The sequence below is a fragment of the Odocoileus virginianus genome, chromosome 1 (assembly GCF_023699985.2).
Source record: "Odocoileus virginianus isolate 20LAN1187 ecotype Illinois chromosome 1, Ovbor_1.2, whole genome shotgun sequence".
NCBI lineage: Eukaryota > Metazoa > Chordata > Mammalia > Artiodactyla > Cervidae > Odocoileus > Odocoileus virginianus.
Window position 1 is genome coordinate 105,315,568 of NC_069674.1, and position 243,793 is coordinate 105,559,360.

Genomic DNA, 243,793 nt, shown 5'->3' on the forward strand with positions numbered 1-243,793 from the left:
CATCTCATCCTCTGTCATCCCCTTCTCCTCCCACCTTCAATCTTTCTCAGCATCAGGGTCTTTCAAATGAGTAAGTTCTTCATATCAGGTAGCTCAAAGTGTTGGAGTTTCAGCTTCAATAATCAGTCCTACCAATGAATATTCAAGACTGATTTCCTAAAGAATTTACTGGTTGGGTCTCCTTGCAGTCCAAGGGACTCTCAAGAGCAACTCAGGCAAGTCTGGGTCAGTCTCTTGTGGAGACACTGCTCCTTCCTCCTGGGTCCTGGTGCACACAAGGTTTTGTTTGTGCTCTCCAAGAGTCTGTTTCCCCAGTCCTGTGTAAGTTATGGAGGCTCTATGGTGGGGTTAATGGTGACCTTCTCCAAGAGAGCTTGTGCTATACCCTTCATAAGCCTTGTATCCTTATTCATCAGAGGGCAGACAGAATGCAAATCACAATCATGGAGAACTAATCAAACTGATCACATGGACCACAGCTTTGTTTAACTCAATGAAACTATGAGTCATGCCATGTAGGGCCACCCAAGACGGACAGGTCATGATGGAGAGTTCTGACAAAATGTGGTCCACTGGAGAAGGGAGAGGCAAACCACTTCAGTATTCTTGCCTTGAGAAACCCATGAACAGTATGAAAAGGCAAAAAGATAGAACACTGAAAGCAAACTCCCCAGGTTGGTAGGTAGGTGCACAATATGCTAGAATCTTAGAAGAACCTTAGCTAGAACCTTAGAAGAAATGGAGTAGCCATCATAGTCAACAAAAGTGTCTGAAATGTAGAACTTGGATACAATCTCAAAAACAACAGAATGATCTCGGTTCATTTCCAAGGCAAACCATTCAATATCATGGTAATCCAAGTCTATGCCCAACCAGTAATGCTGATGTAGCTGAAGTTGAACAGTTCTATGAAGACCTACAAGGCCTTCTAGAACTAACACCCAAAAAGGATGTCCTTTTCATTAAAGGGGACTGGAATGCAAAAGTAGGATGTCAAGAGATACCTGGAGTCACAGGCAAATTTTGCCTTAGAGTACAGAATGAAGCAGGGCAAAAGCTAATAGAGTTTTGCCAAGAGAATGCACTGGTCATAGCAAACACCCTCTTCCCACAACACAAGAGAAGACTCTACACATAGACTTCACCAGATGGTCAATACAATACCAAAATCAGATTGATTATATTCTTTGTAGCCAAAGAAGGAGAAGCTCTGTACAGTCAGCAAAAACAAGACTGAGAGCTGACTGTGGCTCAGCTCATGAACTCCTTATTGCCAAATTCAGACTTAAATTGAAGAAAGTAGGGAAAACCACCAGACCATTCAGGTATGACCTTAATCAAATCCCTTATGATTATACAGTGAAAGTGACAAATAGACTCTAGGGATTATATCTGATAGAGTGCCTGAAGAACTATGGACAGGGGTTCGTGACATTGTACAGGAGGCAGAGAAAGAAATGCAAAGAGGCACAATGGTTGTCTGAGGAGGCCTTACAAGTAGCTGTGAAAAGAAGAGAAGCCAAAGACAAAGGAGAAAAGGAAAGATATCCCCCTTTAAATGCAGAGTTCCAAAGAATAGCAAGGAGAGATAAGAAAGCCTTCTTCAGGGATCAATGCAAAGAAAAGGAGGCAAACAATAGAATGGGAAAGACTAGAGATCTCATCAAGAAAATCAGAGATACCAAGGGAATATTTCATGCAAAGAAGGGAACATTAAAGGACAGAAATAGTATGGACTTAACAGCAGAAGATATTAAGAAGAGGTGGCAAGAATACACAGAAGAACTATACAAAAACATCTTCATGACCCAGACAACCACAATGGTGTGATCACTCACCTAGAGGAAGACATCCTAGAATGTGGAGTCAAGGGGGCCTTAGGAAGCATCACTATGAACAAAGCTAGTGAAGGTGATGGAATTCCAGTTGAGCTATTTCAAGTCCTAAAATATGATGCTCTGAATGTGCCACACTCAATATACCAGCAAATTTGGGAAGTCATAAGCCAGGAGACTTTTGAAATTACTTCTCTCCATGTGTTAGTTTTTCTTTGAGTTGTCAGCATGGGCTTGGAAGTCTCCAGATGAAAAATAAGGGGAGCATTATGTTGAAATGCTCTCAAATGACTGGGGTCTCCTATCCCTGGTGGGAAGACTTACGAAGAAGTTGGGTGGACACATATCACCAAGGCTTAGCAGACCCATGCCTGGGAGGGACAGTCAGAAATAAGCTAAGGTGAGGACCAGAAGGCTGACGAGAGGAAGGCCCTTTTCTTGTCTATTACTCTCTGAAGCTGCAGTTGCTGTGGTTGTGAACTGTACAGAGGATCACCCAGAGGGACTGAATTCCAGCCCACCTCCCATTATGAAGCTCTGTACTCTGGCGCCAGCCTACTCACTGGGTGGGAAGGTGTGCCTTTACTAAGTCACTGTATATGTGCAAAGTCACTCAAGCAATCAATCAAAAATTAACAAATAATTATTTATCAGAAAAAGAATCGATTTCCAAAAAAAAATTTTTAAATGGGTTCTTTGGGTTCATTGAACCCTTTGACATTGAACCCAATGACTCATTGAAAGAAAGCATTTGAGAGGAAGAGACCAACAGACCTTGATTTTGTATTATAAATTCTTATATACTCTTTATTTTATATGATTTTTCTAGTAGTCATTACAGATGTGACAGTTGGACCAGAGAGAAGGCTGAGTGCCAAATAATTGATGCTTTCAAACTGCGGTGCTGGAGAAGACTCTTGAGAATCCTTTGGACTACAAGGAGATCAAACCGGTCCATCCTAAAGGAAATCAACCCTGAATATACAATGGAAGGACTGATGCTGAAGCTGAAGTATTGGGCTGAAGCTCCAATACTTGGGCCACCTGATTCGAAGAGCCAACTCATTGGAAAAGACCCTGATGTTGGGAGAGATTGAGAGCAGAAGGAGATGGGGTCTGATAGAAGATGAGATGGTTGGATGACATCATCAAATCAATGGATATGAGTTTGAGCAAGCTCCAGGAGATAGTGAAGGACAGGGATGCCTGGCATGCTGCAGTCCACAGGGGTGGAAAGAGTCAGACATGACTTAGTAACTGAGCAACAACAGCTTGAAAAGTACCTATTCCTCTCACCAGTCCCCAAAAGTCAGCCTAAAGTGATGCATGGATGGTCCTCAGGACAAGGAGAACAAGGGCCATTTTATCATGATATTACTTTTGCTCAGTTAGAATAAATGTTATTTAATCAAATCATAATGTGAAGTTGAGAGGGAGGATTAATTACAAGGATTCATGGGCCATGGGAGTGGAATCCTGTCCCAAACAAGCTGTGTTTGCATGAATTTTTTTTTTAATTCAGCTTAGCTAGCTATCCTAAAGACTTTCCTTCCTGTTTTTGAAAACTGGAATGAACCCTTAGGATGCACAGTGGAACTGAGTTTTCATTTTTCGGTAAAAGGAACAAAGCCATGGCCTGGAGATACACACTGTAAGCATCTCCTTGGCAAGATTCAGCACATGTCATTGGAAGATATTTAGAGGAGGAGGTGGATGGGGTGTTTGAAGTAGCAAATTACTAAGTTACTTCTGAATTTAAAGAAAACAAAATGGGAGTTAAAGAATAAAGAGGCTTTCAACTGGCTGCTACCACTAAAAAAGTAAACATTTTTTAAAACAAAGGAACAAAAAAGTCAATCAAACAATAAACAAATAAATACTTGTCAGATATAAAGACAATCATCTCCAAGAATATGAAGCAAATTTGCTTCAAAGTGATGGCTGTGAGGTAGATAGAAAGTACATGAGGAGTAAGAGATAAACTCTTCCTACTTGGGAATGCTAAAGTGATTTCTATGATATAAAGTGATAACATATGTTAATTTGCTATATTTTTTAATTATACTTTTGTAAAATTTAAGCTATCAACCTTATGATTATGTTTCTACTTTATTTGCTTAGATTGCATCGGTCTTTGAATCCCAAGCCTTGAAACCACTTTATAGATTTATAAACTGCTACCTTCATCAACTCGACACCAAATACGGTTGGGAAAAAATGGAATATGAATTAGATAATGCTCAACTCTTCAAATAGCTCTAAAGAAGAAAACCTAGGACAGTTAAGAGAACTTCTTAACTGTCCTGGAACTAAATCTGGTAGTTACATTCTCACCAGTAAAATTCTTACAAGCATTCAGCTGATGTATTCATTCCTTCTTTCAATTAGAGAAGACAAAAATCGTTACAGAAATAAAACAGAAACCAGGTCATACAACTAACCCAGAGGAAAGACTGCAGGTGGAAGTAAAGGATTTCTCTCTTATTGTTATGAAATTACATTCTTGATATTTTAAGCATTACACGGCATATGCCTCTACCATGAGGAGCACACATTATGAACTTACCAGAAAAAGATATCCTTTACTTTCTTTGAAATATCTCTGGAGAAATAAATATTTTACCACGGAGACAAATAGATTCTAATTATCAGCTTTCCCAAGAAACAGAGTTTCCATTACTTCCAGTGAATCCCTGTTCCCAAAGCTGCTCTGACCAGTAAACCCTATTTATCCTCCAACACATCCATGAGTGCCTGGTCCTAGGGGAGTGCCGCAAAGGGGAATAGGAATACAGTAAGCCCTCTATGTGTGTGGCATGCATGCTCTGTCACTTTGGTTGTGTCTGACCCCTGCGACCCTATGGACTTTACCCCAAGAAGCTCCTCTGTCCATGGGATTCTCCAGGTAAGCATACTAGAGTAAGTTGCCATGCCCTCCTCCAGGGGATCTTCCCAACCCAGGGATCAAACCTGCGTTTCCTGCATCTCCTGCAGGCAAATTGAAGGCAAATTCTTTACCCACAGAGCCACCTGGGAAGTCTCAAGTCCCCTACAGAAAATCTTCAAGTTGCAGACTTTCAAAGATGTGAATGTGCATGCCAGGCAATGTATGCCAGTTGTACTTTTCAAGACACTGTACTGTGAGATTAAAAAGATTTTATTTTTTGTGTTTGTTTTTTATGTATTATTTGTGTAAAAAGTATTGTAAACCTATTACAGTATATTAGTCTATGGTTGATTGTGTTATTTGGGTACTTAGACTAACCTTGTTGGACTTACAAACAAATTGAACTTAATGTACTCTCAGAATGAAACTTATTTGTATGTAGGGGACCACAAGAAAGAACTCCCTCCAGCCTGTGTTAAGGCCAGAGTATCAAAGAACCTTACAGTCAACCATTTGTATGAATCCATACTAATTTAATCCTGAACAAAGTTAAAAATTCACATCTGCTGTGAATACAAAATTGATAAAATATTTTCTGGAAATTAATTCCAAAATATGCTTTAAGGCCTTAAAACTAAGACATCCTGTGGCCCAGTAGTTCCATTTGCTTCTAGGAAAAAAAAATGTTTAGTTTGTTATCAGAAATACATGCAGATATTTGTATAGTGAATACCCTTTTGTAAATAAGAACAAACAAGGAGAATCTCCAATATAAAATAATGGTTAAATACAGTATAGTTTACCCATAAATTGCAGTCACAAAATGAAATTAACTTTACTTTTAAAAGCAAGTAAATGATGTAGATAATTCATGTGATAGAATGTTAAGTGAAAAACAAGGATGGAGAATTAATATGCTAAATGATTTCAATTTTATAAAAGTATATCATAACTTTATCTCTTAAAGAGGTGGGATTTGATTTGCATTTTTTTTCTTTGTAACATCCATAGTTTTAAAATTGCATACAAGGATCATTCATCCATCGCTATAGGAATTCTCTCTTTTTGAGTTTTTGCTTATCCAATCCACACACTTGCACACCCAATTTTGTTTGAAGAGAAAATTTTATTTTGCCTCTTCAAGGTCAAAGCCTGGTCGCAGGTATAAAAGTCACGTGACACCCAATTTTCCCAAGATATTTGTCCAAAGTATTAGTTTGATGTGAATCTCCACACTGTGTGCCCTCCAAGACAATACACTTGTTTTAAAATCCATGTTAGGATAAAATTGCTTCCTTTTTTTTTTTTCTTTTGCAAAGTGGCCTCCAAGCATAGTACAAGTGCCAATAATTTGCACAGTCTTCACAGAACTGCCAAATTGGTAAGTCCTGAATTTGCAGCTGTTACAGTTCCTATTTGCTTTAGTAATATGTACATTTTACTATGGAAAAGACCAGCAGGCATAGAGTTAACTCTGGTTTCCATTTACAGATGTGTGCTATTGGAATTGTCTGCTTGATGCTTACATATGCTTGTTATCAATAGAGTATTGGTTATATTACAATGTACTCAGGAGAGTACAAATTTTAAAGTAGTTATACTCAGGTAGCGAAGGATGAGGTTATTGTCTTTCTAATTAGGAAAGAAAATGGTGTCACTGTCACTGTTAGGTCAAATTATATAGTTGCAATTATGTTGGCACTAGAGTCCGATTGATGCCCTTGGTTCTATTCCATAAGCCAATCAAATGAGGAAATTGATCTCCAAAGAAACAATGTGATTTTCCCCAAGATTATATGTTGCTAGTGTAGCACAGGGAGGTCTAGAACTTAAATCGTCCTGACAGATCCAGAGTTTTCATTAAGCTTCGTCTCTTTCGAGATTCAGGCAGAGGGAAAAAAATCAAACCCGTGATGGTATATTGATAATAAGCAATAATATTAGCACAGGCAGTTGACTGAGGGCATTAGTATTAGAAATGGTAAAATGTATTCACATAAAAAAAGAAAAATTAAAAAATCCTGTGATCCTGAATATAATGTCTTCATGTAAATAAAATTATAAAGTACCTACTTCTTTCTGTGTGGCTTCTTTCCCTCAATTACACTTGGAAAACAAGTCATTCTTTATTTATCACTTTATGATTTTCCATTCCATGGACATATCGCAGTTCCTTTATCCATTCTATTGTTGAATCATCATGCTTTTTAATTATACATGCTTTTTTGCATTTGTTAAAAATGTCAATCCCTTCTCCGAGATAACTTTAAAGGTTTGCTTATTGATCTATTTATGGATAAATAAATGTCTTTTTCTAGTTTACTTTTCATAATATATTATCATTTGTTTTCTCTGTTTTCATCAGGAGTTCCATTCTTTCTTACATGAAGCAACATTAAGCTATTCTCTATTTCATTGTATTTTCTAAACTTGCTTTGATCCACAATGTTTCTTAATTTTATCTTAATTATCACTGATTAACTTTCCTGCAAGCTTAGTTCTACCCTTTAATTGCCTCCAAATCCAATTTCTTTAGTTAATTAAAGCCGTCCTTTCAATATAATCTTTGTTTCTGCCTATTTTTTATATATAAATATTCTTCCGATAAAATTGAGAGCAGATAAAAAGCACTCTATAACTTTATTCTATTTTTTTTTTCATTTATTTTTATTAGTTGGAGGCTAATTACTTTACAATATTGTAGTGGTTTTTGCCATACATTGACATGAATCAGCCATGGATTTACAAGTGTTCCCCATCCTGATCCCACCTCCCACCTCCCTCCCCATCCCATCCCTCTGGGTCATCCCAGTGCACCAGCCCAGAGCACTTGTCTCACGCATCCAACCAGGGCTAGTGATCTGTTTCACCCTAGATAATACACATGTTTCGATGCTGTTCTCTTGAAACATCCCACCCTCGCCTTCTCCCACAGAGTCCAAAAGTCTTTTCTGTACATCTGTGTCTCTTTTTCTGTTTTGCATATAGGGTTATCACTACAATCTTTTTAAATTCCATATATATGCATTAGTATACTGTATTGGTCTTTATCTTTCTGGCTTACTTCACTCTGTATAATGGGCTCCAGTTTCATCCATCTCATTAGAACTGATTCAAATGAATTCTTTTTAATGGCTGAGTAATATTCCATTGTGTATATGTACCATAGCTTCCTTATCCATGCATCTGCTGATGGGCATCTAGGTTGCTTCCATGTCCTGGCTATTATAAACAGTGCTGTGATGAACATTGGGGTGCACGTGTCTCTTTCAGATCTGGTTTCCTCGGTGTGTATGCCCAGGAGTGGGATTGCTGGGTCATATGGCAGTTCTATTTCCAGTTTTTTTAAGCTATCTCCACACTATTCTCCATAGTGGCTGTACTAGGTTGCATTCCCACCAACAGTGTGAGAGGGTTCCCTTTTCTCCACTCCCTCTCCAGCATTTATTGCTTGTAGACTTTCGGATAGCAGCCATTCTGACTGACGTGAAATGGTACCTCATTGTGGTTTTGATTTGCACTTCTCTGATAATGAGTGATGTTGAGCATCTTTTCATGTGTTTGTTAGCCATCTGTATGTCTTCTTTGGAGAGATGTCTGTTTAGTTCTTTGGCCCATTTTTTGACTGGGTCATTTATTTTTCTGGAATTGATCTGCAGGAGTTGCTTGTATATTTTTGAGATTAATCCTTTGTCTGTTGCTTCGTTTGCTTTTATTTTATCCCATTAGGAAGGCTGTCTTTTCACTTTGTGTATAGTTTCCTTTGTTGTGCAAAAGCTTTTAAGTTTCATTAGGTCCCATTTGTTTATTTTTGCTTTTATTTCCAATATTCTGGGAGGTGGGTCATAGAGGATCCTGCTGTGATTTATGTCGGAGAGTGTTTTGCCGAAGTTCTCCTCTAGGAGTTTTATAGTTTCTGGTCTTACATTTAGATCTTTAATCCATTTTGAGTTTATTTTTGTGTATGGTGTTAGAAAGTGTTCTAGTTTCATTCTTTTACAAGTGGTTGACCAGTTTTCCCAGCACCACTTGTTAAAGAGGTTGTCTTTTTTCCATTGTATATCCTTGCCTCCTTTGTTGAAAATAAGATGTCCATGGGTACGTGGATTTATCTCTGGGCTTTCTATTTTGTTCCATTGATCTATATTTCTGTCTTTGTGCCAGTACCATACTGTCTTGATGACTGTGGCTTTGTAGTAGAGCCTGATCACACATCATGACCAAGTGGGCTTTATCCCAGGAATGCAAGGATTCTTTAATATCTGCAAATCAATCAATGTAATACACCACATTAACAAATTGAAAGATAAAAACCATATGATTATCTCAATAGATGCAGAAAAAGCCTTTGATAAAATACAACATCCATTTATGATTAAAACTCTCCAGAAAGCAGGAATTGAAGGAACATACCTCAACATAATAAAAGCTATATATGACAAACCCACAGCAAGCATTACCCTCAATGGTGAAAAATTGAAAGCATTTTCCCTAAAATCAGGAACAAGACAAGGGTGCCCACTCTCACCACTACTATTCAACATAGTTTTGGAAGTTTTGGCCACAGCAATCAGAGCAAAAAAAGAAGTAAAAGGAATCCAGACTGGAAAAGCAGAAGTAAAACTCTCACTGTTTGCAGATGACATGATCCTCTACATAGAAAACCCTAAAGACTCCACCAGAAAATTACTAGAGCTAATCAATGAATATAGTAATGTTGCAGGATATAAAATTAACACACAGAAATCCCTTGCATTCCTATACACTAACAATGAGAAAACAGAAAGAGAATTTAAGGAAACAATACCATTCACCATTGCAACAAAAAGAATAAAATACTTAGGAGTATATTTACCTAAAGAAACAAAAGACCTATATATAGAAAACTATAAAACGCTGATGAAAGAAATCAAAGAGGACACAAATAGATGGAGAAATATACCGTGTTCATGGATTGGAAGAATCAATATTGTGAAAATGACTATACTACCCAAAACAATCTATAGATTCAATGCAATCCCTATCAAGTTACCAATGGTATTTTTCACAGAACTAGAACAAATAATTTCACAATTTGTATGGAAATACAAGAAACCTCGAATAGCCAAAGAAATCTTGAGAAAGAAGAATGGAACTGGAGGAATCAACCTGCCTGACTTCAGGCTCTACTATAACCTTATTTTTGAAACATTTTCAAATGAACAATTTTCCTAACAACCCTAAACATCAGATGTCTGACTATATGTTAATTACTAAATGGATATAAAATACCACCTCCACATGATATTTTTCATTGAACTACTCAACTCAGCCACTGAATGGCTCACAGAAATTATTTCATATATGACATACTAAGTGAAGTCACTCAGTCGTGTCCGACTCTTCGCAACCCCATGGACTGTAGCCCACCAGGCTCCTCCATCCATGGGATTCTCCAGGCAAGAATATTGGAGTGGATTGCCATTTCCTTCTCCAGGGGAACTTCCCAACCCAGGGATAAACTTTGAAAGTGCAATCCATTTTGTTAGCAACACTGGCTAATTAAGATTAGTATTACAACAATGGTAACACTAGATAAATCTGCTGTTTAACACCACAGTGTCATTTTTGCTTAGTTAAGCTAGCATCAGTGTCTCTGTTCGCATGACAACACTGCCATGTCGTCACCAATTTATCCACACTCAACCCCAAGGAGTGCTCAGAAATCAAGCTGAGCTCTGTATTCAGGGGAAAGGAAATGGCGACGAAACCCTGGCAGTCCCTGCCCTAGTCCTCTCTTCTTGTGCCCAAACATTCATTTCCTTCTTCCTCTCAAACAAAGGGACACTCGCTCCTACCCCAAGGAATGTACTTCACTTCTTACCTAAATTCCAAAATCAGTTGAAATTCCAAAGCTTCTGGGTGATACAGGATATTCACCTTCAAGGGCAGATGGGCTGTTTGTGGGTTGCTGACCTGTCAACCAAGGCGGCCATGTGATCATAGCACACCTATTCTCTGAGTACTGGGAGGTGGGGGACTGGGCAACTTCTGCCCACTCTCCCTCAGAGCCTTGGACAAACTGCTCTCGTAGGTCCAAAGTTTCCCAGGTCTTGATGGGTGAAGAGTTCCCTGATTATCTCCACGTTTGTTTGGGGGAAGGATCTCCACAGTTGTCTCTTCTTCACATCCTATGGCTCCACCAATTTAGAAGCTTCCACTTGTTTTCACCCTGTGAAAACACATCAGACAGGCCACATCAGACTGTTCATTCTAGATTTTGCTTTCTTTCCTGGCTGCCCAGTTTCTAGAATTGACTCATAGTTAGTGGGAATGTAAATGTCTCATACTTTTACATTTCTAACAGTTGAAGGCAGATTTGCACAAGCCAGTGAACTTATATTTTCCAAGTGACTGACACTTATTGTTACAAAACTTATGCATGATAGTCAATACATTAAAAAATAGATATATCCAGAGAACAAGTTAGATAAATGCAGCAGTGTATGTAAAGTTCTTGGCAACTAACCTTTAAGAAAAAGACAGCATGTCTCAGGAATTCCTTGGTGGACTAGTGGTTAGGATTCTGAGCTTTCAATGCCATTGCCCAGGTTCAATCCCTGGTCAGGGAACTGAGACCCAGCAAGAAATGTGAATGGCTCCCCAAGCTCCAGCTAAAAAAAAAAGAAAAGAAGAAAGAAAGAAATTACTCCATGCCCAATTTTGGTAGAAAATCAAAGAAGAAGTCTATAATTATAACTACAATTAATGTCTACAATGAGAATACTTTTAAAATGCTAGTCCATTTTCAAGCTACATGCAGGTCTGTTTGAGGTCATATTTCCTTTGTATTTACTTCAACCAAAACAATATATTGCAACAAATTGAATTTAGAGACAGGCGGGTGAATACAGCATTGTCCTGTTAATCTAGACATAAAAGAGATTTGCAAACAAACAATACCATTTTTCTATTTTCTGGATTTATATCTATATTATTATTTCCTTTTTTATTGAAGGATAGTTGATTTATAATGTTCTGTTAATTTCTCCTGTACAGCAAAGTGATTAATATATATATATATATATATATATATATATATATATAAGAATATATATACATTTTTCCATAATGGTTTATCATAGGATATTGAATATAGTTCCTTGTGCTGTATGGTAGGGCCTTGTTGTTTATCCATCCTGTATATAATAGTTTGCACCTGCTAATCCTAAACTCCCATCCATCACTCCCTGCCTCCTTCCCCCTTGGCAATTACAAGTGTGTTCTCTATGTCTGTGAGTCTGTTTCTGCTTTGTAGATACATACAAAGTGCCATTTTTCTATTTCTGTTGTAGAAAATATAGTTATATTTCATGATAAATATTATTTATATAACATGGGCTGGATTTATTATTTTTTACATAAATTAAGATGTTCAAAGTTCTTAGTTTAATTTCCTATATAGAAAATATAAATACACAGAATACACACCAATAAAAGCATTTTTAGAGTCATCAACAAGTTTTAAAAGGGACTCAGAGAACAAAACTTAGAGGCCTAGAAGTCAGTCCAGGAAGAAACAGAAGTGGGATTTGTGATACATCACGTCTCTGCTACAAACACTGCAGAATTCATCTTACCATGTAGAGTCCTCTGTCATGAAAATCCCTAACACCTGAAGAGGGACAACCGCAATCATCTGTGATAAGAGAATACGTCAATCAAAAGTAGCCGATCTGGGCTATTTCATGCAGAAAAGACTCATGGGTAAGAATAAAGCAAAAGAACATGTGAAGCTATGGTGTTTTCATCATATTACCCAACAGGGAAATGAACAGCCTGTGAAGACATCCATCCAACAAAGATGGAAACTAGCTTACATCCATGTTCTCAGATGCTCCTAAATTTAGATGATGTGATTTTCATTTTGTGCCATATTTCCAGACTCTGTATTTTCAGTTTGGTCTTTAAATGATTTACAGTGTGATAAGATTCAGTTGTATATAGCTGCTTATTTTAGAAATATCTTTGAAATGCTAGGTTCTTTGTTGTCATTATTTCTTGACACATATACTTAGCAGTAATAAATTACAAATTTCACTCAATGTCTACAAAGTAAGCCTCAGTGAATTTGAAAGGACCGAAATCATACAAAGTATGTTCTCTAACAGGAAATTTGGGGCCTTCTAAATTGTGTATACTAAATAACACATCTTAAATAACCAACTGATCAAAAAATAAACAGAGGGAAATTAGAAAATATTTCCTAGGCTAAAGTGGATGGCATCACCGACTCAAGGGACATGGGTTTGGGTGGACTCCGGGAGTTGGTGATGGCCAGGGAGGCCTGGCATGCTGCAGTTCATGGGGTCACAGAGTTGGACACGACTGAGTGACTGAACTGAACTGAACTGAAAGTGGTAATTCCACACAGGTTGATGAAATGGTGACTGATTCGCTGCATCTGTGTCTTCCCTGGACCAGCAGTTGGCCAGCTAAGTGACTGTGTATTTGTCCATTTCCTATCTCATTACTCCAGAGGCTGCTACAAAACCTCAGTTCAGCCATAAAAAGGCTCTCTATTAGGTTAGGGATCACTCCAAATAATGCCAACCCAGCAATGGATTCAAATTTGTCCCTCAAATTTCATACATCTATAGTCAACCCACGACTGTGTTCACCACACATTCTATTCCACTTATAAATAGTACAAGTAATAGGCAGTTGCAACACATTTCTTGTCATATGACTAAAAAGAGCAATTCCCATTGCATTAGAACTATTAAGCCCATTGATGTCAAACCCTCAAACATCATTAGTAAATTAGAAGTTAATGTGCAAAGGGGAAAATGTACATCCCAGGAATAACTGACACTGCAGGCAAAAATTGTCAAAATGTGCGTGGGGAAAAGTAATAGTTTACTTTACATAAACATTTAGAATGAATCAACTGGAAACGTCTGTACCAAAAAAGCCAAAAAATCTAGAATATATTACAAAGGTGTCAATGAATCTCACTCAAGTTCATTCAGCATTATTACGCTCATACACATATATGAAAGTATTATAACTCTTATATTCACAGTAGTTACTACATTGTTGAAAAGATAATACATTCATATGATTCAAAATAAGAAGTAAAAGAAGAAAGAGACTAATTCTCATCTGGCATATGGTGTAACCTTTCTAGATATAACAAAATAAAAGAACAACCCTAGCACTTGTGCTCTCCCTCTGCCGAATTAACATCCATCTCACCTCCAACCAGGTAACTACTATTATTATTTTCTTGTATATCCTTCTAGACATACTCTCAGGATCACATAAGCAAAAACTATAATGACTATAATGCTGTCTCCTCTTCCAACTTCTTAATACAGGTGGTAGCATATGACCCAAAGTGGGCTGAATCTTGGTTTATTTAATATCTGATAGACACCAGAGATATTTTTATTATACAACAGAATGGGTTCTTTTATTTTTTTAATTGTTTCATAGTGGCAGTTTATAGACAAAAAAAAGGACCTGTATTCATCTTACCATCCTGTATTAATGAAAATTTAGAACATTTTGCTATCAAAAATAATGTTACAACAAATTATATAGTATATATGCCATTTTTACCCTGTGAATATATTCATGGGACATATCCTTGAAAGTAGAATTGATAGACCAAAGGGTATGCATTGATCATTTTGATCAATACTGGTAAATTTCTCTCCTATAGAACAATTACATTTCCACATTTCCAATATATGTGATTACTTGATTCCACAGCCTTACTAGTAGAGGATATTGACAAATTTTTGCCAAAATTTGATAGAGAGTTGAGGAAACTCTATCACATAGCCTACTGCATCTTTTTATTTAGCAAGAAAATCTAATCATTAAAATTGTGACTATGCTCAGTTTATGTTTGTTTGTTTTTGATCAAGTATATGTTTTGTGGTTTGATTACTGTCTCTGAAGTAGTGAACTCATCAGACTGATTTTTTTTTATGGCTTTTGGATTGTAAGTTATAGTTAGAAAGTACTTCACCATGGTTAGGTTATAAATAAATTCCAATTTTCATTAATTACATTTAAATCTTTGACCCACATAGAGTTGTTCCAGCTGTTCACTGGGAGGTAGAGATCCAAATTAACTTCTTTCCAGATGGCTAGCCTCATTTTCTCAATAATATTTATTGCATAGTCCATATTTTCCCTCACTGGTTTGAGACACCAACTTTAGTTTACACTAAATATCTGTAAGTATAGGGTTTTTTCAAATGTAGTTCTATTAGTCTACATGATGTTAGTAGAAGAAAGGTAAAAGGTAGGTGGGTTTAGTCGCCCAGTCATGTCCAAATCTTGAGACCCCATGGGCTACAGAAGCCCACCAGGCTCCTCTGTCTGTGGAATTTTCCATGCAGGAATACTAGAGTTGGGTGCCAATTCCTTCTCCAGGGGATCTTCCTGACCCAGGAATCGAACCCAGGTCTACTGCACTGCAGGCAGACTCTTTACTGATTGAGCCACCAGGGAATTATTTCATTTATACTGAATATCTGTAAGTATAGAGGTTTTTAAAAATATATTTCCACTAGTCTATATGATATTAGAAGAAAAGTACCAAGCTATTTTATTTTATTTTTTTTTCTTTTTTTTTTTATTAGTTGGAGGCTAATTACTTTACATCATTACAGTAGTTTTTGTTATACATTGAAATGAATTAGCCATGGATTTACATGTATTCCCCATCCCAGTCCCCCCTCCCACCTCCCTCTCCACCCGATCCCTCTGGGTCTTCCCAGTGCACCAGGCCCGAGCACTTGTCTCATGTACCCAACCTGAGCTGGTTATCTGTTTCACCCTAGATAATATACATGTTTCAATGCTGTTCTTTTGAAACATCCCACCCTCGCCTTCTCCCAGAGTCCACAAGTCTGTTCTATACATCTGAGTCTCTTTTTCTGTTTTGCATATAGGGTTATCGTTATCATCTTTCTAAAGTCCATATATATTAGTACAGCCACTATGGAAAACAGTGTGGAGATTTCTTAAAAAGCTGGAAATAGAACTGCCATATGACCCAGCAATCCCACTTCTGGGCATACACACCAAGGAAACCAGATCTGAAAGAGACACGTGCACCCCAATGTTCATCGCAGCACTGTTTATAATAGCCAGGACATGGAAGCAACCCAGATGCCCATCAGCAGACGAATGGATGAGGAAGCTGTGGTACATATACACCATGGAATATTACTCAGCCATTAAAAAGAATTCATTTGAATCAGTTCTAATGAGATGGATGAAACTGGAACCCATTATACAGAGCGAAGTAAGCCAGAAAGATAAAGACCATTACAGTATACTAACACATATATATGGACTTTAGAAAGATGATAACGATAACCCTATATCCAAGCTATTTTAATTATAAAGGTCCTACAAAAGTGTTCCATATCTGTTAGAACTAATCTACCTGCATTTATCTGTTCCTGTATAGTGTTTTTGTTATTGTTTCTTTTTTGATATCACCTTAAACGTTTTGTGTAAGATCAAATAACGTAAAACTCCTAGAGGAAAACAGACAGAAAACTCTTTGATATAAATCATAGAAATATTTTTGGGGATCTGTCTCTTAATGCAAAGGAAATAAAAGGAAAAATAAACAAATGGGACCTAATTAAACTTAAAAGCTTTTGCACGACAAAGGAAGCCATCAACACAATGAAAAGACAGCCTAAGGCATGGACAAAAATGTTTACAAATGATGTGACCTGTCTGATAAGGGGTTAATAGTCAACCTATACAAACAGCGCATACAACTCAACATCAGAAAACAGATAACCCAGTTTAAAAATGGGCAGAAGAAATGAGTAGACATTTTTTTGATGGCCAACAGGCACATGAAAAGATGATCAACAACACTAATCACCAGGGAAATACAAATCAAAACCACAGTGAGATGTCATCTCGCACCTGTCAGAATGACAATCAAAAAAGAATCTACAAATAATAAATACTGGAGAGGGTGTGGAGAAAAACCTATAGTGTTGGTGCAAATGTGAAGTGTTGTGCAGTCACTGTGGAAAACAGTATGGAAGTTTCTCAAAAAACTAAAAATAGAGTTAGTATATGACTCAGCAATTCCATCCCTGGGTATATATCAAAAGGAAAAAAAAAGACATTAATTAGAAATATTCAGAGCAGCACTATTTACAACTGCCAGGATATGGAAGCAATCTAAACCTAAGTGTTCATCAGCAGATGAATGGGTGAAGGATACACATGCTCGCATGCACATACACACACACACACACAGAATTCAATACATCTAGCCATTCAAAAGAACAATATTTTGCCATTTGCAGGAACATAGGTGGACTTGGAGGACATTATGCTAAATGAAATAAGTATAAGTCACACAAAAAAAGACAAACACTGTATGGTATTACTTGTATGTGGAATCTAAAAAATATAGCAAACTAGCTAATTAAGCAAAAAAAAAAGCAGACTCATAGATGTTGAGAATAAACTATTGTTATCACTATGGAGAAGGAAGGGGAGAAGGGAAGTAAGGGAGTAAGTAAGTGGTATAAATTATTAGTTATAAAATAAGCTACAAAGATATATAACACAACAGAGAATATAGCCAATATTTTATAATATCTATAAATGGAATATAACCTTTAAAAATTGTGAGTTACTATGCTGTATACTTATAACTTATATAAAATTGTACAACAACTATACTTCAGTTAAAAATACTAAATAAATAAAATTTACAACAGTAAGTAGGTATATAAAAATATAAATAAACATTCAAATTACTTTGTAAGCTTATAGTATTTATAGTTCTGAAGTTAATAAATCTTAAAAATGCTCAAAGGAAAAAAACTTTTTGCTAAAAAATGCTAAGCATTATCTGAGCCATCAGTGAGTTGTAGTAGTAACATCAGAGACTATAGATCACCATAACAAACGTAATAGTAATGAAAAAGCTTGAAATAATGCAAGAATTACCAAAACGTAACACAGAGACATGAAGTCAGCAAATGCTGTTGGAAAATGGTGCTCAGAGATTTACTGGAATCAGGATGCAACAAACTGGCAACTTGTGACCAAAAAAAAAAAAAAAAAAAAAGCAATATCCTTAAGGTACAATAAAGTAAAACACAGTAAAATAAGTTGTGCCTGGCACTTGTGTGTGAGCTCCAATAGCTTTATCATTTTGTGCCTCACAGTTAACCATTTTAGGAAAAGTCTTGCTAGGCATAGAGTATAATCTTTCTAGATATAAACTGGAATCTTAATTTTATTTCTTCCAGTATATCTTTAAATATTTTTCCATCTTACTGCTTTGTTCTACCAATTTTGCATGTGTTGGATTACCTTTCCTTGTGTTTCATGGTTTGAATTCTCTTTTTTACTTTTAACAAATTTCTATTTTTTGTTTATTTTGCTTACTTTTTTCATTTTATCCCCTCTCTGTCCTCTCCTATGCTTCCCACAGTATCCCTTCTGCCTTTTATTTGCATTTATCTCTATAACAATTATATTATATTTCTCTCAGCTCATTCCTCATTTCCTCCTTTGTCCTTGATTATTTTGAATTATTCTTGTTTTGTGGTCTTTCCTCACAGGCAACTATTCACTATATATTGGTGTATTGTTTTAAACTTAAGCCAGTGTTTTAATTACAATTTTTATCTTCTCCAGGGCAATATTTCTCCAATGAATGTTCATTGTTGTTAGTCAGTCGCAAAGTCATGTCCAACATTTTGCGACCCTATCAGTTCAGTTCGGTTCAGTTCAGTGGCTCAGTCCCATCTAACTCTTCGTGACCCCATGGACTGCAGCACTTCAGGCCTCCCTGTCCATCAGCAACTCCCGGAGCTTCCTCAAACCCATGTCCACTGAGTCAGGGATGCCGTCCAACCATCTCATCCTCTGTCGTTACCTTCCCCTACCGCCTTCATTCTTTCCCAGGATTCGGGTCTTTTCTAGCCAGTCAGTTCTTCGCATCAGGTGGCCAAAGCATTGGAGTTTCAGCTTCAGCATCAGCTCTTCCAATGAATATTCAGGACTGATTTCCTTTAGGATGGACTGGTTGGATCTCCTTGCAGTCCAAGGGACTCTCAAGAGTCTTCTCCAACACCACTGTCCAAAAGCATCAAATCTTCAGCACTCAGCTTCTATATAGTCCAACTTTCATACACATACAAGACTACAGGAAAAACCATAGCTTTGACTAGGTGGATCTTTGTTGAAAAACTAATGTCTCTGCTTTTTAATATGCTCTCTAGGTTGATTTTAGCTTTCCTTTCAAGGAGGAAGGAAATCTAATTTCCTTCTTTTAATTTCATGGCTACAGTCACCAACTGCAGTGATTTTGGAGCCCCCAAAAAATAAAGCCTGTCACTCTTTCTACTGTTTCCCCATCTATTTGCCATGAAGTGATTGGACCGTATGCAATGATCTTAGTTTTCTAAATCTTGAGTTTTAAGCCAACATTTTCACTCTCCTCCTTCAATTTCACCAAGAGGCTGTTTAGTTACTCTTTGCTTTCTGCCATCAGGGTGGTGTCGTCTGCATATCTGAGGTTATTGATATTTCTCTCAGCCATCTTGGTTCTATCCTGTGTTTCCTCCAACCCAGCATTTCTCATGATGTCCTCTGCATATAAGTTAAATAAGCAGGGTGACAATATACAGCCTTGACATACTCCTTTCCCTACTTGAAACCTGTCTGTTGTTCCATGTCCAGTTCTAACTGTTGCTTCGTGACCTGCATACAGGTTTCTCAAGAGGCAGGTCAGGTAGTCTGGTATTCCCATCTCTTTCAGAATTTTCCACAGTTCGTTGTGATCCACACAGTCAAGGCTTTGGCATAGTCAATAAAGCATATATAGATGTTTTTCTGGAACTCTCTTTCTTTTTGTATAATCCAACATATGTTGGCAATTTGATCTCTGGTTCCTCTACCTTTTCTAAATTCAGTTTGAACATCTGGAAGTTCACAGTTCATATACTGTTGAAGTCTGGCTGGCAGAGTTTTGAGCATTTCTTTGCTAGCATGTGAGATAAGTGCAATTGTGCAGTAGTTTGAACATTCTTTGGCATTGCCTTTCTTTGAGATTGGAATGAAAACTGAATTTTTCCAGTCCTGTGGCCACTGCTGAGTTTTCCAAATTTGCTGCAATATTGAGTGAAGCACTTTCACAGCATCATCTTTTATGATTTGAAACAGCAATTTGAAACTGCAATTCCACCACCTTCACTAGCTTTGTTCATAGTGCTGCTTCCTAAGGCCCACTTGACCTCACATTCCAGGATGTATGGCTCTAGGTGAGTTATCACACCATCGTGGTTATCTGGGTCTTGATGATCGTTTTTGCATAGTTCTGTGTATTCTTATCACCTCTTCTTAATTCACAGCCTTGTCTGACTCAAAGAAATTATGAGCCATGCCGTGTGTAGAGCCACCCAAGGCAAATATGTCATGGTAGAGGTCTGACAAAATGTGGTCCGCTGGAGAAGGGAATGGCAAACCACTTCAGTATTCTTGCCTTGAGAACCCCATGAACAGTATGAAAGGCAAAAAGATAGACTACTGAAAGATGAAGTCCCCAGGTCGGTAGGCACCTAATATGCTACCAGATAACAGTGGAGAAATTACTCCAGAAAGAACGAAGAGATGGAGCCAAAGCAAAAACAACACCCAGTTTTGGATGTGACTGGTGATGGAGGTAAAGTCCAATGCTGTAGATAACAATATTGCATAGGAATCTGGAATGTTAGGTCCATGAATCAAGGTAAATTGGAAGTGGTCAAACAGGAGATGGCAAGAGTGAATACTGACATTTTAGGAATCAGTGAACTAAAGTGGACTGGAATGGGTGAATTTAACTCAAATAACCATTATATCTATTACTGTGGGCAAGAATCCCTTAGAAGAAATGGAGTAGCCATCATGGTCAACAAGAGAGTCCAAAATGCAGTACTTGCATGCAATCTCAAAAACGACAGAATGATCTCTGTTCGTTTCCAAGGCAAACTATTCAATATCACAGTAATCCAAGTCTATGCCCTGACCAGTAATGCTGACGAAGCTGAAATTGAACGGTTCTATGAAGACCTACCAGAGGAGGCAGTGGCACCCCACTCCAGTACTCTTGCCTGGAAAATCCCATGGATGGAGGAGCCTGGTGGGCTGCAGTCCATGGGGTCGCCAAAAGTCGGACACGACTAAGCAACTTCACTTTCACTTTTCACTTTCATGCATCGAAGAAGGAAATGGCAACCCACTCCAGTGTTCTTGCCTGGAGAATCCAGGGGCGCAGGAGCCTGGTGGGCCGCCGTCTATGGGGTCGCACAGAGTCAGACACGACTGAAGCGACTTAGCAGCAGCAGCAGCATAAAGACCTACAAGACCTTCTAGAACTAACACCCAAAAAAGATGGTCTTTTCATTATAGAGGACTGGAATGCAAAAGCAGGAAGTCAAGAGATACCTAGAATCACAGGCAAATTTGGCCTTGGAGTACAGAATGAAGCGGGGCAAAGGCTAACAGAGTTTTGCCAAAAGAGTGCACTGGTCATAGCAAACACCCTCTTCCAACAACACAAGAGAAGATGCTACAAATGGACATCACCAGATGGTCAATACCAAAATCAGTTGATTATATTCTTTGCAGCCAAAGAAGGAGAGGCTCTATACAGTCAGCAAAAAAACAAGATTGGGAGCTGACTGTGGCTCAGCTCATGAACTCCTTATTGCCAAATTCAGACTTAAATTGAAGAAAGTTGGGAAAACCACCAGAGCATTCAGGTATGACCTAAATCAAATCCCTTACAATTATAACAGTGAAAGTGACAAATAGATTCAATGGATTAGATCTGATGGACAGAGTGCCTGAAGAACTGTAGACGGAGGTTTGTGACATTGTACAGGAGGCAGTGGTCAAGACCATTCCCAAGAGAAAGAGATGCAAAAAGGCAAAATGGTTGTCTGAGGAGGCCTTACAGAGAGCTGAGAAAAGAAGAGAAGCTAGAAGCAAAGGAGAAAAGGAAAGATATTCCCATTTGCGACCCCATGGGCTACAGCAAGCCAGGTTTCCCTATCTCCCAGTCATGTCCAATCCTTTGCGACCCTGTGGACTGCAGCCCTCCAGGCTCTTCTATCCATGTGGATTCTCCAAGCAGGAATACTGGAGTGTGTCGCCGTGTCCTCCCCCAGGGGACTCAAACTCATCTTCATTGAGTCACTGGTGCCATCCAACTATCATCCTCTGTCGTCCCCTTGTCCTCCTGCCCTGCCTTCAATCTTTCCCAGCATCAGAGTCTTTTCCAATGAGTTGGCTCTCTGCATCAGGTGGACAAAGTATTGGAGCTTCAGCTTCAGGATCAGTCCTTCCAATGAATATTCAGGGTTGATTTCCTTTAGGATTGACTGGCTGGATCTCCTTGCCATCCAAGGGACTCTCAAGAGTCTTCTCCACACCACAGTTCTAAAGCCTCCATTCTTTGACTCTCAGTCTTCTTTATGGCCTGACTCTCACAACTGTACATGATTATTGGAAAAACCATAGCTTTAACTATACACACTTTGTCAGCAATGTGATGTTGTTTATCTGCTAGTAATCTTTGCTGCTCTTTTCTTCATTTTTTTCTTACACTTTCCTTATACAAATACTATATTTCTTTCGTCCCTCATCATGTAATAACTCAATTTTCCTGGAATTTGGTTCATAGTGGCTGAGGACAGAGAGGCTCTTCCTGCCACCTGCTCTGCTCCTTTGACTGAAGCTCATCCACAGTGTTTCAACTGGTAGATTTTTGCACTCCGGTCTATGATTTTCTCTTTCTACACTACTGTTTCTTAGTATGTATTTCTTCTACCTGACACTACTGGTCTCTTCCTTTATTCATTCCAGCCTAGTATTTTTTTTTTTTCTCCACTCCTGGTTAGTCTCTTCAATGTTTTTGGAACCTATTAATTATATCTATTTTCTATTTTACTAAAACCTGAGCTTTAAAAAAAAATGCTTCTTTTTATTTTACTTTTAAATAATTTCCAGAAGAAGAAAAATGCAGACTTTTGTTGCCATGTTCAAGATAAAACTCCTCTTGAGTAAGTTATTGAAACTTATTGGCTTTCTTTTCTAAAACCAAAATAAAAGGTACATGAATTCTTCACAATTAAAATATTTATCAGAAAATAAATTTTAGTTATGAACCTGACACTAAGCCATGTACTTCAAAATATAACATTTCACTTTGAAGCAAAGCATATACATGAGGACAAAAATCTTTTATGGTTATATGAGTCTTAGAAGAGAGAACTTAGATATTTGTGTAAATCCAGGTTTGCATACCAGATAGAGAACAGTTAGAATGTTTTTTACATTTATAGTTTTAACTTAAGAATTTGCATCATATAAATCACTTGCGGGACTTCCTTGGTGGTTCAGTAGTGAAGAATCTTCCTTCCAATGCGGGGGATGTGGGCTAGACTGCTGATCAAGGAACTAAGATTCCATTTGCCACAACCAGAGAGAAACCCACACTTCACAACCAGAGAAGCCAGCAAGCTGCAACTAGGACTGGATACAGCTATTTATGGGCTTCCCTGGTGGTTCAGTGGCTAAAGAACTTGCCTACCAATACAGGAGTTGCAAGTGACACAAGTTCGATCCCTGGTTCAGGAAGATGCTCTGGAGAAGGAAATGGCAACCCACACCAGTATTCTTGCCTGGAAAATTCCATGGACAGAGGAGCTATGAGGTCACAAAGAGTCAGACACGACAGAGTGCACACACGTGACTGAGTGTGGACATGACAGAGTATGCACACAGCCAAATAGTGAATAGGTATCACTTGGAATAGTGTGCCTCACAGATACATTTCACTAATGCTAGTTATATATTCCCAAAATGTAACCGTAGGTCCAAGATTCATAAAAGAACTTGTCAAACAGCATTTCCCATTTCTTACATTCATCTGTTCTGTTTCAGTCTCTTGAGATAGTTGGTGATGAAGAAAATTCTCTCCTTTTCTCAGGTTCTTTCAACCCCCTGAAATTCTGCATTTATGTGGGTGGGAGGGGTCTGTTTTTAACTCTCTGATTCTCCAGATAAATAGATGATTGATAGATAGGTAGATAGCCACAGTGTTTCTATATAATATTTTGGGGATAAAAAAAATCTTCTTGGTGAAGTATCTCTCAAGTTACAAAGATGTTAGTCTTATTTTTCCATTGTTACATCTTGTTTCTTATTTTTCCTCAGTAATTTTTACTTTCCTATTCAAAAGTTTATACTTTAAGTCTTCTTTTACCATCTTTCCTTTTTATTACAAACAAACGCTGTTTGAAACTTGACTCTGAAAGTAGAGTTTGCCTTCAGCGTCTCTTTCACAGGCACAACCTGTCACCATGGTTCTGCTCATGTCTCCAGTTAGAAACCAGCCCATGTTTACAAATGGGCACACTCCCCTAAAGGTGCCGATGACCACACAGCGATGGACCTTGAGTGCAAGCTGACAAAGTCCATTTCTTTCTCCAGCCATTTGGAATCAGGATATTAAAACTAAAGTTTGTCCAATAACTATTTAAACTGAGCCTCCTTAAATCTAAGGCTGAGGAAGCCAAGTTTATGAAGACAAGCAAAAATTGAGAGAAAGAATACAGTGTGATAGAAAGGGGAGAGGGGATGAGGGACTGGTATGAAAGAAGAAGGGCAGGTGGGAAAGTGTGGGCTCCAAGGGGAGTGGAGTGACAGTTACGTGGTCTGAGCTGTCAGACCCCCTGAGCCCAAGCCCACCTTTTTGATGTTGGGATCTGCTAGTTTGCCAATGATCTTTTCAGATTTCCTTTTTTGCTTACCCTGGTTTCACTGAACCAATTCTTTGTGAAACAATTATTCCATAAGGACTTCCCCGGTGGCTCAGACGTAAAGAATCCACCTGCAAAGCAGGAGACCAAGGTTCAATCCCTGGGTTGGGAAGATCCCATGGAGAAGGAAATGGCAACCCACTTCAGTATTCTTGCCTGGGAAATCCCATGGACAGAGGAGCTTGGTGGGCTACAGTCCATGGGGTCTCAAAAGAGTTAGACATGACTTAGTGACTAAACAACAACAATTTTTTAACATAAGACAACATGAAGACATTTATTGAAACAGGCACACCTAGTAGAGAATGGACTTGTGGACACAGCAGGGGCTGGTGAGGGTAGGAAGAACTGAGAAAGCAGCACTGACATGTGTGCATATCATGTGAAACGGTGGGAAGCTGCTCTACAACGCAGGAAGCCCAGCCTGCTCTGATGATCTAGAGTGGTGGTGTGGGGGGACGGAAGGGGGGCTCCAGAGGAAGAGGATTTTCCTCTTGACTGATTTTCACTGTCGTGCAGCAGAAACCAACACGTTGTAAAGCAATTTTCCATCATTAAAAAATAAAAGAAAAACGCCACAAAATATTTGAATTGCTAGAATAACAGCAGAGATTCAAATTAAAGGTTAGGAGGAGGAGCCATGCTGGACCATTTGCAGCCCTGACCTATGGGAAATGACTTGTTTGTGCCGGCTCATTAGCCTTCAAAGAATCCTCAGTGGAACATATTATGTAGAATAAAATTAAAATAAAATATCACAACCTCCAAAATTTTCAGTCCTGTTATGAAAATCAGAAAGCTATGCTTCCAAACCTGCTTACACACCAAAAATGTTAATCATATCCTTGAGACCACTTCAGATGAATTAATCCGGATTCACAGACATGGGATGAGAATGATTCTTCTTTAGGCAACTGGATAACCTCTCTAGGGGATAAAACAGTTATTGTTTAGGCATAAACAGTATTAAAAAAAAAAACAGACTAGCACAAACAGTGGGCATAGCAGGAGGGTGAAGGCAGTGGCCCCACCTGGAATAGCATATCTGCTGGAGCTCGGATCCCAGACACAAGGCAGGTCTCCCAACCTCAGGCTTTGGTGAGAGAGCGAATGAGATATTAAGTTAGATGAGCTACTAAATCCCAGTCATGGAAGAGATGCATTGGATGTCCGATGCCTGTCCACCTAGGGCTCATGATCCGACTTTCACAAGAAATGTCTCCCGTTGTCAAACCAGGGAATCCAGGTGTGTACACACGCACGTGTGAGCCAGCCACAAGCAGGGGCGTGCTTCTGCAGACGTGCTTTCTGTCTCCCCTACCCACGGTCTCATTCCCATGCTCCATGCTATTAAACCCATCAGTATTTGCCTAGGAGTTTCCAGTCGTGTTTTCTCTGCCTAAGTGCAGACTACCTATGAATTTAGAAAAGTTGATGTAAAACAAGAAGAAATTGGATCACTTTACTCTTTATTCAAACAGAGCTGCAATCATCTGTCTCTGATTGAGTGTATAAACACATTCATTTAACTCACATGTCTTCCTGTGGGAGTGGAGAGCTGAGTGTATGCATTCCGTTTTTATCCATACACAGGAACGAAGAGGCTTATGAAATGTGTTAATGTTTCTTTCTTTTATTTTTGTTGCCCAAATGTTTAGAGTACTAAACAACATTTGAATGAAGATCCAATATGTAGAATCTACAAAAATGGTATAGATGATCTTATTTGCAAAATAGAAATAGATTCATAGAGGCAGAGAACAAACATGGACAACAAAAGGGGGGATGGGGGGCAGGGTTTGAGATGGGTTGGAAGATTGGGACTGACTATATAGACATATAGATATAGTTATCTATAAAATAGATAACTAATGAGAACCTGATGTACAGCAGAGAGAAATCTCCTCAATGTTCTGTGGTGGCTGAAATAGGAAGGAGATCCAAAAGGTATGGGACACATGTATACGTTCAATTTATTCACCTTGCTGTACAGTAGGAAAAAAAAACATTGAAAAGCAAATGTGCTCCAATAAAGATTAATTTAAAAAATAAATTCTTTTTAATGGCTGAGTAATATTCCATGGTGTATATGTACCACAGCTTCCTTATCCATTCATCTGCTGATGGGCATCTAGGTTGCTTCCATGTCCTGGCTATTATAAACAGTGCTGCGATGAACATTGGGGTGCACGTGTCTCTTTCAGATTTGGTTTCCTCAGTGTGTATGCCCAGAAGTGGGATTTCTGGGTCATATGGCAGTTCTATTTCCAGCTTTTTAAGAAATCTCCACACTGTTTTCCATAGTGGCTGTACTAGGTTGCATTCCCACCAACAGTGTAAGAGGGTTCCCTTTTCTCCACACCCTCTCCAGCATTTATTGCTTGTAGACTTTTGGATAGCAGCCATCCTGACTGGCGTGTAATCAGTTCTAATGAGATGGATGAAACTGGAGCCCATTATACAGAGCAAAGTAAGCCAGAAAGATAAAGACCATTACAGCATACTAACACATATATATGGAATTTAGAAAGATGGTAACGATAACCCTATATGCAAAACAGAAAGAGACACAGATGTACAGAACAGACTTTTGGACTCTGGGGGAGAAGGTGAAGGTGGGATGTTACGAGAGAATAGCATGTATATTATGTATAGTGAAACAGATCACCAGCCCAGGTGGGATGCATGAGACAAGTGCTCGGGCCTGGTGCACTGGGAAGACCCAGAGGGATCGGGTGGAGAGGGAGGGGGGGAGGGGGGATCGGGATGGGGAATACATGTAACTCCATGGCTGATTCATGTCAATGTATGACAAAGCCCACTGCAATGTTGTGAAGTAATTAGCCTCCAACTAATAAAAATAAATGAAAAAAAAGAAAGAAAAAAAATAATAAAAAATAAACAACAAGATCTTAGTGTATAGCACAGGGAACTATATTCAGAATCTTGTAATAACCTTGTGTAATGGAAAAGAATCTGAAAAAATACACATATGTATAACAGAATCACTTTTCTGCACACCAAAAACTAATACAACATTGTAAATCAGCAATACTTTAATATGGGGAAGGAAATGGGAACCGATTTCAATATGCTTGCCTGGAAAATCCCATGGACAGAGGAGCCTGGCAGGCTACAGTCCACGAGTCACAAGAGTCAGGCATGACTTACTGACTAAACAACTACTTTAATAAAAGACAATTAGCTTAAAAAAAACACACTGATGTGTAGCTGGAAGTATACTTGTCCCAAAAGAACTGTCTAGAGTCTCTCTCTATAACTTGCTTTGCCTTTGGAGCCCTGCAATCAGGGTGGGCTCCAGCCAGCCTGCTTCTCCACCTAGAGCAATAGCCCTGGGAGTGAAAGTTCCTGGTAATTTAATAGACGGTGACAAGTAAAGAATTTGTTTAGAATGTTTGGGTTCACTCTTTGGAATGATAACAATGTACATTTAGCATTAAGATGGACGCTTCTTGGCTGCTTTCCTAAAGCACTAAACATTTTTTTCCCTTAAAAAAAACCAAAAAATCTGATTCAAAACCCCGGAATGTTGAAGAGGGCAAAATGCAAAACAGAGCTGCTGCATGTAGCTCAGTCGTGTCTGACTCTATGACCCCATGGATTGTCTCCTCTGTTCATGGGATTCTCCTGGCAAAAATACCGGAGTGGGTAGCCGTTCCCTTCTCCAGGAAATCTTCCCAAGCCAGGGATCGAACAGATCTCCTCCATTGCAGGCAGACTTTACTGTCTGAGCCGCCAGGGAAGCTATCTCACTACTTCCCAGTAAACTCAAGAGCTTCCTAGAACACTGGCACATGTGCTCATCCCGTCCGTCATCCTCGACTCTTTGCAACCCTGCGGACTGTAGCCCGCCAGGCTCCTCTGTCCATGGGATTCTCCAGGAAAGAATAGTGCCCTTCTCCAGGGGATCTTTCCGACCCAGGGATCAGACCCATGTCTCCTGCAGCTCCCGCATTGGCAGGTGAGTTTTTTACCACTAGCACCACCTGGGAAGCCCAGAACACTGGCACATACTGAGAAAAATTGAATAAAATAGCCTATCCCCCCTGGAAGGATGCAAAGTTTAAACTCGCATTCTCTTTGATTAGAAGAATGGACATTAAAATGTCCATACTACTCAAAGCAATCTACAGATGTAATACAATTTCTATCTGAAATTATTGGTACCATGTAGTTTATGAAGCTTTTTAAACAGCTTCAGTTATTGCCAGGCCTGTATTCTTTTTGAATTTTCTTTTTTTAACCCCATCATTTTCTGAGTCCACATGATATAACTGTGAGTTCATCCTTATTTGAACCACACTTAGATGACACTGCTAGTCTTCAGCTCTGTTTATTGACACGTTCAAACTCTATCTGATTCTTTCCCGATCAAAAGCTCTGTGAGGGAGGCTTCCCTCTGCTGATAAGCAAGTGAAATATCTGCTACCAAATACATCCAACCCTGGGAAGTAGTTCCCTTCCCTTTTCTTCAGCACTTGAGTCACATTTATAACATGTGTTTAATACTGTTTAGTAAATGTCACAGTCAGCAATTATCCTTCTATGACTGCTCCCCTCATAGATGTGTTTTACTCTCATTGACAACCATTTTCTGATTCAAACTCACACTGCGGATGGCCTTTTCCATGGGACAGAATGACATTCCTGGTGACCTGTTCAATGTTGAACTTGACCATCACCATCAGCCTCAGAGCAGGTAATTTCCTTTCTGTGCATCTATCCAGGGCCTTGTGCCTTTGGTCCAGATGGTTTGGTCTAATTAAGTAGAATTTGAATACATCAAATAGAATTGGAATCGTTTTGAGGGTCCTGTTGGATTTTTCAACCTTGGCTTTTTACTAAAATTACCTGGGGGAGAATTTTGAAAATGCTGAAATGTCATCCACGTCCAGGTAAATTCATCCCGACTGCCTGGAGGCAGGGCCAAGGCACCATTTGTGTCCAGCGCTGTTCAGCTGGTTCCAGCAGCAGCTAAGTGCCGAGAGCTGCCAGGCGCGATATGGGAGTTCTGGCAACATCTAGGAGACAAGGGTTCTGAATGTGTCCTGCGGGCTTTTCTAGTCCATTCTCCTTGAGTGGCACTACAGTGCCACTACAGTTTTTCTAAGAAACACTGTGCTAAATTCGCATGTGCGTGCCCTCCATCTGCCACTCTAATCGTGTTCCCCTGTGATGGGGCACCTGGCTCTGCCTCGGAAGCCCCCTCCAGGCACGAGCTGCCCAGCCCCACACTCCCTTGTCTCTGCCGTGAACAAGCAGTGAGCGGACGGGTCCAGTGGAGGCTGGCAGGAGCCCAGCAGGGCTACGGCTGGCATTGCAAGGAACTCGGGAAACTTTCGCATGTACCTCCAAACCTTGCCATATCTTCAACAACACAGCAGGACTAGTCACTCTGATGTTTTAATTCTCACCTGCCTCTGAGACCATTTATCAATTTGTTTAGGATCTATAAGGGAGAAAGAATGAATTATATGATATGTAATTAGCACATATTAATATATATAATTATATATGATTAGTATATATAATTATAGAAAATATACAATTATATATTAAATTAAAATATGAATTATAAATCTGCACAGCTTGCACCATGGCTGAGCTTTATGGAACTAAGGACCCCTCACAGAGAGGCAGAGTGGCTGCCTCTGATGGGAAGCAGTGTGCATGCTCCAGGCGTCCGCAGGCACCTCGCCCAGCACCAACATCAAGTGGAGGAAGAAGGAGGCTCCCACTTCTGCCTGGAGCCAAGCACAGCTCCTCAGTAGTGATGGGAGAGAGCAGCATCCCGCAGGCATCCATGGCTCTGGAGTCATCAGGAGACCATCTCACCTCCCACGGAGAGCATGCCTGGTGAGGGGAAGCAGCCTGGGTTTCTCCCCTCCCTCCTCTTTGTAAGCTGCTGATAAGATGTAGGGCTCAAGAATAAGTGTGATTACATTCAGGTTAATAGTAAAATCATTTTATTTCTAAAGGTTCTGGCTAACAGTGATTCTTATTTTATTGTTTTCCTTAGCTCAATTTTCTAATCTGAAGTCTGAAGACTTATTGCTTATTGAAACAGAACAAGAATTAAAATATATTACTAAAATAAAATAGTAGTTTTGTAATTGGTTTTTGACATTTGTGCAAGTTTATTTAGTAGAAACTATCTCCAACTTTTGCTTTAGATTGATGTCTTGCTTAAATTAAGCCACATCGCAGCTCAGATATTAAAATGCTCAGTATTTCTGAAAACATACAATGGGACAGGAATGTAGTAGGTTCTTGATGTTAAATCTGTTTAAAAGATAAATTGTTCCTACTTTACAAATGAAAAATTAAAACACTCAAACATTTGTACTCACATGCCCAAATTCCCACCTTCATTCTGAATGTTTTATAATGGATTGGTAAGTACGTTTTGTACTCAATAGTATGGTCTTTTTTTAAATTTAGTCTAGTCTAAATCAGGAATCAATTTTCAAAGGATTATCTGTTTAATAGCATAATTATTTTAATGTGAACATAAACTCTGCTTTCCCAAACTCTACCGCATTAATCCATCACTCTCTTCTATTGCATTTTTTTTAATTTATATTTGTTAATAGACGAGTACAAGCTTTGAAATCTCATGAACTAGACTTATGTCCTGGGTCTTCCTGATGTAGGAGACATGAGCAGTGGCTTTGGATTCAGAGGTCGGGGTTTCAACTGCATGCAGCCGCTCGTTAGCTATATGCTTGCTCCTTCTAGAAGCTCATTTTCTGCATCTGGAAAATGGTGGTTAAATGACTTTCTTTGTGAGATTATTGTGGGGACACAATGAAGTAATGCCTATAAATACTATTGCACTGTGACTGGCACATCATAAAAGCTGAATTGCTCATGCTTCCCTTTCTCGTCTGTTAATCATCTACACAAATATTTCAAGCTTATGTAGCTAAACCCTTGTGCTTTTCAGAGACTCCATCCATATGTCTTTGTGGCCCCCTGACTCTTGTGGAACTGATTGCTTAAGGAGGGGTTGAAGTTTACAGCAGCAAAAACATTTCAATTCTCCCCAACGAATCAATCCAACTTAATGATTGTATGTCAAGAACAATAATAGAACAGAGAAGTGTCATCAGGGCTTTTTCCTCCAAAAAACCACATCTGAGTTTCAGCCCCTAGAGTGAAGGCTGAGACAGGTAGAAGTCGGCAGAGCAAGGGAAGTTTTCCTCCTAAGAATTCCCTTGCTTCCTGGATCACTGAGCACTTTATAAAACACCTGCTACCAAAATTCTGGGGAAGCAGATGACAAGTGATCATCTATTTCCAGAATTAAACCCGAATTCAAAATCTTCTACCGCACTGATGTCAGTGCGACAGAGTTCATCCTAGAGTTTCCAGTGTGTTCATGAAAGAAGAACATAAAATCATGAGTATTCTCCACATAAAATATTTGCCAGCTTTGCACTGCATTAGACGTAACACTGTCCACTGTGTTCACCCCTGGGTGGCTGTTTATATTATCACAACTCAAATGACAAGCTGGGTCTGTGCAAATGGACGTGACAGCTCCTCTGGGTACAAAGCCCTGCGTGTCTGGCTGAATCAGCCCTCTGAACGGGTCAAGTTCAACGTACACTTGTTTCTGGTTACAAACCTTCCAGTGCCATCAGTGGAAGAGGCAGTCTTGAAAGAATTTTTCTTTGTAAGCCCACCTATTGCCGAGGTATCTTCTACATCGTCCCTTATAGTCTAGCTTGTGTTCTTCCTGTGAAAGGTGATGAGCTGAAAATAGAGTAGAAAAAGCAAAAAAGCAGGGAATCAGCCAGATCAGGGCTCAATTCCTGGGTGCATTACTTAATCAATGCTCTACCTGACTTGAAAATTTTAAGCTTCTGTTTCTTACGAGGGATGGTTTAATAAGCTTCAGTTTCACAGGATGCTCTTCCTCCTCCCACCTCCCTGCCACACACAGGTCCTGTCTGCCTTAATGTGACTCTGCTCCTGGCCCTTTTCTGTCTTGGTGGCTGCCCGTCCTTACCAGGATTTATCTTCAAATAACCTCTCCATCTCCTCATCCCAGGCTAAACCAGCACCCTGTTTCATTACCATCTTGTTGGGGGAAGGAACAAAAAACCCCCTCACATGTTCTAAGTCAGGAAGGAGTTTTAGCAGCTCCGCGATTAGAAAGTTTGGAGGTTCACAGGTTTCATACCTAGTCTTTTTGATACTATTGGTGCAACAGCTATTTCTCTGTGAGGACGTGAGGTTTAGATTCTTAAATGTGTTGCCTTTGCCCCTAAAACACGGCTGTTAGTATTACCAGAGTGCCATCCTGCCCATCTGGGGAAGCACTACGTCTCTTCCATACCGATTATAAAATGTCTTCAGCTTCACTATATGGGGAGCATCTCGAGCCACAAGCCCACTTCCCAACCAATCACTCTATTACCCTGCTTGACCCTCCTGAGTCAGAGGTAGAGTCTACCCAGCTAAGGACACATGACCGCCACATACAAGAAGGGTAGCATAGACTCAAAGAAGGCAAATAAAACTCCTACATTCCCTCACCACCACCAAGACTCCATATTATCTGAAGTTCCCCAGCCCTGACACCTTTGCTTCTATGTTATGTTGTTCTAAATCCAACCCGATCCTAGCAGCCGACTCTAGAAGGTTCAGTGGGAGAGGCTATGGCCAGAGAGCCATGTAATGATGCATCTGCGGGAGAAGGACATCTAGTTGATTGCCTGGTAATATGGAAAGAATTTGCTAAAATTATAAAGACTCTTTATAAACTACACATGAGTGTGAAAGTCTCCTGGCTGGTTCCAAGTAAAACTCATCTGCAAAAATAAACGTGGATACTGGTGAGGAGACACTGATTTATGAGAGAGAAAATTAGGGGGGAAAGTCCAACAGCAGAGGAATTATTAATTAAAAGATGGTTTATTACTCACTCAGTTACTGAATAGTCATGAAAAGTACTAAGTCATATCAAATTGATGTTTTGAAGTAAAAGTCTGTTTGTGATATGATTATATTTACATGAAATAAACTTTACAAAGCAATGATGGTGAAAATTTTAAAAAATCATGAAAATATTAGGAGTGTCCACGTGTGGCATTATGGATGTATTTTTTAACGATGGAAAGGAGAATACATATTAGTTTTTAAATTACAGACTCCAAAGAAAGCTTGCCATATTATAATGAATATGTACAGCCTTTCAAGTGACTGCTTTAAATGAGTAATACATGTTATATTTAGTGAAAGAGAAATTAAAAACAATCCAATAGTTAATATATTCAAGATGGCACCCATAATATTGGTTTTGTTGTTAATATAGACTTATTTATCACCTCTCAAATTTTTAGACTGTGCTACTCAGTTCTATTAAGTATCCACCCCGTCAATATTCAGTCCTGCAGAAAACTTAACAAACAAACTCCACATAAATACATCATAATACACTTCTCAGATAAATACAAATATGTCTCTTTCTTCAAAAAATGGCATTATCATCAGCCAATAGAACCCTACCTTACAGAACACCTGTTACAGGACACCCTAAAAATGTATTTTTTTCTCTTGAAAACCTGGAACCACAAGCATCTCCCTGGCTGAATTCCCAGATGCCTGGTGCTTTAGTTTTATTACAAAGCTTTCCCATTTTAATCTGATTTTTTTCTTCATGATACATGAGCCTCTCCTTGCAGGGTAAGTTCATTTGAGTATGGTCCTTTCATTTTAAATTAATCGGCTGCTTTCAGCATCATCCAGATTGAAGTGTTGATTGTGTACTATTTATCTTCTTAATGACAAAAAATTAATCTGCAAAGCAAAGATCTAAGAGGATGGTCTGTTCTCCACGGTGAGAGATGAAATGCTCTGATACTCTCACCGAGGGTAACATTTGCCTTCTTAGAGTTATTCCTGGGTAGCCATTATTTTGTTTCAATGTGATTGCTTTCTGGACTTTATATTTTATCATTATTCCCAGAACACCCATCAGGTTCACTCCAGGTCTCATCAAGATGGAGCAGCTGCTGCCAGGAATGCTGAAAAGCACCTTCTAACTTTCTCTTTCAGGCCAACACCCTTACATCCCTTCTTGGGACCATGGATGTAACATCCACAGCAAAAGTAAATATTACAAAGGGATGCTAAGGTCTACAAAACATGCCTCTGTCCTGTCTGGTCAATGCAATTCCTTCCTAACATCTCTGCATTTATTGCTTCGCAGAACTATCTTCCCCACCCCATTCGCCTTCCCATTCCACAGGGTGATGCAGGAAATGCCAGGGGGGACCAGGAACACATCCTCAGAAGCCTAAAATGTAGGTCCCATTCCAATTCTGCTCAGAATTCTACTTACCAAGAAGTCCAGCCTGTACTTTGAGGAAGAACAGCAGTGGGTTGTGCACAATAAGTCACTTCAGTCATGTCCAACTCTGTGCGACGCTATGGACTGTAGCTCACCAGGGTCCTCTGTCCATGGGATTCTCCAGGCAAGAATACTGGGGTGGGTCTCCATGCCCTCCTCCAGGGGATCTTTCCGACCCAAGGATTGAATCCATGTCTTTTATGTTTGATGCATTGGCAGGCAGGTTATTTACCACCTGGGAAGCCCAGTTAGGATTACTCCCAGGTTAAGGAAAGATGCAGAAAAAGACAAGTCCTTCTATGAACTATGCTCAAAAGAATAAACAAAGGAGATGACAAGGTCATGATAGAAGTAATGACAGAGCCCTGAGATGAAGTCAGGTCTCTGTAACATTCTTTCCACCAAACCTCGGGCCCACCATTCAGCATACGGCAAATGCCAACCACACGCCCTGCTCTGGAAAGACAGCTGAGAACCAGGAGGTCACAGCCCCGCCCGCAGGGGACCTGGAGGACATGATAACATGTGCCTTGCATTGCTCTCCATGTTTCCCATATATTCATCCTTTTAATCCACAAAAAATACTGTATAGAAATTACTATCATTGTCTTGATTTTTACAGATGAAGTAACATAAAACAAAGTGTCTAAATAACTGGTCCCAAAACAGAGGGCCAACAAGTTGCAGAGAAGGACCCATGAACAGGCAGGAATGGCCCAAATCTGTGTCCTGACCACCCTGGCGGCTCTCATGGTCCTTGCCACGCTCACCAGTCGCCGTCTCAAAACAAGACAAGATTACAGCCTCTTTATGGCTGCAAGTCAAGGTGGAGATCATCTCATCTAGCTGTTTGCGATGAGGAGACCAGAGCACAAGCAAGGTTACTAAGAGATGAGGTGGAAGGATGCATCTGCATCCACCAGGCTGTCTCCCCCACTTAAAAGTAGTTAGATGCTTGGGGGTGCATCATACCCAACACAATATTGTAAAGCAATTATCCTCCAATTAAAAATAAATTAAAAAAATAACAATACCACTTAACACAATATTGTAAAGCAATTATCCTCCAATTAAAAATAAAAAAAACAATACCACTTATTTGTGGAATCTGGAAATATGATGCAGATGAACTTATTTGCAAAGCAGAAATAGAGACACAGATGTGGAAAAAAAATATGGACCCCAAGGGGGAAAATAGGGGATGGGATGAATTAGAAGATTGGAATTGACAGATACACTACTGATACTATGTATAAAACAGAAAACTAATGAGAATCTGCGGTATAGCACCGGGAACTCTACTCAGCGCTCTGTGGGGACCCAAACGGGAAAGAAACTCAAGGAAGAGGAATATATGTGTGTGCAGGCGGGCTCATTTTGCTCTACAGCAGAAACTAATACAGCATTGTAACACAGCTCTATTCCAACAAAAATCAAATTTTTTAAATGGATAGGGGCTCCAGAACAGTGAATATCTTGTACAACTGCGTGAAAACACTCTGACTGTTGATGCGTGATTTTTATTCATGCTGGAAGCTTAGGTGTTTTCACTTTACAAAGGTGTATCTTTTTTTCAGCTTTTTTAAATAACAATTTTTATTGAAGTATTTATTTAATTCGCAATGCTGTGTTAGCTTCAGGTGCACATCAAGATGATTCCATATATATACATATACATATCATGTACCTATATGCATAAATATATTCTATTTCAGATTCTTTTCCAAAAATGTATCACTTTTGATCTGTACTATTTTCTGTTGATTCACTAAAAATGCATGTGATTCAAAACCACATGAACCTGAGTCTAAATCGCCAGATGCTGTTCACTTCTACCTTTGATTCTGGGCAAGTTTCTCAATCTATCACAAATAATCACACTTCCCAGAGTTTCCCTGGGAAAATGAAAGTACCCCACACATACAAAGGCATCTGGAACTCAACAGCATTCTCATAAAGAATGTATGGCAAAAACCACTACAATATTGTAAAGTATTTAGCCTCCAAATAATAAAAATAATTGAAAATAAAATAAAATAAATAAATAAATGAAAAAAAAGAAAGAAAGAAAGAAAAAGAGACTTTTTTTAAACCTTTTCTCCCAAATACCCACCATGGAATAGCTTAACCAATATTTTGTTTTCAAGTATCTATTAAATGATTAACTGACTTTTCTCAAAGGGACAAAGCCTTTCATTTACAAAAGTCAATTCTGACTATCCTAAATGTGAGGACTCAGAGGTTCTTTACACGACCCAGTAGCAGAGGAGATGCTGTGGATCTCACCAAGACAGCAGTGTCCTGCTGAGCTGGTTAAACAGTCCTTGAGGACCTGGCTCTCCCTGAGCTGTGCCCAGCCACCAGACGTGGCGGAGGCGATGCTTCTGTAGGATGTAATGGCCTGATTTGCATAGCTGATCATCCTCCTTCCCCGCCCTTCAGCCTGGCCTGTGCCAGCAGTCTGATGAGGGGCTGAGAGCCAGCCAGCCTGGTGCAGACTCTCTCTCTGCCCTGCATTTGCTGAACAGTTCAGACAAATCACTTAGAGCCTCTGCATCTCAATTCCTGCTCTTGAGAACAGCACCCACAGTTTATACTTGTTTACCCATTTGCTGACTTAGTTAATAAATTTAAATTGCTTTGTAGATAGGTGAAACTGAGTGTGCAGAAGTGTTAATTATCGTGATTTGTGGACACTTCTCAAGTCCTGCATCTTGTATGCAAATGAGGCAGTAACTACCTCATTTGGTAAAAAGAGAAACAAACACTAAGTAGAAATCATGTCGGTGAGTACAAATGTTTACAAGAAAGCAGAAAGGAAGAATGACAGGACTCTTTGGTGGGAGATTGTCCTTGAGTTGCCAAACTCATCTGTTGCTTGTGGAGTCTAAAATCTAAAAAAGAGCAGATGGGAGCATGGGACAGCCTCAAACCTTCAGAGAGGGTGGGTGGAAATCTCAACAACTGGCCCTGGGAGGAGGCGAGGTGCCCAGCAGTTAGGAATGCTTCCCTCGGGAGTAATTAATTATTAGATACAACATCCCTGAACTGAATGTGGATTAGGACTTGCAAACTCTGTTGAGTGAACTGGTGTGACTGTGAGAGACAAGAATTAAAAATGAGTAACTCTGAACCTTCGAAACACCCATGATCAAGAAGGGCACACAGGCAGGTGAATGAAGAGCTACAGTCAACATGCTGGTAAGAGCAGTCGGGAGGGGCTTCAGGAGGAGGTGACATTTGAACAGGGTTCTGGTCATTAAGTGGGAATTAACCAGGAAGAAATGAGGAAGGTTTCAGTGGGATACGCACGCCACTCCAGGCACTATATAGAATGTGGACACAAGGCCTGGGGAAAGCCAGTGTGGGTAAAAGATGATCAGGAAACAAAAAAAAAAAGAGAGATGATCAGGATAGCAGATGACAGAGAGGAAACAATGTCACCTAGGGAGCATCTAAGGCTAGGTCTTTAGTATACCATCACTTAGAACACCAGATTCTGTGCCAAGGATAGATTTCAGGTCTACAAAAGGATCTCTTCCCTCAGTCACTAAAATTTGCCTTTACCACGAGTTCCAAGAGTGTAACCCATGACAATTAGAAGGTATAAAAATGTTAGGTTTATGCTACTAAATTTACAAGCCTACAGACATCAATGGCCTTGACATTATGGATACTCACTTCTGCCATGATACTATACAGGATCATAATCCTTTCCTCATGTCTTCACCTGCCCACCTGTCACATAACAGACCCGGCTAAACCTAAGAGTCTGTGCTGGCTGTTAGTCCATGTGGGCATGCTGGACTAATATCCAGTACACTCAGTTTCACCTATCTACAAAGCAATTTCCATTTAATAGCTAAGTCAGCTAATGGGTAAACAAGTATAAACCGTGGCTTCTTCCTGTTTAGGGGGACTCTCGGTGTTTGCTCCTGGGGAAGGCAGGCTCCTCACTCTGGGGAGGCCACGCCTGGAGCAGGGAGGGTGAGTGGGGCAGGGCCGCCCTCTGAGCTCCAACAGTATGGCCCTGCCCAGGTTGTGCTGGGACGGGGCTTAGCCAGAAAGCACGTGCGTGACGATCGTCATGGCGGTACTGGCACCCCAACCAGAGCCTCCCCGACGTTTCCGGTTCCAGCCTCTGCCCCTTCCCAGCCGGGACCACCATGCTTTTCCCAATAACCTTTGTGTGGGTTTTTGTTTGATTTCTGTTCGAACTTACAAACAAGCATGCTGACTGCACTGAATAAGCCCCACCCCTCATGGAGGAGCATGGAGGCACCTCTCTGTCCCGCACTACCTGAGGCTCTGTTGGGTGCCCGCTCGGTGGGCACCCAAGATTGAGCAGTCAGAGGGGCTGGAAGCTGCCTAGCAGCAAATCTGTTTCCTCTCTATCCACACCCCTCAATCCACATAACAGGGGACAGGCAACCGTGTATTTATACCCACTCCGTGTTGGTCTTGTGCTTTAACACAGACCATCTCATCTAATCTTATTGTTTATGGGGAACAGTGTTATTGTCCCTGTTGACAGAAACAGAAGCTGAGACTCAGAAAAGAGAGGTGATTTGCAAACAACACAGAAAAAATAAAGGTTTGCTGGACTTCTGAGCCACTTTCTTGCTGTCTTACCAAACCACCGTCCGCCTGAGACAGGTAGGTGTGGGGATCTGTGCTGGTGGGGGACAGCAGGGCAGAAAATAGGTGCTTATTTGTAGATTTTCCTGTAATAGTCGAGGACACCTATTATTCTGCAGAAATAGAAGCTGCCTTGTTTTTATCCCTCCAGTATCATTCATGCATACAAAGAAAAAACTCTTTACAAATAATATATCCAATAACATGTACCCAGAATATATAAATAACTCTTTAAAGTGGGCAAAGATTTGAATAGAAACTTCTCCAGTCAAGATATACACATGGCCAAAAAGCACATGAAAAGATGCTCAACATCATTAGTCATTAGGGGAAATTCAACTCAAAAGTACAATGAGATCACCTTACACCCACTGGAATGGCTGAAATAAAAAAACACAAAGGAATAGTAAACGTTGGCAAAGATACAGAGAAATTAAAACTTTGCTACTTGCTGATGGAGAAGCAAGATACCTGTAATAGCATGAATAAGCCTCAAAAATATTATGCCAAGTGAAAGAAGCTGGTCTCAAACAAGGTACATATTTATGATTTCATCATAGGAAACATCTGTGATGGATGAAATTTAGAGATAAAGGCTGATTAGTGCTGCCTAAAGCTTTGGGTCAGTGAGACGGGGGCACTCATGAGTAGAAATGAGGAGTGATTGATGGTCAAAGGCATTTTTATTGCATCTTTTATTTCATTTAAATAAGTTGTAACATGAGGTTCCTAGTTTCAATTGCCATTCAGTTCAGTTCAGTTCAGTCGCTCAGTCGTGTCCGACTCTTTGCAACCCCATGAATCGCAGCACACCAGGCCTCCTTGTCCATCACAAACTCCCGAAGTTTACCCAAACCCATGCCCATAGAGTCGGTGATGCCATCCAGCCATCTCATCCTCTGTTGTCCCCTTTTCCTCCTGCCCCCAATCCATCCCAGCATAAGGGTCTTTTCCAACAAGTCAACTCTTCGCATGAGGTGGCCAAAGTATTGGAGTTTCAGCTTCAGCATCAGTCCTTCCAATGAACACCCAGGACTGATCTCCTTTAGAGATGGACTGGTTGGATCTCCTTGCAGTCTAAGGGACTCTCAAGAGTCTTTTCCAACACCACAGTTCAAAAGCATCAATTTTTCTGTGCTCAGCTTTCTTCACAGTCCAACTCTCACATCCATACATGACCACTGGAAAAACCATAGCCTTGACCAGACAGACCTTTGTGGCAAAGTAATGTCTCTGCTTTTTAATATGCTATCTAGGTTGGTCATAACTTTCCTTCCAAGGAGTAAGCGTCTTTTAATTTCATGGCTGCAGTCACCATCTGACGTGATTTTGGAGCCCCCAAAAAATAAAGTCCAACATTGTTTCCACTGTCTCCCCATCTATTTCCCATGAAGTGATAGGACCAGATGCCATGATCTTAGTTTTCTGAATGTTGAACTTTAAGCCAACTTTTTCACTCTCATCTTTCACTTTCATCAAGAGGCTTTTTAGTTCCTCTTCACTTTCTGCCATAAGGGTGGTGTCATCTACATATCTGAGGTTATTGATACTTCTCCCATTAGAGTACCTTTCAAAACAACCTAGACCTGCACTAACCAAAGCTGCTCCATATTTTTAAGTTTTGGATTTTTAATCAGAACAATATAAAAACTAATATTATATTTCAATAGATGTGTGCCAGAAATGGAATATTCTCACTAAAAAGCAGGTTCATTTTCTATCCTATTCACATTTGTAAGCTAATTTTAAATTTATTACTGTAATGTGACTCTGGAAAGCCTTATACTTTTCAAAAACTTATTTTTATACAATTTTAAAGGTTACTTTTCATTTACAGTTACTACAAAATATTGGCTAGATTTCTCCTATTGTACAATACATCCTTGAGCCATTTGACATCAAAGAGTTTGTACCTCGCCTTCCCCCACCTCTATATTGCTCCTCCCTCCCTCCCCACAAGTAGATCAAAGTTTCTTTGAGGGTTAATGACAATTTTCTAAAATTAGATTGTGGCTGATTTCTGAATAAGTGTGCTAAAAAGTGTGGAAAGCACACTCTAAGTAGTGAGGTTTGTGGGGTGTAAATTATATCTCACTGACTCTTTCCACAAAAAAAGAAAAGAGAAACAAATGCCATTTTCAATTGATAACCATACCCTCTGACGTGTTCTCCTATTCAAATAACCTCAGAAAATTGGTTTAAAGGTTGCTGCCTCTGTGGTGAAGGAGTGTGAGGCTGCCGCGTCGGGGGCAGGTGACCTTCTCAGGGTGACGTAGCTGATGAAGGCTGGATCCGAAATTCACAGTCATTTCCTCTTACAGTGATGGAGCGGTGAGCTCCACCGTGTTCTTAACCAAATATCATCTTCAAATGAAAGGACCCAATATATTTTGGAGACTATACATTTAACCCCACAATAGGTTAGTCCTGTCTTTAATATTATTTCCATTTTAGGGTTGAAGAAACTAAGATGCAGAGAGGATATTTTTCAATTTTGCACAATTTATTAATAAGTTGTCCAAATTCACATTTCTTTGGCTCCAAAACAGTAACTCTTTTCTCCTATACACATAATGCTTTGTTCTTTAGTCATTCAAATCCTAAACATTTTGCTTCAAAGCTATTGAACCTTATGGAAAGCAAAGTTGCAAGCTTCTCATAATTTATACCAAAAAAAATGCACCACAGGACATTGTGAAAATTGTCCAGAAGAAACACACTGTGTGGGAATGATGATTCACCATCTACTGACTCTAATATTTCTGAAAATGTTTGTATAGTGCAGTACTACCTAGAATTCATATTGAATTTTGTTTTGGTTAATTGTTGCAAAATAATCTATTTTTTTCTTCTTTATGAAAGCGACATAATTAATACACAAATGACTACAAAAAAAACACCTTTCCATTCTAGAACAGGTGTTAAATTAGCCACAAGAGGACTCTCATGTTATTTCCCAAATGTAACACAATAAAATTACAAGGAAAGCATCACTAAAAAGGGAAATGATTTTTAAACTCCTCTTCTCTGGTCTAAATTAATAGCTTCTAGGTTTATTGGTTCCCAGAAGAAAACAAGCTGAATTTGTTTACTCCTACATACGAATAATCATGTCCATAGTGTTCCAAGGGAAGAAAACAAGCTAGAATGATCAATGTTCCTGGTTCTAAGAAGTAAACAGAACGCTCAGTCAGAACGAGGAGGGAGGGTCTGAAATGGAACAGAGATAATGGAGTTCGCCCCAGGAAGTTTGTGTGTATAGATGGAGAGAGTAAGAAGCAATAATTCAGGCAGACAGGAAAGATGTGACCCTACCATGTACCAACCAGCACGGATGAGAACTGTCTCCCCCCGCCCCACCCTGCAGAAAGCTTATGGTTTCCTCAATTCTGATTCAGTGGAGTGAGTTTCATTTATGGGGAACGGGGAGACAGAACACAGAGAGATGGGCATAAACAATTCCCCAAATAAAATGACCTATATATAGATTTTTTTAAATTGTAATAAAATTACCCTATATTTAAACAGCTATTTAGAATTTACTCAGTTTGCAGTTTTAAAATGTTTTAAAATATTTTCAAATATTGGATAGGAATTACAAGGTTATAAATTTGCAGGAAATAATAATTTTTAAGAAATTCCACAAAGCAAGCCGTATAAAAGAAGCAACCTTTGTATGTGTCTTTCCTCATTCCTCATGGCTAGAACAGAACAACAAATGCTATTATTCTGTAATAGCTGGCAGTGCAATCGTAAGTGAAAATTTGCCTGTTTACTGTCAACTTGAGCTGGGTGAAAAGAAACATCTAAAAGAAAACTGAGTCATCGAGCGGGAATTGAGTGTAGAATGCATTCAATTTAAAGGTTTAACCAAAAAAGTGTAAACATGAGTAGGCAAAGATGTTTCTAGAATCCTTAACCATCTCTCAACCTCTTTCCAACCACTGAGGACATACTATGACAGAAACTTGATGATCTGCATCATGCCCCTCAAAATGTATTTTCTCTGTTGTACTTCTACACTATCTGCCTGGAGACGCTGAGAAAGATGGGGAATGAGCTTTCTTGTGGATCCAGGGAACACCCTACAGCCTTTTATTCAAAGTTCATGCGTGCATGTTTGCATGTGTGCATGCATGCTCTGACGCTGTCTGAGTCCGTGGACTGTAGCCTGCCAGGTTCCTCTGTCCATGGAGCTTTCCAAGCAAGAATACTGGAGGGGTTGCCATTTCCTTCCCCATTTTTACCTAAAGTGAGGACTCTCAAAATGAAAGTTAGACAAATAACCACACAGGAAAGTAAGCACAAAATAAAAGCAAATGAGTTAAGTACATTAGCTAACCATAAATACCATGAGCAAATCTCGCTGAGCAGGTTAAATTTGCATGACAAATGATTTATTCCTTTGTACTATTTGTAAAGGCCTTATGAGATGTTGCGGTCCACGTTTTCCAGATGGGAAAACTGAGGTTAGAGCAGGTACATGCATTCAGGCTTAAGTGGCCTGGTCCATCTCTATCATGCAGGGCCATTTGACTCCCCAGACCATTCTGCTAATGCTTGTGGTTATCATCTTCTCTTGGAAGAGTGGGCAGACAAAAGTCTGAAGAAAATCATTCCAGGCATGCAGGCCAGTAGGGAAATTATGTAAACCAATACTACATGCTTATGGAGATGCCAGCCTATGAAGCCCCTGGGGAAAGATTTCCAGGGAAAAGCAGGGAGATGAAGCAAAAGAGTTAGGAGGGAGCAGGTCTGAGGAAGTACTGTAAGGTTTACAATGGTCAGCTCTCACTGGGTAAAGCTCAGCATCTCACAGACATATGCATGTAAGCCTTTATTTCTTACTTACGTGTCAGTGCATCAACTGGGGTAACTCTGGTCCATGTGTCTTTCATCCTCCACTCAGAGCCAGACTGTATTCTCTCCCAGCTCCTGGAGGATTCTCGGAGATCCCTCCCAGCTGTGGAGCTGACAGCCGGAGCCCCTGCTGAGGTCAGCTGTGACCTAATGGTCGGAACCAGCCACAAGGCACAGCCCACAGCGGAAGGGGAGGGCAGTGGGCTTTGTCTCTGCGGGAAGAATATCAGAGTGAAAAACCATGGGATGTAAAGACAGTGAGGTCTGAGAAACACACGCATCACATCCCAGCATTTAAAGAAATTTGACTTCATGAGAAGCTTCTGGGGAAGCACTCCAGCTTTTACTCATCAGTTTGAAACAGATTTGTTTTAGGGAGAAAAAAGAACTTTAGAAGAAGAAATCAGTTTGGGGGATGCTTGGTTAAGGGACTAACTTTTTCCCTTTCCTAAAAAATGTGTGGTACTAGAAAGAGAGATTCTGCTCCGGCTGAGGATGATGGATGGAATACACGTGCTTGATGCATCAGATGGCTTCTGTGATCCGACAATGCACATTTGTCCCATCTGATTCTTGTAAATATGTGACTGGAAGCATTTTTCCTGGAGTTTTTATAGCCACTTGTTCGAAGACAAAGAAGTCAAAAAGGAACTGGGATGAGATTTCAAACCTGTTTGAAATTAAGCAACATACTTAATATCTTTAAGTGTAGTTTTATACTTTTATTCAATAGACAGTTAAGTTACCAACTAATTTTTATTCAGTATGTACATTTCCATTCAATAAATGTGTGTGGTTCTGTCTTTAAATTGACACGATTATTTTTACAACCCACTCCCAGCTTTACCCACCACTTGAACATGACTCTTTCACCCAAATGTGTGAGCAAGCATGCTTGAAACAAACATCATCTTCACGTTTTTGGACTTTGAAGTCACATACCTGAACACTTAACTTTTCTGAGCCTCAGTTTCCTCATTTTCAAAAGAAAAATACTAAAACCTATATTTTAAGGAAATTATGGGTGTTACAAAAGATGCATAGCCAGCATCAAGCCTGGCACAGGGGCTCCAGCAAAGGGGACAATGATGATGCCAACAGTGGTACCACTCAGTTAAAAGTGGACACACAGTTACAACACTTCAAAGACTTCTCTAGATGAGGATGAGCCACTGCCAATACTTTTAGAGTAACAACAATCAGGAGGAAAATTGTTTTGTTGCTTAAGTATCCATCAGGCAAGCAATAGGTTTGCAAAAACAAGCTATGGTATTTTCTTTTTCTTAGTTTGAATCTAGATCTTCACTTTGAAGACTAAAAGTTATTACCTCCTGTTGGCCTGCAATAAAGAATGTGGGACTCTCCATCTAGGACTGTGGAGACATACGTCTGGTCCAGTAAAATGAATGTCTGTAACTTCAGGGCATGCTCAGAGATCCTGAGATGGATGAAGGATCTACTGAGCATATTGTGTGGAGCACAGCCTCTCTGGTGGGAGGAGCAGAGAGAAACTCACACATGGACTTCTCTCTTTCACTCTCTTTTGATAAGCGTTTCTTATGTAGCATCAGCAGTTCAGTAAAATCTGGACATTGCGTTCTTACAGTGAGAAAAGCAAGTCCATAGTAATGATGTGGCCCACATTTGACAAAGTCTCTATCACACGCATTTGAAGGTCAGGTCCATCCCTTTCAAACACAAACAACAACAACAACAAAAGCATAAAACACTTAATCACTGTGAACCATAAAGGAAAGGAGACAATGTATTTGGATTTAATCCCTTAAACACAAGAGTGTTAAGTTCTTCTCAAGATCTCCCAACAATGTCCGAGCAACTCTTCTGGTTATGTCTGCTTTATCCAATAGGAAGGAAATATCTGGGTTTTTAAACATTACATTGGAGAAAAAGACTCTATGCTTTGTCCAGATTTGTTCTACAAATGTATCATAGACATAGTTGAATATTTGGAGAGTGCACTCATTGTTTCTTTGGAGTGGACAAAAGCCAGGGTAATTAGCAAATTTATTGAATGTCAGCATCTCAAATGATTCTAATAGCAGTGGCAAAGCCAACGTGATGAAAATTAAAGAGGATGAAATTCCCTGCACTAGTTTGGGTAAAAGAGAAGGAACTGTTTGTTTGTTTGTTTGTTTTTCTCCTTGAAAATCTGCCCCTCTGTCGAAAAAATGCTCAACTACAAGTCAGGAAGCACACCTGAAGTAGTCAGATAAAGCCAGGGCAGCTCCAAGAGCATCAGTGAGCTGGGATGCCAAAGCTGCTGCTGGTGGGGGTTTAGGCGCTCAGTCATGTCTGACTCTTTTGCGACCCCATGGACTGTAGCCTGCTAGGCTTCTCTGTCCATGGGATTTCCCAGGCAAGAATACTGGAGTGGGTTGTCATTTCCTTCTCCAACCAAAGCAGGAGAACACGGACAAAAATAATACAGGAAGAGGAATCTTCAACCCAGAGCTCAGGGCAGGTGGCAGGGAGGCACATTTGGTTCAGGGGCAGTTTTGTGAACACAGTGTCCCATGTTTGAGAGATGCTCAAACATGTTCCTCCAACACTGAGCGGAGATGGTAAGGATCACTCTGTGCTGTGGAATGAGTATGAGCAGGCCCCTCATGTGAGTCCCCTAGAATCTTCTTGAAAGACACACATTATGGTCTTGGCAAATGTAATCATGGGAGTGACGTCACCTCTGCCACCTCCTGTTGGAGACAGACCCTGCCCACACAAAAGTGGAGAAGGACATGAAAGGATGTGAGAGCCAGGAGGTGGGCTCCTTGGGCGCTTATCCCAGAGTCTGCAGTCACCTGGCCTCTTACCTGGGGGTGGGAAAGGAAATGCTACAACAGACAGTTAAGCAAAATCCAAAATTGCATGAAACCCCTGCCCAATTCCACTACGTCTCTTCAACTCATTCTCACAGAGATGTCTCTACAATTAGAACTTAGAAGAGACTCCATGGAGGGTCAGAGGGTCGTGAGTTACCACCAGAGCTTCCAAGCAGAAGCAGTACAGCTGATCAATCCAGATACCTGCAACCTGCTTACTACACAGATGTTTGATATCCAACTTCTAACAAAGAAAACTAGAAAAGACATGGACTTCCCATGGAGTGCATGGTTAAGACTCTGCCTTCCAATGCAGGGGATGCAAGTTTGATCCTTGTTCAGGAAACTATGGTCATACATGTTATGGGGGATGGCCAAAATTTTTTTTAAACAGAAAATCTGAAAGGACATTCACATGAGTTGCACAGCTACTATTTGCCAGACACTATTATGGAAGCTTTATAGAGACTTGTTTTTAAATTAAATAATGACACACCTCCAGAGCAACTCTATTTTTATAGAAAAAAGATATATGATCCAGAGAGAAAAAGGATCTTATGCAAGATTTTGTATCTAGAGAATTTCAGAGCTGGGATTTAACCAGAGCCAGTCAAGCTTTTACTTTATTTCATGGCAGGATCAATTTGCTTTGCTTCACCTCCCAAAACTACCTGATAAGCCTCACACATGAGTAATGACCATGTGCAATCAGAAGGTGAATTTGATGGAGCTTGACCTTTTTCATTAGTGACTAAGGACATTACCCTGTGAGTCAGAAAGAAAAGCAAATAAGGTAGCAGTTTCTGTGGCATAATCTCCTCCCAGTAACTTGACTGGAGGGAAATGAGAAAAGCAAAAGTTGTTTAAAAAAAAAAAAAAAAAACTTTGGGGAAAGAAATAAAATGTTATACTCCTTAAATAAAAGAAGTGCCTTTTCTTGGCTCCCAACTATCCTGAAGTCAAAAAAATATGTTAACTTGGCAGGCGTTGGGAGGAAAAATGCACAAAACCTAAAGCTCTCCTTTATAGTAGGACAGGAACACAGAAGAATTACCAAACTTTTGGGTTCACCCAGAATCAACAAAGAATCTGTACTCAACTTTCCAAATCCCAGGGCTTCCTTGAAGACAGAAATTAAAATATCTTGAGTAGAATGGGATGGCTCTGCTGGCCGGAGAGTCTTTGTGAAAGTGAAGTGTTAGTTGCTCAGTTGTGTCTGATTCTTTGTGACCCTATGAACTGTGTCCCACAAGGCTCCTCTGTCCATGAGCTTTTCTAGCAAGAATACTGGAGATTCCCTTCTCCAGGGGATCTTCCCAACTCAGGGATCAAACCCTGGTCTCCTGCATCGCAGGAAGACTTTTTACCTTCTGAGCCACCATATTCCTTAAAACCTCCCTGTGGAATCCTCAATTTCTGGAAAAGTTGTAAAGAACAGAAAAACAAAGAAGGATCTCCCTTTAGCCTTGTTCATAAAAGCAAAAATAGCCAGCCATTTGGAAAGGGGAGACTTTTAAGGGAAGTTTGTTCATCATGACTGAAGACGCAGAGAGAACATGGAAGATGAGGTGGGCATAGGTCAACCTTCGAAAGGGCAGTGTTACATTGTGACCCCCTCAAATCTCCCAAACTCCAGTCTGGAATTATCCACAGCCCTTCACCCACCCTTTCATTTGATATGGGTGGGGCTTCCCTCATAGATCAGTTGGTAAAGAATCTGCCTGCAATGCAGGAGACCAGGCTTGATTCCTAGGTCGAGAAAATCCCCTGGAGAAGGGAATGGCAACTCACTCCAGTATCCTTGCCTGGAGAATCCCATGGACAGAGGAGTCTGGCGGGCTACAGTCCATGGGATTGCAAGAGTCAGACATGAGTTCGCAACTAAAGAGAGAGAGAGGAGATCTTACATGTTGAATACTGTTCTAAATGCTGATTTCAGACACATAGCATCATTTCTTTGGAGGGACCCAGGACTGGTAGGGAGGGTGGGGTCAGCCAGCCAGTGATCAAACCTAGCATTCTAAGTACTGTGCTAGTGGTGTGCTTTCTAGATCAACATGACGCAGAGAGGAGGAGGGGGGTCTGAGTTCCCCTTGAGTTGGGTCAGGGCTCAAACAAAGGAGCTGATTTCAACCAAGCAATTAACGTGATAGTATCAGCCTTCTTAGGCTAGTTCAGTATAAATAAGTACATCAGAGGAGTCAGAATTATGTTTATGTTTCTCATTGAATACAGAAGTTAGGGAACTTCTCTGAAGTCAGATCGCCGAGCTCTAACATTTACTATCTATATAACCTTCAAAAATTATTCACTCTCTAAGCCCCAGTTTTTTAAAAAAAAATATTTTATATAACTAATTTACAACATTGTGTTAATTTCTGCTGTAGGGCAAAGTGATTCAGTCGTATATATATATATATACACACACACACGTATATATGTTCTTTTTTAACATTCTTTCCCATTATGGTTTATCACAGGATACTGACTATCGTCCCCTGTGCTATACAATAAGAACTTGTTGTTTACCCAGCCTATATATAACAGTTTGCATCTGCTAGCCCGACTCCCAAACCTTCCTTCCCCACCTCTCCTCTCCAGGGCAACCACAGGTCTGTTCTCTATGTTCTAAGCTCCAGTTTTTCAACAGTGTAATGAGTGTACTGATAGGTCCCACCTTGTGGTATTTTTATAAGAATAAGCAGAGGTATCTATGGTTAGCATAGTACTTAAAACATTTGCTGCTATTCAGTTGCTAAGTCATGTATGACTTTTTTGTGACCCCATGGACTGCAGCACACCAGCACACAGTTTTTCACTATTTGTTCAAACTCATGTCCATTGAATCAGTGATTCCATCCAACCATCTCATCCTCTGTCGTCCCCTTCTCCTGCCCTCAATCTTTCCCAGCATCAGGATCTTTTCCAATGAGTCGACCCTTTGCAGCAGGTGGCCTAAGTGTTGGAGCTTCAGCTTCAGCATCAGTCCTTCACAATCAGTATTCAGGACTGATTTCCTTTAGGATTGACTGGTTTGTTCTCCTTGCCATCCAAGGGACTCTCAAGAGTCTTCTCGTGTCGGGAGCCGGTGAGAGAAACCTTGCCCGTGACAAGGTCTGGGTTCAAGGTGCTGTCACGCAAAGGTGTCCAGACCTCCGGGACCACTCCACACACAAAGGCGTCTGGACCTCCGAGGGTTTCTCGGGACTGCCCCACCATCCATTCCCAGGCCTTCGTCCTTTCATCTTCTGATGCTTGGCGTTCTTCTACATTCCCAAAAAACTAATCTGACTCTTAGCTAAAATCCCTCCTTGAAACCTTTGCATGGCAGCAACACAGTCCCTGGGGGCACATGGGTCCTAATAAACAGGTCTATATACACCATAAGCAAAAGTCAATAGAGTCCATTACGAGATTGGGAAGATTTCTTAGGGTGTGATCAGCAGGGGATTCATGAGAATTTTGACCCTTAGGATTACATACCAGAGCTAAGTCAGTCCGGGGCTGAGCCTTCCAAGATAAGATTTATAGATGGCTTTTCACAGTTGACTAGCTGATGCCATTGAATTGTTTAAAAGTTATGTGTAGGTATTGACTGTTCTGAAAAGTTGTTTATGATGTAACCCATGATTATGCACCTGGTACAATCTTATCATTCCCCCTTCCTTAAACTTCTTTAAAGGATTATTGGTTTTAGGGTATATAAGCACTGATGTAAAAGAATAAAATAGTCTTGATCCTGCACTCAACCAAGACTCGCTTACTTTTCTTCACCGACGCCACTCATCCGAAGGGAACCCCTGGACTCTGCCGGGGCTGGACCCTGGCATTCTCCAACACTATAGTTCAAAAGTATCACTTCTTCAGTGCTCAGCCTTCTTTATGTTCCAATTATCACATCCATACATGACTACTGGAAAAGCCAGAGCTTTGACTAGACAGACCTTTGTCAACAAAGTGATGTCTCTGCTTTATAATATGCTCTCTAGGTTTGTAATAGGTTTTCTCCCAAAGAGCAAGCATCTTTTAATTTCATGCTGCAGTCACCATCTGCAGTGATTTTGGAGCCCAGGCATGCCTCATATAAATGTTGGCAATTATTTTCATTGTAAATTAGAAACAAAGATGAATTTATATTTTGTTCCCCATTGAGAGTTTATAAGCCTTATTATCGTCTGGATATAAACCTTTTTCAAAGAGCCAGTGGATCAAGATGACATGAACCATCTCTCGAGGGGTAGCAGTGCTGACTTTTACCTGCTATCCATGGGTCAGTTGCAAAAGATTAATTTTTTTTAAATTAAATATTGTTGACATTCTTTCAGGGTATCCAGGATGACTGGGCTACAAAATGAAAAAAAAGTTTTCAGTTACTGAGATGAGCCAGTAACATTACTACATAGAAAAGGAAACCAGGTCTTCTACACTATCCAGTAAGGAAAAATAGTCCAACACAGAATGTGAGTACATGGATGTGCCATTTAAGGCTTTCAGGCACCGCCAACATCAGGGCTCCAATATCCTACACTCATCATGGTCTAGGAGCAAACCACTGACTTCTCAACAAGGAATGCCACTTTTTCCAGCTTCTGACTTTGTTCTGGGCCATCTCATTTATAATCATACCTCACACCTCCTTGATGATGCTGTCCAGTACCTCCCATTACAAGGACAGCTCCTTCCCTTGGAGATGCTCCAGACTGCCCTCCATCTATATGTTTGAGAGAAAGTCCCACTCCACATCCAGAGCCCTTGGCAGGCAATCCTCAAGGGCAAAGCCTTCTTTGTATTTCACAGCAAGCGATTCTGTGTGTTTCCATGTGCATCTGGCCACAAAATCTATGGGGCCCGGTGCGAACAAATGGCAGGTTCTCTTACTCAATAAGGTGAGAGTGGCATTCTAAACCAAGCATGCATGGGCCCCTCCCTGAGGGCATATGCATAGTGCACTATTTAGGGTCCAGTACCCAATTCCACTGCTTGGCAGGGTGCAAGGGGTATTCCCCCAAACCACCAAGCAATGCTCCAGACTCCAGCTTTGGGGGTGGTCCCACAATTCAACTCAGTTCTGACACTGTCTGCCCCGAGACAACATGAGACGCCCTAGATATGGGGCATGTGTGCTCAGTCGTGTCTGACTCTTTGTGACCCATGGACTGTAGCCCACCAGCTCCTCTGTCCATGGAATTTTCCAAGCAAAAATACTGGTTTCCATTTCTTTCTCCAGGGATCTTCCCAAACCATAGATGGAACCCAAATCTTTTGTGTCTTCTGCATTGGCACCTGGGTTCTTTACCAGCTGAACCACCAGGGAAGCCAGTCCCGTAAAACCTCCCTCCACTTCAGACAGACGGCCATCACAAGACCAGGCAGTTTTCTGTGCTTCTGCCTGGCTATACAACAGCTTCCCACAACTCCTCCTGAGGTTTGCTTAATTTTCCAGAGAAGCTTGTAGAACTCAGGAAACGGATGTACTTACCAGATGACCCATTTACTACACAGGGCAGTGAAGGATAGAGAAGAGAGAGGTGAAGAGATACAGAGGATGAATCCCACAGAACCTCTGTCTTCATGGAGTTTGAAGTCCCACATTGTGCCAAGTGAACGTGTTCTGGTTCCTCAACCCAGAAGCTCTCTGAACATCCCAGTCATTGTTGGGTTTTTATAGAGGCTTCAGAGTCGGACACAACTGATCGACTTCACTTTCACTTTTCACTTTCATGCATTGGAGAAGGAAATGGCAACCCACTCTAGTGTTCTTGCCTGGAGAATCCCAGGGACGGCAGAGCCTGGTGGGCTGCCATCTATGGGGTCGCACAGAGTCGGACATGAGTGAAGCAACGCAGCAGCAGCAGCATTACATATGTGCATGCTGAGTCACTTCAATCATGTCTGACTTTTTGCAACCCTATAGACTGTAGCCCACTAGGCTTCTCTGTCTGCGGGATTCTCCAGCAAGAATACTGGAGTGGGTTGCCATTTCCTCCTCCAGGGGATCTTCCTGACCCAGGGATCGAACCCGTATCACTTATGTCTCCTGAACTGGCAGCCAGGTTCCTTACCACTAGCGCCACTTGGGAAGCCCATCATTACATACATACACAATAGATTAAATCATTGGCTATTGGTGGTCGATTCAACCTCAGACAATAAAGCAGCTCAGTCAGCTCTAAGATTCAGAAAGGACTCCCCATGACACAGTCCCTGCAGACTGCCCACTCTCTCCATGGTGAAGGAACTGGCAGGGCATCCCAAGGGAAAGTCAATCCCCTGGGAACTGGAGATGAGGAATTCCCTGGCAGCTCAGTCAGTAAAGAATCTGCCTGCATTGCAGGAGACGTAGGTTCAATCCCAGGTCAGGAAGACGCCCTGGAGAAGGAAATGGCAACCCACTCCAGTATTCTTGCCTTGAAAATCCCATGGACAGAGGAGCCTGGAGGGCTACAGTCCATGTGGTCACAGGAGTCAGACATGACTTAGCAACTAAACCACCACCAAGAACCTGAATATCTGCTATGTACAGTCCTTTTCCTCAGGTGTTTAGGTAACACTAGTCAGCATCCTTCAAGCTCAGTCGGTTCTACAATTCTGACAATATTGAGAGATCAGTGGGCAGAACTCCAAGTCCAACCCCTGAACTCAGTATGACATCATATCTTGTATACAATACACCATTTCAGCCAGCCTTCCTCGCGGGGGGCCAGCCGCACCACCTTCCTTAAAAAGTCAATAGTCTCACTGACAATATTTCTCTTATGAAAAGCTTAAAATGGTAAAGTAAGAGGTATTGAAGTTCACTGGAGACCTCCTCATCCTGGGGAAGGGGCCTTACCTCGTGGAATTCCCAGGTCTTTGCAGGGGGTTATGAACCAGCATCTTTGCCTTCTGAGGCTGAGGGAACCACTCAAGCATCTCTTAGCTTTAATCTCTAAAGGATCCTTGGTTAGTACTCACTGCAGTAGAAGTGAGTGCACAGCTGAGTTCTTTCTTAAAGAGCACAATGCCTGTCAGGGTGTGGTTAGAAAAAGGCCTAAATAGTAGTGACTGATGTGACAAAAACACAACTTAAACTCAAGACTAGAGAAGGGCATCTATTCCAGTTTTATCCACTGCAGGAGCAGCAAACATCTGGGAATCCTATTCCCCAACTCCAGGTAAATGATGCCTATACGCTACATGTTAGTTGTCTTTGACATCACGTCCACGTTCAGATTGATGAAGGTTATGAGGATGACTTCAAATGATGGATGCAGCCACCACATCTCTTCTTGCAAAAATAAAATCACATAAAGGTGATTAATGGACTAGGAGTGTCAGTGAGTGAATTGTAGGAAATAAAATACATATTCAGCAGTATTTGTATTCTCCTTCCCAAGGGAGATCTGTGATCAGGCTGGGTGTGGTTTGGATACTTGAAAAGTCTCCTGTTCTTGTAAAGGAAGCATGTCTGATCCCTAACAGCCCGTGTGAAAGAACCAGCCACCACAAAGTGCCTTGAGGCTCAGCATTACAACTGCACAGAGAACTTCTTTGGGCATGGTCATTTTTTAGGATGTCTACTAGGGTGACATGGGGCATCTCTGAATGTTTTTTACTTTCGTCTGAGCTTCCTTCTGATAATATTGACAAAGTTCAAAGTGTTTGTTCAGCTTCATTTTATCTGTTCAGAAATAAGTATAACTGGAAAAGACTCTGATGGTGGGAAAGATCAAAGGCAGGAGGAAAAGGGGATAACAGAGGATGAGATGATTGGATGGGCATCACTGACAACCAACTTGAGTTTGAGCAAACCCCCAGAGACGGTGAAGGGCAGGGAAGCCTAGCGTACTGCAGCCCATAGGATTGCAAAGAGTTGGACATGACTGAGAGCCTGAACAGCAATGTCATATAGAACTTTGAAGACATGAACAAAATTCTAATTGAATTGTGTGCTGGTGGGAGGAGCTTTTAAAACATTAACCCTTGAGAACTGATGCCCATGAAGGAAAGTGAAGACCAAAGCAATCACCTCTTCCCAGGCTTATGGGACTAAGGGGCAAACATGGTCTTCCAAAATCAAGTGTAAAAATGAATGGCAACCTCACCAGACACTAACTAGTGGGTTTATATCCAAAATATTCAACTGGAAGGAGATTATTTAAATGTGATGTAGGAAAGACTGAATAATGGGGACTCATGGCCACAACAGACCTGAATTCTACTCAAAGGATAAGAGAATTACTCAAACAATATACAAGTTTGCATAACTCAAAGGAGAAAAGTCAAGGTTCCCAGATGTACAGGACTGAGCCAGGGTTACACAGAAAACCTGGAGATCTTTGCTCCAGAGATGCGAGTTGGGCAGTCTGTTGGTCAGGAAGTTATACGAGAGGGGCTCCTTAGAGGGCAGCTATGACTCAGGGCCCATGTGTGTAAGACGTGAATCTTCACATCAGCAGACCTGCTAGGCTTGACTTCATGACATCAACATTCAAAAATTTGACTTACTACTAGCAACTCGGAAAATTCCAGAAAAAAATCATAATCCCAGAAAATCACAATACACAGTAGGTCCCCTACAAATATGAACGAGTTCCATTCTGAGAGCATGTTCGTTAAGTCCAATTTGTTCGTTAAGTCCAACAAAATTAGCCAAGGTGCCCAACTCACACAATTGGCTATATAGTACTGTACTCTAATAGGTTTATAATGCTTTCACACAAATAATACATAAAAAACAAGCAAAAAGTAAAACATGTTTAATCTTACAGTACAGTACCTTGAATAGTACAGTAGTACATACAACAGCTGACATACATGGACTGACATCAAGTGGATGGGCAAGGAGAGCTATTGACTGGAGGAGAAAGGAGGTGGGAGATGGTGGAGCTGAAGGATGGTCAGCATTAGGAGATGAAGGGCAAGCTGCGACCTCACTCACAACTGCCGCTGCTGGCACAGGTTTTACTTCCTTGCTGAATTCAATCCCATCTACCCTCTTGAAAACACGATCCAGTGATGTCTGGGTCATAATTCTTCCTTGCTTATCATAGATGACACAACTGTACTGAATTGCATTCTGAACTGCCGCTGCAACTTTCAGGTACTGTTTGTTCTACATTCGGGTCCTATACCTCACCTCAGCCACCAGGGAAGCCCCCAAAACTAACAGTGCCCCCTTAAAGAAAATCCGCTTGCCATTTCCTGCATCATGAACCTCTTCAGTTCTTCAGTTCCTTCTTCCCCCTCTTGTCTCTCTCTGTCCTTTCTCTAGGCCTCCAATTCCATCAGGGTTTCATTAGTAAGCTCCTCATGTTGCACGGCAACAATACTGTGCAGTGAAGTACATAAAGGCAAAGGATGCATGCACAGGCCTATATACACTGGACATGAACTAACCTATATGTCCGGACATGTACATCTGTTTGTTTATTTGCTTGTTTCACTTGAAGGACAGTCAATGTCTATTGCATTCCTCGTGAATGGGAAAATCAATTTTCTTTCCTGTTGCCAGTGAGCTGGGAGAGCCAAGTGTCTGACCGGGCCTGTCTTCTGCTGGCCTGCTGCCTGGACAGGGTTTAGCCTGTAGCACTGAGACCTCATTAGGGACCGAGACAGGCAGCCAAGGGCTCTTACGTGGGGTTGTCTCAGATCCACTGGGCTCCAGAGAGTGTGAGGAAGGATTTGGAGAGAACTGAAGAGGCTCACAGAGCCAGTCAGGACACAGGGCAGTCAGCGCAGGGGCTGCCTCTCTGGAGATGGACACCGAGGGGAGGTCCTGGGTCAGCCTCAGCCTCCAAAAGAGCAGAGCAGTGATGGGGCTTCTGGGCACAACATCCACCAGGACGTGGCTAAAGGGGCATGTCAGGGGGTGCTGGCTCCAAGCAGGGCCCTGCTGGTGCCCATGCCCCCAGAACCTCCCAGAGGGAGCTGACGGTGCACCATGAGATTTGAGCTCCAAAAAATGGACAGTGAGGAGTTCCAGGGAGAAGTTCTGCTGTGGGTAAGGAAGGGATCGGGGGAGCAGAGCCAGCTGAGCACTGCTCAGACGCAGGATCAGAACTGTGGTAGCGTCACACTTGGAACCCTGCTCAGTCATCAAAAATGACGCCGTGTGCAGCAACGTGGATGGGCCGAGAGAAAGTGAGTTAGACAGAGAAGTAGACTCACCGACTAGGAACACAGACTCCCGGTTACCAGGGAGCAAAGCTGAGGAGGGGTATATTAGGAATTGGGGATAAACATACACACTATAAAATTGATCATCAACAAGGACCTACTGTATAGCACAGGGAACTACACTCAACATTTCATAAAAACCTACAAGGGGAAAAAAATCTGAGAAAGAATATATAAGTTATATATATATATACACACACACACACACACACACACACACACATATATATATAACTGAATCACCTTGCTGTACATCTGAAACAAACACAACATTGTCAATCAACTATATCTCTATTTTAAAAATAAAAGAACAAGCCAAAAAGTATACTTCAATAAGAGCTTCCCCAGTGGCTCAGCAGTAAAGAATCTGCCTGCAAAGCAGGATACATGGGTTCGATCCCCGGGTCAGGAAGATCCCCTAGAGGAGGGCACGGCAAACCACTCCAGCATTCTTGCCTGGACAATCCCATGGACAGAGGAGCCTGGAGGGCTACAGACCATAGAGTCACAAAGACTCGGAAACGACTGAAGCAACTGAGTGTACATGCACGCACATATATCAATAAAAAGGAAATAATTTTTCCAAAAAAAGAATTGCCAGGAAGAGACTAATAGCAGGATAAGAGCCTACAATGGCCATCAGCAAACTTTTCCCAGTAAAGGTCCCCATAATAAATACTTCAGGCTTTGCAGGCCATATGGGCTCTGTTCAACTATTCACCTCTGCAGTTGTTGAACACAGAGGATCAGACAACACATAAGCAACTGGGCGAAGCTGTGTTTCAATCAATTTCACTGATAAATTCAGGTTGCTGGCTGGGTTTGGTTGTAGTTGGCCAATGAGTGTCTTAGTGAAAAGGCTTTACATTTTTAAGTAATATTTTATTTCTTTGTCCTGACAACAACAACAACAAATGTGCTTATTGTTCAAAATTTAGGCAAAATAGGGAATTCCCTGGCAGTCCGGTGGTTAGGACTCTGAGCTTTCACTGCCACGGCCCAGAGTTCAGTACCTGGTTGGGGAATGAAGATCCCACAACTTGCACAATATTATAGGCAAAATAGAAAAGTCATTGAATGTATTCCATCCAGTATTTCTGTCACCTTTTACACAAAATTTAAATCCTAATGTATGACTGACCCTGACTACTGCTTTTTCACGGAAAATTACATCATGCATATATACACATAACTTCATAAATTCCTCATAAATATTCTGGAGTAGGTTGCCATGCCCTCCTCCAGGGGATCTTCCCGACAAAGGGATCAAAACTGTATCTCTTACATCTCCTGAATTGACAGGTGGGTTCTTTACCACTAGTGCCACCTGGGAAACTCCATATAATATTATACCATATGGATAAACCAACTTTTATTTAATCCATATAAACTGGATGAAAAGTTGCTTTTAATGTTTTACTGTTATAAAGTCTTGTCACACAGAAATTTATGTTAAGCCACAAATCTGTTTACTCACAAACCTTTGATATACAAACATTTCTCCATGTGTCTTACTGTTTTCCCATAATCTTCTATTCAAGTAGAAGCTGAGGGGAGAACCCAGTTTGTACCTTGGAGCACAAAAACAAATCAGAGGAGGGGCTAATTTTCAATATTACCCATAGCCTGGCTTTTAGGAGAGAGCAGAGAATAATGACAGAGTTTTTCTGCAATTAAAAACAATTATTATTGCTATCTGTGACCATTCTATTAGCATGAGATTTGAACCAAAGGCAATTTTACAACTATGTATGTGTGGTGATAGATGTTCACTAGACATACTGTGATCATTTTACAATATATACAAATATTCAATCATTGCACTGTACACTGGAAACTAATATATGTTATTTATACTTAAATTAAAAAACTATCATTGCTATCCATCAGCATTTTACTACCATGAAAACCTGAACCAAAAAATTGTGGGTGTGTCCGTTGCTCAGAAACTATAACAAGGTTAAAGCACTCAATTTCAGTAGTTGAGTTTTAAATTTCAATATTAAGGAAAAACATCTGCAAATAGAGGCTCAGGAGCCAAATAAAACATTATAGATCATAGTTATAATAATAACTCGCATTTGTATCATGACTTACTGGTTTTAAAATCATTTTCACATGCATTATATTATTTGCCTGTAGAACTAGCACTTTCTCTAGATGGGTATTTTAAGACAATAGATGCAGGATCTCAGTTAAGCAAATAAGCTCTTGGACTAGATCCTCAGAGTCGAAGCAAATCCATATGCTGTTTGCAAAATCCCAAACTGAACTCTGAAATCTCTTTCTAGGAGAGGAATTTGTGGCATGGGCACCAACCTCTACTTTCTGTTTCCTGCACCTGCTGTGCTCACAGAGGGTCTGATTACTTTATTTTCTCTTTGATGGCAGGCATTTGGTGATTCTAAAGCAATTAAAAGCAGGCTTGGCAAAAAGGCCAAATTAGTATCTCAGTTAAATAAAATCAAACCTTTATGTAACCCTTTACTATTTGCAGATCTAAACAGTAAAACATGAACTATTTAACAACGAATTACTTTTTCATTCTTAAAAGTAGTTGTTTTCTTTAATTATTATTTAGCATAAAAATTGTCCATTTTATATGCTCATGTTCAAAAAATGACTTTGAAGTATGATTATGCTGAATTGTGTAAAGAGTTTAAGTTCACAGTAAACCCAAAGATAACTTATATGATTAAACTTTGTTTCAATCAATCCAACAATCATTGCTTGCTTTTCCTGTGTGCGGGCTATCACCATAAACTGCAATAGCCATTAGATGGGAAAATAAGGGCCTAAAGAACAATTGTCTCCAAAGTAGTGCAGGTGACTTCAGCAGAGGAGAAGAGAGCAGAAACTGTAGCAGCTGTAAAATTTGCAGTAAATTTTTGATTAGGAAACAAATTCAAATAAAAAAGAGAAAATTAAGATCTATATTAAGAAATGATTTGCTTCTGGTCAGAAATCTGATGGTGTCCCCATATCTTGGGGGAAAAAAAGGGTTTTGTGGTATATAACCCACTGCTGCTGCTGCTGCTGCTAAGTCGCTTCAGTCGTGTCCGACTCTGTGTGACCCGATAGACGGCAGCCCACCAGGCTCCCCTGTCCCTGGGATTCTCCAGGCAAGAACACTGGAGTGGGTTGCCATTTCCTTCTCCAATGCATGGAAGTGAAAGTGAAGTCGCTCAGTCGTGTCCAACTCTTAGCGACCCCATGGACTGCAGCCTACCAGGCTCCTCTGTCCATGGGATTTTCCAGGCAAAAGTACTGGAGTGGGGTGCCATTGCCTTCTCTGATATAACCCCCAGCCTATAGCAAATGAAACATCACAATATATGCAACAATTTCTCTGAGATCTTACACTGGTAAGATAATCTCTGGTTCTAAACTACTGTTTCCGCTGAAATGATTAACCATTTAATTGCCTAGAAATTCTACAAGTGTCCTCTCCATCTATCCTATACTAATAAAAAGAGTCATAGGCACAAAACAAATTAACATAGGTAGAGAATCAACTTTACTGAAAACTTCTTAGGAAGGGTAGAAAAGTTTATATTTTAGTAACACAAAGAAATTCATACTTATTCTTAAAAGTACTTCTGTAAGGAACAGGTATTGAAAGCTTCAGTAGACCTAGCATTGGGAGTCTGAATGGTGATCTGTGTTTAAGGGTGAGATATAAACATCATACCTTCAAGTGTGGATAAAAAACAACAATCCTGAAAGCAGAAGGGTACAACAGGAAACATAGTTATTTACAGCTAAAGCATAGGCTTAATTAGAGACACCAAAGCAACATTTCATGCAAAGATGGGTACAATAAAGGACAGAAATGGTAAGGACCTAACAGAAGCAGAAGATACTTCTGAATAGGTGGCAAGAATACACAGAAGAACTGTACAGAAAAGATTTTCACGACCCAGATAATTACAATGATGTGATCATCAACGCAGAGCCAGACATCCTGGAATGAAAAGTCAGTGGGCTTTAGAAAACATCACTATGAACAAAGCTAGTGGAGGTGATGGAATTCCAGTTGAGCTATTTCAAATCCTGAAAGATAATGCAGTGAAAGTGCTGCACTCAATATGCCAGCAAATGTGGAAAACTAAGCAGTGGCCACAGGACTGGAAAAGGTCAGATTTCATTCCAATCTCAAAGAAAGGCAATGACAAAGAATGCTCAAACTACTGCATAATTGCATTCATCTCACACGCTAGTAAAGTAATGCTCAAAATTCTCCAAGCCAGGCTTCAACAGTACGTGAACCTTGAACTTCCAGATGTTCAAGCTGGATTTAGAAAAGGCAGAGGAACCAGAGTTCAAATTGCCAACATCTGTTGGATCATGGAAAAAGCAAGAGAGTTCCAGAAAAACATCTATTTCTGCTTTATTGACTATGCCAAAGCCTTCGACTGTGTGGATCCCAACAAACTCTGGAAAAGTCTTAAAGAGATGGGAATATCAGACCACCTGACCTGCCTCCTGAGAAATCTGTGTGGAGGTCAGGAAACAACAGTTAGAACTGGACATGAAACAACAGACTGGTTCCAAATACAGAAAGGAGTATATCAAGGTTGTATATTGTCACCCTGCTTATTTAACTTCTATTCAGAGTACATCATGAGAAACGCTGGGCTGGATGAAGCACAAGATGGAATCAAGATTGCCAGGAGAAATATCAATAACCTCAGATATGCAGATGACACCACCCTGATGGCAGAAAGTGAAGAAATAAAGAGCCTCTTGATGAAAGTGAAAGAGGAGAGTGAAAAAGTTGGCCTGAAACTCAACATTCAAAAAGCTAAGATCATGGTATCTGGTCTCATCACTTCATGGCAAATAGATGGGGGAACAGTGGAAACAGTGAAAGACTCTATATTCTTGGGCTCCAAAATCACTGCAGATGGTGACTGCAGCCATGAAATTAAGAGACACTTGATTCTTGGAAGAAAAGTTATGACCAACCTAGACAGCATATTAAAAAGCAGAGACATTACTTTGCCACCAATGGTCCGCCTAGTCAAAGTTATAATTTTTCCAGTGGTTATGTATGGATGTGAGAGTTGGACTATAAAGAAAGCTGAGCATGGAAGAATTGATGCTTTTGAACTTTGGTGTTGGAGAAGACTCTTGAGAGTCCCTTGGACTGCAAGGAGATCCAACCAGTCCATCCTAAAGGAAATCAAATCAGTCCTGCATATTCATTGGAAGGACTGACGTTGAAGCTGAAACTCCAATACTTTGGCCACCTGATGTGAAGAACTGACTCATTTGAAAAGGCTCTGATGCTGGGAAAGATTGAAGGCAGGAGGAGAAGGGGACAACAGAGGATGAGATGATTGGATGGCATCACTGACTCAATGGACATGAGTTTGAGCAAGTTCCAGGAGTTGGCAATGGACAAGGAGACCTGGCGTGCTGCAGTCCATGAGGTCACAAACAGTCAGACTCAACTGAACAACTGAACTGAACTGAAAGCAAAAGTGAGAAGTTTTTTTTTTTTTAATCTCCCTCACCAAACCTAACCAGACCTTATAGACACAATCTGTGATACCAGAGTTGTCTGAAAAACCTCAGATGAAGCATTTAACACAATATAGTCTTGGGTTGATGGTATTAGAGGTGACTGACAGAAACAAATCTCTGAGGGAATATCATTTCAACTCACAGATAAATTTCCACAAGTGTGTTTCCAAATATAAGGCATTAAGAGAAAAAAAAATCATAGAACAATCAAGGAAGTGAGGGATTTTGAAAAAAAAAAATCATAGAATAATCAAGGAAGTGAGGGATTTTGAATAGAAGCAACCAAACAAGAAAAGATAGACAATGTGGTTATCAGAATGGAGACAGAATATAAACTTTTTGACACATATCTCCAAAATAAAAGTGGCACTTTGAAATATAAGCCATGAGCCAGGGATCAAGTAAATTTGGGAAAAATATGTGAATTTCTCAAAAGTTAGGAAAAAAATATCAATATTGTAGATTCATTGGATAAATTAAAGAGAATACTAGATACAGATAAAAATAAAATTAGCAAACATGAGTTCAGTTCAGTCACTCAGTCATGTCCAACTCTTCGTGACCCCATGGACTGCAGCACGCCAGGCTTCCCTGACTATCACCAACTCCCGCAGCTTACTCAAACTCATGTCCATTGAGTTGGTGATGCTTCCAGCCATCTCATCCTCTGTCGTCCCCTTCTCCTCCCACCTTAAATCTTTCCCAGCATCAGGGGCTTTTCCAATGAATCAATTCTTTGCATTAGGTGGCCAAAGTACTGGAGTTTCAATTTCAGCCTCAGTCATTCCAGTGAATATTCTGGACTCATTTCCTTTTGCATGGACTGGTTTGATCTCCTTGTAGTCCAAGGGACTCTCAAGAGTCTTCTCCAACACCACAGTTCAAAAGCATCAATTTTTTGGTGCTCAGCTTTCAAATAAAAGAGAAAAAATTAATATATATATTAAGAAAGGATTTGCTTCTGGTCAGAAATCTAACAGTGCCCCCGTGCCCCCATATCTGAAAAAGACAGTTTTATTGTATATAATCCACAGCCTATGGAAGTTAAAACTTCACAATATATGCAACAATTTCTCTGAGATCTTACACTGATAAGGTAATCTCTAGTTCTGAACTGCTGTTTCCACTGAAATGATTAACCAGTCAACTGCCTAGAAGTACTACAAGTTGCCTAGAAATTGCCTAGAAATCCTACATTAAAAGGTCTGTCTAGTCAAAGCTATGATTTTTCCAGTAGTCATGTATGGATGTGAGAGTTGGACTATAAAGAAACATGAGAATGGATTATGAAAAATTATTCAGAGTACAACACAGAGAAAAGAAAACCGTAAAATATTTTTAAAAAATAAAGAAGAGGTTAACACACATAGAAGATTATTAATAAAAATTCAGGAAAGAGATTTTAGAAGGATTAAACAAGAAGGCAATATTAGTTCAGATAATGACTGAGAACTCTTCAGATTCTGCACCAGAATCAGTGAAACATAAAATCAATTACAGAAATAATGATATTTTACTGAAAAAGAAATGAGAGTCTTTTTCCACTAATAAATAATTTAGTAACTTCTACAGACTATATTTTCAATAGAGATTAATAATCCAAGCTGAAAAGTCAAAGAAGCAAGCAAATGGGATAAGTAACAAATTTAATACTTAGTAACATAGTTTACTATTTAGACCTAAAATTAATATTACTGTTCAATTTACAGATTAAACAAAATAGGATAAAACCAATATACTGAACAAAAATATTATAAAAGTTGAAAAATAATCTAAGTTAAAGCACTCAGAGGTTCTATCTTGTTCATGAAGATTATAAAAAGACTGGTTATTATTATATAATCAATCCAAAAAACACAGAGATCCAGTATAAAAGACAAATATCACAATAAAAAGATGAAAAACAAATTCAAAACTATAAAAATTAAAATAAACATAAAAGAATCAGAGATTCTTAATAAATGACAGATTCTCATGCAAAGAGAGATCAAATTCAGAGAGATCAAAATTTAGGTGTGGAGAATGATTGCCAGATATAATAACCAAAAGTAAAATGGTGCTGTTATATTAGTAATAGGAAAATAGTCTTTTGGTAAAGAACACTTCTAGAGACAAAGTTTCAGCATTCTAATTAAAAGGTACAATTCATCAAGAATAATAAAATACACAGATGTGAATTTGTATATACATATGTCCCCAAACTAGAAACAACCCAGGTGTCCATCCATAGAAAAATAAATAAAACAACAGTGGTACAAATATAGGAAAAATAGAATCTGTTTTTCCAGATATAGAAAAAGGAAGAAACAAAACAACATGGATAAATCTCGAAATCACAATACTATGTGAAAAAACAAAGCCTTATAAAAGATGCTGTATTATTACATATATAAATGTCAAAAAGAGGTAAAACTAATCTGGGGTATAAAAAAAATCAGAGGAATATTTGCCTGGGTTAAGCAAGGATTTATCAGGAGGAGACATCAGGGCAAAGATCATGTCCTACATATTGATAAAGGTTTTATTTGCACAGGTGTACACAGTCATGAGAACTTCCCAAAAATACACTTAAGCAAGTAAATTTTATCTCAATTCTTTCAAAATAAGTAAATATGGAACTCTTCTCAATGTTATATAGGATACATGCTGAAATATTGGGCTTCCCAGATAGCGCTAGTGGTGAAGAACCCGCCTGCCAATGCAGGACACAGAAGACGCGGGTTCGATCCCTGGGTCGGGAAGATCCCCTGCAGGAGAGCATGGCAGCCCATTCCAGCATTCTTGCCTGGAGAAGCCCCTGGGCAGAGGAGCCTGGCGGGCCACAGTCCATAGGGTCGCACAGTCAGACGACTGAAGCGATTTAGCAGCAGAAGCAAAAGTGTACTGAAGTTTACTTTGAAATGTGTCAAAAGAATAAGCGGGATTGAAAAGTGGAGAAAGAAAGGAACATACGTGTGAAAAGACCAAGCATAGTGCAATGTTAACTGTAATATTTAGGTGGCAGTTTTATAGGACTGCACTGTAAAATGCTTTCAATCTTGTATATTTGAAAATATACTAAAATTATAGGTTAAGAAGTAGGCTGACCTTCAAATAAGACACACACAAAAAATAAGGACAATCTTCATAGAACATTTTAGCAAACCTACCCTATTTGTGGTTGATAGGTTGAGTGCACATAGGAAATATGTAAGACTATAGAAGATTTGAGTTACAATAACCACCTTGACCTAATGAACAAATCAAACCATAGATTTGTTTCATTCCTTTTCAGCCACCTCAACACATTTCAAGGCTTTGACTCAGAGACAATTTTTTTTCTCATGAAAATACAATTATGTAGAAATCAATAACAGACACAAGGTAGAAGCCCATACGTTCAAAAATTTTAAAAACTGTTTTAAACACTCAGAGTCAGAGAAGAAACGCAATTTGAAAGTATTTATTTTGAACAATAGTTAACACTAATACATACCCAATGAGTTTTAAAAGAAAATCCAGCCATAAATACTTGCATTATAAGTGAAGAAAAAATGCAAGGACACTAATCATTAACTTTATACTGCACACTAGTATTGTTACTCAATGCAGTAAGACAAGAAAATAAACTAAAAACTATCAAGATTGGAGACAATAAAAATAAAATAGCATACAGATAATACGTTTGCTTATGAAAAAATTCATGAGTATAGCAAGAATGCTAGATATACAATTAACCTACAAATGCTATCATAGCCACATAGCATCAACATGGTAGAAACTATTTTTTAAAAGATAAAAATCTTCTATAATTAAATATACATATATTATGTGATACAGAAATTCCGAGCTTAGGTATGTATCCAAGCAGAAATACAAACATATATACCCCAAACAGTGATTCCAAAAATGATCATCCCACTATTAGTAATATTATTATTTGTTCATGCTTCATGAGCTATGTGACTTGTGCTTTTGTTGTGTTGTCTCTGAAATATCTAAAAAACAACTCAGCATCATTAGAAACAGAATAGGGCCCATTTGGGCCTTTGTGGTTACATTGTCAAGGTTAGGGTTAGTGGCAGAAAAGTGGGTATTGTGTGACACCAACAGGGGAGCAGGAGGAATATCCATGTGGTTATGGATCAGTTCTGTATCTTGACCACGGCGTTAAACCGACTCATGCGACAGAATGGCAGACAAGCGCACACACACATTGCACCAGTGTTAGTTCCTGCTTCTGATATTTCACTACAGTAATGTAAAATGCAACCATCAGAAGGACTGTGAAAGGTCCATGGAACCTACTCATACTATACTAACAACTTCTTATGAATCTACAATGATTTTAAAGAGCTAGAAGAAAGATTTGTCCCTACATTAACCACATTAAAATTAAGAGCTTCTGCTAAACAAATAAACATAAACATTTCTCCAAAGAAGACATACAGATGGCTAACAAACACATGAAAAGATGCTCAACATCACTCACTATCTGAGAAATGCAAATCAAAACCACAATGAGGTACCATTTCACGCCGGTCAGAATGGCTGCTTTGAAAATGTCTACAAACAATAAATGCTGGAGAGGGTGCAGAGAAAAGGGAACCCTCTTACACTGTTGGTGGGAATGCAGACTAGTACAGCCACTATAGAGAACAGTGTAGAGAGTCCTTAAAAAAACTGGAAATATAACTGCCATACGACACAGCAATCCCACTGCTGGGCATATACACCAAGGAAACCAGAATTGAAAGAGATGTGTGTCCCCAGTGTTCATTGCAGCACTGTTAAAATAGCCAGGACATGGAAGCAACCTAGATGTCCATCAGAAGATGAATGGATAAGAAAGCTATGGTACAAATACACCATGGAATATCACCCAGCCATTAAAAAGAATGCATTTGAATCAGTTCTAATGAGGTGGATGAAACTGGAGCCTATTATACAGAGTGAAGTAAGTCAGAAAGAAAAACACCAATACAGTATATTAACACATATGTATGGAATTTAGAAAGATGGTAATGATGACCCTATATGTGAGACAGCAAAAGAGACACAGATGTAAAGAACAGTTTTTTGGGGCTCTGTGGGAGAAGGCGAGGGTGGGATGATCTGACAGAATAGCATTGAAACATGTATATTATCATATGTGAAACAGATCACCAGTCCAGGTTCAATGCATGAGACAGGGTGCTCGGGGCTGGTGCACTGGGACGACCCTGACGGATGGGATGGGGAGGGAGGTGGGAGGGGTGTTCAGGATGTACACCCATGGCTAATTCATGTCAATGTTTGGCAAAACCACTACAATATTGTAAAGTAATTAGCCTCCAATTAAAACAAATAAATTAATTTATAAGAAAAAGAAGAATGAAAAGTGAAACCAAGAATTTGGTAAGGATATTGCCATATATATAGTCAACAAAGGACAATATAAAAAACATGTCAAGAACGTTTACAATTCAGTAGCAATCTGAAAATCAATCTAAGAGAAAACAAACAAACTACTTAAACAGCTATTTCTGGGAAGAGAAAACATGAGTGACAAGTAAATACACAAATACATACTCATCTTCACTTGAAACAAGTATCAATCAAACCATTATTGACTGTTTTACAGCCTGCAATGTTGGGGAGAGGCACAGTGCAACCAGCGCTGACACCCACTGTTGGTTGCTGTGTAACTGCTACCATCAATTCCAAAAACAATTTGATGAACTTGAGTAAAGTCACAGACGTGTACATCACACAATCCAGCACATTCCTTCCAAATCACACACCTCAGAGAATCTCCGGCAGGTGTGCACCAGAAAGACAACACTGTTAGGAAACAAACAAACGGAAAAAAACGTCTAAGAACAGGAGAATCAGGATGAGGAATGTCAAATTTCTTTCCTTTTTTTAAATTTAATTAAAAAATTTTTTTACAATGTTGTGTTGGTTTTTGACATACAGCAACACAAATTAGCCATAATTATACCGACATCTCCTCCCTCCCCAGCCTACCCTCCTCCCCCATCCCACCCCTCCTGGTCATCAGGGAGTGTAGGACTAAAATTCAAGAACCATGGTTACGTTTTGTCACAATGCAAAATACATTTCTCATGAGAAAGATATTGGATAAAAAAATACTGAATAGTACATGTATGTAAAGTTTCAAACAGGCTACAGTAAGTGAAATTTAGATGACTGAGATAAAACCATAAATAAAATAATGAGCTACCCAGCATCCAGGATGCTGGTTTTCTCACTGGAGTTGGAGGGAAGGTAGAAGATGGAAGTAAGAGGTCCGAGGGAATCGCTTCTGGTCCTGCCCTTAAGGCAGGTGATGAAGACCTAGGTGTTTGTACTGTTGTGTACGTTACAGCATTTAGGTTTCCTCTGAACCTACTGGATAATAATTTTTAAAAAAAAGAATTTAAGTGAAATAAAGTTAACTTAAATGGTCATTTAGCCATCTGCCCACTCAAGGGGATGGACATTTCATCCCATATGTATCCCAAGCTCAGACCGTGTCACTGGCTTCCCACCTCTTTTCCCTTCTGTCTCCCCTCCTTAGCTTCCTTTTACATTATTAGACAAAGTAGTGAGCACCTTTCTGCAATTTCCAATGGCAAACTCACCTCAAAGCTCATCTGTAGATATTCAAATTCCCTGCAGTATAACCCTGGGCTCCCCAGGTTTTGCTAGTGGTAAAGAATCCACCTGCCAATGCAGGAGACATAAGAGACACGGGTTTGATCCCTGGGTCCAGAAGATGCCCTGGGGAAAGGTGTGACAACCCACCCCAGTGTCCTTGCCTGGAGAATCCCATGGACAGAGGAGCCTGATGCTGTACAGTCCATAGGATCACACACAGTCAGACATGACTGAGTGACTTAGCATGCATGCAGCATAAACCCAGCAATGTTCAAAACATTTAACACTGCTGTAGAACAGATACCGATCAATTATAATGGACTTGGAGATCAGTCAGAATGTAAATGATGATTACAAAGCAACTATGATCACCTCTCAGACTGAACTAGCTGCAGCTTGGCCTAGTTCAAAGCAAATCTAGTCAACAATGTAGACCATAGACATCCACGTACACTCTTTGTGGCGTCCTGTAAACACTTGTAGTTTGGCTAAGTTATGATCCCGAATGGTTCGCCCAGTTGAGGCAAATGGAAGCAAATCACTCTGCTTGCAAAGGGGTGACGCCTGCCAGCAGACCTGCAGGGTCCTTGTGTTTTCACCTGCTGCAGTGGAGTAAACCCCAATCTCACCCTAACCCGCTTCCACCCCAACACCATCCTCTGAGACCATACCCCTGACACCACACAAATCACACTATTCAGTATTCACGGCACTAGAGACCCCTTTTGTCATTTCAACCCACCTCCATATATAAACCATCCCAGGAGAGTCTTTCTTCTCTTTATTCCTACTACCAATTGTAATTACTAGAATAAATGTGAATTACTAATAAACATTGCAGTCTCACTGTTCAAGATGAGTATAAAACTTTTACTCTCCGTAAGCACTTAAGGTATTTAAGGATGATCTGTGTTTGAAGTCTTCCTTTTTTCTTTTTCTTGACAGGAAAACAATTAAGAGAGAAGGGACATTTTATAGAGCTGCTAAAGTGGCAGTTGTGTAGACATTTCTCATCTTCACTTTGGAAGGAAAACAATTTACAGTTCATGTCAGTCTGTCTATAAAAGGGTGCTTGTCAGATAATATTTAGTGGAAAAACCAGGACATTCATACAGAAAGTGTATGAGTTAATAAGAAACTTAAGGTTTCAAACTGGGAAACCCTAGCTTACATTCATTTTGTGATTTAGAAGTTCAGGCAATTAAAGTCTTTAAGTTGTTTGCAAACTGTTGTGGCAATTTGTATTAATATATAATTCATGCCATGTAGAATATTTGAGCTTATAGAAAAGTAGAACAAATAATAAATAATGTTATGATGAGAATACCTGGGACTACAGAAAATGTAAAATGTTTATAATCAGTTACACATTTTTCTTGACTTTATCTATTGATTTTTCTCTGAAAGAAAAGTCTCATCACAAACATCAGTTAATTGCTCATTTACTTGTTCTAATATATAATTATTTTATATTAAAAGTATAACAATTGCCATGTTCACTGATGGGAAGACTGTCAACTTCCCAATAACCATCATCAAGGTGCTGGTTCTTCCCAATTTGATCTATAGATTCAAGGCAGTCTCAATAAAAATCCTAGCAAGTTATTTTGTAGATCTTGAAAAAATAAATCTAATGTTTCTATGAAGAGTCAAAAGACACAGAGATTGAACACAATATTGAAGGAAAAAATCAAAATTGGAGAACTGACCCTACCTGATTTTAAGACTTAATATAAAGCTACAGTCATCAGGACAGTATGATTTTGGCAAAATAGAAGATGAATAGGCATAAATAGATCAGTGGAACAGAATAAAGAATCCAGAAACAGACCTACAGAAATACAGTCAACTGGTTTCTGAGGAATGAACATAGGCCACACAATGGAGCAGACTGTTTCTTCAACAAATGGTGTTGAAACAAGCTACATCCATATGCAAAAGAAACAAATTTAGACACAGACCTTATATCCTTCACAAAAAGAAACTCAAAATTGATCATAGACAGAAATATAAAACAAACAAAACAAAAACTAGAAAATAACACAGGAGAAAACTTACATGACCTAAGGGTACAATAATGACTTAGATATGAAGCTAATAATAATTGACAAGCTGGACTTCATTAAACTTTCACACTTTTGCTCTATGAAAGACAATATCAAGAGAATGAGAAGATAAAACACAGACTGGGAGAAAATACTTGCAATAGACACATCTGATAAAAGACTATTATCCAAATATACAAAGAATGCATGAAACTCGGTGGCTCAGACAGTAAAGCATCTGCTTGCAATGCAGGAGACCCGGGTTCGATCCCTGGGTTGGGAAGATCCCCTGGAGAAGGAAATGGCAACCCACTCCAGAACTCTTGCCTGGAAAATTCCATGGACTGAGGAGCCGGGTAGGCTACAGTCCATGGGGTCGCAAAGAGTCCGCCACGACCGAGCAACTTCACTTTCACTTTCAACAATAAGAGAGCAATTCAATCAAAAAATGGGCCAAGACTTCACAGGCATTCCACCAAAGATATGTAGATGGAAAGCATGCATATGAAAAGATGATCCCTATCATGTCACCAGGGAAATGCACATGAAAACTGCAGCGAGGTACCACTGTACATATATTAGAATAACCATAGTCTGGGACACTGAAAGCATCAAATGCTGACAAGAACATGAACCAACAGGACCTCTCATTCATTGCTGCTGGGAGAGCAAAATGGTTCAGCCACTCTGTGTGACAGTTTGTTGGCTTCTCACAGCACTAAACATTATCTTACTGTGATACCACAGTCATACTACTTGGTATTTGTCCAAAGGAGTAAAAAACTTAGGTCCACATAAAAACCTGCACATGGGTTTTTATAATAGCATCATTCATAATTGCCAAAACTTGGAAGCAACCAGCACATCCTTCAGTAGGGTAGTAGATAGATACACTGTGGTCCATTTAGACAATGGGATATTACTCCGTGATAAAGGAGTAATCAAGCCACAGAAAGCCAGGAAGGAATCCTAAATGCACATTACTAAGTGCCAGTAGTTAATTTGAAAAGGCTACACTAAATGATTCCAACTATATGACATTCTGGAAAAGGTAAAACCATGGAAACTGTAAAATGATCAGCGAGTGCCTAGGGCTGGAGGAAGGAAGGATGGACAGGTGGAGCACAGAGGAGCCTGGGGCAGGGAACAGACTACACAATACCATAATGATGTGTTCATGCGATTTTTCATTTGTTCAAACCCATAGAATATACAGCATCAACAGTTAGCAGCAATGCAAGCTAGAGATTCTGGGTGATAATGATGTGTCTGTGCACGTTTATCCATTTCAACAAATGTACCCTCCCTTGGTAGTGGATCATGACCATGGGGCAGGCTGTGTTTGTTGTTCGGGGAGAGTGTATACTAGAAGCCTTTCTGTCCCCCTCAATTTTGCTATGAACCTAAAACTGTTCTAAAAACATATATTAATAATATTATTTTTTAAACAAACATAACTGTTTCACTTATTAACATCTTATTTCCAATTTTTTCTTCTCTCCTTTGTTGATTTGCAATTATTCTTTGTTAACACATTAAGGCCTTATTTATACTAAACGTCTTCGCTGTGGCTCAGTGGTAAAGAATCTGCCTGCAATGCAGCAGCCACAGGAGACATGGGTTCGATCTCTAGGTCAGGAAGATGCCTTGGAGGATGAAATGGGAACCTATTCCAGTATTCTTTCCTGGAGAATCCCATGGACAGAGGATTCTGGTGGGCTACAGTCCATGTGGTCTCAAGGAGTCAGATATGATCAAAATGACTGAGAATGCATACTAAAATTCATTCTAAAGAGCTTCTATTTCATTGATCTTCTGGGATTTCCTAATTGCTATTCATGTATATGTTTTGTTGGGCTTGTGTGTGTGTGTGTGTTTAGTTTTAAAAATGAGATCTTAAGCAACCTAGATGTGCATCAACAGATGAACAGATAAAGAAGTTGTGGCACATATATACAATGGAATATTACTCAGCCATATAAAGGAGTGAATTTGAGTCAGTTTTAGTGAGGTGGATGAACCTAGAACCTGTTACACAGAGTGAATAAGTCAGAAAGAGGAAAGCAAATATCACATACTAACACACACATATAGAATATAGAAAAATGGTACTGATGAACCTGTCTGCAGGGCGGGAATAGAGATGCAGACACAGAGAACAGCCTTGTGGACACAGCAGGGGAAGGAGAGGGTGGGACAAAGGAGAGAGAGGCATTGAAATGTGCGCATCACACATGTAAAACAGCTAGTGGGAAGTCGCTGTATAACACAGGGAGCTCAACCCACTGCTCTATGCAACCTGGAGGACTGGGATGGGGCCGGGGGGGCGCTGGGAGGTTCAAAAGGTTAGGGATGTATGTATACTTAGGGCTGACTCACATTGTTGTATGGCAGAAACCAATGTAACATTGTAAAGCAATTATCCTCCAATTATAAAAAATAAAATAACTTTCAATGACAAAAAAAAATGATATCCTTATTTCTTTTAGGGGCCTTTCCTATCATTAGATCTATCATTAGATGCAACAGGCAAGCCACACAATACATGCTTTAATAAAGGATGAGACAGGTCACCTCCTATTGTCTTCATTTTTAAAATACACTTTGCTAACCATGGAGATGGTGCAGCAGTGGGGGTGGGGGGGTGGGGGTGGAATTCAGGCAGAGTGCACTCAGTTTCTGGATTTAAATGAAAGATTAAACACAGGTAATGAAGCATGCTCCTTCCAGACACACTTTATAAAAATAAAGGTTCATTTGAAAGAACACACAAAGCAACAGAAAAAGTGATACCAGGTAAGGAGATAAGAACAGAAATTCCTGAAGGCTTCAAATTAGATGGATGGGGTGGGGGCTGACCTCAGAGACCCGGGCAAAGAGAATCCAGAGCAGGAGGCAACTGGAAGCTGAATGGTTGACGGAGCAACATCCTGTGTGTATAGTGACTGATGACTCCAGTCTCTGTGATCAGAGTTGCTGCTGGGATGAGGCTGGATAGAGAGGAGGGAGGCAGGCCCTCTCTCCATCTTTCACATGGACCCTCCTCCCAACAGTTACAGTCAGTCACTCCTGGCAGACCTCCAATCCTACCAGAGAACCCCTCAGTGTCAAACCAGAGTGGGGCCCCCTCTGGCCCAAAAGACACACAGATTTCAGAGCTCCCTCATCCCAAGGCCAGGTAGGGGCATGGCCCCGCAGCATCAGGAACCCTCACTGCAAAGAACTCTTCACGGCATGGAGCAGCGATACGAGGGGCTCGCCTAAGCCGGGCAGCCTGACAGGCTTCCTTGAGGACTTCTTATGCTGGGGAGCAAAGTCAGCTTTGTCCAGCCCTTCTTCAGCTGTGTCCGCACTTTACTCATCACTCCTGCAGATGACAGGAGGATCTGGGACTGCCCAGGGTGCCTGCGCATGCCCAGTCCCTTCAGTCGTGTCCAGCTCTCTGTGACCCCGTGGACTGCAGCCCACCAGGCTCCTCTGTCCATGGGATTCTCCAGGCAAGGATACCGGAGTGGGTTGCCAGCCCTCCTCCAGGGGATCTTCTGACCCGGGGACCAAGCCTGGGTGTCCTGCACTGCGGATGGATTCTTCACTGCTGACTTACTGGGAAAGTCCCTAGATGTCTTTTTTAAAGGAATTTTTCTGAGACCAGATATACTCTTACTTCAAAGTATATTTGAAGTATTTCTCAGGAAATTTCAGTATTTCTCAGGAAAAACTAGGATGAATACATTTCTTGGAGTGCTTTTAGCAATTTCCAATCACGTCCACTTCATTAGCTTATTTATAAAAATGAAGCAAAAATGAAGTTAACCTGCATTTTTGAAATATTTCTCAAAAGTGTATTAGATAATGTAATGTGTATAAAACTAATGAGCTTATGTATTTTATGAAATTCTGGTCGAGACTGGTGCTAACATACAATTAAGGTGAGTTATAGGATTTATAACCATTACTAATAATGAACACGGGGCTTCCTTGGTGGCTCAGAGAGTAAAGAATCTGCCTGCAATGCAGGAGACCTGAGTTAGACCCCTGATTAGGGAAGGTCGCCTGAAGAAGGGAATGGTTATGCACTCCAGTATTCTTGCCTGGAATACTTGCCTCCCATGAACAGAAGAGTCTGGCAGGTTATAGTTCATGGGGTCACAAATAGTCAGACACGAATGAATGACTGACATTTTTAACACTAAACACAGACAAATATTTTATTTCAGATTTCAAAATATTTCAGCATTTATAGAAACAAAGTGAACCACTGGTTACTGGTTAGTATTCTATAACAGACAAAGTTTTTCTTTTCACATTTTAGGCCTTTTCCCTCCTTCACTTCATATAGAACTTCAGTATTTTTCATCAATTTAAAACAACGTCCCATTTATGGACGTAAAGATGGATGGACTAAATAAAGCCCCAAAATATGCACATAATGTACAAATGAGTTAACAAATAGGAGAATATATAAGGAAAGTAATCTAGACAAACTCCTGAACCTAATGACTTCTGTCCAAAACCCCTTCCTCTGAGAACCCTCTTACATGGTTAGTGGAGAGGTGAATTGGTACAGCCACTGTGGAAACAGTATGAATATTCCTCAAAAACTAAAAATAGAACTACCATATGATCTAGTAACCTCACTCCTGGTCATATACCCTGAGAAAATCATAATTCAAAAGGATGCAAGCACCCCAGTGTTCATAGCAGCACCATTTACAGTAGCCAGGACATGCAAGCAACCTAAATGTCCATTTATAGATGAATGGATAATGAAAATACGGTACATATACACAATCGAATACTACTCAGCCATAACAGAGAGTGAAATAATGTCATTTGCAGAAACATGGATGGACTTAGAGATCTTATACCAAGTGAAGTAAGTCAGACAGAGAAAGACAAATGTCATGTGCATATATGTGGAATCTAAAATTTAGCACAAATGTACTTCAAAACAGAAACAAACTCGCAGACATAGAGAAGAGATTTGTGGTTGTCAAGTGGGGGGGTAGTGGCAGAGAGCTGGAACGGAGACGGGAAGGGCAGATGCAAACTAGGATTTGTAGGAGGGACAAACAACGTCCCACCACATTCAATATCCTATGATAAAACACAATGGAAAAGAACAGTAAAAACAATGTACGGAGGGCTTTCCCAGCAGCTCAAGCAGTAAAGAAGCTGCCTGCAATACCATGTGTCTGTGTACAACTCAGTCACTTCGCTGTACAGTGTAAATTAATACAGCATTGTAAATCAACTGCACTTGAACAACACACATCTTTCTATAACTCCGTTTCTGTGAGTCTCTGACCTTGCACGCAGCTTCGCTGTGCTCGAGTGTGTGTTCGCTTCACTCGAGAGTGGAAGCAGAAGCCCTCTGTGTGTCCAGAGGCCGTGCGTCTCCCTCACGTGCTCACTGGGACACCCAGAGCTCCCGTCCCTTTTTTAATGGACCCAGGGACGGAGCTACGTCTCTGAGCGTGTCCTTCAAATTTATAAAAGATGTTTTATTTAGGATAAAAGGCAACCTTTGGAAATGTTTTTTTTTGTTTTTTTTTTTTTTTTTTTACAGAACATTTCTATCATTTTATTTATTTTTTTTTTTTTTAATTTTTATTAGTTGGAGGCTAATTACTTTACTTCTGGGCATACACACCAAGGAAACCAGATCTGAAAGAGCCACATGCACCCCAATGTTCATCGCAGCACTGTTTATAATAGCCAGGACATGGAAGCAACCCAGATGCCCATCAGCAGACGAATGGATGAGGAAGCTGTGGTACATATACACCATGGAATATTACTCAGCCATTAAAAAGAATTCATTTGAATCACTTCTAATGAGATGGATGAAACTGGAGCCCATTATACAGAGCGAAGTAAGCCAGAAAGATAAAGACCATTACAGTATACTAACACATATATATGGACTTTAGAAAGATGGTAACGATAACCCTATATGCAAAACAGAAAAAGAGACTCAGATGTATGGAAATGTTTTTTGAAAGAGGATTGAGTGACAGCAAGAAGAGAAGTCACTCCGCCCTGAGATGCCCTCCGCCCTACGGTCATGAAGCAGCCAGAAGCCTGAAAATGCCTCTGGGGACTCGAAGCTCTCCTGAGAATACAGGCAGCTACTCACCACCGAAGGAGAGTTCAGTGACTGAGAGGGTCCTGCTGGGAACAGAGTCCCCTCCCAATCCCCACAGCAGGCTCCCCGGGGATGACGGAGGAGGCCTTACCCCATGATGGAGAGGCCCTTCTCCGGCGAATTCAGAGAACCCAGCAGGAAGGACCTAGAGATGAAGTGTCAGTGGTTACCCCACAACAGCTCCACTACACCTGAGGTCAAAACTAACAAGTCTCACCCACAACAGGGCCTCTGATCAGCTTTTCAGCCCTTTCAACCCTCAGACAACAGCCATGTATTATCACATATCTGAAGAAAGCTCCTATCACAGAAAAGAAAGATTTCCTGAAATAATAGCTATAAATAAACAAACAAACAAAAAATAAAAACAACTTGGAGGCAGTAGGGACCATGCTGGGAGAAGAAAAACTAAAACATAACAAAAATTAACATCCTCAGAGGAAGAAAAGAACTAGCCTATAAATGAAGTCAGTAATTATATATAATTAAGAGATATATATGGTACATATATGACATCTATCTTGTATATATAATATATATAATTAATTACATAATTATAGATAATTTTTTATAAATAATAGCTCTATGCACAGAATATATACATATATATTTGACATATACATGGCATGTGTGCTGGGTCACCCCGTGGACCACAGTCCACCAGGCTCCTCTGTCCCTGGGATTCTCCAGGCAAGAATACTGGAGTAGGTTGCCATGCCCTCCAGGGGATTTTCCCAACCCAGGGATCGAAACTGCATCTCTCAGATCTACCTGTATTGATAAGCTGGTTACCACTAGCACCACCTGGGAAGCGTCTGTACATGGCATACATTTCTGTTACACATAATACATTCAGCAGAGTAAAGAGACCCTAATAATGGACATGATAGGGTGACTATGAAACAGAAGAGAAGAATTTCTGGGTAAGGTCTATTCTTGCAGAGTAGCAAGACCCTGAGTTCAGGGACACGTCCACACTACAACTACACAGACAACAGCCTCTGAGAATGCCCTGAAGCCCAGCAGAACACGTTGTCTACAACTAGGGATATAAAGAAAAGGCCAGATGGGGATGGGGAGGAGGGGCAGAGACACGGTCCAGTCAGAACCAGCACCACAAGAGCAGACTTACAAGTCAGGGGAATATCACCACCACGGAGGCCCCCACCCCCAGGGAACCAGGAGTCAGAGCCCCACGGGGGATCCTCCGCTGGGGCAACTCTGCAGAGGAATGAACCACCCCTGCCCATGCCTCTGAGTTTAGAAACCGGAAAGGCTCCATCCTGGAGTGCCTGAGGGCTGAGCAAGGCTGAGACATGAAGGCTCCCACACAGACTCCCTCCTTCTGAGTTCCAGAGCAGAGGCAGCAGCTTGAAAGGCACCTGGACCTCAGGAGCAGGAGATACTTTGACTAATTTTAAAGAGGGTGCCAGGGAGAGCAGGACCTCCTGAAAACTCCTTGAGGATGGAAGCATTGGATGGCCCCTTTTTTTTCTCACTCTCCTTGCACCTGCTGACCCATCTCTGGTGGGTCCTATTTCTGTCACTCTCTGTCATACTAGCTCACCATGTGTGCCCTGTTGGTTGTTCTCTGATGAGCTGTCCTGCACAACCCACACACCCCAGGGTGACCCTCCAAAGTGCTCCCACCAGGGGGATCAGCCTCCACCACCAGGATGCCTGCAGCAGTCACAGCAAACCACAACAGGAGCCCACCTCTGGGGTGACCCCGGGGAAACCAGTTCTGGTGACAAGTGGGCACTGCAGTGGATCCAACAGGACATCTTCCATACCAGGCCACTCCTTCAAGACTAGGACATGTAGCTGATAAATCTGATACAAAGCAACAAGCACAGAGAGACTGGCAAAATTAGGACAAATAACACTGATTTAAAAAGTGGGCAGGGCGCCTGAATAGCCATTTTTTCAAAGAAGACATACAGATGGTCAACAGGCACATGAAAAGATGTTCAACATCACTGATCATCAGGGAAATGCAAATCAAAACTACAAGGAGATATCACTCGACACCTGTCAGAATTGCTATTATCGAAAACAACAAATTTTGGCCAGGATTTGGAGAAAAGGGAACCCGAATTCACTACTGGTGGGAATGCAAATTGATGCAGCCACTATGGAAAACAGTTTGGAGGTGCCTCAAAAAGTTAAAAATAGAACCCCAATATGACCCAGCAATTCTCATTCTGGGTAATTTTCTGAAAAAAAAAAAAAAAAAAAAAGATACTAAATGTAAAAGATACACACACCTCTACATTCATTACAGCATTATTTACAAAAGTCACGATACAAAAGCAAATAGGTGCCCATGAATAGAAGAATGGATAAAGAAATACATATGTGATGAAATATTAGATTTTCATTTTTTAAAATTCCTGCTATTTGTAACAACATGGATAGGCCTAGAGGGTATTATGCTTAAAATATGATAATCTGAATTGTCCTATATCTATGAAAGAAATTAAATAGACAGTTAATCATCTTCTAGCACCAAAACTGCAGAAGGTGGCTTCACTGTTCAATTTTTAAGAAACACTTAAGAAAGAAATGATACCCAAACTATACAGATTCATCCAGAATACAAAAAGAGAGAATGTGTTTTGTGATGCAAGCCTTACTCTGACACCCAAATTAGGCAAAGATGGAACAAACAAAGAAACTCACAGAACAATATCACAGGAACATGAGTGCACACATACTTAGTCAATCCTCACAAATAAAATCCTGCACCATGTAAAGACTGTCATATATCCCAACCAAGTGTGTTTTATCTCTAGAATACATGCTGGTTCAGCGTTTCAAAGTCAATCAGTGTCATTCATCATGTGTCTCCTGTTAAGTATTTTTACTATAGTACAATGAAACAAAATATTTAAAAAAAATAGTGTGACAGTTCAAGAGTAATAGGTCATTGGGAAATTTAAGGGGAGACCTACTGCTAGGGTTGTGGCAGGTGAAAACCCAGGTGGGGTGGAAAGCCTCTGTGAGCAGCTCCCTGATGTGAGCAGAGTGATGGGGGTTCTTGTGAGCAGGACCCGCCACACTGCAGCTCCTCCTCCTGTGTGAGCCAGGCATAGAACAAAGGGCATTAGAATGTCCCCATCATCAGACTGGAGAAGAAGAGTGACAGGAATGCAAAGGATGAGAAGAGAGACTCACCAAGCTCTGCATGACAGCTCCGTACACTTTGAGAAACAGATAAATGCCCCCAAATTATGGCTTTCCTGTTTTGTTTTATTTTAACTTTAAGCTGTGGATTTCATTGTTTTCTTTCCTTTTTTTTTTTTTTCAATAAACTCAAGTAGTATAGTCATTGTTAGAGATGAGGAAGTGCAGGTATGAAAACATGGGGAAAAAGTAACATAGAATTTGTCTAGAAAGAACCACCACTGATGTGTCAGTTTGGGTGAATATGTGTGTGCGTGCATGATAATTCTCTGTCTTTACTAATCCCCTTTCTCTCTTCAAAAACAAAGCTTTCCTTGTAATAAATAAAATAGCTTTATCATTTTAAATAACTACTGCTTTGAGGATCCATAATTTCTTTTAAAATGGTTAGCTCGAGGCAAGAGAAGCTTTATCAGTAAAGATGGACTATTAAGGATATAAAATGGCAAAAGATCTTGGGAGACCATGTGGGCAAGTACTTCATATTTTAATAAATGAGTCAATTTACTAAAAACTGTTTGCAGTGAGTTTTCTGCATACATGGTGATCCTGTGTGAAATAAAGACATAAAGATGAAACAGAAGGGAATTCTGATCTCACAGTGTTTACTATGCAAGAGCTATAGAGACAAGTTCTTCAAAGAAACATTTATTCAACAAGCTACATAACAGGTGAAATGTGAAAGTGTAAATCACTGAGTCCTGTCTGATTCTTGGGACCCCATAGACTGTAGCCCACCAGGCTCCTCTGTCCATGGAATTCTCCAGGCAAGAACACTGGAGTGGGTTGCAGTTCCCTTCTCCAGGGCATCTTCCCCACCGAGGGATCGAACCCAGGTCTCTTTCATTGCAGGCAGATTCTTTACCATCTGAGCCAGAGGAGACCTTTATGGTGGCTGAGATGGGTGTAGAGAAGTGGCATGATTGTACAGACACTTCAGCTATGTCCCACCAGGAGACTGGAGGGAGGTGTTCTGGAAAAGATGGCATTTTATGGGTGCTTCACAGTGAAGATTCTCAGGCCCAAATTGACTAGGAAAGTTCCCAATGAGAGAACAGCCTGTGCAGAAGGCAGGGCAGGAGACAGAGGCCAAAGCCTGGGGCTCCGAGGGCAGCACCAGCTTCAGGCTGAGTGGGAAGGAAGGGCTAGGTGGTCACCAGATCAGAGCTGGCAATGAATTCATCAGAAGCTCCACAAACAAAACTCGCAATTGCCTAAGAGATTTACTGGAGGGAATAGAAAAGGAGGAGTAGCTTAGGGTCCTTGCAAATGACTTCCTTTTGTGGGAAAAGTCTTCCCAGGTGGCGTTAGTGGTAAAGGGCCCAGCTGCCAATGCATGAGACATCGGAGACCTGAGTTCCATCCCTGGGTCAGAAAGATCCCCTAGAGGAAGGCATGGCAACCCACTGCAGTATTCTTGCCTGGAGAATCCCATGAACAGAGGAGCTTGATGGGCTCCAGTCCATAGGGTCGCAAAGAGTCGGACATGACTGAAGTGACTTAGCACACATGCACACATCATATAACCTCATACCCCGCTGTGTGAGTTTTGTAAATACTGAAGATCATCAAATTTGTCCTCCAATCTCCAGATAAGAAGTTATAGAAGCCCATGGAAAGTAATGTTCATTAGCTTCCAAAGACTATTTCAATCCCATCACTGCTATCTACCCTGAAAGTGATTTAAGTGCAGGCAGTCACCTGAAATGAGCTTTTCAATGAAAGGAAGGTCCAAGTTGATGGAGGAGTCCCAGAGGATATCTGAAGATAATGATGAGAAGGGGAAGAAAAAGAAGCAGCAGGAAGACCCAGTCCAGCTGACAGGCTTGGGCCACTAACTGATGCTTCTTCTCAACGCCACTGTCTGGAAAAGAGACCCTCTTACAAGCCACAAAATACTAGCAGAACCTCTTTCCCATTATGTCAGCCACACTTCAAGCAGCAGTCTGAGAGAGGCCCAGAGTCTCCAGGGTACACGGAATCCAGGGAAGCAGGGTCTGTACTGTGCTGCACTTAGTCACTCAGTCGTGTCTGACTCTGCAATCCCATGGACTGGAGACTGCTAGACTTCTCGGTCCATGGGGATTCTCCAGGCAAGAATACTAGAGTGGGTTGCCATGCCCTCTTCCAGGGGATCTTCCCAACCGAGGATAGAACTCAGGTCTCCCACATTGCAGGTGGATTCTTTACCATCTGACCCACCAGGGAAGCCCAAGAATACTAGAGTGGGTAGCCTATCCCTTCTCCAGCGGAACTTCCCAACCCAGGAATCAACCGAGGTTTCTTGTATTACAGGTGGATTATTTACCAGCTAAGCTACCCAGGAAGCCCCACCCAGGGAAGAAGGGGGACCCTGCTCAAATCCATGACTTACATCAGTCCAGACCGATCCAGGAAAGCTGGACTTGAGAAAGTCTGCAGCTGAACCCCAAGCACCTGAGCAGGGAGCATGCAGACTTGTACTGACCATTCCAGGGCCTGCTCTTCTCACCATCCATGGGGACTTTTTGTTTTAGGAAAGAAAAGGCACAGCTGAAATCTGTGTGTCACCCACAGCCCCAAGAGCTCTGCTGAGAGCCTCTGAAAGAGCTAGGCATTCGGGGACAAGACTTTTTTGAAGGCCGGGGGAGATTTGCAGCAGGAGAGGAAGATGGCCAAGCTCCAGACACTTGGCAGGTGGAGAAATATTTATTCAGTGAGTTTGGGAGCAAGTATGGAAATGACTTTGCTCAGTTCCCCAAAGCAGGTGGATTTGTGAGACTTGGAAGCCTTCTTGAGAATTTATATTTGAAGAAAAAATTGGGGGAATATCAAACAGGCCTCCCTAGTAATCAAGACTCCTGACATTTAAGCTCTATTTCCAGCCCACAGAAGCACCTATTTTTGAAAGCAAGGGCCTCCTTTAGTTTCTGTGCTATGGTTCCCCAACGTCCATGATCTGTGGAGAGATTAGCTTTTTCAGGATGGGTTTTTCCAAAGCAAAGACATATCCATGGCCACCTATCAAATAAAGATATTAATCTGAAGCATCATGTTATAATAGAAATGCTCTGTGCACATACTAACCATACAGAGGACCATATGGCCCCTGCAGTTACTATTTGTCACTGTAGCAACATATTTGTAGACAACATTCATCTCTAATAAAGGGAATCAAAAGCTAGACTGTTGAGATGACCTAACCTTGCCTCTAAGATTTCCAACATCTTCCTCCTTTGGGTCAGTTTTAAGGCTTCTTCAGTGATGGGGTGGCTGCCATTCAAGATGACTCCAGCCCGCTTTGGCATTGGATGGACACAGCCAAGAACGAGTTCAAGGGGATGGGAAAGCGAACTAACGGCCGGACTCAAAGCTGCAAACAAGCAAGCAAGTAGCTGCTACAATGGGAACAGGTGGGTTGCTGCAAGGGGGGATCAGGGAGATTCTAACTGGGAGGTTCGAGGCTGCCTGTATTATTTGGAGAAGCAAGGGATCTAGGGTAACAGAAAAGGCAATTATCACATCACATAGCTTATATGAGGAATCTAAAAAAATGATACATATGAATTTATTTACAAAACAGAAATACGTGGCTTTGTTGGTGGCACAGTGGTAAAGAATCTGCCTGCAATGCAGGACACCTGGGTTCAGTCCCTGGGCTGGGAGGATCCCCTGAAGAAGGGAATGGCCATCCACTCCAGTAGTCTTACCTGGAGAATCCCATGGTCAGAGAAGGCTAGTGGCTACAGTTCCTGGGGTCACAAAGAGTCAGACACAACTGAGGGACTAACACTTTCACTTTCACAAAACAGAAACAAGGATTTCTCTTGCACTGCAGTGGTTAAGACTCCACACTTCCATAGCAGGGGCAAGAGTTTGATCCCTGGTCAGGGATCATGCTTCAGGGTTCTGAAAAAAAAAAATAATAAAAATAAATATTTAATACATTTTAAAATGTCAAAAATATTTAATAAAAAGCCAGCACTTAGAAAAATAGAAACAAACTTACAGACATAGAAAACAAATGTCTGGTTACCAAAGAGGAAAGGGGGCCGGGGTAAGTTAGGAGGTCGGTATCAACAGACACTCACTAGTGTGTATCAGATGGATGACCAACAAGGACCTATGTATAGCACAAGGAACTATATTCAATATGTTGCAATAATCTATATGGAAAAACAATTTGAAAAGGAATATATATAAATATATATGTATAAAACTGAATCACTTTGCCATACACCTGAAACTAACACATTATGTCAACCATACTTCAATAAAAAATAAATATAAAAAATATGCAGAAACTAGCCACCTCCAAATTTTGAAAAATGAAAGAAAAAACAACAATTACTAAGACACAAAAGGCAGAGTAATCTTAAGCCTTAAGAATTGCATCCGTGTGTAAATAGGTATGCAGTCAGCATTTAAAAGTTTCCTCGTAGGCTATGACAGGAAACTGTTTCTGTATATAGGCATGTAACTTTGCTCACAGGCTGACTGCTGGAGTCTGAGACATAGTGATTCTAAAATTATGATACACACACCCTTCTTCTGTCTATATAAAGAGTGAAAGGAATGGGTCAAGATGTGAAGCAGCTTTTCTCGAGTGGTCTAATCAGTGTTATTGCTTTCCTAGGCATTGTTTTAATTCTCCAAATGTTCTTAAATGAGCAAGTTTAATTTTTTATTAAATGCTTTTCAAATAGCAGTAAGAAGACTGTGTCCTTGTCTTCAAGGAGGTTACAGTATAACAAAAGAAACTTCAGTTCCACAAACATTTGCTTGGATCCTTTCCCCAAAAGTCAGGACCATAAAGTGATTTCACTAAATGTCAAAAATCTCTACCAGCAAAGCTTTGATCACAGAGAGGAGCAGAATGTTAAAATAGGCATTTATTTTTACCTTTTGACTTGGAAAACAGGGAAAGCTGTCATTATCATGTCTTCTTATAGAAACTCTTAACACAAAAAGTCAGCATTATGCAATCAATGGAAATGGGGTTGTCAGGTTTAGCAAACAAAAATGCAGGATTTTCAGCTAAATTTGAATTTCTGATAAACAGTATACAATATTTTTGATACAGTATATCTCATAAGGTATTTTACATGTTTGTCTGGCAATCCCAAGAGGAAAGAATCCAGGAATACGAAGCCTGACTCTTTAGCTCAGACTCTTGCCCTGGCTCTGAGGATGATCTGGCTCTCAGTTTTATGGGTTAAATAAGAGGGTTCTCCACTGACTCTTCTAATATTCTATGCAAAGGCTTCCAAGGCGAGGAAAAGTTCCTTATTAACCTCCCTTCCCAGGGAGATGTGCTTGATTAAAATAATATTTTTTCCAATGTGACATCTGAGGATCCTGAAAGCTTTACAGATAGACGTTGAGGTTATTGTGTGTGTTTCATTGGTTTTCAGTTAATTTTCATTCATCAAATAATTTTTAAAATCAGATGAGTAGGTTCCACTTCAGTTAGTATTTAGAAGGATGTTAAAAAAAATCAGACCTATTATATCAATCAAAAGTCATAAGAAAGTGTTTTAACGAATCACTGAGATGCCGTAGATGCAAAGAAATCTAAAAGGCCAAGACTACAGATTGTCCTAGAGATCAACGGCTCAGGCATCATTTCAAAGGAGGAGAAAAGAAGAGGAGAGGAAGAGGAAAGAAAATTGGTTTTCTGATCTTGACCAATTTTTTTTTTTTAAAAACATGATCAAAAACAGCAACTCAGAGATATAGAAAGCTCTGGAATCTTTAAACAGAAGTATAAATGAAATGACACCTAGCAACAACTGAGTTAAATGACTTAAAAGCACATATAGAAAAATTTTAAAGAAGCCAAAGAAAAAGCCATATTAGATACAGGTAAACAATGTTTGAGAAATAATAGACTTTGCATTCAAAACAATGGAAGATCAAATATAGTGAAACAACATCTTTAAAATTTCCAGGGAAAATAAAAATCTATCAGTTTAGCATTTAATATCTAGTGATAAGAATTTTCTAAAATAAAGACGAAATGTTCAGATAAATGAAAGCTGAAGGATTTTTATTGCCAGCAGACCTGTACTATAAGACAAGCTAAAGGAAGTTTTTCAAGTTAGAAAGAAACTAAAAAAGGATACCAGATGGAAAATTCTATGTTTAGAAGAAAAGAGGAGCAATAGAAAGAATGAGAATGTGAGCAAATAGAAATATTGTTTTCTTTTCTCATTAAAAAAGTCTGTGACTGTTCAAAGCAATACATATATATATACACACACACATATTTTATATATATTAATTAATTATATTGGGGTTTGTATCATATGGAGAAGCAAAATGTCTAACAACGGTAGCATGAAAAATAGGATAGGGTGCAAATAGAATTATATTGTTGTAAATTCTTACCTTACACATAAAGTACTGCAATATTAATCAAGCTGGAATTTCAAGTTAAGGATAATCATTATAATCCCTATAGCAACCATGACAAAAGTAACACAAAAACATGTACCTAATAGTCAATAAAAGGGACACAATGAAATGATGCAAAACACCTAATGAACACACAAGAAAACAACAAAGGGGGAACAAAGGAGCAATGAAAATAAAGGACACACAGATAGCAAACATAAAGCTGGTCACGTAAATAACTACAATAAACTTAAGGGAAAGGCTACCCACTCTAATATTCTGGCCTAGAGAATTCCATGGACTGTATAGTCCATGGGGTTGCAAAGAGTCGGACATGACTGAGTGACTTTCACTTTCTTCAAATAAAAGGCAGAATTTTTCATTTAAAAGGCCATAAAGAAGGGACACAGTTGTTCATGCCTCAGAATGGCAAGGTTGGTCTGTCCCATTTTTATGCTGGTCCCAAGAGATGAATGTTAAATAGTAAAGTGTATAGAAAGACTGCAGAAACAGAAGATACACCATACAAATGGTTGCTGTTGTTCAGTGGTTCAGTTGTGTCTGACTCTTTGCAGCCCCATGGCCTGCAGCACACCATGCTTCCCTGTCCTTCACTATCTCCCGCAGTTTGATCAAACTCAGGTCCATTGAGTCAGCGATGGCATCCAACCATCTCGTCCTCTGTCTACCCCTTCTCCTCCTGCCTTCAATCTTTCCCAGCATCAGGGTCTTGTCCAATGAGTCAGTTCTTTCCATGAGGCCAAATTATGGGAGCTTCAGCTTCAGCACCATTCCTTCCAAAGTATATTCAGGGTTGATTTGCTTTAGGATTGACTGATTGATCTCCTTGCTGTCCAAAGAACTCTCAAGTGTCTTCTTCAGCGTCGCAGTTTAAAAGTATCAGTTCTTCAGCACTCACATTCTACATGACTCCTGGAAAACCCATAGCTTCGACTATACGAACCTTTGTCGAAAAGCGTTGTTTCTGTCATAGTTTTTCTACCAAGGAGCAAGCATCTTTTATTTTCAGGACTGTGGTCACCATCTGAAGTGATAGTCAAGCCCAAGAAAATAAAGTCTGACACTATTTCCATTCATGCCTTATCTATTTGCTGTGAAGTGATGGGACCGGATGTCATGATCTTAGTTTTTTGAATGCTGAGTTTAAAGCCAGCTTTTTCACTCTCCTCTTTCACTTTCATCATAAGGCTCTTCAGTTCCTCTTCACTTTCTGCCATAAGGGTGGCATCATGTGCATACCTGAGGTTGTTGATATTTCTCCCGGCAATCTTGATTCCAGCTTCTGTTTCATCCAGCCTGGCATTTCACATGATGTACTCTGCATATAATTTAAATAGGCAGGGTAACAATACATAGCCTTGACCTACTCCTTTCCAGTTTTGAACCAGTCCATTGTTCCATGTCTGGTTCTAGCTGTTGCTTCTTGACCTACATACATATTTCTCAGGAGGCAGGTAAGGTGATCTTGTATTCCCATCTCTTTAGGAATTTTCCACAGTGTGTTGTGATCCACACAGCCAAAGACTTCAGCATAGTCAATGAAGAAGAAGTAGATGTTTCTCTGGAATTCCCTTGCTATTTTTATGATCCAATGGATGTTGGCAATTTGATTTCTGGATCCTTTGCCTTTTCTATATTCAGCTTGTACATCTGGAAGTTCTCAGTTCATGTACTGCTGAAGTCTAGCTTAAAGGGTTTTGAGCATTACCTTGCTAAAATGTGAAATGAGCACAACTGTATGATAGTTTGAACGTTCTTTGGCATTGTCATTCTTTGGAATTGGAATGAAAACTGATCTTTTCCAGTCCTGAGGCTATTGCTGAGTTTTCCAAATTTGCTGGCATATTGAGTGCAGCACTTTAACAGCATCATCTTTTAGGACTTGAAATAACTCAGCTGGAATTCCATCACCTCCACTAGCTTTGTTCGTAGTAATGTTTCCTAAGGCCCACTTGACTTCACATTCCAGGATGTCTGGCTCTAGGTGAGTGACCACAGCACTGTGGTTATACAGTTCACTGAGACCTTTTCTGTACAGTTCTTTTGTGTATTTTGCCACCTCTTATTAATATCTTCTTCTTCTGTTAGGCCCATACTGTTTCTGCCCTTTATTGTTCCCGTCACTGCATGAAATGTTCCCTTGGTATCTGTACTTTTCTTGAAGAGATGTCTAGTTTTTCCCATTCTACTGTTTTCCTCTATTTCTTTGCATTGTTCAGTTAAGAAGACTTTCTTGTCTCTCTTTGCTGATCTTTGGAACTCTGCATTCACATGGGTGTATCTTTCCTTTCCTCCTTTGCCTTTCACTTCTCGTCTTTTCTCAGCTCTTTATAAGGCCTCCACAGATGACCATTCTCCCTTGTTGCATTTTATCCCTAGGGAATGGTATTGATTACCACCTCCTGGACAGTGTAACAGAACTCTATCCGTAGTTCTTCAGGCACTCTATTAGATCTAATCCCTTGAATTTATTTGTCACTTCCACTGTATAATCATAAGGGATTGAACTAAGGCCATACCTGAATGGCCTAGTGGTTTTCCCTACTTTCTTCAATTTAAGTCTGAATTTTGCAATAAGGAGCTCATGATTTGAGCTACAGTCAGCTCCAGGTCTTGTTTTTGCTGACTGTATAGAGCTTCTCCATCTTCGGTTGCAAAGAATATAATCAATCTGGTTTCAGTATTGACAATCTGGTGATGTCCATGTCCATCTGGTGTTTACTATGACCAGTGTGTTATCTTAGCAAAACTCTGTTAGCCTTTGCCCTGCTTCATTATGTACTCCAAGGCCAAACTTGCCTGTTACTCCAGGTATCTCTTGACTTCCTACTTTTGCATTTCAGTCTCCTATGATGAAAAGGACACTTTTTTTGGTGTTAGTTCTAGATCTTTTAGGTCTTCATAGAACCGTTCAACTTCAGCTTCTTCGGCATTAATGGTTGGGGCATAGATTTGGACTACTGTAATACTGAATGGTTTGCCTTGGAAATGAACCAAGATCATTCTGTCATTTTTGAGACTGCACCCAAGAACTGCATTTCAGACTCTTTTGTTGACTATGAGGTCTATTCCATTTCTTCTTACCCACAGTGGTAGATATAATGTTTATTTGAATTAAGTTCACACATTTCAGTCCATGTTAGTTCACCGATTCCTAAAATGCTGATGTTTACTCTTGCCATCCCCCCAGTTTGACTTCCCATTTACCTTGATTCATAGACCTAACACTGCAGATTCCCATGCATTATTCTTCAAAGCACCAGACTTACATTCAGTACTAGACGCAACCACAGCTGGGCGTCATTTCCACTTTGGCTCAGCCTCTGCACTCCTATGGAGCCAGTGCTTGGCTCCCTTCCAGCAGCATACTGTACATCTACCAGCCAGTGGGGATCATCCTGCAGTGTCCTATCTTTTTGCCTTTTCATACTGTTCATGGGGGGCTCAAGGCAAGACTGTTGAAGTGGTTTGCCATTCCCTTCTCCAGAGGACCACGTTTTGTCAGAACTTTCTGCAATGACCCTTCCATCCTGGGTGGCCCTACCTGGCATGGCTCATAGTTTCATTGAGTTAGGCTGTGGTCCATGTGATCAGTTTGGTTAGTTTTCTGGGATTGTAGTTTTCATTCTGTCTGTGCTCTGATGGATGAGGATAAGCAGCTTGTGCAAGCTTCCTGATGGGAGGGACTGGTTGGGGGTGGGGGGCTGAAAATGAGTCTTGCTCTAGTGGGCAGGGCCCTGCTCAGTAAATCTTTAATCTGATTTTCTGCTGATTGATGGGGCTGTGCTCCCTCCCTGTAGTCTGGCCTGAGGTGGCCAAACTAGTGTTTGCCGCCTCTATGGTAGGGGTAATGACAACCTCCTCCAAAAGGACTTAGGCCAGTACCCTGTGCCTCCCAGGACTGCTGCCGCCAGTGCCCCTGACCTTGTGGCAGGCCATTGTTGACCCATGCCTGAGAACTTAAAAACAGATGTGACTATATTAATATCAAACAAAACAGAATTTCAAACAGAAATATAGCCAGCCAGGGAGAGAACCATTTCATGATAATAAAAAGATCAAGTAATCAAGAAATCATAGCAAGCCTAAATGTATATGAAAATGTATAATATTTTTAAAATATGGAAAGCAAAAATGGACAGAACTAAAGATATTAAAAGCAAATACATGGTCATAGTTAAAGGTCTTAATACCTAACTCTCAGTAAATGATAGGCAATATAAACAAAAAAAATCACTAAGAATATAGAGATATGAATGATATTATCAACCAACTTGACATAATTGACATTTGTAAAACACTACACCTAATAACTTCAGAATACACAGTGCTTTCTAGAGCTCTAAGACTATTGATCAAGGCAGATAACATACTGGGCCATGAAACAAGTCTCGGTACATTTCACAACACTGAAATCCTAAGTATTATGTTCTCTGACATGCAAATTATATCAAAATTCAAGGTCAGTAATAACAAAATAACTAGAAATTTTCCAAGTATTTGGTGTATTGTGGAAGATTTAAAATAAGAACTAGATCAAAGAAAAAAATCTCTAGAAAAATTTTAAAATATTTTGAACTTAACAGTAAGAAGACAACATATCAAAGTATATAAGATATAGTGTTCTTCAGAGCAAAATTAGACGCTTTAAATGGTTATATTTTACTAGAAGAATATGAAATTAATTACCTAAGCTTCTAATATTCAAACACGAGGGGAAAAAAACAGAATACAGCATAACCAGTGAAACAGAAAATAAGCTACAGAACACATCAATGGATCCCAACATTGTTTTTTGAAAAGATTAAAATTTTAAGGAAACAGAAAGAAAACACAAGTTATAAGAATGAAATTGGAGAGACAACTAAGATTGACTGGCTTCAGCATTAACAGGATGACAGAGGCATAGTATGAATAACATTATGCCAAAACTTGACAACTTAGATAAAATGACCAAATTTCTTGAAAATACCTTACCAGAAAGGCACAAACTAGAAACCTTGGCTGTGATATATTTACCTTTAAAGTAGAATTTATCATTGAACTTCTACTCCCAAGTGTTGGTTTGCAGCCTCAGAACCTTCCCAGGTGAGATCTGAAGCTGGTCTTCACACTCAGAGGGCAGGGGACCTCACATATGAGGCTTCTCTTGGGCACCTCAAGATGAGTAGCTCTCAGCACCTGCCTGCCAGAATCTTGAAAGTTTATAGAGAGGACTTACCTGGATTCAGTCACATGTACCATCCGAGTGGTCTCAACAACACTCTACTATCTCAAGGCTGTGTCCTCCGGCAGCTTCTATGCTGGGGAAGACAAGCAGATCATACCTTCTAAGAACAGGAAGGAAGGTGGAGTTGAGGAACCGCCAGTCACCCTGGTCCAGCCGTCACGTCCTCTCGGTGACTTCCTCTAACAGTAAGGAACCCTCAAGTACGGATGGCTTCACTGGTGACTTTTAAATGAAGAAACTGTATGAATCTTAAACGCTTTCAGAAAAGCGAGATTGAGAAAACGCTTCCCAATTTCTTCTGTGAAGCCAGCATTACCTAAGAGCAAAACCTGACAGAGATCGTAGAAGAAAAAATGTAAATCGATATTTCTCTTGAACATGTACATAAAAGTCCTCATTAACCATTATAAATTTGAATTGAGCATCCTAACCTTGTTGGGTTTATCCCAGAAATGTAATATTTGTCCAACATTCAAAAATCAAGCAATGTAATTCTCACATTAGGAGAAATCATATATGAAGGTTAACAGACACATAAAATAGACAGACAAAATTCAACACTTGTTCATCATAAAAACAGCCAGCAAAGAAAAAAATAGAAATTTCTTCAACCTAATAAAGATGAACCATAAATAAACCCTAAAGCCAAAATTATATTCAATCATGTAATTTGAATGCTTTCCATGTAAAACTGGAGACAAGGCTCTGAATATTTTTCCCACATGTTGTTGGAGGTCCCTAAAGAAACATTAAAAAATAAAACATAATAATTGAAAAATAATTACAACTGTCTTTGTCTGAATTCCATATAATTTTTGCTTAAAAATTCTTAGGAAAATAAAAAATAATATTAGAATAATTATTAGAATTAATAATTCTAATATGACAACTAGGTCATAAGATATAAAGTCAATATACAAAAACCAATTGCATTACTATATATACTAGCAATAGACAACTGGAAAATAAAATTTTAAAGTATCATTTATGATAGCATCTAAAAACAGAAAATATTTTTCTAATAAATTTAAGAAAGTATGTGCAGGATTTTTACATTAAAATTCCACAGAGAAAATAGAGCTAAACATTCAGAAATATACTATGTTCATGGATTAGGCTACTCAATGTTACTAACATGTCAGTTTTTCTCAAATGCATCTATAGTCTCAGCACCACTCCAGCAAGCATTTCTACAGAAACTGACACATTGATTCAACTACTCACATGAAAATTCCAAAGACTTATTAAAGCTAAGAAAAAATTTTAAAGGTTGGAAAGACATTAATTGAATTCAAGGCTTACTATAAAGTTATCATGAGAAACACTGGGCTGGAAGAAGCACAAGATGGAATCAAGATTGCCAGGAGAAATATTAATAACCTCAGATATGCAGATGACACCACCCTTATGGCAGAAAGTGAAGAAGAACTAAAGAGCCTCTTAATGAAAGTGAAAGAGGAGGGTGAAAAAGTTGGCTTAAAGCTCAACATTCAGAAAACTAAGATCATAGCATCTGGTCCCATCACTTCATGGCAAATAGATGGAGAAACAGTGGAAACAGTGGCTGACTTTATTTTGGGGGGCTCCAAAATCACTGCAGATGGTGATTGCAGCCATGAAATTAAAAGACACTTACTCCTCGGAAGGAAAGTTATGACCAACTTAGACAGCATATTAAAAAGCAGAGACATTACTTTGCCAACAAAGGTCCATCTAGTCAAAGCTATGGATTTTCCAGTAGTCATGTATGGATGTGAGAGTTGGACTATAAAGAAAGCTGAGCGCAAAAGAATTGATGCTTTTGAACTGTGGTGTTGGAGAAGACTCTTGAAAGTCCCTTGGACTGCAAGGAGATCCAGCCAGTTCATACTAAAGGAGATCAGTCCTGGGTGTTCATTGGAAGGACTGATGTTGAAGCTGAAACTCCAGTATTTTGGCCACCTGATGTAAAGAGCTGACTCACTAGAAAAGACCCTGATGTTGGGAAAAATTGAAGGCAGGAGGAGAAGGGGATAACAGAGGATGAGATGGTTAGATGGCATCACCAACTCAATGGACATGAGTTTGGGTGGACTCTGGGAGCTGGCGATGGATAGGGAGGCCTGGCGTACTGTGATTCATGGGGTTACATAGAGTCAGACACAACTGAGCAACTTAACTGAAATTGAATGAAGTTATTTAAATCGGACAAGATAGGTGTTGCTATAAGGATGTTTGTATTAATAATGCAGCAAAACAGAGGTTCAAGAACACAATGGTTGATAGAATTTTGACAATTCTATCAATAATTCTGAAAGAAAAGTTGTCTTAACAACAGTGCTGGAAAAAATAGATATCTATGTGAAAAGTAAATCAATAAACCTTGACCTCAACCTTGGATAAACCACAAAATGATATTGACCTGAACATAAAAGCTAAAACTGTAAAGCTTCTGGGAGAAAATATGGAAGAAACTATTCTCAATCACAGAATAGACAAAGACATCTTACAAAGCACATACACGAAAAAAGAGCACTAATGAATAAATTTGATAAGCCAGAATTTATAAAAATTACTGTTCTTCAAGAGACTTTGGTTCAAAAAATGAGAGTAAGAACTTTTAAAAGTTTATCTTCATGTCATTGTTAAAAACTGTTGAAATGCAAGCTATAAAAAAAAATTTAAAACAATGAAAATGGGAGAAAACATTCACTCTATTTTTCTGTAGGGAACTCTATCGAAAATGTATAAACTCCAGAAATTCAATGAGATAGATAACCAACTTAAAAAGGGCGATTTCAAGCAATTCTCAAAATATAAGATTTACCAAAAGCCAAGAAAGCACACGAAAAGAGTCCAACTTAGTTAATAGTAACAGCTAACATTGCAAAAGCAAATGAAAACCACACTGATCACCACCACTAGAGTGGCTAAAACTTTAAAAATGGATCACGTCAATGTTGACAAGGATATGGGACAGTGAGAACACTCTTACTGCTGGTAGAAATGTACAATATTTACAATGATTTGTGAAAGCAACTTGGTAATTTCTTATAAAGCTATATACACACTTATTGACACAGCAATTCTACTGGGGGAAAAAATGGAAACATGTATCCACCAAAAGACTTGTATAAAAATGTTTATGTCAGCTTTTATTCTAAAAGCCAGCCAACATGCTAAATGTCCATTAGCACGCAAGCATAAAAACAAGCTACCGCAGAGCCATACAAAGGAACATTACTCAGCAATGAGAACAAACGCCCTCCTGGTGCCCATAATAAACGCAGGAATCGCAGACATGTTAGAGTTACTGAAAGAGGCCAAACATGGAAGGCTCTAAGGGCGGCATGAGTCCAGGCGAGCGAAGCCTTGAAGCAGCAGAATGAAAGAAGTTTCCTGGGAGGGAAGTGAGGGCTGGTGCTGGCCGTCAGACAAGGGACTGACCGAAGGGTTTAACAAGGCACTTTGTGAGGTGTGGTCATGTCTATCTTGACTGGGGTCTGGTGACACAAGTGTGCACATTGGTCAAAATGTAGCACGATATATATAAAGTCTGTGAGAGTTATGGTTTGTAGATTGTTCCTCAGAAGCGCTGGTGATCTAGACCCCCAGAAGATCACCTCAGGGAGGACGGTGGCATTTTTCACACCCCACAGCTCTGTGATGACCGTCAGCATGCTGACACCACACTTGGTACAATTTTAATGCTCACAGGCCCAGTAAGAAATAGCAAGGAATGAACTTACGACAAAACAGAAACAGACTCACAGACATGGAAAACAACTTCTGGTTACCAAAGGGGAACCAGGGAGGAAAGATAAATTAGTGAGATGGGGGGGGTCATATATTAGAACTTAGGGATTAACAAATACACATTACTATACGTACATAATACATAAACAACAAGGACCTACTGTATACCAGGGAACTATACTCAGTGTCTTGTAATAACCTATAATGAAAGAGAATCTGAAATACAAAACTGAATAATTTTACTATACCTGAGGCTAACACAGCATTGCAAATCACTATATTTTAATTTTAAAAAGTGGCTATTGTTAATGAATGTTGTAGGTGTGATAGGTAGAGGCCAATGACTTTATAGGAAGCCATGCTCACTGAAGTAATCTGAATACAGAAAAATGCTGGAGGATTCACACCCTGCCAGGCATGAGCCTTCTCACCATGCTGGGCTCAGAACCCGCAAAAATGACGACATGACCCCCACCCCTGCCCACAGATCTTCAGGAGCGGTCCTCCTCAGCCTCCTCCAACAAATGTGGTTCGTTTCAATTCCATTGGTTTTGTAGTTTATTTTATATCCTATCAGTAAATTTATAGGTGCTTTTTTAAATAAGTACTTACAAGCTAAAGGCCTAAGAGTTTGTAGTGTTTTCTATTTGCATACATTTTTTACAATGAAAAGAACTGAAGCAAACATTGGGGGTCTGTGAGAGTATTTCTTCTTTTAAAGGGATCAATACATTATTCAAGGCTGGGAGATGCTCAGTATTTCTAAATGGTGTTATAATTGGAAGAGACCCAGAAATCTTGATTGGATGCTGGGGCTGCCAGAAAAAAAATGTAGCAGCGCTGGCAATGGTGAGTCTTTGTGCAATTCAGACACAGCTCTGCCCCTGAGCACACAGAGGAGGATTTGCTGGGATGGCATGAAAGGAATTCTTGTGTAGAAAAAGCAGTGGCTTCATTTCTAAGTGAGAGGGCACTTTTTCTAATGCTGAGGAAAGGACTAAAACCATTGACAGTCTAACCATTATGGTGGGACTTTGGTGTCTGCAGATATATGGGGGCTGCTATTAGAATTATGACATTGCTGAATTCCATCAATGAGCCATTATATTTGCCAAGTCTTTCTAATTTGCAAGGGATGGGAAACTCAAATTCAAATAGACGGGCAAAAAAAAAAAAGGTGCATTGGCTTTGACCATGGAAGATACCAGCCTTCTCTAAGGCTGCGAGGATCTCACGTAATATTTTCAAGACTGAATTTGTGTTCTTTTCTTGCTTCAATTTTCCTCTGTATTGTCTCCATTTCAGGTAAAAACCCTGGCAGGTCCAGGCTGGATTTTCACAAGACTCAGGTCAATGAGAAAGAAAAAATTTTAATGCTCAGATGATTCAAGCAGAAGAGGTAGACGTGACTCTCACAGCTTTGGAAGGACCGCATGAACATCCCTGAAGCATCCTCTGTGGTCAGAGGACCATGACACCGGCCAGACATGGCCCCTTGCCCCATTTGACAGTTCTGCCTGAGAAGCAGGTGGTTGAGGATGGAATAGGGCTTGGTTCTTCTCTAGAGGAAAACAGGTTAATGTTTGTTATTAGAAGACAGGGAATGGATATTTGGTAGCAAACTTTGATATATTCATATATCTCTTTGACTGCATGCAATCTCTAGTAAAATCAGTATGAGCATAAACTAGTAAACAAGCCTCTAATGGATGAAATAATAATAGTAACTTTGAGACACAAGGGAGAAAGATGATTTGCATGTAAGTATAGGCGGTGGCCTTTTCATATTGTTCATACTGTTCAGGGGGTTCTCAAGGCAAGACTACAGAAGTGGTTTGCCATTCCCTTCTCCAGTGGACCATGTTTTTTCAGAGCTCTCCACAATGACCCGTCCATCTTCGGTGGCCCTACATGGGATGGCTCATAGTTTCATTGAGTTAGACAAGGCTGTGGTCCAAGAGATCAGATTGGTTATTTTCTGTGACTGTGGTTTTCAGTCAGTCTTCCCTCTGATGGAGAAGGATAAGAGGCTTATGGAAACTTCCTGAAAGGAGAGACTGACTGAGGGGGAAACTAGGTCTTATTCTGATGGGTGGGGCCATGCCCAGTAAATCTTTAATCCAATTTTCTGTTGATGGGCGGGGCTGTGTTCCTTCCCTGTTATTTGACCTGAGGCCAAACAATGGTGCAGGTAATAAAGATGATGACCTCCTTCAAAATGACCCAGATAATCATGGTGTGATCACCAACCTAGAGCCAGACATCCTGGAATGGAAGTCAAATGGGCCTTAGGAAGCATCACTATGAAGAAAGCTAGTGGAGGTAATGGGATTACAGTTGAGCTATTTCAAATCCCAAAAAATGATGTTGTGAAAGTGCTGCACTCAATATGCCAGCAAATTTGGAAAACTCAGCAGTGGCCACAGGACTGGAAAAGGTCAGTTTTCATTCCAATCCCAAAGAAAGACAATGCCAAAGAATGCTCAAACTACCACACTCATCTCACAGGCTAGCAAAGTAATGCTCAAAATTCTCCAAGCCAGGCTTCAGCAGTACATGAACCGTGAACTTCCAGATGTTCAAGCTGGATTTAGAAAAGGCAGAGGAACCAGAGATCGAATTGCCAAAATCTTTTGGATCATCAAAAAAGCAAGAGAGTTCCAGAAAAACATTTACTTCTGCTTTATTGGCTATGCCAAAGCCTTTGACAGTGTGGACCACAACAAGCTGTGGAAAATTCTTCAAGAGATGGGAATACCAGACTGCCCTGCCCCCTGAGAAATCTGTATGCAGGTCAAGAAGCAACAGTTAGAACTGGACATGGAACAACAGACTGGCTCCAAATAGGAAAAGGAGTACATCAAGGCTGTATATTATCACCCTGATTATTTAACTTACATACAGAGTACATCATGAGAAACACTGGGCTGGATGAAACACAAAATAGAATCAAGATTTCCAGGAGAAATATCAACATCCTCAGATATACAGATGACACCACCCTTATGGCAGAAAGCAGAGGAGAACTAAACAGCCTCTTGATGAAAGTGAAAGAAGAGAGTGAAAAAGTTGGCTTAAAACTCAATATTTAGAAAGCTAAGATCATGGCATCTGGTCACATCACTTCATAGCAAATAGTTGGGGAAACAGTGGAAAAGTGACTATCTTGGGAAGGATCCAAAATCACTGCAGATGGTGACTTCAGCCATGAAATTAAAAGATGCTTGCTCCCTGGAAGAAAAGTTATGGACAACCTAACAGCATATTAAAAATCAGAGACATTAAAAAAAAAAAAGAAAAAGCAGAGACATTACTAGACAACAAAGGTCCGTCTAGTCAAAGCTATGCTTTTTCCAGTAGTCATGTATGGATGTGAGAGTTGGACTATAAAGAGTGCTGAGCGACAAAGAATTGACGCTTTTGAACTGTGGTGTTGGAGAAGACTCTTGAGAGTCCTTTGAACAGCAAGGAGATCCAACCAGCCCATCCTAAAGGAAATCAGTCCTAAAAATTCATTGGAAGGACTCATGCTGAAGCTGAAACTCCAATCCTTTGGCCACCTGATGCAAAGAACTGACTCATTGGAAAAATACCCTGATGCTGGGAAAGATTGAAGGTGGGAGGAGAAGGGGGTGAATTGGTTTCCACCTGGAAGCAAACCAGCAGTAGTGCACTGAGATGGCCCACTTTGGGCCATAGAAAGGCAAATCTGTGCCCCTCACATCTCCAGATGAAACAAACAGCCACTGGTGAGCCAATTTACAGGAAGCTAGAATGAGGCTGTTGAGAATAATGGACCCAGTTGAATATATTGATGTAAAGAATAAGACCGGAGTACAGATGTACAGAGGGCCAACTCCACGAGTATACTGTGGAGAACCCTTGCAGGCTATCCAACTTCAGTGGACACCTAAGTGTCTCTTCACTGACCAGTCAGTGAAAAGCAGAAGGAAATGATCAGGGGTTGACACTTTCCCCAGGAGGAATAAAGGACCAAGGACCAAACTTTGGTGGATACCTGACTGACTCTTTACTGACCAGTGGTGGGGACCAGGTTTTGCACCCCTCAACCCTCAGTTGACTCCTTAAAGGATTTCTTTCTTGAATCTTGCAGGAAAGTGGAAGGAAAAGGACACAGAGGGTGACAACCGAGCAGTGGACAAGGCTTCTTCTCAGCTCAAGACTGCAGAGAAGTTCCACTCTTCCTTTTGCTGGTGCTGGAAGAAAGGAGTTTCTCTCAGTAGCTGGAGATAGACCTAACTTGCACATTCTCTAGTGAGGGCAAAAGCAAGTCTGGAAACCCTCAAGTGCACCTGTAGGACTGTGATGAGTGACTCAGCCCAGTGTGGAGGTTGGGGAGTCGCAAGAGATTCAGGCAAGGCACGACCCTCAAAGCTCACACTGTCTGGATTCTTCCCTAATTCATCTGACCAACGTTTGTCACAACCCAGCTACATACTGCAGAGGCCACAGGAGCTAGAGATACAGAAGTGACTTATGGTAAGGGGGTTGGGCTGTGGAAGGTGAAGGGCCTCATTAAACAAGTATAAGCGACACTGTTCTGCAAATGCTCAGGATTGGAGATTTGAAAATAAAAAGCTCTCAGCCCTGCAGGGGCCATCATATGATGTCAGCCTTGTTCTGGTTTGCAGGTCCAAATCACCACCCCCTAGCCCAGGAGGACCAGCAGAAATGGACTCCAGGGAAAGCTGTCTGTGCAGCAGGATGTCGCGGACTGTTAGCATGAAATACATGATGGATGACATTGGCTGACATCCTGCCCATCACAGGCTTCTCACAGTCTCCCTGGGTCCTTGGTTCCTCCTGGTTTAAGGAGATGGTTTAGTGCTTAAACCATCTCCTTCTGCTTTTATCTCAGATTTATGACTCAGTCACCGTCCTTGGACCCCTAAGTCCCAGATGTCTGGATGTTCCCATGTTTGGGGTCTATTTGTAAGTAATTTGAGGTGAGGAAGCACTTCCTTATGATCGTTGTGAAATACATGCTCACGTCAAAAGCCCAAGTCTGAGCCCTAGTAGTGTTCTGGGCCACTATTTCCAAAACGATTCTCTTGGGGGTCTATCCCCCTCCTGTCCGTGACTGCAGTAGCTCGTGACATCTGGAGAGTGCTGAGATCCCCCGGAGATTGCCATACCATGGAAGGATCAAGAGGCCACTCAGCCTGGAGTCCAGGGAAGAAGTCATTCAAGGAAGACAGGTGCCTGACCCTACCAAAGACACAAGGTATCTGGGGTGCTGACCCAGTGGTGGGACTGATCCTCCGGGATACCTTCCGCTCTGGACTCTGCTTTCTTTTTCTTTGTTTTCAATATAGCAGCATGAACATGTCAATCCCAAACTCTGTAACTATTCCTTCCCCCGCCCTCCCCCCCACCCAAGTAACCATAAGTGCATTCTCTGTGAATCTCTCTTTCGTATCCCCCTTTTTTTTTAGATTTCACATATAGGTGATGTCATATGGTATCTGTCTTTCTCTTCCTGACCTACTTCACTCAGTATGAAGATCTCTAGGTTCATCCATGTTGCTGAGTAATATTTATGGCTGAGTAATATTCCAGTGTATATACATACCACACCTTCTTTATCCATTCCTTGGTTGACGGATATTTAGGTTGTGTCCATGTCTTGGCTAAACAGTGCTGCAGTGAACACTGGGAAGCATGCATCCTTTTGGACCATGTTTTTCTCTAGAAAAGTGCCCAGGAGTGGGACTGCTGGATCACATGGTACCTCTATTTTTAGTTTTTAAGGAACCTCCATACTGTTCTCCAATGTGGCTGCACCAATTTACATTCCCACAGACAGCACAGGAGGTTCCTTTTTCTCCACACCCTCTCCAGCACTTATTGTCTGTGGATTTTTTGATGATGGCCATTCTGACTGGAGTGTTACAACGGCTCATAGTTTTTATTTACATTTTTATAACAGTTATGGTGCTGTTAAACATCTCTTCACGTGCCTTTTGGCCACTTGCACGTATTCTTTGGAGAAATGTCTATTTAGGTCTTCTGCTTCCTGCTATGCTGGGCTCTCATCCCACTCCGGGGGACCTAGGAGCAGAGTATAAACAGAGCTAGGTCTCTGGCTGTGCCATGGCCCCGTCTGGTGCCTGACTCCTGGGAAGACCAGGCGCCAAAGATGCAGTCATGCGAAAACACACCCCATCTCAGAAGTGCTCCAGAGTGGACCCCAGACTCCCTTCATCAATTGCAAGGAAAACCCTGCCCAGAATGGGCATGGCACCCGGCATCTGACAGGCTGCCTCCTTCGGAACTGTCCAAAAGGAGGAGAAAAACCTTACAGAGTGGCGCTCGAGGCTTTTCACCTCTGTTCCACCCAGGCCCTTCCTCCGAGAGCACTGCCTGCACCAGCTGAAGCCCACGACCCCATTTTGTCCTTCTCAGGCCAATCAATTCTGAGGGGCCCTGGTTCCATTAGGATTGTTTTGGAAACTTCTATATGGGTCCATGTGTCTGTGGTCTGGGGGGTCTGGGGTGTAAATGCGGTGCAGGTCTTTACAGTGTATTTGAAATGGATCCCTGGCCACCTTTCAAGAAACATGCTTTGCCACTGATTTCAGAAGAATGCCTGTAAGTCATCCATTTGATTATCTGAGCAGATGCTGCTGACTTTGGGCAGAACAGCGGGAGGGATGAGTCCCCGAGGTGTGGGGTAATCAGGCAGCGGGCCGGCCCAGGAGCAGTAACTCTAGGCTCTGGCCGAGGATCAGAGGCTGAGTGGGATGGAGCTGCTGCCCCCATAGCCTGATTCAGAGAACTCTAACTGGTGGCTCCCTAACAGCCAGGCTTGCTCGGGGCACAACTATTAAAAGGCATCTGAGTGCCCAAGGTGGCTTCTCTCATTCATTAGGTTGAGTTAGTGCTCAGCCTTCTGCCTGACCACAAACATCCGGCTGCCCTGATTTCAGCTGCAAGTGGCTTTCAGTCCCTCCAGCTTGGAAACTCGGAGATTTTATGGCTTTTCCCTGGTCCAAGACCAGAATTCAGGATAAATGCAAATTTAGCAAAGGTGTGAACTCAATAAAGGCAACCCTTAGGTGTTGGACCCAGACAGGCAGGAGCCAGCAAGATGTAGTGAGAGGTTCAAGGCTCTGCATTTTCTGTCCTGTCTCTATTGGAAGAGGAGTTTCCAGAAGGCTCTCCTTCCCACGGAAATGACTCTGCATCCCCTCCCAGTAGGGCTGGTAGTGTTGGCAGCACCCTCCCATCCACGGCCACCTCTGGAGAAGCTCTTCCTGCATCCCAATCAGCTCTTTGCTTGTGGAGAAAATGCACAAGATGCTAGGCCCCCAGGCATCCATCCACTTTCTAGTCTCCATCAGACCCTCCATACCATGGCTGTTTATCTGTTCATCCTAACCTCATTCCATGGGCTTCCCACATGCACTAGAGTAAAGAACTCACTTGCCAATGAAGGAGACATAAGAGATGAGGGTTCCATCCCTGGGTTGGGAAGATCCCCTGGAGGAGGGCATGGCAACCCACTCCAGTTTTCTTGCCTGGAGAGTCCCACAGACAGAGGAGCCTGGCGGGCTATAGCCCATAGCCTAGGAAAAAGTTGGACTCAACTGCAGTGACTGGCACGTACGCATGTAACCTCATCCCATAGTCTCTTTTCTACCCTCAAGCCACAAACACCACGTCTTCCCCTTGAGTCCCGCATCGACCCTGTTTCATCCCTCTAGGGGAGCTGGGAGCAGACCCAAGCTTCATGACATCACTTGCCACTTTATCTCCTGATACACCTCCATCCCAGTGCATCTGGTCTAATTCTTTCCTCGAAGGAGTTACCTTCCTTCAATTATGCAGGTATGACTCTGTCCCTGATTCCTCGGCAGAAACAGACTCAGCCCCTAGGGGAGGTTAGTTTGGGCTGGTCTACACACGTGACCACGAGGATGTCCCTGGAGCTGACCACAGGGCACACAGCCCGCTCTGACCCTCTCATCCCCTCTGCCACCGTGTGCCCTCAGGAGAGTCGGGCCCGGGATGTGAAGTCACGAGGGATCGGCTGGATTGGGAGATTGAGGAGTACCCCACGACACGGACAGTTAAGTCACAGAGCACCACCAAGGCAGCTGCAGTGCTGGGCCAGGAGCCCTGGAGTTAGAGTCTGAGGTTCCAGGGTCACCAGGCTTCAGCCCTGTGAGTTGGGACCTTAGGCAGCTCACAGCTTCCTCGAGGTGTGGCTCCCCACTGGCAAAACAGCAAGCAGTAACGGTGCCCCTTACACCGGGCATGCCGCAGGAAATGAATGAGACGGCTGTGAACATGCCCAGGATTGTGTGAGTCGTAAGCACGGTTCTCCCAGCTTTTCCTACCCCTCCCTCCTCATCTGCTTCCGGGGCTGAAAGCACGACAAGATGAATCAAGTCCAGCAAGAGCCCCTGGTTTAATAAGCCACCTTTTCAAAGGTGTGTGCAGACACCCCGGAGCTAAGACACAGTCTGCTGCTACAAGGCCTGTGACAGAGACAGAAACAAGCCTTGATGAAAAGGAAAGTAAACGAGTTAAACCTCAGGAGACACAAACACTGAGGACGCAGCAACTCTGAACTTGTACTGGAACCCGTCCGCCTTGCCTGCTGCTCAGGATGGGCCTGGGGGCTGTGGACAGACTCACAGACTCAGGACTTCTGTTGGTTGATTTAAGACAAAAAAGTCAGTTACTACAGGTTCAGGGGGGCAGAAACATGCCATGGTCCCAAAGCCCTTTGGGGTTGCTACCTACTCAGAGACGCCTTTTTTTTTTCTTCTTCCAGAGACATTTTTTTTTTTCCTTCTTCCTTTTTTTTTCTTCTTTCTTTTAAAGAGGAGACATGGTGACCCTGAGACAGCAGGTGAATCATCTGAGGTCACAAAGCTGCCCCAAGTGGGACCTGATGAGACCTCGTCACCTTACTCCACAGCCAGAAATCCCTCTGCCGCTCCCTTCTACTCTGCAACCTGAGAAGAACTCAGGTAAGAGAAAGGATAGAGGGAAGGAAGAAAAAATATTGAGAAAGGAAGGAAGAAAGAGAGGGAGGGAGGAGAAGGGAAGAAAGAGAGAGACAGAGAGACAGAGAAAGGGGATCAGATTCCCCTTTATTTCTCGGATATTTCCTTGAATTTCTCAGCTAATCAAGATGGCATGAATATTGTTCTCCACTAAGGACAGAGATCCTTCTAAAACTGCTTCTCCCCTCATCTCATCTGCCCTCTAACAGCACCCCTGAGAGTTAGTTACCTGCCATAAGGCAGAGTCGGGGCACTGGGCAGTATAATTAACCCCTCATTTTATCAGGCCCCTGTGAGGGCCATCATGTCTCACCACAGCGCTCCACTGTGCCCACGCACGGAGGCACAAAGGCTTCTGATTCAAGTGCTCTGTGGCTGGGGTGAGATCAGACGAGGCTTCGTGATTCCATCGGACCCCCAACAAACTTGTTAGCTAGAAGTAGAATCTTTCGCACATACCATTAAAGTTTTATTCTTCTTAGTCACATCTACTAGGGGTTACACCAATGTAACCATCTGACAGTCCTTGGTGTTAAAACAAAAACAAACATGATGTGAAATGATTGGGTGGCCAGGCTACTCAGTCCCACAGGCCAGCGTGACCAGTCTTTTGAAGTGACGGGATGCAAAGGCAGAAGGGCTTAAATCTTTCTGGATGTTGAAACGCTCCACCCACCTGGTTTTCTTTTTTTTTTTTGGTGCGGGGCTGGGGGGTGGTGGCCCGGGGTGGCGGGAGGTTGACTTGTTGAATCAGGAGAAACGTCTTCTGCCCAGCCTTTCTGTGGCTGGGGGAGGGCCTTTCTGCAGTTCATTCAGATGCTTTGTTCACTGTCAAGAGGCGGGTGCTGTGAGTGCTTAGCTGCTCAGGCATATCCAATTCTTTGGGACCCCATGGAGTGTAGCCCACCAGGCTCCTCTGTCCGTGGGATTCTCCAGGCAAGAATACTGGAGTGGGTTGCCATGCCCTCCTCCAGGGGATCTTCCCTACCCAGGGATCCAGCCACATCTCCTGTGGAGGAGGAAGGCAACTGCTCTCAAACACCCAGCCCCAGGCCAAGGCCTGACCTTGTAGGATAAAGGTAGTGTGTTTATACAGCTGAGTATTGTCAGTGATTTTAAGATGACACAGTAGGAACGCACTGCCTGGGAACACACCTCTCTACAAACAATTTCATTTTAGGGATTAATTTGAACAGGTTCCTTTTCTCCTTCCTTTTCCTATCCGATCAAAGAGTAAAAACAAGTCTGAACCACACAGGCTTCTGCTGGACAGCTTAGCATTCCAGCGAAGTTAACCTGGCAGACGTTTCTGTTCGGTGACAGGAGTCTGTCACCCGGGAAAGGGGACCAGCGGGACGGGGTGGGGGTGGGGAGTGGATGAGAAGAGCAGTGGGCAGAGAGTCCGAAAGGGCACTGCACGCATCGTTACGGGTTTCTGACTCTCACCGCCTATACTTCTGGGTTCTGAATGTGAAGAGAGGAGGGGGGAAAAAAAAAAAAAAAAACCTCCCCATAAGCTGCTAAGCTAAGCTAGCACGGCCTTCGAATTCCAAACTGAACACAGTTTGGTTCTGGTTTTTCAACAGTCGCAAGAACAGGCTGTCCGCGGGGAGGAAAGCCAGAGGGGGCCAATTAAGAAGGAAGGAATTAAAGGGAAGAATAAAGGAGAGGAGAAAGCCCAGATGGAAGGTCCAGCGGAGGGTGAATGACAGGGCTGGAGGATGGCAGCCGGCGGCGGAGGTGGGGAGGCGGCTGCGCGGGAGACTGACAGGTGGGTCTCGGCCGCGAGGGGGGCGGCGGGGCGGGAGGTCTTCCAACGCCGGGTAGCGCCGGCCGCCACGGCGACGCCTCCCAAACCCCGGCCGCAGAGGAGGGCGGGGAACGCGCGCGGCGGGAGGCGGCTGCGGCAGGGGAGGCGGGAGCGAGGGCTCCCACTCCGGCCTCGGGGCCCGTCGCCCGCCCGCCCGCCCGCCGCGCTCCGGGCGTCTCTTCAGCCTCCTACGCGCCGCGGACACCCCAGCCTCCCGGCTGCCTGGTCCGGGGAGCTCTCCGCGCCTGCCCGTGAAGAGCAAGAACGAGTTGGGGCGCCCCGGGGCGCGATTCGTGGCGGAGACGCTGGGACCAGATCGGAGGATGAGCGGCGGAAGGCGGCGCAGAAACTGACGCGAGTTGGGGCCACGGTTCCCGGCCGCCGGCGCCACGAGCCAGACCGCGGAGACGCCCTAGCCGAGTGCACGCGCCGGGCGGAGCGCGCGCAGGTGGGGCTGAGCTCTCCGCGGTGCGCTCCGCTCCCGGCCCTCGCCGGCCGGAGGATGGGCGCCGGCGCCCAGGGTCCGTGCCCGCCGCTGCTGCCCCTGAGCCCGCCTCGAGCCCCGCGTCCGGCCGGCGCCCTGCGCTCATGTATGTAGGCTGGGCGCCCGCCCTCGGGGATGAGGATGCATGTTGGGTGTCCGCGCCCCGGGCGCCCTTCCGCCTCCCTGCTGCTCAGGAGGAGTCCCCTCACCCCAGGCCCAAGTTTGTAAATATGGGTGATCGCCCGGACTGAGGTCCACCCGGCTGGGACTGGAAATGAGCAGAGGGCACAGACGAACCCTGCTTACTGGAAGAGGGTGGGGAGCCGGAGGAAGCCACTCCGGGGAGCACAGATCTGGGGAATTGGACGGCTAGGTGGAGAGAGGCTGGGCGGCCAGTACCCTGCAGCGTGTAGTCTAGGGTTCTGTCGGCCCCTTTGGGCCGCAGAAAGTTTGGGAACCAGAGAGGTTTCCGGAGACCGGGAGACTGAGGGGCGTTCGCCCCCGCCCTGCATCTCCAGCCTCCTCCACCGCACACCTTCAATCTACCGGGCCCTCCTACTCCACCGCCACGACCCCCTCCAGGGTCCAGGAAATAGGAGACTGAGCGCTGCGGCTCACACGGGGGTCTCTGGTCTGCGCCCTGAGTCGCTGAACTGCTGCCCGGTGGCTGGCGGAGGAAGAGAAGCCTGCGAATCCCCGATCCGCAGCCGGGAACTGGGGGTGGGCTGGGGGATAGTCGGGGACCTTCTTCCCCCTGCAGCCAGCCGGGTCTGAGCTGGAGGGCGGGGAAGGGGCGTCTGCGCCCCGCACTGGCGGCGTTTGAAAAGTTGTTCAGATGAATCGCAGGGCCCGGCCAGGTTTCTTCTCTTCCTTCCCTCCCCTCTTCCCCAAAAGCCCTCAGGCAAGCGAGGAAGGGTTTCCCTCTTAATTTCTGCACAGTCTTCACCGGCCACTCCACTGCGGAATTCTCCACTGCGCGACCTTTGGGGAAGTGTGGCCGGGACCTGAAGAGGGGCTCCGGGCGCTCGAGTTATGCGGCTCCATCCGAGCCTTGCAGGGGGCGCGGGCCCAGCTCGCTGCAGCCCCACCGCTCCACCACCCGCTAATAACGACGACAGGGGGCACACTGCAGGGCGGTGTTTTTCTGGGACTCGCCTCCGTGTCCAAGCCCGCAGTCTGGGATCTGTAGGACCCCCGGCGGCGCCCGGGCGCCGAGACTGCAGCCCCTGCCCTCGTGGTCCGGCGAGTCCAGCTAGGGAGCCTCGGGGTCGGGCGGCTCGGGGCCGGGCGGGGGCCGGGCGCGCGCGGGCCGCGGGGCTCAGCTGTGCTGCTGTTCTCTCCGCAGGGACGGCGGCTCCCGGCTGGCGGCGGCGCGCCCCTGGGCTGTGAATGCGACTCGCCCCTCGGCCGCGCTCCCCGCCCGCCCGCCCGCCGGGACGCGGTAGGGAATGCCCAGCTCCACTGCGATGGCAGTTGGCGCGCTGTCCAGCTCCCTCCTGCTCACCTGCTGCCTGATGGTGGCCCTGTGCAGCCCGAGGATCCCGCTGGAGAAGCTGGCCCAGGCGCCGGAGCGGCCGGGCCAGGAGAAGCGCGAGCACGCGTCTCGGGACGGCCCGGGGCGGGTGAGCGAGCTGGGGCGCCCGGCGAGGGACGAGGGCGGCGGCGGCGGCCGGGACTGGAAGGGCAAGAGCGGCCGCGGGCTGGCCAGCCGGGAGGCGTGGAGCAGGCAGAAGCAGGCCTGGGCTGCCCAGGGCGGGGGCGCCGGGGCCGGGGACCTGCAGGGGCGGCCCCGCGGGGACACCCCGCACGAAGAGCCCCCGGCCGCCGCCGCCCAGGACGTGGAGGGTCCGGAGTCGGAGCCCACGCCCGAGCCGCCGGAGGAGTACGCGTACCCGGATTACCGGGGCAAGGGCTGCGTGGACGAGAGCGGCTTCGTGTACGCGATCGGGGAGAAGTTTGCTCCGGGGCCCTCGGCCTGCCCGTGCCTGTGCACCGAGGAGGGACCGCTGTGTGCCCAGCCCGAGTGCCCGCGGCTGCACCCGCGCTGCATCCACGTCGACACCAGCCAGTGCTGCCCGCAGTGCAAGGAGAGGAAGAACTACTGCGAGTTCCGGGGCAAGACCTACCAGACCCTGGAGGAGTTCGTGGTAAGAGGCCAGCGCCCGGCCGACTTTGCACGTCCCAGGAGCGGGTGAGCTGGCTCCTCGCCCCCACTTTGGAGAAGAGGCGCCCTGTGGTTCTCAGAGGTGGACGGCGCTGTGCCCGTGTCCCCTCTCTTGTTCAGTGCAGAGGTAATTTTTGAAAGCCACGTGCCCAGCTGACATGCGTTTGCTCCAAAAGGGTTTCCTTAGAGTAAAGCCCGTGGCCCCAAAGCCCAAGCAAATGTGCTGGCTGCGCTTTTAACCTTAATTGGCTGCTCCGGAGTTAAACGTGTTGCTGCTGAAATGTTCACCCTGTTTTCAAACACTGGGCAATTTACCTTGCTGTTTGGGATGTATTCTTCAGTTAATAGTTCATTAAGGGAGACTATTCATATAAATAAGCGATTTCCCTGGATTATGTGCTGGGTATCAGGCAGATGTTCTAGAAATTAAAACAAAACAAAACAAAACGGTTGCTGATTGGATGCCAAAACATGGTCCATGGCAAAAAGAAGTCCAGGTTGTGGTTTTAAAAATGGTTTTATTTTAGGTGAGTACTGGTCATATTAGCAGTGCTGTTTCCTGAGTGCCTGCAGTAATGTCACACCCCCGGGCTACATTTCTACCTATACTAACTTAGTTAGACCTCAAGCCAGGCTATAAAGTCGATTATGATCTGTTATCTCCAGCTGATGGAGAAGAGGAAACTGAGACACAGAATATTTAAATAAGGTGTCCAGGGCAAGGCAGCTGGTAAGAAGCAGATTCGGTGCCTCAAGCCTGCTTTTATACTCTAGGCTCTATTTAAACCGAAAGCCTAGCTCCACGGGGTGCTGGATGGAGATACTGCCCAGTGGTTGTACTGGCCAGGGCTAACTTCCCCCAGAGCCCTGCTTCTTCACTAGCACCCCTGGAAGACCACCCGCACCACTGAGCAGCCTTTCCAGCCCCCCAGGGTTGGCTCAGCTGCTGGCCTGCCTGGACTTGGCCGGTTGACTTGGCATGCCAGAGTTTTCCTGGGCAGCAGAGGGTGTCCTGGGACCTCTAGCCCCCAAAGCTGAGCGAGGAGGCAGATGGGGAGGAATCTCCTCTAGGGTCTCCAGAACGGAGCCTCTGAGATCTACAGATTGAGAATGTGGCCAGAGTGTGATAGCAGGTAGTGAGTTTCAGGAATGAATTCCTGAGTGCTGTAGAAAGACCCCCTCATCTGTAAGTAATGCTAGCCATTCCTTAAGGCTCCCTGGAGTTCTAACCACCTGACATTCAGGGTCTAACTCCAGGCAAACATGGCTTGCTTGGCTTCGGCCCTTTGGAGAACCAGACAACTTTGATGAGAACTTTATAGGAACCAGGCCCTGGCCATATAACAGAAGTCAGGAACTCTGCCCTCAAAATTCTCCTAGAGGACTGAAGAGCCAGGCAGATGCCTCTCCAGATGTTTTGGGTGCAGCCCAGAAGTGCAGAAGCAAAGCTGGCCCTGGGAGCTGATGGGACCCATAGGAGCTACCTTCTGTGTTAGCCAGAATGGTGCTGTCGTCGAACAGTTCCCTGGAGTTTCAGGTTCGTAAGAAAGTGTTATAAGATCTAAGACAAGGAGTTAGTTTTTAATTAATAGTATTTATTGTCTGCACTGTGCGTAGTAACATAATCATTTCTTATGTATCCCACGAGGTGGGCTGAGGAATTACTAACATTTTGATCTCAGAAGCCCAAACACATCACAGAGCAGCCATCACAGGCAGAAGGAAGAATTCAAATCTGTTTGAGTTATTCATTGCTAAAAGCTGGATGCCGTGGACTGTCTGTGCGCATGGTTGGTGGGGGAATCTCCTGTTGGATTCCTATTTCCAAAAATTAGTGCCTACCCCAATAGCTCAGCTGGTAAAGAATCTGCCTGCAATGCAGGAGACCCAAGTTCAATCCCTGGGTCTGAAAGATCCCCTGGAGGAGGAAGTGGCAACCCACTCTAGAATTCTTGCCTGGGAAATCCCATGGACAGAGGAGCCTGGAGGGCTCCATTCCATAGGGTCACAAAGAGTCAGACATGACTAACTTGATAATGAACAAATGGAAGTGGAATGTGTGTCTCACTCTGGAGATGGGAGATTTTAGCAAGAAAAAGGAGTTTGGAGAGATGATTATCTTGGGAAGAATCAAAATATTAATAAAGCTATTTTTAGAGTATTAAGTGCATCTTTCATCTTCAAGTGACACTTCATTCTTAACTTTCATCCAATCATTACCAGTTGCTAGGATGACACATGCATGAGGGTTGAGCAGCTGCTGCAAAATTTCCACTATATTCCTGCTCCTATGACATGTACAATTGCATAAGGATTTCACTGTATACATCGTGCTTGTTCATCTCTGTTAGTATCAGGAACATTTCTAGGTATTTCCCTGATTTAGTGTGGCTTTGTGCACGTTTCCTTCCAAGACCAAAAGGATGCAGGGCTCTGTCAGGGGTGTTGGGAGGTTGAGCTTAGAAGGGTTTAGGGTCAGCTGTGGTGGCTTGGTGGTAAAGAATCCACCTGCAATGCAGGGGACCTGAGTTCAGTCCCTGGGTCAGGAAGATCCAGTGGAGAAGGGAATGGTTACCCACCCCAGTATTCTTGCCTGGAGAATCCCATGAAGAGAGGAGCCTAGCAGGCTGCACAGTCCATGGGGTCGCAAAGAGTCAGACACAACTGAGCAACTAAGCACGCAGGGTCAGCTGTGAGTCCATGGGGTTTGCTCCTGTGCCTTGTCTGGGTCGGCTGGGCTTCCAGGAGATCCGTCAGGGCTTGCAGGTGGCATAGCAGAGAAAACAGAAAAGGAAAGCATTTTATATCTGAAGCTTTGGGGGCTTCTCTGAAAAAAAAATGCAGTTCAGTGGAGGTTGTGGTCTCAAGGGTCATGCATGAAACACTGCTGACCATGGCAAAATTGGAGGTGAAAGGGAGGCTGGTTCTGGTCCGCTTTCCCTGAGACACGCAGGCGCTTTGGCAGTCTGTACTCTACTTTCTGAGAGAGGAGATTACTGGTGGAGACTGGGAGCCCGACAGAGTGATCCTTCTGTCTGTGATGTGCAGGCGGCCCCAGGCAGAACGTCACTCCTCCCAGCCCTCCTGTGGGTCTCTGTCCTGGGGGCCTGTCTGCAGTCACTGTGCCAGGCACACACTGGAGCCAGACCAACTGAAACCTCAGAGTTTGGAGCAGGTAAAGGTGTACTTATGGCAGGGCCATGCATCCAGTTGTCATATATGGATGTGAGAGTTGGACCATAAAGAAGGCTGAGTGCCGAAGAACTGATGCTTTTGAACTGTGGTGTTGGAGAAGACTCTTGAGAGTCCCTTGGACTGCAAGGAGATCCAACCAGTCCATCCTGAAGGAGATCAGTCCTGGGTGTTCATTGGAAGGACTGATGTTGAAGCTGAAACTCCAATGCTTTGGCCACCTGATGCTAAGAGCTAACTCATTAGGAAAGATCCTGTTGCTGGGAAAGGTTGAAGGCAGGAGGAGAAGGGGGCCACAGAGGATGAGATGGCTGGATGGCATTACCGACTTGATGGACATGAGTTTGAGCAAGCGCCGAGAGTTGGTGATGGACAGGGAAGGCTGGCATGCTGCAGTCCATGGGGTCGCAAAGAGTCGAACTCGACTGAGTGACTGAACAACAATGCAAGGAGAACAGGGAGGGAGAGGGGTTTAGGACAAGATTTTATTGACAACATTTGGGAGGCAGGCTGCTGGGTGTGTAACCCTCCTCTGATTGGTTGGTAGTGAGATCACAGGGCGGTGCTCCAGGAATTTTGTGCTCAGCCTGAAGTTACCATTGTCCAAGAGGGCGGGTGCCTTAGTTCCTGCAAAGGAATTCAAAGATATATATCAGATGTCTGTGTCCATGCCCCAGGAGGAACCAGGGCCTTCCTCCATCTGCACTACTGTTCCTTTTTGCATTCCTCAAGCCCCTAATTATTGGTGTTTGAATCTGCTCTTTGGAACTCAGGGAAGGTCTTGGAGGCTGAAATCTGTGTCCTACCAAGGAGAAATAGAAAGCACAGAAGGGTTTTTGTACTAGGGAGGGCCCCACAGAGTCCTCACTTTCACTCTCGGCCCAGTTTTCTCTGTACTTGTCTGTCTCTTGCTTCTCTCCAGGCTCTTTACCCCTTTAAAACCCTCCTTCCTTACAGCCTAGTTGATCTTGGGCAGATGGCCAGCTGAAGACCTCACTCTTCAATGAAATACCATTGAGCTGCTAATAATACTTAGAGTAATACCCTCATACAGGGGTGTTCGCAATTTCATTTGTATATCCAGATAAAAACATAGTTACTACTAGAATGTCTTCCATTGCCTCTCAAATCATACCTAGTATCCTGTTCTTACACCAACAAGTCTCCAACTTTGAGTAAGGAAGCCTGTCTCTTGGTTTATATTTTTTATACATGAACACTGTTCTGTTTGCTTAACAAATGCCACAGACGCGGTGACTTCGACAGTAGAAGTTTATTGTCTCACAGCCCTGAAGGCTGGGAGTCCAAGATCAAGGTATGGGTGGGGCTGTTTCTCCCGAGGCTTCTCTCCTGGGCATGTAGATGGCTGTCTTCTCGTGTCCTTGCATGGTCATCCCTCTGTGTGTATCTTGTCCTGATCTCCTCTTCCTATAAGGACACCACTCATCCTGGATTAGGGCCCACTCATATGACCTTATTTCACCTTGACTGCCTCTGTCAAGACCTTGTCTCTAAGTACAGTCGCATTCTGAGCTCTTGGGTTTAGGATTTCAACATCTGAATCTTGGAGGGGACCCAGTCCAGCCTGTAACATTGGTTGTCAGTGATCAGAGTTGACCTCATAGACTTGGGTCCAGGGAGGTATAGAGTGTGGTGGGACAAGGATGCATCAGCAAGAGTGATTGGAAGAATGAATTCATAGAAAAGACAGAGTGACGGGTGGTACACGAAATGCTGGATTAACATAAATGAAACATAATGAAGCTGCCCACACAGGTCACGATGATTCGGTATCTGTTCCGTTCTGAGCCCATTTTAGGAATTATCGTGCTACTTAAGTCAGTGGATGCTTGTGTCATGTGAAGGCCTTGCTTTTAAATTTGCCCCTGAGAACTTCCATGCAGACCGCAGCAAGTCTAACGTGAAATTCTTTCGTTAAAACTTGACTCCATTTTGAGCAACAGCAGAACCTGATCCCTTGGGAATCCTGATTTCTGGGGGACTGTGAAGAGAGAATTGGGGTCTGCAAGCATGTTTCCCTGTTTCATAGAATCTCATGGAATGTGTGACTCCCCTAGATAATGCCACTTAGGAGAACTGAACTTCCACTTTGCTTTTGTTGGAATGACATCAGTTCTGTGTGTCCACACTGGTTATTATGGCAGATCAGGAGCTCTGATTGGCAATTGTATAAGCCTTTGAAGAAAAGAGAAAATGAATTATTAATACGTGCTCCTTGCTAGGCTGTCTTTCAAAGCTTGTGGAAAGTTGGACAGGAAATCAGTGAATGAGGGAGTCACGGGTGAGATGATTGGGGACCGCTGAGTTACATGCCTTTCCTGGGGCCTCACCATCTGACTTGTTACAAAATCTCCTTTCTAGGAGTTTATTAATGGAAAAACAACCTACATGAAATTTGGAATCCAAAGCACCATCTCAACTCTGTAATGCAATTATGAGAAAGTGCCAAGAAGGAAAAAGACACTATTCTCCATGTTTTTTAGTCAAATAGGATTTATATTCTTTCTACTGATGCTACTTAAATCAAAATGATACCATTATTGTTTTCCTTTGCAGAGGAAAGTGAGCTGAGTTGTATAAAGTGGACGTTCTTTTCTGGAAGTCGGTCTCATGTGTGTGCTGTTGCCACCACTGAGTTTGCTTTGGTTCCTAGTAAGATTTGATGGATTCTGGACTTCTTAGTTCCTGCCTTTCTGTCTAAAGCCATTTAAGTGGTAACGATTTTATTTTGAAAGCAAGGAGAGCCCATATGGTTTCTCTAGACCTCTCAGATGTGTCCCTAACTCAGTGGGAGAAACTTACTGTGAATGACTGCTTGTTTTACCTGTTCCACATGGTACTTTGTATGCACATATGAGATAAGTGCTATAAAAGTTCCTGCAGGACACTTGTTTGTATCCAAAACTTTTCTAAAAACTCTGATTTTTAGGATCTTCAGTCTATGCCAAAACGTCCTTGATATTTGCATGATCACTTGGTCCAGTCCAAAACTTTCAAAAGATATTTGCTCCATGCCAAGAGGTCCTTGAAGCAACATGCATGGACCTAGAGATTATCACACTAAGCGAAGGTCAGACAAGAGAAATACAAATATCATATGATATTGATATCATTTATATGTAGAATCCCCAGAATAATGATACAAATGAACTTATTTACAAAAGAGAAATAGACTAACAGACATAGAGAATAAGTTTATGGTTACCAAAGGGGAAGGCTGGGGAAGGGATAATTTGTGAGTTTTGGATTAACAAATACACATTACTATATATAAAATAGTTATTTAACAAGAACTTTACTGTATAGCACAGGGAACTATATTCAGTATCTTGTAATAACCAATGATGGAAAAGAATCTGAAAAAGTTATATATACATATATATTGATATTTATATATATATATAATGGAATCACTTTGCTGTATACCAGAAACTGACACAGAATTGTAAATCAACTATATTCATTAGAAAAGGAAAAAGTAACTGCTGTTTGGTCTTGTCCCAAATCATTTGGCATGGATTCTTTGGACAAGTCCAAATTTTAAGGACCTTTTGGCGTGGCCCGATTGTCTTACAGATGTTTTAGACAGGACCAATATCTGCTAACCTAAAAGTTTAGTCTTTTATGACAAGAAGAAGAAAACCAACATTTATCCAGGGCTTATATGTTTTATATGTTGAGGGTGTGGTTTACACAACAGGCTGATGAGTTGGGTTTTTTTTTTTTTTTAAGGAGAGAAAACTAAGTTTCAAAACAGTTAAGTAACTTGATGAAAGTCATCAAGCCAGTAACGGGCTTGCAGGGTGCAGGGAGCGGGGGGCGGTCAGGATTTGAGTCCTGGTCTGTTAGACCTTTCCTTCCAGTCTTGCCTCCCTATCTTCCTGATCCCAGGGGAGGGAGGGGCATTTTGTGTGTGGCTGGGAGAATTTCTGGTACCTGGAGAAGGAAAGGCTTATACTGGCCTGGTGAACACTGAACGCATTTGGTTGTGTTTGTGTGGATGTATGTTATGTTTCTCTTATAACACAGGGGGCAAAGCCATAGGGAACAAAATGAGCATCTGTGGGCTTCAAAGTATGAAATCTTGAGTTGTAAGGAGAACATGAGCTCTGAGCCCCAGGAGCTCCCTGAAGGCAAGGAGGAAGGTTCCAGTGGGTTCCAGATCTTGACCGGGGTGGGGGGGGGGAGGACCTGAAAGGTCGTCAGGCCAGGGGGACAGACGGATGGCCTGACAGCCAGCCCTGGTCCAGGGAGGTGCTCTGCTTGGCTTGCCAAACATCAGCTGTTTGTGTCACTGGAGCAGACATTTAACAAGTGAGAGGTTCATACAGATACTTCAGTTGCCAGCTTGTCATGAGAACAGGGGGAGTCCCAGATGGTAGCCATCTGCCAGGGCCAAGCTGCTCCTTGAGAAGGGCACTGGCTCCCCAGGAGACCATCTCCCCGCTGCCCTGACTTTCCCATGGTCCTGCAGTCATGTGGCTTGTGATGCTCTCTGTTCACAAGTGAAGAGGTGTCACCATATAAAAGCAGTAACTTCTCCAAGATCAAACAGGCCAGCCTGCATCAGAGGAGGCGCAGGGCCCCGAGCCACCACCTCCAGCCTTGCCCTTCGGTTGGCACGGATAGGCAGTTTCTAGATCTTCAGGGAGAGAGTCCTTGAAGTCGCTGTGAGCCCTGTTCTGTGCCCAAGGATGTTCGTCGTGCATGCTGTCACTCAGTCATGACCAACTCTGCAACCCCATGGACTGCAGCCCACCAGGCTCTTCTGTCCATGCAATTTTCCAGGCAGGAATGCTGCATTTCCTCCTCCAGGGGGTCTTCCGAACCCAGGGATCGAACCCGTGACTTCTGTATTGGCAGGCAGATTCTTTACCACTGCGCCAACGGGGAAGTCCAGGCAACAGAGCCTCCTTATGAACTGGTAGGAAACTGTAGACAGGATCCTGCTTGTCTCTCACGTTATAGGAAGGAGGTGGGAGATGTGAGAACCCACAGAGCTCCGTACAAACAGCAGCGCAAAAGCCTGCTGCCCCTGTGGCCGGGGGGGTGGGCGTCTCAGGAGTGGTCCTGCCTCCAGTGAGGCACTTGGTCTCCAAGGAGGATGGCCCATGAGGAAGGTCCTCATTGTTAGGAGGTGACTCTAGGGAGCTGTGTGTTCCCATACATAGTTCCTTCTCAGATCTGATACGTCCCAACAGAAAATTCATTCTTGCATTTATCTATTCAAAAATACTTTTTTGAATAAATCTTTGCAGGCATTGGCCTAGATCCCGGTGATATGGTGCCAAACTGCCGGGTCCTTCCGGAGCAAGGACGTTGTAGAGAGAGATGTGCCCAGAGGTTGGTCATGGGGCAAGGGGTGTCTGCCAGGTAGGTAGGTGGAGGCCACTCATTCAGACCCCATGGCTGTTGATGGTTTGCCTTTAAATGGCAGAGGAATCCTGGGGCCGATTTCGGGAGGAAAGACCAAGCCTGTTTCACATAGAACAGTTGTGAGCTTGAGTCAAGGATCCAGTTTTCCACTCAAGTCTGCAGCCCCTGTAGCCATCCTTCATGGCATGGTTTTGACCACGTAGCCGGAAATCCTTCTTGCTGCTTATCTGTTCCAAGGCTGAGATCCTGCCAGCTGGATTTCACTTCTCTTTCTATTTCTGCCGGGCACTGGGGTGCGGCCAGGACACAGAGTGCCTTTCGAATGGATGCAGAAAGCGATGATGTCAGGCATCTGCCCATGGCCTTGCGAGTTCTAAGGGAGGCCCTAGGCCCGTGGAAAAACAGAGAAATGGAAATTTAAGGCTCTGTGCATTTCCGATCATAGCAGAAGTGATTTTGCTTGAGAATATGGAAGACTCATACCCTGAAAACCCACTGTTTTTACAAAAGTCATGAAATCTTGGATTTCATACAATAAAGCACATCTTAAAAGCACAGCATAAATGGCAAAAAGAGAAATTAGTCTCTGGAGGTGGACAACTGAATCCAGAGAGGAAAGTCAGCCAGAGGCGTGGCTGGCTTCAGGGGTGGCTGGCTGAGGGCCATCACCAGGCTGGGACCTGGACGCTTGGTACTTATGTCCAGGCTGGGGCAGATGGCAAGTCCAGGACCACAGGTGGAGAGAGTCAGATCAGGATATGTCTCATAAAAGCAGGCTCCCCAGAAGAGTCTGTCTTGCAGGAGGGCAGTGCAGACACAGCTCCTGGACGGCCTCAGTGTGGGCAGAGCTGGGGCTCACGGTCAGCTGTTGCGTGTGCCCTCCTGTGGACATGGATGGTCATGCTTCCCCGAGTGCTCTGGATAATCTACCTGGAATATTTTCATTTAAAGGGGCCCCAGACTGGCAGTGCCCACAGGTATCGGGCAGAGGCAAACACTCTGGCCTCAGACTCCCCGCAAATACAGTTCCAAGGAATATGATGTCAAAATAACAATAACACATAAGGAGAAAGAGCAGCTGAGACAAAAAGCAGTCAGATCAGACTCAGGTGTCAGGATATAAATGAGAATTATTTTTTATGCCTAGAGAAATAAATGTGGGAATAAAATGGATGGGTAAACAATATCACTATGTCCAAAGTACTCATCAGTTTGGGGAAGGAATCAGATAGAACCTCTATTTCAAGGGGAGAGTTTGGCAGGATGATAGGTGCAGATTCTAAGATAATCTAGTGAACCCGGGGGTACACTTGAAGAAGTGGCCCAGAATGAAACACAGGTGCAGAGATGGAATGTAGGAAAGACATGCTTGGGCACAGGGAGGATTGAGAGAGAAGGTAACATATGTGCAGTTAGAATTTTGAAAGAGGTAGCAGAGAACGTGGGGAAAGGAAGAGGAGTGCTGGAGACGTCCTCATTGAAAGACTCCTATTTCCTGATTCAGGAGTCCCAGTAAATCTAAAGAAAGATATATGTGTGTGTGTATGTTTATACACACACATATATTAAGTGTACATAATATTACACGAGCTTCACCAAAGAATTGATACTTTTGAACTGTGGTACTGGAGAAGATTCTTGAGAGTCTCTGGACAGCAAGGAGATCAAACCAGTCGATCAAAAGGAAATCAACCCTGAATGTATTCATTGGAAGGATTGCTATTGAAGCTAAAACTCCAATACTTTGGCCGACAGATGCAAAGAGCTAACTCATTGAAAAATACCCTGATCCTGGGAAAGATTGAAGGCAGGAGGAAAAGGGGACAACAGAGGATGAGATGGTTGGATGGCATCACCAATTCAATGGATATGAGTTTGAGCAAGCTCTGGGAAATAGTGAGGGACAGGGAAGCCTGGTGTGCTGCAGTCCATGGGGTCACAAAGAGTCAGACACGACTGAGCAACTGAATGACAAAAACTGGTGGCTCAGATGGTAATGAATCTGCCTGCAATGCAGGAGACATGGGTTTGATCTTGGGTTGGGAGTATCCCCTGGAGAAGGAAACGGCTACCCACTCCAGTATTCTTGCCTGGACAATTCCGTGGACAGAGTAGCCTGGTGGGCTATAGTCCATGAGGTGGCAAAGAGTCAGACACAACTGAGCGACTAACACTCGCACACATACATAATATATTTAAGTATAAATATACATATATAGGTGTGTATATATATATATATATATGTACACGTGTATAAAACCACAGCCAGTGATGCCACTTCTTAGTGATATGGCCCTTCTGCTCTTGAGGCAGCTCAGAAATAGATAATAACACACACTCTACGAGATAGGTTGGACCTTCTGTCTTGGGCCTTTGCTTTTGCTGGACGTTGACATGGCACAGTCGTTTACATTTCCCTGGTCCAACTTTAAAAATTCCCTGGGGACTTCCCTGGTGGTCCAGTGGTTAACACTTAGCCTTTCAACTCAGGGAGCGCCCGTTTGATTCCTGGTTGGGGAGCTAAGATTGCACATGCCTTGTGGCCCCAAAACCAAAACATGAAACAGTAGCAATGTTTTAACAAATTCAAAAAAGACTTTAATAATGTCCCATGTCACAAAATCTTAAAAAAAAAAATTGTTACTTGCATTTTACTTTTAAATTCTGTGAGTTTTTTGTCCCCCAAATCTATCTCCATAGTTTTGTTTCAAAAGGCTTGAAACAAATGAAGTTCATTTCAACACGCCAGGGCTCGTATTTATTCATCCCTGTTAAGATGTCAGGAGCCGTAGTTTTAACCCTGGTCACACTCTTGAGTTGCTGACAGTTATGTTCAGGGGACACAGGCCCCCGGCCGATGGATGCTGTCGTAGGGGTATCTCTGTCCCCCAGGCCCCAGTGCAGGGAAGCCAAGGGGCCAGGATGCTGGCCGTCCATTCCCATGGGGAGCAGGGCTGCCCGGAGCACCTTTGCCTCCACTGGCCAGCAGGTCAGTCATGTCACACTTGCAGAAACATCAGGGTTTGGGAGGCAGGAAGAGAAAGAATTCTGACAAGCCTGCTGCCTTTGCCTGGGCCTGTGAGGAGCAGGGGACGCCAGTGGCCTGAGGGATAAACTATCCTGTGATGTCAACCACTCGGCTCAGGTCACCTCCTGCTGGCAGCAGAGTTCCCCTCAGGCTTCCTGTGCCCTCCAGGGAGCCTAGGAAGTAAGCTTATCTTGCCCCGGGGTAACAGTGAGGGGCCACTGACACAATTGAATTGTTGGCCTTCAGGGATGTGTCTGAGCGCAAAGATGGCCCCTTTCTTGGGAGTGAGCCCCATGGTGTTCTAAACCTCCATGGAAAGGGACCTCATTAACTGGAGAAACCGCTGGGCTGGCCTGTTGTAACTGCAGGGTGCTGTGGAAGAGGCTGAGCTTCAAGGGGAAGTGCAGGGGCCAAAGGTGTGAGCTGAGGATGCCGGCGCTCCAGGCACAGCCCGTGGTCCAGCACTTGCTGGGTGATTGACAGCTGAGCAGGCTGCTGGGAGCCAGGCTCCAACCTTGGATGGGTCCATGTGGCCAATTTCTCGTTGGCGATTGTGACCCTTGTTCCCTCTGGCTCCACTGAGTCAGCTCTCCTCTGGAGGTCTTCATCTCTCCCCGTCTAGCGTTTAAGTGTTATCACTTCCATCTCAAGTGAAGAATGCTGAAAGAAAGCAGCATGGTTCTGTTTGCGTCTGTGTATATGTATGTGTGTTAGGATGAGATACACATATGGGCTTCAGTGTGGTAGGTACTTTCTCCATTTGCCAGATCCCCTATTATCACCACTTCACTGCCTCATTTCTGAACTTGTATCCCCAAGGAAACCAATCCTCTCATCACTCCTCACACCCACCTTTTAAAAGCCTGCTCTTGGAAGACACTTAGTTTTTGTATATTAAAGGAAGGCTGTGCATGCTCAGTTGCTTCAGTCATATCCAACTGTTTGTGACCCCATGGACTGTAGCCCACCAGGCTCCTCTGTCCATGAGATTTTTCCTGGCAAGGATACCAGAGTGGGTTGCCATTTCTTTTTCCAGATCTTCCTGACCTGGGGATCAAACCAACGTCTCTTGCGTCTCATACGTTGTCGGCAGATTCTTTACTACTGAGCCACCAGGGAAGCCCATTCATTTTATTGCTTCTTTCTCCTTAGGATTACTTATCTTTAACCTTTATGCTAATTCCAGAACAAAAGAGTTTAGATCCTCTTGTTATTTAAAAGGAGTTGGGCTTTTCCATTTTTTTTTGGCTGTACCACTCAACTTGTGGGATTTAGTTCCCCAAGCAGGGACTGAACCTGGGCTCTGGCAGTGGAAGCATTGAGTCCTAACCACTGGACAACCAAGGAGGTCCCAGAAGGAGTTTGGCTTTAACAGAACCGCTCTCCTGGTCTTTTCCCCCCATTTGGCCCGAGTTGGTGCTCCCCATTTGGCCCGAGTGGGTGATCACGCCCAGTTGGCCTCATGTCCCATCTATTAAGGTCTTAATTTTAGAAATCTGTGAATAGGTAAAGTATTAAAGCTGCTCCATCCAAGTCTCACCATCACCCGTGATCCCCAGTGGGAGGAGAGAGGCCCTCCCTACTGGGAGCGGGGTCCAGGCTGGGGCTCTGAGCCTGGCTGCCTGTGGCCCTGGGGTCCGGCCGGACCTTGTCGGCCCCGCCTCCTCTCTGCCAGCTCTGCTTGCAGCAAGCCAAGAGCTGGAGGCCCCGGCTGGGTCCACGTGGACACACCCGCTCTCCACTGCAGAAATGGGGGCGCAGGTGGTGTCTTAGCTCAGGCTGCCAGAGTGAAGTACACGAGACTGGTGCCTGAAACAACAGAAATTGGCTTCTCCTGGTTCTGGAGACGTGAAGTCCAAGACTGAGGTGCCTGCAGGGTCTGATTCTGCTTGCTCTGTCTTGTACACGGCCACCTTCTCAGCGTGTCCTCCCACGGTACAGAGAGGCGTTCCTGCTCTCACAGGAGGACACCCCACCCTGAGGGCCTCGGCCTCATCTTACCCTTATGACCTCCCACAGGCTCTCCCTCAGAGACATCACGCTGTGGGTGACAGCCTCGCCACATGAACTTTAACCATATGAATTTACAAATGTTCAGCTCCTAACTGGAGGCCAGCGGGTTTTTTTGCTGCATCTTACTTGACTGTGCAGTCTGTCGGATCGGGACCCTTCGGGGACATTCACCAGGTCGGGATCTTCATCTCAGAAGAAGCAGCCTTCTTCATTCTCATCCCAGCTGTTTGACTGCTTGCCGCAAACATACACCATGTAAACACTGTCCATGTTCTTCCCCTGTGTGAGTGCGTTCCCCCATGATCCGTATTTATCCAAAGGAATTATTTAAAAGAAGTTTTGAAAAATGTTAGACAGAGGGTCCTGCTTAAAGCTAAACTGTAAAGGAGAAAAAGTCAGTCTTTGGTGCCTGAGAAGAAAGCAGGGCCTTGTTGGGTTGTCAGACTGTTGTTCATCTGCTCTGTGTGTGTGTGTGAAGGTATGTGCGTGTGTGTGTGTGTGTGTGGTGGGTGAAGGTGTGTGTGTGTGTGTGTGGTGGATGAAGGGGTGTGTGTGTGTGTGTGATGGGTGAATGTGTGTCTGTGTGTGTGTGGGTGTGGGTGTGGGTGTGGGTGAAGGTGTGTGTGTGTGTGTGTGGTGGGTGAAGGTGTGTGTGTGTGTGTGTGGTGGTGAAGGTGTGTGTGTGTGTGTGTGATGGGTGAAATGTGTGTCTGTGTGTGTGTGGGTGTGGGTGTGGGTGTGGGTGAAGGTGTGTGTGTGTGTGTGTGGTGGGTGAAGGGGTGTTCTTCCTGAGACTGGAAACTGGCAGGTCCTGGGGACAATTCTTAATTAAGTCCCGTTGTGTGTGAATCCATTCTCTGACAGCCAGGGGAAAGACAAAAAGAACAAGACAAAACAAAAATCTCCCAAGGCAGAGGAAGCAGCCTCTTGCTGTAGCTACGAGGCCATTGGCTAGTGTGGTGGCTGGAAGCTGGCAGTGGATCAGATTCACTTCACGTCGGAGCGGCTGTCCCTGGCAGGGGAGGCACAGAGCCTTGTAGGGAGTGGGCCCCCAGCTGGCCCCGACAGCCGGGGGTGGCGCTCAGAGGGCGCTCGGAGCCTGGAGGATGCAGGCTGCTGGTCGGTGCCCCCGTGGCCCAGGCAGCCCTCTGCTGCTTAGGGGCTTAGTGAGGCCTTGCTCTCATTAAGACAGCTTCAGGTGCGGGACCTGTAGTAAGGTTGGGGAAGGATTTAGTCCAAAGCAATTGTTGAAAACAAAGCTGGGACCCACATAGCATCTTTCAGGCTTCTTGCTAGGAGTCAGGAGATACTGGTCAGAGTAGGAAGTGTGGCCCAGGACATACTCATGAAGATGGTACCTCAATGACCCTGTGTCCTGACCAGACGCTAGTTCCAGCCGCTGCCCTGACTTACTAAGCAGGTTTCTTGGCAGTTCATCAGCCATGCGGGTGTGTGTTCACTCCATACAAAAGAAGGGTTGAAAAGCATTGCTCCTGCCTTTTCCTCCAGCTCCAAAATAATCCAGCACCCAGTCATCAGAAGCTGATGAGACCTGTGGTTTAAGTAGAAGGGACTTTTTGATTCTCCTTAAGTGCATCCTGCTCACGAGTGTGACTCTGGGCACTTTTGGGAAGACACTTAGCTGCTAGAAAGGACACTCTCGCCATCTGGTGACAAAAGTGTGACAGTGGCTTTGGGAGGATGCTGTCATCCAGGGCCAAGCCTAGACTGCTTTTAGGGAAGGGCAGTTTTAGCCCCTGCCTCTTGTTTCTTTCTCTCTCTCTCTCTCTCTCGTTAGTTTTGATAACATTTACTTTTATCACATTAAATTTTTTCTTAAAATAACTTTATCTTATGAAAATATAACATCAGAAAAGTAAAGAGTGGTTATTAAAGAAGTTACTGTCCATTCAGAGGGAGAGAAAAGATATTAAGTGAACAGAGAAATTCTCTTCTTTTAAGAAAATTTTCTGATTTCAAAACTTTAATTTAGATTGTTGTTTTGCAGATTTAAAAAAATGAAATGAGAAAGTGATATAGTATCCCAACTTGAAAACACTTACTTTAGTTTTTATTTTAAAACTATTGAAAAACTCCTCCTGAAAAAAAAAAAGTTAAAATTTGTACATACCTCTGCATGGCAACTTGTTCCTTAATTGGAGATTATCAAAATAATTAACCAAACAAAGTCATAGTATATCCCTGGGTTGGGAAGATCCCCTGGAGAAGGCAATGGCAACCCACTCCAGTATCCTTGCTTGGAAAATCCCATGGACAGAGGACTCTGATGGTCTACAGTCCATGGGGTCACAAAAGAGTCAGACACGACTGAATGACTAATACATACATAAAACTCAGATGTACCAACACTGAGTTCTTGTTCTTTAGTTTTAGAACAATTCTTTTAGTTCTGCTGATGGTAGGAATTGTTTGTTCTCACCAGGTTAGATTTCTGAATCTCTTTGGGGTAGGTTCTTGGCCTGGGAGGGAATGAGGAGCAGTGAGACATCCTCCTTGCCTTGCTGGTGCCCCTCCTCTGCCTGCCGCCTTTTCTGCAGCTGAATTGCCCACATTCCAGTCCATGCTCTTTCCTCTCCCTCCACCCCTAGTGACGGCTTACCTTTGGGAGTTGTAATATGCCTACAGCTCAGTTGGCATCTGCCACTGTTTGCTTTTCTGTTAGTTTCTCAGCTCCCCACCCAGGCTGGGCACAAGGTGAATGACTTAGGCATGTCTTCGTGTGTCTCTGTGGGATACAGGATTCTGTTAGGTAGGGAGCCCATGGGATTGGCCAGTGGAGGTTGCAGGATCAGGTGGTAGGTCCTGGGCAGCCTGCTTCTGTCTTTCTGTCCCAGGACACATGCCTGCATAATCCCCAGCCTGCAGCGTGCGTGTGTTCACATCTGGTAACTTCCATATTTGGATTTGAAGTTGGTCCATTGGGTAAGTAAGAGAATATGTTGTTGTTTGGTGCTAAGTTGTGTCTGAGTCTCCAGTCCCATGGACTGCAGCACTCCAGACTACTCTGTCCTCCACTCTCTCCCAGAATTTGCTCAAATTCACGTCCACTGAGTCAGTGATGCTATCTAACCATCTTATCCTCTGCCTCCCTCTTCTCCTCTTACCTTCAGTCTTTCCCAGCATCAGGGTCTTTTCCAATGAGTCAGCTTTCAGCATCATGTAGCCAAAATATTGTAACTTCAGCATCAGTCCTTCCAATGAATATTCAGGGTTGGTTTCCTTTAGGATTGCCTGGTTTGATGTCCGTGCCGCCCAAGAGTCTAGAGTCTTCTCCTGCACCACAATTTGAAAGTATCAATTCTTCAGTGTTCAGCCTTTCATATGGTCCAACTCTCACATCCATATATGACTATTGGAAAAGCCCTCACTTTGACTATGTGGACCCTTGTCAGCAAAGTGATGTCTGTGCTTTTGAATACACCATCTAGGTTTGTCATCGATTCCCTTCCAAAGAGCAAGCATCTTTTAATTTCATGGCTGCAGTCACTGTCCACTGTGATTTTGGAGCCCTAGAAAATAGCCTGTCACTGTTTTTCCCCTTCCATTTGCCATGCTGTGATGGGACTGGATGCCATGACCTTACGTTTTGGAATGTTGAGTTTCAAGCCAGCTTTTCACTCTCTTTCATCGTCATCAAGAGGCTCTTTGGGTCTTCTTCACTTTCTACCAATGAGTGGTATCATCTGCGTATCTGAAATCGTTGGTGTTTCTCCCAGCAGTCTTGGTTCCAGCTTGTCAGAGTATGAGTCCTCAGCTATTCCATGTAAGATTTAGCTGTTTATAGGAAACCAGGACATGCAGAGTAGAACAGTTAGGACAGATGTAACAGGCAGAGCGTGGTGGCTCACCTGCTTCCCACGTGCAGGACTGGATTGCTCCAACATCTCCAGGATTTGCCTACTGATGTCAGGCTGTGGGTTTAGGGGCCTCATTTCCATACATCCCTCTGATGCACTGTCGGATCCTTTCTGTAAGCCTCCATTTCTGTGTTTATATCATTCTAACGTCTGTATCTTCCCTTCTGTTTGTGGATTAAGCATGTAATCCAAATCTTGATCCCTCATAATAGAAGGACCTGTCGTCCCTTTGCCTTGTGTGAGGGTATCTAATCCTCCAGCAGCTCCTTACCAGCTGGCGACCAGCCCTTTCTGCAGCAAAGCTGTAGATTTCACTTTTTCCTGTTTCTCATGTGCTGTGCAAGTTAATTTCAGCTCTTGTGTCTTTCCAACCATTTTTCCCTTGACTCAGTCAATATTTATTGAACCTGTGCAGCATTTTGCACTGGCTCAGTTGCTGTGACTATCCTGATGTGACAGGGACTCAGCCCTGGCTCTTGAGTTGTGCTGGATTTAGTTAGCAGCTGACCGCAGGCTGAGAGTAGGACTATCCTGTCGGCCAGCGCGCCTGGAGGAATTCAAGGGGCCCTGGGGCTTACAGAGATTTGAAGAAAGGAGAGAATGCGGGAGCAGGAAAGGGGAAGGGAGAGGGAAGCCCCAGACTTCAGTGTTTCTCTTTGTTTTCATGTTAATCTTACTTTGCAGAATCCAACAGTACAAGGGTGAGAAAAATAAGGAGGATCTCTCTGCTGATGGATGAAATAAAGAGAAGGGTTTGTTTCAGGTTGAATGATTTTAGTTGAGAAAGGTCTGGGCTGACATCTCTTCATGCATAAATTAATTCCATCTGTGAAAATGTTACAATTTCTTGAGACCTTTTACTAGGATATTCATGGTCTCTCATTTGTCTCTTCTGGCAGAGGCATGTGCAGTCAGCATGGAATTAGTGGGGTTTCATGGCTTCCACACCAGCAACCCCAGGACAAATTCCAGATTGGAAATATAATTCTGGTTGTTAGCCAGACAGCAGAATTCAGGTGACACAAGGCATCTTCGGCTTCTCACCTGGGCCACCGGCCATTTCTGGTGGCACAGGACAGAAAGATGTGTAGAAACCGGATTTAAGAAAAATATATTAGCATTCCCAAGTAGGTGGACATTCTGCCGGGTGGTGAGGAGAAGGTGCTGTGTAGGCAGGGTGGAGCAGCAGAAAGTGTCTGGAAATTAATTTCTTTTTTGCGTGCCCGAGTTTTCATTGCAGCTTTATAGGTAATAGACCCAAACCAGAAACAACCCAAATGTCCATAAGCAAGTAAATGGATACACAAACTGTAGCATGTCTATCCAATGGAATACGATCAAAAAGGAATGGTATGCTACAGCACAGATACATCTCAAGGTCACAATACTGAGTAAAAAAAGTAAAAAATTTTAAAAAGTACATGTTGTACAAAATAAGTTGCTTCCTTGAGAGTAGAGAGATGTTTAGGACACAGACAAGAGTGGGATTCAAATTCAGCCTTTGAACACAGTAGTTTCCTGCTGTTTTTCAGAGCCTAGTCCTTCTCATGGTTGTAATGATTGTAACCATGCTTATGAAATGACACAAGGCAAAGCTCCTTACAGACAGAGATCTAACTGTACCTGAATTCATGAATGTGAAATATATGGGATAAAATACAGCTGCTAATAGATGACTGACAGAAGTTCTTCCCAAATCACTACTTACTTATATAGATCATTTATGTATGAGATGATTGATGTAAGCAGTATCCATCATGAAAGCTTCATTTTACATTTCATGTGTAAATCATTTCATGTGTAAATTATATTGATTTTCCCTACTTAATTGTTTAGAAATAAACTCAGTGTTTAATTCAGAGTCTTACTGCCTGTGCACATGAGATGTGGACGTGTCCGTCATTACTGAGCATTCTAAAGTTCTAACTATGAACACGTTAGTCACTGTCAAGTTAATATCTTTCTTTCATCTGTTCATAGATGGTTCAGTGAAAACATGTTCTGGCAAGTCTTTTCTTCAAGGTTTTGCTTCAGGTTGAAAGTGAAAGTTCTAGTTGCTCAGTAGTATCCAACTCTGCAACCCCATGGACTAGAGCCCGCCAGGCTCCTCCGTCCATGGGATTCTCCGGGCAAGGATACTGGAGTGGGTTGCCACTTCCTTCTCCAGGGGATTTTCCTGACCCAGGGGTAGAACCGGGGTCTCCTGCATTGCAGGCAGATTCTTTACCATCTGGGCTACCAGGGAAGCCCTTCAGATGAAATCCACTTTGAAGTTGTTCAAAAGTCATGGTCACTGGGGTGACTCTGAAAGCAGAGGAGGCCTGTGAGTCAGAGCGGCCCTTGGCATCCAGACTTGGATCCCGGGCCGGTCAATTGCTGGCCCCTCGCTGGCCTTCCTAGCCATCACCCCTCTGCCAGCCATGACACATGTTCCCACCTTTCTGGAAATAGCACAGTGGGGGCTCATCATCTGGCCTCAGGACTGGGATAAATGAATGAACGACCTAGAGCTTACCTTTACTCTCATTCTGAAAAGTCGTGTTCTCCTTCAACACAACAGTTGACTACTCCAGTCCATGGTGGGTTCCTGAGAGTGGACTCCTCTTCCTCAAATGACCCAGTGTCCGTCCAGGCTCTGTATCTATCTGTGAAAAACTTGGGTTTGTAACTGGAGGATTGCAGAGGGTGATATTGCAGTCATTGGATGTGTTACACACAGTGTAGGGAGCTACTGCTAACAGGAGAGACTGCAGAAATGCACCTTAGAAGCTTACGTTGCTGCTCACAGATTCAGGAATGCACTAGGCATCCTTATCTTCAGTTTGCACTGAAGGACAGAGAACGTGGAATGGCAGCAGGCCTTTTGGTGCTTGAGCTGGTAGCTGAGGATTCTTTGGCTCGGCAGTGCTCAGACCTGATGCCTGGAGTCCGAGCAGCCTTGTGGAATCCAGTCAGGCCCTGGGCAGGCAGACCTCCCACCAGGGTCATAGAGGCCAGAGTCTCTGCCCCCACCTGCTACCATTGGGCAAGGGGGTTTTCAGCCACACATGTGGTTGGGGAAAGCAGAGCAGGGGCTGAAGTCTGGGAGGGACACCCTTGTGATTTTGACTGTAAGCCTAAACTCTGATTTTTGAGAAGTAAACAAACCTCCTCATAGTTGAACCAGGATTTCTGAATAGTTAGTGATAGTAAAACCCACAATCCAATCTTTGATCAAGTTGCAAACCTTTTTTTAGAAAACTTATTTATTAGTTTAAGTTACTTAATTTATTCATGAATTAATTTGGCTGTGCCAAGTCAGCATGGGATCTTCTATCTTTGTTGTGGCTTGCAGTATGTGGGATCTAGTTCCCTGACCAGAAATTGAACGTGGGCCTTCTGCACTGAGAGTACAGAGTCTTAACCACTGGACTATTGAGGCAGTTCGAGCATGGGTTGGAAAATAATTTCCAGACACAGAGCATTTCAGAAGGGAGTGCGTTTATTAAGAACAAAGAGCAGAGATAATGTGACTGTGAGCACAGCAAACAGACTTCCTGACAGACCAGGGAGAGTCAACAGTTTTTGTAGGTTAGTAGCTGATTTTTATAGCCTCCAGACAAAGAAAATTCCTGCTGGGAGGTTGGCACTAGGTGATTGGTTAGGGCAGTGTACGGTAGTATGTGTGCGTGTGAAGTCACTTCAGGTGTGTGCAACTTTTTGTGACCCTATGAACTGTAGTTCTCCAGGCTCCTCTGTCCCTGGGATTCTCCAGGCAAGAATACTGGAGTGGGCGGCCATGCCCTCCTCCAGGGGATCTTCCTGACCCAGGGATCAAACCCGCATATCTTATGTTTCCTGGATTGGCAGGCGGATTTTTTACTACTGGCACCACCTGTTGGGCATGTTTGCCTAATTTAGAGTCACCTAGTCTGTTCGTGACAGAGAAGACACTGGCACCCCACTCCAGTACTCCTGCCTGGAAAATCGCATGGATGGAGGAGACTCATAGGCTGCAGTCCATGGGGTCGCGAAGAGTCAGACACGACTGAGCGACTTCACTTTCACTTTTCACTTTCATGCACTGGAGAAGGAAATGGCAACCCACTCCAGTGTTCTTGCCTGGAGAATCCCGGGGATGGGGGAGCCTGGAGGGCTGCCGGCTATGGGGTCGCACAGAGTCGGACACGACTGAAGCGACTTAGCAGCAGCAGCAGCAGCAGTCTGTTCATGAAGATCACGGGGGCTTTTGACAACAGTTACAAAGGGGGTCAGTCAGCTTCAGAGGTGACTTTGGTTCTGGGCTCTGCTCCTGTGGCCTTAGTAAAAGGCTTCGCACCTGTGCCCTTGAGGCAGGACTCAACACGGACAACCAGGGAAGCCCCAAGTTGTGTCCTTAAAGAAAACAGCAGCCCAAGCTGCTTGTGTGATTTGCGTGTGGTTCCGTGGTAGGGCAGGGCGCTGTCTCAGGCCCAGAGCAGGAAGAAGACTGGTTTTCAGGAGGGGCTACTTAGGACCTGTGACGAAGCCTTTCTGGTCCTGTCCTGGGGGCAGGACAGGAGGGCCCTTCTCTCCTTTCAAATTCCCAAACCCAAATGGGGCTTTTTCCTGCTTCCTGCATGACAGCCAGGGTGTGGCGTGGTGCCTGGCTGTTGCCCTTTTTCTGGCCACACCAGGAGGCATGCAGGATCTTAGCTGACCAGCTGGGGGTTGAACCTGTGCCCCTGCATTGGGAGCATGGAGTCTTCGCCGCTAGCCCACGAGGGAGCTCCCTGTCCCCGTTTCTTGAGGACAGACTGCAGTGAGTCCCGGCCCTCTTGCTCCTTCCTGAGTCTCCAGCCCTCCCAGTGGGGCTATCCTCACTTCTGGGGTGGGAAGTGCCTCGCCTCTGTCTAACCCACCCACTTTGCACTTTATGCCTCCCCTCTGGAGCCTCTGACCTGTAGTGAGCTGTAGCCGTTGCAACTCAGAATCTCTGCTTTTGAAAATTCTGCAGTTCTTTTCATATCCTGCTCACTGAGTAAACCCACCCTGGACACGAGGATGCTACAGGCTGAGCGGGGAACTGGTAAGAGACAGAGGACAGGCGGGGAGCAGCACAGCCATGCTTGTTATGGAAGCGAGGGGACCTTCTCCTGCCGGCGCTGCTTCTCAAACATGCGCCTTTACATTGCTGGCAGATTGAGTTTAACTTCTACGGTTGTAATGCAAACCAGTCAAGATTTTTGTCTTGGGCAACTCTAAAGTGTTTTTCTCAGTGTTTTATTTCTCTTATTTTCTAAGTGTGAAGACACACACACACACCCCCCTCACCCCTGACTCTCAGCCACATGGTGGTCTAGTGCCTGTAAACCATGCCTTTAAGTACAAATAGAGCTTTTGCTTCATGGAGGAACCAGGCCACTTGGTGGAGATGTCAGTTCATTGAGTGGAGATGTCAGTCTGGGGCATTTGCACTGTTTAGTCCAAGGCAGCAGCCAGGAGAGTCGTTTGTGTGGTGCTGGTTGAGCCACAGGTATTACCAGCAAAAGTGAAGCAGGGCCTCCCTGTCCAGAAAACTCGGTTTGACAACCCTCCCCCAATCTGCACTGTCCTTTAAAGCATGCATCCCACATCACAGTGTCTGATTGCTGGGTCTGTATGTCCTGTTTCACATTGTCATGGGTCAACCCAGATGAAAAATCACTCCACTGGGGGTTTCCAGGAAAATAAATATCATCCCCACCACGACCTGTCTGAGTTACTACAGGGGGATTTGTTGGCAGTGTCCAGCCTTGCCAGGAATGGCCATAATGCTTGATTGCATGCTAAGTCGCTTCAGTCGTGTCCGACTCTGTGCGACCCTATGGATTGCAGCCCCCCCAGGCTCTTCTGTCCATGGGATTTCCCAGGCAAGAATACTGGAGTGGGTTGCCACGCCCTCCTCCGGGGATCTTCCCAACCCAGGTATCGAACCCATGTCCCTTACATCTCCTGCTTGGGCAGGCAGATTCTTTACCACTAGTGCCACCTGGGAAGCCACTTATTGTGCTTGATTGGAGAGATCCAAAAAGGTAGCATTGGGGCCAACAGCTGGCAAATTCAGCAAGGCCAGTTGGAGCCAGGATGTGAAGGACGGGTGACACTGGGTGATGGAAGCGATGGCCCATGCGTGGCCTTGGACTCAGGAGCCGAAGCCCTGCCCCTGATGAAAGGTCTGCCCCACCTGTGGCCAGTTGCCTGACACCTGAGTCTCAGTTTCCTTGCCAGAAACAAGGGCCTTCACTGGAGTAGGTGTGGTTATTGCTTCCCTGAGAGTTAAATGAGGTCATGTTGGGGCATGGGGCAGCCCCTGGCCAGGTGCTGCCCAGCTCTGAGAAGCCCTAGGTTCCTCCTTCCCTCACCCCTCCCCTTCCTGTCCTGCTCTGCCATCTTCGCTGGGCAGAGATGCTAAGAAAGGGCCCTGAAGGCCGGCTGGCCCTGGGCAGGGCTATGCAGCATCTACAGGATGCCTGGGTGGGCAAGAATCCAGCACAGCGTGCTGTGTAATTTTTAGAGAAACAAAAATCTTCAACAGAAAGCCTGTAAAGAAGCTCACAGTGTGGGTTAATAAAAATACAGAGGCTCCCCGGTGTGGAGCTGGGAGGGAGAGAGCATCCTCGGTCCCGTTGGGTCGGCCTCACGCCCAGGGGAGCCTCCGCAACCGGAGTCCCTGTGCTCACGGGCTGGGGGAGTGTGTGAGGTTTCAGCCGAGAACGGAGGCGCTGCCCCTGACCGCGGCCTGTGTTGCAGGTGTCGCCGTGCGAGCGGTGCCGCTGCGAGGCCAGCGGGGAGGTGCTGTGCGCGGTGTCCGCCTGTCCGCAGACCGAGTGCGTGGACCCCGTGTACGAGCCGGACCAGTGCTGCCCCATCTGCAAAAACGGTAGGTGCCTGCGCGGTTGGCCCTGCGCGCCACCATGACGCGCGGGTTCCCGGGCGCTCTCCGTGGATGCAGGAAGAGAGGCACGATGGGATGCAGGACGGGATAAAGAACAGGATGCGGGCTGGGACGCTTGTGAGTTTCCATGTTTGCATCCACGCCCTAGCACGCGGGTCCTTGCCCTCTGGGCCCCGGGGGAACCCACGGGAGCTGGGTTCCAGTAAGGCCTGCTCTCTCATCGGTATCAGTCCCATGTTTTAAAAGCGTTAAGGTCTTTGCAGGAAAATTCAATTTCTACTCTCAGGGCGAGTGGCTTACTTTAATTTAACTTTGTTTGTTCTTGCAAAGCAGTTTCTGTCTTTCCACCACAAATCAAACATGCCGGTTGGGCTCATTTACTTTTCATTACTAAGTGAATTAAACGTGGAACATCGATGAACATTTTTCGTAAGCAAATTAGGCAGGAAGAGAAAGAAGCCTCTCTTCTTCCGTGTGAGAGGCCAGGGGAGATCGGATGCCTCCTGTGCTTTGTCAAAGGGAAATGGCAGGATGGCCATGGTTAGCAAGGGAGAGTGTCTCCTCAGCCTGCAGGAGGGAAACTGCTTTGGACCTGAGCTCTGAGCCTGTCTGGGCACCACCTACGAGGGTGTTGATGAGAGTGGGTTCTTCAGGAGGTGGGGTGAACTGTGACCCAGGTGGGTGGGTGGTGAAGTGCTGCGAAGACAGTTGACTCTGGTCATGCAAGCGCATCTTCAGGTACAGAGGGGTCCTGCCTTGGGAGGGGGCTGGGCTGCCTCTGTGTGGTCCCACGGCCATGGCGCAAGATGAGGCAAGAGCAGGGTGTCTCAGAAAGATGAAAGCAACTCCCCCACGGCCAGAGTGTGTCAAAGAAGAGATGAGCTTACTTATGAGGTTACCAGCTTATCAGCTGTAGAGTTGCTGGACATCAGGCCAGGAGATGTGGGCCTTGTCAGTGGCGGATGGCTACCCCAGGCTGTTATTAGTGTCTGAGGCAATTCTGAGATTCTGCCATCATGCGCATCGACATTGTATAGCTGCGGTACAGACACCTCCAGGGACACACAGACATCCAGATGTCACACGGGAGATTTTTAGACTCTTGAAAGAAGTCAGTAGAAGAGGAAGTGAAGTTTCTGTGGAAGCAGGATGGTGGCAGCATCTCAGTGGGCTGTGAAGAGAAGGGAGCCTGGAGAAGGGGGAGCTGGTTTCTGCCTAGGTTTGGGATCAGGACCTTTGAGGTCCAGGCTGCAGTGCCCTGTGCTTGGCGGCCTGGTTCTGCCTTTCCCCAAGTCAACAGTATTTAGTGAATAGCTTCAATACAAGTGGCTCAAATAGTTGGCGTCCTAAGTATCCAAGATACTGTGTCTCACTTGTCAGTTATGATAAAAAACAAAGTTTTGGCCTTAGACAGTCAGGGAGTCCTCATCTCAATGTTTACAAAAGATAGGAAAACGTGGCTTGCATCCTTGAGGATTTCTCCAACCCCCAAAGCTTTATAAAAATTTCAAAGCTACAGAATATTGATAAATAGCACAAGGAACAGAGATATACCCTTCACTATGTATACCCATTGCTCACATTTTCCTGTTTCATTTGCTTTATGTCTTTTGATCTCTATGTGTGTCCCCACTTTTGTATATAACTCAATATTATCAATATATTTGCTTAGTTGTTCTTTTCCATAAAGCACGCAGGTATCTTCTATTTATACCACAATCAGCATGAAACCTACTGGGCAAAGTTCATGATTTTTTGCAGTTCTTTTTGCCCTTAAGATATATCCCAGTTAGGGTATAGAGTTATAATTTATTTGAATTAATTCTTTCTCTTATGTGGATATATTGAACTCTTATGAAGATTTAAAGTCACTTATTTCTGTTTGGTTCACTTTTTATTATTAAGATATAACTTTATTTTTAGGATAAGCAAACAATGTTCAAAAGTATGATCTGTATAAATAAGGTCTGGTCAGAGACTCATGGGATGTTTTAATATTGCCCTGATGGTTTGAGGGGAGAGGAGATAGTTGCTCTGAAATCAAACTTCTAAATGCTCTGCCTGTAACCTTGAGAGACAGCATAAGATGAAATAAGGCAGGATTTGGTGAGTATTATCTTAGAGACTCTTAGAAGGAGGATGAATATGTTTTTTAAAAGTTAGATTAAGAAGGATTAATACAAAAGGATTTGTATTCAAAGGTTAGATCAATTATATCAAAACAACTTTTTATTTTCAGAAATGGACCCAGAAATAAATTTAAATGTGTCTAATCATATAAGTTCTCTCTTAAGTTTTGTTATAACATATTCACTAGACATAATCTAGCTTTCATCTGTCTCTAGGTATAGGGTATTTTGACCTTGACAGGGCAGATAGTATTTGGAATTCTTAGTGAAGATTTTGCTTGAAGAATGAGAACAGTTTCTCCAAGAAATGAAAGTCCTATGATAGCTGGTTGAGATCAGTGAATAATTTATGGTGGTCTGTCCCTATAACTGCACACAAAAATCAGTATCTTCATAACAAAAAGTTACACATCTGATAGATTACAGATTACAGGACATCAGAAGTGATGCCTTATATAAAATTAAATGCTTGGATAGACTTAGCTTGGGTGGAACATGAAGGTTTTAACTCCTGATCTTGGGAAATCAGTCTTCACTCTCACACTCTAATGTTTTAACCTGTGGCATTAACTAACTCCTTCTCCCAACAGAAGGATAATAACAGTTCAGTTGCAAGCTGCCAAAATCACTTGCATTAAAGGTGCAGAAGTTTGAAATCAAGAATGCCTGGAATATAAATAAATGATCACAAATCACATACGACTTAAAATATTCACTTTGTTGACTTGTATAGATCAATCTCCCAAGGATTTTCTTTGATAAGATGTTTATTTGTGTGGAACTGGTTTTCGGATTTTTTCAGCGATACAGTGAGTGTTCTGCTGACTTTCAGGATTTCGGGTTCTCCCTGGTGCTCGTGCTCCTCACATGAGGCTGGCATTCACGGTACGCATTCCCTTCAAGCCGGGGGTCAGAAGACCGCATCCTGCATGTGGGTGCGTCTTCTTTCTTTGAGCATTCAGAGGAAGAAGGCAGACAAATGTAGGACGTTGGCGTTGAAATGTGAGAGTCTTGTTGGGATCAACTCTGGCTCTCCAATATGGAGTGTTACACCTGAGGGGGATATGTACACCAAAAGTATGATTTACAGGGATTGTGTATCTCCCTGAAGTATTCAGTGCTGCTTGATGTTAGTTATTTGCAGCTTTATTTCCACCAGAGAATGAGGATGGCTATTTTTTGGAGGAAAAGGACAGTTTTTACGAAACTTTTAAGATAAATACAGAGATTTCACATTATTAGAAGCACTCTCTTGGAAAATATGTGAAAAGCACTAAGAATTAGACACAGTTGGATTTTGCTTTTTCTCTTGTGTATTTCAGACAGCAGGATAAGATCATAATTAAACCACATGTAGTGAGTTGGACAGCGTGGAATGATGTGTGTGTGTGTGTGTGTGCAAGATATCCTTCTCATAAGGAAAAGACCATTCCCACATGGCTTCAATGTTATACTTTTCTAAAATTTTTACCAAAGAAACAGTACCTATCTCATGGAAACACTTGGTCATTGCTTAAGATACTACAATTTTGTCCATAAAAAATAAAGGAAACTATGAGTATCAGAATTAATACTTGATTATACTGTTTGTTTTATAAAATTGGTATGTAAAAATCAGCTGTATGTTTAGATACCAGCAACAAACAAATAGAAATGAATTAAAAAGTACTCTTTCAAATAACATCATATATATCAAATAATTAGAAGTAAATATAACAAAGTTGTACAAGATTGCCACACTTAAAAATCTTAAAGCTTTATTGAGAGAAATTAAAGAAATTCTCAGTAAATGGAAGGATAGACAATGTAATGATCAGAAAACTCAGTATTGTAAAGATGCTGGCAGCCTCAAATTATTCTGTTAAATAAACAAAATCTACGTATTCAGCATAATTCCAATAAAAAATAAATACAATGACTTTTATGTGCAAATTACCAAGTTGGTTTTAAAACCTACGTGGAAATACAGAAGTTAAAAGCTGGCCAGTGAAATACAGAAGAAGAATAATGAAGCTGTAAAATCTGCACTATAAAAGTGATGAACACACCATGGTACTGTCTCAAAGATCAAAAAACTGGCAAATGGGATCAGAATAGAGTCAGAAAAGACTCGGGCATAAAAGATCACTAGATGCATGATGACGGTGATCCTGTGACACAGGGGAGGGGGTGATCTTTCCAGTAAATGGTACTAGGTGAGTTGGATAGCAGTCTGACAATAAAGGTATCTTGACTCCTTCCTCACATAGTACCAAAAAATCAATTCCAAATATATTACAGATTTAAATATGAAAGTTAAAATAATGCTTTCAGAGGAAAACAGAGAACATCTTTATAATTTTGATTCAGCAAAGTTGAATTTTAAAAGATACTTAGAAGACTTACCATATGGAAAGAATTGATAAGTTGAATTTTATTAAAATTAAGGACCTCTATTCATCAAACAACACTATTAAACCAATGCAAAGCAGCCCACATGTTGGAAAAAATATGCAGGGCCTATATCTGACAAGTGAATAAACCATTCTAACACATCAAAACAGAGAGATGGAAAAGTAGGGATGAAGAGTAGAGAGAGAAAAATCTAAAGGAATTCCCACTCTGTGAACCTCAGTGTCCTCCTTCTAGTTCCACGAATCATACAAGCAAGTTGTCTCACTGAGTTTTGCATACTAGAATGCTGCTACTCACGACTATTTTCATAACATTCTGTGATAGGGTATGTTCTTGGTGCACAGAGTCCCAAGAGAAAAGTAAGTTGAATTTCCTATTTTAGTGAAATTAAACTAGTATTAATCTGGAGTAGATAATGATAAATTAAGAGGCATATTTTAATGCTTAGAAAAATCACTAAGAAAATCGACCAGGTGGTTGGCCCTGGTGGTCCAGTGGTTGAGAACCTGCCTGCCAGTGCAGGGGACACGGGTTTGCACCCTGATCTGGGAAGGTCCCACATGCTGTGGGGCAACAGAGCCCATGTGCCACGAGTACTGATCCTACGCGCTGCAGGGCCGGCGCTCCGCAGGAGAAGCTCCCACAGTGAGAGGTTCCCATGCTGCAGCTCGAGAGCAGCCCCTGCTCACTGCAAGTAGAGAAGGCCCTTGCGCAGCGATGAAGATGCGGCATGGTGAAAAACAAATACATGAATTTTTAAAATGAGAATTATTATGGCCCAGGTACTAAAGCAAAGCAAAGACATCACACAGAAAACACAACTACAGATCAATTTTTTCTGTGATTATAGATGGAAAACTCCTTGACAAAATATTGACAGTCTGAATTCAGCACCATAAAAAGGATGATACAATATAACCAAGTGAAATTTATCCCAGGATTGCAAGGTAATATATGTATTACCAAAAAGATGAAGAATTTTAAAAATGACCTCAAAAATGAAGGGAAAATATTTGACAATATTCATCACTCACTGATGATTAAAGCTCCCAACAAAATAGCAAAAGTGAAATTTCTCATCCTGATAAAGTGCAGCTAAGAATAATCTATGCAAAGTAAAGTGAAAGTGTTAGCTGCCCAGTTGTGTCTGGCTCTTTGAGACTCCATAGACTGTAGCCCACCAGGCTCCTCTGTCCATGGGATTCTCCAGGCAACAATACTGGAGTGGGTAGCCATTCCCTTCTCCAGGGGGTCTTCCCAACCCAGGGATCAAACCCAGGTCTCCTGCATTGTAGGCAGATTTTCTACTGTCTGAGCCACCAGAGAATAATCCATAGCCATAGGTAACATCATACAATTAGTGAAAGACTGGATGTTGTGTCAGTAAGGTCAGGGAAAAGGCAAGATTATCTACTTTTGCCACTTTTATCCATTACTGTAGTGGATATTCTACATGATGGGGAAAAATAGAAGAAAATGATAAATTAAGGGGTAAAGTTGCCTTTACTCTGACATGTCATGATTCTACATTTGAAAAATTCCAAAGTACACACACACACACACACACACACACACACCCATTAGAACTAATAAAGAATAACATCAGATTAATGTATAAAAAGTCTATTTTGGGGTAGCAAGCAGTGAACCACTAGCAATAGACAGTAAAAATGAAACAGAAAATAGTTCCATTTGCAATAGCATCAAAAAGAGTAGAATACTAAGGAATAAAGTTAATAACAAATGTGAAAGATCTGTACACTGAAAGCTACACGTTATTACTGAAAGAAAGGAGATATAAATAAATGGAGAGACATTTTATGAATAGAAGTCTCAATATCATCAAAATTGCAGTTCTTCCAAAATTGATCTATAAATTCAATGAAATTCTGTACAAATCCCAGCATGCTTTTTGAGTTAAAAATTGAAAAGCTGATCTTAAAATTCCCATGGATCATAAAGAATAGACAAAACAATTTGGAAAATAACAAAACTGAAGAATTGGTGCTCTCCAATTCCATAACATACTATAAAGTCTTAATAATCGAAAACTGTAATGTTAGTACAAGGATAGACATGCAGTAATGGAACAGAATTGAAAGTCTAGAAGTAAGTCCAGGATGTAAATCCTTACATATTTATTTTTCACCAACATACAAAGGCATTTTCAATGGGGAAAAAATGAAAGAACAGTCTTTTCAACAGATGGGGCTGGGGCTATTACATACCCTTGTGTAAAAAGAAAAAAAATAACTTAGATCCTTGCTTAGATCAGTCCACATACAAGCGTTAACTCAAAATGAATCACAGAATTAAATGTAAGGCTTTAAACTGTGTAATTTTTATATAATAACAAATAAAACATTGTCATGACCTTTAGTTGGGCAAAGAGTTCTTAGATTCAACACCAAAATCATAACTCATAAAAGGGGAAAAAACTGATAAATTGCCATAGAAATGAGAAGTTTCCATATTTCAGAACATATGATTACAAAAGTGAAAATATAAGGTAAAGACTGTGAGAAAATGTTTGCAAATTATATATCTGATAAAAGTCTTTTGTCCAGTATATATAAAGAATTCATATAACACAATGAGAACATAAACAACCCAATAAAAATTGGGCAGAGTATTTGAACAGATAGTTCAGCAGAGAAGATAAACAAATGTAAATAAGCACATAAAAATATTCTCAACCTCCTTAGTCCTTAGGGAAATAAAAATTAAAGTCACAGTGAGATACCAGTGTACCCCACTAGAACAGTTTTAATAGTAATAATAATAATAATAAAGACAATACCAGGCATTGGCAAAGATGTGGAAGATGTGGGGAAACTGGACTCCGTATCTAGAACCCATTGCTGGTGGGAATAGTCCATACACTTTGGAAAACAGTTTGGCATTTTCTTAAAAAGTGAAGCAAGTGAATTCCTTGACAGTCCAGTGGTTAGCACTCAGAGCTTTCACTGCCAGGGCCCAGGTTCAATCCCTGGTCATGGAACTAAGATCCCATAGGCCTTGTGATGTGGCCAAAATAGAAAAAAAAAAAAAAAAAAGTGAAGAGAAAACTTACTATCTGTCCTAGCAATTGCATCCTGGAATTCAATCCAAGAAAACTAAGCATATGTTTATGCAAAGGTGTTAGATAAATATTCATGACAGGATTATCCTTCATAGCTGAAAAAATGAAAATGATCCAAATGTCCAGCAGTGATGAATGGATAAACAGCATATGTTTATTTCCATGCAGTGGGTTATTCAGTTCAGTCGCTCAGTCATGTCCAACTCTTTGCAGCCCTATGGACTGCAGCATGCCAGGCCTCTCTGTCCATCACTAACTCCTGGAGTTCACTCAAACTCATGTTGATTGAGTCGGTGATGCCATCCAACCATCTCGTCCTCTGTCATCCCTTTCTCCCACCTTCAATCTTTCCCAATCACAGTCTATTAAATCAGGGACTTCCCTGGCTGTCCAGTGGTGAAGACTGTGCCTTCCCGTGCAGGGGCTGCTGGTTTGATCCTTGGTGTGGGAGCGAAGATGCCACATGCCTTGTGGCCCCAAAACCAAAATATAAAACAGAAGCAATATTGTAATGAATTCAATAAAGACTTTAAAATGGCCAACATTAAAAAAAAAACTTAAAAAAGAAATCAGCAAACAATGCATGCTACAAAATGGTTGTACCTCAAAAACATCCTGAATGAAAGAAGCAAGTTGCAAAGACCACATATTGTATGATTCTTATTTGGAGTGTGTAGACAAGGCAGATTTTTTACAGGGAGAAAGCCCCTGGGATCAGAGAGAGGATTAACCACAGATGGGTGTGTGGGAATTTACTGAGGTGATGGAATATTTATTAATTGGGTTGGTTACTAAGATCATTAAATTGTACGCTTGCACTGAGTTTTATAGTATTTCAAGTATGCCTCAATAAAGCTGTTAGAAACATAGACAGATCTCTTTAAAAGATGGCCCAGTGCAGTTTTTGTAATTTCCTTTGGCTGACTTCTAAGGCCAGCCTTGACTATACAGCCTTTCATCTTTCCTTAAAGCATTTCAAACCCTGTGCTAGTGCCTTAGCGGAGACCCTCCTAAGTATATCCTGTTATGTACCTTGAAGGGCTTGGAGGTTGTAAAAAGTTGCAGACATATAAACCCCTAAAGGTTTGTGGCTTTTCCTAGACTTTCTGGGCTCTGGAGCCCCATGCATGATGTAGATGTGCAAACCTCCTGTTCTGTACCCTTCACTTACAGTGTAGACACCTTTCTCCCTCCTTCAGTGCCTCACTTCCCCATGGCATTCTAGACTCTTCTTGATGATCCAGCTTCCTAGGACACGAGGCTGCAGTTCCCCTGAGAATGGAGGTTGCTGGCTGCCTCCAGATCTCATGCAAATACTGTGCTCTTTGGGGATCCCAGACCCCAGAATGCAGTGTTCACCCCGTTCAGGCCTGGTGAGCATCACCTGCAAGGCTTGTTATAACACAGACTCACTGATCCCTCCCACTCTGCAGAGTTCTGGATCCAACTGGCCAGGGCTGGGGCCAAAGAGGGCTTCCGTGGTGGCTCAGACAGTAAAGAATCCACCTGCAAATGCAGGAGACACAGGTTCAATCCCTGGGTTGGGAAGATCCCCTGGAGGAGGGCATGGCACCCCACTCCTGTATCTTTTCTTGGAGAATCCCATGGACAGAGGAGCCTGATGGGCTACAGTTCTTGGGGTTGCAAAGAATTGGAAATGACTGAGCGACTAAGCCCAAGAACGGGCCAAAGAGTTTGCATTTTTAATATGTGCCTCCCTGGGTACTTCTGGTGCCCTTGGTCTGGGACCATCCTTGGAAAACTGTTGCTTTGAGGTACTCATCTTCCTCCCAAATTGAAGAAAAGAAGCATACTGTGCAGCTGTGCAGCTTTAGGCATGAATGAGATCTTTTTGAGATTGTGAAGCATTTTGTTGTTTTTCTAGAGATTTCAGAGTTCATAGCAATATGTATCATGTAGTCTTATTTTACCTTTTCATACTGTTTGTGGGATGCTCACAGAAAGAATCCTGGGGTGAGTTTCCATTGCCTCTCCCAGTGGACCACAGTTTGTCAGAACTCGGCACTATGACCCTTCTGTCTGGGGTGCCCTGCACGACGTGGCTCTAGGCGTCATGGAGTTGTGCAAACCCCTTTGCCACGACAAGGCTGTGATCCATGAAAGGGATCAAGCCAGTCCATCCTCAAGGAAATCAACCCTGAATATTCACTGGAAGGACTGATGTTGAAGCTGAAGCTCCAATACTTTGGGCACCTGATGCAAAGAGCCAACTCATTGAAAAAGACTCTGATGCTGGGAAAGATTGAGGGCAGGAGGAGAAGGGGATGACAGAGGATGAGATGGTTGGATAATTTAGTACAGATCCCTACTCCCCAACACCCTGTGTTTCAACAGCTCATTGTTAGAGATAGGCTGCAGAGTTGACTATAAGTCTAGTAGCTGAAGCAGAAAAGAAAGTCCTAATAAATATTACCTACAAAAAGAAATGCCCCAGAGAAAATTACTTCCTACTAAACAATCTTCCTAAAAATAATACATAATTAAATTTTTTTCTCACTCCAATTTATAGTCTCTGGGGGCGTAGAATTGTCTACTATTGTTCTTTTTTTTATTAAACAAAAAACTAAAATCAAGACAATTTAAATCTGATCACAGTGATTTAGTAACTTGCTGATATGAGGCATGTGGTATATTTTTCCCTGGTTTGGTGTGCTTTTGTTTTTCAATTTTATTGAAGTATAGTTGATTTACAGTGTTGTTTTAAGTTCTGCTATACACCAAAGTGACTCAGGTGTACACATATATATTTTTTTTTTCTGTTGTGGCTTGTCATAGGATATTGAATATAGTTCCCTGTGCTATACAGTAGGATCTTGTTTATCCATCCTGTATATACTAGCTCACATCTCTAATCCCAAACTCCCAATCCTTCCCTCTCCCCCGCAACTCCTTGGCAACCCCAAGTCTCTTCTATATGTCTATGAGCCTGTTTTTATTTTGTAGATATATTGATTTATGTCATATTTTAGGTTCCACATATAAATGATATCATGTGATATTTATCTTTCCCTTTCTGACTTACTTAGTAAGATCATCTCTAGGTCCATTCATGTTGCTGCAAATGGCATTTTAAAATATTTTTTAATGATTGCATATTTGTGTATTTTGCAAAATTTTTACAATAAGTCTGGTTAACATCCATCACCATACAGTTACAAATTTTTTTCTTTTGATGAGAACTTTTAAAATCTAACCTCAGCAACTTTCACGTACACAACACAATATTAAGTAATATCACCATCCTGTATGTTACATCCCTATGACTTTTTAAATTTATAGCTCAAAGTTTATACTTTTTCACTCCCTTCTAAGTATTTTTAATGTAAAAACTTTATTCACCTCCTTGTTAGCATTTCCCAAGAGCTCAACTCCAAAGTGCCAGCATATTTCTATTCCATGTGTTTACTTACACTTTGGTTTTGTGTCAGAGGCTATTCTATGAATCCTCACAAAACCCGTGGGCACCCATATTTATGTTTTAGAGAAGCATTCACCTGCCCCACAGTGTTCCTCATCCTTCGTGAACTAAGATCGGCTCTGGGTTTACTAAGGTCCACGCCGGGCCAAGCCCTCAAGTGTCCCAAGCTCAGACAGCTCTCAGATCTCTTCACTTCTGACAAGTTAGACAAAGAGAAGAGATGGGTCGGGTTTGATCTCTTGAATTCAGAAGCTTAATTTGTTTCCATCTCCTCCGGAGATCTTTGAATCATCAGCTCCTCATTGCAAATTTGTGGATAGCTTAAAATGACACTTTTGTTTGCAAACATTGGGCATAATCTCAGTTTTTAAGAGACTGCCACCAAGTCGTTGTTGCCTGTTTATCACAATGAAGTGCTTTTCTGAGTGAAGTGCATGTTGAAACTTCTAGGCAGAAAGTGCACAACTGTGGCTTTATTTGCGTGTTTCCTGGGGTCCAGCTGCATCTGTCCTCGGACTTCAGACGGTGCTAGGACTCAGGTCCCAGACCAGCCTCCACGTGGCTCAGCCACTTACACTTTACAGCGTGCTCTGTGAGCTTGCGGAGGACCAGGCCTGGAGCCAAGATGTGAGCACAAATGTCCTCACGCAGAAAACCTCCATCCTGCTTCCTGAAGCAGCTTAATTCCCTTGTGTGTCCTTCTCACAGCTCAGAGCTTGAATCATATTGTCTTCTTATGTAGGAAAGGTGGAGACAGGTCATTAAAACTGCTCTTTTGTTGAATATTTGACTCTTTTTTTTTTTAGACTTTTGTAGAGGAGTCTGTGTGTGCGTGTGCATATTTATTGCTTTTATAAAACATGGAGGCACTTATTATATATTTTACATCATATGCAAGGATGAGTCAGGTTCCTGCCCTTAATGAGTTCATCAACTAGAGGGGTAAACTACTGGTCTGTAAATATTGTCTGCTGCTTTCCTTGAATGATGATGAAAGTGGTGAGGAAAGTAGGGGAAAAACTGAGTAATACTGCAGGAAACATCACCAAGTGTACAGCCTCTGTTTGCTCTGAATTATTTCTTTAGGATAACCTCCCAGGAGTGAGATGATTAGGGCAAAGGCTTGGAACATTTTTATCACTCTGATAATATCACCATGTTATTTTATAGGAGGTTGTATACAATGTGAAACCTCTGGTTCTGTGATAAAATTGCTAGCCTTGGTATTAATTTAATTTATAGAAAACAGTGTCCATGGTTTGAATATTAAGCCCAAAAACTAGACAATAGCTTGATGATATTTTTTCTTTCAGTGTGTTCTACTCTTCCACCTTCTTAACAAAATAACTTTAAAGAGAAGGTTGAGTGGTTCTTGATGGTTGAAAGTCATTGATATGAAATCCAATTTTGGGAGACTTCCCTGGTGCTCCAGTGGTTAAGAATTTGTCTTGAAATGCAGGGGACTAGGGTTCGATCCCTGGTCTGGGAACTGCGATCCCATTTGCTGAGGGGCCACTAAGCCAGTGTGCTGCAACTAAGTAACATAAATAAATAAATATTTTTAAAAATCATATTAAAAAAACAATTATTGGACTGCCCTGGAATACAATGAGGTCTTTAGAATAATAATTTGATCAAGTAACCTCATTTGTCTGTATCCTTTCTGGAAAATGAACATATTCAATGTAGCTACATCTGTGGATGTTTTTTGACAGTCAAGTTAAGAAGGTGGGTTTAGATGAGTTTCATTCATCCAATCAGCTGATACTGTTTGAAACTCTGCTGTGTGCCAGGAGATAAGGTGGCAAATGGAGAAGATCACAGGAGGGACCGGAGTGATCTCGCTGGGGGCAGGAGGCTGTGATGGGGGCAGGGAGGACTGCAGTCCTGGGTGGGGGCTATGGAGGGGTGAAGATGCCCCTGTTTGTGGGCTGGGATAGCCCCACAGGCCTGGAAGTGGAGGCACGGCTGGGTCCTGAGAGGCAGGGGCAGGGGATGGCACAGACTAGCTCTCGAATGATCATTATGCCATATTAGGGGATCAGATTTAATCCCAAGGTAGCAAGGCACCAGAGAAGGGCCTGGGGGATGGAAGAGGTGCACTTGTATTTGAACAGAAGCAGTTATTCTGCTGGCGAGACCCAGGGTACTCGGAAGGGAAGGTTGAAGGTTCTGTTGGAAGTAAGACCATGACTCATGGATACTCTTTGCCCAGCGTGTGCAGCTGTCAACTTAGACTAAACATGGAGAAGCAGCGTGTAAAACCCTGGCTTTGGAGTTGGACACATGTGAGTCTCCAGCTGAAGCCCTGTGCCCTGATTGGACTTGCTTATTGTCTTCACCTACAAATAAGGTGCTTATCCCTAGGCACCCGCCAGAGTTGTCATGAGGATTAAATGCAAAGTGCCTGTTGCCCAGTCAAGCCGCAGAGCCATTTTCTCCCATCCTTGACCTCCTAGGGACTCCATTGAAATCTGCGCTTCTTATAAAATAGGTAATCGACAAGGACCTCCTGTAGAACACAGGGAATTCTAGTCAATACTCTGTAATAACCTATATGGGAAAAGAATCTGAGAAAAATAGAAATGTATATATGTACATATAACTAAATTGCTTGGCTCTTCTATCCCTGAAACTAGCACAACACTGTAAATCAACTATATTCCAATTAAAAAATAGGGGTTTTTTTGGTATTTAAAAAAATTTATTTATTTTAATCAGAGGATAATTACTTTATTATGGAGGTTTTTGCCATATATCAATATGAATCAGCCACAGGAATTTATGTTTTAAAAATACTTTAAAAAAATTGTGCTTCTTAAAAATCCCACGTCACCAGTTTTTCTTTCAAGGAACCCCTAAATTTGTACCACAAATGCTTTGACAGCTTGTCCAGCCTCAGCCAGGAGTGAGGACCTCGGCTGTAAAAGAGATCACGTTTCCAGCTGTATTTCACAAGCAAGATTATTTGTCCTCTGCAAGATTATCCATACCTACTCCCTTGCCATCATTTATCTGTTAAAAGCCACTTGGTCATTAATATAGTTGTCTCACATATCTCCAGCCTGTGTCCTCAGCAAAAGGGAAATCAATTGTCACAAGATACAGTAAAGCCATTCATCCAAGGCAGGCAGGTACTTTCACCCCATCCACAGCCTGATCAATAGTGCCATTATCAGAGGTAACTTGAATTGCCTTCAGAACCCTTCCATGGGATGTGTTCTGGTAGAAATGAGCTGTCAGTGGCTGACAGTTTGAGACAAACAGCCCCATGGACAGCTCACCCAATCTGTCTCCATCTCGCAGAGAACAAGCCAATGAATAGTCTCCTCAAACACCTTCAGTGGGTGCGTCCATGAGATGTAAAATACCCTCTTTGATGATGAGCAGACACATTCTGCTCTTACACTAACAGCAAAACCCAAAGCTCTTATTTGTCTTTCAGGAAGATAAACTCCAGGTATAAAAGAGCCCATTACCCTGGGAGGTACCCATAACCCACTGGTTCTGAAAATTGCATCTCATCTTTTCTCAGACAAATGCCTTCACTTAAGAGCAGTTACAATTTGATGATCCTGACAGCTGTGAACTGAATTTATCTTTAATCACATATTCGCTGAGTTTCTGTGGGAAACACGTCAGCCATTGCTGAGTAAAGCATTACTGTAGGGCGAGAAACATCACTGTTCTTTAATCAGGAGCACTCACATGTTTTAGATAATAAGAGAGGCAGGCCTCTGAATAGACTGTCTGTATTTTAACGTATGTGATGCCCTGATTCTCGTAACGCTGGATAAAAATGCGGTAGTTTGAACAATGCTTTGGTCACCTGAAGACATGCGGTCACAGTGGGTACCAAAGAACACTTCAAACTTCATCCCTCGGGAGCACCAGATGCTGGTACACCTGATCCAGGTCGTCTGGAGGGGACTAACTAAAAATGGCTGGACTGTGAAAGAAGGTAGACAGTGATGCAATGCCCAGCACTCTTTTCTGACCATTAGAACTATTCCTCATCAGTGTTCAGAGGCTGAGGAGCCAGATTCAGAGATTAATAAATACCTTCCAAATTGGACCAGAGGACTTGAAGAGCCTTTCAGTGCTAAAACTCTATTATTATTTGACACTATGTATATACTGACACTATATGTTTAGTGTCTCACAATAATAATAACTCTATTATTCTTTGACACTAATGCAAACCTGTCCCAGGAAGCCTTACTCAACAATCCACTTTGGGGACATGAAAGGAACAAGAATCCTTGCTTTGGTTAATTCAGATGTTTGCTTGTTTTTTTCTCCATCTTCCTTATATCAGTAAGCCATTCCATAAATTAACAAGATAAAAGTTAAAACACTTACTCTTTGAATACCCACAGAGAGAGGATCCTATATCTCCTTCCCCTAAAGTGAGTGGAGAGACATGTAAAATCCAGGCAGGGGGACTGGAGCCTTCCCAGGGGCCTGGAGCTGGCAGAAGGGTTGCTGGCTCTGGGTTCCCCCACCCTCCTGTGCTGCCTTGCCTGGACCTCACTTTCATTTATGCCAAAGGGAATAAACAAAATGGGGGAGAATATATATGAAGTTGCCTTTATAAATTGTATATATATATATATATATATATATATATATATATATATATATGTTCTGCTCATTTGCTCAGTTGAGTCTGACTCTTGGCAGCCAGCCCCATGGACTGTAGCAGACCAGCCTCTTCTGTCCATGGGATTTTCCCAGGGAAGAATACAGAAATGGGTTGCCATTTCCTCCTCCAGGGGATATTTCCAACCCAGGGATCCAACCTGCATCTCTTATGTCTCCTGCACTGGCAGGCAGGTTCTTTACCACTAGCACCACTTGGAAAGCCATATATAATATATATATACATATATATATTATGTATGTATGTATGTATACTAAAGATGGTGGAGTAGACGGATGTGTGCTCATCTTCTCCAGTGAGAACACTGAAATTGTATAGTCAAAGCTTTGGTTTTTCCAGTAGTCATGTATGAATATGAGAATTGGACCATAAAGAAGGCTGAGCACCAAAGAATTGATGCTTTTGAGCTGTGGTGTTGGAGAAGACTCTTGAGAGTTCCTTGGACTACAAGGAGATCCAACCAGGCAATCCCAAAGGAAATCAAACCTGAATTTTCATTAGAAGGACTGATGCTGAAACCGAAGCTCCAGTACTGTGGTCACCTGAGGCAGAGCCAGCTCATTAGAAAAGACCCTGATGCTGGGAATGACTGAAGGCAGGAGGAGAAGGGGACGACAGAGGACGAGATGGTTGAATGGCATCACTGACTCAATGAACATGAGTTTGAGCAAGCTCCAGGAGATGGTGAAGGACAGGGAAGCTCTGCGTGCTATAGTCCGTGAGGTCACAAATAGTCGGACAGGACTGAACGACTGAATAACAACAAAATATATATAAAATGTAAAGGAGGGCTATGCCTTAGGAAATAAGTGATTAATATTTTCAGAAGTATCATACATTTCCCCCTAAACGTCCCAGATTCAGCTGTCTCCTAGTATTTGGATTTTTGGAGGCCCCTCGCCACCCCTGGAGAGGCCCAGCACACAGCCCCCGGCTTTCCTGCAGGCCCTGCCTGCTTGGGCTGACCCTGCCCAGAGCATCGGCCAGATCACTCACCTGTTCTGCTGCCGTTGCTCGTCCACCTGGAGTGCGTCAGAAAATCTGGAACAGACCTGCTTTCCAGGGCCAGTGCCCACGTCTGTGTCCTGTATTACACACGCTTCTCACCTTCCTTCACAGAACACCCTGCGACCCCCGGACATCGGCTCCCCCAGGAGTGATGCCTCGTTGCCTGGTTTCTGCCTGTGCAGCCGTGAACGGCCCTGAGGCCAAGGAATTGCTTGTTTTATTGTCCATTCTTAGCTGCTGTGAATAAAATGTCAATTACAGTATTTTTTATATGTTTCCAGGATCTTATTTCCTCCTAAATAAGACCGGTCTCCCTGCCCTGACTTGAAAGAGTGACCATACCAAGCTCCCGAAACCCTGGAAGGAAATTTTGTCTTTTCAGCTCTGGTAAATACCTTCCTGACCCTGAGCTCCACTGTCTCTCCGGGCACTGACCCATCTTGAGTGCCAGGAACATCTCACACCAACTGCTTCAAACCCCAGGCTCCAGGAAATCATGATCACCAAGGCCGCCTGCTGTTCATTATGTAAGATACAGCATCGAAATAATGAAGATGTAAGACTGTTCCCTCTGGCCCCTGCGTAATGAAAAGCCTCCAGGAAGGGCTCATTCATTAAGATTTTATAAGCTGGGGTGGGGTGGGGGGGTGGGAATAAAAGGATATTTGTTTTAAGGAAAGCTATTTTCATCCAGTCTGGTCTTACTTTAGAGGAAATTTGGAGAGAATGTAAGTTTATTTAAAAAAAAAAAAGAAAAATGAAATCCAGTGCCCTCCAAGTAGTCTTTTACCTGTGGGGGAAATGCTTAACTAGTAACATTTTCTTCACAAATTCTAATCAAACAGACAAGAATCTGATTTTTGTTCTGTGTTCTGATGGCATGTTCGTATACTGGGAATGCAAAGAAAAGCTGAAATTGGCTCTTCTTCCCCATCATTTAAACTTCCAGTGATTTACAACACCTCACTAAATGGGCAAAAATCCAAAATTTCAAAAACAAATTTTTGAAATTGCTAAAAAGATGAAAAAAGCGAGCTCTACCCCAAGGGATTCTCCAAGCAGAGGAGCCTAGTGGGTTACAGACCATGAGGTCGCAAAGTCGGACACGGCTGAAGCGACTTAGCACAAGGGAGCAGTACTCTGGAAGGACAGGACTCCCTGAGCAGCTGATTGGACGGGAATGAGCAGCTGAGCTTGCCCCCTACTCTCCTGACTCCTCCACCCCTGCCATGCAAGTCTGAGTAACGCTTCACTGTTTGGCAAATAGGGCTTCCCTGATCACTCGGCTGGTAAAGAATTTGCCTGCAATGCAGGAGACCCTGGTTTGATTCCTGGGTCGGGAAGATCCCCTGGAGAACTGATAGGCTACCCGCTCTAATATTCTTGGTCTCCCCTTGTGGCTCAGCCGGTAAATAATGATTTTCTTAGCATCAGGCTTAAACAAAATTTTTTTAAAGGGATGAAATTAGGAAGAAAGTGAACATTTAAAAAACCTTCAGTATTGATTTTCTGTTTCTCAAAGCTATGGGTGATGAACTTGCAATTCACACAAACTTTGTCTAGTCATTTTGGAGGGTTGTAGTAAACTCACTGATCACATGGGAATAAACTAGAAAACATCCATCTATTTAAGAAGCATCAGCGTCTAGTTCATAAGTTGGTAGTCATTTTGAGAAGACCGTCTAAAGACAGTGATTTAACAGGCATGACAGTAGAAGGCGTGACAAAGCTATCATTCTCTGAGCTGTGAGTTCTCATTGAGAGTCATTTAATCCGGGTTAACTTTACTCCTTTTCAACTGCAGGGTTTCACGTATTTGCACAGAAAGTAAAACAACAGCTGTCAATAAGTTGTTTCCAATAGAAATAGAAAAACAGTAAAAAAATTAAATAATGTCAGTGTTATATCAGTTTTTCATGTGTTTCAGATAGATCAATTCAGCTATTTTCAAAAACAAAGTCAGCTGACTTTTTTTTTTACAATTCAGTTTCAGGAATCAAAGCTAAGCTTTTGGAAATTAATTTCATCAAAGACAAAACATCTAGTGCAATTGCTAATTCTATTTTAGGTGCATTTTGAGAAGTTCGATGTTGAAAGTAAAATTATTTTTAACTGCTACTATGAATTCAATTTTGCAGAAAAGAGCATCATTATAAAAACATGGCCTACCTAACTTAAGGAATCAGTTGGGTAGATTTGAAGTTAATTGTGGTGCATATATTATTCATAATTGTGTCCCAACAAATTGACATGCTAGAAATAACTCCAGAAGCTATGATTGTCAAAATTATTAAATAATTTTCTAAGCATGTCTTTTTGTGAATAAAAACTCAGCTTGGCGATAGTGCTTCTTTTGCCAGCTGGATTTTTTTCTTTAGAAATTTTTGAACCTGGGAAGAACCACTGTGAAGTCAAGCTAAGTGCTTGAAAACAATTTTTGACTTATTTTTGTAGATGAATTCTCTGTATTTTGGCTGCATGTTTCTTTCAAAATCAACTGGAGATCCGTAATCAGTATTCAACAGGTAGAAAAAAATCTGCTTTTGAAGTCTGAAAAAATTACAATTGTTGCAACAAAACCTGTGAACCAGACCATACTGAGATGTCTCCAGAGCAACTGAGCCGAGCATACAGTGGGACCCCCATGTGTGTTTAAGGTTTATTTTTCAAATTTTCTTAGTGTGTGTTTGGCTGTATCAGTTTGTGGGTAGAATGCTTTGATTGAGCTTATGTGTTTTGCTGGATCTCTAGATATTCTGTACTGAGAAAGCCCATGACTTTTCTAACATTTGAATTCAGTGAGCACTCAAAAAAAAATCATAAATAGAGATGAATTATTTGATGATTTTTGTCTTCAAACCTATTTATTAAGGAAAGTTCCTATACAGTGTTGTAAAGATGTTACCTGTGAAAATATTTGGCATATCTGTGAAAGTAGCGATTAAAAAGGAGGATGTCTCCTATTTAACATAAAATGTAACTGGAAAAAAAAAATTCCAGATAATTTGATGAAATATTTAAAATAATAGGCAACTTTAAAAGAGCTCTCAAATTGAGATTATATAGTTAAGAAATTGAATAGATTTTTTGAACTATACCAAAAATAATTACTCTTAGCGTAGGGGAGGAAAAAATTTTCTTGGTCCTCTTATGGTTCATGGCTGTGTCTGAAAAGAAAACTGACAAAGACAGATTAAAAGGAGAAAATTACACAGACTGTATTAAAATTTACACATATATGGGAGCCTTCACCAGACAGTTAAGGATCCGATGAAATGATCAGGGAGGAGGCTCTTCTACCTTTGGACAAATTAACCATACATTTTTGAAGAGTTGACAGACAGAGTTTGGGGCTAAGGGTAGTAGATGATAAATTAACTATGGAGATAAGGGTGGCTTTAACAAGTTTGTTTGTACAGATTTTTCTTCATGGTTCAGTCAGCTTTGCTTCATCATATATAAATTATGTAGTGTTTTTACTTTAGTTTTAATGTGTGGTCTTTTGTTTTTTGTTTCATTTAGCATTTTTAAGTTGCATTTAAGAAAAGGCCTCTTTTTGGCTCTGCAGTTCCATTCTCAGCTCTCACCCCTAACCCCCAACCCATACACTCTGTTCCCAAGCAACTGCCAACGTGCTTTCTGTTGTGATGGTATTTTAAGTTGCCTTTTGTAGAATTTCATGTGCCTGCAGTCAGAGAGATGGATCTCTGTCAGGTTTCTTTCATCTATCATGTTTTGAGATGCATCTACACTATTGTTGCATGTATCAGTCACATTCTTTTTCATGTTGGGTATCATTCCATTACATAAACACACCATATCTTATTATATTTCATTGGATGGATATGCCACATCTTATTATATTCCATTATAGGGGCTCACCACATTTTATTATACTCCTTTGTAGGGATATACCACATTTTATTATATTCTGTTGTATGCATAAACTACATCTTACTGTATTACACTGTACAAATACACCACGTTGTTTTTATATTCCATTGTATGGATAAACCACATATTTGTTGCATCCCATTTATGAGTATACCACAATTTACCCATTTACCACTTGATGGACTTTTGAATTGTTTTCCATCTCTGACAAATACCAATAATGTTGATACAAACATTGACATATAAGCCTTTATGCAGAAATGTGATAACTTGGGTTGATTCCTAGGAATTGAAACTTCTAAATGTGAATGTATACACATGTTTAACTTTGTCAGAAACTGCCCAACAGTTTTCCAAAGTGACTTTTCCATTTTGCTTTCTCTTCAGTAAATATAAATGTTCCATTCTGTTTCATAATTAAATGATACCCCATTCAGGGGTCCCTGAATGGAAGAACACAGCAGAAAGACATTGGAATGGTGAAAGGCAGAACTCTTTGTCACTTACCACTCCAAAGCGGCTGCCTCCAGGGGCAGGGTGACAGGAACCTGGGGAAACTTATACATGGAGATGGCCAGCAGGTTCTGGATGGCCAGATGTTCAAGCTGGACTTAGAAAAGGCAGAGGAACCAGAGATCAAATTGCCAACATCTGCTGGATCATCCAAAAAGCAAGAGAGTTCCAGAAAAACATCTACTTCTGCTTTATTGATTACACCAAAGCCTTTGACTGTGTGAATCACAACAATCTGTGGAAAATTCTTAAAGGGATGGGAATACCAAACCACCTGACCTGCCTCCTGAGAAATCTGTCTGCAGGTCAGGAAGCAACAGTTAGAACTGGACATGGAACGACAGACTGGTTCCAGATCGGGAAGAGACTACGTCAAGGTTGTATATTGTCACCCTGCTTATTTAACTTCTATGCTGAGTACATCATGCAAAATGCCAGGCTGGATGAAGCACAAGCTGGAATCAAGATTGCCAGGAGAAATATCAATAACCTCAGATAAAGCAGATGACACCACCCTTATGGCAGAAAGCAAAGAAGAACTAGAGAGCCTCTTTGATGAAAATGAAAGAGAAGAGTGAAAAAATTGGCTTAAAACTCAACATTCAAAAAACTAAGATCATGGCATCTGGTCCCATCTCTTCATGGCAACTAGATGGGAAAACAACGGAAACAGTGAGAGACTTTATTTTCTTGGGCTCCAAAATCACTGCAGATGGTGATTGCAGCCATGAAATTAAAAGATGCTTGCTCCTTGGAAGAAAAGTTATGACCAACCTAGACAGCATATTAAAAAGCAGAGACATTACTTTGCCAACAAAGCTATGGTTTTTCAGGGGTCATGTATGGATGTGAGAGTTGGACTATAAAGAAAGCTGAGCATCAAAGAATTGCTTCTCTCAAATAGTGATGTTGGAGAAGACTCTTGAGAGTCCCTTGGACTGCAAAGAGATCCAACCAGTCCATCCTAAAGGAAATCAGTCCTGAATATTCATTGGAAGGACTGATGTTGAAGATGAAACTCCAATACTTTGGCTGCCTGATGCAAAGAACTGACTCATTTGAAAAGACCCTGATTGATGCTGGGAAAAATTGAGGGCAGGAGGAGAAGGGGACAACAGGATGAGATGGTTGGATGGCATCACTGACTCAGTGGACATGAGTTTGAGTAAGCTCTGGGAGGTGGTGATGGACAGGAAGGCCTGGCGTGCTGCAGTCCGTGGGGTCGCAAAGAATCGGACACGACTGAGCGACTGAACTGAGCTGGCCTGGAGGTGGAGCTAATTGGCTTCCTAGCAGTTGGGGATTTTGAATAAGTCCATGGTCTCCACAAGAAGAGGCCATTCCTGAGTGTGAAGCGTTGGGGCAGGTGGAGCGTGTGTATCCTAACTTAGGAGTGTCAGAGCCTGAGAAGGGAAGACGTTAGTGTGGGAGCTTAGTCACTGCACAAGGAGGGTGCTTGAGAGATTTCAGCCCCAACTTCACACCAGGGTCAACATGCTCCTTGAGGCACACCGTATCACACCATTACCTCCACAGACTTGCCAGTGTTTGGTTTGGCAGTGTTTACTTTTAGGAATTCTGGTGGTTCTAGCAGAGGTAAATTTGCTTTTTCCTTTTGACTACTGAGCATCTTTTCATGTAGCCAATTACCGTTTGTACAGCTCATTTTGTGAAGAGCCTTTTCAAACCTTTAGCCCAATTTTCATAGAGTTATTTGATCCTTATTATTGACTTTAAAAGATTAATGCAAATCTTTTGATATACAGTGAATATTTCTCTCAGTCAGTAGATTACATTTTCATTTTCTTAACGGCATCTTTCAAAGAGCAGAGGTACTTAATTTTGGTGGCAGTTTAATTTTAGTGGCATCTACTGTATCAGGGAGGGAACACAGCCCCACCCAACAACAGAAAATGGGGTTAAAGATTTACTGGACATGTCCCCACTCATCAGAGCAAGACCCAGATTCTGCCACAGCCAGTCTCTCCCATCAGGAAGCTTCCACAAGCCTCTTATCCTTATCCATCAGAGGGCAGACAGAGTGAAAACCACAGTCACAGAAAACTAACCAAACTGATCAAATGGATCACAGCCTTGTCCAACTCAATGATACTATGAGCCATATCATGTAGGGCCACCCAAGACAGATGGATATGGTGGAGAGCTCTGAAAAAACATGGTGCACTGGAGAAGGGAATGGCAAACCACTTCAGTGTTCTTGCCTTGAGAACCCCGTGAACAGTATGAAAAGGCAAAAGAAGATAACAGTGAAAGATGAGCTCCGCACATTGATAAGTGCCCAATATGCTACTGGAGGAGAGTAGAGAAATAGCTCCAGGAAGAATGAAGAGGCTGAGCCAAAGCAAAAACAAGGCCCAGCTGTAGATGTGGCTGGTGATGGAAGAAAGTCAAACGCTGTAAAAAACAACATTCATGAATCAAGGTAAATTGGAAGTGGTCAAACAGGAAGTGGCAAGAGCAAACATTGACATTCGGGGGATTCAGTTCAGTTCAGTTCAGTTCAGTCGCTCAGTCATATCCGACGCTTTGCGACCCCATGAATCGCAGCACACCAGGCCTCCCTGTCCATCACCAACTCCCAGAGTTTACTCACACTCATGTCCATGGAGTCTGTGATGCCATCCAGCCATCTCATCCACTGTCGTCCCCTTCTCCTCCTGCCCCCAATCCCTCCCAGCATCAGGGTCTTTTCCAACGAGTCAACTCTTCGCGTGAGGTGGCCAAAGTATTGGAGTTTCAGCTTCAGCATCCATCCTTCCAATGAACACCCAGGACTGATGTCCTTTAGGATGGACTGGTTGCATCTCCTTGCAGTCCAAGGGACTCTCAAGAGTCTTCTCCAACACCACAGTTCAAAAGCATCAATTCTTTGGAGCTCAACTTTCTTCACAGTCCAACTCTCACATCCATACATGACCACTGGAAAAACCATAGCCTTGACTGGATGGACCTTTGTTGGCAAAGGAATGTCTCTGCTTTTTAATATGCTATCTAGGTTGGTCATAACTTTCCTTCCAAGGAGTAAGTGTCTTTTAATTTCGCTGCAATCACCATCTGCCGTGATTTTGGAGCCCAAAAAAATAAAGTCTGACACTGCTTCCACTCTTTCCCCAGCTATTTCCCATGAAGTGATGGGACCAGATGCCATGATCTTAGTTTTCTGAATGTTGAGCTTTAAGCCAAGTTTTTCATTCTCCTCTTTCACTTTCATCAAGAGACTTCTTAGTTCCTCTTCACTTTCTGCCATCAGGGTGGTGTCATCTGCATATCTGAGGTTATTGATGTTTCTCCGGGCAATCTTGATTCCAGCTTGTGCTTCTTCCAGCCCAGTGTTTCTCATGATGTACTCTGCATATAAGTTAAATAAGCAGGGTGACTATATACAGCCTTGACATACTCCTTTCCCTATTTGAGGGATTAGTGAACTAAAATGGACAGAATGGGCGAATATAATTCAGATGACCATTATATCTACTACTGTGGGCAAGAATCCCTTAGAAGAAATGGAGTAGCCCTCACAGTCAACAAAAGAGTCTGAAATGCATTGGATGCAATTGCAAAAATGACAGAATGATCTCTATTCGTTTCCAAGGCAAACCTTTCAATATCACAGTAATTCAAGTCTATGTTCCAACCACTAATGCTGAAAAAACTGAAGTCAAATGGTTCTGTCAGGTGAGTGTATGCTCCTCGGTCTTTGTCTCGTCACAACAAAGGTTTGGCGTGACGGACGTTAAAGCCCCCTTGGCGGGTCACACCTCTCGGGTCTTGGACAGACCGTGTTATAGCTCTCAGGTCTCGAGCGGACCGTGGTATAGCTCTTAGACGAATCAGTGTTACAGCTCTATTTTATTTAGATAAGAGCAGGAAAATCCATCTTTGAGGCGTGAGGGCATGTCGACCCAAAGACGTGAAGAGGAGAGCGCCCCAGCGCACGGGACAGAGAGAGCCAGCTAGCTTTGGCTCCTCTTTTTATATGTCTTTCTCTCCCTGGGCCTGTCCTGTGTGAATTGGGCCAGCCAGGAGTGCTGTTTGTTTTACCTGAGGTTCTCACTCCGGTTCTCGGACCTTCCTTTGTTCTATTTTCGCGGGCTTTTCCCTGCCAGGTCTGTTAGCCACCACCATTCTGGACTCCTTTTCCCTGTTCTAACTACCTAACAGTTCTATGACGACCTACGAGACCTTCTAGAACTAACACACAAAAAAAGATGTCCTTTTCATCTTAGAGGATGGGAATGCAAAAGTAGGAAGTCAAAAGATACCTGGAGTCACAGGCAAGTTTGGCCTTGAACAAAATGAAGCAGGGCAAAGGCTAACAGAGTTTTGCCGAGAGAATGCACTGGTTATAGTGAATGCCCAGTTTGAACAGCACAGAAGATCACTCTAGACTTGGACTTCACCAGATGGCAATAGAGAAATCAGATTGATTATACTCCTTGGAGCCTAAGATGGAGAAGCTCTATATAGTCAGCAAAAACAAGACCGGGAGCTGACTGTGGCTCAGATCATGAACTCCTTATTGCAAAACTCAGACTTAAATTGAAGGAAGTAGGCAAAACCACTAGGCCATTCAGTTATGACCTAAATCACATCTCTTACAATTACACAGTGGAAGTGACAAATGGATTCAAGGGATTAGATCTGATAGACAGAGTACCTGTTCTTCAGGTACTCTATGGACAGAGGTTTGTGACATGGTACAGGAGGCAGTGATCAAAACCATCCCCAGGAAAAAGAAATGGAAAAAGTCAAACTCAAATTGGTTGTCTGAGGAGATCTTTAAATAGCTGAGAAAAGAAGAGAAGTGAAAGGCAAAGGAGAAAAGGAAAGATATATGTATCTGAATGCAGAGTTCCAAAGAACAGCAAGGAGAGATAAGAAAACCTTCCTCAGTGATCAGTGCAAAAAAAATTGAGGAAAACAACAGAAAGGGAAAGACTAGAGATCTCTTCAAGAAAATTAGAGATACCAAGGAAACATTTCATGCAAAGATGGGCTCAATAAAGGACAGAAATGGTAGGGATCTAACAGAAGCAGAAGATATTAAGAAGAGGGGCAAGAAAACACAGAAGAACTACAAAAAAATCTTAATGACCCAGATAACTACAGTGGTGTGATCACTCACCTAGAGCCAGACATCCTGGAATGTGAAGTCAAGTGGGCCTTAGGAAGCATCACTACGAACAAAGCTAGTGAAGGTGATGGAATTCCAGCTGAGAAATTTCAAATCCTAAAATATGATGCTGTTAAAGTGCTGCATTCAATACACCAGCAAATTTAGAAAGCTCACCAGTGGCAACAGGACTGGAAAAGGTCAATTTTCATCCCAATCCCAAAGAAAGGCAATGTCAGAGAATATTCAAACTACTGCACAATTGCACTCATCTCACAGACTAGCAAATTAATGCTCAAAATTCTCCAAGCAAGGTTTCAACAGTACATGAACCAAGAACTTCCAGGTGTTCAAGCTGGATTTAGAAAAGGCAGAGGAATCAGAGATCAAATTGCCAGCATTGTTGCATCATAGAAAAAGCAAGAGAATTTCAGAAAAACATCTACTTCATCTTTATTGATAACTCCAAAGCCTTTGACTGTCTGGATCACAACAAACTATGGAATATTCTTGAAGAGATGGGAATACCAGACCATCTGTCCTGCCTCCTGAGAAACCTGGATGAAGGTCAAGAAGCAACAATGAACTGGACCTGGAACAATGGACTAGTTCCAAGTGGGGAAAGAAGTACATCAAGACTTTATATTGTCACCCTGCTTATTTAACTTATATGCAGAGTACATCATGAGAAACACTGGGCTGGAAGAAGCACAAGCTGGAATCAAGATTACCAGGAGAAATATCAACAACCTCGGATATGCAGATGACACCACCCTTATGGCAGAAACTGAAGAGGAACTAAAGAGACTCTTGATGAAAGTGAAAGAGGAATGTGAAAACACTGTCTTAAAACTCAACATTCAAAAACTAGATCATGGCTTCCCGTCCCATCACTTCTTGACAAATAGATGGGGAGACAATGAAAACAGAGACAGACTTTATTATTTTGGGCTCTGAAATCACTGCAGATGGTGACTGCAGTCAAGAAATTAAAAGACACTTGCTCCTTGGAAGAAAATCTATGACAAACCGAGGCAGCATATTTAAAAACAGAGATATTACTTTGCCAACAAAGACCCATCTAGTCAAATCTATGGTTTTTCCAGTAGTCATGTACAGATGTGAGAGTTGGGCTACAAAGAAAGCTGAGAGCCAAAAATTTGATGCTTTTGCACTGTGGTGTTGGAGAAGACTCTGTGAGAGGCCTTAGACAGCAAGAGACTCAAACCAGTCAATCGTAAAGGAAATCAGAGCTGAATATTCTTTGAGAGGACTGATGCTGAAGCTGAAACTCCAATACTTTGGCCACCTAATGCGAAGAACTGACTCATTTGAAAAGACCCTGATGCTGGGAAAGATTAAAGGCAGGAGGAGAAGGGGACAACAGAGGATGAGATGGTTGGATGGCATCACCAACTTGATGGACATGAGTTTGAGCAAACTCCAGGAGTTGGTGATGGACAGGGAGGCCTGGCGTGCTGCGGTTCATGGGGTTCAAAGAGTCTGACACTACTGAGAGATTGAACTGATGGACTGACTGTATCAGGTTTCCTTCTGTGGTTTATATTTTTTGTATCTTATCGATGGCACACTTGACTAACTCAAATTGCTAAAGTTTCTCTTGTTTTGCTTTTCAGAATTTTTGTTATTTCATGTCTCAGACACATCATCTGAAGTTCATATTTGGTGTAAATGGTGGGAGGTAAGGGGTAATATTTTTCCCCCCATATTAATACCAAGTTGTCCCAGAATCATTTGTGAAAAGATTATCTTATTTCCATTTAATTACCTTGACATTTTTGTCAAAAATCGATTCACCATATAAGTTCAGCCTATTTTTGGACCATCTATTCTGTTCCATTGATATTTCTGCTAGTGTTGGACTCTGCATTCCTATGGAATTATTATAAATCTTGTGTTTTAGATTGCTTTGGACTTTGCATTGTCATAAAACAATTTAAATCAACTTTTAGTTTCTACAAGAAACCTATTTGGATTTTGATAAGATTGTATTGAGTTTATAGATCATAGTGGAGAATAGATACTGTGACCTGATTGAGTCTTCCAATTCACCAATATAGCATCTCTCTCCATTTATTTAGGTCTTTAATTTCTTTCAGTGAGTTTTATAGTCTTTATTGTGTAAGTCTTGCACTACTTTTGTTCATTCAGTTTCTTACATTATTTTTCCTAATATTAAATGCAAGTGCTATTATATTTCATTTTCCACATGCTTGCTACTTCAAGATATAAATACATTTTATTTCTGTTTATTAATCATTGTCTTACCACCTTGCCAAGTTCACCAGATTTGTAAGATTTTTTATTTAGTTATTTATTGTGCTTCTTTTTCTCTCCTCTGTCCTTCTTGGATGCAAGTACACATGTGAAAATGTCTTAACCATCTCATAGGGCTTTGAGAATCTGTTCATTAGTCCTTTACCTTTTTCTTTTCTGCTTTTTGCTTAGATAATTTCTACTGGTGCACCTTCAAGTTCACTGGTTCTTTCTTCTGCCCCCTCCAATCTGCTACTGAATTCATCTAGTGAGTTTTTCATTCAGTTATTGTCCTTTCAGCTCTGGAAATTCTATAGAAACATTTTTACAGTTCTCATTTTTCAGGTTTGAGTTTGTATGTTCACTCATTGACTCATTAAGACCATGTTTAAAAAGATTCTTTCTGCTTATTTTAACAGCTACTTTATTGTCTTTGCATATCCAACATTTGGACCCTGTCAGAGTCGATTCCTACAGCCTTTATCCTCCAGCATCAGGCGGGTAGATGTATTTGTGGTTGTTACTTTTTATGGCTGCTTACTTTTGTTTAAAAATGGATAAACAACCAGATTCTACTGTACAGCACAGGGAACTATATTCAGGATCTTGTGATAAACCAGAGTGGAAAAGGATACTAAAAGAGTGTGTATATGTGTGTGAGTGAACTGCTTTGCTTGACAGCAGAAATTAACTTTGTAAATAAACACTTCAGTTAAAAAAGTTTTAAACTATACAGTGTAGATGGATGCTCCAGCGCCTCCAGATCTGTTGTGTGTCTGAGGACGCTGCTGCCTGCCCCAGCGGGCCCTGGCTTTCCTGGACTCACACCGCACGCGTGTGTCTCCCGCCACTGCGGGGGCTTTGCCCAGGCCTTCACGCCTCCGCTCCCGCTCCCCAGCGCCACGGCCGGGGCCTACCTGTGCCGGCGGGGCGCCGGGCACCTGTGCCGTCCCTGCTGGTGTTTCCGCCCAGCCTGCCTCTGTTTGCTGCTTCCAGGTTTCTCCGCACATGTTCCCGCTCCCCGGCCCCTCACACCTGCGTCCTCAGACACTTCCAGCCAGGAAGCCTTCAGCTTCTTCCTGCCAAAGCCACACGCTGCAGGGGGTGTTTCAGGGTGCTCTGTCCTGCAGGACGGACGCCCTTCTCACACACCTCCTTCAGGCCAGCTCCTCGGATCTCGCCTGCAGACCCCTCCTCCTTGGTCATCAGGGAGGCGGGTTCAGGGCTCAGATTTTGCACCTTTGCGTGGCTCTCGCACTCCCGGGACCTCCCTGCTCGTTTCCAGCTGCTCCTGACGGTCTCTTGGAGGCAGTGACACTGGTTTTCCTATGAGTGGAGGAGAAGGTGGGTGTTGGGCTCACCCTCAGCAGAAAGATACAAAGTCCTGACTCTCACCCTTGGTTCTCAGCATTTGTTCAGAGTAAAGTCTCTCAGACTTTTTCCTGCTTTTGTTTTCCAGTGCCTCCTAATTGTTAGTATTTCATATAGTTTTCATCTGTAAGAGGATTTTTCAACTGTACCACCACCGTTATCGAAATCTTCTACTTTGAGTTTTCAGAATGGAGGTTCTTTAACAAGCTATACTCTGTTCTCACACACAAAAAAGAAAAGCCTAATAGTCAAAAAACAAAATCAATGGCTAAACAACTTAGAACACTTAAATCAGATACTAGGTACAAATGAATTATTCACTGATTTTAAAGTGTGAAATTTTTAGTTGGTGATTTCAACGAATTTCATTTGAAGACTCATGATAACCCAGGTGTGATTCTAAGGGTATAGTCCGCAGATCCACAGGCTGGAGGCTGTGTCTGAGATGAAAAACAGAAAAATCCTTCTCTCACTTATTTTTAGCTTAAAGAAGAAATCATACTGAAATTGTACACTGTTTAGAAATGAATGGAAATGTTACATGTCAAAACCAGTGATATTTTTATTATTAATGTTTTTATACACTGCAGATCTGGTGTGAGGTTTTCAGCAGTTACACTTAAAAAGTCTTTAACAGGTTTCTTAGGTCTCTAAATTGATTGTTTGAAGTACTTGTTTAAAAGTTTGGAAAACATCATAAAAGATGACTTAAGCTCTTTAATGAAGACTGACACTTAATAGGTGTATTATATAAATAAAGATGTGTGGTTTTTCACAGAAAGTAGTATATATTATTTTATTTATGGTAAACCAATTATTATGTGAATTTGATTTATTTTCTTAGGTAAAATGTTCATCTTTAGTCACTCAGGAAAAACTATTTATCCACAATTATTTTTTCCTTGTCTTATATTCACTTGCACATCAGTGGCATCTTCTCCTTATTACTTTTACATGTTTTCATGTTTATTAAATTTTCAAATATTTTTATTATCTTTGCTTAGCCTGGTGTTTCATATTCTGATAACCCAATTAGATATCTCAGCTTGCAGTTATATTTTTGAGTAGGGCTTGAATTTTTTATATTTAGGTTTTATGTAGTTTTTAATAATCTCGGAGTTTGATAGTCAATTCAGAAGCTTTTATACTTATGCAAATAGAGTGAGGCTTTGCCCATTCTACAACTTTAGAATATTTATTTTGATTTTGTGTTTATTCTCAGTGAAGTTGTTTTGACCAGCTTTAATTTGTTTTATTCGTGTGAATGCAGCAGTATCTTCCTTTTTGTGGAAGAGTCCAGCTCGTTTGAGTGTTTTACTAACACTGAACCCATTTTTGGATGTGTTCAGCATTGTTGCCAGCCTTTGTAGTCTCTTTTTGTTTCCGTGTGTATTAATCATTGGAACAGTAGCCCTCTTTCCTTGGTAAGAGACAAGAGGTTATCGTGTGACTAGATGGTGCTGAGTCACTTCAGTCGTGTCCGACTCCGTGTGACCCTATGGCCGGCAGCCACCGGGCTCGTCTGTCTGTTGGCTTCTCCAGGCAAGAACACTGGAGTGAACTGGCGTGCCCTCCTGCGTTGGCGGGCAGCTTCTTCACCACTAGAGCCACCTGGGGAAGCCCCCGCCACGCAGGAGACGCAGGAGACACGAGTTCGATCCCTGGGCTGAAAAGAACCCCGAAGGAGGAAATGGCAACCCACTCCAGTGTCCTTGCCTGGGAATCCCATGGACAGAGGGGCCTGGCAGCCTGCAGTCCTTAGGGTCTCAAAAAAGTCAGACACAACTGAGCACGCACATTCTGCCAAATGTATCTGCTGGATTTTAGTGCATTCAAAAAAGCTGCTTTCGTAATTCTCTGCCATTCTTACCATTACATCCTATTTTTACTTTTTATTTCAATTTTTTTTTCAGTTGCACTTCACAGCATACAAGACTTTAGTTCCCAACCAGGGATGGAATCCATGCCTCCTGAAGTAGAAATGCAGTCTCAACCAGTGGAATACCAGGGAAGTTCCTGCATCCTAGTTTTAAGAGTAATCACATTTAGGAAGCCTGCTTTGTACAAGGAACTATCTTAAGGTCTTGGCACATAATGGCCCAGGTGCCCCACTATCCTACTGCGAGACTTCTGTGTGGGGACAGGCCCCTTGGACAGCTCCTCACTTCGTGGTCCTGTAGTTTTCCACCATGAAATGCAGCACTTTGCCCAAGCTCTTCTGTGATATGTTTCCAGAATGAGTTTTGTCTGCTTCTCTATTCTGATCAAGCTTTTAGTGAGACACAGTTTCGGTATAATGCAATGCACAGTCTTAATCACCCAGTCTTAGTTTTGATAATTATGTCCATCCACCTAACCATCACTCAAGAAAATTTCTTCATGTTCATTATGTTTTAATCCCCACACTGCCCCACTCACCAGAGGGATGTATTTTCCTGTTTCTGTCTCTATCAATAATTTCTGTGTGTTTCTAGACTTCGTATTAGTGAAGAGAAGTTTTGTGTCTGGTTTCTTCTACTCAGGCTAACATTTTTAGCTTCATTCATGGTGCTATTTGTCTTTCAGCTTCTTTTTCTTGCAGAATAATACCTATTGTATAAGCATCCTACAATCTGATGGACCTCTGGGCCCCTCCAGTCTGGGCTGTGCTGAGCGCAGTGCCATGGACTTCATGCTGGTCTTGACCTAAACATACACATGCCCTCCGTGACTCAGGTATATATCGAGTGGGCTGTGGGTTAGGTTTGTATTTAAAGTTACAGAAGAGTTTATGCCGTGTTTCCCTCTGTCCACCCGCCCTTCACTAGCACTTGATCTGTGTAAATGCAGCCCTTCCAGCTGGCTGGGGGTGGTCCCCCAGGTGGATTCAAGCCCTCTAGGGCTCTGGATGTTCTCAGGGTGGGGTCAGGACTTGCCCTCTCGCAAGGCTTGGGATTTGAACACAGTTTGCCTGGAGGTTTCTTGTGTGCAAATTTTGCTGAGTGTTAAATTCCAACAACCAACTTTCTGAAATGTTGAGTCCCTCTCCATTTACAATCTGGTCACTGACTTTTTGGGTCTCTGGGTGTTGCTCCCCAGCTGAGATGCTGGCTGCCTTGTCTTCCGCAGCTTCTCTGCTCTGCAGGCCTCGGGGGGCATGCACCTCCAAGGCAGGTGTTCTCCTGGGGTCTGAGTATCAGGCTGGTCCTTGATCTCACGATCGTTCAAGTTGGTGACCACACTGACTGCCTCCTCCTCACTCTGCCACTGTAAAGGCATCTCTTGTCTCATACAAGGCTCTCCCTTTCTGGATTGAGTTCACTTGGGTCTTTCTGCAGATGCAGCTCTCTAATGCTTAACACATTAGACAAATGACAACCACAAAAAACCAGCTTAGGTTTTATAGTTTCCCCAACTCCTTCTTCATGGGGTGGGAATGGTCCTCTCTTGAGACATTTTATACTGAACTGAAGGCAGAGCTTCATAGCGATTCCTTTGAATCTCATCCATTGTCCTTTGAGTTAGTGTTATTTTTCTCTGGTTAATCTGCTCTTGGATCTCTATTGCTGTGTGCAGTGATTTTTTTTTACAGTCTCAGGACTGCGTTTACAGATTTTTCTCATGTCCTCCAGCGACTGAGACATTTTTCTTCTGTCTTCAAAGCAGGAGTCAGCATGATGGGATGAGTATTTGCAGGGGGGCCTCCCTTTCTTCTCCCTATGCTCATCACATCCCCTGCTTCAAAGTCTCCAGGAAGAAACCTGAGGCCTTCTTCTTTCTGTCCTGGCAGGTTGTTAGATCTTCATTTTCTTTCTTTAAAGTTTAAAAAAATATTCCAAGTTGATGAGTCCTGGAACAGGAGAGAAGCAGTTTCTTTCAGAGTCACTCCTCCTCAGGGTGCTGGGTACTGTGCTGATGTTCTGATTTCACCCACGTGGGGTTTCCTGGAAGCAATTTCAAACATGCAAGCTCACCTTGTTATTGCTTTGATTCGTGTCTATTTGGAGGGCTTCCCTGGTGACTCAGATGGTAAAGAATCTGCCTGCAATACAGTAGACATGAGTTCGATCCCTGGGTCAGGAAGATCCACTGGAAAAGGAAACGGCAACCCACTGCAGTATTCTTGAAGAATTCTATGGATAGAGGAGCCTGGTGGGCCACAGTCCATGTGGTCGCACAGAGTCGGACATGACCGAGTGACCAAGTGCACGCACGTCTATTTGCTGATGATAGTTTTCCTGGGCTGCTGTTTATTTGATGTCACTCCTTCGTTATTTTTCACTTTTCAGTATTTTTCACATCATGGAAGGTTTATTAATTGCCAAGTACCCTGGAATTCACTGCTTTAGCATGGCTAGAGCAATAGCATCTGCTTGTCTGCTTTTTCCGGGGAACAGCTATTCTTTGGCTTTGAGAGCTTCTCCTGGGTCCTGAGTGGAGCGTCCTTGTCCTGCTGCCCACTCTGCCCCTCTGATCCCATCAAACTGGTTCGTCATGGGTGGTTTTGGATTTTTCATCTCTTCTCACTCTTTTGAGCCATTCTAGTTTATTTTGATGTGGATGTTCTGTCTGTGAAATAATATCCTGTGCTTCAGATTGTTGATAGCTTAATTTAAATTTTTTTTCAGTGGCAGTCCTAAAGAGAATCATGCCATGCTGCAGCACCTGGATTTAGGAACAATATGACAAATAGTGTACATTTTTAGCTTAATTTTTTAACCTGGAGAAGAGAATCGGCTGAGGTTTCAAGGAAGAAATGTAATAATTGAGTACTTATTTCCTGGGAAAGGGACTAGATCTGTTTGCTTAGCTTCTGAGGGCCTACATGTGTGGAATAAACAGGTGGCAGATTTTGTCTCAGTGTAAAGAGATGCTCCTAGTAATGGGGGCTGTTCCCCATTGAGACAGACAATGGGGAGGCCATGACCTCCAGCACTGGAGGGGTGAGTGAAAACTGGGTGGCCATGCCTTTGTGACAGTGAGAGCAAATCCCAACCAGGGCAACAATGATACCATCCTGTTCTATCAACAAGGCAACAGACTACCAGTAAACTCTCAGGTGAAGGAGAAGAGACATTTATTCAGAAAAAATTATTGCAAGGGGGAAAAGGGACCATTGGAATATCACACCATCACACCTGCAGTGTCTGCAGCCCAGCCAAGTAGGTTTGCTCTGATAGAGAGGAGAGGAGTGATTATGGTGGAGCTGGGTGTGGATATGGGAGGCAGTGAAAGGAGGATGATTGGACAGAAGGTCAGAGAACATTCTCCCTGAGGCCAGGCTCTCCTCCAGGGGGCTGTCTGCTGCTCAGGCTGAAAGGTAATGAATTATCACTCTCCATCAGGAACTGAGAGGCAGTTTGGGAGTAAGAAAAAGTATTTTTGGAAAGGCTTCCTTTTAATTTTACTAGTCCACATTTGTATGAATGTGTGTGTTTTAATAATTAAGATCTCATAACCATGATTTTTAATTGATCATTTTCCTCACAACAAAATATAAATGCTTGATTCCATTTATGCATCCAGATTCTTTGTAGCCAGTCTAGTCTTAGGGTTTTCAGTTAATATGAAAATTTTCATTTTATTTACTATTTATTTATGGGTCATTTTCTCACCATTTGCAAATCAAATTAGAAGATGTAATATGATGTCAAGGCCTGAGAGAGAGGTTAACATGCATTTCATTCTGCTTGATCCCTGGGAATAAAGCAGTTGAGCTAATCATTTATGAGACAAGAATGGATGGTCTAGATATGACCTTTTCCTGGGTAACCAAGGGGTCCTCTGTGAGTTTCATCTGTCCCTTGGGGAAGAGGGATGCTTTACAGTCCACTGTTTACCAGAATACAAAAGAATGGGGGAGTTTCTTGACTTTCAGATGGCATTCAACATTAGCAAGGCTTTCTCAGCTTCTATTCGCTTCTTGACAATGAACTGTTCCCAGGGGTTATTTTGCTTCCCTCAAGGGCTTCATCAGGCCCCGGGGTTGAAGTACGGTCCTCAAGGAGACCACACTCTACACATGTCCCAGGGAGAAGAACTTTTCTAGAATCACAACTATGGACCATGTACATCTTGAGTTGGAAATGTGCAAAATCCAGGAAATTAGGATGAGCAGAAAGAGGGCTGGAGATCAAAGATCAGACCAGTCATCTTTGCTGATGAGTCGAATCTGGGCATTCAAGACAGAAAGAGGTCCAGGTTCACTGAAGGGACCTCAGCCTGAGCAACAAGATAAATGGGATTGATGTCATGCTGATTCTGAGAAGGATGTGGGCACAGCAAGGCGGTGGTTGGGGCAGGTTGGGAGTTCACTTTGGGATGAGTTAAGTTTGATAAGCCTATTAGAAATCCAAGTGGTTTTATCAAGTAGGAATTTCTGGAACTCAAAGGAGGAGTTCAGGCCAGAGAGGTGTCTGTGGACGTGGCCTTTGGATCATCATAGCCAGGGTCTACAAGGTTAACCTGTACATGGGGGCTGGTACCTTGGTAGGGCGAGACCGGCAGAGGTCCTAGGCTGATGCATAGGATTTGGGGGTGATGTCCACTTGTACTTTTCAACTCTTCCCTCATTCTGCAGCAGGACTGCTCTGATCCACTGAATAACATTTTGTGGGTTATGCAGGCCTTGGGGCAGACTTCAAGGTTGACTTGTGGTTCATTTGTATGTTCTTTGTCCTCTATTCATTATCCCCAGAGGCTAATTCATTTCCATGAGGGACTCTGTGGGAATCCAATAGTTCAATTATATGGAGGATGAATCTGGGCAGAGAGCTTTCTTCACACATTAAGAAGCCCCGGCTGGCAACAAGATTCAGAGCTTCCAGAGTCGAATTATATAAATAGAAATGCCTGGAACAAGTTAATGAGCAAACTGATTATCCAGCGGATTTGTTAGTCCCACTAAGTGTCCATAAAATATGCTGAAGAATCCATGGAAAATGCAAGCATTTATGGCAACAGAGCAGGTGGAACCTCTCCTACTGCAGATTCAAAATGCTGAATAAGTATAGATTTTTTTTTGTTTCTTTTTGAAAAATACAATTTCACTTGAAAGGAAACATGTAAGTAAAATCCCACAAGGGCTACAAGTGAAGAAAGAAGAAAACTCTAGAGGAATATCAAACAACCAATGCCACAGTGACTCTGGCAGTCTGAAACTGGCTGGGGGCTTCCCAGGTGGCGCTAGTGGTAAAGAATCCACCTGCCAGTGCAGGAGGCATGAGAGACGCTGGTGCAATCCTTGGATTGGGAAGATCCCCTGGAGTAGGAAATGGTCATCCATGCCAGTATTCTTGCCTGGGAAATCCCATGAACAGAGGAGCCTGGCGGGCTGCAGTTCATGGGGCCACAGAGTTGGACCCAGCTGAGTGATGCCACTGTGGAGAACCAAGGATTGGCATGTGACCCCCTGTGTGGACAGGAAATTTGGCTGCAGATGTTGTGACTCGGAAGACGTAGAACACACCCTTTCGATAAAGTTTTCTAATTTAGACTGCGTTCAGTGGTGAGTAGACGGTGGAGACATACCAACAGGTGACACGTGTAGGGAAGGAAAAATTTTTCCACCACCTCTTGAAGTTCTTGCCTGAGACCCCCTATAGTAACAGATTAACAAGAGAAAAGCAGACATTTATTAACTAAAGGCAAATGAGGTTGAGGGTGATGAGTAGGGGTCCAGTGAGGACATGACCAGGAAAAGCACAGAAAACAAGGGTTAGGTTGTCCTGCAGACTTTAAGTTGAGAGCTTTCTCTGTGGAAGAAAGTTTCTTCTGATTAGTTATCCTTCTCTTCCTGATACCTAGAGGGAAACGCCCCTAAAATGTAGATTGCCCATATAAATATACCTTTCCTTCAAAAAAGCAGAATTTGTGCTTTTTTGAGGCTCACCTGGGTTGGCAGCTAGTCAAAACAATCAGTCCCCAACAATCTTTATTCTGCTCCTCTTCACCCATGGGGGCCAGGGGTGCAAATGTTGCTGTGAGGAGCCAGGGGAGCAGAAAAAAACAGGGTTGAAGATTGTCCATGAGCAAAAGACTAGGCACCAATTAAAAACGGCAAGACTGATCTTCAGACCAGGGCAGTGCGGGAGAGACCAGTGTAGAGGAACTCAAATCCAGTTGAGAAGGAGGGGAGGGAGGTTTCTAAGGGGAGAAGAGAGAGCAGAAAGGGGATGCAGACACTGGAGAAATGGAAGGTGGTAGAAGGTGGGAGGTGGGGAGCTGCTCTGTGTGGCTGGGCTCTGGGGCTGGCCAGGGGCCCTTTAGAAACTTGGCATTTTCCTGAGCAAAGACTCATTGACTCAGGGGCTTGGGGTGGCCTGAGCAGTACAGGTGGCTCAGGGCTGCAGATGGGTCAGTCTCAGCAGAGTCCTCACTGGTCCAGCGTGCTACCTGGCCGTTCCCAGATCTCAGACGAGCACTGAGATGTGGCATTCTGGCAGAAGAAAGCTCAGACCATGTGATGGCATTTTCAAAAGTCAGAAATAAAGAAATCAGTCCCAGAAATTCTAAAACTCCACTGAAGGTGAGACTGCAATTCAAAACAATAATAAACTCACAAGCTTGAGCAGAAAACAGAGAAAAGACAGGTGATATTTAGGAGAAAAGATCTGAGACTCAAGTACAACTGTAATTAAGGTTATAAAAGAGACTACAACACATTCTTTTTTTAATAAAAAAAAATACAATGTGTTCTTTTTCTTTTAGAAAAAGAATACAGTAAATAGTTTATGTGAAAATATTGAAACTTAAGTAAAAAAGAATTTTTTGAGAAACATAAGTTTCCAAAAGTGACTGAAGAAAAAATGTAAAGCCCTAAATAGCAATGTAAACTTTAAAAGAATAGAACTGGTGATTTAGTTTTTAAAAATCTGTTCACAAAAATAAGGTCTCATTTGTTTCGCAGGAAGGCTTCATCAAATTTCCCAGAAAGAGGCAGACCTTGTGTTTCTTTGAATAAGGGATAGGAAATTCTCCCAGTTCATAAAGAATTGAGAGCCCAGAAAAACCTTGATAAAAGACAGTATCTGTAACTCAGTCTTATTTACAAACATAAAACAATTACTATATAAAATACCATCCAACCAAATCCATTAATATGAAACAAAAACCAAATTATGATCTGGTAGAGTTTACTTCCTGATTTACAAATAGTCAAGATAAGAAAGTCAGTGAGGTACCAGTCACATTAAAACATTAAATGAGAAAATGTGTGACTGCTTCAAAAGATTCAATAGAAAAATATGACAAAATTCTGTCCCCATTCATGGCTAAAGAATAAAAATCATCTCAAGAACAAAGTTTAACAATCTGGATGTAGTATGAAGAAAACCTAAAGCAAATATATTTAAAGGTGCATAAGTATTCTTTTCAAGGAAAAGAAAAGGATAACCACTCTCATCATTTTTTAAAAATTCAAAACCTTATTGAGAATTCTAATAAATATAATGAACCAAGTAAACATAAAGGGAGTAAGAATTTCAAGGGGAAGAAAAATATTTCATTCACAGAAGACAAATTGTAGAAAATCCAAAGAATCTATTGATAAGCCATTGCAACTAATAAAGGGGTTCACTAAATTGTTGATACAAAAAAGTCAGTAGTATTCCTGTAAACCAGAACAACTAATCAGAAAGTGTAAAAAAATAAGCTAGAGATTTGTTTATTCTCACCAAAAGGGCATATACAAGCTAATGGTATTGGCTATTTGTCTTAGAAAGTTATTAAATCTTTTGGTTTTTTATTTACATATTTCTTTCAATTTGTTATAACGACCATTGTATTTTAAACCAAAAGAAATTGTTAACCGGCAATAAATAGACTGTGGGTTTATTTGGGATCAGCAGAGACTTACAAAACAGAGTCTGCAACCCTGGGGAGCCAAGTGCAAGCTCCCTCATGGGGAGAAAGATGCTTTTAATGGAGGATAAAGGAAGGTGGGAGAGCTTAGTAAACAGAATCCTTGGCTTCTCATTGGCTGAGTCTTTGCCAGAAAAAAGGAGGGGTCTGTCTTTCTGTGCCTCAGGCTGTGGGCTCTGGGTGTGCGAGCTCCCCCTGCTGGCCTCCCAGCTCTATTTATTTGGGGTTTCTGTTTACTATTTTATTTTATTTTTTCAAAAACAAAGGCTCTAAAATAACGTCATGACGAAGTTCGTTATATAAGACAGTAGAAGATAGTTAAATTGCTTTAGGAGAAAATACAACTCTTTGGTTATCCATTCTTGGACATTCAGTGATAACATGAAGACAATCGTGAATAGAAGCCAGAGAAAGGGACCTATTAGGTATTTCGTATTCTTTCTGGGTTTAACCAAAGTCTGGGATTCTGTTCCCATATTTATCCAATATAGCATCAAGTCATCAAATTTAATTTAGACAGACGATTTTAGCCCAGTAACTAAAGGAGGACTTTTCAACTGGTAAAAAATTTTTAATTAAAATAAATTAAGAGATAAATGTGTAGGTTGATGGCATTCATTAATATTTTTACACTGAAAGTAATGTCTTGTCTATAGCTTTATTTCCAACCATATTTAAAATCTATGCTTAGGCATGCACAGAATGCATAAACTTTTTTCTTGGAGTCAGGCAACATTTTTCAGAATTTTGGATGCCAAAAAATAATTTTATTTATGTGTATATTCTGAAAAAGAAAACAAACCATTGTTTAGTTATAGATATAACTATCTGTAGATCAGCTATCTCAGAAGCAAGGTTAGAAGTTCACACTACCTTTGTTCTGCCTGTGAACAAAATTTCAGAAGACATAAGAATGGGTGCACAATTAATTGCTAAAGAATGTAGTCACTAGTGACTTGAAACTTTAGTCTTTGAAGTCTCAGTTACTTGGTTTGTGTGACATTAAAAATTGGCTTAATAGATGAAAATATGTGACAGCTATTGAAGTGAATGGAGAACCTTAAAAACATGACCCAGTTCTTTTCAAATATATTTTAAACATATTCCATAGAGATGTGAGGACTTTAAATTAAGAATTGCAACTGCAATATTCAATGAGGGATATTTAAATAACCAGAGCTCTGTGAAACTCAATGAGCCATGCAAATGTTTCTCATAACACCTTACACCTTATGTAATCACACTTAATTAAGCTCAGACATCTTAGAATAATTGTTGAAAATTATCTCTATTAGAAAGATAGATACAAAAAAAAAATCTAGTGTTAGATACAAAGAGGCCAGTAATGACAGATAACCTCAGTCTTGACTTGCCATACCAGGGGGAGGATGGATATTCCCAGAGCGCAGGAAGGACCTGGAGGGGCCTCTCACTGGCTCAGAGTGAAGAGTCATCCTTCACGTGAGCTGTTGCCTTGGAACCCTGAAGACTGTACGTGGAAGTGGGGAGTTTAGGGTGTGGATCCTGACCACCCCATCAGAATAGGCCACCTGCCCTGGCCCAGCCATGGGGAAATCACTGGCTTGTGTGTGTTCTTCGGTCAAAGTCGGGAAGCTTGCAGGAAAAAGGAGTTTTATCTGCCTCATTCCACTTCATTTGAAAAAGTACTTGACAAGACTCATGGAAGATACAGAACATGAGGCGATTTAAGATTTAAAAACTGATGCAATTTGAAAGAAAGGAGGAAAAAAAAAATAAATACAATAGCAAAGTCAGGACCCCCCCCCCCCCGCCCCCGCAATGCTTTCTGAAGGTCATATACACTTATTGGAGACAGAATACACATTTTGTTTTGCATTCACTAGTAGCCAAGGGGGAGAAATCTAATACCTTCCATGATCCATGGTGTTAATAATATAAATAAAATGCATTGCTGGAAGAGGGTCATATCAATTTCTTTTTCTTTTTCTTTTTTTTTCTTTTGAGGCCCCATAGAAATTTTCCCACTAAGTTCTTGGCATATAACATAATAAAAAAACATCTTGGAACTCCTTACAGGAAATGCAACCGTAAAGTTTGAAAATCTGCTTTCCACCTTCTGTGTCTGTGATGAGAAGGTGCTGAACAGCTCAGTGGAAGCAGATCCAGGAGAAGCTGGCTCTCCAGGCAGATAAGCAAGTCTCAGATGGTCTGGTCAATCTGAGTGTTACTTTACAGTAGCGGTGGGCTGCGGCCAGGGGGTCCCAAGGCGCTCTTCATGCGGACAAGCCTGGTGATGGGTGCTGGGAGGCAGAAAGGGGCTGTGTCCCCGGCTGGTGCCAGGAACACAGAACCAGGAGAGGTGAGCTGCTCTATGGATGTGAGACATTTACATCCAGGACTCCTGAAGGGTCTTGTGTTAAAGACTTGCAACCAGATTTACCTATCATCTCTTCTTTAAAGAATGTCTTTTGGCAGATGAGTCCTCGGTTTCAATTCCTAGAACTGCTTGGACTTTTCAGGAGGTCTGGCTCTTGGCAGAGGCTTGTGAGCCAGGACAGGATTTGAGCAGACTCCTGTCTCTCCAGGTCTTATCCGTGGAGAAGCAGATGTTCCTAGCTGGGATCCTTGCAGAAGCTGGGGGAGCAGAGACCCTTACCACCCCACCGTGGCGGTGGAGAGCCCTCCAGGGCCTTCCTCCTGGAAATTGCCTGTGGTTTCTGTCTGCTTTTGGAGGACAGGGCAGCAGGATGTGATCAAAGTCCTGCAGTGGGGATTAACCGACATAGCCAACATCCTCGTCAAGTTAGGATGGCCATAAAAATAACTGTAATGTATGTTTCAGGACCCCAAATTTCCCAGGATTATCTGTGAGTTTTTAATCTATCCTTTGAGCCTCACAGTGAGTCTATGAAATAAATATAATGTACATTTCACAAATCAAAAAACAAGGCTCAGCAGTGGTGTATAAGGTGCCGCATGTCACACAACTATTCAGGGTTGCTAGGGACTGAAAAGTTTCCCTTTGCAATGCTGTGCTGAAGCCCTCAGCCCCAATATGACTGTGGTTGAAGATGGCCTGTGAGGGGTGGTGAGGCTTAAATAGGTCGTGCAGAGGTTCCTAATCAAATCAGGGTCCTTATCAGAAAAGGAAGGGACACCAACACCCGCTTTGTGCCGCATGCGGACACGAGGAGGAGGAGGTGCTTGCAGCCCAGGGCGCCCTCAGAAGTGGAATCACCAGCCCCTGACCTCTTACCTCTGGGAACTCTGAGGAGCACCCTTCTTTTGTTTAAAGCTCCCAGCCTGTGTTGTTTTGTTATGGCCCCGTGAGCTGAGTGAGGCAGGATGCAAAGGCAGAACATGGATGCAGTCTGCGTGTGTCCTGAGATCCTCATTGCTGCTGGCATCCTGCTGGGCAGTGGTGACCACTCGCTCTCAGCAGCACCTTGCCACCTGCAAGGCTCTGTCCCACACGGTCTAATACCTTCAGCACTGAGGGGCATGCAGGCTTCGCTTGTTCCAAAATGCCTGGAGTCCTCCAGAATTCTTGCCTGCACTGAACTGTGTTTCACATTCTTGTTGATTGGAGTGAAAAGAAGCCTGGGGCTTATCACAGAGGAGAGCTGGGGAGGCTGGCGCCTTCAGTAAAGGCAGGGCTGGGGTGTGGAAACTCGGTCTGCTTTCCTTTCCTGAGATCAAAGTCCCCATGTTCAGGCCTGAAAGGTCCAGGACCAGGTATGTTGGACCAGTGCAGCCGGGAGCCCCAAAGTGGTTGAAAACATTGTAAGGTTGAAGCCACACAACCCAGACTGGGACTTGAACCCACTGTCTTTTTATTGAGATCACACACCTGGTCTCAGGTCTTAATGAAGCTCAGGCTCTCAATGTGTCGTTGCAGAAAAAATTCAGTGAGACACAAAGTGGTAGGTAAAAAGTGAATTTATTTACAGAGAAACCCACTCCATGGACAGAGTGTGGGCCATTGCCGAAGGTGAGAGGCCCCAAAATGTGGGGTGATTCGTTTCCATGGGCTGGCAGTTTCATAGGCTAATGAGTGGTAGGATTATTCCAGCTGGTTTGGAGAGGGGCAGAGACTTTCAGGAGCTGGGCACCACCTTTTACGGTCGGCCCTGGAGCTGCCACAGGGCCTGCAGGTGTGGCATTCCGTGGATGCATTACAACAAGCGTCTATCAGCAGGCTCGAGGCCCCCTGGAGTCGAAACTCCTGTCATTGTGGACCTAGTTGGTTCTAACCAATTTCTGTCATGTCCTCGATGGCTGTGCCAGTCTTTAGAGGCTGTGCCCTGCCCCCTTCCCTGCTGCTTTAGGCTGGGGGAGCTGCCTACAGAGAGAGAGGAAGTCATTTGACAAAGGAAGCGTCTTCTGACAGGACCCCAAGTTGAACGCTGCGGTTGGAACCACATTGCTGATTGTGAGATCCCATGTTTCAGAAACCTAACGTTAGAAGTATTCAAAACAGATGTAGCGTAGTGGCTTCTGAACTAAGATTTTATTGATGATTTTCCTACGTGCGTGATTCCAAGTTGTGTCTTCCTAAGGTCAAGGCTGTGGTGAGTCCCCTGGAGTGGGCGTCATGCTTTTCTTTGGGAGATGGACACCAGGGTTTTTCTCTCTCACGGTAAGGGACCACTCACCCCACGGGGCCTGCCGTGAAGTCTGGTCCCTCCTTCCTGCCACCTTCCTCTCCCCATGAGGACAGGCTGCCTGAGAAGAGCCAGGGTCCTTGGGTTGAGGCAGAGTCAATCTTGAAAGCTATCGTATTTCCTAAGCCAGCATGTAGATAAATACACATTTCTTTGTATGCCAAATGCAAACCGTTAGAATCCTCATCGTGTTCTAGAGCTTTGGAGAACGTGGTGAGGGGGTAGCCAGCGCCGTGTCCTAACCGAGGTAGAGGACACACCAGCGGCATCAAAGTTACAGCTCTCATGGAGCCTCTGCTTGGTGGGGGCTCCACGAAATATTGTCAGGACCCGGCTCTGTGTCCGCCCATTTCTTTCCAGGCTGTTCTGCTGCTTTAGTCAAGGTCCCTGGCTGTATGATGCAGTCCAGCATGGGAGGGGTGATGTCAGGCGCCCAAATAAATAATCGCTTGGGGAATTCCTCTGCTTTTATTTATTTGGGGAAGAGAAGATATATTGATAACGTTGTGGAACATAAGTTCATGTGCCTGACACATGGTGAGGCTAAACAAATGGAAACGTCAGTTTGGAGCAAAGAAAGGTTTATGCAAGGCTGAGCAAGAAAAATGGGTGGCTCGTGCTCAGAAGTCTCAGGGAAGAACTTTTAAAGGCAGATTGAGGTGAGGGCTGCAAGGTGTGTGACTTTCTTCAGATGGTTGGGGGTGAGGTCAGAGGGTAGTGCTCCGGGTATGGGACCTCAGCCTGAAGTCACCGTCCTCCACTGGGGCAGGGGCCTTGGTTCCTGCAGAAGAACTCAGAGATATTGTATGTTGGACTGTTGTCATTTCTTTGCTTGCTTGACTGCTTTTCCTCTGTTTCTGTATCCCCTGACTTCCCTAATTAGCAACTGTTTGAATCTCCTCTTTGGAACTCAGGGCAGGCCTCAGAGACTGAAGTCTTTTTCAACAAACAAGAAAAGGGAACAAAGGAGCTTTTGTACCCAGGAGGGCCCCATGGGGTCCTGCCTGCTTTCAAAAGTATTATTTTTTCTTCCCAAATATCTAAGAAACTTGCTTCAGTGACGGTTCGAGAAGTTTACATACAATAAGCTGCTTATTCACTGTTTCACTGTTGTTGTTTTTTTTCTTTTTCAAACTTTTTTATTTTCTATGAGGTATAGCCAATTAACAGTGTGATAGTTTCAGATTAACAGCAAAGGGACTTAGCCATAAATACACATGTATCCATTCTCCCTCAAACTCTCTTCCAAGGTGCCAGATAACATTGAGCAGAATTCCATGTGCTGTACAGTAGGTCCTTGTTGGGTATCCGTTTTAAATATAGCAGTGTGTACATGTCCATCCCAAACTCCCTAACTACCCCTTCACCCCATCTTTTCCCCAGCAACCATAAGTTTGTTCTATAAGTCTGTAAGTCTCCTCCTATTCTGCAAGTTCATCTGTATCATTTCTTTATAGATTTCACATGTAAGGGATGTCATACGATATTTCCCCTTCTCTGTCTGACTGACTTCACTCTGTATGACAGTCTCTAGGTCCATGCATGTTGCTGAAAAAGGCATCGTTCCATTCTTTTTAATGACTGAGTAATAAATAACCCACTGTATAAATACACCACATCTTTATCCATCCCCTGTCAGTGGACACTGAGGCTGCTTCCAAGGCTTGGCTGTTGTAAGCAGTGCTGCGGTGAACACTGGGGAGCCGTTCCGGAAAACTCTCGTGAATTTCCAGCTTCAGGGGCCCTCAAGTTCATGGTGAGTCAGGCCCCTTTCATACTGGGTTGGTGTTCTTGTCCTCTCTCTAACCCTGAGTCAGTGGTAACCCAGTCCAAGCAGGAGTGCTGCTGGTCACTGGGAGCTGATGGCCCCAGAGGGGGGGAAGGGCAGACAGAAAGGGCATCAGGAGAAGGAGAAGAAATGCTTTCTTCCTGATTGGAGCCCCTATAAAGAGGAGAGTTGAGGTACTTGGTTTGATTTGGGGGCCTGGAGGAGGGTGGGTTGGTTTTTCTGTCCCAGTGATGAGACACAAGACACAGGAGCAAAGCTGTCCATCTGGCCCAGGAGGGGTTCCAGAGAGAGTGGCCTTTGCGTGGCAGCCTCAGGGGGCAAGAGCAGGGGCAGCTCCCTACTGGCCCGAGAACACAACCACGGCCGAGGCTTTGTGGTGGACACTAGTGTTTGTTGAGGCAGTCTGAGATGTTTACACATCATTTTTGTTAAGTAAGTGAATCTGGCAAAAGCAGGAAGCAGAACTGAGAGTGCACAGAACTCTAGGTGAGCAAAAGGAAAAGGTTTCAGAGTGGGGAGCAGAAATTAAACGTGCTGGTCAGTTTAAGGAAGGGCTGACTATTCACATCCGGACGTGAAGCCCGCCCTTGACACAGCTGCAGGTGACTTTACCTCGGAAGCTCACGCCGCACCCGTGCCCGGTCAGTGTGAACCCGTGCCCGGTCAGTGTGACTGGAGCCCGCAGAACGGGTCACAACTTTGGGAACAGGTGTGGATGTGGAGCTGGTTCCCTCAGATATTCTGGTGAGAGAGAGGGCTTATGGGCCCACAGGAAAGGGGATCCCCCCCAGGACCCGAGTGTGGGCGCTGTCTAACGCAGATATGGACTGTCTGAGACACGCGTGATGAGAAACGACAGACTTGATTGGGAAGGGGCGCCCAGGTGGAGAGTAGGAGGGCAAGGGAGCCCAGGAGAACGGGCTCAGGTGTTACGGTGATGGGGTTCGTTTCCAGGCTGTCTCCAGACAGTCGTCTTACTGGGCCCATATTTAGTCTGACTCAAGATTCTTCCTGGTAGCTGGCGGTGTGCCTCTCTCAGCCAAGATGGCTTCCAGTGCAAAGGATTCTGGGAGGCTGGCAGGGCGCGTTATGGGCGAGTGTCTCCTCCCTTCCTTCTGCCCCTCCTGAATACTTCCAGTTAGTTCTTACCATCAGCACTGTGTCCCGTGTCGGGACTTCCTGTTGTGAGACCACTCAGCCAAGTTGTTATCATTGTGCCTGGCCAAGATGGGCAGTTTTAGTGGATGGTTCCCTAACAAGGCTGTGGTGCAGACTGACTCAGAAAGGTCTGCTTCTCTTGTAATCCCTCTTCCCATTCACTGTTCTTGTCCATATGTCTGATGATGTGTCAGTCTATGGAGACACGTTTCTTAGAGCCCCCTTTCTTAGGAAATCATGTTCGCCTGTTACTGTTTCTGAGATGGGAGAGCCTGTGTGCAGGGCCTTTTTTCTCATCGGTTCTGAGCGGTCACCAAACAAACTGCACATTCTACTTGTCAAGGAAAATTTATTAGTTGATCTAAGACATGCAAAATTTTACTTGAGACAAATTTGAGGATTATAACCCAGGAAGAGCATCTCAGAAAGTTCTGAGAGCTGTTCCATCCACTAGAAGTCAAGGCACGGTTATATAACTTTCAGAGACAGAGGGCTCAACATCTAGTTACATATTATTGACAGTTTACATGATCCAGATCTAAGCATCATCATGGTGGGTCATGTGACCCCTTACAAGGTCAAGAAGCAGTGTTATGTTAAGCAGTTGTCCTGTCGACACTTGGAGAATGCTGCTGTGTACATTTGAGAAGGTGTTCCTGCCTGTGGGGAACTTTGGTGGATGCATAAGTGCAGACAGACACACAGCGCACAGTGCTAGGGACACAAGGGGCCAAAGGGTGGAGAAAAGCTTTTGTATTTACATTCTTCTTGTCTTGCTATAAAATATGGATTTTATGTCATATGCTTTATAGACAATGTGCAGCCCTCATGAGGAGAAACTTTTAACCCCTTTTAAGTGCTGTTGTTAGCATTATACTCAATAAATGCATGCTAAAGTTTCGTGTACAGACATGAATGAAAAAAAGTGGCTGTGCAACACCATAGCTTATATGAGAATAGATGATTCAGGAAACAAAAAAATATCTAAAAATATATGACCCATCCACTCTAGCTCACTTAGAATAAGAAAGAAAACAAATATGCTGTAACTTTCATTTTTAAGTGGATGCCTGCTAGGTGTGACCATTTAAACTATACAGTAGTTTAAACAATATAAGGAAAACCCTAAAAATTTAGAGCTGATGTGAGAACAAAGTAGGGGTTAGGATACTAATGTTGGAAAAGGCCACCTCCATGTCATGACAGTGAGTCTTGCCTGTAGGATCCTTCCTTAAATAGATAACCCAATAATCATGTAGCAGTGATGCCTAAATCTCAGCCTTTTCTTTGGCACTGGTGCTGAATCAAATCTTAGAGTTTTGGGTGAAATAGAATAGAATAGCTTTGTTGCTTTGCCAAACAAAGGGGGACAGAGCAGGCTCCTGCCTCATAAACTGTGTGTCCCAACCCAGGGAGATTTGGTGAGGCGTTTTGTAGCAGTGATTCAAGGGCAGGGTTGCTTATACGGATCAGGGTGTGTGCAGGGCCTGCACTCCTTAACCTGGCTTCCCAAGGTTATCGAACTCTGATCTTCTCAGGAATGAAGAATGCTGACATCTTCCATTTATTGAGGGGTTTTAGTCCTGCTTTTGTTGTTCAGTCACTAAGTCGTGTCCAACTCTTTGTGACCCCCATAGACTGCAGCCCACCAGGCTCCTCTGTCCATGGGATTCCCCAGGCAAGAATGCTGGAGTGGGTTGCCATTTCCTTCTCCAGGGGATCTTCCCAACCCAGGGATCAAACCTGTGTCTCCTGCATTCCAGGCACATTCTTTTAGCCATTCATATTCATTAATGAGCATACAATTCATTGAATCATGTGGTATAGAGATGGCCCAGGGAAGGATTTACAGGAAGGTTTCAGAAGCATGTCTGAGTCTGCTGACTCCACTGTAGCAAAGCCCATCAACCCAATGGGCTTTTTCCCTGGTGCAGAGAGAACTGGGCCTTAGGTATGAAGCAAGACTCCCCAGGTAGAATACTGGGGGTTCTGAGTTGCTTTAAAGGTGAGCGATCAGCACGACTGCCCTCAGAGGACTCTCACTTTATCCTCCTCCGCAGCCAGGGCTTCCCTGGGAGCACCAGGAACTCTCTCTTCCTCTGGCCCAAACCCAGAAATCTTCATGGACTCTCTCCCTTTTCTCTCTGGTACCCACAGCTGCCCCTCATCCAGTCAGTTTCATCTGTTGAATTTTCTGCCTCCTCCATGTCTCTGCATCTCTCCTCTCTTCTCCACCATCAAACCCTATTACTCTGACCTTCCATCTCCTTTTCACATTCACCTGCCACAAAACCCACAGCTGAGCCATCACCTAAGATGAGACGTGACCTCATCCCTGCCCATTAAAAGCCCTTCCTACTTTGGGCAGCCTCGGATGGACAGTCACACATGGGGGCTTCTCGCTTCTGTGCTCAAGCTCTGCCCCCTGTTCCCCAGGGAATATTCTGACATCTGGAAAACAACTAGATTCTCCCTTGCCTCTGTCTCTGCACCTGCCATTCCCCACCTTCCTAATTTGGATGTGGTCCTGCAGAATGCAGAAGGCCTGGGAGTCTAAGACAGAGCACCCTTTCCTTGTCTCCTGATCAGGCTATGTTACTAGTACTGCCTCACTCACGTCCTACACTGGGCCCTGAGCGCCAGACAGACTTGCATCTTGTATCCACAGAGCCCGGAGTTCCTGACACATTAGCCTCCCCCACCGCATGTGTCTAATGAACCCACAATTTCATAACATAAGAAGGAGCACGTTTCCCCTTCTCGAGTACAGATGAGTATGTAAATTTCCCCGAGCATCACCTGACAGGCAGGAAAGTAGGTTTCTTAATCATGCTGACACCTTGGCAGTTTTGCCTAGATGAGGTAAAATATTATGATACAAATATCTGATTGTTTTTCTTTGAAGGAATAATTAGCAGTTTGACAGATTGCATACGTGAATTATTCAGTGTGAGGCTGTGAATTTCCTACATGCAGAATTTAAGTCTCTAGCTTTCAGGGAGCGGAAGGTCTGTGTTACAAACCTTGGATGTCTTTGAAAATGTTGGCTTATTATTCACAAAGTGCTTCAAAACAACAGAAGATGTAGAGATGGCCTTGTTAAAAGAGTAGATGAATTGTAGAAGTCACCGCCAGGAAATAAGACTCTTCTGTGGGATGCAGTGTTAAGAAAGAAAAAAAAGTTAGAGTATTTGCTAACATAATGACTGATTAGGCTCTAAGTTCCATCTCTGATTAGTATCAGCGACGTGAGCTTTGGCAGTGTAACTGTCAGACCTGGTTCATCCTATTGAACTTGGCATCACATCGTTGCCTGTGTGGTAGAGTTTTAGAGGTTCACACGGTGAGTGAGACCTGGGTGGTTCTGTGTGTGCCAGACCCGTGACCCCATGGAGCATGGGGTTTCATGATTATTGGAATGGTGAGGCCAGCAGATCAGCCGATGACTGCTAGTCACAAGAGAGCCCGAAACATAGATTCCCAGGAGGAAGGAGCATGCGCACCACAGGGGAGGTGCCAGGACCACTCAGGGACCCGAGGGACCAGGAGCTGTGGGCCAGAGGCTTGACTCTCCTGTCTGGTCCCCGGGGGAGGCATGAGCGTGAGGACTGACACTCCAGATCATTTCAGAGCTGGGGCACAGGGCGACCCCTGGTTGTCTGGTGCCCAGTCCTGGGGGAATTAGGGCAGGGGGCTGGTTATCCTGAGTGGTGGCCCGCAGAGCAGGCGGTGCGGACCGGGTCTCCAAACGGGTGTCTGTGTATGTATGGACATCCCTGCATGCTCAGTCACTTCAGTCGTGTCTGACTCTTAGCAACGCTATTGACGGGCTCCTCTGTCCATGAGATTCTCCAGGCAAGGCTACTGGAGTGGGTTGCCATGCCCTCATCCAAGGGATCTTCTTGACCCAGGGACTAAACTCACGTCTCCTGACGTGGATTCTTTACCGTCTGAGTATCTGAGTCACCAGGGAAACTGATATATATATACACACACGCACACACACACACACACACACACGTCAGATGTCAAAAACTCTGATGCTGGGAAAGAAGGCAGGAGGGGAAGGGGACGACAGGATGAGATGGTTGGATGGCATCACTGACTCAATGGACATGAGTTTGAGCAAACTCCGGGAGAGAGTGAAGGACAGGGAAGCCTGGTGCACTGCAGGCCATGGGGTCACAAACAGTGGGATACGACTTAGCAGCTGAACAACAACAACCAGAAGTCAAAGCCTCAGAACACAAGAGATAAAGGTAGGCTGATGGAACAGACCTTTCCACAGCCCTCTTCTCGGAGCGGGTACCAGCCTGGGCCAGCCTCTAGGGAGAAATCCCACAGGCATCTGTTTGGGATGCTGTATGCCCTGCATCGCCTTGGACCATGTTGACCGAGGAAGCTGGAAAGTGAAAGGGTCCTGCAGTGGTGCACCATACTCTTACGTGTGGTGTGAGCCTCCTGGGGCTGCAGCGGGCGTGGCACGGCCACCCATCCACGACCCGGACCCGTCCTGGAGGGTCACCCAAGGCGGTGCCCCAAGGAGCTGGTCAACAGAGCCCAACAGGCCGAGCGTTAGGGGACCACCTGGACAGCGACGCCATCTGGTGGCGGCATCCTTGAACTGCACGCGCAGACAACCGCCTGCTGAGGGTGGCCCTCTGATGACAGTGAACAAGCTGGCCGTGGGCGAGAGGGGGCCATTCGACTTCCATGCAAGTCCACATTACTACACACCTCCAGCCCAACACGCTTCCCACTCCTCTTCACACTGAAAACAACCGCAGTAACAAAGCAAAGCAAAAGCCACAGGAATTCAAAGCGGGGTGCGGGGGGAGTCTGAGTGAGGACAGTCACCAGGAGCGGCTGGTCTGTGTGCCCTGGATCCCCGCAGAAGCAGGGAGCAAGCCCAGGAAACGGGGGCCGCTCTGCTGGGTGGGGGCCCAGGCTCTGACGAGCAGTCTCCCAGGCGGCTGCAGGATGGTGGCTGATCGCCAGCCCCACCATGAAGGTGTCCGCCTTGTCCTTCCCAGGGCCCGGGGGGATCTGCGTGAAGGGGCCTTGGCCTGGGTGGACGCCCGGGGCTGACCTGCTCTGCCTGTTGGGAGAAGATCGCGGCTCCAGACTCGAGTCGTGTGTCCGCCGTTCCAAGGATGCAGTGGGATAAAGCAGGTGCGAACATTAGCACCCAATCCTCAGGATGAGGCTAAATGAGAGGATTTGCATAAAGGGCATTTAGTACATTTACTTTTCTACCCGCTGCTTACTATATCTCTAGCATGAGCCAAGCGTGTGCCCAATGCTCTAACTAGGTCACGTTTGTCACAACGCCGAATGAGACAGCTGTTGTCATCCGCACGCCTTTAGATGAGGAAGCTGAAGCTCAGAAAGCTTGTTTGTCCAATGACTGGCCTTGGTAACTGCCTGGTTCAGGGTCAGGGAAGGAAGTATTACTCATTGTCTTAAGACAAATAGGAAATATTGTAGAGATGCAAGACCAGGTATGATGTCTTATCTGTTTGGGAGAGATGAGGAGTTGTCAGCTTTCATATTTTAAAACAGAAATGACTGTGGTCCTCAGCAAAGCTGGAAAACAAATCAATGAGATGATGGTGTGAAAAGCTTGCTCACATCTGGCTCTTACTAGAATAAAGAGTGTCTCTCGTAGTTCCAAAAGGCACTGCTTTCTTTTTGGCATGTTACTGTCTTTGAAGTTGGGGTTTTTCCACAATCACTGGTTAAAGTGGTTGGGTAACAGTCTCCTGACAGTCCATTTTCTCTCTGAGGAGATCCTAAGATCAGGATCCTTCTCATCATCCCTGACATCTTAGGTTAATGAGATACCGCATCGCTAGTGGTGGGGTACCCTGACTTGACAGGAACCCGGCTAATGCGTCTGAATGGGAGTTCACCTTTCACGGGATGAGGGTGTCGGTGTGATTGGTCCAGGAATGAAAGGACGTAGGGGTCCAGGAGAGGTGACGATGGGGGGGCCTGTCAGGATGGTGTGAGGGAAAAGCTGGAACTGTAGGCTTTAGGGAGATCCTGCTCCTTTAAGTCAGAACAGGATTGGTGCTTGAGCTGGAGGGCAGGGCAGTTCTCCAGAACCGTTTCTGGGGGCCTTGTGGTAGCAGATGTGAGCGCTCGGCCAGAATCATCCCCGGGGGCCAGCTCAGTCCTCAGCCTCCAGGCTCCCTGCCTCCCGGTCAGGTCCGCCTTCCCCACAGGCAGGCAGGGTGCAGCTGGAGCCAGGGGTCTGGTGGGAGGGCCGGAGCCAGGGGTCTGGTGGGAGGGCCAGAGCCGCGGCAAGAGGAGACTCAAGCCAGTGAGGAGACAGGCCCTGCCGGGTAACCGGCCTCTGCTTTGCTCAGGTGTGTAAGGCTGCCTTTCGGGGCTGGCGCACCTTGCATGCCCACAAACACCCTTCTCAGAACTTTCTAGATCGTCCTCCTGTTATCTCAGATCAGTCCATGCCTGGGACAGCTGCTGTTCATGGTCTTGATTTCCTTTATGAGAGTGAAATTGATTACCAACAGACATTCTGCCCTTCCCCATCAATAAAGCTATCTGGCCCAAATAGTGTGATTTGCTTTTTTTTTTTTTTTTTTTTTTACTTGCAGGGTTTTTTTTTCTTGTGGTTGTTTTTGGGGAATGAAAGGAGACTTTATTTATGCATTCATACAGTTCATTCAACAAATATTTTTTCCAAGCCTCCCATTCTAGACACAGGGGTAGATTGATCAATGATGAGTTCCAGGCAGACGAGCTCCCTGCTCTCCTGAGGCTTCTATTCAGAGAAGCGTATTTGATAGGATGCGAAGGCAGAAAGGAGATGGGAGATTGATAAACAAGTAAATAAGTCACAGTGAAGCCATTCAAGTCCTTTGTCTATTTTAAAAAATTAGGTTGTTTGTCTTTTATAGCTGAATTATAGGAATTATTTATATTCTGGATATTAAGCCATTATCAGATATATAATTTTCAAATACTTTCTCCCATTCTGTGGGTTGTCTTTGCATAGTCTTGATAAAATGTCCTTTGATGCACAGAAGTTCTTACTTCTGATGAAATCCAGTTTATCTCTTTGTTGTTGTTGTTGTTTGTCTTGTTTTTGTGGTCTAGCTCAGAATCCATTGCCAAATTTGGGGCCATGAAGATGTACTTGCTTTCTTCTATGAGTTTTATGGTTTTGCTGTTATATTTAGGTCACAGCTCATTTTTGTATATTGTGTGAGGTAGGATTCCAACTTCATTCTTTTGCATGTGGTTGCCTGCTTTTCCCAATGCTATTTGTTGAAGAGACTGTTCATGTTATTGAATAGACTTGGCATCCTTGTCAAAAATCAGGGGTTTCCCTGGTGGCTCAGATCTGCCACAATGCGGGAATTGTGGATTTCTGAAAAAGATTCTGCCGGCAATGCGAGAGACTCAGGTTTGATCCCTGGGTTGGGAAGATCCCCTGGAAAAGGGAATGGCTACCCACTCCAGTATACTTGTCTGGAGAATTCCATGGACAGAGGAGCCTGGCGGGCTACAGTCTGTGGGAATGCAAAGAGATTAACACTTTTCACTTTTTCAAAAATCAGTAGCCATAGATGTCTGGGTTTCTTTTTGGACTCTCAATTTTGTTTCATTGTTTTTTGTTCTCTGCACTGTTTTGACTACTATAGCTTTGTATTAAGTTCTGAAATTGGGAAGTGTGGATCTATAACTTTTTTTTTTTTTAAGATTATTGTGGCTAGCTGAGACCTCTTACAATTCAATAGGAATTTAAGGTTTGGCTCTGTATTTCTATTTTTTTAAAAGTTGGAATTTTGAAGGGATTGTATAGAATCTGTGGGTTATTTTGAAGAATATTGTCACCTTAGCAATATTGTGTTCCAAACCATGAACATGGGATTTTTTTCTGTTGATTTGTATCCTCCTGAATTTCTTTCAGCAATGTTTTATAGCTTTCAGTCAACTGGTTTTTCACCTCATCATTGAATTTGTTCCTAGATATTTTCTTCTTTTAGATGCTATTTTAAAGAGAATTGATAACTTGCATTTCTTTTGGATTGTTTGCTGGTATATAGAAATACAAATGATTTTTGTGTGCCCATCCCGTAAACTGCAACTTAGCCGAGTTCAGTCACTAACTGTAGCAGCTTTCTTGTGGATTCTCCAGGATTTCCTGTTATCTGAGAATTTGTTGCTGTTGGAGTTCAGTCGTTCAGTTGTGTCTGACCCTTCGCGACCCCATGGACTGCACCACGCCAGGCCTCCCTGTCCTTCACCATCTCCTGGAGTTGACTCAAATCCATGTCCATTGAGTCGGTGATGCCATCCAACCGTGTCATCCTCTGTCGTCCCCTTCTCCTCCCGCCTTCAGTCTTTCCCAGCACCAGGGTCAGAACAGAGGTAGGAAAAAAAACAGTCTCTGCAGACTGGCTCAGTCTGTGCTGGGGCCCTACCTCAGTCCTTCGTGAGGCTTCTGCAAGCCTAGGGATCAGCCTGCAATGAAGGCTTAGAGCCCTTTTAGGAATTTCCGAGCATGTGTCTTGCTCTGGGCTTCTGCAGGGTTTTCCAGAACTCCCATAAGCATGGGCGCTTTTCAGTGACCTACAGCCCCGTAGACTCTTGGCAGGCCGTCCTCCCGCCTCCGGTGGCCTGGTGCCCATCGCCCTTTGACCCCGCAGAAGCGCGTCAGCAGTCACGTGCGCCTCCGTGGCTGCAGGCTGCTTGTGCCTTTACGGTACCTGCTGCTCTCCTGCGCTAGTGAGTTACGAGTGAGCAGAAGCAGGGACCCCGTGCGGCTCCTTCGGGGTGCCCCAGACAGCTTCAGACAGACACACCCGACGCTGCAGATACAGTCAGCTCTGTTGCCCCGGAAACCAAGGGCTGCGTTCCCACCCGGGGAGGGGGGGCAGGCTTCCACGCCGCGCTGATCCCGGCCCGCGAGTGAAAGCCCCGGGGGCTATTCTTCAGCCAGTACTTGCCTCCTTCCTGCTTCACTGGCCGCTGAAAACCTTTGGGAGCCGCCCAGGAGGCCAGCAGACCTGATCTCTGTGGGGTGGGTGTGTAGAGCTGTCTCCTCTGCTCTCTCGCGGACACCCTGCTCTGTTCTTTTTAATTCCTCTTGATCGGAGTAGAGCTGCTTTACGAAGTCGTGTTGGTTTCCTAGTGTCCACTAACGTGAATCAGCCGTGCGTACGCGTATAGTAGAGTTTATATTGAGTAGAGCGCCCTGTGCCGCACAGTCGGTTCTCACTAGTTACCATTTTTTACACTTGTTGTTCGGTCACTAAATCATGTCCAGCTCTTTGTGACCCCGTGGACTAGCCTAGCTCGCCAGGCTCCTCCACGGGATTTCCCAGGCAGCAATACTGAAGTGGGTCCATTTTCTGGGATCTTCTCAACCCAGGGATCGAACATGCGTCTCCTGCATTGCCAGGCGGATTCTTTATCACTGTGCCCCCAGGGAAGCCCATTTTATACATAGCAGTGTATATATGGAGAAGGAAATGGCAACCCACTCCAGTATTCTTGCCCAAAAAACCCCGTGGACAGAGGAGCCTGGTGGGCTACAGTCCATGGGGTCGCACAGAGGGGACACAGCTGAGCGATTAACACTTTCACTTTCATGTAAGGGTGCAGTTCGGAGAACTGTCCACAAGGGGGCAGTCATGGCAGCAGCCAAGCGCCAACCACCCTCAACACCAATGATCCACCCCCTCCATCTCACACACTCAAGTGAAGAGCTGCATCTCATCTCCTCCCAGTTCTCCTGGACCACACAGGTCTCAGCACACAGGAATCCCTCCACTGTGGCAGCATCTCAACTGTGGCACAAGGTCCTTGTGATTCTCAGCGCCCATTGTCCAGCAGGAACTCTGCAAGGCACCACCTGAAATCTTTCTTATGAAAGATGACCTTCAGGCCATGCCTTGATTTTATGTTTCTCTCCAAGGCCATTTCTTCCTTTGCGACATTTCTGCCAGCTGGTGATATTAGAAATGTGAAACTATTTTTCAGTCCAGAAGGTCCTAGCTGCTCCAGTTTTGCTGTAAATTCTGCCTTAAGCTAAATGGTTCCTTCTTTGGCTCACCTCTCTCCCATCAGGGGGACCAAGGACTCTTAGGCAGAGGTAGGTTTTTTCCTAGGCGTCACTGCCAATGTCAGGGGTGCTGGTGTTTCCTCATTTGTTAGAAGGAGGGAATAAAATGAGATGCTGCTGCGCAGGATGGTTGTAGACACCACCTTGGGGGCTGAGGTTCTGGGCAGTGTCCAGCTCCGCGTTAGGACCTGTGGGTTCCTCTGTGGCTGGATTGGCTCTGCATTTGCTTCCTTTTAGTCTGGACATCCTGAGGCAGGAACGTGCCCAGAGTGAGCAGGGGTGGGGAGGCAGAGCCCCCTTTCCTCCCAGGACAGAGAGTTCTGGAAGCTGTCTGTGTCCTCCTCTTTCTAAGAGATTCCCAACTGAGACGTTAGCCCAGAGCGGGGATCATCCAGAACTGAGGACATCATTATCCTCATAACTCACAGCGGAGAGCAGATGGCTCATGAAATTTAAATGGCAACACCCAGGGGTCCCGCAAACATCCCGTGGCTGTCTCTCCAGGGTCCACTGGATACAGAAGAGCGGGGAAGAAAGCCTTTTCATTGTAGCAACTTCCTGCAAAGAGATCAAGACTGTATTTGTCCATATCCTTGCACAATTCCACAGGGAAATGATATTGACCAAGATCTCACTAAAATACATGTTCAAAGATTTTTCACTCCTGGAGATCACTGGGAAGGGAGAGTTGGGAGAAAATGAGACAGGCTATGTTCTCATTAATTTCTTTCGTGTCAGAATTTTCTGCTCAGCACAGACTGGAGGGGTGGGGGAGCATGGTAATGGCCCAGATGTCAGGACTGGGAGGGGTGGGGCTGCACGCCCACTTTGAGAAAAACGTTAGTGAAGTGATGCTCCACACTAAATGAAACATGCCCCACGCACTGATGCCTACTACTTGCTATTAAAAGTAAGGATGTAAAGCATGTGGAACTCTATTCAATATCCTTTGATAAACCATAATGGGAAAGAATATGAAAAAGAATATATTAATATATATGTATAACTGAGTCCCTTTGCTTACAGCAGAAATTAACACAATGTTGTAAATCAACTATACTTCAACAAAATAAATTTTTAAAAATGAATGGAAAGCTCACAGAGACATCCAGGTCCTGGGCTATGCCTGAGGGCCTGAAAGCCTAAGGCACCGGCTCCTCTGGGCTCTGGGCTGAGGACACAGGAGACGGGTCCTAAGGTACACCTGTCAGTCAAGCATGAACGTGAGGGCATGGGGCTGCTCCAAGGCCCCGTGTACAGAAGCAGGGGGCGAGAAGATCTACCCAGACATATTCAGCTGCCCACTGCCTACAGCAGCATGGATTTTATGTCAGGAAAATTCCATCAAAGGGATAAAGACTCAGATAATAATCCATTTTCCTTACAATAACTGTGTTCTTATCTTCTTCAGTAATGCACATAAATTCTCTAGAGCTTAAGGAGCGATTCGGTTTAATTAGTAAGAGACATGCATGCTTTGTTTTAAAGCAAACACCAGCCTCTTTTGCCAAATTAATTTTGTATACATTTCAAAGTCTCCATTGGTGATTTATTTCCTTGACCACAAGTCAGCTGAGGATGACACTTAGTGATTGTGAGATGATGTACATGTAATTTAGGGCCACCATGTCTACTTGGACATAGTGTGCTTTTATTTTTTATTGAAGTGTAGCTGATTAAGTGTTGTGTTAATTATTGCTGTAAAGTGATTCAGTTATATACATATATGCATTATTTTTTATATCCTTTTCCATTATGGTTTATCACAAGATATTGAATATAGCTCCCTGTTCTATACAGTAGGACCTTGTTTATCCATTCTCTGCATAATAGTTTGCATCTACCAATGCTCAAGTCCCACCCCATCCTTCCTCCACCTCCTCCCCACCTTGGCAAACACTAGTCTGCTCTCTATGTCCATGATTCTGTTTCTGTTCATTTGTGTCATATTTTAGATTCCACATACAAATTACATCATATGGTATTTGTCTTTCTCTTTCTGACTTATTTCACAGAGATTATGTTTATGTTTTATAAAACATCAGAATCACCTAGTAGAGAAAGTGGCTACAGACATTCCTATGCATGGATGACCATATACCTATGACCGGTTTTTGTAAGCATTCACAGGCATCATTTAAACAGGCTCATGTAGGGAGGTAAGAAATGTGTTATATGGAAGGATTTTTTGGTCTCAAATTTATATAGGGTTTCCTAGCATGTAATTTCCAGAGGAATAAACTACAACTTGGAAAAATATCAGTTTTTTATCTTTCTGAATGACAAGAAATTTTTGAAAACCCTACAAGTGAGGGATCATTTACTTTTTCATTCATTTTTTTCCATGAAATTCATGGAACAGTAGGTGCTTAAATGCTGCAGTAAGTTGTGGCTATAAATATAAGTAATATATGTTATCCAAAAGTTTAGGAGAAGAGGCAACATTGACCGTAATTCCCTGTGATAATTACATTAAGCATTTTCAGATAACACAGTGGGTGGAGGACTCATGCCACCCAGGACTCCCAGGAGGTGTGGTCAAGTCATCTGAAAGGCTGTGTCCACCTGTCTAGGTGGAGAATGGGGGAATGACTACCCAGATAGATGGAAGACTGAAAAATCAAAGCCTCCAGTAGGGTAGGAAGATTCCAGATAGGAAAACAGAATGGTCTCAGATACTTCAAACTTGGTGAGACTCTTCCGGCAATGCAGGAGACCCCAGTTCAATTCCTGGGTCGAGAAGGGACAGGCTACCCACTCCAGTATTCTTGGGCTTCCCCAAGAATCTGGTTAAGAATCTGCCTGCGATGTGGAAGACTTGGATTCGATCCCTGGGTTGGAAAGATCCCCTGGAGAAGGGAAAGGCTGCCCACTTCAGTGTTCTGGCCTGGAGAATTCCACGGACTATATAGTCCATGGGGTCACAGACTCAGACACAACTGAGCGACTTTCAGATACTGCAAAATAGGTGTTGCAACCTCTATGTCATGATTATTTCCAAGTTTTAAATTGCTTAGATTTTTATACTGATCCTTTTGCAAAATTTTAAATCCTTATTTTGCTATCTTTTGATCAAAGGAGTTAAAAGATAGTCTTTAAAAAGGATATGTTTTTCCCCATGATGGTTAAAATTTTAAAAAGCCTGCCAATAGAAAGTGATCTCAAGGATGTAAAGCAGCTGGTTCTTTAAAAAAATCTTTTTTATTGGCGTGTAGCTGATTTACAGTCTTGTGTTTATTTCTGCTGGGCAGCAAAGTGACTCAGTTACACACATATGTACATTTTTATATATTGTTCTCCATTATGACTTATCACAGGATATTGAATAGAGCTTCCTGTGATATACAATAAAACTTTCTTGCTTATCCATCCTGTATACAGTAGTTTACATCTGCTAAGCCCAAACTCCCAGCCCTTCCCTCTCCTGCCCTGCCCACCCCCACTGGCAGCCACAAATCTCCTCTCCTTGTCTGTGAGTCTGTTTCCTCTGTCTGCAGACTCCACATATATGTGATCTCAGATGATGTTTGTCTTCTTTTTCTGATTTACTTAACTCAGTATGACAGTCTTGAGGGTCATCTGTGTTGTTACAGATGGCATTACTTCCTTCTTTTTGGTGGCCAAGTAGTATTCCATCGTGCATATAAATCACATCTTCTTTATTTATTCCTCTGAGATGGACATGTAGGTTGTTTCCATGTCTTGGCTGTTGTGACTATTGCTGCTGTGAACATTGGGGTGCAAGTGGCTTTTTAATTATACTTCTGTCTGGAAATATGCCCAAGAATGAGGTTGCTGATGGCTACAGATTGCAGTTCTATTTTTAGCTTTTTGAGGAACCTCTGTACTGTTCTCCATAGTGGGTACACCAACTTATACTCCCACCAAGAGTGTAACAGATTTCCCTTTTCTCCACACCCTCTCCAGCATTTATTCTTTGTAAATGTTTTTATGCTGGCCATTCTGACTGGTATGAGGTGGTACCTCACTGTGGTTTTGATTTGTATTTCTCTCCTAATTAGCAATGTTGAGCATCTTTTCTTGTGCCTATTGGCCATCTGTATGTCTTCTTTGGAGAAATATATATTTAGTTCTTCTGTCCATTTTTTGATGGAATTGCCTGTCATTTTTTGTTGTTGTCTGAGCTATTTGTATATTTTGGAGAGTAAGCCATTGTCAGTCACATCACTTGCAAGTATTTTCTCCCAGTCTATAGGTTTGATGTATTTTCAATCTGTTCATGGTTTCCTTTGCTATGCAAAAGTTTATAAGATTGGTGAGATGCCATTTGTTTATTTTTGGTTTTATTTCTATTGCCTTGGGAGATTGACCTAAGAAAACATTGCTACAATTTATATCGGAGAATATGCTGCCTGTGTTCTTTTCTAGGAGTTTTATGGCATTGTGTCTTATGTTTAAATCTTTAATAAATTTTTAGTTTATTTTTGTGTGTGGCGTGAGGAAATGTTCTAATTTCATTGATTTACATGCAGCTGGCCAGCTTTCCCAACACCACTTTCTGAAGAGAATGTCTTTTCCCTATTGTATATTCTTGCCTCCTTTGGCACAGATTAATTGACCACAGGTTTGGGTTTATTTCTGGGCTTTCTCTCCTGTTCCATTGATCCATGCATCTGTTTTTGTGCCAATACCACACCATCCTGATTGCTGTGGAAAAGCACCTGCTCTTCTCTTAACGTGATGCTGCAGACTTAACCCCAAGCCTCCCAATGCACGCAGTTGTCCGCCTAGACACATGCCCAAGAACAGTGCACGGGTCCACTGAAGGATGTTTATAGAAATGTACATGTCTGCTTCAGTCAGAACAGCCCCAAACCAGAAACAGCCTAGGTGCCCATCAAGAGGCGAGTGGATTAACAAGCTATGACAAATTCCTACAACAGAGAACCACTCGGCTGTCATAAGGAATGAACTGCTTCTTATATGCAAGACAGGGTTGGGTTTCAAAAATATTACACTGAATAAAAGAGGCCTTAAAAAACAGTACATAGCCTATGATTCTATTTATTTGAAGTTCAAGAACAAGATAAGTAGTGGGTGGTGAGAGAAGAATGCCACAGTGTGAGGGGCACGAGGGGGACTTTCCTGGGGACATAAAGACGTCCTAGTTTATGGTCAGGGTGGTAGCTTCACAAGCATGTATGTGTATAAACATTCTTCAACCTGCAGCATTTATATATTCTACTACACAGAAAACTGGGGCTTCCCAGGTGGTGCTAATGGTAAAGAACTCACCTGCCAATGCAGGAGATGTAAGATACACAAGCTCGATCCCTGGGTGGGGAAGATCCCCTGGAGGAGGGCATGGCAACCCACTTCAGCATTCTTGCCTGGAGAATCCAATGGACAGAAGATTCTGGCAGGCTGCAGTCCATAGCATCACAAAGAGTCAGACACAACTGAAGCAACTTAGCATGCATGAATGCATATACATAACTAAACGTTTTAAATGATGAGTAGATGGTAGTGCTGACAGTTACTTGGGTAATAAAAGATAGGGTGTATCTTGCAGGTTGAAATCACACCTGCACAGGTGAGCTGAGGCTCTAGAGGCCCATGTGCATCAAGAAGGTCAGAGAAGGCTCGCCTTTTAAAGTAAGAGCTGGGAAACCATGGCAGTATTATGAGTAAGTAACAGAAATTCCCCCCAGTCCTGCATCCATCTAGACAGCTGAAGATACAGTATGCATAGTAAGTCATGACCGGAACAGAGTCACCCTCAAGAGGGAGAGTTAGATCCACCACTTCTTTCATAATGATTTTGGTGGGGCAACCTTAATTCAAGAAACTATCAAAAAGCTGATTAATAGCAGGTGAACTCCTTAGCGCCCAGGCAAAGTGACTATGAAACTGCTCCAGGGTATGGGCTGGGCTCTCTTAGACTCTCCAACTGCTCTAGAATATGAGTTTTTATCAAAAATAGTAAAACATAGTAAAAAAAAAAATACAAAGCCATGAAAAATATCCCACAGAACCAACAAACTGGAGATTTGTCCCTAAGGATGTCAAGAGAGTGGGATATTCCAAAATGGACTTGAAGAAAGTATTTTTAAAATAAAGTGATCAAGAAATACAGTATCAGTTTATAGCAGGATTTGAGAAGTGAAAATAAAAATGAGTGCTGATGCCTATCACTTATATCTTTTTGAAAAATATTGTTTTTATTTATTTAGCTATGTTAGTCTTAGTTTTTCCACATGGCATGTGGAATCTTAGTACCCCAACCTGGGATCAAACCCACATCCCCTGCATTGGAAGGTAGATTCTTACCCACTGGGCTATCACAGAAGTTCCAATCATTCGTTTCTTTACGAGACTTTTACTGCCTCCTGGATAAAAAGGAGAGTGTGATTACTTAGAAGTGAAATCTCATGTGCCTTTCAACCCAACAGTTTAACCCCTGAGACCACCGTACAGTGAAACCTCCAGACATGACATGGGTTTCTTTTTCAGATGTTATTGGTATAATCAGAAAAAATAAAGAGTTATGGTGAACACTCATCAGTTAATGAAAAGACCAAAGGAAATACAGTGTGTGCACGCATGAACTGATACAGAGTAATTAGAAGGGGCGACTCTGTTATAGATGAGCTGCTTGGTGGAGGTTCCATAATATGTTCTTAGGTAGAAAAATAAGAGAGAGAAAAGTAGTTTCTCCTAAGAGAAGCATTGCAGAAAACAAAACAAAAACCTCTATGTGCTTTCATTCATTTTGTTACCATACGATGTGATAATGGAGTGTTGTGGAAGGAAGCATAGGGTGGTGCCTGGGTTTGTGCAGATGTGGGGCAAGAGGTTGGATGAGGTGTAGAGACAACTTAAAACAAGCAAACGGTTTCTCCAAAGAGAGTAGTGACCACAGAAAGCAGAACACATTTTATAATCAAGCTATGGGAAATTACACCCCTAAACACACATATACACATGAGTTTGTGTGCATGTGTGTGTGTGTGTGTGTATATATATACACACACACATACAGAGAGACAGAGAGAGAGGGAAAAGAGCAGAGAAAGAAAGAGTAAGAAGACATCAAGTAGGAAAATTTTTAAAAACTAAGCAAAATTAAAACTAATGGAAGGATAAAACATTTAAACAACAGCAAACTATGAAACAGAAAAAGGTAGTTAAGATATAGAAAGAAGTAAAAAAAAAAATCCTACAAGTGAAATATATGATCATTGAAACTAAAAATCCATATAAATCTTAGGATTATTGTTCTAGTTCTGTGAAAAATGTCATGGGTAATTTGATAAGGATTGCATTAAATCTGATTGTTTTGGGTAGTATGGCCATTTTAACAATATCAATTCTTCCAATCCAAGAGCATGGGATATCTTTCTGTTTCTTTGAATCACCTTCAGTTTCCTTTATCAATGTTTTATAGTTCTTAGTATATAAGTATTTCACCTCCTTGGTCAGGCTTATTCCTAAGTATTTATTTATTTTTTATGCACTTTTAAAAGGGATTTTTTTTTAAACTTTCTCTTTCTGATGTGTCATTGCTAGTGTGGAGAAATGCGACAGATATCTGTATGTTAATCTTGTATCTTGCTACCTTATTTAATTTGTTTATCAATTCTAGTTATTTTTGTGTGGAGTCGTTAGGGTTTTCTATATGTAGTATCATGTCATTGGAATATAATGCCAATTTTACCTTTTTCCTTCCAAATGAACTTATTTATAAAACAGAAACGGTAACATAGGGTTACCAAAGGGGAAAGGAGGGTAGGGAGGATAAAACGGAGTAGTTTGGAATTCATGTAGATACACTATTTTATATAACATAGATAGTCAGCAAGGGTTTACTTTATAGCATGGGGAACTATATTCAATATCTTGTGGTAACGTATAATGGAAAAGAGTCTAAAAGAGAATGAATGTATAACTGATTAACTTTGCTATACACCTAAAACTAATGCAATATTGTAAATCAGCTATACTTTAATTAAAAATAAATAAAATTAAATAAAAACCACTTTCTTTTTTTAAAAAACTCCAGTTGATTAGTCACAAATACAGAGCAGGTTAGTGCAGGGAGGATGGGTAGGTGGAGCAGCAGACAGGTAGCTGAGGAAGACGCTTTCAGAAAAGCTTATAGGTGTCAGTTTAGTGTCTCTTGAGAAAAGCTGATGGGTGCCAGGTCGTGACTTTAATCTGTCCACCAAGTATCTGGTTGGATGGCCTGGGAACAAGGGCTCACCACCAGCCGTGTCCCAGGGATCCTGCTGCAGGACAGTTTCCTGCAAAGTCCCAGAGAGAAAAGGCAGCTCCCTATAAAACATCAGAGGTCAAAGCGACATCAGTTCATCCCCCAACAGCAATGCATGTGAACAGGCAACACGCATTTTAAATTTTTGAAGGCGCGGAGAGGAAAGAATTGTAAATTAGAATTCAGTAGTGATTAAAACTCGCATTCAAGAATAAGGGTGAAGTGAAGGCATTTTTTTCATTTACAAGAACCAAGCCCAGGTGATCCCCTCGGATTGTGGTGGGAAAATGTAGGGAAGATGTACTTCAGTCAGAAAACCATAGCTCTTGCAGGAAGGATTTGCAAGAACGTCCCAAAAGAAAAAGTTTTACAGGGTTTCCCTGGTGGTCCAGTGACTAAGACTCCACGCTCCCAATGCAGGGGGACCGGGTTCCATCCCTGGTCAGGGAGCCAGTCCCACATCCAGCAACAGAGTTGCAGACCCTGCAGACCCTGCAGGTGGCAATTAAGACCTAGCACAGCCAAATAAATAAATAAATATTTTTTAACAGACAGACATGATTTTCAACAGCCGGGATATCCCAGTATATGTAGAAATACCCTGGTTCAGCCTATCCCAGCCTGGAGAAGGGGTAGCGTTCCTACTGGAACCCCGAGAGAAAAGGCCCGGGGGGCAGTGGCTGACAAATTGATCTCTGGTGCTCACAGAGCCTCACTCTGGATGAAAACACTAGACCCAGATGGTTTAGGATTCCATCTGTGAAAAATAGGCATTGACCCTGTAAGAATCTATAGCATATGGGATGGTGAAATTTTTCTCGAAGTTAAAAACTATATATCTGCATGTAATATTTTTCTATAATAAAATACAAAAATACCATGAAAATAAGGATTTGGTACCTCGAATGAATTAAATCATAAATTAATAAGAAGAAATATTTGGGAAAAGAGCAGAAGGTGAAAGGAGATAGTAGAAACAAAAATTATACAGAGCAATATTCAGCCTTTGTAGTTTTGGGGGGAAACTACAAAACCATACAGAAGAAAGCCAGCTTTCATCCAGTATTTTGGAAAATTAGAGTAACAGCCCTTGGCTCACCATAGAGAAATGATGCTGCACATAGCTGGGGCGAGCATGCAGGGAGGGACTGCTTTGGGGAAAGCTCCGCAGAAGATTTTAAATTTTAAGTATGTATAGCAAGGCAACGGGCTTCCCAGGTGGCGGTAGTGGTAAAGAACCTGCCTGCTAGTGCAGGAGACATAAGAGACACAGGTTCGATCCCTGGGTTGGGAAGATCCCCTAGAGGAGGGCATAGCAACCCACTCCGGTATTCTTGCTGGAGAATCCCGTGGACAGAGGAGCCTGGTGGGCTACAGTCTATAGGGTCACAGAGTCGGACACGCCTGAAGTGTCTGAGCACACACACACAGAGCAAGGCAATGTGCAGTGATCATGGATTTCTGATTCTGGGAACACAGAGAGAGCCCCCATGGATTTCATGTTAATACAAGGAGACTTGAACATGTATGCTTGTTGAATCATTGTTTTTGGTACAGAGAATGGGAACAGTCTACAGAGTCTTCATCAGTAGAAGAGTGGATGAGCTCATTGTGGTGCATTCATCACCGAGCAGTACATTACCATGCAGGACAAACGCAAAATGGACTGCTTTACAGAATTTGAGTTTATGTCAACATGGAGAAATGTCAGAGGCATAACCAAGCAAAACAGTTAAAAAGCAAGATATGTTAATATCATATATTATAACATGCTATGCCATGCTGTGCCATGGTAGTGGCTCCAGTCATATCCAACTCTTTGTGACCCCATAGACTGTAGCCCGCCAGGCTCCTCTGTCCATGGGATTTCCAGGCAAGGATACTGGAGTGGATTGCCATGCCCTTCTGCAAGCAATCTTCCAGAGTCAGGGGTTGAACTTGCATCTCCTGTGTCTCCTGCATTGCAGGCAGATTCTTTATCACTGAGCCTCCCGGGAAGCCCAAATTTTATAATACGCTTGTTAAAATGTAAAAATTGAACAAATTAAAATTGGTGAATTATTATGATTGGAGTGTGTGTGTGTGTGGAGTTTCGTTGATGGAGCCGGAGTCTTCACAGCAGAGACTGATACAGGCTTTCTCTGGGGGTGAGGAAGAATGGGATTGAAGTTAGTGGGGAGAAGAGACCCTCACCTGAGGTGTTGTAGCCACAGTTTGCAAAATCAAGGAACGGCACACACCACGCAAACATATAAAACACTTAGAGTTGCCAAGTCTGGGTGAGAGGACCTAGGGCATTTATCTTACTCTGCTGTCTTTCCTGGGATTTGAAATTCACTGTACACCCCCTTGGCAGCCCTAGGCAGGCCACCTTCCTTCTAAGGGATGTGGGGTGATGAGTCCATCCTGGCTTTTATGTCTTCTGAAGCCATCTTTTCCAACCTGCCCTCCACCTGCCCCTCTTTGTAGGAGGGACCAGATTCCTAGAATTCCCAACTTCTCTGTAAATGAGTTTTAAAATTGCACAAAGATGTAGTTAAAATAATTTTAGCATTCTAATATCATTTCAAATGACTACAATAAGTTTGGGGGACAAGGCTAGAAACTGTTTATGATACTGTTTCTATGGGAATAAATTTTTAATGGACTTATACAGTGGAAAAACACAAGCATTTGGATCCAGTACACTTACCATGTGGGGCCCCAGTGCTGAGCGAGCAACGGTCCAGGAAAGCTGTGTCCTTGGGGAGCATGCTGCAAGGGGGAGCCTCCATCTGAGTGATTACAGTAAGTCCCCTGCATAGACAGCTTCAAGCTGTGAACTTTCAAAGATGCAAACATGCATTCCATCAACACAGGCATGCGTGAGACTGCAGCTGGCCCTCCATCTCCTGTCGCTGAGGACCCTTCGGCTCTGCCATCTCCCACCTCCTCCAGTCCGCTCCGTGCCAGCCCCTGTGGGCCAGCGGCTGTAATGTACTGCTGTGCTTTTCAAGGTGCTGTACTGTAAGATTAAATATGCTTTATTTTTTGTGTTCTTTTAAAATCTTATTTGTGTGAAAAGTATTATACACCTATCACAGTACTGTACTATAGAAGCCGACTGTTAGCTGGGTTCCTCGGCTCACTTTGTTATACTTAAGAACAAATTGGGCTTACAAATGTGCTCTTAGAACAGAACTCATTCTTATGTAGAGGACTTACTGTACTCCCTTAATGGAAGGAGGGTCAGCAGTCTGGGGAGCACACGCCTCTCCTTCTCAGCTCTGAGGCTCAGGGTCACCAGCTCACCCCTGGTACCCACTTTTCTCCTCTGTACAGTGAGGGAGTGTATTAGTGGTCTGATGAGGTCGGATGCGGGTGGCATCTCCTACTATGTATTTAGTGCCTGGAACACAGCTGGCCACAGTCAGTACACCCAGACAGTAGTCCTGTTTCTACACTGTCCGCAGCATCTGTCTGCCCTGCCCAGACCCCAGACTCAGCTGCACCAGGATGGAAATCATGCCCATGGTTTCCACACTGTCTCCCTGGCATTTGCTCCCACAGCTAACAAGTAGCTCTAAGAAGGAGCAGAAGGCCCCGATGCTGTATTGCACTCAGGCCCTCGTCTTCTACACCAGGAATGTGAAATCACACAGCATTTCTGAAATGCGACTTGATCACATACATAAAGTATTAAAAACTTTCAGAATTGGGGACCCAGGGATTCTACTTCCGTAAGTTCATTCTCAGGAAATAACCCACTTCATAGGCCATGACTTGCACAGAAGCTGTTTCAGGAGTGGGAGTCGCTCTTGAGAACCCAGACTCCAGGACCAGTGGGTCCAGGGTCAGTGGCTAAGTCACATCCGAATGGAAGGACACTAAGATGCAGTGTCTGACAGAGTTAGACAAAACAGGGGACTCTGCCACATGGGGAGCGGTTATGGTTGGTGCAATGGAAAATATATATGCTTTTCATTTAAGAGTCCTGATTTTTATTTTTCTCCTTGCCACCCTGTGATTGATACATTGGCAAATAGCTTAACAGCTTCGAGCCTTGGTTTTCACATCTGTAAAATGGGAAAGTAGCACCTGCCTCATGGAGTTCTAAAAATAATCAAACATATGTACAAGTCCTTTGAAGACCACAAACTCATAGATAAATATAAGGTAGTTCTCAAGATGTATTCAGAGATCAGCTTTTTATGTATCGTCATGTACATGCTCAGTCATGTCTGACTCTTTGCGACCCCATGGACTGCAGCCCTCCGGATCCTCTGTCCATGGAATTCTCCAGGTAAGAATAGAGTGGGTTGCCATGCCCTCCTCCAGGGGATCTTCCTGACCCAGGTATCAAACCTTCATCTCCTGCAGCTCCTTTATTAGCAGGCAGATTCTTTACCACTGAGCCACCTGGGAAGCCCATGCTTTTTATATAATTCATATTTAATTTAGTACTTCAATTAAATACCTATTTGAAGAAAGTATATGAGCATTAATAGAGAGCAGCTCCAGGGTGAGGGTCAGGGGAAGAGTTTCCTTTTCATAATCCTTGACATTTTATCCTATTTTCATATCCCACTTCCCCCGCCTTTCTCTTGACAGCCTGTATCTGTATTCAATCATTACCTGTCAACACAGCTTCATTAGGTATGCATAAATACAGCTTAATTAGCTAGAAAACTATTCTCTTAATTACTGTGGCAGAGTTCCTTTATTTGCTCAGCCTTCATATCTAAGGAATATGACACGACCTGCCAAGTCAACTTAAAACACAAAGTCTAAATTTATCAGCGAGATGCTTTTGATGTGCTCGTTTCATGGTGGTTTTGCCCAATCCCTTCTGACAGGTTTGGGGGGGATCAAGTGCATTTAACCACATTTATTCCTCACAACACCCTGGAGCTGCAGAACTTTCTATCTGAATGTCAGTCTCTGCCAGAACGAGAGATGCTGCCAGAAGAAAGCGGGAGGAAAGATGTCGCCGCTAGCATCCATCGCTGTGATGTGAAAACCCAATGAGAACACACTGGAAGAAAGAACACGGTACTTTCCTGGCACACAGCTGATGCTCAGAGATGCTCCCCAACTCACTCGTTCATCCATCCACCCTTTGCCTTCCTCCATTAGGACCCTACCATGAACAAAGCCCAGACTCGTGGATGGACAAATACTAGTCTGTAGCTGTGACACAGAGAACCTCCTACCCGGTCCTTTTATGCCTGGAGAGTCATGGTCACTTTTCAGGCAAAGGCTGCTTGTATGGAAGCCTTGATTAGTGCTTTGTGAAGCAGGGAGTGGTCTCCTGATGCCACCGTTCCCCACCACCCCTGCTGGGCACCTGTGGCTGCCCTGTCTGCTTCTCCCTGCCCTGGAGTGTGCGCTGAGTTTTGTGAATGTTGTTGGAGAGTGTGTATTCCTGCATTACAGGGGTCAGCCTCCTGCATCCTGTGTTATTTCGCTTAAGTTTGCTTCTCCTTCCTTGATTTATTTTGTCTGTTTGGGGGTCTTTTACTGCTTTCACCCTCCATTAGCTCAAGCTGTCTATCACTTCACGTGGTGACCTTGTATTGAGGTATATCACAAACATGCAAGATTAATTGTAGTCACCATGCTGTCCACTAGGGCTCCAGAACTTACTTGTCTTATAACTGAGAGTTTGTACTTTTTGACCAACATCTCCCCACACCTCACCCCTGGGAACCACAGTTCTTCTCTTTGTTTCAATGAGTTTCTACGTTTTGAAATTTCACATATGAGATCATACTGTATTTGTCTTTCTATGTCTGGCTTATTTGATTTAGCATAATGCCATCCAGTTATACCCATGCTGTTGTAAAATGGTAGGATTTCCTTTTAAGGCTAAATAGTAATCCATTGTATATATACCACATTTTCTTTATCCAGCAGTGACTGTTTAGGTTGATTCTTATCTTGCATATTGTGAATAATGCTACAATGAACGTGAGAGCTCAGATATCTCTTTACAATAGTGATTTTATTTCCTTTGGATATGTGCCCAGAAGTGGGATTACTGGAGTATATGGTACTACTGTTTTAAAAATCGGGGGAACCTCTATACTGTCTTCCCAGTAGTTGCACTAACTTACATCCCCACCAACAGTGCACAAATGTTCCTTTTTTTCCACATCTTTGCAAAGACTTATCTTTTTTTCTTTTTTTAAGAATAGCTATTCTATCAGATGTGACATGATATTTCATTGTGGTTTTGGTTTGCAATTCCCTGATGATTACTGATGTTGAGCATCTTTTCACAGTCATTTGCGTCCCTCTTTAGAAAAGTATCTGTTTGGTCCTCTGCCAATTTTTTTCATTGGGTTTTTTATTTGATTTTGTGATTGAGTGATATAAATTCCTTATGTATTTTGGCTATTAACCCCTATCAAAAATATAATCTTGCAGATATTTTCTTCCAGTCTGTAGGTTGCCTTCTCACTTTGTTAATTGTTGCCTTTACTGTACGGAAGTTCTTTGCTGTTTTTTTTTTCAATTTGACATAGTCTCATTTTTAAGTCTTTAATTCATTTTGTGTTGATTTTTCTGTATGGTATAATTTAGAGGTCCAGTTTTATCCATTTGCATGTGTAAATCCAGTTTTTCCAATGTCATTTTTGAAGAAATTGTCCTTTCTTCATTGTATACTCTTGAGCTTCTTGGCAAGAGTAGTTGAGTTTATTTGTGTGGGTTTATTTCTGGGCTCCTTCATCTGTTCCATTGGCCTATATATCATTCTTTAATGCTAATACCATTACGTTTTTATTACTATAACTTTGTAATATAATTTGAAATCAGGTAACCTGCTCCAGCTTTGTTATATATATATAGCAATACATTAATACTGTCATTTTCTCAGACGATGTTCATTTGTACCCACTCACATATTTATGATTTTGCCACTCTTTTGAGTGTCTGCCAATCTGAGTTCCTTCTGGGAAAGTAATTGTCTTGCTTGAAGATTGCCCACTAGTAAGTCCTGATAGTCATGAATTTCCTCAGTACTGTTCATTTGAAACCCACCCAAATGTGACACCTCAAAAAGTCTCCTGGAATTTATGTAAAGAATTTTTAAATAATGTTTGGTCAGTGTGTCCTCTAGTTTAACTGTCATTTTCTCTCAAAACTCTGAACATATCTTTTTCATTGTTTTCGATCATGTAATTCCCAACATTCAGCTTTACATTCAGGCTGCTCTTTGCTGTTTTTCTCTGGTTGCTGTATTTGATTTTTTTTTTTTTTGCATGTTTGTTTTTGTTTTTTCTGAGCATTTTTATAATGCTATTCCAAGCTGTTTACTAATTTCCTAAAGTTTATACTCTGTTTTATAGGAGTTCTTTGATCAGTGACATCATGTCTTTCATAAATTTTGGAGGTTTTCTGCTGTAATCCTTTTTTTAATTGGAGGATAGTTGCTTTCCAATGCTGTGCTGGTTTCTGCGTGCAACAGCGTGTCAGCCGTGAGTATACATCTGTGCTTCCCTCTAACACCCCCACACTCAGGTTATCTCAGAGCATCAGGTGAGCTCCCTGTGCCACACAGTAACCTCCTATGAGCTATGCATTTTACATATGGTAATGTGTAACGCTGAAGAGACTGAAGTTGACTGGCTCTATAAAGATCTACAAGACCTATTAGAACTAATACCCAAAGAAGATGTCCTTTTCATTATAGGGGGCTGGAATGCAAAAGTAGGAAGTCAGAAATACCTGGAGTAACAGACAAATTTGGCCTAGGAGTACAGAATGAAGCAGGGCAAAGGCTAATAGAGTTTTGCCAACAGAACGCTCTGGTCATAGTAAACACCCTCTTCCAACAACACAAGAGAAGACTCTACACATGGACATCAACCAGATGGTAAACACCAAAATTAGATTGATTATATTTTTTGCAGCTAAAGATGGAGAAGCTCTATACAGTCAGCAAAAACAAGACCAGGAGCTGACTGTGGCTCAGATCATGAACTCGTTATTGGAAAATTCAGATGTAAATTGAAGAAAATACGGAAAACCACTACACCATTCAGGTATGACCTAAATCAAATCCCTTACAATTATACAGTGGAAGTGGCAAATAGATTCAAAGGATGAGATCTGATACAGTGCCTGAAGAACTATGGACAGAGGTTTGTGACATTGTACAGAAGGCAGTGATCAAGACCATCCCCAAGGAAAAGAAATGTAAAAAGGCAACATGCCTGTCTGAGGAGTCCTTACAAATAGCTGTGAATAGAAGAGAGGCAAAAGGCAAAGGATAAAAGGAAAGATATACCCATTTGAATGCAGAGTTCCAGAGAATAGCCAGGAGAGATAAGAAAGCCTTCCTCGGTGATCAGTGCAAAGAAATAGAGGAAAACAATATAATGGGAAAGTCTAGAGATCTCTTCAAGAAAATTAGAGATACCAAGGCAAATTTCATACAAAGATGGGCACAATAAAGGACAGAAATGGTATAGACCTAACAGATGCAGAAGATATCAAGAAGAGGTGGCAAGAATACACAGAACTATACAAAAAAGATCTTCACAACTCAGGTAATCATGATGGTAAGATCACCAACCTAGAACCAGACATCCTGGAATGTGAAGTCAAGTGGGCCTTAGGAAGCGTGACTACGAACAGAGCTAGTGGAAGTGATGGAATTCCAGATGAGCTATTTCAAATCCTAAAAGATGATGCTGTGAAAGTGCTGCACTCAATATGCCAGCAAATTTGGAAAACTCAGCAGTGGTCACAGGACTGGAAAAGGTCAGTTTTCATTCCAATCCCAAAGAAAGACAATGCCAAAGAATGCTCAAACTACAGCACAATTACAGTCATCTCACATGCTAAAAAATAGTGCTCAAAATTCTCTAAGTCAGGTTTCAACAGTATGTGAACCATGAACTTCCAGATGTTCAAGCTGGATTTAGAAAAGGCAGAAGAACAAGAGATGAAATTGCCAACATCTGTTGGATCATCGAAAAAGCAAGAGAATTCCAGAAAAACATCTACTTCTGTTTTATGTCAAAGCCTTTGACTATGTGGATGACAACAAACTCTGGAAAATTCTGAAAGAGATGGGAATACCAGACCACCTGACCTGCCTCTTGAGAAATCTATATGCAGGTCAGGAAGCAACAGTTAGAACTGGACAGACTGGTTCCAAATAGGGAAAGGAGTATGCCAAGGCTGTCTATTGTCACCCTGCTTATTTAATTTATATGCAGAGTACATCATGAGAAATGCTGGGCTGGAAGAAGCACAAGCTGGAATCAAGACTGCTGAGAGAAATAATAACCTCAGATATGCAGATCACACCACCCTTATGCAGAAAGCAAAGAAGAACTAAAGAGCCTCTTGGTGAAAGTGAAAGAGGAGAGTGGAAAAGTTGGCTTAAAACTCAATATTCAGAAAACTAAGATCATGGCATCTGGTCCCATCACTTCATGGCAAATAGATGGGGAAACAGTGGAAACAGTGACAGAGTTTATTTTTCTGGGCTCCAAAATCACTGCAGATGGAGACTGCAGCCATGAAATTAAAAGATGCTTGCTCCTTGTAAGAAAAGTTATGACCAACTTAGACAGCATGTTCAAAAGCAGAGACATTACTTTGCCAACAAGGGTCCATCTAGTCAAGGCTATGGTTTTTCCAGTGGTCATGTATGGATGTGAGAGTTGGACCATAAACAAAGCTGAGCAGGAAGAATTGATGCTTTTGAACTGTGGTGTTGGAGAAGACTCTTGAGAGTCCCTTGGACTGCATAGAGATCCAACCAGTCCATCCTAAAGGAGATCAGTCCTGAAGATTCATTGGAAGGACTGATGCTGAAGCTGAAGCTCTAATTCTTGGGGCACTTGATGCGAAGAGCTGACTCATTGGAAAAGACCCTGATGCTGGGAAAGATTGAAGGTGGGGGGGAGAAGGGGATGACAGAGGCATCACTGACTCAATGGACATGAGTTTGAGTACTCCAGGAGTTGGTGATGGACCGGGAGGCCTGGCGTGCTGCAGTCCATGGGGTCACAAAGAGTCGGACACGCGTGAGTGACTGAACTGAACTGAACTGAATGTGTATGCTTCGGTGCTCTCTCAATTCCTCCCACCCTTCCCGCACCCACTGTGCCCAATGTCAGTTCTCTGTGTCTGCCCATATCTCTATGCCATAACCTTTTAAAAATTGCTCATGCACATTTTTCTCCTTGACTGCTGGTATTTTAACTTCTGGTCTGTTAGACCAGGACTCAGCAGTGTGGCTGACTGCCTGAATTTGACCCTCTGCCTGTTTCTGTGACTAAAGTTTATTGGAATACAGCTGTACTTACTCATTCCTGTGTTGTGCTTGGCTGCTTTCATGCTACCAGTGGCAGAGCTGAGTTTGCTGGAGACTGTTTGGTTCACATGCAAAGAACACTTGCTCTTTGTGGCCCTTTAAGAAAGGGTCCGTGGACCCCTGGTTTAATTTCATCTTCTCTCGAGCTCCTTTGTGTCTGTCACATCCTCTCCATAGGTTTTCATCTTTTGTCTATTTGTGATTCATTCTGCATATTTTCTTCTGAACTATCTTCCAGCTCATTCACTCTGTCTTCAGATATGCTTACTGTGTTATTTTTTCCACTGCCACGATAATATCAAATACTACTTTTTATAGTGTTAGGATTTTCATTTTATTTTTTCTGTATAGTTTCTAGTCTCTGCCAAAATTCTCAATTTTTGTCCTTCCCCTTCTTTAGTATAATGAGCAAACTGCATTTAAATTCTGTGTCACTTTTATAATGCATAAACAACTGGATGGTATAACATTAATCAAAAATGTCTGCATAGTGAGCTTGGACTTAGAACCAGGGGGATTATTTATAAGATTCAAATTATTGTGTCTTCCTTGGACATTTATCTTTGTGACTGTTTTATTCATTTCTGATATGGATGATCAGTTTCCTTTATGATTGACATCTTGTGTGTGGAGGGGGGGCTATACTAATGTATTGAGTTTACATTCATTCCTTTCTGGTCTTGCAGAATTTCTATTCAGGACATGGAAAGATGGAAGTACAGTTACCTAACTATAGCCAATTATGTTCCATAAACACTCTAACATGATCTGGGACTAGAGATAGAAAAGTAGGTGGGATTTTCTGTCTCCATACAGATTCAACTGCAGTCTTTTATAAAACGCAATAATAGTAACCTTACACTTTTACTTAATAGTACCTTAAACTTGAGTATAAAAAAATTCTGTGTCAGGTAATTCCAATATCTGAAGCAATTATGTTTCTATTCTGTGTGTTTTATTCTTGTTGACTGATCTCCTTATGTGTTTATTCATTTTTATTAATTGCTACATACTTTCGGCAAAATTGCAGAAATCATTTGAGACTAAAGATGATGTTTTCTTACCTAGGGAGGGTTTCTGTTTGCACATTCCAGCTTGCTATACTGTGATCGAGCTGACCAAGGAGAGCTTCTGTCCCACAAGGGCCCAGCTACTCCTGTTTCACTTTCACTACCCAGGGGTAGCCCTCAGCGCCCTGACTCAGAGATGGTGGCCTTTGCAAGCAAGTCTGCAGCAGCCGCAGTGGGCAGGCCCTGAGCCATGGCATTTGTGATGTAAAGTGTCTCCTTCCTGGCCTACAGTGGATCCTTCTCTGTGGTTCTTCTGTCATTTCTTCCAACAGTTATATTTTCAGTAAGCTTTTGCTGTCTTTGTTAACATTATTTCTTAGAATCTTTTGCTGTGATCCTGTTGGAAATGGAATTGTTTCCTTACTTCCTTTTTCAAAAGGAGAGTTGGTTGGTTTTCTGTGTGTCTCATCTTAACCGGCAGCAGGATGTTAGACTCCTCGGTGGTTTCCCAGTATTTGTTGAGTGATGTCATTCTTTGTCCCTTTTCATTTTCCACAGTCTTCAAGTATAAATAAAACAGTTATGAGAGGGGACATGCTTTTCTAGTCCTTGTTTTTTGCTTTGTTTTAGTCCTTGATTTAAACTGAAATGATTTTAGTGCCCTATCATTAAAGAAGATAATACTAATTAGATATTTTTGGTAAAAATAGTTTTTTTTTAATTTAAGAACTTTTCTGCTTTTGCAATGTTTTACTAAGTATATCTGCTAAATTTTATCAAATTATCTCATGATAAAATTTATAGGTATTAATGTAAAACATATTAATACATTTTCTAATTTGGTCCACACTTGCATTTCTCAGTACATCATATTGTCTTTATTAGGCTTCGGTAGTAAAGTTTTCCTGACTTCCTTATATTACTGGGAGGTGGTATTCAATTTTTCCTGTGACAGGATAATTTAAATAGCCCAACTGCAAAAAAAAAAAAAAAAAAAAATAGCCCTACTGCGAGGGACCGCGCAGAAGCTTGGCCCTGAGTTACCCCGCGCCCAAGGTCAGGGATAGCAATGGAGAGCGCCAGACTGCGACAGCGCAGGAGCGGTGGCCGAGAGAAGCTTCCCCGCGTCGGAGGTAAGGGGCGGCGGCAGCCGAGAGGAGCTTCCCCGCGCCCCACGTCAGGGGCGGAGGGGGAGAAGTGCTACCCCACCCCGGGGGGCAGGGGCCCCGCCCGAGAGGAGCTACCCCACCGCTAAGGAGCGGCTGCTGCGCGGGCGCAGGAGGTGGGATAGGAGCTACTCCCCGTTCAAGGTCAGGAGGGGCGGCCGTGAGAAGATACCCCTCGTCCAAGGTAAGGAGCAGCGGCTGCGCTTTGCTGGAGCAGCCGTGAAGAGATACCCGACATCCAAGGCAAGAGAAACCCAAGTAAGACAGTAGGTGTTGCGAGAGGGCATCAGAGGGCAGACACACTAAAACCATAATCACAGAAAACTAGCCAATCTGATCACAGGACCACAGTCATGTCTAACTCAGTGAAACTAAGCCATGCCGTGTGGGGCCACCCAAGATGGACGGGTCATGGTGGAGAGGTCTGACAGAATGTGGTCCACTGGAGAAGGGAATGGCAAACCACTTCAGTGTTCTTGCCTTGAGAACCCCATGAACAGTATGAAAAGGCAAAATGATAGGATACTGAAAGATGAACTCCCCAGGTCGGTAGGTGCCCAATATGCTACTAGAGATCAGTGGAGAAATAACTCCAGAAAGAATGAAGGGATGGAGCCAAAGCAAAAACAATACCCAGTTGTGGATGTGACTGGTGATAGAAGCAAGGTCCAATGCTGGAAAGAGCAATATTGCATAGGAACCTGGAATGTTAGGTCCATGAATCAAGGCAAATTGGAAGTGGTCAAACAGGAGATGGCAAGAGTGAAAGTGTCAACATTCTAGGAATCAGCGAACTAAGATGGATTGGAATGGGTGAATTTAACTCAGATGACCATTATATCTATTACTGTGGGCAGGAATCCCTTAGAAGAAATGGAGTAGCCATCATGGTCAACAAAAGAGTCCGAAATGCAGTACTTGGATGCAATCTCAAAAACGAAAGAATGATCTCTGTTCATTTCCAAGGTAAACCATTCAATATCACGGTAATCCAAGCCTATGCCCCAACCAGTAATGCTGAAGAAGCTGAAGCTGAACAGTTCTATGAAGACCTACAAGACCTTTTAGAACTAACACCCAAAAAAGATGTCCTTTTCATTACAGGGGACTGGAATGCAAAAGTAGGAAGTCAAGAAACACCTGGAGTAACACGCAAATTTGGCCTTGGAGGACAGAATGAAACAGGGCAAAGGCTAATAGAGTTTTGTGAAGAGAACGCACTGGTCATAGCAAACACCCTCTTCCAACAGCACAAGAGAAAACTCTACACATGGACATCACCAGATGGTCAACACCAAAATCAGATTGATTATATTCTTTGCAGCCAAAGATGGAGAAGCTCTATACAGTCAGCAAAAACAAGACAGGGAGCTGATTGTGGCTCAGATCATGAACTCCTTATTGCCAAATTCAGACTTAAACTGAAAAAAGTAGGGAAAACCACTAGACCATTCAGGTATGACCTAAATAAAATCCCTTATGACTATACAGTGGAAGTGAGAAGTAGATGTAAGGGACTAGATCTGACAGACAGAGAGCCTGATTAACTATGGACAGAGGTTCGTGACATTGTACAGGAGACAGGGATCAAGACCATCCCCATGGAAAAGAAATGCAAAAAGGCAAAATGGTTGTCTGAGGAGGCCTTACAAATAGCTGTGAAAAGAAGAGAAGCAAAAAGCAAAGGAGAAAAGGAAAGATATTCCCATTTGAATGCAGAGTTCCAAAGAATAGCCAGGAGAGATAAGAAAGCCTTCCTCAGTGATCAATGCAAAGAAATAGAGGAAAACAACAGAATGGGAAAGACCAGCGATCTCTTCAAGAAAATTAGAGATGCCAAGGAACATTTCATGCAAAAATGGTCTCAGTAAAGGACAGAAACGGTATGGACCTAACAGAAGCAGAAGATATTAAGAAGAGGTGGCAAGAACACACAGAAGAACTGTACAAAAAAGATCTTCACAACCCAGATAATCACAATGGTGTGATCACTCACCTAGAGCCAGACATCCTGGAATGTGAGTCAAGTGGGCTTGAGAAAGCATCACTACCAACAAAGCTAGTGGATGTGATGGAATTCCCGTTGAGCTATTTTAAATCCTGAAAGATGATACTGTGAAATTGCTACACTCATTATGCCAGCGAATTTGGACAACTCAGCAGTGGCCACAGGACTGGAAAAGGTCAGTTTTCATTCCCATCCTACCGCATAATTGCACTCATCTCACTCGCTAGTAACGTAATGCTCAAAATTCTCCAAGCCAGGCTTCAGCAATACGTGAACCGAGAACTTCCAGATGTTCAAGCTGGTTTTAGAAAAGGCAGAGGAACCAGAGATCAAATTGCCAATATCCGCCGGATCATCGAAAAAGCAGGAGAGTTCCAGAAAAACATCTATTTCTGCTTTATTGACTATGCCAAAGCCTTCGACTGTGTGGATCACAATAAACTGTGGAAAATTCTGAAGGAGATGGGAATACCAGACCACCTGACCTGTCTCCTGAGAAACTTGTATGCAGGTCAGGAAGCAACAGTTAGAACTGGACATGGAACAAGACTGGTTCCAAATAGGAAAAGGAGTACATCAAGGCTGTATATTGTCACCCTGCTTATTTAACTTATATGCAGAGTACATCATGAGAAATGCTGGGCTGGATGAAGCACAAGCTGGAATCAAGATTGCTGGGAGAAATATCAATAACCTTAGATATGCAGATGACACCACCCTTATGGCAGAAAGTGAAGAGGAACTAAAAAGCCTCTTGATGAAAGTGAAAGAGGAGAGTGAAAATGTTGGCTTAAAGCTTAACATTCAGAAAACTAAGATCATGGCATCTGGTCCTATCACCTCATGGGAAATAGATGGGGAGACAGTGGAAACAGTGTCAGACTTTATTTTTCTGGGCTCCAAAATCACGGCAGATGGTGATTGCAGCCATTAAATTAAAAGACGCTTACTCCTTGGAAGGAAAGTTATGACCAATCTAGATAGCATATTAAAAAGCAAAGACATTACTTTGCCAACAAAGGTCCGTCTGGTCAAGGTTATTTATGGTTTTTCCAGTGGTCCTGTATGGATGTGAGAGTTGGACTGTGAAGAAAGCTGAGTGCCAAAAAATTGATGCGTTTGAACTGTGGTGTTGGAGAAGACTCCTGAGAGTCTCTTGGACTGCAAGGAGATGCAACCAGTCCATCCTAAAGGAGATCAGTCCTGGGTGTTCATTGGAAGGACTGATGCTGAAGCTGAAACTCCAATACTTTGGCCACCTCATGCGAAGAGCTGACTCATTGGAAAAGACCCTGATGCTGGGAAAGATTGGGGGCAGGAGGAGAAGGGGACGACAGAGGATGAGATGGCTGGATGGCATCACCGACTCTATGAGCATGAATTTGAGTAAACTCTGGGAGTTTGTGATGGACAGGGAGACCTAGCGTGCTGTGATTTATGGGGTCACAAAGAGTCGGATACGACTGAGCTGAACTGAATGGTGAAAGGTTACTTTAAAATCGTTAGTTTATCTGGCCTTGGTATCTTTTTTGAATAGCAATCTTTTCATCCATCTTTTGTATGGTAATTGATCCATTCAAATGTTTTACCCTTTCTTGGATCCTTTTCAATTGCCTGGGGGCCTTGGTCTTGCTGGAAGTATTCATTCCTGACCCTGGTTCTTCTGGACCAAGGGAGCCAGTTTTGTTTCACTTGCATGCAGTTGTCCTCAGGCTTTACAAGCTACTGGTTCAAGAAGTGAAGATGCATGAGCTTGAGGATGCAAGAATAGCTTTGGCCCCAGCTCTCCAAGTCTTTTTGTCTTTTTGTTTTACTAGTTCACAGCTTTAGAGTGTTGCCCACCTAGCAACTCCACTTTATCTAACAATACAGCTTGCCCAACTTGAGAAATGCATTAAGACCAGGGGAGATATTGTTTTGGGGGTAAGAGGAAACCTGGAATAACAGTGAACTATTTGTTTAAAAAATAAAAGCTCATTAGACCAAACCTCTACCCCACCTCTACCCTTGGGCAAGATGTCCACTTGTCTTCTGTCATGGCTTTAGTTGTTTGGGTTGTCTTGGAAATAATTAGGAGACTCAAGATAGGTGTTACTAGACCCACAAAATGTGTGCCATAGTTTTATTGCAGAGGAAGAAAGTTTCCTTAAGTTCTTCTGGCGGGTCTAACAGTTAGACAGACATGAGACAGATTAACAGAAAAAAATAAACAAAGTCTAATAGCCTGCATATATGGGAGAGACCCAGGAAGGCTGAGTCACTCACTAAAATGGTCAAGTCCTGCACCTTAAATACCATCTTCAAGTAAGGACAGAAGGGGATGTCGGGGGTAGTGATTCAGGACTTCACAGTGGAAGAAGGCAGTTCACGTGAAGAGGGAGAGAAAACAAGTGAGTGCTCAGTCGTGTCCGACTCTTTGTGACCCCATGGACGGCAGCCCGCCAGGCTCCTCTGTCCAAGGGACTCTCCAGGCAAGAATACTGGAGTGGGTTGCCATGCCCTCCTCCAGGGGGATCTTCCCACCCCAGGGAGCAAATCTGTGTCCAGGTGCACCTCCTATCTTATAGGTGGAATCTTTACCACTGAACCACTGGGGAAGCCTGGTGAAAGAAAATGCTGATGAACAAATGTCTGCTGGGTCAGAGCGACACAGTGAACTCTGATGTCTGGCCCCTGCCCATTTTCCCCACTCCCACCCCTCACCTCAGTTCTTTGCAGACTCATCCCTTCCTGGTGATGCTCTGATCCAGCCCTTTTATCTCAATTCTTTAGGCAGCTAAAGAGGAGGTAAATATAAACCCTCTGAGTCTTCTATTTCTTCAAAATAATCAGCCTAAATTAACCCTCATGCCAACAAAACACATTTAGGGGGACAAATTGTTCTTCCCAGCAGTTTGTTTTTTAGTTTTTAAAATATTTAATTTATTTATATAGTTTCACTACAGAGTTGCAGCATGTGGGATCTAGTTCCCCAACCAGGGATTCAACCCTGGGCCCTTGCACTGGGAGCCAGGAGTCTTAGCCACTGGGCCACCAGGGAAGTCCCCCAACAGTCTCCTTGAGACATGCTTACTGTTTCCATCTAGAACGTTTTGCTTGTGTCCATGAAACATACCACCATGATACTGTTCTAGGATGTATCAATTTCCCCTAAATGTCTTTCATTCGGTTAGATTTATATTAGCATAACCATAAATAAGCTATGAAGGGAAGTTTCTCTTCCTTTAATGATGACTGAAATTATTTTGACATAATAATAATTTCAACTGAAATAATTATAAATTTATTTTTGTACTATTAAAGAGATCTATATCCAGAGTTGAGTTTATAGATATATTTAGAAATGAAGAACAAATACTAAAATTGCTAAAATTAAAAGTTTATTATTTGGTATAATCTCCAATTAAGTTTTTCTATTTCTTGTTGAAATTTATCTTGAAAATAAATTTATTTTCACATCATTTTATGTGCCCAAGAGAAAAAGAAAACAGCCCCTAGATCAACATTGAAGCACCATCTGCCTGCTTAACTGCTGCTCGCGGATTTTTTTTTCTGTTTTAGAAATTATTTAACATGGAGAATGAATGTATATAAATATTTTAAGACTAGATTTACATATGCCAAAAAAAATTGAAGAACAAACTGGTGATGCAATCAATATTTGCTCTGTTCTTTTATTAATTGAACAGAAAACAAAACTAATGGGAAGTAATTTTCCCTTACAGGGAAGTTGTCCAAACTTTGCAAAGAGAAATAGGGGGACAGACCCCTGGAATGTTTCTCTGTTCTGCAGAGCCTGGCTCCCGCCCCCACCCCCATCCTCCGGCCCCTCTTGCACTAACCATCTGCATGTATATGATGGCAATAAAACACAAGTTAAAAAAGAGTACAACATGCACTATTCCATGTCTGTAAACCACCCGCTGTTTTCACTTTTGTGTTCTCTTCCCGTCTTTTCCCCGTAGGTCCCCGTAATTTAGAGTGTCAATATAATAGTTTGGATTCAACTCTGCAAGTTTTGTAGGGGAAGAGAGGAGGGAGAAGGAGGGAGAGAGAGGTAGATGAGGAAGGAGAGACAGGAAAGGTTTAGGAACCAAGCCCTGTGTCCAGATTCCTGAAAGCTTGTAGTGTCCCCACCCCCAGACGGGCATTGAAGAGACTAATGTGGGTCTCTTAAAGCCGTGAGATCAGAATAGTCTCATTCCAGAAGCACAAGCAAAAAATTACTAAAAGGAATCAGATTCTTTACTTTATTAAATGGAATTGAGACGATTTATAAGCTGCATCTACATCTCTTCTTTGTCTGCATTTTCCTGCCCCTCATCTGCCCTGAAGCAGCAGTCCACTCCCACTCCGTCCTCTCAGCATGTCTAAAAGTGTTTTATGCTCCTGCTCTCTGCCCATCACACCCCTAACCTTGTTACCTGAACTTTGTCTTCCTCATTGTGCTGCTCTGGACCCTCTGAGACAGACACCAAGACAGGATTAGACAGACAGGAGATTTTCAGAAAGAATCATCTTTGAGGAAGTGAAGAGGGAGGCCCTGGAGCCGTCTGACCTTGAGGAGAGAGGGAAGAAAGGACGTGAGGTCACCTGAATCGGCAAGCGGAAACCTGGTCTCAGGAGACTCCTCCCAGATCAGTGACTGGACATTAAAGCAAGGTCCTGCCATGGAGAAGCGGCTCAGGCTGACGGACTTGTGGCCAGGTGCCCTGTGGATCCAAAAACAGAAACTCACATGCAAAAGTAAATGTACTAAGATAAAATAAAATAAATGTACTAAACACAACAGGAAAAAAATGGAATAGAGGTAATTTGAGTTTTCAAAATAAATGAAAAAAATGACCTATCTATGAAATTAGATTTAAAATAACTCAGGGAGGTTAGGAAACCCATTAGAAAATTGAAATCTTATTTGCTAATGTTTAATTTTTTTTTTCTGATTTTTTTTATTAGTTGGAGGCTAATTACTTTACATCATTACAGTAGTTTTTGTCATACATTGAAATGAATTAGCTGCTAATGTTTAAAAATTGCAGTGGTGAACACATAGCTCACAGGTGTGGATGGGCAAATGGTGTAAAGATGGAAAGGGACATGATGACAGGAAAGTCAGGAAGAACATGTAATCTCACTTCCTAAAGGAGGCATCAGAACAGTGAACTCATGAACACAAATTAACCCCAAAAAGGTTCCTGTTGAAGAGATGTTTGTTAATGGAAATGGCTCACCAAGCATCAGTGAGAAGCACTGAAAAGAGTCCAATATGTAGACATAAACTAGTTAATATTTGAATTACAAAAGAAAGAGGCCAACAACTGTTAAGCAGAAGGGAGTTAGAACTTGGGAATTTGTAACAGTCTCAGTGTATCCCTATTTCAAAAAATGAGAAAGCTGGTTCTGAAGAGAAGACTAAGGATGCAGCTGAAACCATTTGATAAAGTGATGCTGGTGACTCTTGGACTTAACCAGCCACCCCAGTGAAAGCCAGGAATAGAGACGGGTTATCGCAGCAGGAATATGGCTAATTTGAACTGAAGGGACAGAGAGGACTGAGCAGAATGAAGGAAGAGATTCTACACAGCAAACCCTCGAGCTATTCAGCTGTGAATGTGTACCATTCCTCAAGGAATTCACTGTCTTAAATATTTCTGTTTCTAAACAAGAAAGTAAATCAAGCAAAGTTTCCAACAGAGAGGAAAAACAGAAAGTCTAAAAATAACAGAGAAGTTAGTAAAGAAGTTATAAAACAAATAGAAAAATAGTGAATTAGAAAATTTTTTTAAATAGAAATGATAAAAGAATTATCTTTGTGACCAAAAAAATAAAATTATAACTGGTAACATGTCAAATTAAAAAAGATGAAAAACATTAATTTGATAAAATTAGGACTTGCCAGCAGCAGCAGCAGCAGCGGTAAAGAATCTGCCTGCAATGCAGAAGATACAGGGGACCAGGTTTCGATCCCTGGGTTAGGAATATCCCGTGGGGGAAAGTACAGCAACCCACTTCAGTATTCTTGCCTGGAGAATCCCATGGACAGAGGAGCCTGGCGGGCTACAGTCCTCAGGGTCGCAAAGAGTCTGACACAAGTGAGCACACACGCAGTCATGCATGCACACAATTTGATAAAATTAGGGAATATAGGAGGATATAATAGTTGTAGGGCTGAATTTAAAGTTATAGGAGAATGCTTTGTACAACTGTAACTTTTATTAAACTCTCAATGAAGTGGAATATGTCCGGGTTTACTAAAAATGTCTCGTAATTTTCTGTTCTGTGTGCCATAAGATCTGTCTTTCCATAGAATTGACTAGAATTATCAAATACTTGTCATGTTAATGGCACTGTTCTCTGACCGAACAGCCTGGGTCTTGTGCCCACATGGTCAGTCACATCTGTGTCCAAGTCTGCAGCTCCATCCAGAGTCCCATGTTTGCAGCTCCAGGGTGGACGTGGTGAACATATAAGTAAATGGTGCTTCTATTTCCCGGGTCTTCTTTCCTTCTCGTTTTGTATCTGAGAGCCACCTGCTAAATGTCTTCCAGACCATCACTAGATCTGCTTTCAGCTTTTCCCTCCTTAGGTTGAATCCTGGCTCATGTGACACAGAGACAGCCCTTGGTTTCCTTTCCCTTCCTTGTTCATAATAACTTAGTCTTGATCCATGTGGTTAGTTTTGTGGCTGTTGTTTAGCTGCTCAATGGTTTCTGAAATCCAGTTCTTTTTCAGATATCAATTTATGTGTAAAACAGGGTGAGGGAAACTCTGGTTCCAATACATTTTATACCATTATGAGTATAGATTTTTTTCTAATTCATAACATTATTACTGATTGCACAGCTTACCATTCAAAATCGAGATCCTCCAGGCCTTTGGAGAAGCCCAATATGGTGATGGTGGTGGGGGTCCACCCAATGTAGGAACCACCTTGGGGGTGGCTCAGAATCTCATCATGCCTGGATGGATGGGCTGAATGGACCAGCCAACTCTACTGCTGTCTGCATGTGGAACTGCAAGACCAGGCCTTCACAGTACAGGTATCTTTTGTGGCTGCTGGCGCATCCCAGGGGACTGTCCTCACATTTCTGATCTCACCACATTCACTTCATAGGTATTGCCGGGAGCCCAGTCTTCTAGGTCAATGATACACTTTTCTGCTCTGCCTCATCTTTTTAGCAAACCTTCTACTGAATTCTTAGTTATTGCACCTAGACAGCATATTAAAAAGCAAAGACATTACTTTGCCAACAAAGGTCCATCTAGTCAAGGCTATGGTTTTTCCAGTGCTCATTTATGGATGTGAGATTTAGACTATAAAGAAAGCAGAAGAATTGATGTTTTTGAACTGTGGTGTTGGAGAAGACTCTTGAGAGTCCCTTGGACTACAGGGAGATCCAACTAGTCCATGCTAAAGGAAATCAGTCCTGGGTGTTCATTGGAAGGACTGATGTTGAAGCTGAAACTTCAATACATTGGCCACGTGATGCGAAGAGCTGACTCATTGGAAAAGACCCTGATGCTGGGAGGGATTGGGGGCAGGAGGAGAAGGGGACGACAGAGGATGAGATGGCTGGATGGCATCACCGACTCAATGGACATGAGTTTGGGTAGACTCTGGGAGTTGGTGATGGACAGGGAGGCCTGGCATGCTGTGGTTCATGGGGTCGCAAAGGGTTGGACACAACTGAGTGATTGAATTGAACTGAACTTGCAGTTTCAACTTTTTCAGTATAGTCAGTTCTCAGTGAAAAGCTCCAACTTTTCTTCTGTTTTCTGGATCACATTAATCTATTACTTAAAAATGATGGCAGCTCTCAAAAATCCCCACCTTCAAAAAAACCTTATGTAATAGTCACCTGTCTCATTTCCTATTTTGTGTGTTTCTTGGCTTGGGGTTATTTCTTGGCTTACCTGGCTACTTTTAATTAAATGATAGATACTGTGAAAGTGACATTGTACAGGCTCTGCATGAAGCCTCTGGGCCAATAGAATACAGGAAGGCACAGTGATCTGGCTGTGGATGGATGTGAGGCTTTATTCAGGCATGTCTTTCCCAGCACCTCCCCCTCCCCATCCTAGGGCACAGCCTTTCTGAAGTCCTGGTTGAAAACCCCTGCTGTTTGTCAGAGCTTCTCCACCCTCCCTCCTGAGCACTGGAGTCCTGGTGGGTCTCTACAGGCTCCAGCCACCCAGCCACTGCTTTCTGCTTGGGTTCTGCTTGTCTTGCCTGGCACATCGCAGCTCTGCAGTCTGTAAATGCCTGGAAGAAAATTCCTCACTTTTTTGTGATTCCCTCTTCTCAGATACAGCCTCCCTTTCAGATCCCAGCTGTCCGGGCAGCTCCTATGCTAACTCCCATCTCCCAGCTCAGTCAGAAGGCTTGAGCTCCGTTTTCAGCAAACATGCGTCTCTGCTCCAGATCCTATAAACACCCTGAGCACTGGGGCTGTGAGTGTGGAGTTCAGTTCAGTGAACCTGCCTTTTCTCTGATGGCTAGACCTCCAAGTCCTTTGCTGTCTGATATCTTCAAACCATTTTTTTTAAATGCATGTATATTTTATCCAAACCTTAGAGTTGATCTCAGTGGGAGAGTTTTTCATACACTCTGTCATGGTGTGAATGAAAAATGTCACTGCCAAGCAAAGGATGCTGCAGTCATCAAGCCATCATCACTCCAGCTCCCCAAAGGCGAGGCCTGAGGGTACTCAGGATGGAGACAAACAGGCGGTCTGCCTGCTGGCAAGCCCTCAGCCACTGATGCTCCCCCACCTCGGTGCATCCTGAGGGGACTCGGGATGAGAGAGCACAGGACGCCAGCCCCAGAGAGCTGAGGTGCAGATCAAAGGGATGATTTCAGCAAGCCCAGACTCTTGCATCTTTCCCTTGGTAGAAAAGCACTGAACTCCTTAACCTGGGATATCCAGTTTTCTTTAATTAATAGTAATCTTTTGATGTTCCGACTCCCTGGTCTTGTTGCAAAGACCCCTGTATATCCTGCCCCACCACTCGTTGCCTCTTCTGAGCCTCAGTCACCTGAGAGGCTGTGTCCTAGGCTGACGTCCTCAGTGTTGTCCACCAAATACAACATAATTCTCAACTTTTAGGTTGTGCATTTTTTTTCATTCAACACTAACAATTCCCAAATGAGTAAGGAGAAGATGATAAGGAGCCCTGTAGGATAGTGTTGACTGAAAAAGTACACACAGCCTAAAAGCTGAGTTATGTTCTATCCAGTGAGAATTTTTAGGACTTTAGGCCTGGGAGATAGCATCTCAAGTGACCCTGAGAGAACTGTTCTGAGGAGGCAAGGGGAGAAGCAAGGTTATATAGAAGTTTTGCAGCAAAGGACAGATAGTGTGAACATCAAAAGATTATTGTGAATTAAAGAAAATCAGATATCCCAAGTTAAGGAATTTAGCACTTTTCTATGTATGGGAAGATGCAAGAGTCTGGGCTCACTGAAATCATTCCTTTGATATGCAGCTCAGCTATCTGGGGCCAGTATCCTGTGTTTCCACAGACTGAGTTTCCTCAGGGCTCACCACAGGGAGTGGCTGCGGTCTGATGGCAGCTAGAGGGCAGGTATCCCCTCCTTCCTGAGTTTCCTCGGGGCTCACCACAGGGAGTGGCTGTGGTCTGATGGCAGCTAGAGGGCAGGTATCCCTCCCTTCCTGAGTTTCCTCAGGGCTCACCACAGGGAGTGGCTGCGGTCTGATGGCGGCGAGAGGGCAGGTATCCCCTCCTTCCTGAGTTTCCTCAGGGCTCACCACAGGGAGTGGCTGTGGTCTGATGGCAGCTAGAGGGCAGGTATCCCCTCCTTCCTGAGTTTCCTCAGGGCTCACCACAGGGAGTGGCTGCGGTCTGATGGCGGCGAGAGGGCAGGTATCCCCTCCTTCCTGAGTTTCCTCAGGGCTCACCACAGGGAGTGGCTGTGGTCTGATGGCAGCTAGAGGGCAGGTATCCCCTCCTTCCTGAGTTTCCTCAGGGCTCACCACAGGGAGTGGCTGCGGTCTGGTGGCTGCGAGAGGGCAGGTATCCCCTCCTTCCTGAGTTTCCCCGGGGCTCACCACAGGGAGTGGCTGCGGTCTGGTGGCTGCGAGAGAGCAGGTATCCCTCCCTTCCTGAGTTTCCTCAGGGCTCACCACAGGGAGTGGCTGCGGTCTGGTGGCTGCGAGAGGGCAGGTATCCCCTCCTTCCTGAGTTTCCCCGGGGCTCACCACAGGGAGTGGCTGCGGTCTGATGGTGGCTAGAGGGCAGGTATCCCTTCCTTCCTGAGTTTCCTCGGGGCTCACCACAGGGAGTGGCTGCGGTCTGATGGCGGCGAGAGGGCAGGTATCCCTCCCTTCCTGAGTTTCCCCGGGGCTCACCACAGGGAGTGGCTGCGGTCTGATGGCGGCGAGAGGGCAGGTATCCCTTCCTTCCTGAGTTTCCTCGGGGCTCACCACAGGGAGTGGCTGCGGTCTGATGGCGGCGAGAGGGCAGGTATCCCTCCCTTCCTGAGTTTCCCCGGGGCTCACCAGCCACCGTCTGTGGTGGCTGGAATTCCTGGTGACTGTGACATCTTTGTTTACTGATAGGACAGGAAATATTCCAATTCTTATTTGTTTACTCTTATTTGTTTTTTCTACAAGAGATGCCTGAGTATTAACTGCAAGGTGGAAAAATTGAGGTGAAGAATGTTCACACTACAAATATTAGATTCTGGAGATCTTTTGTTCAGACTCTCTCAACACACAAATGGGAAAGTTGAAACTTAGAGAAATCAGGAGATTTGAATTCAGATTGCATATCTGACTTTATTTTGCAAAACATCTCTTTCTCTGCAAAGTTTCTGGTATAACCTAATATGCCAGCTGGCCCTCCTAGTTCAGAATCCTACATGTGAGTGATGACCACAGGGTGCCCATTTGCCATTGCCAAAGGCCTTCTAAGGCTTACTGACTTCAGATAGAATATTTAGAGGTTATGCTAATTGTTTTCATTTATTTCCAATTTACACCGTTTCTTCCAATACAGTTGTAGTGGTCACTGTGGAAAGCTGACAAGGGGGCCTTGAGCTCCCGGGGTTCACTATCCACTCTTGGGGTGCAAGCAGGATCCAAAGGGATGCCTGTGAGCATCCTCAGATTCCATCTAGGCCACCAGCCTGCAGCCGTCTCCTGGTTGCCTCTCCTGTGATGGCTCTGGGTCCCCAGGTTCTGGGACCTCCTCCTTCAAGGACCAGTCTACTGGCTGAGGTCCCAGATTCTGACAGAATCCCCTGCCTTTTCCTGCTTCCCTCGGGTCCCACACATAAGATGCAAACATTCACCTACATGAGGAAACACAGGTGCTGTGGCCAGGCTGTTTAATTGATTCATCATCTTACTTTGGTAGTTAGGCCCAGCTTTATTCAATATGATGGTACATCATCAAGTTTAACCTTCAAAATAGAAGCCTCAGTAGCATCATGAAGAATGGAAGAAATGGCAACTCCAGGAAATAGTCCTTTTCCAAATACTATTAACATATCTATGGACAAAAAAAACAGTCACCTGCCATTCCAGTAAACAACAAATTTGGGGCCACCAAGGTATCGGCCACTGTAGCTGCCCCCCCCCCCCCAACCCCTGACATGTACCCTCTGGGTGGATTCAGGATGGAGCAAACCAGGATGATGGCCCTAGATAGCGAAGATGCACATCAAAGGGATGCTTTCAATGAGCCCAGACTCTTGCATCTTCCCATACACATAAAAGTGCTAAAATCACTAACTTGTGATGTTTGGATTTTGTGATCAGCATAATCTTTTGATGTTCAACTATATATTTTTTTTCAGCAAAAATTCCCATGTCTCCTGGCTGCTTCTTTACCTCTTCAGAACAGACCCTTGGAGTTCACTGAGAGGCTGTTTCCCAGGCGACAGTCCTCAAAGCGGTGCCAGATGAAACATAATTGCAACTTTTAGACTGTGCGTTGTTTTAGTTGACATATCTAAAGTCACCTGAAACATACACAAGGCCGGCTGCCCCGGTTTCTCTTCCTCAGTGTTTGGTCTCTGAGGAGGAGGAGGTGCCCCCAGGTGAGGGCCCCCATTTGGGCCCTTCTTCATTCACATCCTGTCTTCCCATGACTTTCCACTCCTTGTAAAATCTACACCATTGACAGCTTAGCCATCAATATAGCCACAGGAATTTTATTTTTCTTGTGTCAATTCATCATTTAATTCTAAAGCTGTCACTCAGGTGTACCTGTCCTGAGCTCTGGCTCTGTGTAGGTGCAGTGCTGGACCCTGGGATGCAACTTGAAGGTGACCGTGGCTCTGGCTCCCAGGAGCTCCTCACCAGGGAGAGAAAGGGGTGTGCGGGGAGTGGGGCATGGTGACAGGCAGCTGTGCAGGAGACACAGGAGCAGCCAGGAGGAGCGCTTAATTACAGGTGTCAGCCGTCCAGGCTGGGCTTGAAATGCATGAGTCTCAGCCTAGTGTATTGTTAGCTCAGTGAATGCACCTATCTTGGGCTGGGTTGTACTGGTGTTTACTGGGAAAAAAAAAAAAAAAACACAACCTAGAAGTTGAGAATGATGTTTTGTTTCATGGACAAAACTGAAGACTTAAGCCCAGGAATCAGTCTCTCAGGGTAATCTGAGGGACTGCTCAGAAGAGGTAAGAGAGGAACCAGAATATATAGGAATTTTTGCAACAGAGACCAGGTGGTCAGAACATCAAAAGATTACTGTTAATTAAGGAAAACCAGACATCTCAAGTTAAGGGATTCAGCACTTTTCTGTTTGTGGGAAGATGCAGGGTCTGGGCTCACTGCAATCATTCCTTTGACCTACACCTTAGCTCCCTGGGGCCAGTGTCCTGGGCTTTCTCAGCCTGAGTCTCCTCGGGGTCCATCTTGGGGGGTTAGCACTGGATGAGGGCTAGATGGTGGGCTGCTGTCTCCGTGCTGGGTGACCTCAAGGCTCACATCTGGGTGGTGGTAAGGTGATGGCTGGATGCTGCAGCATCCTTTGTGTAATGATGTGGCGGCCACACCTTTTCACTCACACTGGTAACCAGGACAGAGCTGGGGACTCAACACAGACTCCTCTTCGGGAGATCTGACTTGGGCCCATAATGGGGGAGAGACCTCCCTGTCTTTCAGTGCTTCACTGGCACCTCGAGTCCTGCGCTGGGCCTGACACTGTGTGTCAGTCACAGCGAAGGGGTGCCCGTATTAATGGGGTCCCGGCGATGTCCACAACAGCCGCCCCCCCACCATGACCTCCCTGCTCTGAAGTCAGAAGGACACAGAAAAGTTCAGTTCAGCAGTGCCCATCAGCTGCCTACTTGCACAACTGTTCTTCAGCAAGAAAACATTATATGATGTGTTCATTCTGAAATTAGCCATTTTTAGCCAGAGGGTCCTTGAATACTAGCCAGGCCAGATCAACAGAATTTAATGTATTAGTAATCAGTTATGAGTCATGTGACTTGGACTAATGGTCTAAATCTCATTTCCATGTTTATAAAACTCTGCATGCTTCATATTTCTTCTAAAGTACCATATAAATAAGAAAGTTAGATATTATAGTTGGATTAGTTAGTCAAGATTAAAAACTATTTTTCTCTATTCCCTACTTTCTAATGAAGGTTTATTTGACACTGAATAACTGCAGTGACCAGAATCTGCTTTTGTATGTCACGGTTCTCTTCAGTGACTAGTATTTTAGGTCATCAAATTCTCATATGTGGTATTTTTTCTCAAGTCTCTTAGTGGCTCTTGGGCTACAAGTCTATAATATTAAAGTAAGTGTTCCATGAAAATGAAAAGACAACAACTACACATCAAAACTTATCAGACCACAGCTACAGTAGAATTGAAATGAAAATTTATGGAAGTAAAACTTACACTTGAAAAGAGGAAAATTCTCAAATTGATAATATAAGCCACCAACTCAAGAAACTAGAAAAAGAAAAGTAGACTAACTAAAAGTAATAGAAGGAATAAAACAGTAAAGATAAGAACAAAAAGATAGCAAAACCGAACATCAGTTTTGAAAATTAATGAAATAAAAAGCTGGTTTTCTAAGATCAATAAAACTGATAAACACCTATCAAGACATAGGGAAAAAAAATTAGAGAAGATGCAAATGACTAAGATTAGGAATAAGACAGGAGATGTTTCTCACAGAAATTAAAAGGATAATAAAGGAACACTAACAACAGTTCTGCACACATACATTTAACAATTTAGAAGTTATGAACCAACTCCTTGGAAAATATGAGCTCCCTCAACTTACTGAATATGATGCAGATAATCTGTATGAAGGGTGATTCTCTGGTAGCTCAGATGGTAAAGAATCTGCCTGCAACACAGGAGACCCAGATTCAATCTCTGGGTTGGGAAGATTCCCTGGAGAAGGGATTGGCCACCCACTCCAGTATTCTTGCCTGGAGAATTCCATGGACAGAGGAGCCTGGCGGGCTACAGTCCATGGGGTTGCAAAGAGCAACACTATTGAGCAACCAATTTTTTAAATCTGTGTAAAGCTATTAAAGAAATTGAATTCATAATTTTAAAACTCCCCTCAAAACTCCAGGTCCTACTATTTTCACTGGAGAAAAATACCAAACATTTAAAGAATTAATATTACTTCCATCATGTCTTCCATCAATAGAAGAGGAGGAAATACATCCCATCTCATTCTATGAAGTCAGTGTTATCCTGATACCGAAACTCAACACAAACAATATTTTTTAAAAGTACAAAGCAGTATCTTTAATAAATATGTGCTAACACAATTTCTCAACAAAATATTAGCAAGTCAAATGCAACAATATATAAAATGAATTTTATGCTATGACCACGTCGGATTGTTTTTTCCAGGAATGCAAAGTGGGCTCAAAAATCAATCTATAGGATTTCCAGTCACCTTTTCTTCCTAAACACAAGTGAGAAGCTCAACAAACTGAAACATCAGTAATATTTTTTAGATCCATCAGAGAAGTAAGATCACAAAGCAAACTGAATCCCCCTAAAATTGCAGACATATAGAGACATCTGTCTCGAGACAGATATGCAATGTCACAACTCAGCAGAGCAGAGACCTCCGTGGAAATCAGTGCCCGGTAGGAAAACGAAACTTGTACTTGATGAAAACCTAACCTGAGTTTTCAACTCTGAATTTAAGGTGATGAAACAGTTCTGTCTTGGTTCTGGTGGTAGTCTCACAGAACTACACCTGTGATAAAATGACACAGACGTGTACACACCCATTGTACCTGTCTGTTCCTTTGGTATATGTGTGAGTACATCTATCTATCTATACATATATGGGACTCCCCTCATAGCTCAGTCAGTAAAGAATCTACCTGCAGTGCAGGAGACCTGGATTCCAACTTCTGGTCTGGAAGTTCCCTGGAGAAGGAAATGGAAACCCACTCCAGTATTCCTGCTGGGGAAATCCCATGGACAGAGGAGTCTGGCCAGGTACAGAACAAGGGTTGCAAGAGTCGGACAAGAGTTAGTGACTAAAGCGCCACCATATATGCATACATATATATATATAAACATATATTTTATATAGACATATAGAGATATATACAGAAAAATATACATATATAAATCTATCTATATATCTCTCTATATAAATCTATATTTATATATCTATATAAATCTATTTGAGCCACCTGGGAAGCCCATAAAATATATATATATATATATATATATATATATATATATATATAATATATGTATATAAATTATATATAGAATAAATTATATATATATATTATATATAAAGTTTATTTTGTAAATTCTTCAGGGGTCAGCATTTATACAGCCTAACTCTGTGTCACTGATACGACCACACAGAGACAAGAGCTGAGTGACTTTTGAACAAAATGCACCAAGTTGGAACACAAATCCCTCTCCCCTCCTGTCAATCTTGCCATGTTGGACAAAACCATCCCTTCATGGTGTCCATACCAACACAGATGGTTCTGCAAGGTGTTGGGAAGGGGTTATAGGACGTAATCCACATGAAACAATGGTCAAAAATGTATGAATTATGTCATAATAAAATTTTACCAGGAATAATTACTCTTTTTTAATTGCAGGCCTGGGAGATAAGCCTCTGATGGTCCAGATGCTTGTAGTACCTTTGCCCTGAATTTTATCCAGAGTTGAGTCTCAGTGCGGCCGAAAATCTGGGTTTCTTCTCACTATTCATCAATCAACAATAGGGAGATGACTTTATATCTAAGTATTTTGAAAGCTTCCAAGCAAAGGCTTTCCTATGTGAGAGAGTGTGAGCTGCTACACCCCACTTCTCAGATTATGTGTTTCAAGTACTGCTTTTTGGCCTTGCCATTTCGCTTATGGGATCTCAGTTCCCTGACCAGGGATTGAACTCAGGCCCACGGCAGTGAAAGAGCTGGCTCTTAACCACTAGACTGCCAGGGAATTCCCCTAATCTTCCATTTTGAACACTTGGTTATTTATGTGGGATTTTGCTTTTCCTCATGAATACATATTTTACTAGGAGGCTATTGGCAGTTTCTTGTGAGCCTGGCTTTACCATATCTCTTCCTTGCCTGAAACGATAACAAACACACTCCACATTGAAGCATTTTCTATACTCGACGGGGTGGGGTGGGGCAGTCTCCAAGTCCCCGCTGACCATGTGTGTGGGGGACACAGGGCCATTGCTTCACATGAGCTCTGTGTACAGATGCAGTGACCCCCCGAGACAAATTAGAAGTGAAAAAGCCAAATACGTAGTTAGGAGAATGTTATCTTTTGTGAAAGAAAGATGAATGATTTGTTTACTCTTTTAAAAAACAAGTTACACTAGGGGATAAATTAGAACTAGTAAAAGTGGTTACTGCAGTGGCTGGGGCAGCAGGTGGCCGAGGAGGGAGGAGAATTGGAGGGAGGATACAGTGAAACTGATGAACCTCACTCCACACATCACTGTCCCACAGAGCGAAGACTGAGCAACTTCTGAATAAAATACATTGACTGTAAGAACTATAAAAAAAAAATTTGTTTACTAGGAGTAACACTTATGGTGTCATTTTAAAACTTTTATGTAACTGTGAGAGAAAATATATGAATATGTATAATAATAATTATTATTATTATTTTGGCCATGTGGCATGTGAGATCTTAGTTCCCTGACCAGGGATTGAACCAGCGTCCCCTGAAGTGGAACTGGGGAGTCTTAACCACTGGACTTCCAGGGAAGTCCCAACATGTTTATGGTTTTAATAAACAGGAGTCTCAGTGCAAGAGAAGGTAGATAATTTAAAATCTAAGTACAATTAAACAAAGAGTTAATGGAATCACTCAAATAAATGTTAAATTTGAAGTGTTTCATTGTAAGAGAAAAGATATACATATATAAAATCTAAGAAGAAAGGATTTTGAATTCTAACAACGTAAACTCACAATTTAAAACCTCTGTAAACTCACAATTTAAAACGTGTGTGTGTGTGTGTGTCTGTGTGTGTGTGAGAGAGAGAGAGATCCTTCCCACCTGTGCCCACTGAGAGGGGCTGGGAGCTGTGTCTCCACAGTAATATCAGGCGCTTGCAATAATCAGGTCTCGGATCCTCAATATTCCTTTCTCCCAAAGGCCCCTCAGAGAAGAGGCTGGTTCCAGGTGAGCTGGAGGTGAGCTGAAACATGTTGTCGGTGCAGACATGGAGGAGGCTGCGAGCCACTGAGGGGGTTAGTCAAAGGACATGGGAGCAGGGCAGCCTGACGTTCTGGCCTCTCTCACCAGCTGAATTTGGGACAACTGAATATAAAGACTGCAGTGGTTGCAAACTATTGACAAAGAAAGATCCAGAGTCCTACAGTGACCGCAGCCACTGAAGCATGAGTTATTCTGCTTAGACTTATTCTGACCAGAATTATAAAAAGGCCAGTTTTTATCCTGGAGTTTTAGTGGAGTAGTTTATCGTTTTTAATTTTGCAGTGTTTTTTTGATGACTTGAAAAGTGGCATTGAACGTGCTTTGGTGTGAGCACACGGTCAGAGACTTTAGAAGCAAAGGACGGGAGGATGAGCATGAGAGCCTGGCTTGAAATTCAGGGTCAGGGCATCTCTTCAGGCTGCAGTGAGGGCCCAAGTCTTCATTTAAGAAGGTTTGGAGTCTGCACAGTTGTTCCCCTCTGAGTTGGGGGTGTGAACCGTAACATAGAAACCATTTGCTCCACTGGAAATAATTCACACTGGAAATCTCCCCAATACCCATCTCTTTGTGTCCTGGATTTTACATGGAGTAAAATGCACATGGCACCTCTGTTGGTAGAGAAGCTGGTACGGGGTGTGGATTGAGAATTGAAGGGTCCTTGGTTCTCAAGAAAGGCTACTGACAATGGACCCTCAGTCCTGGCTAAGCTGGGGCTTCTCAAAATGTGGCCCCATCAGTTCTAATGAGATGGATGAAACTGGAGCCCATTATACAGAGCGAAGTAAGCCAGAAAGATAAAGACCATTACAGTATACTAACACATATATATGGACTTTAGAAAGATGGTAACGATAACCCTATATTCAAAACAGAAAAAGAGACTCAGATGTATGGAACAGACTTGTGGACTCTGGGAGAAGGCGAGGGTGGGATGTTTCAGGAGAACAGCATTGAAACATGTATATTATCTAGGGTGAAACAGATCACCAGCCCAGGCTGGATGCATGAGACAAGTGCTTGGACCTGGTGCACTGGGAAGACCCAGAGGGATCAGGTGGAGAGGGAGGTGGGAGGGGGGACTGGAATGGGGAGTACATGTAAATCCATGGCTAATTCATATCAATGTATAACAAAAACTACTGTAATGATGTAAAGTAATTAGCACCCAACTAATAAAAATTAAAAAAAAAAAAAAAAAAAAAGAATTGAGAAAAAAAAAAAATAAATAAATAAATAAAAAATTTCAAAAAAAAAAAAAAAAAAAAAATGTGGCCCCAGACCAGCAACAGCATCACCCAGGACTTGTAATCCAAGCAGGTTCCATGGCCCCAGCCCAAATCTGGGAGTCAGAAGTCCTGGGGGTGGGACGGGCAATCAGGATTTCTGGAGTCCTCCAGATGGCTGTTCCATCCGCTGACCTTTGAAACCTGCTCTAAGAGGTGTGGTGCTAACACTGAGTTTAGTTTGCTTTGAGCAATCTGCTTGTTCTGCTCTCTCCTAATAAGCCTGGTTCTCTGAAAGTCCCAATTAATCAAGTTTTTCTTTGATGACTTGGAATTAATTCAACCACGTGATTGCAGATTTGGCCCCAGAACGGAACAGTCTGTCGATGAAAATCACAGGATTGTCACTCATAAAACTTGTCAACAACAAGGCTTGCATTTCAGGAAAAAAGCGGGAGCAGTTCCCAGGCTGAAACGGTAACTTTTTCACTGTCCGCCCTGAAAGAGAGCGGATACAAGCTGTGGGGGAGAGCAAGGTCCCCAGTTAAACCTGTGGTGCGCTTGTGCACACGTGTCATACACCAGTACAGCCTGTTTCTGCCTTGCAGGCCCTAACTGCTTTGCGGAGACGGCGGTCATCCCTGCCGGGAGAGAGGTGAAGACGGACGAGTGCACCATCTGTCACTGCACCTACGAGGAGGGCACCTGGAGGATCGAGCGCCAGGCCATGTGCACCAGACACGAATGCCGGCAGATGTAGGGCCCGCACGCCTCGCGTCTGCTAGACGCCTTGCCCAGCCTGGACCTGCTGCGCGACTCGCAAACACCGGCCGAACGGGCGACACTTTCCACGAGGAACCGTAAGAAACCGTCGGTCCTTTTGCTTTTCTGGGTCACAAAGACTGCAAGAGAAAGAACTGGACATATTTCAAAACATCCACACGAACTTAGGACAAAAAAAAAAAAAAACCCGTCTCTAAATAAATGTGCTATTTTCACAGTAAGTACACTGAAGTCCACTATTATATATGAAATGTATTTCTATAATCCCTCTATTAGAGAGCTTCTATACATGTTTTCTATAGATACAGATTAAAAATGCTGTGTTGTCAACTGTCCGAGCTGTGTACCTGCGTTTCTTTTTCAGTCTTGATTCCATCACACGAGGTTATTTGTGGTCACTGATTCTCCTTCGAATCTTGAGAATAGCGCACCCATGAATGGATCATGAGATAAGAGGATGGATTTTTTCCTAAGATCCTGTCCAAATTATTTTTTTTAACTTTTTATTTTACACTGTATATATTTTACACTGTATATATTTTACACTGTATATTTTACACTGTAATCAGTATAGCTGATTAACAATGTTGTGATGGTTTCAGGTGGGATCCTGTCCAAATTCTGTTTCATTACAGAGAGGTATGTAGTGTTGATCCTTAGAAAGTGGAAGTGAAGTCGCTCAGCTGTGTCTGACTCTGTGACCCCATGGATTGCAGCCACGGAATTTTCCAGGCAAGATACTGGAGTGGGTTGCCATTACCTTCACCAGGGGATCTTCCTGCCCCAGAGATCAAATCCGGGTCTCCCAAATTGCAGGCAGAGGCTTTACCTCTGAGCCATCAGGGAAAGGATCTGGTCTAATTCACACAAACTGTAATACTTCCTTCTCGTAACTTTCTCCTTTTATTATCTCCATGCTCAGTCATTTGGGAGATGCAGGTACAAAGGTAACTAATACAACATTTTTCTGTTCATTCAAAGCTCTCACACCGTGGGCCATGGGTAGATGCACACAAATACGTCCATTCACGTAACTTACTTTTCTTCTAAGCATGACTTTACATAATGCCATAAACTGAGGAACAGAATAGGCTGGACAGTTTGCATTATTAGTGCCTCATGCTGAAGAAAGCAAATAGGGGGACCCTTGTTTCTCGGAGGAGCAGCAAGGGAAACCAAGCCCCGGAACAAGTCTATGCCTTCTATCTACATGCGGTACAGACAACCCAGCTGTCCATGGACTCGTGGGTCTCGTGGGACTGATCCTTTCTCCTCCACGATTGGCACCGTCCAGTCCTCAGTGAGAGCCCTGTGTTCATGACTCCGCAAGAGCCAAGTGAGAAAGCAGTTGTTGAATATGCTAAAATAGCACTGACGGTCACGTGCAATGTTCCTGGAGTTACATGTCCTTCCAAATTGACTCCACTTCTCTTCATGTGGCTAAAAGAAGCCACTGCCAGTCCCCACTGATCTGATCAGTGTGTGTTAGAGAATACTTCTGCCCTTATCGAGCACATCAACACTTGGCACATTGGTGAGAAAGGTAGTCAGAGATTAATAGGTTTATGGAGAAAAGGCAGAATTATGGTCACTCTTTGACATCTTTAAAGCTTTTTGTCCCATACATTTATTCCAAAATTTAAATTAAGCATCCATTAAGTACAAATTAATTGTGACCACAAAAAAGTAATAAATCATGGTTTCCTGCCTTCAAGGACTTTTGGCCTCTGGTGTAACAGTAATAAGAAATGACTGTGCGCTGTGGTGGGGGCTGTGCTAGAGGTCAGCAGAGGCAGTCAGAGGCTTCATTCCATTCAAAGAAATCATTCAGTCATTAAAGTATGAATAATAGTCAAGCAAATTTAATGTTTTTGTCATCACTAAAAAATTGACCCATGTGGACCTTAGTAAACTGCAAAGCCACTGCTAACTGAATCCTCTGGAAACTTACAAATGCTTATATTTCGTTTTTATCTTGGGCCTGATGGGCTCTGCACACTGCTTTCCATGAAAATCCTCAGGGGAAGTGCCACCTAGACAATCTCAGGTATGATCAGCTTTCCAAAATTTAATTTTTGGTGTTAAAGGCCACTAGACATCAGCCATCTCTCAGTCATCCCAGGGGAACATTTTATGGGACAAGGTTATACAAAGGTATGATTCTGCCAACAAACGGCCCAGCCCCCTGGAAAGTGGGTCAGTAGGGTTGTCTCAGCACATAGGAAGCCCTCTGCTCCCCACTAGAGACTCCACCCAGGGGGCCCGGAGTCCCCCTGCTTCCCTTGGTGATGTCATCCCTCCCCAGGGGGCAGTAAGCTCAGTGAGAACTTCAGGTAACCTGCTATTGGGTTGCACAGAGAAAGTGAACCTGATATCTTCCCGGGACACTGTCTAAAGTTGTGTGACCCACCCTGGTCCCAGGAGTGCTTCTCAGAGTCGGAGTCCTGGGGCAGTTATCTCAGTAAACTAATCCCCCTCCTCTTTCCACATGAGGATGATGTATCACCAAACACAGGGCAGGACATGGATTAATGACACAGCACAGACTCAATACCGAATGTTACTACGTGCACTGTGATCCAAGAGAAACGTGATTTTGGGGTTCTTTATTTCATGGTGTTGATTTAGACTTTCACATCCATACATCAGGGGGAGATTTGGTTTCCACCTTTCTACTCCATAGAACACTTTGCTGAGATTTCTAACAATGAAACTGCTCTATTCAATAAATGTAATGACCTCAAAACCTGCATTATGAATAGGGGACAGAATGAGTTAAAGTTACTGATTCCAAAATATGGTGGTTTTGACATAGCACTGAGGAAGGAGCCTCAAAATTCAAGAGTAGATGTGTGCGTGCCAAGTCGCTTCAGTCATATCTGACTCTCTGTGACCCCATGGATGGTAGCCCTCCAGGCTCCTCTGTCCATGGGATTCTCCAGGCAAGGATACTGGAGTGGGTTGCCGCACACTCCTCCAGGGGATCTTCCTGACCCAGGGATGGAACCCGTGTCTCTTGTGTCTCCTGCATCGGCAGGTGGGTTCTTTACCCCTGTGCCCCCTGGGAAGCCCACAGAAGTGGTGGGAGAGCTACAATTCTTAAAATTCAAATAGGTCTGCTCTATGAATACCTAATAAATATTGTTGAATGACTGATTCAAGTGAAAAAAAAAAAGGAACTCATGCTTACCAATGTATTACATTAATTCATTTAAGATTATTCAAACTACATATCTGAAAACATGAAGGTACTTGTGTAACAGTAGAGTGATTCTGGAACTTTCTAACCTGACATTTTAGATTTTCAAGTTAGAGTCATCCTTTCGGTTATAGGCTCTTTCTTTGTTGGATGGATCCATCAGTTTACACAAAAGCCCTGGGGAGTTACCAAAGCTCTTATTTCACTACTGCACACAACAGACATTTAGCTGTACCCTTAGCGATGTGCCAAGCCTGTAGTTCAGATGGAGAGGTGGGCATGTGCTTGTCTTCAAGGAGTTTATATGCTTATTTGCATTTGATTATTTTCTTTTTAATCTTTTCATACCTTCCATGCCTTCATCTCTGGTGTGCAGGAAAACCTATTAAAGGACAAATTCTCAACATTTAAAAATTTTTGGCATCATGAATGTTTAATAAACGCTTCTCTTCACTCCCCCAATGTTGTGTTGTATGTCTATATTGTTTTAAAAAAGTCCAAAATTTTTCAGAGAATTCAGATGTTTTTGATTATTTTGTTTTGCTTTTAAGCATTGAAATGGATTTTGTAATGTGTCCATTAGTTGGAACATGCAAAGTACAGAGTTTCTAATAAGCATTATTGAAAACTACATCAATTATTTTAAATATAGATTATTGAAACAGTGAAAACAAAAGCATAGACACAAGCCAAATTAGGTAAATAGTAACAACTAACTCTATTTGCTTGAGATCATCTGCTTTTTATTTCCGAATGTCAGCCCACTGACACAACGGGACAGTCCCAGGCGTCCCCATAACACTCCCCATGAGTGTTATGCTCTTTCACTTCAGTTGTATCCAACTCTTTGCAACCCTACGGACTGTAGCCTGCCAGGCTCCTCTGTCCACGGAACTCTCCAGGCAAGAATACTGGAGTGGGCTGCCATGTCCTTCTCCAGATCTTCCCGACCCAGGAGTTCGCACCTCTTGTGTCTCCTGCATTGCAGGCAGATTCTTCACCCACTTTCCCCATTAGTGGCACCATTGATTACAGCACATGGTTCCTCTGGCCAATGTAATTTGCAACATAATGTTCTTAATAGATGCCCACCACTAGCACTCTTAACGGCTGATGCAGTCAGTTTTCCTGCATAATCTGGTTTACAGCAAGCAATACACATATTCTAGAAAAAAAGTGCACTTTTATGGCTCATACTTTTCACATTCCAGCTGCCACTCCTCACTGTTCCATGCTCCTCACTGCAAATCAACCTCCCAGTCTATTTTATTTTCCTAAACATAGATTTCCATTTTGACTGAATTCTCCCAACTGCACACAGAACTGCCAGACTCCTCAGCATGGCAGACTAGCATCTTCACAAATAGGTCCTGGTCCACACTCTGACCCACCCACTGGCTCACAGCACTTAGGCCCCGGGTGCCTCAGACAGTGTTCTGAGTATGTCTCAACCTCCCACCCCTGCCTTTTCAGTGCTGGGAGAGTTGAGCCACTTTTCAGGATGAAACTTAAGTGTCATTACTTGTGAGGAGCCTTCCTTAGTCCAAATGATATGGTTATTCTATACCCCACCTTACTGTTCATTTGGTAACTTATTTTAGTGTGATTAACTTTTTAAAATTAAATTATTGTTGATTTACAATGTCATGTTAATCCTACTATACAGCAAAGTGATTCAATTGTACACATACGGTCATTCTTTTTTCTATTCCACTGTGGTTTATCACAGGATACGGACCACAGTTCCCCGTGCTGTACCGTAGGACTTCATTGTCTATCCATTCTCTGTATAATAGTTTGCATCTGCTAACCTCAAATTTCCTACCCATCCCTCCCCCACCCCGCCCCCTCTCATCAACTGCAAGTCTCTTTATGTTCGTGAGTCTATTTCTGTTTCAGAGATAAGTTCATCTGTGTAACATTTTAGATTCCACATATAAGTGATACCATATATTTGTCTTTCTCTTACTTCATTTGGCACAATAATCTCTAGTTGTATCCATATTGCTGGAAGTGGCATTATTTTGTTTTATAATGCTGAGTAATATTCCATTGTATATGTACCACATCTTCTTTATCCATTCCTCTGTCAATGGACATTTAGTTTGCTTCTGTGTCTGGCTATTGTGAATAGTGTATTTTAGCATGATTTCAAAATCATATCATACTTTGCCTTATGGTTCATTTTATTTTTGCTCTATTCTTTAAAATCTCTTTGATTCAGACTATTACCCAATCCCTACTGTTGCAGAGTTTAGGTTCAGCAGCCATAAGACATTCATTGGCCATTTCTGAGTCAGGGAAGTTTACTGAAGTGAAAGTCGCTCAGTCGTGTCCAACTCTTGTAATCCCATGAACTGTAACCCACCAGGTTCTTCTGACCATGAAATTCTCCAGGCAAGAATACTGGAGAAGGTAGTCTTTCCCTCCTCCAGAGAATATTTTGGTATAAACTTTCTGAGGCTGAACATAATTAATTTCTTATACTGAGGACACATTGGTACTCATTGATGATAAAGCATGTCTATAGTTTTGGTATTTATTTACTGCTTATTTCCTATTTTTGGAATGTAAAGCTCTTATCTGAGAGCTTCTTACACAGTTGTTGAGTGCTCCTGCACATTTGAATTTTTTACAGGATTAAACAACTCGATAGGTATCTAATGAATTAATGAATCAATGAACTGAGTTATCAGTAAAGTTTCCGTTCAGTTCAGTTCAGTTGCTCAGTCGTGTCCGACTCTTTGCAATCCCATGGACTGCACCACGCCAGGCCTCCCCATCCATTGCCAACTCCCGGAGTCCACCCAAACCCATGTCCATTGAGTCGGAGATGCCATCCAACCATCTCATCCTCTGTTGTCCCCTGCTCCTCCTGCCCCCAGTCCCTCCCAGCATCAGGGTCTTTTCAAATGAGTCAGTTCTTCGCATCAGGTGGCCAAAGTATTGCAGTTTCAGCTTCCAATGAATATTCAGGACTGATTTCATTTAGGATGGACTGGTTGGATCTCCTTGCAGTCCAAGGGACTCTCAAGAGTTCTTCAACACCACAGTTCAAAAGCATCAATTCTTCAGTGCTCAGCTTTCTTTACAGTCCAACTCTCACATCCATACATGACTACGGGAAAAACCATAGCTTTGACTAGATGGACCTTTGTTGGCAAAATAATGTCTCTGCTTTTTAATATGCTGTTTAGGTTGGTCATAACTTTTCTTAAAAGGAGCAAGTGTCTTTTAATTTTATGGCTGCAGTCACCATCTGCAGTGATTTTGGAGCTCACAAAAATAAAGTCTGTCACTGTTTCCCCATCTATTTGCCATGACGTGATGGGACCAGATGCCATATCTTAGTTTTCTGAATGTTGGGCTTTAAGCCAACCTTTTCACCCTCCTCCTTCACTTTCATCAAGAGGCTCTTTAGTTCTTCACTTTCGGCCATCAGGGTGGTGTCATCTGCATATCTGAGGTTATTGATTTTTCTCCCAGCAATCCTGATTCCAGCTTGTGCTTCATCCAGCCCAGCATTTCTCATGATGTACTCTGCATATAAGTTAAATAAGCAGGGTGACAATATACAGCCTTGACGTACTCCTTTCCCTATCTAAAGTCAGCCTGTTGTTCCATGTCCAGTTCTAACTGTTGCTTCCTGACCTGCATACAGATTCCCATAGCCTGCTGGAAAAGTGTTAAAAGTTGATGGTTGTCTATATTTCAGGCTTCCCCACTGGCTCAGTATGTAAAGAATCTGCCTGCATCAGTGTCAAACTTCAATCTGAACTTGTAAAGAAACTGCTGTTCTAACCTAACATAGAAATGTGGCAATTAAGTCCACATGCCTAATTTTAAAAGTAATAAATCTCATTGAACATTAAGTGACACAGGACAGGCATGCCAGCTGAGAGTACTCAACCAAAGTTTCACTAACATTCAGAAAATGTAAATGAAAATGTGGTCTAACTGCTTGGCACATGGGCATTTTTTGGTGTAAGGAATACATTTTATTTAATTCCTACCTGTTAGGTTCAGATAAGTACATAAAGCCTGTTGCTGCCACATGATTTAGACACAGAATCAAAAATAATCCAAGGATATACTTGCAGTCATTTGAGCACATTACTGACATAGTCTGATGAATAAAAAAATTTTAAATAGTTACACCTAAGTTTTAATTCAATTTTCAGAAAATATAAACAGTTCTCAAATTTATGTAACATTTAATTATCTTCTTACTTTAAAAAACCTTGGAAATAATTTCAGGCAAACTGTTCTTCAATATATTTTCTTAGCATATTTGTTTTCCCATTTTCTTTATTATATTTATATTATCAAAAGAATACAACTCTATTTTTCTGTGTAATTTGAGGGATTTTTTCTCTTCATAAGCATGTAGTTTCTTACAATTAAAAAGAAAACAGTGAAAAGTATGCAGTAATGTGTTATGAAATTATCAGCATACTATATATATAACAGAGTAGTTTATTTCATAGTCTGAAATAATCCATTTAGGCAATCAAGAAATACAAATTGTAAGACAAGAATTATGCAGTTTCCCCAGGCAGTAGTTAACATATCTTTTTTTTTTTTTGCAGAAAAGTAAATGTAGGCTCAGAAATTAAAAAACTGACTCAAGTTTCAGTCCACTCAATGATGGAACCAACTCTACTTTATACCAGAGCCAGAGACTTGAAGTCTTATCATTTGCTTTTATAGCAGAGACTAGGAATTAGAGGGAAATTTCCAAAATGCTCTTCTACTCTAACCCACAAACATACAGGGAATGAACAGCCACAGATTCCCCTTATTCAGCTATGGTGATCTCGACAGTTGTGAGACTGAAACGTTTTTCCTCACAAAATATGACTCTCTAAAGATTTGTCATATGGTTTTACTTCTAACCAAACTGTATCAGCATCCCTTGTTAAAAGTGTTCAAACATCAGTGGTGTTTTATATGTCTTGTTTAGGTATGGTCCTTGCATTGAACTGTATAAAATATGACCAAATATTATGACTCATCTTCCTTAAACTAAATGAAGTAAACTGCTGTTTATTGTGTGCCAGTTTTATGACATGCAGAACAACAGACATTTCAGATTCTTTCATCTGATTTCTTCCTTTTGTCAACTGCTGTGTCAGTGAGGGAATGGTAGATGACTTGTCTATATTTCAGTGTTAGGACTGAGGCTACATCCATCTGGTCCATTTCTCTGCATGGGGCATAGTCAGGGCTGGAATGGGTGGTTCCACCTTCATCAAATTTCCCAGAGGAGCATCTACTGAGCTTCCTTAACCACTGAAGTCGTATTACAGATATTTTTTGAGTGTATCCTGTATGTTGAGTATGGTTTAGGCCTGGAAGACCAAGAAATACCTGACCTTTTGGCCCAGGGAGCTCTTATTTAGGACACTGACTGTGATTCCATGGACTGTAGCCCACCAGACTCTGTTGTCAATGGGATTTCCCAGGCAAGAATACTGGAATGGTTGCCATTCCCTTCTCCAGGATATCTTCCTAATCCAGGAATCAAACCCAGGTCTCCCATATAGCAGGCAGATTCTTTACTGTCTAGGTCTTAGGTCAGTAAAGACAGCTCTGGCATCACATGCCACTTTGAACTTTTGCATTAAAGTCATAAATTTGCATCAGTACCACCATTTATAATTTAAAATTTAAAAACCTTGCAATTTCCTGATATATAGTAGGGATCAAATTATGAAGATCAAATTATGATTGTATGGAACCAGTAACAGTATTAAGTGTTTTCTTGGGTGAGTTATACTCCACCCACATTTTATTTTCATTTAATCCTTGTAAACTGTAGCCTAATTTAACTAATATAAATTAATTATACATGTAATCTGCCCACATTGTGCATGTGCTCATTCAGCTGTGTCCAACTCTATGGACTATAGCCCACCAGGCCCCTCTGTCCTTGGAATTTTCCAGGCAAGAGTACTAGAGTGCATTGCCATTTCCTCCTCCAGGGGATCTCCCCAACGCACAGATCAAACCCATATCCTGCATCTCCTGCATTAGCAGGCGGATTCTTTACCACTGTGCATCTGGGAAAAGCCCAATGTGCCCACATTCCATAAAGTTCAATCCGTGATTTCAAAGCACTTGTTACGTCTCAAAACGAAGGCAAAGACTGTCCCCAACGGGAACAATCGTAGCGGTGGTGAGAGTGGTTGAGGGGGTGAGAAGGTCCCTCTGGGCGTCAGTCTTAACAGGCTGAGGCAGTCCAGCAGCCACCACCCTCCCTCTATTTTTCTCTAGAAGAATTTCCACTTAAAAATAGGCATCAGTGCAATAAAGGATATTATTTCCTATCTTTTTATAGATTTAATTATAATGAATCAATACCATAAAAGGTACAGATCTTACAAATAGAAACACTAAAGAATCAAAATATGTCCCCTATGTATGCAAAAAAACTGAACGTCTTTACATAAAGAATAGACTGGTGGTTCTGACCAAGGGGCAGAGAGTGAGGGAAGGAT

At 42.8% G+C, this 243,793-nt stretch overlaps 1 protein-coding gene and 1 long non-coding RNA gene across 7 annotated transcripts; one reads left to right on the plus strand and one right to left on the minus strand.

Annotated features, from left to right (window-relative positions):
• Positions 1-7,527: 7,527 nt before the first annotated feature.
• Positions 7,528-44,645, minus strand: LOC139036537 (uncharacterized). 6 transcript variants are annotated; one of them, XR_011489302.1, is made up of 8 exons: positions 44,456-44,645; positions 34,957-35,200; positions 32,236-32,363; positions 25,410-25,511; positions 24,576-24,655; positions 11,231-11,375; positions 10,586-10,933; positions 7,528-8,984 (listed from the first exon to the last, which is right to left on the minus strand). It is a non-coding gene; the product is annotated as an uncharacterized lncRNA (long non-coding RNA). The 6 variants fall into 6 exon arrangements; XR_011489303.1 differs by lacking the exon at positions 24,576-24,655 and having other exon boundaries at positions 44,456-44,644; XR_011489305.1 differs by lacking the exons at positions 24,576-24,655; positions 25,410-25,511 and having other exon boundaries at positions 44,456-44,641.
• Positions 44,646-107,070: 62,425 nt separating this feature from the next.
• On the plus strand, positions 107,071-234,429 carry VWC2 (von Willebrand factor C domain containing 2). The gene is made up of 4 exons (XM_020899900.2): positions 107,071-107,160; positions 109,029-109,830; positions 134,106-134,235; positions 233,920-234,429. The coding sequence occupies exons 2-4, from the start codon at positions 109,132-109,134 to the stop codon at positions 234,069-234,071; spliced, it is 981 nt and encodes a 326-aa protein (XP_020755559.2). The 5' UTR covers positions 107,071-107,160; positions 109,029-109,131; the 3' UTR covers positions 234,072-234,429.
• Positions 234,430-243,793: the final 9,364 nt, after the last annotated feature.

What these genes read in the sequence shown, in the direction of transcription:
- VWC2 (XM_020899900.2), top strand. Translation starts at nt 109,132, where the DNA reads ATGCCCAGCTCCACTGCGATGGCAGTTGGCGCGCTGTCCAGCTCCCTC. An exon ending in AGACCCTGGAGGAGTTCGTG is followed by an intron (nt 109,831 to 134,105) that starts GTAAGAGGCCAG and finishes CCTGTGTTGCAG; the next exon opens with GTGTCGCCGTGCGAGCGGTG. An exon ending in CTGCCCCATCTGCAAAAACG is followed by an intron (nt 134,236 to 233,919) that starts GTAGGTGCCTGC and finishes TCTGCCTTGCAG; the next exon opens with GCCCTAACTGCTTTGCGGAG.